Here is a 288,358-nt window from a genome sequence, read left to right as displayed (position 1 = left end):
AGAGGAGGGATTATCTGGGGACACATATTACCATTCCAGGAACCTCTGACTAAGGGTAGGGTGAGACCGGGAACATGTGTGTGTCAGGAATTAGGACATGGGCTGCCATGCAGGGGATGTCATGTGAGCAATGCTAGTCATGCCTGAGGCCCTTGTGCTATGACTTTGCTGCTTAAATGGAAATATAGTCACGCATAGTCCTTGAAAAGATAGGTGATGTAACAGTTACTGCTGTCAAGGGTCTGGTCATACATTCCTGTTACTAATGCAATAGCACTTCCACTGCCTCATGTATGATGCATTTTTTCCCCTTATTGACTGATGGTGTCTTAGTTGTGTGCCATATGCTGCAATGAACCATGTTGCCAACATGTATGTGTGAAATAGGTGTGGTCCTCTGCTATTGCCCTTCAAATGTGACATGTACAGGATATATGTAATTTACAGTGTGAGTGAATGTGGCTGTACATTCATACGCATCTAACTAGTTTAGCAATGTTCTGTGTCCTAATCGGTATTTCAGCAATGCTCCATGAGGCTACACTCTGATTCTGATAGTTAGAGATAATGTTATGCAAAAATGATTATCCAGACCATGATATGGTGATTAGTATAGGTGTTTATTTACATATGGTAAGGCAGTGGTGATGGGTGAGTAGGGTTAAAAGACATTTTGGGCAATTTGTTGTCTCCGACGCAATCCTGCCGCTGTGTTTGGATGGTCCCCCTCATGTTGATGGCCAGCATCCTCCTCTTCCTCCTCTTCAGGCATTTGTGGGTCGGGTTCATATAGGGGAATGTTCCTTCTTACACATATGTTGTGCAGGATGGCACAGGTCAAAATTATTTTGCACACCATTTCTGGTGAGTATAGGAGGCTGCCTCCGGTGATGTTGAGGCACCTGAATCTTGACTTCAGGATGCCAAAGGTCTTCTTGACAATGGTGCATGTCCTCCTATGTGCCTCATTATAGGCACGCTCTGCTGCAGTGCTTGGGTTGGCAAATGGGGTCATAATCCATAGCTGGATCCCATACCCCTGATCAGCTGAAAGAGCAAATGAGTGAGAACATGTTGATGTAGCTTGCCCCATAAATATCACTTTGCATGGCAGTAGTTCTCTTGTGTTGCCTGTGACTCATTGGTGTTTGTGTCATTGTGTGGATTCCTAAGCTTCTAGGATGTACCATCAGCATTGGGTTGTTTCCTTATCTGAACGGGTGTTTGGCTGTTGACCGAATGTCAGCAGTATTTTTGGAGAGTTGCAGTACAGTGTGAACTCGCTTGCATTGTGACTTGTGAAACAGGTGCCCTTGTGTCTTAACTGGGGGTGAGATGATAGTTCCATACACAGAATCAATTTGACAGTGGTGGTAACATGGTTGCATCTATGTACCCTGGACATCCCATACAATTTGACATATGCAATAGATTAATTTAAGCATCAGTGAGACCCTTAGATTTTGCAAGGTGACAATGTGCAAAACATCTCTGTACGTTGTGAGCACTGACGTGTTAACAATTGACTATGCACTAATTTCACATGTGTGACAAGTTCACTGCAGATCTATTTCTCTGCCCTTGCCAAGTCGACTCAGATGTGTTCTCACACAGTCCACTTGCTTCTTGGTAGTGGGCAATGTGAGAGCAGGAGTGATGAGAGATATTGGTACGACCTCAATGATTGCACGTGACCTTCATTGTAGTCATCATCATGCTTTATGGGTCATCATGTTTGCCCTTCAGCAAAAAACATTACACACCCCTTAAACAGTACGTATTGGTTTGAAGGGTGTTGGATTGAGTGTTATTGATGTGATATTGAAAGTTTAATCTTCCCAGAAGTACTTCCAGTTGGGGCCATGTGTTTGTCATTGTGTTGTTTTACATTTTTCGCTTTTGTCTGTGGAGTGGCATCAGTTGTTACTTGGAACGGTCACTTGTCCCTAGTTGTGTCTCCCATTGGGTGAAGATATCAAACATGCCTAGCGGTGTCACAAACTCAGTGTGTTCCTGTCCACGTGTTGCTGTTGTGGTGTATGTGTTGTGTGTCCTACAGGGTTGCTGTGCAGTGTATATATATGTAGGTTTCTGTACTTACCAACAAGTAGTCCATTTCCATATCGTCCATCCTAGAAGTGTTGATTGATGGTGCAGTGACGGAAGATGAATTAATCATGTACACTCCCAGGATACTTTGCCACGATGTTGGTGATCAATCCCCGGTGATCGACAATGGCCTGCACATTGATGGAGTGTGTGTGCTTCCTGTTGCGGTATAGATGTTCGGTTGCAGCAGGTGGCACAATGCGTACATGTGTGCAGTCAATGGCACCAAGGACGTGTGGGAAGTCATTAATTTGGTAAAACCCCTGTTTTGTCTCCTGCTGCTTCTGCTGTGTGTTGAAGAAGCTGATGTGGCGGGTGTGAGTGAGATGATGGCATCTAGTACCTTGGGTAGGAAGGCAGAGAATGATGGCTGTGAGATCCCAGCAACCAGGGCGCCAGTGGTTTGAAAGGAGCCACTTGCCAACATGTGTAGTACAGCTAGCAGCTTGGTTTCTGGTGGGATGGTGCGGGGTGTCTGCAAGCTGGGTGCCAACTGTGGCTCAATGTTGCACAGCAGCTGCTGAATGGCTTGTCAGTTAAGCCTGTACCTCTGAATGATGTCTTGTTGGCGGAGTCCCATAAGGGTTATCCTGGTGCGGAATGTCCTCTCCTGCCTTCTGCGTTGCCTTTGGGGTCCCTGCTGGTGTTGTGGAAACTGCTGTTGTTGGTTCTGTGCTCTGCGTCTGCGTGCATGCTGGATGAAAAGCACCTCCATGTCTTCCTTTTGGAGCTCTGCTGTTGCTTCTGTGTGTTTTCATTAAATACAGGTGTGTTTGCCCCATTTTAACGCCTGACCCAGGCGTTATTTTTTACGCAAATCGGGTTGTGCGTCATTTTCCCACTCTGCCTCCCGGCCGTGCGTCATTTTTGCACAGTAGCATAAATAAGGCGCACAGATGTTGAAATCATTTTTTGGATGGGAACGCCTACCTTGCATGTCATTAACGCAAGGCGGTTTCCCGTATCCAGAAAATGACACACACAGCGGGATTTTGGCATTCGCGGGCTCGGGCATCAAAGTTTAAATATGGTGCACAGTTTGTGCCGATTGTGCGTCAAAATTTTTGACGCACATTCGCCACAAACAGAGTATAAATATGCCCCTTAGTATTTTATAAGTCGCCTCCATGACCTTTTGCCACACTGTCTTGCAATAACACCCAGTAGGAACAAATACACACAATGGTGGTCATTACAACCCTGGCGGTCGGTGTTAAAGCGGCAGTAAGACCGCCAACAGGCCGGCGAAAAAAAAAATAGAATCACAACCGTGGCGGAAATCGCCAACATAGACAGCCACTTTAACACTCCGACCGCCACGGCGGTACAAACAAACAGCATGGCGGTCACCGCCAACAGACAGGCGGAGGACAATGTACTGCCCACATTATCACAACCTACCAACCCGCCACCTTTTCCGGGGTGGATTCACCGCAAACAAAAACAAGGAGGAAACAGGACTTCGAAGGGAAAACGCTCACCTCTACACACCTGACGAGGAATCCGGACACCATGGAACCCGAGCTCCAGATCCTGCCAGCCCTTATCTTCTTGCTCCTCTACCAGGAGCACGAACGCCGGCTGCGAAGACCACAGTGGTTACTGCACCTACGACACAGGGGAGGGGGGAGGGAAAAAACAGGGACACACACACGCAACACCCCCACCCTCACCCACTACAACACACACACTAATACAGCATGATATATTACAGTTACACCCCCCAAACCCCTAGAAGAATGCAAAGACAAAAGGAAATGAGTGTAACCATTGTAATATAATAAAATCCAGTACGCAAAACTGTATATACACTATAAACAAATATATACACCAAGAATAGTAGTCCAGGTAATGCTCCATTGAAGTCCTTGGAACACTGGGCCCACACGGCATGGGCGAGGCCCACACTCAATCCCCGAATATGACAGAGAGAACACTGCAGGGGCATCAGATAGCAATAAAACAGGCACCTCATGGGGAAGGGAAAGGGGGGGGCACCTCAGCTAGTTGAGTGCACAACGCCAAATCCACTATGGGGCCACATGCCCACTGTTCAATCCTGGGGAGTGCAAAGCCACAGTCTCTCAAGTCTCTACAGTGGGTGGGTTGCCCACTGTTCAATCCTGGGGAGTGCAAAGCCACAGTCTCTCAAGTCTCTACAGTGGGTGGGTTGCCCACTGTTCCATCCTGGGGAGTGCAAAGCCACAGTCTCTCAAGTGGATAACAGTCTCCACTGGTCCTGGAGGGGGCCTTGTGCCCAGAGTGCTTCATCCTGCCAAGGACTGAGGTAGTGGATGTGAATCTCCACTGGTTCTGGAGGGGGCCTTGAGCCCAGAGTGCTTCATCCTGCTAAGGATTGAGGTAGTGGATGCCTTACTCCACTGGTTCTGGAGGGGGCCTTGTGCCCAGAGTGCTTCATCCTGCTTGTGACGGACTCAGTAGCTTCAGTGCCCTTAGCGCTCATGGGCCAGCGGTGCTTGTTGCGGCGGTGTCCTTGGCAGCGGTGCTTGTGGCGGCAGTGTCCTGTTCAGCGGTGCTTGTGGTGGCGGTGTCCTTGGCAGCGATGCTTGTGGCGGCAGTGTCCTGTTCAGCGGTGCTTGTGGCGGCAGTGTCCTGTTCAGCGGTGCTTGTGGTGGCGGGGTCCTTGGCAGTGACTCAGCTGCTGGCGGTCCCTTATGGCCCAGCGGGGCTGGTACTGGCGGTCCCTTATGGCCCAGCGGGGCTGGTGCTGGCGGTCCTGTCCTGGGCAGCTGGGCTGGTGCTGGCGGTCCTGTCCTGGGCAGCTGGGCTGGTGCTGGCGGTCCTCTCCTGGGCAGCTGGGCTGGTGCTGGCGGTCCTCTCCTGGGCAGCAGGGCTGGTGCTGGCGGCGGCCTCCTGTGCAGCAGGGCTGGTGCTGGCGGTGGCCTCCTGGGCATCGGGGACGATGGAGGTGGCCTCCTGGGCAGCAGGGCTGGTGCTGGCTGTGGCCTCCTGGGCAGCAGGGATGATGGCGGTGGCCTCCTGTGCAGCAGGGCTGGTGCTGGCGGTGGCCTCCTGGGCAGCGGGGATGATGACGGTGGCCTCCTGGGCAGCGGGGATGATGACAGTGGCCTCCTGGGCAGCGGGGAATGATGGCGGTGGCCTCCTCGGCAGCAGGGCTGGTGCTGGCGGTGGCCTCCTGGGCAGCGGGGATGATGGTGGTGGCCTCCTGGGCAGCGGGTATGATGGCGGTCTTCTCCGCCGTGCTGCTCTTCCCAGACTTGCTGAGTTTCTTGTGCCCCTTCCCCACCTTGGAAGGTGTCGCAGCTGACTCCACACTCCCACCTGTACCCCTGGGAGCAGCTTTGGTGGCTGGAGTCTTCCCCCTCTCCCGCCGGGCACTGGCCAACTTTTGATGCTTGACAGGTGGGGGACTGTCCGTGCTGTGGCTCCGTGCCACACTGGGTGCCCTGCTGCCCGGTGCACTCCAGATTCCGGTGACTACAGGCACCACTGGTCCCGGAGATGTTGTGGCTGAGGTGCTAGGTTGTGACCTGGAGAGCCTGGCCCTAGGAGGCTGACGGGGTGGGGGAGGTGAGGGAAAGAGGTCAAGGGTGAACAGAAAAAGTTTCTTGGGAACACTGGGATGGGTAGCTAGAGGGGGTTTGGGAGTGGAGGAAGAGGTTGTGGTTGTAGGAGGTGTTCATTTGGTGACTTTGGGTGAAGGTGCAGGCGCTGTAGGCTGTTGTGAGGTGGATGGCTGTTGGGTGGGTGTGTGGCTGCGTTTGTGTATCTTTGGAGGGGGCGTCACAGACACACTGGGAGAGGACACAGGGGACGTGTGAATGGTAGTGGGGGTGGTGACTGCACGTGAGCGGGGTGGTGTGTGTGCTGGTGATGGAAGTAGTGGCCGTAGATGTTGGTGTGTCTGCATGTGTGTGATGCTTGCGTGAGTGCCTGTGGGATGTGTGATGTTTATGTTTGCCTGAGCTTCCCTTGTGTGTTGACGTGTGTGCATGCTGGTCTGAAGGTGTGCTTGGGATAGGCTGAGGTAGAGGGGATTGGGTCTGGGTGGCGGAAGTTGGAGGGGGGAGGCTAGAGACAGGGACAATAGCTGCCATCAGTGCTGAGGCCAGAGTCTGAAAAGCTCGCTGAAGGGCCGCCTGACCAGAATGAATGACCTCCAGGAATGCATTTGTTTGTTGCAACTGCCTTTCTACACCCTGGATGGCATTCAAAATGGTACACTGCCCAACAGTGAGAGACCTGAGGAGGTCAATGGCCTCCTCACTGAGGGCAGCAGGGGTGACTGGGGTAGGGCCTGAGGTGCCTGGGGCGAAGGTGATGCCCGCCCTCCTGGGTGAGCGGGAACGGGGCAAAGGCTGAGGGGCTGCTGGGAGGGCGGTGCTGGTAGGGGGGGTGGCGGCTGTACCTGTAGATGCGGGGGACACAGATGTGGCCACCACCACAAGGGAGCTCCCATCAGAGGACAAGTCCGTATCACTGGTGTCAGCTCCTGTCCCCGCCGTGGAGCTCCCCTCGCCCTCCGTCCCACTGGTGAATTCCGAGTCCATAGTGTCGCCCTCCAGGGCCATGTGGGATGCAGCTCCCTCCTGCTCCGGTGCCACTGCTCCTCCGCCTGATGATGCTAATGCACACAAGAACAGGGAGACCACAAAAAGGGGGGGAACGACAGAAGAAAGACATGTTGAGTGCATGCATTACCGCTACCGTTGGCAGACACGACCAACACAGAAGCCCCCTGCACTACGCCGCGCACTTGGGGTCCACTGTTCAATCCCTGGGACATGGACTACAAGGCTATGGCCGACATCTGCACACATGGGTGTCACTGGAGCCTGACTAGGTGTACTTGGCACTGTACACAGATGGGGTGGGGTGCCACAGGGTCTGCCAGAACAAGGGGACCTAAGTAGCACACTCGCCCTGGCCTAGGGAAACCCACAGCCCACCTCCCCCACCTAGACACCTCCACAGCATGCAAAATCAGCAGAATGAGAGTGTACTCACCCCCTTGTGGCTGCTGTGATACCCTCTAGTGCCCATCCAACTCCGGGTACGCCACCGCCAGGATCCTGAACATCAGGGGGGTCATGGTGCGACTGGCACCCCTCCCATGTTGTGAGGCCATCCCCAGCTGGGCCTCCACCGTCTTCTTGCTCCAGCAGCGAATGTCCTCCCATCTCTTACGGCAGTGGGTGCTCCGTCTGTGGTAGACCCCCAGGGTGCGGACGTCCTTGGCGATGGCACGCCAAATATCCTTCTTCTGGTGGGCGCTGACCTACATGAATTGTACAGGGGAAAAAGAAAAGTTATTACCAACTGCACCGTCACAGTCATTGGTCCCCATCCCTACCCTTGCCATGTGGCACATGCACTCACCGTCGTTTCATGCACGCCTCAATCTCCCCCCCATCTTTCATCCACCCCACTCCACACAGGCATAGCCCATACAGCATGCTCCCAGTGTACTTACCTGTTTGTCTGGAGGACCGTAGAGTAGCGTGTACTGGGGGAGGACCCCATCCACGAGTTTCTCCATCTCCTCCGATGTGAAGGCAAGGGCCCTTTCCCCAGACGCACGAGCCATTGTCTCTTCCAGACTGAGGTCACAGCAGCACTTGCAGTGTAGGTCCTCTCCTGTCGAAGATCAGGTATCAAGTGATTGAACAGATAGAAAATGGTGGTCACGTCCGCGGCGGTGCGTACCATCACCGCCGTCATTCATCGTCATTGGCTCCTGGGACCCATAGGGTCCAATGTTAACCAATGCAGAATTGCGCCGCGGACTTCGACCGCCTACCGCAACGGTGTACAACGCCAGCGCAGTTACCTCACATCCCACTGTCCCACTTTACAGGTCAGGCCGCCACAATTTCAGGGGCTCACATGGCTCAATTTTTAACTGCGTCACACATGCCTAGGCCTTGCCTCAACACTCATACAGGCCAGATTTCGGATTATGATTCGTGTTCTGTGTAAGCTGTGGTTACGTACCTCTGAGTTGGTTGACTCTGTGCTCGCTGCTGTCCTTCATAGGCACCGTCCGAGGGACATGTGAGGAGATGGCGGCTTCCTCCGGTGTACAGACCGCTGGTGGACCTGTCGACAATGGAGGAAAGGCATGTGATGTTCACCTACAGGCTTGATCGTGCCACAATCCTGGAACTGTGTGCCCAGCTGGAGCCAGACCTGATGTCAGCTATCCACCATCCCACAGGAATCCCCCCTCTAGTACAGGTGCTGTCAGTACTCAATTTCCTTGCAAGTGGGTCATTTCAAACAGCACCAGCCTATGTTTTCCAACGTGTTGTCCAGAGTGTTGTCTGCCCTGCTGAAACACATGCGGAGCTACATCGTTTTCCCTCAGATGGAGGATTTGCCTACAGTGAAAGGTGACTTCTATGCCCCGGGACATATCCCCAACATCATAGGTGCCATTGATGGGACACATGTGGCTTTGGTACCCCCCGCAGGAGTGAACAGGTGTACAGAAACTGGAAGAGTTATCATTCCATGAATGTACTGATGGTGTGTTTGGCAGACCAGTACATCTCCCATGTGAATGACAAATTCCCTGGCGCAGTGCATGACGCTTACATCCTACGGAATAGCAGCATCCCTTATGTGATGGGTCAACTCCAGAGGCACCGTGTGTGGCTATTAGGTGAGCACCTGGAAGCAAGTCAGTGGGAATGGTTGTCTGGGTCTGGGGATATCCCTACAGGTTAGTGTGTGTCTAACAGTTGTCCCTCGCCATTTGCAGGTGACTCTGGTTACCTCAACCTGTCATGGCTACTGACCCCAGTGATGAATCCCAGGACAAGGTCAGAGGAACGCTACAATGAGGCCCATGGGCGGACTCGGAGGATTATAAAGCAGACCTTCGGCCTCCTGAAGGCGAGGTTCAGGTGCCTCCATATGACAGGTGGATCGCTATTCTACTCACCAGAGAAGGTGTGCCAGATCATCGTGGCCTGCTGTATGCTTCACAACTTAGCTTTGCGACGACAGGTGCCTTTTCTGCAGGAGGATGGTCCAGAAGCAGAAGAAGAGGACATCGACAACAGGAACTCGGTTATCTTGCAATACTTCCAGTGAGACACAGGTAAGAATACAAACATGCCTACTACATTTACTTTAACACTACTACCTCTCTACTGTCTGTCGTTTTTCACCCAGTGTGTGGTCACTGAGTTGTCACTTTCCCTTATGATTTCACAGATGTGGGTCCCACTGTGTGACATCTGGTTTGTTTCCTCATGGACTAGAGATGTGTGACATAGGTAGGTTGACATTACTATTGAAGGAGCATTATGTCATTGTAATTGCTAATACACTATTTCGAAATCACAGACAGACTCCAGATTGTTTTGTGCCTTAAGGGTGTTTATTTCAGTGCTCAATATTGGAGGGGGGTTGTAAAATGGTGAGGGGTGATGGTGGAGGAATGTCCATGGCAGAGTTCAGTCTATTAGTTTCACAGGTGCATTGCCTAAATGGGCATAGGAAGTGGAGCTGGGGCAGTTTGAGGATGGACAGGGTGACAAGGTGGGACAAAAGGATGACAATCAGGGTGGTCTTATTTCTTGGCGGGGGACTTGGCATTGTTCTCTGTCTTTGTCCTGGATCTCAGGGACCGTTTGCGGGGTGGTTCTCCCTCTGCAGGGGGTGGGGTGTTGGTGTGGTGGTCCTGTGGCGGTGCCTCCTGTCCACTAGTGCCGGCGGAGGTGGTGGGCAGTTCATCGTCCAGGCTAGTGTCAGGGGCCCCTTGTTGTGCCACAGTGTCCCTCCTGGCGTTGAGGACTTCCTTCAGCACCCCTACGATGGCGATGGTGCCCAGGGTGGAATTGATGGATCTGGGTTCCTCCCTGAAGCCCAAATACTGTTCCTCCTGCAGCCGCTGGGTCTCCTGAAACTTGGCCAGTACCGTTGCCATTGTCTCCTGGGAATGGTGGTAGGCTCCCATGATGTTGGAGAGGGCCTCGTGGAGAGTGGGTTCCCTGGGCCTGTCCTCCCCCTGTCGCACAGCAGCCCTCCCAGTTCCCCTGTGTGCCAACTGCCACTGCCCCGAGGTCCCTGTTGTTGTTGGGGTGGTGGGTTAGCCTGGGTTCCCTGTAGTGGTGAACACACTGCTGCTTGACGTGTCCTGGGGACAGAGGTATGGGCCCGCTGGGTGGGTGCTGTGCTGGTGTTTCCAGAGGGGGGAAGCTCTGTGGTGGCCTGTGACTGTGTCAGGGGAACCGACTGTCCAGAGGTCCCAGATGGGCCAGGCTGGTCATCTAGATCCAGTTGGACAGAGCTGCTGTCATCACTGTGGGCCTCTTCTGTTGGTGGTGTGGACATGTGTGGACCCTCCTGTCCGGTGACGTTGGGTAGGGGCCCTGCAGGGGTATAAAAGGATGTTTATTACATCTGTGTGTGGCATGGTGTGCAATGGGTGGGTGACCCTGTACCCCAGTGCTTGCATTCCTGTGTGGGTCCTTGTGTGATGATGGTTTAGGGGGGGTGTATGTGTATGTGCAGTGGGCATGCTTTGGTGATGGGTGTCCATGCTTTGTTGTTGCATGCAGGGCTTGGTGTTAGGATGTGTGGTTTGTGATGTTGGGACATTTGTGAGGAGTTGGAGTGATGGGGGTGAGGGTGAGGGTGGGGGTATGTGATAGCATGAAGTAGGGTGGGGGATGTAATAGTTAAGATTTGACTTACCAGAGTCCATTCCTCCATCTACTCCTGCAAGGCCCTCAGGATGCAGAATCGCCAATACTTGCTCCTCACATGTTGTTAGTTGTGGGGGAGGAGGTGGGGGTCTGCCGCCAGCCCGCTGAACCGCAAGGTGGTGTCTTGAGACCACGGAACGCACCTTCCCCCGTAGGTCGTTCCACCTCTTCCTGATGTCATCCCTATTTCTTGGGTGCTGTCCCACTGCGTTGACCCGGTCCACTATTCTGCGCCATAGCTCCATCTTCCTAGCTATGGAGGTGTGCTGCACCTGTGATCCGAATAGCTGTGGCTCTACCCGGATGATTTCCTCCACCATGACCCTGAGCTCCTCCTCAGAGAACCTGGGGTGTCTTTGCTGTGCCATGGGGTGGTGTGGGTGATGTGTGGGGTAGTGTGTGTAGTGATAAGTGGGGTGATATTTAGTGGTGTGTTGTGAGAGGTGCGTGGAAGTTATGTGGGTGATGGTATTGTGTGCCTGTGGATGCTTGGTAGTTGTTTGTAGTGTCTCTCTCTGGCCTTCTCTCTGTAATTTTGTCGTAGGGGTTTGTGGGTTATGTGGGTGTGTGTTTTATATTGTAATGGGTGTGTGGGAGTGGTGTGTGTATGTGTCTCAGGTGTGTGTATTTTGAATTGTCCAATGTGGTAGTGTTTTGTAAATGTGTGTGTATTTTGAGCGCGGCGTTGTGTAGTGCCGATGGAATACCGCGGTTGAATGACCGTCACGTGGATTCGTGTGTTGTGATAGTGTGGGCGTATTTCTGTTGGCGTGATGGTGGAGGTTTTGTTTTCGCCAGTTTATCACTGACCTTTGGTGTGGCAGACTTGTGAGGGTGTCTGAATTTTGGTGGATTCTGAGCAGTGGGTCATAATGACCGTGGCGGAATTCAGCTGCCACGGCAGTGTGTTGGCGGTTTTCTGCACGGCGGTAAACGGATTTTGCCGCCAATGTTGTAATGAGGGCCAAAGTATTGTGTTGTGCTCTCTTTCCCACGTATGCCTACAACTAGAGATAAGATGTGTCACTTTCGAAATTTAAATGCCTGGTAATTCCCATATAATTTACCTGACAGATAAATACAATTTGGACCACAAAAAGCTGTTGGGACAGCATAGTTTTCCGGTCCACTTTCACGCCTTTTAACCTTGATCCTACCTCAATGAAACAATGGCTATCTCATTATCTTACATAGTGGGATGTGTGTTTGTGGCTGGGACTTAGATTACAGGATACGCTGCAGGAGGGCTCCTAGAGCTCCCAAAATAATGTTGTCCCCATACTCTGATGGCTGGCACCTTTTTCAGAATAAAACACCATCAGTTTGCTATTCTAGAAAGGCCTTGAATGGAAGTTGAATACGATTTTTTGTAACATCCTAAGTATTCTTTCTTTTCATGCCAGTTAACCCTTTGATTGTTTTAATGATCATTTTGAAATAATTGATAACAATCCAAAATACTTTTAGATTATTTCCCCTTGTAGTATTTGTTTTTACTTCATATTTCAATGGGAGAAAACTCCTGCATTTTCTGATTTTCACAATTTTCTGATGACCTTGACACAAAAATTATGGTCATACTAAAATACTGGTAAAACACACAGGACAAAAAACCTTTATGCCCGAATGCGAACCAGAGTATGGCATACAAAATCAGAACAGAGGTTCTGCAGGTCTCATTTCAAAATAAGTCTGTTCCATACGTGTGAATCAGTAATTAACACACTTTTAACGCGAATGTTCAATGTGAGTACTGTTTCTTATTTCCAATTATTATATGAAGGACAATCCCTGAGTTGGTGGAGATATTTCGACACAAACAGATCAACTGGGTCGCCACAGGACAGAACCACGGACTGGCAGAACACCTCAATCTTGTAAACCGTAAACTCACATAATGAGGTTGCCAGAACGCAGGGCCAAATCAATGGCTAGTTATCAAGAAAAACGAATCCTTCTAATATTTCAGAAAAACAATATCTGGGTCATTCTGTACCAGAACGCCATAGCTGCCACAGTTACAACAGCACTGCTTCCAGACAATGAAACTGCGTGACCTGGACATTGTTTTTCCGAAATATTAGAAGGATTAGTTCATCTTGATGACTAGCCATAGTTGCCAGTAAGCGTTCCATTGATGGAGTCAACAAGAGCACTGTGGATATAAAGAGGACAGTCCAGGGTGGGTGGACCAAGACTTTGGCAGTTAGGAGTATGCTATTGACCAAACGCTAAATCAGGCCCTAAGTTTTTCATATGAATACATGCAATAAGAACATATACATAATGATTTGGCCCACCTCTGAGCTCCATACCACTTTGCCACTTGTTTTTGCTGAGTGCTGGGAAAGGAGAAATTCCGACTTAAGGGTTACAACAAATACTAACGTCAAAATCCCAAGTCTCTACACTCCTGCCTCACACATACATCATCAGACTAGTGAGAGGAACCAGTACACATGGAAAATAAAAACATTTGTAAACCTAATGTCAACCTTTACCATAAAACATTTATCAAGCGGAAATAACACACTCCATAGTTCAAACAAAGAAAGTGTAGTACGTCACAAAATATCATAGTTTACCAAAACGTCTAACAAATCACCTACCATTGCCTGGTGACATATTCTCCGGCATCCATTATTCAACAGTTTTCGGGTACAAATACATACAAGAGAATACATCTGTGTCACTGTTAAGCCTGATGCAGTTCTGAATGAGCATCCTTGCTTTGATAAAACTCTTGCGTCCATCAGTAAACAACAGTTCAATATCTTGGGAGAAAACCTACAAAAACACAATGATGGTAGTAACAAATTTAGCTGCCACTTAGAAAAACAACCATTTTTTGGTTCATGCATTTGTTTAAACAGCCACATAACAACAGGGTCCCATCTCAGCTTCTTTGGCCCTCAAAATCACACCTCTATCTGAGGTTAAGAACTTTGGAGTCCTAATGGATTAGGCCATGATTCCGATCCCCACTTATGCACTTTCCCAACAATATATATGGGAGCAATTTGACCTCAAAATATTTTAGACTGAGCCTGAAGTTATCATAGGTTCTCTACTGAGCTCTAGATTATAATTGACAAGATAGTATTAAAAGTAATTTTAAGTTCAATTGTAAATGTTTATATCTTTTAACTTGCATGAAAAGTCTGACCACTCCAAATGATAAAGAAACATTAAAATCCATACTCTATAATAAGTATGTACAGATTCTAGATTTGAGCAGAGGGCTGCTAGAGGTACAATGTGTATAAATGAGATGCAATCTGAGGCTGCTATGCCGTAGTTGAATGCAGACTTTTCAAAGGGAATCCTCCACAGACCTACCTATGTGTTCTTGGAAGTGAAAGAAAGCTGCCTCGCTTTACCGGACCCGGGGTATTTTTAGTGTTGGCCACATTCACCATCTGCCTGTGAGGAGGAAGGAACCTGTGTTCCGATCTTATGTGACCTTCCATTGGTCTGATGTCTATAACACTTAGAGGTGCTCCCAAAAGAAAGTAAAAGAAGCAGCTTTACTTCGGAAGACGCCTTCTAGCAACTTGCAAGACGTCGCTGTGATCTACCCCCTCTTACTTAAGAAAATTAGGGAGTGTTTGTCAGTGAGTACTGCATTAAACTCTAAAGTAAGAGTGCCCCTAGTTGGCAGAGAGTTATAAGGTGAAAACTCCCAGTGAGCAATAGCAGATATTTAAGGCCACACAAACAGTTTCCATGTTAACATCTTAACTTGTTATTCAGCTGTATTGTGAGAAGCCCGAAGGAAACGTGCATGTCACCATATGGAGGTTCCGTAGCATCCTGCTACTCAAGGAATTTTGAGAAATGGCTGTTTCTTTCCTTCAAAGTGTGCCTTGGATTATTTGTTGCTATCCCATGGGGCACTGCCTGGCCACAGGAGGTGCGTGCTTTAATTGACAGACTCCTGTGACAACATGCAAGAGATGTCAGCATTAATGACATTTCTTCAGTCATTTGGAGTCATTAGGAGAGCTGGTCTTCGACTTTAAGAAGGGTGAGGAAGGATTTGTTGCTCATTTAGAAGCTATAGGTGGTGACCTCTTTACAGGGAAAAGGAATCTGGCAATGCTGAAACATTGTTTGAGAGCAGAAGGTTGCCTCTTGATAAAGTATTTATCATGTGGGCTACTTGATAAGGAGGATGATGGGACGCATGACTGGCATTGACATGCGCAAATTAGTTGCCAAATATGGAAAAAAATGTAGTTGACAGACAAAGTTTTTGGGAAGAACTCAAGTGCCATGGGAACTGGTGGATAGTTATGTGGCAGCGTGGAGGCCACTTGAATTAATATGCAGCTATTGTGCATTTCACAATGAAATGTTAAGATACCAGTTGTTTGGGGAGACCAACAGTAAATTGTTGTTGACATGGGATTTAATACTAGATAGAGCAAAAGAAATGCCATGGCAGGTGGAAAGCTTTCAGAGCATTTGGGAATTATCTGTAGAAGAACAGAGTACAGCGAGAGAGATGAAATTATGGGAGAAATGGTACAGTAGATAGAGTCGTGGAAGGCTGAAGGAGGAAGTGTACATAGGAAATATTGGTGCATGGAAGATGCAGTGGGATAGTGCTGCAGATCCAAATGACATTTAATGACAGAAAAGGTATGGCCTGCCTTCTCATAAATGTGCACTTATTGCAAAGGTGAATAACATTTTCCTGGGATATGCAGCGGTCAAAAGAAAGTAGAGGAATTTCCTGCAAAATGTATTCTGTACATCTGTTCATTAGCTTTTAGCAAGTCATATTGTTTGAGCAGTATAGCCTCAAATGCTGTGGACACAATGTTCTCATACAAAAATAATATGACCTATATATTGACAACCAAAACATTGTGAAGGTTAGTATAGGTTCACTATTCTTAACTCCATATATATGTACCTAAACAAATATATCTTCAAGTGTCATAAGGACTCCCATATAATAACGAGACTAATGGATTTCGGGCTGGAGCACCTCTGCTTGTAGACGACTGAGTCACTCCTATACCAGTTGCCAACTGTCAGCCCAATCCTCCAGGCTCCCTAGCAGCACCTCACCCAAACCCAAATGATAAAGGTGATTTGTGGCAGCTTAGCATATGGAACTCTGAAGACCCGTCAGGGAAATCGCAGTGAACAAGCCTTACCCTTTTCTGTGCACATATAAGTCTCTTACTCACACATAGGCAAGGAAAAAGATGCAGAATAGTTTTCAATACATTTATTGAAAAGACTGCAATCTACGGTAAAATGCATGAGCTCCAATGATTAAGATAATAAGGAATAACAAAATCAGGATTGTGAAAATCAGAGATGAAACAACCCCAACAAATTGTACTGACATGAATATACAATTCCTACTCAGAAACTAATCTCTAGTCCCTAGCAATAGCATGACGGTGGAAGCCAGTGTCCATGAGAAGCACAACCCACCCCCGCTACCTTGGTATAAGGCCAGGCCTCCAGTCTCCAGATCAAGCCTAAAGGCTGAAAGGCTGAGGTTGGCCACAAACCAGCATGAAGTACGGATGAAAAAGCCTGCCTGGAACCCCCTCTAATGCCCTTTGTCCCACAACATGTTTCTATGGGGGACATGTTTTGTTCTTGCACAGAAGCCTGATGCAAGTATGTAACTAAGCGTTGGAATGTGAGTTGAGGTGACACAGTGATGAAGCCAGAGAAATACTAAGGGAGAAAGCACCTGAGAACAGAGTACACCAGGTAGGTTCAGGCTGTAACTGATACAACCTTACCAGCAGATGAAGGAGCGACCAAGCTAAATAAGGTAGACAATGCAAGACAGAGGAAACAAGGAAGGGAAGGGGAGAACAACAAAGATGCAGACAAGGAGCAAATGGTGGGCAATAAGTATGAGTCAGAGAGCCATGCAATGAAGAAGTTGCAAGGCAACTAGTCACTGTTTCTCACAGATCTTAATTTATCAGGAAGCTCCTACTGTCTTTCAGGGCTTCCCTCTGATTAGTCTCTTGGTGGCCTTGACCTGGAAGGCTTGCCTGTTATCTTAGTGCCCAAGCCACCACTGACCAGCCCTCCAATTCCTCCAATGTTGCTTCTTATTCTCTCCATGCATGCCTGTATTCTGTGGCTGTTGGCCTAATGCCTCCTGATACCGCCGCCCCTAACAACATGGTACTAACAGCATTTGTGAGACAGCGCTGTTACCAGGACCTTGTTTTAGGCTACTTAAAGATTCTCAGGTAGTAATAAAACCTGAAAGTGACAATTTTCTTTGAAAAACTACTTATTTCTAGAGAAACAGAAACTGTAAGAGAGGTCTGCCATTTGGAAACTGATCTTGACTATTGTGCCAGAAATCATAGTGGAGCCATAAGGCTTCTTCTACTTCAAAGAGCTGTGTTTAATTGCTTGAGACTTATGATAAGTTAAATCCAGAAGAGACAGTTGCATTGGTGAAACCAGTGGTGCTCCTTAGGCAGTGGCCTGATAAATGTTGCCAGTGGGGAGGTATAGTTAGGATTGTGTTTCCATAGGAATGTTTTGTTTGCTTTTCTAATAACATTGGTGCCGTTTGACAAATCTTCACAGAACAATTTAAAAAATGTCCTTTCACCTCAGCTCCTTCCTAGAAAGTTTTGAGGTGATCCATCAAGTGGGGGCCAAGAAAAAGGGGCAGGGTCCCAAAACGTGTTTTCCTATTCCTTTTCCCATAGAAATTTAAACACAGATACATCGCAAACTGCTGAACAGATTTACACCAAATTTGACAGAAATCTAGATCTTGGTCCACAAAGTGTGCTTTATCTGCTTTGGCGTAAAGCCATTCAGTAGTTTTTGAGCAATTAAGGCTCAAATAAATTACATATTTCACACTGGGGAGGATCAAAGGAGCAGACAGATTTCGAGATGAAATATGATTGGCTACCACCACATCAACAACAATTTGGCAGTAGCCATCTTAAGATTCAGGACTGAGACCCAAGTCCTAGGAAGAATGACAAAAAAATATATAGGGGTCAGCGTAGAGATATCCTGCCCCGTATAGCTGGTGGGCAGGGTTGGTCCCAGAGAGAGACATTCTTGGGGACAAAACTAATTTTTTTTAAACAATTTTGCTGCAAATATATGGTGGATCTGCAGATTTTTTTTTTTAAGTGTGGGCTCCCACACTTTTGAAAATGAACCTGAGGTGAGCCCAGGGGTGTTGAGCAATGCTTTTTAAAGGGGAGGGGGCATGCCGCCACCCTCCTTGTGCCGTCTTTAGGCCCAGGACTCTCCTTGAGCCTCATTGAGGCCCCAGGGACCCCATTCTGCAGGGCTTATTCACTTTTGAAGGAGAGGGGTTGTGTAGCTACGCTCCCCAAGCCTCTATCGATCCTGGGAATCCTATCTTTGAGGATTAATTTTAATGGGAGTGGTGCAGCCCTCCTCCGCAAGCCTGGGGACCCCAGCCACATGGCCGTATCCTCTGCCCCAAGGATCTCATCCCCAGGACACAGTTTCCCTGTCCACAAGAATGCAGGCAGGGAAATTTGTATGCTTCCACCCAGCAGGAGCTCCAAATATGCTCTTGCTAGGTGAGGAAACATAGAATGCTCCCGCCCAGTGAGTGCAGAGAAAAAAACTTGCTCCCACCAGATGGAAGCAACGTTGGCTCCTGCTGCACCTAGGATGAGTGCATGCAAGGAAGCCGGTGGGGCTGCGGGGGGAATGGGGCTCTCCCTGCAGCCCCCAACATTGTGTGTTGTGGATGCCATGGATGGACACTGAGGCACACACATTAGGCCCAGGGTGGTGGTGTTCTTGGGAGCTGTAAAGCTTAGTGATGGGGTTCTGTGCTCTCTTTCCATTAAAAATGAAATATGGCCCTGGAGGATGGGATCCCTGTGGTATGTAAAGGCATAGGGTGGAGGCCACATTCCCCACTCCCCAAGGAAGAAACAAAAAGAATTGCAGGCTACCGCCAGCACTCCACAGCCCCCAACAAAAAAATAAGTATCTGGGTGTCCCAGGTGGGCACTAGGACACCAAAATAAAAATACAATACAAAAATGTATAATAAATGAGAGACAGAAGCTGCTCCTTGAAGGGCTGCTCCATTAAATTGCTTTTTGGAGCTCAGTGATGTCCTTATAAGGGGCATGAGCACCACCAAGCAATTTTTGTAATGTTGACTGGGGTTGCAGAGAGTGCAGCAGCCCTCCCCTCCAGCAACATAAAAAAATATTGTAAGCCTCCTGGGACATTAAAACCATGATCCCAGGGAAGCTTACCATATTTTGTGAAAGAGCTGGAGCCTTATGCTCTTCAGCTGGAGTGCAAACCCCCTTCTGATTGGCTCTATGGCTACAGTTTATGGTCTGAAAAAGACATGTTTGATGTTTTTATTTACAAAATGCATTATTGAAGATGTGCTTTGATAATCACTATCAACATTGCATTGTGTAAATTCCTAAAATGTACTTTTGATTATAGTTATTGGTTACTTTTTGACAAAACTAATAGGTCTGCTATATTAATGTTGATGTGCTAACCCCTTGATAAGGCCAATAGGACCCCTGCTTTTTATATTTTGGTGTTTTGACCTTTAAAATGACACTGTCTATACACGGCCAAAGGCTGTGTGCGGGAGTGGGTTGGGCACCAGAAAGGAGTTGAATAGATGTTATAGTTAGGTGAAAATGTCAGTTAAAACACACCATTTTAAAAGAGCAAAACTACTGAAATTAACCAGTTACAGTTATCTCGAGTAAATATAACTTGTGCCTAAAGTAAATATATCTTGTGCTCACTATGAACTGCTAATTACCTAAGGTGTTCTATGACATATTTTACAACATCACTGCAACATCTGATAGAAGATTATTGATGACAGCACTGTACATGGTGGGTACACAAGTTATAGTTGCTTTAGAACACAAGTTATAGTTACTTGAGATAACTGTAAACGGTGAACTTCAGTGGTTTTGTTAATCTGGAAAGGGCTAGGGCAAGTCCTGCTGTGGGGATACAGACTCAAGGTGCCACCATTAATGTCAACATCATGAGTAGAGACCAGATTGGTGCAGTTCTGTGGATGGAGGATCAGCTTGGCCAGAATGTTGAACTTCAAAGGCCCAGAATAAACTCAGGAAGGCCCAGAATGAGATCCTTAAGGCCCAAAATGATCCCTTGGAGTGTCAGCTGATGGCCCACACTTTACAATCTGAATTGGAGCAGGATGTCTTCAAGACACTGTCTGTAGCAATGGTAGCAATGTATCATTTTGCTGCTTTCTGTGGTCAAGCACCATCTACTGCCAGCAACCCCAAAACACTGGTGTTTCTATAGCAGGCTGATCTGTGGAAAGTGGGACAATGGGGCACATGGAGCCAACTGTTACACTCCCCCCAACCGTTGACACTCAGGGAATTTTAGTGGCCCTCATTAGGGAGTGTTGATCTGGCATGGCTGAGGACTGCACCAATAGACACAAAACCAATGTCCTAATGTGAGTGCCTGGACTATTCATCTTAAGCCTACACATTTCCCAACTGCTCATGGACTGTTATCTGGAATAACATTATAAGTAACTGTTGGTTCATAATTAATTTCTCATACAACATAAAAACTAACTTATTTTCAGAGAATCTGAAATTCAGGATTTCATTAAATATCAAAAAGGTAACCAGTAGAACTAAAGGGTGTAACACATGATTTAAAAGAAGCATTGTGTTATACAAACATACACACTTTTTTTAAAATATAATTAAGCATATTTGCCAATCATTTAGTAAACAGACACACTACACATTGAATCATAACACAAAATTGTAATTAATGTCATATCAGTATGTACAAGTGTACCTATAGTGAAAGCCCTGAAGAGAAAAGGACACAGGAAGAACATGTAAACATATTTCTCTATTTACAAGCTATGCAGAGAACATACAACATTGGAAAGTATAGGCTCAAATAAAAAATGCAGTATGAGAAATATAACAAGAAAAATATGACTTGTACTATGGAAGATACATAATGGTTTCACCAAGTGTGAAGATATAAAGTCAGAGTTGCATTTAGTTTAAATCTGGTCCTCCAAATACATTAGCAAACCAAATGGTAATCTTCAGCCAACTATTGGGCAGTCCACATGTTTTCTGACAATATGCTCAGATGCAATCATAAACGATGTCAAATTTCAACAGAAACACTGCAGCTAACACCATCAAGTCCAAGTTCTAGACTTTGACACACACACTGCATGGATTAAGTACATTAGATAAAACTGTTAATTAGCATCACTCTGTGGCTGAGAGGAAGTGTGCTGCTATATTCAGAAATATTCCACCATTAGTAAGCAAACTTGTACTGCAGATCTCTCTATAACTTGTCCCAGTGAAACTACCCAAAGTATCTACCTATGACTTGCTAGTGCCCCAGCAGATGACAGGATGACACGACTTAGGAAGAATTAAGCAGACATATTAACACATGTTTGATTGAATTTACTTTGTCATTTGGATATCTTACTTAAACAACCATCGCCAACCGTCAACAATTGTCATATAGCATACTCATCATTATATGAAATATATTGCCAATGTACACTTGTACATTCAAAACACAAATTAAAAAAACAGCCTGAATGTGAAGAAAACAAACCTGCAATATAATTAGATGATTGGTAGCATACATTTTTAAGGAAGATATTTCCACAAGGAGTAAAAACGAACAACATTTTAGTTACAGTCACTCACCATCAGGCAAAGATGTTTTCAATGGGGTTGAAGTTCTCACCACCAAGAGGGTGAGAGAAAATATGAACTGTCACAAAGCCTCCCTGTCCAAGTCATATATCACATGATATGCGAAAGATAGTCAAACACTGATATCAGTGCCAAGGGCTTCAAAAGATAATGGATAAGGACACCTCACACATATTTTGTGACATGCTTCCTCATAAATGTCCTTCTGTCACTGGGACAGATTCTAATAATTGGCGGAGTTCAGTATAAGAATGAACTGAATAACTGAAGGGATCCAGATAAACTGGAAATACCTCTGTGTAAAACAAAAGATATTTCTTTTGTTAGTGGGCATTTTGAGTATGGTTAAAAGAAAGCATGGGATATCTTTGAAATCAATTGTTCACACATGCACTATCAATGAGTAACATGTTTTGACTATTCCCAGTGCCCAAATAGGTCAGGGGCTTCGCCAGGGCTGAGCTGGTCCCTACCTAAAGGGCATACTTTGTCATGTACCTATATTTTTTACAAAGATGTAAAGCTCTCTTTCCTTCTTTATTAATAATGAATATTGATAAAGATATGATTTTATATAAAAATGGGGCTGACAAATACTGGAATTTAAAATTTACTACATCAATATTATGCTTACTAGCAAACATACATTGCGATTTCCAGGGTGTTAAGTAGATTCACTATGAAATAAAATAAGGCAACCAAGAGGGTAATACATATACACTTTCTCAATTGCACAACTTACTCTAACTTGGATTAGAATTCATTTCATGGTCATGAAGAGGGACAATTCTCTCTAGTCAAATTATTTTCTGTAAAGTTCAAAATTCAGACAAACATGAAATATAATAACACATGCAGTGCCGCTTTTTCATGGTACAACCTGTTTACCTGGCGTACAAACGATCAGAATATTTTGGACATTAAAAGACTTGTACATCTTGAAAGATATTGCTTTTTTTTATGCCTCAGCAAGGAGACTGGTTCCAGACATTTATTGTTCATGAAGTTGCACTTACTGGTCATATCCATGAATACATTTACTCAGAAACCCAACTCCACTTCAAAACATTCTTGTTCCATAAAACTCATTTCAAGTATCACAGAGTGTGGTGGCTACCCAAGTATTACCATTTGTGTACTGCAATGTGTAAAAAGCAAAAGTTCTGAGTGAAATTGTTAGGTCAAAGCCTGAAAGGTTGTACAGTTCAACCTGTACTTCTTAATGATGTGCCCTTCGACAATGGTTTCTATGTCCGGGCATGGTTTGTACACACTCTCATAAGATTGATGTATCCTTCTCCATCTCAATGCATTTGCAACACATGCGTGCAAAGTGTCAATGTAATATGTTCACACATATTACACAAATATTAAAATTGAGCATGTCATAATAAAGCACACACATGTTTATAAAGACTGTGAATATTTGTTATGGCTTTTATCTATGATCTATATTTATTAAAAAAAATATATGAACATTTTTTAAATAACATTTCCGAAATCTCACCCCAACGTAAACAATGTATCACTCTTGATTTATTGGGGTAAAATAACTCATATTTTAAAATAACAATCAACAGATTATCTCAAACATTTTCATAAATGTAAACAATAATGAATGGAATGGTCAGATAATGTTTTTCATTTGTATTATGTTTTCACTATCATTTTTGATAAATACATCAAGGTTTCCACAGATATACATCTACTGTGTGTATTGGGACATTCCAGTTGTTATTGACAGATGTTATGTCACGGATGACTGTCTTCTATATTGTCAGCGAGAGAAAGTGGATTATTAGTTGGGGTGATGGTAGTCCTCCATAAGTAATAAAGGCCAGATGCACAACCGTATGTTTTGCAACTCGCTACAACAATGTCACAACACTGTTTGAAATTTCCCATTGGTGTCACAACTGATCTGCCTCATCAATATTCATGAGATAGGTCGTAATTTGAGAGCCCATTGGAAATGGCCACACTCACAGGGATGGTGGCCTGCTGGAAACAGCAGACCAACATGTCTGTGACTACGTTTTTAAAAAGCTGTTTTTTTTTAAATGCAGCCCGTTTTCCTTAAAGAAAAATGGATGCATTTCAAACAAAAAAATTAAAAGTGTTTCTTTCCATGCTATGAAAAAATATTTTTGCTTCCATTCACAAAGGGGAAGAGGTCCCATGGGAAACCCTTCACATTTGCGAATGGGTTACCACCAGTTCGAAATTGGTGGTAACTGCGATTGTCTTGCAACCACTATTGCGGTCACAAAACAATTATACATGCCACTGCGACTTGCAATTAGGAAGGGACGCCCTTGGAACGCCCATACCTCATTGAAATGCCGGCTCACAAAATAGCGATGGTACAGAAAAGGCCATTTTGCTGTTGCAAAGGGCGAAATTAATCATTTGCGACTGCAAAATTGCATAGGGCATTCGGCGCAATGTCACTATTTTTGGCAGATAAAGTTAAAGTTTCAGTAATTTAAACCTAAACTCAAGCCCCTGGTAGCTATGGTTCAGACCAGACAGGCTTAACTTAAGAAAATGTGTAAAATTTAGAAGTACCAAAATAGTTACAAAGTAAAAAAACAAGACAATTATAATCCCACTCCAATGAATATAAAATAGTATAGAGAAGCTTTCAATGAACAAAATGACATAAATCCATTAAGGGGAACCAGAGATATGATTTTGTAAGTTTTAAATTAATATAGTGTAAAAAAGCACAAACCGCCAATTGTGACCTGGGTGAAGGTAAATTTTAAGGCTGACCACGATGGAGCACAGGTCGGATACGGGGCCCAGGTAGGTCCCAGTCAAATAATTATTTTCTGACTTAGAAGTGGTTCTGAGATGGTAAATCCTCAGTGGGGCACACCAGCAGGCTGGATCTGAAGATAAAGCCATTCATGAATGTGGGAAAATCTCTGAATGGAGAAAGGCTGAACTTTGTGCCCAGGAAGCCATCAATGTCAATTTGATGCTGCTCGGCATCAGACCTGGTGAAGATCTCTACCTTCAGTCGTTCTCTCTTTCTTGGACGCTAGATTCCTTCAGAGGGGCAGAGCAGCAAGCTGTAAATGATGAGGGGTTGATGTCATCGGACGTCACTCAGCGTTGGACCCACTGAATCAGATTTGCTGTTGCAGAGAAGAACGTAGCTGGAAATGTGGCAAAATCAAGCCCACCAGTGATGCACCCTCAGCAGAGCAGACTGGTTCATGTCTTCTGTTTCCAAAAAGCTTGAAAAAGTTATAAAGTTCCAGGTTTTTGGGTTAGGCAGGAAAAGTATACTTCAACACTTATTTAAGAGTCCCAGAATCTTAGGGACAACAATGAGGGGGCAGGACTCACTTCACCTGTAGAGAGCAGGGTAGGTCCAGTTGGTAGTGGATAGTGATGCTCTTCTTACAGTTTTTGTGTACCAGCAGCTTAACAGGAGGTCAGCCAACTGACCCTTGGAGTCTACTTCTGAGTCCTGGATACAAGTAAGAGTGGTTTCAGCCGTTAGGGTCCTAACAGCAAGTGCAGTACTACTTCTGCCTTCCACAGATCCACAATGTTCAGAATAATGTACTATGGTTACCACGCTTATGCCCAGTGCCAGTATGTTGATGGGGGAAACACCTGGCCATGTTCTAACCAATGGAGCAAAGGTTCAGAGGGGTGACTTTAGCCACTTCTGCATCACTTCCTATGTGTTTTACTATAAACTAACTCACAGTGCAACTCTTTACCTAAAACCTTTCTTCTCCTGTGCAGAGCTCTCTGTGCTCACCATAGGGTGTATCTATGGCACTGCACAAACACTCACTTATAGTTATTCAAAACCCATTCTGGGGCCATTTCCTCTCCCACTGGGATTGGTGTCTGGCTGGCTAGTAGGACAATAGATGGGCAGGCCCAGGTGTAAGCTACTTTTGCCAGTGACGGAGGAGGCATCCTATGAAGTTAGGTAAGTGCCTGGGCACAGCCCAGATGACCATCCTGTCAGGGAAAGGTTAACTCCTCTCTCTTTGTCTCAGCTCTGTGAACCCCAATACACCTAAACAATGAGCCATTCAGCTCCCGGGTGACAGTGAGCACTGGCTGAAGGCAACATTTGGCTCAGGCAGGAAAATGACTACTTTCTAAAAGTGTCATTCCCAAATAGTAATATAAAATCTGACTTGACCATTAAGTTGGATTTTAAATTACTATTAAAGTGAATCATTGAATCATTTTTCTAGCTACTGCCAAACTGAAGTAAGGCATTATAAGTTGTCATGCAACCCTGTGCTTCCCTATGGGAGAACCAGACTTGCCACATTGAAAAATTACTGTCAAGGATTTTCAGGGCCAGGGCATGTGAAACATAAAATATATAAGTCCTATCTCTTAGATACAATACACCCTATCCTACATTTAGGGCCTACCTTAGGGGTGACTTACTAGTATTACGAATGAAGGTTTAGACCTGGCAAAAGGTTTATTATGAAAGGTCGAACTGACAAATTAAATTTGCACACTAAGGGCCTGATTACGACTTGGGAGGAGGGGATTACTCTGTCCCAAATATGACAGATATCCCGCCCGCCGAATTACGGGTTCCAAAGGATATAATGGACTTGTAATTCGGAAGGTGGGATATCCGTCACATTTGGGGCAGAGTAATCCCCTCCGCCGAAGTCGTAATCAGGCCCTAAGTCTGCAGGCATAGAAACATGCTTTGCATGTCATGTCACTCTAGTGGTGGCTCAATATGCTCCACAGTCCACTAATGACATTTAACTTATAGGCGCTATGTACACTTTTGTACCATATAATAGGGACTTACAGGTAAGTTAAATATGACAATTAGGTGTACAGCCAATTCAACATGTTTGATGGATCAGAGCACATGCACTGTGGCCTGGATGGCAGTTAAAAAAAACCTTCAGTATCAGTTTAAAAAAAATTGGTGTAACCCTACAAAAGAGGTATTGTTTTACATGCCTCCCCCCCCCCAGCTTAAAGGTGAGGAACAACTCTTTCATGCCCTTGACAGTTCTCATCATCTATACGGAAGAACCTGGAAAGGCCATCTGCATTGGCATGGTCAGTCCTAGGGTGGCGCTTTACTGTAAACTCCATACCTCAATAGCTTGAGGTTGTCCCCTCTCATCTGTATGAGCCATCTGAAAGACCTGTGGTCACTTTGATCTCTGAGTGAGTCCCAAGTAGGTAGGGTCTCATCTTCTACAGAGGCAAAGCCACAACAAAGGTTTCCCTCTCAATGGCACCATTGCTACTCTCTGAGGGGCAGTCACATTCTAATAAAGGCAATTGGCTGATCTTGGCCCTCATCATTTAGCTATGATAACACTGCCACAACTCCTTGTCCATTAGCATCAGTTTGGATCACAAACACCTTGCAGAAATTGAGTGCCTTGAGTACAGGTACCGGACACAGTGCCTCTTTGAGGGTGTCAAATGCCTTTTAACACTCCTTGATCCAAATGACTTTCTTTGGCTGTTTCTTTGAAGTCACCTCTGTCAGAGGGGCTAGAATGGTGCCATACACCTTTGCAAACCTTCTCTAGTAACCTATCAGACCTAGGAAAGCTGTAACCACAGTCTGGGTTTGGGAGGTTCCAAGGACATGATATTATGGATCATGGGCTGGAGAAGCTGCACATGGCCCCACCAACTTTGCAGCCCAGGTACACTATAGACCTCTGCTGCATCTGCCACTTGCTGGCCTTTATAGTTAGGCCTACCTGCTGCTGGGCCTGAAGCACATCTCTGAGCCCCAATCACAAGTAGTGGAACTAAGGGAACCTTGTGTGGCCTTCCTGTCTTGCCACTGGCTTGACAGATGGTACAGGAGCGAAAGAACTCCTTCTCCCTTTCCAACATCTTGGGCAAGTAAAAGTAGTTGACCAACCTGTCCTAGATTTTGGTCTGTTTCAAATTCCCAATCCAGGGTCTGAGCTGAAGCGGAAGGCCCTGTACTGTTGGGAGACCACAAATCTCTTGGATGCCCCAGGTTTTGGGTCCTTAGTATCACTGTACAGGACACCATGCTCCTAGTATATCCTGTGGGTTTTGCTGGCAGTCACTTGACTTCACCCTCGTGCCAAAGGTGTTGAAGGACTGGGCATGTTCTCAGTGCTTGGCAACTTCCCTGGAGGGTGCTCCTGCTTCATGCAATACAGAGATCTCTTTTCTCCTTTCAACTCCAGACCCTCCCACTGGGGTTGAGATACCTTCTGGGCCATGGGAAGTTTTGAGGCTGGTTTCCCATACCCTTTGCCCTTTCTCTTGATTGTAGGAACCTGGGCCATTGTTTTAGACTCCAGGCTTCCTTGACTTCCCTGACTGGCTGTCTGGACCCTTGTGGCCACACACTTACTCAGACTGACCAAACATTTATGCACGAGTCTTCCTTTCCACGTCACCCCAAGCAGAGGTTTCTAGGTTGTTCCTAAACAAACACTCCAGTGGAATTGCAGGGTTCCCAGCTACTTTCTTCAGGCAGTAACCCCTCCCCAATCAAAGAGGACCATTGTCATGGGAGGATACTACACCTCATTGCCAGCATTGACTACCCTATGGAGGGTATCTGGGATGATCTGCTCTGGGAAAATCAACTGGTCCATCACTGTGGTCATGTTGGCTCCTTTATCCTGCACAGTTTACCTTAGTCCCGTTGATGACTAGTCATTGCCGATACTTCACCATGCTAGAGGGTAAGGAGGACAGGGCTTAAACACCAACCCCACCGAGACTAGCATGGCTTCTGAATAACCCCTGGGGGTTCCCCTGGGCAGTCACCCACCCCAATTCCTGCATTAGCAATCCCTTGGAACTGCCCATCAATGGGGGGACTTTTTGGCACAGACTGTCTCTCTTCCTATGTACTGGCTTATGTTAGTCCCAGCCCTGCCACATTATCCAGGTCCATATTTAATGTGCTGTTCCAGTCTAGTGTTTTCTTTGAGTTCTGGGACCTATGGTCTTGTTTATTACATCACAAAAGTCTACAAGACCCAGAATTCAAAAGGGAAAACCTGGACTAGAGCAGTACGTCATTCATGAACCTGGGAAACTTGGCAGCTATGAAGTCCAGGTATACCTCAGCATTCATGGGTTCAAAAGGTTTCTTCCCCTTTGTATCTTCCCCACTTGGGTTTGGAAAAGGCACAGGACTCCCTAATTGAGTAAACATATGGGGCCCTTGAGAGAATGGCTTCTTTTTATCCTTGTTGTTTCCCTCTTTTTTTCCTGAGGAGGAGCTGAATCTCTTTTCTTTTGACCACCATCTAGGACTTCATAGACACCCAAGCCCCCTTGCCAAACTGTCAGGGATCAGACAGATTGGACTCTACTAGATGCCTGTGCAATTCTGATTGACAACTAGTCAAGATGTGTTTATCCACCAGATTATATAGCCCATCATAAGCAGTGTCTGAATTGGCTTTCACTCAGCCCTCTAGTGCCTTTAGTGAGACATCTACAAAGTCAATCCAGGATTATTGTGTGTTTTTGTATATGTCCCAGAACGTCTTCCAGTGTGATACGTTATTTTTTGCACAAGGGCATCCTTAATGTGAGTGTAGAAGTTAGCTAGTGTATCCCTCCCCTGTGTTGGTACTCACTCCCACAGTAAGTCTCTCCAATGCTGTTGACACACCCTGCGCATTCTCAATGCTTTCATAGGAAGCACACCATTTGTCAATGTTGTCCCACACCTCAAAGCTAGACACAATACCCTTGGGCAAACAAGGGTTGTTTGCCTCCCTGTATACACATTAGCTTTGCTGCCACCATCTTCAATGGGTGTCAAACCCAACCTGGCCATCTTTTCCTCCTAGGCCAATTTCTTTTCTACTAGTGCGAGTTGTTTTCCTCGAGGTTTATGGCTGTTAGATTGTCCTGGAGCTCCATTTTTGGTTGCCTGTCACTAAGCTTCAGCTGGTGGATGGCCAGTTCAGAACGACTTGTGCTGGCAGAGCCCACTTCACTTCCAGCCCTGGATGGTGCACCAAAGAATCAATGTTGGGACAGATTGCTCCCTTTTCGTCCACTTGGCAAGCTTCCTCCCAGGCTCTGAGGCAAGTCCCCAGGTCTGCCTTCTTAGAATTGTGACCCAGCTTCAGTTCTCTTGCTTTGCATAGCCCCCCATGAGATGTGTCAAGATAGGCAGCTCCTACTCCATATCCCCTTAGACTTTTAGAAGGTGCAAACATTGGAATCAAAAATAATTTAGAAAAATAAAAAAATGACTCAATCAAAGTTCTGATGACAGGGTCCACATGTAACATACACAACCAGGCTACAGGCCATGCTCCATGTACTGTGCATGTTTGAAGGCCATCTGTAGTGTGATTGACAGTCTGTGGCAGATTAGCAAATTATTAGAAAATGAGCACTCTTTTGCCCCCTCTGAACGTGCCCCCTTTTGATGGACTTGCATGAAACTCCATATAACAAGGGCAGCAGTACCTGCAAAAGATCTGACAAATTTCACACCAGTCCATGATATTTTGGATCCCACTTCAACTTTGCGCCCTTTGTCAGATCTGCCTGTAACTTGATATACTTGTATTGGGCTCACCTTGTTGAGAGCCTGTCACTTAGTATACCAATTAATTAACCTGTGTCAAAGTTATTTGCAAATTAACAATATTTTGACCCCTCCCTTCAATTTACCTGTGCTCCTTCTTGATTATTTTTTTCAGCATCCCAAGTAATCTATACATGATACGGACCTGCCAAATTTTGTACAGATCTTTGAGGCACCAAAGCTATTAGCACATCAAAGATTTTGTGACCAGCCTATTACATTTGCTTCCCTTTGACAGATCCGCATAAAATATTGGATACCAAGACAAAAATAAACATGGTAAATGTTTGCAAAATGTATTTAGTAAACAAACGCTTTTTGAGCCCCAACCCCCTTGTAAAAGTGACCATAATTAATTAATCAGCACCCATTGTAATATACTAACAATGAGCTGAACATGCTACATGTCTGACATATTTTATTCTGAATGTTTTAATCAATACCACATTTATTAGAAGATTAGTACATATTATACCAGTGGTAATAGTTCCAGTGTAGTTATGGTAGAGTCAGAGTTTCCATATCTTTCAATATAGAAGTCATTTTTGCGTTCTTATTAACTTTTGTGCCATTCTACAAATCAGCATGAAACTATCCAAAACAAATGTTCAGTCCACTTTATTTCCTTCAAATCAAGTTTCATGCAGATTTGTCAAGCAGTGGCCAAGAAAAAGAAAGGGAACCTCAAAAGTGTGATTTCCTGTTTTTATTACCATTAGGTGGTTTGTTCTTTGATACTGAAACATCGGCTCAACAGATTTACACCAAATTTGTTGCAAAGATAGAAATTTACTCAAGAATTGTGTTTTTTGGTGGTGTAAAGTCATTCAGTAGTTTATGAAAAGACATTTTAGGCATATCATATATAATTCGTAGATATCCAAGAATCAAGGGGCCCGATGTATCAAGCAATTTTGCATTCGCAAACGGTGCGAATCGCAAAATTTGGTCGTTTGAGAATGCAAAAATGCCTTTCAAGATGTATGAAAGGCATTCGCTGTGCAATTTTAAGGAATTGCAAAAATAGCAATTCCTTAAAATTGCGCCCCATTTAGAGAATCGCAAATTACGATTCTCTAAGCAGGAAATCGCAAATAAGGAATTCCTATTTGCGATTTCCAAAGCACATGTATCAAGCATTTCCTAAATGCGAATTGGGTATTTAGGAAATACAATTACCACCAAATCCAATTTGGTAGTAAGCATGTGCAATTTTTAAAATGCATTTTTTAAAATGACATGTAGCGCACACATGCTCCTAGGGCATGTGTGCGCTTCACATGTCTGGAAATATTTTTTTGGGGTGCATCAAATTAGGTAACACAAAACCATTTCACTTATGGGCCGGGAGGCCCATAGAGATGAAGGGAGTTCCATTCCCTAATTGTGATTCGGTAATACCGATTGCAAATTTTAAGGAATCGCTATTACTGACTCGCAATTTTGATATATTTCATTTTGCTTTTCTTAAATAGTGATTTCTTAAAATTCGCTATTTAAGAAATGCAAACTGGGAGCTTGATACATCTGGCCCCAGATCCGCTGATCCAAAATTATCTGATTGGTCATCTACAACATTAATGCAAAATGTTGCGGCCAGCATTAGAGGACTCTGGGATTTAGTCCCGAGTCCTGAAAAAAGGTAGCACAGGACGCATTAGGGGGCAGGGAGCACACCACTGACACCCAAGTCTTAGAGGTATTTGATCAAACTTTAAAAAATATTTGAATTAGTCACAGGAAAATACATTTAAAAAAGTAAGACCTGGCTGTCTGTGGCAGGAGGATACAGGGCCAACACCCAAGCCCTGGTGCATAAGGCCTTTGGCCATTTGGAGCCTAGGTAAGCCACTGGTGGATGTTTCACTGTAGAATGGGACATAGGCTAGGTCCTGTGGCCAACCCTCACAGCACACAGCTAAAGGATATGTGCAGCGGTGGTTGCCCCCCAATGGTGGGTTGGACACAAGACTTGGTATCCAACAAGGCCCCGCAACACCCGTTTCACACAGCTCAAGGCCTTGAGCAGCAGGACTTGTCTGCCGGTAGAGAGTTGGCACAGGACCTGCCCTCCAGCAAGGCTCTGATGCAAACCCTAGCCACCTGTATATGGTTGGATGCACAGGATTTTTTGATAAGTTCTATGACCAAAAACCCCCAAACTTCACTGAAAAAAACAAAGGTTAAAGAGGAGGTATCTTGTCTTTGTTATTTTTAAAAACACCCTCAGAAATTAAGCTAAAAAGCCACAATAGATTGCAGTTATGGTTTCAAATTAAAACTGAAAAACCACTGAATTTCATAAGTTATGGTTAGGACCATAACACATAACTTACCAAACAACCATGGAAACCGTAACTCATACATCAAATGCAATGCTTATGACCTCCCAATATTCATGCCAATAAATAACAACACCTAAAAGGTAAATGAAGTTAAGTAACAACACATACTGAAACCAAAAGGTAATACTATATTCATTGTCATCCCTTTTTAAGTGGTAACTGTATTGTGATATGTAATATAGTATGCACACTTATTTATAAGGTTTGCAAGTGCATCTCTCACATTAAGGGTGAGTTGCAATTTAACCAACTTGATGTATGGAAAGCAAGACGATTGGTCCAACTTGCCACCAAAAGAAAGGTACTGTTGCATATGTAACTGGGATTAGGATAATACCTCCTGTATTTTGACACTGTTCCCTGAATATTTTTTTCAATAAAAATATGGTTGTTTCCAATGTGGCAAGAGGTATAATGCACACACTTAACACTGTGCACGCACAAAATAGAAAAATTTGGATGTGAGGAGAAAATCCTAGAATTTGCACCCATGAGGCAGTTTGGAGCGTCAATGAAATAAATTATGCATGAGAATGTTGGTAGCAACGTCATCATACATTTGTGCAATCAGTGCCTCTGTTACCATCCTAAGCGCTAATTGTCTATGGGCTGATTTAGAGTTTGGTGGAGGGTGTTAATCCATCACAAATGTGATGGATATCCCACCCACCCTATTACGATCCATAACAGCCTCTGGAGATTGAAATGCGGAGAACGGGATATCCTTCACATTTGTGGCAGAGTAACCCATCCTCCAAACTCATGCCCTATGTTTTAATACTTAGAGGCCTGATTACGACCTTGGCGGAGGGGACAAGGTTTTTTGTCACATTTGTGACGGAGTAATCCACTCTGCCAAAGTCGTAATCAGGCCCTAGGATTTATTCATTTTTAACTACTTGAGATCCTCCATCATCTAAGCGCAATAAATACAATAAAAGCATACTTTCTGATGCAGCAGTAGACTCCTTAGGTTGCACTTGAGCACAGGTTGTCAGAGGTTCATCAAGATTGCAGAGAACATCTTCCACATCAATGGAGGTTGCAGACTATCCTGCACATGATTTTGATCTCTGGCTGTTCTTCCTTATAGTTTCAACAGTTTTAAATCACCTCAACTGAAGAAGGTGGTACAGGCACCCTAGTATGTATTCATTCATCGGCCTGAGGTGTTGATGCTGTTGTGGTCTGGTAGTGCCCGCTAATTGTTCTGTGCCTCCATTATGCATTCTCATACATAATGCATGGCCTAAACACCAGTTCGATATTAATGCATTAGCAAGCCACAATGATGGCCGAAGCTGCAATATAAACCATTTTTAAGTGTGTCTGTACAGGCAGGTACAACGCCAATCGATTTTACCTGTTTTTGTCATTCAGTAATTGTTTGAGGGTGGGCAGTGGCTGTGGCACTGAGATGTATCCTGGCACTTCGAATGGAAATATTTCACAAAACCAAGGAAATCTATTATCGACGCGTTTCCAGAGGTTCAGAGGGATTTCCACATTGATGATAAAATCCTCAGATTTATTGGCCAGGCTGCTAGGGATGTGGGTAGGAAACTTTACATGCTGAGAGCTGCTCATAGAGAGCAACTTTAAGACGCTAGAGGACCTATGACGTGCTTCCCTCTGCTTGCAACCGTTCGTTTTGTTTGGCCACCTCGGTTGGTCTTGTTTGATTTAACATTTGCATGGCGTCTTTATGGTCTCTTAATGGCGGGGAACAAATAGTCTCCGGGGAGCTTATCAGCTCAGGAAGCGGATGAATTCAGTGCTTGTTGAAGACCACTCCTTAAAATTCCTCGTTATTTGTTGAAATAAAAATTGCTATGCTTTCAGTTTCAAATGTTGACACTAGCACCAACTTTCTATTGAGTATGGAGTTTAAATAAGCAAATCTGTACTTGAGGCCATATCCTGGAGTTTGACAAATATTTCTCACGTTCCCAGTCCTGCCTCCCTTCTCCTCTCCCCATCTAGCTCCGCCGCCATATTATTTCTGTGCTTTCCAATAGCTTTAGACGCAGCACCATGAGGACGCACCGGAGCGAACAAGCAAACTCACACAGTAATCAAGAGAAGTATGGGGTCCGAAGACCTGACAGAAAGGTTCCAAAGAGTGAGTGTAAACTGCACACCAACTGCTTGCGACCGGTCAGTAATTTTGCAATAGGGCATATTGCAAAGTGCCCTCTTGCAGGGCACCTAAAAAATGACTTGCCTAATGAATATTAAATGGGCAGGTCGCTAGAATAGCTATAATAGCGACCTGCCTAGTTAATATTCATTAGGCTTTGCAATCACCTGTGTTTGCCTAGGAACACAGGAATCGTGGCTTACAAGAATAGTAGATCGCTATTCCTGCGTCCGTATGGGGAATCATATTTTTGAAGGCACCGGTCCACCTGAAACTGCCTGACACAGTTCTCAAAGGAATATCTGTTCTACCGTTAGAGCCATTGGAACCCCACCTCCTCCCTTTAAGGATGGGATCCCTTTCAAAGACTACTAATGTGACGACGAATATGGCCATACTTTAGGATGATATACTAAATCCGCCAGTATAAATGGGATTATCAATGGGATTTCCATGCAGTAAATGTAGTAGGGTGCATATCAAGCAGATTGTGTGGAGCAGCTCTTTCATAATAGAGTTCAAAATTGTTATACACAACTGCTTAATTCTTTGAAGCCACAAACATCCCTGGATTTCACATAAGATAAAGCCACAATAGCCTTAGGATGTCCCTCTTGACTCAAGCAGCCTCAGTGACAAGCTTCTCCATGTGGACAAGTGTCCGACGTTTGCTCATGTGTTCCAGATCAGGAGTCGGAAGCCTTTCTCACTACGCGGCTGCTGCACGGTCACTCGTCACTGTCCAGCTTCTGATACCGATCCAGCGCTTTACCAATCCCTCCTTGCCGAAAGCATAAGGAACTTAGGTCCTGATTTAAACTGTGGCAGGAAAGGAACTCAGTTCCCTCCCTCCCTGCCAACGTTATGGTATGCCCTCTCGATATTAATTCGGTTGGACCATAGTTTGATGCTGATGGAGACTACTCTGTCAAACTGGTCAGGCCATCAGAGGTTAGGCTGGTCAACCCACCCACCTGATTTAGACAGGTTGACACAGATGTTTTTCAATGCCCGTCACCACCAGGAATAACCTGTTGGTAAGGGACACTGAAAAGTGCACAACGTCACCCCACCATAGAGAAAACTCCCATAGTGAGGGGGGGGGGCGTTTTTTTTTTATTGTCAGAAGGAAAGTCCCACTTTGGCAGAGCTGTCAAAAAAATTTGCAATGTCTTCGTGGAATTTCTTGTCAATGCTTTTTAAATGTCTGCTGGGTCAAATTTTGGCAGTAAGCACCTCTGCAAGGGCACCAGAGTCATTTACTTAGTCACCTTGGAGGAGGAGGGGCCGACCATCAAAAAATAAATCAAGCCCTCAGAGACCTGTTAGATCGCACAGAGACTCACCACAATGAATATTTAAAGACCAAAAGATGCATAAAGTCAATATAGATGGCTTGCTAAAATCGGCAGAAAAAGAGGAAAATATACGTTTTCCACCAAATTCTCAGTGCACATTCAGATGAACATGGCAATTGTGACATTCATCTGCTAATCGTCTTCATGTGGACAGACCTATCAATACCTATCCAAGTGTAATGAGCTGGAAAGACAGCAGGGGTATATCCTCACTGCTACCCTGCCATGGTCTAGGCTCTGTAAAACATGAAAAGCAGTTAGGAGCACCAACAGCTTTGTAAGTTAGGGTACTGACTAGTTTACTGGAAACTAGCAAATAGTAAAATGAGTGAGTCATGTCCTTAAACCTAGTAATATGTCATGGTCCATCAGCCCAGTTTTTGAGTGAGAAAGGGTACCTACCAACCTCAGCTCCTTTACCATTAGCCAACCATTTTCTAAAAAAACATGTATTACGATTTGGATTGTGCAACCAACTTGGTAACCCTAGAAAGCACAAACTATTAATTGCATAAGACTGCCTCCTAAGAAAATATGGACAGCAGGTCCTAGCTAATAACCAAGAGCATTACCTGGTCAATATGAACAGGATGCATGAGTGTCGATTCACCGAAATGCTAGGGGTAGCGGAAGTGACATCACAGACACTTGGACCTTAATGACATCATAGAAATTGACACCATATGACCCTTTGCCATGAATTCTTCCAGTAAGGCATTGCACATCACACTCTCTTACATCCACTTACACTCATTCGTATTCATGCTCACTCACTCACCTGCATTCCCTCCTAATCTCACTCATACTTATTGACATTCAGATGCAAGTTTACAAATGCTTGCACCTTGTTTGTGTTAATTTTGTAATGCAAATCCAGTGCCAAGTGTTAGTATGGGATTTATGATCCAACACAAATCCTGATTTGCTTTGGATAGTACCCCAAAATAATGCAAAATTGTACTATGTACTGTTTTGCTTTATTTTGCGTCGAGTTGGCATTCCATGGGTCCTGCACATGCATTCCTATGCATTCACCGAGAAATGTGTGCCAAAGTCTAAAGATTCCTCGAGGCAGGCATAACTATGAAAAATGTTTTTATTTCTCCTTGTTCTTTCAACTTTGCATGTGTGGTGCATTGCACAGCACACATACAAACTGGAAGACCCTTTATAGCATAGTTTTGTACTGGAAGGAACACATGCCAGTACCGAAGCTATACTTCAGAGATCACACACACCCTTGCACTATGGCATAACGCTGTGTGCGTAGCTCCCAAAAGTGCACCAGCGCACAGGGAGAGAAACAATGCACCATATCTTGGTAGATATGGTACTGTTATTCTCTCTCCCTTTGACCCAAGGCAGTGCAGCAACTTCGGTGCAGCATTGTCTTCCGTCAAAAAACAGTAAATCTGGGTCTCAATCTCATAAAATCACACCAACTTCCTGTCACTGACTCTCACTCACTTTCACTCAAACACATGCTTACACATACAGACACAGGCTTGCACACACTCTCTCTCACATAAACACACTCTCATCCGCAAGCGTGCACACAACATCCATTTAAAAAAAAATGTACTCACCAAATCTGCCTCCAAGGTCCCCAATCCAGCTAAAAGTCCCCATTTATTATTATTGCATTAATAGTGAATAATAGTATAAAGAGAAAATGGCTGAAAATAAGGAATGGGAGCCACCCCTCTGTTCCTTGCAATCATTTTGCCACCTCTGAGTCCAGGGGTCCCAAAGGCAATGCCAGGGATTGCAAGGGGTAAGCCAGAGGTTGGAGCCGCGACACCTTTCTGACCACTAAATTATGTCCATCAAGGGATGCCCTACATTTGGTTTTGTTGCTTCTAACCATTTCCGTCATTTCAGTGCCTTTTTTTATCCAAAATATGGTCGTGAGGTCTATGACGCCTGCTAAATTAGTAATGAATGATACTCTTACTGGGTGACATTGAGTGTAGGCAGCCAACGGCGATCAGCATATAGATGCTAAACATAGGCCATGGAAGTCCCAATTGAAAATACATCATTCACATGCTTGTATATTGCGTTGCAAATGGGATGCATTTACCAAAGGCTTCCTCGTATGTTCCTTTGTGCGGCATGACATAGGCTCAAGACTCTACACATTCAGGAGACACCACATTCTTTCCTTGACTGTTAAAATACATATCTCCCAAAAACCGTGCCCTGCACCTTGCAAACAGATGATGTATGTTTTTTTTTTTAATTCTAGACACATGCTTGGCCCCACATAGAACGTTGCATTTCAAAAATGCAAAGTCCAGCCTATTAAGCAGTCTTATAGGATCTTATGACCTCTCATGATTCCTCAGGCCCAACTCTTCCATTCTGTCAGACCAGAACCCCTCACACAGTGGAGGTATGCAAGCGCTGAAAGTGGTGGAGTTCGATGGAAGCCAGAAATAGCACCACTAGGAGTATGCAAGTGAGTTGGACTTCATCCAGGAATGTTTGTGGCTAATCTCTTCATAAACATTTGAAAGAAATGGGGTGTAACAGCATAATGTACACACACAACTTTCAAATGTGTTGTCTAAAAAGACATAGATTCTAAAGGGGCACTTGTGAAATATTCCAGTACTTATAAGGATTTCCTTGCAATGCTCCCCTTCCACAGGATGCTGGGGGTTCCAGCCCCCAAAAATCTTTGAGAATTTGTAGTCAATCCATGAATTTTTATACATGTTTTTTTCTAAAACCTGGCAAACAATGTGTTGCATGTAATAGTAATTAGAAATTGTGGTAATGCAATTTCACAAAACCTCATTTTCAAAATGTATCTAGCAAATGTCTTTAATTCTATATTCAACTTTAAGTGTTTCATTCAGTCCCCTACAAGTAACTTCTCAGCCTATGCTATATTTGCGAATCTACGTTGAGGTTACACGGTGGGAAACATATCTCAAAATCTCAGGCTCCAGACGACAAAGATCTTAAAGGATCAGAAAGCACAGCCACAGATCAATCAAATAATAGGTTTACATTTATTTCAGAAATGAAATAATTTTGTAACAAACATCATCTTATCAGTTTCGGAAAAAACATATATTGTGGTACTATAGAAAAATGATAAATTTGCTGTGGTCCTCGCTATTTTTTAGGTCGAGCGTACAAGCTCTTCTGATCTGTTGTCATCTATTCTGTGAGCTTTAACCACACCCATCTCATGACCATCACTTTCATTCGTTCATGGGCTTACCTCTCAAAATTCCCTTGATTTTATTTGCCAAAGGCATGTATATGTCATGCGTTTCTAGTGTTTCGCCCTCCTCGAGAGCACCGCCCAACTTCTGTTAACATACACAGAATCCATGTTTTACGCATGGTTTCTGGACTATTTTTATTATTTTTAGGTTGGGCTTCTCTCCTGCTTCACGTTTGCCTCAGTGCCCTTGTTTCATCCCCTCTACAATGCCCCCACTCTCCTTCTAGTGGAACATCCTGTCTCGCAATGACCTGCTCGCTCTCACGGGACACGAGGCCTTAGCTTGAATGCTGCCCCTTCAGTCCCTTGCAGAACGAAGAGCTCCGCTGTTATGTCACAGCCTGGATTCTGTCGCCTGCTTTGCAGCAGGGATTGTTGGTTTCATGGCGGCTGTTGCCGGGTGCTGAGAGCTAACTTGCTGGGTGGAGGAGCGAGGGGATACGGGGAGGGCTATACAGTGCAGTCAGGGGTTTTGATGGAACAGGGGGTGGCTGATGAGGGTTATAGACACACAACTCTAGTAGCTCGTGCCTCACTACAGTGGCATTTTGGCATTCCGCTGATCCGTGGTCTGTAATCAGGAGGAACACTAGGGTCTCTACCACCCGTGTCCCTAGCCCTCTGTCAGGGTGGCAGCATGCTCTTCCAGGTACAGACTGCCACTGTCTTTGTTTCTGGTGTGGAGCCCAGTCCAGTATGGGTGACAGCCTGATAGCTGAGATCGAGGGGCAGCGCAGTCTTGACCATTGCTGGTCATCTTCAGAGCCATGACCAGTGCGCAATATCTGGTTGGGTTTCAGTGAATCCGACCAAGTGCATCGCAAGGGCCCCAGACCAGAGAGGGCCGGTGCCTGAGACAGGTCAGTGCCCTGCAGTGTATTTGCTCCACTTGCCGCAGTCAGACCCATACCACTCAAGTATGCAGAGGAAAGTGGGCAGCTTCTGCCAGTCAGGTGAAGTGGCGATGGGTAGAAAACAATTATGAGAAGACCTGGACGGACAGAACCTTAGAATGTGAATAATGGTGAATCTGCATGTTTAGTTTAGACTGAACAAGGACATTCAGAGCCCACCTGGCCCTTCTACTCCTGTATTTTGCTTTCATCACAATCTCCGTGCTGTAAAGAAACAGATATCACGGGACAGAAAGTTGAACCACAAATTGAAAAAAACACAGTGTTACCCACTGCCTTAACAACAACAATAAATGTTATTGACACGAGTAACACATTTTTAGGTCAAGCATAGCAGCGCGCATGCTCTGCTTTTGTGACCTGTTGGTATGTATCTGGGCTTTTAACAACGCCCACCTTATGCCTATAACTATCACTCGTTCCTGGGCCTGCCCTTTAAGAATCCTTTGAATACATTGGTAAAGGGTTTACGTTTGTCCTTTCTTGGGGTGGTTTAGTTACTGCCTTGGCTATCGACCCTTTTACATGATTCATTGCACTTTTGCCGATAAGTTTGACTGAGAGCGAACTTCTTTTTCCTTTTGTGTCTTTCGTTGTTGCTAATGCTCATGGCGGCCCTGGCCTGTGAATCGGCTCGCTTATGTGAAACTGTTTTACTTTTGATTTTCAAGTTATGTGGCAAGAAAAGTCCGGTTAGGAGTTTATAACGTTAGTAGCTTTAACTCGAGGAAAAACCAGACCGATTTCAGTGGAAATGCTTGTTCCTTTTCCCGCTATGTTTAAGAAAATGTTAAACCATGAACAGCGAAACACCCCCTTTTCGAATGTATTCAACAAACAGTTCCTTGGTCTTGTTGAGGGATACTACTAACACCGCCAATTGATCATGTGGGTGTGCCGCAGGCGTCCAAACTAAGATGCGTGTAACGGCGAAGCGTTTCACTGCGGGGTACTGGAAACTGTGGCAGTTTATCGTTTAGCTTGCACACATACCCGTTGGCAAGAGTGCCAGAACTGCCTTTGATATGTAGAACATACAATGTGCTCAATCGAGGGTACCGAAATAATTTCCAGTCATTTCTAATTATTAACGCTCTAAGCCGCCACTTCCAAAACTTGATAGTGTCGCGCAGGTGTACAGACCGCAATCTATCTTCAAAGTGTCACCAGTGTTATGAACTTTCCAGGCACCGAAAATATCATAATTGATGCGTTGAAACAATGCTTCAAACCATGGCCTGCTGGTCAGTCAGGCGGCAATACCAGTCGCAGACTGACTATTGCAGTATAACAAGGTTTCTCACCAGTTTGTTGGCATTATTCGCCCTGCACAGGTAGCATAGAGTTGATAATGATTTTTAATAAGCGTTCGGGTAGCTTAGGGACCGTTACCGCTCTTACTTATTCATCTTTTTTCAATTTCATATTTCAGTCTGCCGGAGCAGCCTTTCGTTTGTCGTTTTGTCGAAAAATCTGACTCACAATTTTTATTCCCCGTGTGACTCTGGATTGGGCTTTACGTTTTCTTTGACGTCAATGACTTAAATGTGATATTTTGGGCCTTATTTATACTTTTTGGTGCAAAACTGCACTAAGGCAGTTTTGCCCCAAAAAGTTTTGCACCGGCTTGCACCATTTTTTAGCACCAGCTGGGCACCATATTTATGGAATGGTGCAAGCCGGTGCAAAGGGTAAGCTAGCTTAAAAAAAAATGACATTAGGCAGTTTTGAGTCAAAATAAATGATTCTGACCAGATTAGCATCATTTTTTGACGGTAAGGGGCATATTTATACTCTGTTTGCACTGAATTAGCGTCATTTTTTTTTACTCTAATTCAGTGCAAAACTAACTCCATATTTATACTTTGGTGCTAGGCCAGTCTAGCACCAAATTTATGGAGTTAAAGTCATTTTTTGGAAGTGGAAACCTACCTTGCCTTAATGAGATGCATGGTAGGCGTTCCCGTGCAAAAAAATGACTCTATGGCCTTAACACCATATTTATACTCCCATGTAAAAATGGTGCCAGGGAGGGAGGAGGGGTCAAAAAACGGGGCAAAGCTTGCTTTGCCCCATTTTTTAAGACCTGGGTCAGGGCAGGTGTTAGGGGACCTGTGGCCCTATTTCCATGGTGGAACACCATGGAATAAGCCCAGAGGTGCCCTCCCTAGGCCCTAGGGGCACCCCCACCCACACTAGAGGGACTGCGAGGATGGGGAACCCCATCCCAGGTAAGAACAGGTAAGTGCATTTTATTTTTGAAAGTGCCATAGGGGGCCCTGAAATGGGCCCCCACACATGGCACAGGGTGCAATGGCCATGCCCAGGGGACCCCTGTCCTCTGTGCTGGCCACTGGGGTGGTGGGCATGACTCCTGCCTTTTCTAAGGCAGGAGTCATGTGGCATGGTAGGTTTAGCACCATAAAATGACGCTAATCTGGTTAGAGTCATTTTGTTTTACTCTAACCTGCCTAAAGCCATTTTTTGGTGCTAAACCCCCTCTTTCTATACTGCCAGCCCCACCCGACTAAAGTCATTTTTTAAAACTCTAGCCTACCCTTTGCACCGGCTTGCACCATTCCATAAATATGGTGCCCGGCTGGTGCACAGAAATGGTGCAAGCCGGTGCTAACCTTTTTGGTGCAAAACTGAGTTAGTGCAGTTTTGCAGCAAAAAGTATAAATAAGGGCCAATATTTTGTACGTTTGCGCCACTTTTGCGTCATAAAATGACGTTAATGCGGTGCAAAAAAAGTTTAAATCAGGGCCTTGGTGCTAGATGGGTCTAGGACCAAAGTATAAATATGGAGTTAGTTTTGCACCGAATTAGAGTAAAAAAAAATGACACTAATTCGGTGCAAACAGAGTATAAATATGCCGCAGAGTATAAATATGCCCCTAATTATGGCGCTAAGGCCATAGAGTCATTTTTTGCATGGGAACGCCTACCTTGCATCTCATTAAGGCAAAGTAGGTCTCCACTTTCAAAAAAAGACTTTAACTCCATAAATTTGGTGCTAGAGGGGTCTAGCACCAAAGTATAAATATGGAGTTAGTTTTGCACTGAATTAGAGTAAAAAAAAATGACACTAATTCGGTGCAAACAGAGTATAAATATGCCCCTTTGAATCCCCGATAATTAGTAATGAATGGCAAAAGTGATGAAGATGGTGCGAGTAACAGCAGTGGAGGGCCAGGTAAGAATAGTGTTTTTTTTTTTGCTGATCTTTAAAGCCAGGTCTAGTAATGGATGGCCTGTTTTTTGTGACACTTCCAATTAGATAATATCCAAAGTCCACAAAAGTCTCCCTGCATATGCACTTACCCATCATAACTTGTCATTCATATGAGAACGGATTATGACCGAATATCGCACAGAACACTTGTTTCCTAGACCAAGTACTGCTGCTTGAACCCTCATAAATGGCTCAGTTTTCCCTTAGAGTTGATGGGAGAACTGGCTTGGGTGTGCTCCCCATGCTGCCAACACAGATAGCACATCCAAATGCCACATCCTACAAAATATAGCTGGCATCTTATTTATTTTTATTCTCCTTCGCTCCAAGGGCACCATCATTTAACTCTCTACAAATAGTAATTTTTGGATTTGGGTAAATTAATTTATTCCTAGTGCGTATTTTAATATATTCATTGTCACACGGAAAATATTTTTGTTATATTATGCATTGTCGGCAGTGAAGCACCGCAGGCTGGTAGCTGACCACATACACTGTGAACATTAGTGCACATCTAAGTGTCTAGATATGAAGTTTCTTTTGCGAGAGAATTGTGTTGTAAAACCTTTATGAAAAGTACTCAGTCAATTTTCTGACACATTTCTGCTGTTTTCATCTCGTGTTTCAATGTATTTTAAATTTTATGGTGAAACTCATATAGACTAAACCAAACAGTACTTTGAGCCACTATTTTATTCATGTCTCATTGGTTTATTAGACTTGTGTGATTTGCCTTATGAAGATGTGGCCACTCATGTTTTTTAAGCACAGTAAAGGAAATCCTCATCAGTTACCTCTGTTCATGTCCATTTCACTAATCTCCCATTCGATGGTGGTATTTTCATTTTTGGTTGCAGATAGAGGAAGAAGGTAAATGGAAGTGCTTTAGTTATATGCAGGGCTAATGGAATTATGTGGCAGGAAAACACAAAATTAGGAGACAGGGTTGACCAATTTATGTGGCAAGAAAAGTCCAGTTATGAATTTATGCCAATAGCTCTAACTCAAGCAAATGCGAGATGTATTACATTGCCAAAGTCTGTTGCTTTTGGAGTCTTGACATCTGATAGTTGAAACATGGGATGTCTGGTTTCTACTAATTAGCACCACACTGCAAGTACATGTCCCTAAAATTAAAAAATATATATATATATATTTGTACTAAACTGACATATGTGACACATTGACAAGTCAGCCATAATGTGCTCACAACTTTAACACAAGTGATCCTGGATTAAAAGGCATATTTATGAGAGGCTAGCGCCATTGGAGCATCACTTTTTCTGATGCTCCGGCAACGCAAACCTCGCAGCCATGTCTATGAGGCCATGCAAAGCCACTTTGCATGGCTTTGCATGGCATCATAGATATGGAGTAAGACAAAGCAGCGCAAGTTGCCTTACTCAGCGCCAGAGAGGCATTCCATGGTTGTTGCAGTGGGTTTTCCCACTCAACACCCATGGATTTTGACGCTGTCCCAGATTTACTTAATCACGTAAACCTGGGGAAGCACCAAAACGTACGCCTCCCCAGGGCAGGTGTAACGAGGAGAAATATATTTTAATTTCTCCTAATTTTATCCTCTTTCCATTTGTGTTGCATTTTGTAGCACACACAGAAAGAGGCACCTCTCCGGATTAATTGTATGGAGGAAGCTACCCCTTCCTGCAAAAACACAAACCTGCATACAACGCAGACACCCTTGCACCATGGTGCAAGTGTGCCTGCATTGACGCTAGCCACAGCGCAGGGGGAAAGGACAGGCATGAACAGTACTGCATAAATACAGTGCATCTCTGCCTTTTCACATTGGCATAGGACAGCGCAGCAAGAAAACTTGCAGCCTTGCCTTACACCGATTCCCCATAAACAAGCCCCATTATTTCTAAAGTAAGCTAAGCGAGATGGTTTTCCCACTTACATCTAGAGAACAATGTAATCTACTTAAGCAACACATATGCATCAATTAGGTTTTACGTTTCTGTTTAAAAGAAAAGGAACCAACTTATGCAAGTACATTACAAAATGTAAGATGTTCCTGAATCAGCGTTATAGGTGCCCCAAAATATTGAAAAGCTGCATAGTGTGCAAATCTAAACATATGTTCCTTTCCCATTTTCAGGTAAAAGATAACATGCTTGAAACCCCATGCTTTGTTAGGTACCTACAGTAGTAGTTCGGCTTACCTCCATTGTAGAAAATGCTACAATCTCCATTTTTGTACAGTACGAATGTTAGCAAATATGCCAAAATCATTGAAAACATTGAATTATCATTATTTACATCCTATATATGAGTTTAAAAAGTTGGAATATTACATACCTTAAACGTATCTCATCTTAACAAAGGGCCCAATCCCTTTTCCTTGCAGAACAGATTGTGGCTTTCACTTAATTGTCCTTCTGTTAACTCATTCTGTCAGGAGTGCTCCACTTGCCGCAGTCAGACCCATACCACTCAAGTATGCAGAGGAAAGTGGGCAGCTTCTGCCAGTCAGGTGAAGTGGTGATGGGTAGAAAACAATTATGAGAAGACCTGGACGGACAGAACCTTAGAATGTGAATAATGGTGAATCTGCATGTTTAGTTTAGACTGAACAAGGACATTCAGAGCCCACCTGACCCTTCTACTCCTGTATTTTGCTTTCATCACAATCTCCGTGCTGTAAAGAAACAGATATCACGGGACCAACTGTGAAGATTTCAAAGTTTCTTGTACACTAGACTCAAGGAAAGGGACTGCCTAATTCTCAGGCCTCAGCGTGATGTGGGAATCAACTAGATAACATGCATCCTTTGAGTAGAAACAGCCTGCCAGCTACAGCTGGCTTTTCTCAGCATGCGGTGTGAAGCTTATATATCCTGGAGGGTTGGGGATTTTCTTTGCTCCTGAAAACCAGGAGAGACTGGTCTTAAGTGGAGTTTAGAGAGCTGGAGAGGAATTTATGAACAGCATAGAGCTGTTATCTTTGTTTACTGCACCACCAAGGATTATTAGATAGCTTTTATGGTAAACCATCTTTCTGTAATAGGATCAGAGTCATGATGTCTTAAATATAGGAGGGGTAAATGAGACCTTTAGGGGCAGATTTACAAGCCCCTTGAGCTGCCCTAATGCCGTCTTAGCTTCATTTTTATGAAGCTGAGGCAGCGTTAAGGTGGCCATTCCCCTGTGCTAAATATATAAAGTGGCTGCAGGAAAATGCACCTTTTTGGCATGGTTACCTCCAACTTTTTGCCTGATATTGATGCTTGCTTGACTGAGGGTGTGCTTGGATCCTTCTAACCAGGCCCCAGCACCAGTGTTCTTTCCCTAAAACTGTACCATTGTTCCCACAATTGGCACACCTCTGGCACACAGCTAAGTTCCTTGTAAAAGGTACCAGGGGTACCAAGGGCTCTGTGATCAGGAAGGGTGCCTAAGGGTTGCAGTATATATTTTGCCACTCTAAGGGACCCCTCACCAAACACATGCACACTGCCATTGCAGTTTGTGTGTGCTGGTGGGGAGAAAAATGTAAAGTCGACATGGCACCCCTCTCTGGGTGCCATGCATACCAACCACTGCCTGTAGTGTAGGTAAGTCACCCCTCTAGCAGGCCTTGCAGCACTAAGGCAGGGTGCGCTATACCACAGGTGAGGGCATAGCTGCATGAGCAATATGCCCCTACAGTGGGTAAGTCCTTTCTTACACATTGTAAGTGCAGTGTGGACAAATTAACTACATGGGATGGGAGTTTGTCATTACAAACTCCACAGCTCCATCATGGCTTCACTGAAGACTGGGAAGTTTGGTTTCAACCTTCCCAGCCCAGTAAACCCACACTAATGCCAGTGTTTGATTTATTGTACAATGCACCCAGGGAGCATCTTACAGATGTCCCCTGTATTTTAAATAAACCTTTAGTGCAAGGCTGACTAGTCTGCGCCAGCGTGCCACTAAGAGATGAGTTTCTGACCCCATTGGGTGAGGGCCTTTGTGCCCTCTGGAATAAGAAACAAAGCCTGCCCTGGGTGGATGTGCTTCACATCTCCCCCTGCAACAATTTAACACTTGGCGGTGAGCTTCAAAGGCTCAGGCCTCCTGTTACAGTGCCCCCAGGCACTCCAGTTAGTGGAAATGCTCGCCCCGGACAAAGCCCCACTTTTGGAAGCAAGTCCAGCTGAAAAAGTAGGTAAAACACGCAGAAGTGACCACTCCAGCTAGGAACACCCCTAAGGTGTCAAGAGCTGAAGTACCCCCCCCCCCTGGAGAATCCTCCATCTTAGTTTGGAGGACAGGGACCAATAGGGTTAGGAATGTGCCTCCCTCCCTAAAGGGAGTGGACAGAGGAAGGGTCTAGTTACCCTGAGGGGCAGTATCCATTGACTACTTCCCTCTGACCTGTAACACCCCTAAATCTAGGATTTAAGGGCTCCCCTGAACCTATCTCACCAGATTCCTGGCAACCTCAAAAAGAAGAAGAAAGAAGCAAGAAGAAGGCCTGCTAAAGCTGACCCCAGCAGAGGCTCCAGGCACTAAATGACTGGGTCCCAGCCCTACCAGCCTGTCTCCAGCTTCAGAAGTCCTGCTACATAAAAGCGATTCATCCAGCAGGACCAGCAACCCCTCCAGACCCCTAGAGAACTACCTGCTCACCAGAGGACTAAGAACTCCTGAGGACAGCAGCCATGTCCAGAAGAAACCCTCCAAAAGGATGCCAAAACTGCTGCAGGTCCACGAGTCATGCCCACTCTGCACCCAACGCCCACGGCCTATGTCCAGGTGGTCCACCAGTTACTCAATATGTATTAGCACACGTGAACAAAATTGTTTGGAAAGAAATATAATCTCTTATTAACCACCAGTACAATAACACTATGCAAGATTCCGAACTTAATATTCTCCTAATGGTAAAGTTTCAAAATTTAAATGATCCAATCCTCAACGAAAATACAAGTCCATCATAAATTAGAATTAGAATGATCCAAAATTCACTCCATCCATCCAGTATAGTCCTTTCATGAAGTTGCCACTTCCCGTTCATCCAACGTCGTCAACACGTGTTTCATCCGGGGAGTGCCCCTGGATTTCATCAGGACCTCCTTCAAAGGTCCACCAGTACAGAGCAGGATCCAGGTGATTCTGGAAAAACTCTACTGAGGAGGAAGACCTCTCCTTAGATGGGGAAGAAGTTAGGGATCAGGAGGATGAACTCCCCCTCCTAACCTAACTAGGGGAGACAGGGCCTCAAGGTCCCTGTCTCCAAGGATAGTGCTCACTGGATCTGGGTCTCCCACAGGAAAGTCCAGCTCCTCTGGGAAAATTAAGAGCAGCCTCAATTAAGAGGACCTCCTTTTAGCAAATATGGCCAAAAGACTAGCCTTGGAGAAACAGCTCCTGGCTATAGAACGGGAGAGAGCACAAATGGGCTTAGCACCCTTTAATGGTGGCAGCAATACAACAGTTAGGGACAGAGAGCATTCTGATACCCCTAAAACCCACAAAGGGATTGTCCCTAAGTATGAGGAAGGTGATTACATCACCAAGTGGTTCACAGCCTTTGAGAGGGCTTGTGGAACCAGAAGATTGAAAACATCTCATTGTGGAGCTCTCCTTTGGGAACTGTCCACTGGTAAGTGCATGAATAGGCTCCTCACACTCACTGGTGCATATGCTGAATCCTATGACCACATGAAGGCTACCCTGATTGAGGGCTTTGTATTCACCACTGGGGAGTATAGAATTAGGTTCAGGGGGCTCACAAAACCTAGAGCCAGTCCTGGGTTGATTTTGTAGACTACTCAGTGAAAACACCAGATGGTTGGATAATTGGAAGTGGAGTGCATGACTATAATGGCTTTATAATTTGTTTATAAAAGAGCATATTTTAAGTAACTTCTTCAATGACAAGCTGCATCAAAATCTGGTATACCTAGGTCCAATATCCCCCCAAGAACTGGGAAAGATGGCAGACCACTGGGTCAAGACTAGCGTGCCCAAGAATTTCACTAGGGATGACCAAAAGAAAAGGGCTACAAAGCCTCCCCAAGGGAAGGGTGGTGCGACACCTAAGAATAAAAGTAAAGAGTCTTCTCAAGGGCCCCAAAAACCTGCTCAGGAGGGTGGGCCCTGAGCCTCTTCACAATCTTCAACTGGGTACAAATGTGTAAACTTTGATCTAAAAAAGGCCTGGTGTCACAATTGTAAACAGACTGGACACCAAACCAGTGACTTGGCCTGCCCCAAAAAGAATCCCCCTAGCACTGCTCCAGTTAGTAGTGGTATGGCCGGTCTCCGGGTGGGATCAACAGTATGTCCAGAGCAAATCAGGGTTTACATTGAAGCTTCCTTAGCCTCCGAGGGTGGGGTAGATGCTGCCACTCTTACTGTTTGCCCACCTAATATGAACAAATACAGACAGCATCCCTGGATTAATGGGACAAAAGTAGAAGCACTGAGGGATACAGGTGCCAGTGTCACAATGGTGACAGAAAAACTGGTTTCCACAAGACAGTATCTGGCTTGACAAACTTATCCAGTCACCAATGCTGACAATGTAACTAAGGTCCATCCCATGGCTATAGTGACCTTAGAATGGGGAGGTGTTACTGTTCTGAAACAGGTAGTTGTATATTCTGCAATCCCAGTGGAATTGTGCTAGAAAATGATCTGGAGTGCTCAGCTGGGGCTGAAGTAGAACTCGGAACACATACTGCAATGCTGGGAATCTCTGAACTGATGTGTGAGTTTAACCCAGAGCACTTGTCGAACACAGGGTGAAAAAAAAGTGTTGGAGCCTTGAATAATGGCACAACCTTCTAGGAGAAAGGGCAAGTAGACTGGGGGACCAGCTCCTACATAGCAACAAAACCAAGACTTCTTTTCTCAGGAAGAAGTCTTATACTCTGAGGGAACTGAGTCCAGGGAGCTGGAACCTTATCAGGTAGAGCTCCTAAGCCCAGGGGGACCCCCAAGGGACCAACTGTGCCAAGGACAGAAAACCTGTCCCACTCTTGAAGGTCTGAGGCAGCAAGCAGTTGCACAGAAAAAGGGAGATGTCAGTGGCTCCTACAGGGTTTAATGGGAGGAAGGACTCCTATACACTGAGGCCAGCGATCCCAAACTTGGTGCACCCATGAGAGTGGTAGTGTCTCAGCAGTTTAGTGAATTTCTCCCCACTTTAGCCCATGACATCCCCCTAGCTGGGCATCAGAGACAGATTAAACATTAAATAAGCTTGTCAGCCATTTCTACTGGCCCAATATGTCCCAAAAGGTGAAGGAGTTTTGTAACTCCTGTGTCACCTGCCAAGCCAGTGGTAAGGCAGGTGGCTACCCAAAGGCCCTCTTCATTCCACTACTTGTGGTGGGGGTTCCCTTTAAAAGGGTCGGTGTGGACATTGCAGGCCCGCTTGAACCACCCACAGCCTCAGGAAATCTGTACATACTGGTAGCAGTGGATCATGCTACCAGATATCCTGAAGCAATCTACCTTAGGTCTACTACAGCTCCTGTAGTAGCCAAAGCCCTAATTGTTATCTTTACCAGGGTAGGGTTTCCTAAGGAGGTGGTTTCTGACAGAGGTACAAACTTCATATCAGCTAACATGTGAAATGAGTGTGGGGTGACTTACAAGTTTACCATATTATACCATCCACAAACCAGTGGACTTGCAGAAAGGTTCAACGAAAGACGAAAGGGCATGATCATGGGGCTCCCTGAAAAAATCAAAAGGAGATGGGATGTTCTCCTGCCATGCTTGCTTTTTGCCTACAGAGAGGTGCCTCAGAAGGGAGCATGTTTTTCCCCTTTGAACTTCTGTTTGGTCACCCTGCTAGGGTACCACGTGCACTTGTAAAGGAGGGTTAGGAGAGACCTCTCAATGAGCCTAGGCAAGATGTAATGGACTATGTGCTTGGCCTCCGCTCAAGGATGGCTGGGTACATGGAAAAGGCATCCAAAAACCTTGAGGCCAGCCAACAGCTCCATAAGCAGTGGTATGATCAAAAGGCTGCACAGGTGGGGTTTAAACTATGGCAGAAGGTATGGGTTCTGGTGTCTGTGGCTCCCAGGGCACTCCAGGACAGATGGAGTGGCCCTTACCCTATCTTATAGAAAATGAGTGAGGTTACCTACTTGGTAGACAAGGGCACTAGCAGGGCACCTAAGAGAGTCATACATGTGAACCACCTCAGCCTCTACTGTGACAGGGCTGATATAACCATGTTTATGGTTATTGATGAGGATCAGGAAGCGGGGAGCGAACCTCTACCTGGTCTCCTCCCTCATGACCCTAAGGGTCAGTTGATGGAGTTGTCTACTCAGACACCCTCACTGACCAACAGCAGGCTGACTGCAGGCAAGTCCTACAGCAGTTTGCAGGGCTCTTCTCCTTGGCCCCTGGACAGACCCACCTGTGTACCCATGATGTGGACACAGGAGACAGATTACCTGTCAAGACCAAAATCTATTGACAGTCTGAGCAGGTCAAGGAGAACATCAAAGTAGAAGACCACAAGATGATGGGTTTTGGGGTTATTGAACTCTCTGACAATCCCTGGGCTAGCCCATTGGTCTTAGTCCCCAAACCTCACTCCAAGGATGGAAAGAAAGAGATAAGGTTTTGTGTGGACTACAGGGGTCTCAACTCTGTCACTAAGACAGATGTATACCCTATAACAAGAGCAGCTTAAATGATAGACAAATTAGGTTTAGCCAAGTTCCTTAGTATCTTTAACTTAAAAGCAGGGAGCTGGCAAATCAGAATGGCACCTGGAGCAAAAGAAAAGACTGCATTCTCCAAACCTGATGGGCATTATAAGTTCACTCTTATGCTCTTTGGTTTAAAGAAGGCCCCTGCCACCTTCCAAAGGTTGGTGAATCAAGTACTTGATGGCTTGGAGTCCTTCAGTGCAGCCTGTCTGGATGATATTGCTGTCATTAGCTCCTCCTGGCAGGATCACCTGGTCCACCTGGAGACGGTTTTGCAGGCTCTGCAATCAGCAGGCTCCACTATCAAGGCATCTAAGTGCCAGATAGGGCAGTGCACTGTTGTTTACTTGGGCCATCTTGTAGGTGAAGGCCAAGTGCAAACTTTACAGCCCAAGATCCAGCCAGTTCTGGACTGGGAAGCTCCAAAAGCCCAGGCTCAAGTCAGAGCATTCATTGGCTTGACTGGTTACTATGGGAGGTTTGTGAAGGAGGATGGATCCACTGTGACACCCTCATAGAACTGACTTCAAAGCAAATGCCTAAAAAGGTAAACTGCACTCTTGACTGTCAAAAGGCCCTTGACACCCTGAAGGGGGCAATATTCTCAGCAGCAGTTCTCAAAGTTCCAGACTACTCAGAGCAGTTCATTGTGCAGACAGATACCTTTGAACATAGGATAGGAACAGTCCTGTCTCAGACTAATGATGATGGCCATGACCAGCCTATTGCTTTCAATAGCAGGAGCCTATTCCCCTAGACGCAGCATTGGAGGGCCATTGAGAGGGAGGCATTTGTTGTGGTTTGGTCCCTGAAAACGTTGAGCCCATACTTGTTTGGTACTCTCTTTATTGTTCAAACTGACCAGAGACCTCTCAGATGGCTAATGCAAATGAAAGGTGAGAACCTTAAACGTTTTAGGTGGTCCATCTCCTTACAGGAAATAGACTTTCCAGTGGAACACAGACATGGGACTGCTCATGGCAATGCAGATGGCCCTTCCAGGTTTTTCCACTTAGACAATGAAGACTCTCTTGGGAAAGGTTTGTCTCATCTTCTTTCATTTGGGAGGGGGTTGTGTAGGAAAGTGCCCCTTTTGGCATTGTTAACCCACCACATGTTGCCTGATATTGATTCTGACTTAACTGAGAGTGTGCTGGGATCCTGCTAACTAGGCCCCAGTACCAGTGTTCTTTCCCTACACTGTAACATTGTTTCCACAATTGGCACACCCCTGGCACACAGCTAAGTTTCTTGTAAAAGGTACCAGTGATTCCAAGGGCTCTGTGACCAGGGAGGGTCCCTAAGGGCTGTGGCATATATTATGCCATCAGAAGGGACTCCTCACCAAGCACATACACCGTGGCATTGCAGCTTGTGGGTGCTGGTGGGTAGAAAAAGGTAAAGTTGACATGGCATCTCTCTCTGGGTGCCATGCCCACCAACCAGTTATAGTGCACCCTGCCTTACATCCCTAAGGCAGGGTGCACTATACCACAGATGAGGGCATATCTCCATGAGCAATATGCCCCTACAGTGTCTATGGGGGTCATTACAACATTGGCGGTAAAAGCCGCTTACCGTCGTGCAGAAGACCGCCAACACACCGCTGCGGCCGAGGAATTCTGCCACAGCCATTATGGCCCACAGCTCGGAATCTGCCAAAATCTAGACACCCACACAAGTCTGCCATACCAAAGGTCAGTGATACACTGCCGATAACAAAACCTCCACCGTCACGCCAACAGGAATACGCCCACACTATCACGACCCACGAATCCACACGGCAGTCTTTCAACCGCGGTATTCCATTGGCGGAACACACCGCCGCGCTCAAAATACACACACATATACAAAACACTACCACATTAGACAAATCGAAATACACACACGTGATACACATACACACACCACTCCCACACACCCAGTACACTATAAAACACATACCCACATCACCCACAAACCCCTACGACAACAATTGCGACAGAAGGCCAGAGAAATACAGCACTAGAAAGAACAATAGCATCCATAAGCACTCAACACCATCACTCACACAACATCCACGCACCTCACACAACACACCTCTAAATATCACCCCACACATCACAACACACACCATCCCACACATCACCCACACCACCTCATGGCACCGCAAAGACACCCCAGGTTTTCTGAGGAGGAGCTCAGGGTCATGGTGGAGGAAATCATCCGGGTAAAGCCACAGCTATTCGGATCACAGGTGCAGCACACCAACATAGCTAGGAAGATGGAGCTATGGTGCAGAATCGTGGACAGGTTCAACGCAGTGGGACAGCAACCAAGAACACGGGATGACATCAGGAAGAGGTGGAACGACCTACGGGGGAAGGCGCGTTCCATGGTCTCAAGACACCAGATTGCAGTTCAGAGGACTGCAGGCGGACCCCCCACCTCCTCCCCCAGAACTCACAACATGGGAGGAGCAGGTCTTGGCTATACTGCATCCTGAGGGCCTAGCAGGAGTAGCTGGAGGAATGGACTCTGGTAAGTCAAACCTTTAACTTCTTCATCCCCCACCCTACCTGCATGCTATCACATACCCCCACCCTCGCCCTCACCCCCATCACTCCAACTACTCACACATGTCCCACTATCACAAACCACACATCCCAAACCCAAGCCCTGCATGTAACACCAAAGCATGGACACCCATCACCAAAGCATGGCCACTGCACATACCCATACACCCCCCTAAACCATTATCACAGACGGTCCCACACAAGAATGGAAGCACTGGGGTACACGGTCATCCACCCATTGCACACCATGGCACACACAGATGCAATAATCACGCCTTTACACCCCTGCAGGACCCCTACCCAATGTCACCGGACAGGAGGGTCCAGACATGTCCACTCCACCCACAGAAGAGGCCCACAGTGATGACAGCAGCTCTGTCCAACTAGATCTAGATGACCAGCCCTGCCCATCTGGGACCTCGGGACAGTCGGTTCCCCTCACACTGGCACAGGCCACTACAGAGCTTCCCCCCTCTGGAAACACCCGCACAGCACCCCCCCCAGTGGGCCCATACCTCTGTCCCCAGGACACATCAAGCAGCAGTGTGTCCACCACTACAGGGAACCCAGGCTAACCCACCACCCCAATAACACCAGGGACCTGGGGGCACGTGGAAGTGGGCACACAGTTCAGGGGACAGAGGCACAGGGAAACAGGGGAACTGGGAGGGCTGCTGTGCGACAGGGGGAGAACAGGCCCAGGGAACCCACTCTCCACGAGGCCCTCTCAATCATCATGGGAGCCTACCACCACTCCCAGGAGACAATGGCAACGATACTGGCCAAGTTTCAGGAGACCCAGCGGCTGCAGGAGGAACAGTATTTGGGGTTCAGGGAGGAACTCAAATCCATTAATTCCACCCTGGGCACCATTGTATGGGTGCTGAAGGAACTCGTGAACACCCCGGAGGGACACTGTGGCACAACAAGGGGCCCCTGGCACTAGCCTGGATGATGAACTGCCCACCACCTCTGCCGGCGCTCGTGGACAGGAGGCACTGCCACAGGACCACGACACCAGCACCCCACCCCCTGCAGCCCCCTGCAGATGGAGAACCACCCCGCAAGCGGTCCCTGAGATCCAGGACAAAGACAGAGAACAATGCCAAGACCCCTGCCAAGAAATGAGACCACCCTGATTGTCATCCTTCCGTCCCACTTTGTCACCCTGTCCATCCATCAACTCCCTAGCTCCACTTCCTATGCCCCTTTGACAATGCACATGTGAGACTAATAGACTGGACTCTGCCATGGACATTCCTCCACCATCACCCCTGACCATTTTACAACCACCTCCACTATTTAGCACTTAAATAAACACCCTTAAATCACAAAACAATCTGGAGTCAGTGTGTGCTTTCGAAAATGTGTATTTGCAATAACTGTGGCAAAATGCTATATCCAATGTAATATCAACATACCTATGTCACACAGCTCTAGTCCATGCGGAAACAAAGCAGAGGTCACATCTGTGAATTCGAAAGGGAAAGTGACAACTGAGTGTCCATACACTGGGTGAAAACGACAGGTAGTAGTGTTAAAGTACATGTAGTAGGCATGTTTGTATTCTTACCTGTGTCTCACTGGAAGTATTGCAGGATAACCGAGTTCCTGTTGTCGATCGATGTCCTCTTCTTCTGCTTCCTCGTCTTCACTGTTCACAGGCTCCACAGCTGCCACAACACTTCCATCTGGACCATCCTCCTGCAGAAAAGGCACCTGTCATCGCATAGCCAAGTTGTGAAGCATACAGCAGGCCATGATGATCTGGCACACCTTCTTTGGTGAGTAGAATAGGGAACCACCTGTCATATGAAGGCACCGGAACCTGGCCTTCAGGAGGCCGAAGGTCCTCTGTATAATCCTCCTAGTCCACCCATGGGCCTCATTGTAGCGTTCCTCTGCCCTTATCCTGGGATTCCTCACTGGGGTCAGTAGCCATGACAGGTTGGGGTAACCAGAGTCACCTGCAAATGGCGAGGGACAACTGTTAGACACACACTAACTTTTAGGGACATCCCCATACCCAGACACCTAGTCACACTGTATTGGGTCCATGTCCTCACCTAATAGCCACACACGGTGTCTCTGGAGTTGCCCCATCACATAAGGGATGCTGCTATTCCGCAGAACGTAAGCATCATGCACTGAGCCAGGAAATTTGGCATTTACATGGGAGATGTACTGGTCGGCCAAACACACCATCTGCACATTCATAGAATGGTAACTCTTCCGGTTTCTGTACACCTGTTCACTCCTGCGTGGGGGTACCAAGGCCACATGTGTCCCATCAATGGCACCTATGATGTTGGGGATATGTCCCAGGGCATAGAAGTCACTGTTCACTGTAGGCAAATCTTCCACCTCAGGGAAAACGATGTAGCTGCGCATGTGTTTCAGCAATGCAGACAACACTCTGGACAACACGTTGGAGAACATAGGCTGGGACATCCCTGATGCTATGGCCACTGTTGTTTGAAAAGACCCACTTGCTAGGAAATGGAGTACTGACAGCACCTGCACTAGAGGGAGGATTCCTGTGGGATGGCGGATAGCTGACATCAGGTCTGGCTCCAACTGGGCACACAGTTCCAGGATTGCAGTACGATCAAGTCAGTAGGTGATAATTACATGTCGCTCCTCCATTGTCAACAGGTCCACCAGCGGTCTGTACACCGGAGCATGCTGCCATCTCCTCACCTGCCCCACGGATGTGCTCTATGGAAGAGAACAGCGAGCAGAGAGTCAACCAACACTGAGGTAGGTAAACACAACTTTATCGGAAAATGTTTGAAAATCGACATATGGCTATATTAGTGTTTAAGCAAGGCCTAGATATGTGTGATGCAGTCAAAATTCATGCCATGTGGCCCCCTGAAATGGCAGCTGCCTGACCTGTAATGTGGGACAAGGGGATATGAGGTAACTGTGCTGGCGTTGCACACCGTCGCGGTAGGCGGTCGAAGACCATGGCGCAATCCTACATTGGTTAACATTGGACCCTATGGGTCCCAGGAGCCAATGACGATGCACGCCGGCGGTGACGGTACGCACCGCTGTGGACATCACCTCCATTTTCTCTCTGTCCAATCACTTGATACCTGATCTTCGACAGGAGAGGACCTACACTGCAAGTGCTGATGTGACCTCAGTCTGGAAGAGACAATGGCTCGTGTGTCTGGGGAAGGGGCCTCTGCCTTCAGCACGGAGGAGTTGGAGAAACTAGTTGATGGGGTCCTCCCCCAGTACACGCTACTCTACGGTCCTCCAGACAAACAGGTGAGTACACTGTGCGCATGCTGTATGGGCAATGCCTGTTTGGAGTGCTGTTGATGAAAGATGGGGGGGGAATGAGGCGTGCATGAAACAACGGTGAGTGCATGTGCGTCATGGCAATGGTAGGGATGCGGGCCAATGACTGTGATGGGGCGGACGGTTATTTCTTCTCCTTTTCCCCTGTACTATTCCTGTAGGTCAGCGCCCACCAGAAGAAGGATATTTGGCGTGCCATCGCCAAGGAAGTCCGGACCCTGGGAGTCCACCACAGACGGAGCACCCACTGCCGGAAAAGATGGGAGGACATTCGCTGCTGGAGCAAGAAGACGGCGGAGGCCCAGCTGGGGATGGTCTCCCAATGTGGGAGGGGTGCCCGTCGCACCATGACCCCCCTGATGTTCCAGATCCTAGCAGTTGCGTATCCGGAGTTGGATGGGCGCTTGAGGGCATCACATGAACCACAAGGGGGTGAGTACACTCTCATTCTGCTGATTCAGCACGCATTGTAGGTGTCTGGGTGGGGGAGGTGGTCTTTGGGTTCCCCAAGGCCAGGGCGAGTTTGGTAGGCAAGGTCCCTTCTTAAGGCAGGCCCTGTGGCACCCCACCCCACCTGTGATCAGAGCCAACTACACCTAGTCAGGCTCATATGACTTCCATGTGTGCAGCAATCGGGCATAGGCCTTGTAACCCATGTCCCTGTGATTAATTAGGGAACTCTAAGTGCACGGCGTAGTGCAGGGGGCTTGTGTGTCTGTAGTGTCCACCAACGGTAGCGGTATTGGATGCACTCAACATGTCTTTCTTCTATCTTTTCCCCCCTTTTCGTGGTCTCCCTGTTCTTGTGTGCATTAGCATCATCAGGCGGAGGAGCAGTGCCACTGGAGCAGGAGGGAGCTGCATCCCACATGGCCCTGGAGGGCGACACAATGGAGTCAGAAGCCACCAGTGGGACAGAGGGCGAGGGGAGCTCCACGGCGGGGACAGGAGCAGAGACAGCGACAGCTACACTGACTCCTCCTCTGATGGGAGCTACCTTGCGGTGGCGGGCCCCTTTGTGCCCCCTGCATCTACAGGTACAGCCACCACACCCCCTATCAGCACCGCCCTTACAGCAGACCCTCAGCATGTGCCCTGTGGCGACTCACCCAGGAGGGTGAGCATCTCCTTTGCCCCAGGCACCTCAGCCCCTCCCCCAGTCACCCCTGCTGCCCTTAGTGAGGAGGCCATTGACCTCCTCAGGTCCTCACTGTTGGGCAGTCTACCATTTTGAATGCCATCCAGGGTGTAGAGAGGCAGTTGCAACAGACCAATGCATTCCTGGAGGGCATTCATTCGGGTCTGGCAGCCCAACAGCGAGCTTTTCAGATTCTGGCCTCAGCACTGATGGCAGCCATTATCCCTGTCTCTAGCCTCCCCCTCCAAATTCCTCTACCCAGTCCCATTTCCCCCAACCCCAGCCTACCCCAAGCACACCTTCAGACCAGCATGCACCCAAATCAACACATAGAAGTGGCTCAGGCAAACACAAGCACCACACTTCATCCCACAGGCACTCACTCAAGCACCATCCAAATGCAGACACAGCAACATCCACTGCCTCCACTGTGTCCCCCTCCACCTTGTCGTCCACCTCCCTCCCAGTAGCGTCTCCACTCACTCCTGCATGCACTACATCCTCATCCACTACCTCCATCACGCCTATCACTACACACCCCTCATTGGCATTCACCACCCCCATATCCATGCACACGTCCCCTGTGTCCTCTCCCACTGTGTCTGTGCCACCTCCTCCCAAAGTACACAAACGCAAGCACTCAGACACCCAACAGCCATCCACCTCACGACAGCATCCAGCCCATGCACCTGCACCCAAACACACCAAGCAGACACCTCCTACCAGAACTCCCTCTTCCTCCACTCCCAAACCTTCACCCTCTTCTAGCCCCAGTGTCCCTAAAACACTTTTCCTCTCTAACCTTGACCTATTCCCTGCCCCTCCCCACCATCCTTCACTTCGGGCCAGGGTGGTCAGGACCCAGGCTAGCACCTCAGCCACCCAGTCCACGGCCACTGTTGTTTCTGCAGCCACTGCAGTTGTGAGAGGCACCGTGAAGACATCCGTCCACACAGACAGTGTGCCTGCACCAGCTGCCAAAGGCAAAAAGGGAGCACCAGCTGGCAAACGCAAGGAGGCACCACCAGCTGGCAAACGCAAGGAGGCACCACCAGCTGGCAGAAGCAAGGAGGCACCACCAGCTGGCAATCACAAGGAGGCACCACCAGCTGGCAGAAGCAGGGAGGCACCACCAGCTAAAAACGCAAGGAGGCACAACCAGCTGGCAAACACAAGAAGGCACCACCAGCTGGCAAACACAAGAAGGCACCACTAGCTGCCAAGGCAGGAAGGGAACACCAGCTGCCAAGGGCAATGAAAAAGGCACAGATGCTGCAGGCAGGATGGATATGGAGCCTGGTGCTGGAGCAGCATCTGGCCAAACAACACCAGCCATGGCACTTCAGCCGTCCGAGGCTGCGGAGGAAGGGCTGGAGCTTCCCGCCACCACTGGCAGCACCCCCCACAACCCAGCCACCAGCACCACCACCAGCAGCAGCAGCCCCAGTGGGAAGCCGTTTGAGGATGCAGGGTAGGACTGGAGCCTCCCCCCACCACCGGCAGCATTGCCGCCAGCACCGCCACCTGCACCGCCACCAGCACCACTGCCAGCAGCAGCATCCCCGGTGGGCAGCCGTCCGAGGCTGTGGGGGAAGGGCTGGAGCGTCCCCCCACTACTGGCAGCACCGCCGCCAACCCTGCCACTGCCACCACTGAGCAGCTGTTACCGCCAGCGGGCAGTGTGTAGCCATGGCTCCATGGTGCTGTAGTGCGTCCTGGCCCCTGCAAAAACTGTAGGTGTGACACCTAGGTGAGAGATTGTTACCTTGCACCCTCCAAGATCTGCATCACTGGGCAGAAAGCCCCCTCCAGAACCTGTGGAATAAGGCATCCACTCACTCCCTCCTTGCCAGGATGGAGCACACTGGGCATAAGGCCCCCTCCAGAACCAGTGGAAGAAGGTACTCACTCATTCCCTCCTTGCCAGGATGAAGCACACTGGATACAAGGCCCACTTCAGAACCAGTGGAAGAAGGCATCCACTTACCCCCTCCTTGCCAGGATGAAGCACACTGGGCACAAGGCCCCCTCCAGAACCAGTGGAGAAGCCATCCACTAGAGAGACTGTGGCCTTGCACTCCCCAGGACCAAGCAGTGGGCACACCACCCACTTGAGAGACTGTGGCTTTGCACTCCCCAGGACCAAGCTGTGGGCAAACCACCCACTTCAGAGACTGTGGCTTTGCACTCCCCAGGACATTGCAGAGGGCATGTAGGCCCTTCCAGGAGCAGTGGCGTTGTACCATATCTCAGCTGATGTGCCCCCCTTTCCCTTCCCCCAAGGTGCCTTTGTGTTTTCAACCTGATGCCCCAGCAGTGTTCTCTCCATATTGAGGCAGGAGCCAGGTGGGGCCTTGGCCTGTGTGATATGGCCCTGTGGGCCACAGACATTTTGGACTGGGCAGTGTCCCTCCATTGGTATATATTGCAGATACTGTTTTGTGCTTTAAGGACATATTTCTCAAAATGTATATTATTACACTGACTTTACTCACTTGCTTTTGTCCTTGCATTATTCCTGAGGGGTACGGGCAGATATGTAATGTTGTTGCAACTGTTTGTGTATATGGTGTTGGTGGTGGGGGTGGGGGTGTTGTGTGTTGCGTGTGTGTGTGTCACTCTCTTTTTCCTCCCATCCTCCATTGTGTGCTAGGTGCGGTACTCACTGTGGTCGTCTTCGCTGCCGTTCGTGTTCCTGGTGTAGGAGGAGGTATACCAGCATGGGTAACACCTGTAGTTCGAGCTCCATGGTGTTGTGGTTCTTCCTTGAGTGACCAGAGGTGAGTCGTTTCCCTTTTGTGTACTGTTACTGCCGTGCTTTTGATGGCATTGTACCACCCTGGAAAAGGTGGCGAATTGGCTTGTAATAGGGCGGTCAGTACATTGTCTTCCACCTGGCTGTTGGCGGTTACCGCTGCGTTGCTTGTTGCTGCCGCTGTAGCAGTCAGGGGGTCATTCTGACCTCGGCGGTAAAAGGCCCTTACCGCCGGTCAGAAGACCGCCATAACACCGCCGCGGCCGCGGTTAACCGCCACGGTCATTCTGACCCACAACGGCCAAACCTCCAAAAATCCGTCCTCCACTGCAGCCCGCCACATCAGCGGGCAGCGAGAAACTGGAGATGACCAAACCTCCACCGTCACGCCAACAGAAATACGCCCATGCCATTACGACCCTCGAATCCACACGGCGGTCATTCAAACGCGGTATTCCATTGGCGCTACACACCGCCGCGGTCAGAATACACACACAGCACCAAAACACAGCCACATTGGACAATTTGAAATACACACACCTGATACACATACACACACCACTCCCACACAATCAACCAACTATAAAACACACACCCACATCACCCACAAACCCCTGCGACCATAATTACTGAGAGAAGGAGAGAGAGACACAGCAGACAATCCATAGCAAGACACACTGAGGCACACTACACCATCACACACACCACATAGTAGCACAAAGCACCACTCACCAACATACTTATCATCACATACACCACCCCACACCTCACCCACACCACCCCATGGCACCCCAAAGGCACCCACGCTTTTCGGACCAAGAACTCCGGGTCATGGTGGAGGAAATCCTAAGAGTGGAACCCCAGCTCTTCGGCTCGCAGGTGCAGCACACCAGTATAGCTAGGAAGGCGGAGCTATGGCAGCGGATCGTGGACAGGGTCAACGCGGTGGGACAGCATCCCAGGAATAGGGAGGACATCTGCAAAAGATGGAACGACCTACGGGAGAAGGTCCGATCGATGGTCTCCAGGCACAACATCGCGGTCCAGAAGACTGGCGGCGGACCCCCACCCACCCCTCCCGAATTCACATCGTGGGAGCAAGACGTCTTGAACATCCTGCATCCTCAGGGCCTCGCAGGAGTAGCCAGAGGAATGGACTCTGGTAAGTCCAATCTCAACTACTATATCCCCCCCACCCCACCAGCATGCCAACCCACACCCCCACCCTCACCCCCAACCCCCCAGCACACATCCTCCCTGACAATGTCTCACCAGCACAACCCACCCATCCCAACACCAACTCCTGCATGCCAACACAAATCATTGGCACCCATCACCTAAGCATGACCACTGCACTAACCCCCCCCCACTAACTACCCTCACAACACCTCCCTCAAAGGAATGCCTGCACTGGGGGACAAGGGCACCCATAACACGCACGCTATTGCACACACAGAAACAATAACCAAACTCTCTTACCCCATGCAGGACCCGAACGACAACACACCAGCCAGGAGGGTCCAGAAGTGTCCATCCCACCACCGGAACAGGCCCACACTGAGGATAGCAGCTCTGTTGACAGTGAACCTGATGACCAGCCCGGACCTCTGGGCAGTCGGTTCCCCTCAGGCAGCCACAGGCCACACCAGACCCGACCCCCTCTGCCAACACCAGCACAGCTCCCACCCAGCGGGCCCATGCCTCTGTCTCTAGGACAGCTCAATCAGCGGTGTGTCTGCCACTACAGGGCACCCAGGCTAACCCAACACCCCAACAACAACAGGGACCTGGGGGCAGTGGTAGCGGGCACACCGTCCAGGGGACAGAGGCCGGGGGAAACCGGGCAGCTCGGAGGGCTGCTGTGCGACAGGGGGGGGAGGAGAGGCCCAGGGAACCCACTCTCCAAGAGGCCCTCACCACCCTCATGGGGGCATACCACCACTCCCAAGAAACGATGGCGACGGTACTGGCCAGGTTCACTGAGATCCAGGCACAGCAGGAGGAACGCTACATGGGGTTCAGGGAGGAGCTGAGAATCATCGGGACCGCAATGGGGACCATCGTCCTGGCCCTCCACAGGATAGAGGACGCGTTGCGGGACCATGGTGCACCACACAGGGCCCCTGTCACTAGCCCGGACCAGGAACAGCCTACCACCTCCGCCGGCGCTAGTGGACAGGAGGTCCCAACACCTCGACAGCCCCCGAGAACCCCACCTCCTGCTGAAGAACAACCACCCCGTAAGAGGAGCCTGAGACCAAAAAAAAAGACAGAGTAGGATGTCAAGACCCCCGCCAGCAGGACATACCCCCTCAAGTCTTCCCACTGTCCCACATTGCCACCCTGTCCAACCATGAACTGCCTATGCTCCATCCTTCCACAGGCAAAAGGACAATGCACCTGTGAGACTGAGAACTGGACTCTGCCATGGATATTCCTCCACCCCCACCCATCACCCTTAGAATCACATGTACCGATATCTAGCACTGTAAATAAATCACATTTTGCACACAAATCTGTTTTGAGTCATGCTGTATTATTAACAAATGTATTACATATTACTGTTCAATTTCTGTTCTGTCAATTAGTCATGACAACATACCAATGTCAATACGCTGTATTTAATGGGCGAACCAAGCAGAAGTCAGGTACTGAGTCAGACAGCACTGAGAAGGGAAGGGAAAGGCAAAAATTAATGAAAAACATCTGTGGGGAACTACAGAAAGTACAGATGCAGGAGGCTATAAGCAATTGTGAAATGGCGTGGGTGATTCTTACCTGTGTGTTACTGGAAATACTGTTGTATCACTCTGTCCCTATTGTCTGTGTCGTCCTCAGAGTCTTCCTCCTCTTCACTCTCCACAGGCTCCACGGCTTCTACAACACCACCATCTGGACCATCCTCCTGCAGGAAAGGCACCTGGCGTCGCAAAGCCAGGTTGTGGAGCATACAGCACGCCACAATGATATGGCACACCTTCTTTGGTGAGTACATTAGGGATCCACCTGTCATATGCAGGCACCTAAACCTGGCCTTCAGGAGCCCAAAGGTTCGCTCAATCACCCTCCTAGTACGCCCATCGGCCTCATTGTACCGTTCCTCTGCCCTGGTCCTGGGATTCCTCACTGGGGTCAATAGCCACGGCAGGTTGGGGTAACCAGAGTCACCTATTAGCCACACACGCTGTCTCTGTAGCTGTTCCATCACATAGGGAATGCTGCTATTTCGCATAACATACGCGTCATGCACTGACCCTGGGAACTTGGCATTTACATGGGAGATGTACTGGTCAGCCAAACAGACCACCTGGATATTCATTGAATGGTAATTCTTCCTGTTCCTTTACACCTGTTCATCGTCATTTGGGGGGACTAAAGCCACATGGGTCCCATCAATTGCACCAATGATGTTGGGGATGTGTCCAAGGGCATAGAAATCAGCTTTCACTGTAGGCAAATCACCCTCCTCTGGGAAAATGATGTAGCTCCGCATGAGTTTCATCAGGGCAGACAACACTCTGGATAAGATCTTGGAAAACATAGGCTGAGACATCCCAGATGACATGGCCACTGTTGTCTGGAATGAGCCAGTTGCAAAGAAATGGAGGACAGACAGAACCTGCACTAGAGGGGGAATTCCTGTGGGTTGGCGGATGGGGGACATCAGGGCTGGCTCCAGCTGGGCACACAGTTCATGGATGGAGGCTCGGTCAAGTCGGTATCGTAGTATTATGTTGCGTTCTTCCATTGTGGACAGGTCCACCAGCGGCCGGTACACGCGAGGATTCCTCCTTCTCATCGCTAGTCCCAGCGGACGGTGCCTAGGAAGGAGAATATGGAGTACAGAGTCAATCCACTCACAGGTACGTACAACACAGCTTGCACAGTACAGGTAAATGTATGGTTTGATATGTTTGTATGTGTGCCATTGCAAGGCCTAGGCCTGTGTGACGCATTAGAAATTAAGCCATGTGGGCCCTTGAAATGGCCGATGCCTGACCTGTGAAGTGGGACAATGGGATGTGAGGTCACTGCGCTGGCGGGGCACACCGTGGCGGTAGGCGGTCGAAGACCGCTGTGCGAAGACGCATTGGTTAACATTGAAGCCTATGGGTTTCAGGAGCCAATGACGATGTGCGCCGGCGGTCGCGGGACGCACCGCCGCGGTACGCACCGCCGCGGGCGTGACCGCCATTTTCTATCTGCTCAATCATTCGAGACCTGATCATCCACAGGAGAGGACCTATACTGCAAGTGCTGCTGTGAACTCGGTCTGGAAGTGACAATGGCTGCTGCTACTGGTGAAAGGGCCCCCGCCTTCAGTTCAGAAGAGTTGGAGAAGCTCGTGGACGGGGTCCTCCCCCAGTATGCGCTACTCTACGGTCCTCCAGACCAACAGGTGAGTACACTCAGTGCACATTGAATGGGTTATGCCTGTGTGGAGGGGGGGGGATGTAAGTTGGTGGGGTGTGGAGGGAATGAGGAGTGCAACGCACGACAGATGAGAGAATGGGAACCATGACAAGGTTGGGGAGGGGGGGGCATGTACTCCAAACATGCAGATATGTGACGGTTTCTCTTTCCCACCCTGTACATGTCAAACAGGTGAGCGCCCACCAGAAAATCGATATTTGGCGTGCCATCGCCAAGGAAGTCCGGAACTTGGGGGTCTACAACAAACGGGGCACCCACTGCCGCAAGAGGTGGGAGGACATCCGCCGCGGAACGAGGAAGGCCGCAGAAACACTGCTGGGGATGGCCTCCCGACCTTGGAGGGGTGCCAGTCGCACCATGACCCCCCTGATGTCCCGGATCCTGGCGGTGGCCTACCCTAATTTGGATGGGCGCTTGAGGACAGCACAGCAGACACAAGGGGGTGAGTATCCGCACATTCTCCTATCTGTATGCGCATTGGAGGCGTCTGGGTGGGGGAGGAGGGCTGGGGTGACATTAGGCCAGGGCGCTCTCTGTAGTGTAGTCCGCTCCCTTAGGCATGGCCCTGTGCCCCCGCCCCCCACCTCTGTAGGGTGCCAAGTGCAGCTACCCATGCTACAGCATCACACATGTGCGCGTGTGTTGTCCCTAGACCTGTTTGCCTAGTCAGAAGTACTGAGTAGTGTACCCCAAGTTTGCGACTTAGTGCACGAGGCACCTGTGTCTGTCCTCTCCGCAAAGGGTATTGCTAAGGCATGCACTCAACTTTGTTTCATTTCTCCCCCCACCCTAAATCTTTGTCTTCTTGTGTTTTAGCATCATCAGGCGGAGGAGATTTGGCGTCGGAGCAGGAGGGAGCTGCAGGTCACCAGGCCCCGGTGGGCACTGACACAGACACTGAGGGCACCAGTGATCCGGAGGGCGAGGGGAGCACCACAACGGGGGCCGGTGGAGACACCAGCGACACGGACACGTCCTCGTTTGGGAGCTCCCTAGTGGTGGCGGCACCATCTGTGCCCCCCGCAACAACAGGTACAGCCGCCACCCAGCGCACCAGCACCGCCCTGCCAGCAGCCCCTCAGTCTTCGCTCCGTGGCCGCTCGGCCAGGAAGGCGCGCGTCTCCTTCGCCCCAGGCACCTCAGGCCCTGCTTCTGTTACCCCTGCTGCCCTCAGTGTGGAGCTCATTGACCTGGTGAGGACGGTCATTGTTGGGCAGACTACCCTTCTGAATGCCATCCAGGGGGTGGAAAGGGAGGTGCATCGGAGCAATGCCTACCTGGAGGGCATTCATTCGGGTCAGGCTGCCCATCAACGAGCGTTCACTGCTCTGGCCTCAGCACTGACGGCAGCCATTGTCCCTGTCTCCAGTCTCCCTCTTCTATCTGCCTCCACCCTTTCTCTGTCTCCTGTACCTCAACCTATCCCATCCACACCATCAGACCAGCCTGCACACACCTCAACACCCAAGGCCAGCTCATCCAAACATAAGCACCACAGAAAACACAAGCATTCACCCAAGCAACACACAGATGCAGACATATCAACAGTCACTACCACCTCTGTGTCCCCGTCCTCCTCGTCTCCCTCCTCCCTCCCTGTGACGTCTACACTCACACCTGCATGCACCCCAACATCAGCCAGTTCTTCCACCACCAGCAAACCCTCCACTACAGTCCGCACACCTGCAGTCACCACCCCCACTGGCATTTACACGTCCCCTGTGTCCTCTCCCACTGTGTCTGTCACCCCCTCTTCCAAGACACATAAACGCAGGCAGACACCCAAACAACAGCCAACCACCTCACCACAGCCTACGTCCCAGTCACCTGCACCCAAGGACAGCACACCTGGCTCTCATACAACCACATCCTCTTCCTCCACTTCTCTCACCACTACTCCTACCCCTTACCTTGGTCCCAAGAAAAATTACCTCTCCAGTTTTGACCTCTTTCCCTCCCCCGACCCACCCCCTCCAACTGGGAAAAGTCCCAAGGGCACCTCAGCCACCACCAGCCCAACTTCTACAGTGCAAGTGGTGCATGGCATGTGGAGTCCACCCTTTGGCGGCAGTAACACTTCGGTGAGCAGCAAGGGGACAGCCAGCCCCCCCCCAGGCAAGAGGACCCGGAAATTGAAGGGCCGCCGTGAGCGGACAGAGACGGCTGCCCCCAAGGAGGTGACTCCGGCCACTTCACCGGCCACAGCAGCCAGGGGAGGCAAGGGCCCGAGAGCCCTATCTAAGGAGCGGAAGGACAGCAGGGCGGAGAGGACAACCACCAGGAGCGCGGAGCAGGAGGGCCCCACAAGCCCCATCCCGGCTGCAAGGGACGACACCAAAGGGCCCAGGACTCACTCCCCGAAGGGGCCTGACACAGCATGGTCGGAGGGCGAGTGAGCAGGGTGTCCAGGCCAGGTATGACTCCCTTGACATACTGCAAGAGCACCGCTGAACAGGGCCCCGCCGTGAAGACAGGTACCGCTGAACAGGGCCCCGCCGTGAAGACAGGTACCGCTGAACAGGGCCCCGCCGTGAAGACAGGTACCGCTGAACAGGGCCCCGCCGTGCAGAAGAGCACCGCTGAACAGGGCCCCGCCGTGAAGACAGGTACCGCTGAACAGGGCCCCGCCGTGAAGACAGGTACAGCTGAACAGGGCCCCGCCGTAAAGACAGGTACCGCTGAACAGGGCCCCGCCGTGAAGACAGGTACCGCTGAACAGGGCCCCGCCGTGAAGACAGGTACCGCTGAACAGGGCCCCGCCGTAAAGACAGGTACCGCTGAACAGGGCCCCGCTGTGAAGACAGGTACCGCTGAACAGGGCCCCGCCGTGAAGACAGGTACCGCTGAACAGGGCCCCGCCGTGCAGAAGAGCACCGCTGAACAGGGCCCCGCCGTGAAGACAGGTACCGCTGAACAGGGCCCCGCCGTGAAGACAGGTACCACTGAACAGGGCCCCGCCGTGAAGACAGGTACCGCTGAACAGGGCCCCGCCGTGAAGACAGGTACCGCTGAACAGGGCCCCGCCGTGCAGAAGAGCACAGCTGAACAGGGCCCCGCCGTGAAGACAGGTACCGCTGAACAGGGCCCCGCCGTCTCAAGCACCGCTCCGCTGGGCCCTTCCTGTCAAGCACCGCTCCGCTGGGCCCTTCCTGTCAAGCACCGCTCCGCTGGGCCCTTCCTCTCAAGCACCGCTCCGCTGGACATCGCCATGTCATGCACCGCTGCGCTGGGTCCCGCCGTCTCAGGCACTGTTTATGGTTCACTGTGCCCACCATGCCTCCTCCTTGACCAGTGGACTCTGTAATCCACCTGAGAGACTGTGGCTTTGCACTCCCCAGGATGGCACAGTGGGCAATCCACCCACTGTAGAGACATTGAGAGACTGTGGCTTTGCACTCCCCAGGATGGTACAGTGGGCAACCCACCCACTGTAGAGACATTGAGAGACTGTGGCTTTGCACTCCCCAGGATGGTACAGTGGGCAACCCACCCACTGTAGAGACATTGAGAGACTGTGGCTTTGCACTCCCCAGGATGGTACAGTGGGCAACCCACCCACTGTAGAGACATTGAGAGACTGTGGCTTTGCACTCCCCAGGATGGTCCAGTGGGCAACCCACCCACTGCAGAGACTTGAGAGACTGTGGCTTTGCACTCCCCAGGATGGTACAGTGGGCAACCCACCCACTGTAGAGACATTGAGAGACTGTGGCTTTGCACTCCCCAGGATGGTCCAGTGGGCAACCCACCCACTGCAGAGACTTGAGAGACTGTGTCTTTGCACTCCCCAGGATGGTACAGTGGGCATGGTGGCTCCTCGTGGATCTGGCGTCGTGGACTCATGTGGCTGTGGTGGCCCCCCCTTCCCTTCCCCCTGAGGTGCCTGTAGTTTTGACATCAGATGCTCCTGCAGTGTTCTCTCCAAAGGACTCAGGTCTCGTGTGTGGGCTTTGCCCTTGTTTCGCAGAACCTTGGCCCACGGACATGTTAGATTCGTAGGATGTGCAGGACTTGTTACTTCAGTGATACACTGATGTGTATATCTTTTTGGTTTTTGTAAATATTTTTCACGGTTGCTCAATTATTTCCAGGTGCTTTTTTTGTACATGAAAATTTATTCCAAATTTGGTTGTGTCATTGTATTTTTAAACGGTCTTTGTGTGGTGTCACTGTGACTTCCTGCTCTGCATTGGTGTGTACATATTGGGGGGGTGGGGGGGTCGCATATGTGTATGCCCGTAACCTTTCTTCCTCCCCCCTCCCGTGTGTCGTAGGTGCAGTACTCACCGTTGACGTCTGCGCCGGAGTTCGTACTCGTGGTAGATGAGCAGGTAGACGAGAGCAGGTATGATGTTCAATTCGGGTTCCATGCTGTCCGGATTCCGCGTGGAGTGTCTCGAGGTGAGCGTTTTCCATTGGAAATGTCTGTTTCCGCTGTGTTTTTATCGGCGGGGCTCCCGCCCCGGAAAAGGTGGCGGATTGGTGGGTCGTGATAGGGTGGGCGGTACATTGTCTGCCGCCTGGCTGTTGGCGGTGACCGCCGCGCTGTTTGTTTGTTCCGCCGTGGCGGTCGGAGTGTTAATGCGGCGGGCTGTGTTGGCGGTTCCCGCCAGGGTCAGAATTGCATTTTTTTGTCCGCCGGCCTGTTGGCGGGTTGGCCGCCGCTTTATCACCGACCGCCAGGGTCAGAATGACCCCCTCAGTGTGTTAAAGTTGCTGTCTGTGTTGGCGGTTTCCGCCGTGGTCATAATTCCATTTTTTTTACCGCCGGCCTGTTGGTGGTATTACTGCCACTTTATCATGAACCGCCAGGGTTGTAATGAGGGCCATCATTTCTGTGAAGATCACCTTGATGCTTGTGCCAAAGTACCAAGAGTGAATCAGGATATCCTAACAGAAATCTAGTTCACATAATAGGAATTAGATCATTTAAGAACTGTGGGAGCTGCACCATAGCACACATCCGCACCCTTGCCTCCCTTTCTCTCTCCTTTGTAGCTTAGCAATCCAGTCCCTAGATCCACTTAAGGCAGGTATTTCATTGTAGATAAATTAAAGAGAGTCGCCAAAGAAAAACATATTATTTTCACAATAAAATTATGCTTTCCTCCTAATGCCGGCGTTTTCAATTGTAATAAACACTCCTTTTGTCTATAAACTTTAGCTTATTAATTTTAACATGTATTGGTCTAGACTATTGCCACTTGTAGAAAGATTCTGCCTTAGATAATTACATTCCTGTGCATTGCCATCACATTGCAGGGATGCCTATCTTTTTTCCACATGTGACCACTGTCTTGTCTTGGCTGTCCACAATTGGGTCAAAGATATCCAGTGTACACCAAGGGTGGCCACCACTTTGCCAAGATCACCATTATGCCATGGATGTAATTTATAATGCCAAGAACACCTAGAATATGCCAAGGAATGCTACTATTGTGCCAAAATTGTGTGCCTTCATGACAGTAAAGTCAAAAATTTACCAAAATGATCACAGTTATGCCAAAACGATAATTATGCCAAGTATGTGATCTATACTGCTGATTATAACCACAATATACTGTACAACAAAAAGGCCACCGTAATGCAGACATGGGCTCCATAATGCTGGAATGCCTACAGCAGGGTAAGGAGGCCATCATTGAGCCATAGGTACTTGTCAATTTCCTCCAATTTTGCTCTGCTTGACTGAGACGTCACCACATTTCTGCTGCTGTAACTGATCTTGGAGGCAACAAAGATAAATTTTTAAAATGCAGTGCCCTGTAATCATTCTCATACTGTAGCAGATGCCTTGGAGGCCTGCAACATGCCAATCAGCTCTGTATTTTCTAGTCTATACCTCATGGTGTTCTCTTTGTCAGCCAAAAGCCGTGTTTGGTTTGAATGAAATAGATTAATGACAAAGGGTCAAGGCACTGCTCTTGTATGACGAAAAATACGCTCCAAGGAAGCGGTAATATGACATTATTGTCAATTCTTCAAATTCCCTATTCAATTATATAAATGAAATGATGCCCTTCCCCCTTCAGAATGTGACAAGGCCCGCCACATAGAAGCCCAACAGATCACACACACAGAGTTAGTCCCTGTAACTAATGGTCGCAATCCACTAAAGAAAACACACATTCAATGTCGAACTTCTTCACACATGTTTGATGTCTGAATTGTTCTTGATAGACATAGCGACTGCTTTCTGGCTGAGATACAACAGGTTTTTGCTCCTCTGAGAAGTCGCTGTTTATGTGTGTACTCTTCGCGTGCAGCCTCTTTCGACTTCTTTTATTCTTTATAGCTACTTGTTCTGTTTTTCTGTTCAAGAATACGATTTTACGCTCATCGGCATATCCTATGAGATGAAATAGATGTGCGCATTCCTGTGGTTTACACATTGGTCACCTGTGTTTTCCGGTGCTGTGCTTCTGTAGGTGAATAACGGTCCTGCACATGAACCTGTGTAGTCTGAGAATGAAGTAGGATTTAATGAGTACACTGACAATGTCACCCGCTTGTTGAACTCGCCGTGTTTTTAAGCTGTCTCCAAGGCAGTAGCGAAGGTTGAATAACTTATTGATTGTTATCATGCGTTTCCCATGCTTAATAGGGAAGGAAAATAATTGCACATTGACACCGCATATGCAATCGCTCTCAGGCCTTGCAGCACCAGCACTGACCCATTTAGCAAGGGCGATTGCTTTTTGACGTTTTACCAGTATCTCAACAGGTTTGTCCCAGGCTTAGGCAAATGCGGGTTAGAGCTGCCATTTGCTGCAGACCCTTTCATCGTATTTGCAAAAGGAGAATAAATATTGCTTAGAAAAACAGAGTTCTAAAAGGCTCCATTCAGGGAGACTGAATACCGCAGGCTTTCTGACACATGAGTGTCAAAAAATACCCAACGTGACAAAGTTTCTTTGAAACTCCCGACAGACAAAATAATCTAAAGTCAGATGTAGAGATGAGACATTGTAAACAGAAAAACACTTTTTCCTCAATGCTTGTACAAAATATTTGTGTGCATATGTGTTAGTGGTATATATATAAGTACACATGGGAGTCTATTTACAAAAAGGATTTTGTCATGTCAGGAACTCACAAAAGGATTCCTGGCAGACTTAAGCCCTTTTAAGGGTCCAGTGATCTCTACCACGAGTGTAGAGAGCTCATCATCCAAAAATCCCAGTGAATGGGACGGGGTTTTAGACACTCCTAACCATTCCATTGCGTTTTTAGCCATGAAAGTATGTGAAAGCCCACAAACAAGCATGTATGTGGACATCCACAAATTACTATCATTCCCCTTTTCAGCCTAGGATGGGTTATATGTTTGCTTCATCCAGGGATGTTGTAACCAGCCTTTCTAGGGTGGGAGGGGAAATGGATTAATCCCAAATCTGGACAGTGGTAGCGGAAGTGATTTCTCAATGGGATAAATATTTTTCTACAGAAAAAATCAAACAAAAACAGGCACTGGCATAGCCAACTTGTCTTGGCTTAGCCGAGCTATTGGCTTTGCCAATGCTTTTTTGCCTATTGTATGAGGACAAATGGCTAGCAATCTCTGAAACTCATTCCAAGACAACCCCTCATGCAGATCATGATACATTTGTGTTAACGCATGTGTTTGCATGCATCATGACACAGGTAGCCCTTTTCAAGAGCACATGAAAAAGAAGTGGGCAGCACGCAGCACGTTGCCATAAGCACGAAACTTGTTCCTACATAATATTGCTTAAAACTAGCTGTTGGCTGGGGGACAAAAGACCACTTTTCAAGTGCCACTTCCCAAGTCCAGCTCTCTTTCCTCATAAGCTGCTGACCTTACTTGTCAACTGTGCCGTCCTTCCCCTTTATTTGCTAAAGGAGAATGTAAGCTCAAATACGATATGCAAAACACATAAACATGTTTCGTGGTTAATTTTTTCCTACTATTTAATAATTGAGAAGGATTATACCCGTTCTAAGAAGAGCAGGGCCCAGCATGTTGCAACATGCACAGCGAGTGGCTTATGAGGACAGGGAACTGAAGCTGGGGAGCTGGTAGGAGAGAGGTGCCACTTGTCCTTCTTGCAGAGGCTAATTTAAAAAGTACATTTCAGAGGATTGGGGTGAGGCATCAGGCATGCCAGGGAGATTAGAGCACAGAAAGCTCCGCTTGTGAACATGTAGCGTAGCTATATAGTCCACATTTTGGCCCTCATTAGGAACACAGCGGGAATTTTTGCCGTGTTCGGGCTGGTGGTCTTTCCATCGACCGCCAGCCTCCTCAAAAACCTGCCGGCCGTATAATGATCTCCCCGCCAGGCCGGCGGGCAGAGACAGTGTCTCCGCCCGCCGGCCTGGCGGGGAACACGGCCGCAACATTGAGGGCGGCTCCATGAGGAGCCGCCGCCAATGTTGTTGTGCGGCGGGTGCAGCAGCACTCGTCGCGCATGTCACTGCCCGTAAATCGGGCAGTGACATGTGCGACGGGTGCCTGCACGGGGGCCCCTACACTGCCCATGCAAAGTGCGGGGGCACCCCCTCCGCCAGCCTTTTCCTGGTGGGATATCCTGCCAGGAAAAGGCTGGCGGCATTCAAAACATTATCCGCAGGGTAGTGCAGCTACCCTGGCGGATGTTGTTTCATCCTGCTGCCAGGCTGCCAGGCTGCCTGGCGGCAGGAGCATGGCGGTGGGTGACGGCTGCCGCTGGCGGCCGTCACCCTGTTCTTTATATGGCGGTTCAGCCCGCCTTGCAGGCTGGCGGCTTTAGCCACCACTGCCGGCATGGCGGGCCAAACTGCCAAATTCAAAATGACCGCCTTTGTCTGACCAGAGCTGAGCAGTTCTCTCACAGTCCTAAATGGCAATAATTGCAATGCTCACTGCTTTGTGCACAGCCACAGCAAAAACCGTCAAACATGGTTGGTAGAGGCTCTGAGAAGATGCAGGATCCCACCTCCTATAGTCCTTTTGATTCTGCTTTTCTGCATTTGACGAGCAGAGGTAGACAGAGGAGTTCTTCAGAATTCCCAATTTCTCCTTCCACAGCTTCAGTGACACTATATAGTACAAAGGGGAGAGATGGGCTGTTTTCCTTTTCCTGCAGCTTCCACATTTCTCATTCCCTTCAGTGAGCCACATCAGGACCCAGAGAGACTGAGGCTGTAGATAAGAACATTAAAATGTTGAGAGCAAATGCCTATATAAGTGTATATAGCCTCCTGCATCATTCTTCCTTGCACCATTAACACTAAGGAACAGAGGGTCGATTTATAACTGGGTAATTTGATGTTGGTTGTTATTCTCAACGTTGCAAACTACAATATCGTTGGATTACAGCCAGTTATTATAGCCAAGATTTATTTCACAATGTAATTCCATGTCAAAGGCCCTTCATACTGTGCAGAAATGTACACCGGTGCATCCTGATGTTAGCTCATCTGTCCAACTGTACAGCACTAAAGGTGTAATTTAGAGTTTTGCAGACGGGATACCCTGCTGCATTACAAGTGCTATAGGCTACGATGCTTTGCAATACAGCTGATGGAATATCTGCCACGTTTATGACTGACTCATTCACAACAGTCTAAATAGGGACCTAAATGTCTATGGCATTTAACACATTTGAAACATAAGCATGATATCAGTCTTTCACATACCGTACATAAAGTTTTGTGTAGAAGTATGACATTAATTTGCAATAGTACAGACTCAATATGAACTATGTACATAAAATATTTCATTTATAAGACATCAGAAAAATATTTTAAGCTCTGTGCCAAGACAGCAATATTTTTTAGTGTGTCGATATACTATTCTTTTGTGTACTTTTCTAACTACAGAGGCTCACTAAGACTTTTGGCTCTAAAATGTCAAAATCAAGCTTTTTAAATTGTTAAGCAATCTACAATCATTACATTCAGTTCAACCAGTGCGTGCTATTTTTCAGGTACATTTTAAAAGAAGATTTCAGGTGCATAAATAAAACAGCACTCTCTAATGGAAAGGCAGAAGGGACGAGGAAAAGATTAAAACAACGACCTAGTTTCTAGTAGGTAGAGCTAAAACTAAGGGGAATAATTACACTCTTGAGCCAGGTCAATGTGCTTCAGCCTCTATAGTAAACCTAAGATAGGTTTGAAATATTCCTCTCATGCCTTTGCACTGAGGAGCGCGATATGTTCTCACGTTTTAGAAAGTTTGCGCTTCCACTCAAAGTTCTCCCTCATAACAAGGGTGAGCCCACTCTTGTCATGATAATCTAACACCAGTGAGGAGTGGGCCATATGGTGTAGCACACCATTCTTTGTGGGTGAAGATTCAGCATCCTTTATATGGGGCAGACGGCACTGTTTGCCTCCTACTTTTACCCTTCAGTCGTGAGGAGATGCGGCCACTCTCTGACATACATGCACATTTACAATTTCTTTCAGTAGGTTCCAATCTTTTCCTCAAGTACTTTTGGCTTTAGTTTCTTTTTTTTTCTACAGTTTTTATTTTTAGTTTTAGTTTCTTTTTTTAAAGTAGTCTCTGTAATGACAAGATATTATTGTTTGACCTTCATGATAGATGATGACTGCAGTGGTACGTCTTTCTGCCTAGAGAAACCTGACCACATTTCGAAATTGTAACCTCCGCATTGCTTTTCATGCCATCTTGTTCCACCTCCGTAGCATTAAGATGACTTAGTGTCCACTTAGTTGTACAACTGAAGTTTAACGTATATCTGCTGTACAGTTTGGACAAGCATGGTTTTGCACAGTAATATTTGTTAATTTATGAAACACAGAAGATTTGCAAACTTGTCTATTGAAAAATAGTAATCACTTTGAAGAAATCCCTGCACTGGAAGGATGACCACAACTGACACATTAAAGTAAAGGCATAAACTGAAAGAGATCTGTTTTTCAAAATGTCCAGTAGTATCTATAAGCTCTTGACTGTTCTCCTGGTAACTAAAGTTAAATAGGACACTTCCAGAGAAAAAACCACAGCATTTCTAATTAAAGTTGGTCATTGTGGTACATTTTAATTTATTGGACTTTTCTTTACAAAGTAGTCAGAGCTCTTCATAAGGACTTGTCAGTGTTCAGCGGAATCTGTTGCATTACACAAGTTAACTTAAATAGAATATGAACCGTCACATTTCTGTTACAACTCTGATTGTAGTGTTAAATGTTTTGGAAGAATTGATAAAAACAATTTCCACTTACAACATGAAATTTACATGACCAGTTCGTCTGGGCATTTTCAAGCCAAACAGTGTTTTTTGGTAGCAGAATTATATAGAGAGAGTAGCTAAAATTAATCTTGTCTAAAAAAATAGGTGTTAAGCAATTCAACAGGTTTTGCATAAATAAGTTCTCATGTGTTCGATGCTTAAAAAAAGATTTACTGTTGTCCAAGAAAGAAGTTGTGAATCCACCAAAAACAGATCAAGTTCCCAACTTTTTTCTTGTTTCTCAGTTAACTTTCTTTTCCAGTACTGCCCGCAAGACTGTTTTCTTTCAAAACCTTTCTCTGAACTAAAGTTCCTGTAGAATGCTTTCTCTGTACTGTTCAATTACTTGGAAGCAATGTTTGCCTTGAAAAGGCTCAAGGTTATCTGCTCATGTAAGTGATAAAAACATGTGTTGGCTACCTCTATGGAACAAAAGTGCATCACTAGTGCCATATAAGCTGAATAGAAAGACGTGTCCTGCCAAATATATAAGTTCAGCTATTGCACCATACCATTCAGATTATTTTTATAATACATTATTCACCTATGAATGTCTGTGAAAATGCTGACATTGAAGAGTTTTCATGTAGTGCTATCATTTTTTTTATATGAACTGAACATTTATAAGGTACAGATATTCATTTCCAGAATTTCAATAAAATCCAGTGACATTATACATTGTTAAAGAATATATAATCAATAGATGACTCACAAATGGTTCAAGTCCCAGAAAGATTGTGAGCATTGTTGTAATGGTGTAATCTGCTTGTTCATTAGTTGCTAAAGCATAGATGTGAAGCTGTTGACTTAAAATTCTCTATCAGGTACATCTCATTAAGGTGAATAAAGACCAAACACTCTTTTGAGCATAAATTAAGGTTTAATGAATATCTGAATGCATTAATGCCTACAGAGACATTATGAGCCTGATTTAGATTGTGGTGGGCTTCTGTATGTCAGCTGCAAAAACTGGTCCGTTTCCACTGCTGACTTACACTTCCAACAGTCAGACAGAGCTAGTTGGCTGATGGCTCTATTTAGAGTGGGTGAACAATTGGCACATTTTTACTTTCGCCATCCAAAGCGTGGCAGTAAGTGAAACGGGAAACCCATGCCATGGGAGGAAACTCGCAAGAAAATAGTGAGGGACCCCATTGCTTTTTAAATTGTCAAAAGGACAATCCCACCTTCGGACTTGCTTTTTGGAAAAAAAGAGAAACTGAAATTGTGCTATACAGCTCTGTCATGTTGTACAGCATACCTTTAATTAATTGATAGGAACCCCAGTGACGGCTCATCGATCATACTTACTTTGAAATACACATTGAAATCCTACTGTAGTTTTAACACTATGAAATGTATGACTAAGCCTTTATTTTTAGTGAATGTTATTTTTGACTTTTTCTTTATCTTCTTCAGTGTGGGTGTCCACCATCTTAGTTAAGGATAAAGAGACAGGTTTAGTAATTTTTTTCTACATAAAGGAGGTGCAAATCAGCCTGCGTGGCTTTGTAAATATTTTTGAAACTTTGGCATTGCCTTGTGTCAATTTGTGTGATGCAAGAACAAAGCAAAAGAACACCTTTGCTTTGCCTTGAGGTGCTTTGTGCAATGCAAGGACAAAGCAAAGTTTTTGGAAATCTGCCCAGATTTCTAGTATTATAGGAATGTTTCCTTGACGGTTTCAATGTGAAATTAATAAGTGATGTGTTCCGTAATTGCTAATTTTTTTTAGGTATTTTAGGAATTTAAATTAAATTTATTAAAACGAATGCATTGTAAAGATGTGCGCAGTAAATGTATTTATGGTAAAGGTATGTGTGATAAAGGTAGTCTCAATGTTATCTTATGTAAGTGGGTGGTAAGGCCATGCGTTGTAAAAAATGCATTGTAAAGGTATGCGTAGTAAAGGGATGCATTGTAAAGTCATGCATTCATATTCATACCAGTAGTGTATTGCTGTATGTCCAGGAACATATAAAAGTGTTTGTCTCATGGTTTGTTCAAAGTGCATTATCATTTTTAGGATTGTACTGGTTTTGCTTTTTGTTATTGTTAGGAGTTCTAAGTATTTGGGCAGTACCCCACATGTAAATGGTACATCGGTATTTTGGTGCTCCTTGTTTTTTGTGTATATCTGTGTGAATGATGAGGGGCGACATTTAAAGATCCCATCAACCAGGTAGTGCATTTAGTGTGAACTAAGGGGTTCCCTTTGTTTGTGATCTAGTATAAGTTGCTAAATCTGATATTTTTTTTTTATGAATAGGAAAGAATTTGAAATATTTCATAATTTTTCGTTCAGTTGGTTGTTTCAATTTACTGTTTAATTTCTGTTTTAGATATAGAAATAAAAATATATTATTTTATATATTTGGTTATGTCTACCTTTTTTACATTAGTAAGGTGTCTCCGTTACTCCAGGAATGTGGACAGTATCAGCAGTCTTAAACATCTTTATCTAAAAATCATTAATTTTAATGATGTTACTTTTATTTATTCAATGTACTGACAATCGCACGACAATAACTAGAATGTGGTAGGGTATTATAAAATAGTTCCATGTTTGTAGTGCTCTGGAGGGGTTTAGTTAGTTTATAGTGATTGTTCTTTATTTTTAATATTGTTTTATTTTCTTATGGTTAAAGTTTCAGATTTTAAATGTAATACATTAGTTGTGAGTCTTTTGAGTTGTTTCTTTATGGCAACTTTCATAGGTTAGTTTTTTATTTACATTAAATTTCCTCTTTTCAAGCTTTTTGGCATTTATTTTAGAAAAATATAATAGAAATGGATAGTTACTTTAGTTGTTTAGTTAAATATCCCTGTGATTAATGTTGTTTAGTCTTTAAAACAGTACTGTGCTTACATTTTTGAAGTTTAAAGTGTTCTTCTGTTTTTATTTGTTGACGTAATTCCTGGTCGCCTCTCTCTCTGGCAGAGTGACAGCCTCCGAGCATGATTTCTTCAGGTACTTTATTTATACTCTTTTTTAATTGGTGCCTGGTTTCTATTTGATAACTCTTTTGCTTTTAAATTTGACTAGTTAATGTTCTTGCTAGGAGTTCCAGGTTTTTAACCACATATGGAAGATGATATTTATTTTTTTGATTCTGCTTTTAATTATATTACAATATTGCTTGTATAAATTTTATTTTATGTAATAGAAGCTTACTACAGGTTTTTGAATTTTGGTGAATTATCAATATTTTGCTCAGTATTTAGGTTGTGTTGCATTTGTGTTAATGTGATCTTCTTATTTTTTATGTTTTCGTGTTTGTTATGCAATATTTTTATCAGCTATATTTTTGTTTCAATATTTTTGTTGTTTGTATATCGGTTTAAAAAAGTCAATAATATGTTATCAATATTTTTGCAATTTAATTTTTATCTCAATATATGTACTCGAAATGCCATCCTAGAACTCTCAACGGATTCAGTTTCCTTGTCACCAAATGGATACACCTTTCAAGAGGTAAGTTAATGTGCTGCAAGTGGCAGGGATTCATTGACGGCTTCCATATCTAACTCTTTCTTGTGCCTAGCCTATTTACACCTAACACCTGTGTGCACATGTAGGAAGCTGGCTCCTATTATTGAGGTACACTGTCTGGTTTGATCATGATTGCACGAAAGCTCATACGAGACAAAAAAAAGCCCTAAGTGCCCCTACAAGACGCCCGATTGAAATTCGTATTTGCAGACAGGCATACAAGACAGCCATAAACAAGAGGAAACTTGCTTTGAGAGGAAAGTTATGGGACAACCTACACAGAGCTAGTCTCATGAAAGACAACGTCCTCTTCTGGGAAACAATAAATACTCCTGTTCTAGGTAACAATGATACCCCTAGAATGGAAATTACCCTAGAGGAGGTAGTGGAAGCCATAAATATAAGTAAAGCTGGGAAAGCGCCGAGGCCCGATCGCGTTCCAATCAATTTATACAAAGCTAACATCCACTTATGGGGCCCTCTATTGACGCAGGTATTGAGGGCTTTCTGTACACAAGGCCTTCCACCGACATGGCGCGAATCTATCATTATACCTATATAATCAAAAAAGGCGATCGCCTTAATCCAGCTTGCTATAGGCCAATATCTCGCCTCGATACATCAGCCAAATTAGCGGGGAGAATAATTTTAAATAGACTCCAAACATGGGCGGAAGGAAACAATATCTTATCCCCAGTGCAGTATGGCTTCCGCACAGGACTAGGTACAGTGGAACAGGCTCCGAATTTAACTATTTCAGTGGGGAAGTACACAAAGATCAGAGAGGGTAACTTTCGCCTGGCCTTCATAGATTTATCCTCAGCATTTGACTGCGTTTTGCACGAGAAGCTATGGGACATTTTAACAAGAATGGGGGCGAACCAACAATGGTTCATTTTATAAGGGATTTGTACACAGGTTGTAGAGCAAGAGTAAGGTATGGGATGAGAAGGGAATGTACCAGGTCCTTCGGAATACACAGAGGGGTGCGTCAAGGTTGCGTTCTTGCTCCACTTCTATTCTCATTATACATAAATAATTTAGAAAGCAAACTGATAAGTAAATGCAAAGACCTTCCACAAATAGGTAACCACCCCATCCCCGCACTCCTTTACATAGATGATGCAGTACTCATGGCCAGGACACCGCTAGCCCTCCAGAAACTCCTAACCACCTGTATAAATTACATGACAGACTTGGGACTCACAGTCAACCGCTCAAAAACTTTCACAATGAACTGTGGCAGGAAATTGAGTAAGACCTATAATATTACTATTCACGAGGACAAGGTGAAGATAGCTCCTACCTTCTCATATCTGTGCATAATGTTTGACAAACAGGACACTTGGGCACATTGCGTGAAAACTAAAAAAGATCAGATTATTAAAATAACGGCGGCCTTGAAGATCTTTTCTAAAAAGCTAGAGGGTATTACCCGGTCAAACATGGTAAAGATCTACAAAGCTAAGTGCATTCCGGCGGCTACTTATGGAGCATGCATTTGGGGGTATACTTACTGCAATGCGATTCAGAGAGCGGAAAATGATTTCCTCAGACACCTGCTAATGGTACCAAACAACACATCATCATATATTAGCCACGCAGAACTTGGGGTCCACTTTGTAATTGATCTGATAAAGATACAGCCACTAATATTATGGCACAAAGTGTGGACCTCTGAGTACACTGGACTAAATAAGGCCATCCTAGCCGACTGCATAAGGCTAACACACTCGCTTAGAGTTCCCTGGCTGAGATACATCATGACCTTTTTTTAAAATATGGGTTGCAAAGACTATTACCTAAATCCACAATCATTGGAAAAAATAACCAGGAGAGAATTGAGGGCCTTGACATTGAAGCACTTGGAAGAACAGAGATGGGAAGCGGAATAAAAAAAAAACACTGTAATGTCTAAGCAACTAATTCTGTCTACGGATGCCGTCCAGCCTTACCTAGTAAGCCTGGTAAATCCTAGACATCGATTTGTTCTCACAAGATTCCGCTTAGATATCTTCCATCGGCTAGTAACCTTTCTGACCATGAATGACTGGAGTACAATTTTAAGAGTATGTCCTTGTGATGCAAAGGAACCCCAATCCACAATGCACGTGGTCCTTGTTTGTAAATTTTATGATATACATAGAAAACGCCTTTTATTGCCTTTCTTAAGATCGATTAATTTGCGTCAGTGTCGTGACCCGTATTTTAGCTTACAGATTTTATCCTCAATTGAAATGTGTGGAATTTTAGCAAATTTCCTATGCACTGTACTGACTGTAAGGAAGTCTATGAGTGCACTGGATTAATTTTTTTGGAACGCTTGGAATCTTCGGTAAACTCCTTACTTTTTGGAAAAAACTGCAAGGAAATTAGATTTTGCACTGGTGTAAATTCACTAAGTTTTATATACCTGTACTTGAATGAATTAAGGATGTGCTCTATTACTTTCCCTTTTTTTATTATTTATTTTCTTACTTTTACTTATTTATTACTAAATGTGCTATTACTTGATACTTTTATGGCTTGTTGAAAGCCGAATAAAGTCTGTTTGATGATGATGAGGTACACTATGAAAAGAGTCCGGACAAACCCCAGTGGAACTACAGAGGCACAAATGGCATCCCATTTGCTCTCTTTTGTGGTAGTGGGGGCGAGCAGTTAGGCATATCAGAGGGTAGTGCTGAGCATGTGATGCACACCTAGGCAGTAAGTGAAACACTCACTCAATAAAGAAATCCAAAACCAATTTAAAAAAACAATACATAAACCTTTATGTACATTTTGATACCAAGGTCATCCGAATCAGGTGAGTACTTTTCGAGTTATTAATTTCTACAGTTTTCAAAAGTTGAGAGTTCATTTTTTGGGTCTGCTGATGATTACCTATGGGGATAAACATGTACTGCATTCAGATACTTCACAGCAACTTATGAGAATGCTCTCCAGGACCTAAGGTGAGTATGTGGCAGGGTCCAAAGCCACACCAACAGGTCACCTTTGGAGGCTCTGTGGCATCCAGATGCAGAGTTGTGTTACGGCATCATGTGTCAAAATCACTTCAATGGGAAACGGTCCAGTCGGGAAGTTGCTGCAAGCTGGGACTGGAAGGTCAGTCCTGAGGAACCCACAAGGGAGGATTGATCCTTGAGGACCTCTGGGATATGGGGACACCATTGGTCCATTTCTCTTTGGGCTGCGGGCTCGGTTTCGGTGTCTTTTGGCATTGGATCCGGTGCTGGAGTAACTCACGGTTGGAGGGGGCCTGCAGGAAGTGGCTGCAGGCAGCGACTGGAAGTACAGTCTGGCCAAACCCAGAGATGGGCTCATTTACAGAGGGTCACAGGACCCAGTGGGACTGTCGACTCCCTTGGACCTGGGCTGTTTGGGCTCGGGTGCAGAGGTGTTTTGAGGCGTCGGGTAGCAGTGGTCATGGACTTGCTCTGGGTCTTGGTGACCTGGTGAAGAGTGGAAACAGGGCAGTGGGGCCATTCTCCTGAATGGCCTTGTGCATCCTGATGTACCATGATGGTATGTCTGCTTTGGTGCTGTTGGAATCCGGATTGGACCACCAACAAGTCTTGGTTGCTGTAAGGGATCCAATACCCCAGGTATAGGTGAAGGGAGCCTTCAGGTGGGGTCAGCACATTGGGAATTCGATGAAGTGGTGGCTGACCTCTTCAGCTGCAGACAGTCTTCTCTTGGCTCGTTAATCCCCTAAAGGGCCCAATGGCAAACAGGCAGAGTACCAGACTTTACAGGCGGTGACTGCAGGTGCAGGGAAGGAGCTCCTCTGCTCCAAGGGAGACTCTTCTGGCAATTGGTGAAGCACTGGCAGCTCTCTGGGTTTCTTGGAGTCTGCACAGTGGCAGGACAAGTCTGTTTCTCCCCGAAGGTTGGTTGGAGCTGGCAGGCTGGCAGGGTTGGTGGCAAGTCAGTTGTGCTTCTCGGTTCTCGGGTCAGCAGTCATCTTTGTCCACTTCCTCTTATGTGTCCAGTAGAGATCAGAGTTCCTGGTATCTGGGGGTCCCCTAAAAACTCAATTTAGATGTGTTAAGGGGAGTGATAGGGTAGTATCCAATGGGCTACTTACCCTTGGGGTCACTATGCCCCATAGATGACCACTTCCTTTGGGGAGTGGATATCATCCTGTGCCAGAATGACTAATTCAACCATACATAAGATGGCAGGACTCCTAATATTGTGTTCACATCAGGCTCGTCACCCTAGAGGTATGTCAAGCCTGGCAGTGTAACACACCTCCTGCATTGCTAGCTTTTCTGCCTGTCCAGCTGCCAAATGGGTCCTGTGGCATGGGGTGGCACATCTCCCTTCTGAGGGAAGCCAGATCTGCGTACCATGTACAGTGGGCTTCTTTGAGGCTCCCTACCTTGGACTGCAGATTTGCAGGTTATCCTGTTAGGAGTGGTGTGTTAATACCCCTGCGAGAGCAGGCTTTGTTCCTGGCCTCCGAGAAAACTTGCTCTCACCTCAGGAGGTCAGAAATCTTTCTAGGGTGGCTGTGCTGGTTTAGACCAGTCAGTAAACACACTATCAGTTGAGTAGGTGTTCAAGGGGTACCTCTAATGTGCCCTCTGGCTGCATGTATTAGTAAATCTATCACTGTATTGAGTGAGGGTTTACTAATACAAGATGTCTGATACCAAGCATCCCTAGGTTCATTGAAGCCATGGGGTAAGTGGGGATCTCATATTGACAAGTGTCCAGTACATGCATTTAAATGGCTTCCTTGTTCACTTACTATGTCTAAGAATCGACAAAGACATAGTAGGGGCATCTTTGCCCATGCACATATGTCCTCACCTGTAATATAACGCACCCTGCATTAGGGCTGTAAGGCCTACTGTAGGAGTGACTTACAAATATGACAGGGAGTGTTATGGGGTATGGCACCAAAGTCTGTGCCATGCTGTGTTTTCATTTTCTGGATCACCTTGTCACGCAGCCTGAAGTGGCAGTTGTATGAGTTTGGTGCTGGGTCCCTTAGAGTGGCACTCTCTTTAGTACCTATGCCCTAGATACCAGAGGTACCAATTACTAGGGACTTACAAAAGACGCAAATGGCCTAGTCACTTGGGGATCAAGTCGCCAGTGGTCTTGTTCTTAGGGAAGGAACACTGGCACTGGGGACCTGGTTAGCAGTTAGCACTTCAGTCAAAGTTGCACCAATAACCAGGCAAAAAGTGGAGGAAGGTGCCCCTTCCTCCACATAAACAATCTACAATGGTGATTTGGCACTTCATTGTGCTGCAAAATGCAAACATCATTTTGGAATGATTGTTTATGTGCAGGAAGCGACACCTTCCTGCACATAATCAATCATTAATGGCCTTTTGTTCCTTCTATGTGTGCTGCAGAATGCAGCACACATAGATGAGCAAAAAACGAGGCGGTATAAAAGTATTCCTCCTCGTTGCACCATGCTAACGCCATCCCTGGGGTGGCAATATTTTTTGGAGCTGCCTCAGATTTACACCTTCTTGCAAAATGTGAAGCAGCGTCAAAAGCAATGGGTGTTGCGGTGGAACGTCCACAGGAACACCCATTGCACGTCCCTCTGACGCAGAAAACTGTGTCGGGGGCCATATTTACAAAGAGAGGTTTAACCACAAAAAGTAGATAAATGCCTTGTAAATATGGTGCAGTGAAAAGCACCACCGGAGCGTCACTGAAAGTGACCCTCTGGTGGCGCTAGGGACTTGTAAATATGACCCCAAATATCTCTAAAATGTAAGCTCTTCATACTTGGTCTGGAACACATTTTACATGCACATTTTTCAGTTCAGATATCTCTAACTTTTTAACTCTTTCAGGTCCAACCAACACACTTTTGTAAAGCTAATTTCTCAAAAAATTCCTGAATCAATTTACTTCAAGCCATGCAAAGGCACTCTCATAAGTAAAGTTCTAATTTCCTCCCAAAATTGGTGTAAATCTGTTCAGCAATTTTTCCTTCTATCAAGGAGCAACAAACCCTATGGGAGTTTCCCAGATCCTTGATTTCCCCTTTTAATTCCCATAGGAAACTTTGCTCTTCAATACAGATAACATGCTAAGCAGAATTACACCAAATTTGGAACAAAGTTCCAATTTTACTAAAAAATCATGCTTTTTTATTTGTTATACATCTTTTCAGTAGTTTTTGAAAAAATTGTGTTTATGAAGGTGTTTGGGTGGGCGTAAAGAGGTTAAAAGTTAAGATATCTAGTACTGTGGTACCTCTGCAGTCCTCAAATCAGAAATGTTGGTTACTTATTGGCTGGTATCGCAAATCCGAAGAAGGATCTGCAGTACCAGAGGCGTTTGGCTAGCTAGCCAAAAAACCGGGACAAAATATTTCATCTGCCATTACAGGACTCAGGGGACTTGACCCCCGAATCCTGAAAAAAAGAAAAGGGCACATAAGGGGGCAGGGTGAGCACACCCTAACACCCAGGTCCATGAAGTTGGGGGAGTGCAAAAGGAATCTCTCATGGTTTTATAATTAGAAAAAAAAAAAAAATTGATGTGGGATCCGCAGATCCAGCACCTGGATCACTGCATCCCAGCAAAGCCCAGAGATGACTCTCCCCAGATTTGAATCCAATTTTTTTTTTTTTAAATAAAATAAAGAAGAGTCCAGTCATAGGTCAGACCTTGCAGCCAGCGGCTATTGAACAGAACATGAGCAGTGGAGTTGGTTGCCTGGGGAAAGTTGGGTGCAGGACCCAGCCAGGTCCTGTGGCTCCATGCTACGGGGTTGGCCAAGTGCAGATGCTTGGGAGCAGTGCCTGACTAGAGGATCCCACTCCATACTGTTAAGCCTCATCTAAAAGACTTTACAAAGCCAATAGGGCTGTATTTGCATATACAAAAGGTGAACTATATTGGAATTGTGCATGCGTTTTAGCTCTTTACTTTCTCAGTTTTTTTCTTGCTTTTTCACAGGATTATATCTGGTGCGTAATATGTGGAAATGACCAACAGCTGCAGGATTTTCGATGGGCAGCATTGCAAATGTTGAGAGGTAGTTGACTGACAAATCCAGCTGGGGCCTTAGATCTACCCATTGCCTAGTAAAACGTTAGGACTGACAATACATTTATATAATTCAGTGTGTTTATAGTGAGTTGATTATTAGAGATGAAGTATAAAGACACATTCCACCCAAGATCTGACCAATAATTGAATAACCTTATTGAATATGCAACTGCTGAAAGAGCTCTTAGTATGATGGACAGAAAAAGAAATTGATGAGCACTATTTTATACAGTTATGGATATTTTCCTATATACGTTTAACTACATACAGTTTCGGATGACACATAACAGTGAAGACTGGTTCAGTGGGCTAGATAGATTCAGTAATGGGGGAGGCTCACTTGTTTGCTGTAATGTTTAAAACTCAATAAAGAGAATTTAAAAAACACAGCTCAAGTATGCCATACAGTCAGCAACTATGATACCGCAACATAAGTGGCTACTAAGAAATACCTCTGCACCGACATACTACATTTAAAATGTCTGTGGCACTCATACTGTCATTAGCTATCATTATGCCAAACAGAGCACATCACTTACTAATTCTCTACCTAACTTGAAGCTAGAGAACTTATTGGAAAGCAAATTTCACACTCATGCAACACAACATCATTATCCATCTTAATTAGCTACCACACCATTATTGATTGCACTAGTCACCATGTGATACATGCCAAACACAACTCTATTTTGACAGAACACTGTCGCCTTGCACTGTTTAAAACATAGATAACAGCGCTCTGTATAGCTCTTTATTGGGCTCGACTCGGCTGACTGGAGTATATTCTTTGTATGTTCTTTACTGTAAACCTCCTGTGTATTTGCTTTCTTTAGGATGACATCTGCATGGCTGTTCTGTCGTAGTGATGACTTTTATTTCTCCCTTTCTCTTTCAGTGGTTAGATGTTCTTCCCGTCCGGAGCCCTCGGAAACGAAAAGGACAGGTAAGTCTTGTCATTTTTTTTTAGGATAACCACTGACCTATGCTGTCTTGCCTATTACTTTCTTCTGTGTCTCCTTCTGTTTCCTTCACCTTCTCTTTTGTTTTGGGAATTTCTTGGGGTGGGAGGTCAACCCCAGATTGCAACTGAGGTCCTCCAAAGACACAAGTACGATGGAGGCATAGCTATTCCTTACATCAGGAAGCATTCTGAGGTGGGACAGGTTGGTGTGGTTAATGAATGGGCTTCTTCAGACTGGGACGACCCGGCATCCCTCTGGACTGGAAGGGAATGGGGGACAGGAGCTGTCTTCATGTGCTGTAAGGGGAGAAGTTAGAGCCACAGTCAGGACCAGTGACAAAGATTGTGATGGATACCTGGTGCAGACTGCACAGGGAGATGAAGTGGGATAAGAGGCTGACCCCCAAAACTCCACTGTGACAGTTGAGGTGCGCACTCTGGGAGTGCATACCTTGTGAGGAAGAAACTCAGGAGGACTCCCTGCTAAAGGGGAGACTACTGGGTGGTTGAATTCACTGACATACAGCACATGGATGAGAAACAAGCAGGATCCCCCCCACACTACTGCAGAGAATATGGTAACGGGACGTGGGGGAGTTGGACAAAGAAGATCGCCAGACAGGGCTCAGATTCCCTGCGGAAGTTCAAAAAAGACAAGTTACCACCTGATCCAACTCAAAATAGCACACGGGGCAGAGAATGTGCTATGCTTATGGGGAGGTGGGATGGAGGTCACACTGCTGCACATACTATGGTGCTGCCCAAGCCTGCGCTCGTTCTGAGGGGGGAGTGAATGAATCTCTAGAAAGATTCTACAGGGGCACCCCTGCATTTACAGCCCAAACTCACACTACTGGTAATATGGGGTCCCTCGGGTGGGCTCACATGATCCTGGTTAACATGGATTGCATGGTGTTGGTGGCCAAGCGAGTTATAGCCCAAAAGTGGGGTGATGGGTCCCCCCGATATCAGGACTGGGGGACTGACATGGAACTGTGCAAGCTGATGGAAAGAAAGATTTACAAGTGAAGGGGATGTGAGCTAAAGTTTAAGAAAATCTGGGCACCTGGAGTGCGACCAGCATGAAATAAACGGGACAAATGCAAGGGTGAAAGACATTCCACTTCAGGGAGCTCACGAGACAGCTATCACCACAAAGCCGAGGGGTCTGTGAAACACAAGCATTAGTAAGGGGAGGAAAGGTGAAGCACAGCGGCCTACAGCGCCGCAGAGATATGGTAACAGAAACAGCCAGGCTGCAAGGAAGGGAATGGGGATGGATGGTGCAGGATGGACTGCAGCATTGTGTAGAAATGTCACTGTTTAGACACTCACACTAAATGACCACTTTTAGAATACAGGGGAAAAAAGCTAATGCTCAATACCAGACAATAATGTAGAGGCTAATAAGACTGATGAATACTCTGGTCAACGAATGCACACATTCATGATTGTTACATGTTGTATGTTCTGATTGCAGCCACATTTGAGAATGTAGATAGCCCTGAATGATGATATGCTTAAACTACACATAAATACTCAGTAAGCGATGAAAAGCTAAAAAAATAAAAGTGTTATCTTTAAAAAAAATGTCCCTTCGGAATATGCTCTGCCCGATTCCAACTCTTCTGTAACTCCAGTCACATCGCTCAGGAGCTTGTCTTCCTCCGGAGTATCCAACAGGACTCCTCCTCTCTCCGTGCTGTGCAGGGCTTGCAACTTCTTTCGGTCTGCTGGTGCTGGTTCCTTGATGCATTTCACTGCTCAAGTGCATGTCTCTCTTGTGGACGTTTGGTATTTTTTCTCATGTCTCCCCGTACTTCAGGACACGCTTCGTTTTTCCAGCCTCTTGCACCGCCCAACACCTCCTTTCCTTCACCTCATGGCCCATCCTCTCGGACTTTCTCTCTTTCTGTTTTGGGAGTGACGAGAACAAGTGGAGGTTCTCCGGTAAGTCATCCATTTCACTTTCTACGTTTGTAGGGCCCCTTTCATGACAAACATATTTATTACACCCATTCGGTTTCATTTCAACACATAATGTGGATGTGGGAACTTCTGCATCCACTGCAGAGACATACGACTCTCAATCACAAAGAGCTCTCTAGATGTCTCTACACAGACTCGTCACAAATTTACAGAATCCATAATACAGAACACCACATGCACTTAACATGACTCAGACATGCTACAGTACACATCGAGCGAGTAAGAACATGTACAGAACATCCCCATCTGCAGAGTAATGGGGATTCTTCTGTACTATGAGATGCATAAGCAATTGGTAACCTCCTGGTTACACTCTGACACGATAGCCCCTTAGGTATAGCTCAGTGAATATAATATTGCCAGGAAACTCAGAGATGTACCAGAACACAGTGCCTGAAATATACCTTCACAGGCCAGAACGGTCTAAAGTCAGCTGTGAAAACATGCAGAACGTTACTTAGACTGCCAAAGGAGCAAAACAAAAAGTAGTAACATAACAAGCAGAGAGCAACAGAAGAGGGACAGAAGGAAGGTAAGGTACGGGACATATGAAGCCCTAGTTGCTCATGGAGATGGTACTGCCGTTTTAATTCGTTTTTCTAGAGATGAAGAGGCCATTGAAGGGAGAGCGTCCAGAAAGTCTGATTGTCCATGTTTACTCCTAAAGCTAGCTGAGAACGTTCAGGGGGTGGTGAATGATTGAGAGTTTTTATCCTTAAAAGGGTCAAGGAGAAGTAAGGTAATTGATTAAATGCGTGAACTACTCCACCTGGAGGTTTTTAATCCACATAATCGGAAGTCTATTCAACAAATTATCACTCCGATGCTCTAAACAAAAGTGGCAGAAGACCATAAGTAACCCCACCTGACCTCTGTTCCCAAATGTATGGCTTAATGTATATTTATTTTCTGTGCACTCATCACCAATATTTGTTGCCAAGGTGTAACCCTTACAAAAGGAACAAAGAACATAACTTTAAATGGAACAGTGCACCACGTTAGGAGTAACACATCAAACGTCCCATTCTTATGTGTAGATTTGTATAAATCTTCTCTTTATTTTATTTTCTTAAACAGAGCGCACATTTGCAGCAGAAACAGCCAATGCATTTTGTCCCTTAGAAAGGACTTCTTTGGGGCTGCAAAATAATAAATATAAATATCCTATGATATACACAAGTTTAAAAACGTACATAGACATAAACATCAAGCACAAACATTTGTACATTCAAAGATTAAACCACATAACAAAACATTATTTTTTTTACAAAACACTACAATACTATACATTTAAATCAATAACAAATTACTATTCTAATTGAGACAGAAGCAAAGGACCTCAACATCTTAAAATAAGAAAATAAAGTACAATGACATATACACAAAAAAAATTTTTCTTAAAAACATATAACTGATAAACATCAATGATTCCTGCAACTCCCTTAGCAATTGGATATAGGCTATGCCCAATTGTTTCAATTTCAGTTGCATAGAGCGCCCCAAAAATTGTACATGACGGTGCAATATACACATCATCATGAATTACTCCAAGTACATAGTAATCGGACTTTTTCCCAAACAACTAAGTTAGCCCTAATGGTATTTAGTACAATACATCATCATATCTCAATTTATGATCTACATCACTAATCATAGGTGCTTCACAATCCTCCCATTGTCTATATTTACTCAACAAATCATAAGTGAACCAATCCTCATCTACTATTGGCCTTATGCCGGATTACCTAGATTGTCAAAAATAGGAGGTCGAATATATCAAAGACATGATAATTACTCAGAAAGTTGAGAAGTGGCCTTCATCTTCAAAAGTCTTTGCATTTCCCATAATCTTTTACCAGGACATTATCTTTAACATTTCCTAGTAAGCATAGACACAATAAACACCATATAAATACACACCTCAGTGCAATGAACCGATGCACCCAATCAATTAAGATGGGTAGACTAGATCGCTGATTTCAACCGATTTCTTTATGTCCATATCCATCACAATTCCCATACTTAGGCAATAGTACAAAAAATTTGAATTCTAGCCTGTAACAACAAATAACAAAAATCAAAAAAACAAAAACTCAAGTGCCCTGTACCTCACACATCCAATGCTTAATTCAAATGATCCCGTATGTAATGGCATGTGTTGCATCCCCACATTGTTCAACTACATTTCAATCTTCCCATCTTCTGGAATATCAACCATACTCCACATCAATCAATAAACGTGTGGTCAATACAGGCCAAGACGCCCAATGATGGCACCTAATTGGTTGTGAAGCAAAGAACATAGTTTAAGATTACGCGTTCCCTATGTTACACACCTACTTACACCAGAAAAAGAATACCTAAAAGTATACCATCAATCATTTTGTTTATGCCAAGGTACGGAATCCATAACCTGACATCAGCAAGATGGGTGGGTAGGAGCTACAATATATCCAGAGAAAAACGCCCCATAAATGTGACAATATCAGGGCTAATACAATATAAAAAAAATCACAAAGATACCCATAACCTCCCGTATTGGATACAAGTGTAATAAAACACTCAAGAAAACATCAATTGACCCAAAGCATAGTAGAACTAATATTTACAAAAAGGTGAATGGTTAACCTCCAACAAGTAAAGAGAAACATATCGAAGGCTTCTCACACCATCAAAAAGACACCCAACCACACACAAAGAAAAGGGGACATAAATACACCAGCTGCAAGAATACACACATAGGGGAAGTACAAATACAAAATGTGTCAAAAACCCTCACTATCGAGAATCACCACCATTCCATATCCACATCAATGACTACCACAACAAAAATGTGAACATTACGAATACACAAACAAGTTGTATATACAATCCTTAACCCACGGAGAACACTCTTGTATATTTGCCATTCTTCTGAATATGGTACCCTAGTAACATAACATAATGAATCCAATGTTCATCCCACAGCAGCGATTCTGGTACGGCCATTTTCTAACTTAAATTTATGCCAGGAGTCACATGAATCCTTCTCCTTCTTCACCTGCAAGGCAAAGCAATATGAAACAAGCATTTGCACTGCGATGGGTCTCGTGTTTGCTCAAGTTAGAGCTATTAGCATTGCAAGTTCCTAGCTGGATTTTTCTTGCCACATCACTTGAAAATGAAAAGTAAAACAGTTGACATAAGCAAGCCGATTCAAAGCGCCATGAGCGTGAGCATGGAGGAGAGACACAAAAAGCAAAAGAAGTTCCTTCTCAATCAAACGTATCGGCAAACATGCAGTTATCCATGTAACAGGGTCGATGGCCAAGGCAGTAACAAAGCTGTCCCTTGGAGGGACAAAGGTAAAGCATTTACCAGGGATAACAAAGGCTTTTTGAAAGATAAGCCCATGAACGAGTTTTAGTGATGGGCGTGCAGTGGACGTGCTTAAAAGCCCATGTATAGATTACAACAGGCCAGAGTGCTTGCATGCTTAGCCTAAAAAAATTAGTGTCAACACTGCTTCATATTTGAAGCCCACGTCGGACCAGTCACCAAATAAGAAACACCTGTGATATGCCCATAGTCCAAAACAAAGCAAATAGTAAACACATACCTCTATAGAAACTAATGGCAGCCATCTTAAAATGAACTATTTCACTAAATGTATATATACATCCCACATGGGATAAAAAAAACATTCCTATATTAAAAGAATGTTTTACATAAATGAAAAATAAATGTCCCACCACCGTCAGCCATCAATCACATCACATCCATAACCACTAAATCTCCGGATGTTGATGATGTTGAGGTCCTTTTGTTTTCTGTCTCAATTAGGATAGTTATTTGTTATTGATTAAATCCGTTTTGCAGTGTGCATTGATGTTTTTGTATTAACAAAGGGTGATACAGACTTATTTGCGATATTCATGGGCTTATTGCAAAAGGTGAAAGATACTTCCATAACTAGGTAAATTATTGCTAAATAGTATAGCATATTTTAATGTGTTTTAGAATCCAGGTAAGAGTCTAGAAACATAATTTTTTTAACATTTTATGTTAGATTTTCTTCATGACCTGAAAGGCTAGGCTTCATGGCTGTACTCATAGTAGGTAGAACAAATAAAAAAAGAAGTATATTTCCATTCGGAAACCATTAAACATTGATGAAACACAGGCAGTATTTGTCCTCTTTCAGTACATCACATATATCTTGTTTACCATTGCTGACTTTTCCTACTCCTCGCTATAATTTCTCGCCTAAGGTCCACTTTTTCAGCTTCTGGCTTTCCATGCATCCTTTTAGTTTTCAAGTTTAGAGCCCAAAGTGGAGAAGCTGTGATTTGTCTAAAATCTCATTATGGATGGCGTGGAACCCTTCAATGTACCATCAACACAACTCTGAAACATAGTCCTTCACTGGTGCGCGTACACTTCGCTTGACAGTGCAATGTATCTCTGAAGGTGAGGCGGAATCATTCCACCCCCCCAACAGAACAAAATGTCTCTTCCTAGTGCCTTTATAAATATGGCGTGGCAAATATGTCCCCTTAACGTCACATTAGCGTAAAAAAAAATATGCTAATGTGGTGCAAGGAAGCACTAGGGGCTTGTAAATATGCCCCATGTATTTTAACATCACATGCCAGCGTGATTGTTAGAAACTCTAAAGCTCGCCCCTCCCCCACGCTTAGTCATCAAGCTACACCAATGCTGAAAGTAGATCTCATTAACTACTTCCCACAATCTCAAAGAAAAATATATACCCTTCAACAACAGTTGAGGCCTTCTTTCTGCCCTAATTTCACTACTCCGTGGAGGAACATACGAATGTGAAAACCTGAAAAATGTAGGCGTGGCTAGGATTTTGTTGAGTGAATGAAAGAGAAATTTATGATCAATGCTCCGAGTGGGATAAAATCAAAAGTGGGGGATACAGAATTGCAAAACAATACCTATATGGAAACGTCCTAAGAACTGCCGAGTGTCGCCTAAGAAACTCAAGGAACTCAGGAATCATTATGTATCTAATGCAGCATCCAAACAGATATGTTCTAATTAAATACAAGACTATGCATTAAGCATACAACAGCTTAACCAGATCCTTTAGCAATAAATAAGTGAGAACGTACAGACAAAATACATATTTCTTCACAAGTAAACATTTTTATGCAGAGCTGACAACCGCTATACAGCAATATAGCTTTGCTCTAGTGACCACGCACACATCATCTATATATTAACAAACTCCAACTCCTCCTCATGTGCTTTGGTGAGGACTATCTCCTCTAGCATTAAAGAGCTTGTTTACTTACGCTTTCCATGGACTATATTCCATTTAAGTCATAAATTGATGGGTAGTAGCAGAAAAATTAAATATTTCGAATTAAAATGAGCGTAAAATGCTGGTCAAACCCAACGTTTTGCAAGAAGCATCGGCAAAGTCAATAAGCCTGAAAAGCGGTGATTGGAGTGTCAGTCCTTCTCAGCCGCAATCTGGGCTTTGTGGTAGAAGAACAGCTGCAGGACAGAGAGAGGAGGAGGCAGGTTCTGGAATCCCCTCTGGTGGTGACCTCGCTATATGCCCCTAATCAAGGGTAGGTTTACTTCCTATTGAACGCCTTACGCACACCAACAGCCTGAGCCACTGGTCCCTTGATTGTGGGGGTGACCTAAACCTTTACTATGTAGTTATAGTTATGAGTATGGATCACCAGAATCTTTTTGGAGGCACAACAGTGATCTTGAGGGAGGAGAAAATATCGCTGGAGGACATGAGACTAACAACTGAAAGGCAAGACAACCACTTGTGGTTGACTTCTCTCATCAATCAACAGTACATAAGAGCTATGCCAGGATTGATTACGTCATGTTGGACAAACAGTTGTTGTCCATGACAGATGATGTAGAGCCAGGGCCCATAAACCTCTCTTTGACCATGGACCAGTATCCTGCACGAAAAAAAATGCCATGAGCCCTGACAGATGGGAAACCAGGCTCTTTCAGGCTTCATGCCTTTACTCTCAAAGTCCTAGTCTTAGTGCAGAAATATATGACAGTGCATTCAAGTCTACCTGATTATAAATGATACTGGGGAAACTGAAACATCCTTGGTGTGGGATGCGCTGAAAGTAGTTTTGCAGGGGCAATTTATAAAGGAAGAGCCTGTTTAAAGGTGGCACTATGAGCCATCCTAAGAGGACAAGATGCTATGGGTGATAATGTAGACCACTGGTTCAAAGCTAGTGATCTGCCTAGAAATAATCCTGTTAGGGTGCCCATTGGAGGCAGAAAACCCAATGTGTGGCCAAATAGGGAAAATCAATTATCCTACCAACATTAACACGGGGCTACCCACTAACCTTGGGCTTCGGAGCAGCGTGCTGCCCAGTGTCCAGTGCGCTTCATCGCAGCGCACTTCATCACCTTATGAGGGTAGGCGCTATATAAATGCAATTCGAATAAGAATATATTTCTGCCTACAAAGTGGGAAATTCTCACCAATTGGGAGGCAAAGACTCTGCCACTGGAGTGAGGAGGAATGGTAGCCACCGTGGTGGACATTTTCCATAGAAAAATCTTGCTAAAACTGCACAGGAAAGTGAAAGTGAATTTTGAAAGCAATGGCACATTCTTCAGGTTGCTTACAGATTTTACCAGTAACTCAAAAGCCATTTCTACTGGCCAAGAGCTGACATGATAGCTCAGTGCATTCATGTGTCCTTAGCAGAGATCTCTCATTATTCAATTGATATTAACTGTCAATACTGGTAATACAATTCAAGTGGTTAGTGTTGGTTGCACTATAGGTTGCAGTGCCTAAGTTGCAGATTGGAATCCAAAAACAGACATCGCTAGGTAAATGCATTTGTTGAAGACATCAGATTGAAGTCCAGAATTTCCAAATCTGGTTAGATAGTTCAGTGTGTTATGCACATGTTGTAAAGGCTTACACGTGCAACTCATTACGATTGGAGGCCATCACAGGTTTGATGGCCTGCTGAGATGAGCAGACCATCATGTCTGTGAATGCTTTGAAATAAGGTAAGCTCTTATTAAAAATGCAATCCATTTCCTTAAAGGAAACAGGGCTGCATTAAAAAAAAATGTTTTCCTTTTTTCAAAATGTGTTTAAGAGATGCCAGAGGTCCCTTGGACCATTGCCTACTGTTATAGAAACGTTTGGTTTACCTTCACAAAGCAGAAGGGGTCCCAAAGGAACCCCATCATCTTTGCCAATACATTACCACCTCCTTCGAGGTGTAAATAAATTTCAATGTTTTGCAACCAGATCGTGGTCACAATACACTGATACACATGATACCGATTCAGGGCCAGATTGATCATAGTGATGTGTTGCCCTTACATCACGCAAGGTAATGCATACGCAATGCAACACCTAAGTCAGATTTATCAAGCAACATAAGACTACCTTGCTTGGCCCTGTGATGCTTGGTAAATCTTGAGTAACAGAAGGCTGCACAAGTCATATATGTTACTCTGCTCCAGAGAGGCATTCCATGGGTGGAGCCACCTATCTACCCATGGATTTTGGTGCATTCCCAGAATTGCCTTTTAGAGGTAGACCTGGGACTGCGTCAATGTGCAACGCTTTCTGAAGGGAGGCGTAATAAGAAGAAATATGCTTATTTCACCTAGTTTTTCCTCTTGCTACATGTGCTGCATTCTGCACCACACATAGAAAGAGACAAAAAGCCCCAGAGGATTGTTTTTGCGCAGGAAGGTATCACTTTGTGCACAAAATCAATCCTGCCTACAACGCAGGTGCCCCTGTGTAGGAAAGTACCATCTTGCCTGGCATGTTACCCCCATTTTTATTTATGTGTCAGTTTGTTTTTGCCAGTCTCACTGGGATCCTGCTAACCAGGACCCCAGTGCTCATCGTAGTGGTCTGAATGTGTTCCCTGTGTGGTGCCTAACTGTGTCAGTGAGGCTCTGCTAACCAGAACCTCAGTCCTTATGCTCTCTCTGCCTTTAAAATTGTCACTGCAGGCTAGTGACAATTTTCACCAATTCTGATTGGCAAACTGGTAGACCCTTATAATTCCCTAGTATATGGTACCTAGGTACCCAGGGTATTTGGGTTCCAGGAGATCCCTATGGGCTGCAGCATTTTTTTTGCCACCCATAGGGAGCTCAGACAATTCTTACACAGGACTGCCACTGCAGCCTGAGTAGAATAACGTCCACGTTATTTCACAGCAATTTTACACTGCACTTAAGTAACTTATAAGTCACCTATATGTCTAACCCTCACTTGGTGAAGGTTAGGTGCAAAGTTACTAAGTGTGAGGGCATCCTGGCACTAGCCAAGGTGCCCCCACATAGTTCAGGGCAATTTCCATGGACTTTGTGAGTGCGGGGACACCATTACACGTGTGCAATACCTATATTTACCTTCACAATGGTAACTCCGAATATAGCCATGTAACATGTCTAAGATCATGGAATTGACCCCCCATGCCAAATCTGGTATTGGGGTGCCAATCCCATGCATTACCGGGGCTCCAGCATGGACCCCGGGTACAGCCAAACCAGCTCTCTGGGGTTTTCACTGCAGCTACCGCTTCTGCCAACCCACAGACAGACTTCTGCCCTCCTGGGGTCTGGGCAGCCCAGTCCCAGGAAGCCAGAACAAAGGATTTCCTCTTAGAGAGGGTGTTACACCCTTTCCCTTTGGAAATAGGTGTTAAGGGCCTGAGAGGAGTAGCCTTTCCTGGCCTCTGGAAATGCTTTGAAGGGCACAGATGGTGCCCTCCTTGTATAAACCAGTCTACACCGGTTCAGGGATCCCCCAGCCCCTGCTCTGGCGCAAAACTGGACAAAGGAAAGGGGAGTGGCCACTCCCTTGTCCATCACCACCCCAGGGGTGGTGCCCAGAGCTCCTCCAGTGTGTCCCAGACCTCTGCCATCTTGAATCCAGAGGTATGAGGGCACAATGGAGGCCTCTGAGTGGTCAGTGCCAGCAGGTGACATCAGAGACCCCTCCTGATAGGTGCTTACCTGACTAGGTGGCCAATCCTCCTCTGAGGGCTATTTAGGTCTCTCCTGTGGGCTTCTCTTCAGATAGCGATTGCAAGAGCTCACCAGAGTTCCTCTGCATCTCTCTCTTCGACTTCTGCCAAGGATCGACCGCTGACTGTTCCAGGATGTCTGCAAAACTACAACAAAGTAGCAAGAAGACTACCAGTGACATTGTAGCGCCTAATCCTGCCGTCTTTCTCAACTGTTTCCTGGTGGTGCATGCTCTGGGGGCTGTCTGCCTTCACCCTGCACTGAAAGCCAAGAAGAAATCTCCTGTGGGTCGACGGAATCTTCCCCCTGCTAACGCAGGCACCAAACTTCTGCTTCACCGGTCCTCTGGGTCCCCTCTCATTGTGACGAGCATGGTCCCTGGAACGCAGGAGCTGGATCCAAGTGACCTTGATAGTTCAATGGTCCATCTGTCCAAATTTGTTGGAGGTAAGTCCTTGCCTCCCCACGCCAGACAGTAATCCTGTGTACTTCCTGAACTGCAGCTGCTAGAGCTGTGCACTTTTGCAAGGAATCCTTTGTGCACAGCACAGTCCAGGTCCCCAGCACTCTGTCCTGCATTGCTCAACTTGCTGAGTTGAACACCGGCTTTGTGGGACCCTCTGTTGTAGTGTTGAGACAACCGCTGTGGTCAGTTTTCTTGAACCCGTGTTCAAGTACTTTTGTGGGTGCTGCCTGCTTTTGCCTGGGCTCCCTGTATTGCTGAGGGCCCCCTCTGTCTCCTCCTCTAAGGGGCGACCTCCTAGTCCTTCCTGGGTCTAGGCAGCACCCATTTTCTTCAACCACAACCTTTGCAGCTAGCAAGGCTTGTTTGCGGTTTTTCTGTGTGAAAACAACTCTGCATCCTCCAGCAAACCGTGGGACATCTTCTATGCAAAGGAGAAGTTCCTGGCATCTTCTGTTGTTGCAGAATCTTCCGCTTCTTCCACCCGGAGGCAGCCATTTTGCACCTTCATCCGGGGTTTAGTGGGCTCCTGCCCCCGCCCCGGACACTTTTGTGACCCTTGGACTTGGTCCCCTTCCTTTACAGGTCCTCAGGTTCAGGAATCCATCTTGAGTGCTTTGCAGTCAGTTGTGGTCTTTGCAGAATCTCCTATCACGACTTTAGTGTGTTTCTGGGGAAGTAGGGTAACTTTTCAGGGTCTTGGGGTGGGGTATCTTGGACACCCATAGTGTTTTCTTACACTCCCAGCGACCTTCTACACACTGCACTAGGCCTGGGGTCCCTAAGTGGTTCGCATTCCACTTTCTTAGTATATGGTTTGTGTTGCCCCTAGGCCTATTGCATCCTATTGTATTCTACAGTGTTTGCACTACTTTCCTAACTGTTTACTTACCTGATTTTGTTTTGTGTGTATATTTTGTGTATTTTACTTACCCCTTACTGGAGTATATCCTCTGAGATATTTTTGGCACATTGTCACTACAATAAAGTACCTTTATTTTTTGTAACTCTGAGTATTGTGTTTCTTGTAATATAGTACCTATATGATATAAGTGGTATAGTAGGAGCTTTGCATGTCTCATAGTTCAGCCTAAGCTGCTCTGCTATAGCTACCTCTATCAGCCTAAGCTGCTAGAACACTACTAATCTACTAAAAAGGGATAACTGGACCTGGCACAAGGTGTAAGTACCATCAGGTACCCACTATAAGCCAGACCAGCTTTCTACACCCTGCACCACGGTGAAAGGGGGACTTTGTTGGCACAAGGCAGCACATTGTGCGCCAGTGCAAGAAGAGGATGGGAATGTGCATATAATGTAAAATGTAGTGCATTCCTGCCCTCTCCCATTCATGCAGCACAGCAAGATGTCTTGCTGCACTGCATTGTGTGACGGTACGATAAATCTGCCCCCAGTATTTGTAAGCAATGCATACAACACGTCCCTTCCAGATACCGAATCTGTATCAATTCAAAACCCCATTTTAGAAATTCTGAAAAACTTTTCCAACTCCTAAAATGAATTTAGTACATAGAAAAAAAGTATTTTAATGGCTGCCCACTCTGAATTAGAGACTTTGTGGCTGTTAAAATGCTCAGTGCATCTGTCCCCTAGTTCTTTTATTGGGGGATACATGTAGAGTATGTATTTTGCTTCCATGGGGACAAACATTGGGGGTGGAAGTCTAAGCTGTCTCTTGACAGAAACCAACATTTCACATACTTTCATGGAGTTGTTCAGGAAGTAAAAACTCAGCAGGACCATCTGAGGTTATAGATAAACGGAATAGATCCTAGCCTCTAGGCAGCTGGGTCCTTCTTCTCAAAGTTCTCAATGGAGCCAGTCCTTAAACTAATTGGCTTCCCTGGTGTCATTGTTTCAGGCATTGGGGGATGAGAACAGGATTGTGAGTTTGACAATAGCAGGGCCCCTGGGTCGACATTAGGGGGTTTTACCCAGGTAAGAAAACAACACAAGAATGGATTGCCATAACTCCAGTGCTGGATCCTGTTTACCCTCCTAGTTGGTCTGCTGTCTGAAAAATGTACTAAGTAGCCGCATGGAGCACATACCAACCACAAGGGTTTGTGGTAACCATATATGGCAGCTCACTAATTATTGTACATTTGGATCCCCTTTTGCTGTGTCGTCATCTTGATCCAGAGCACTGTCCATTGAGGTGACTGGGGACTATACTGTCACAGGTCAAACCCCACAAAAGGTTTAGTGCCTGCCTCTCCAGCTTTTGCATACATTTGCGCCTTTTTCAGATCCTGGTGAGACCCTTCCAAATCAGGGCAAAAAGGAAAATACTGTGAAGGATGCTAAAGCATTAGCCTGCCTGTGCTTCTCCTTCCTCGTAGTCCTTCTTCCAGCTGACACACTAATACCAGGCCATTTCAGCCGTGACAGATTTAAAGAATACCTATTCTTCCCCATGGCCGGTGGTGCTCCTCCTTTGCACACTGGTAGACATGTCTGCCACACCATCCAACAAGTCTCTTATTGCTAGAGTGAACCTTAAGTTATCCCACCAGATATACCAGGGCCATGTGTAAAACTGCCATATAGGAGTCAGCACAAGTATGCCTGTGGATCATTCTTTGTCCTACTAATACCAATTATCTTTGTCACCTTATTACAGTATTCACCTGGTCATTCATTCTATACAGTGGAGCCCTCATAGCGAAAGATGTCAAAAATTATTTTGCAGTCACAAACTTTGCATGTCCCTCGTGGGACAGCTTCTCCTTTGGGAATCATATCAGGCAGCCTCCGAGAGTAGGGGTGGGGAAACACTGGCTGGTCTCCTAGATGTCTTTCCAAACACAAAACATTTTTTAAAGCAGCAGGCTACCTTCCATAAAAACGTTTCCCATTTGGAAATGTGAACACAGAGATAAAGGTCTGCGGTCCCTTACAGGCCACCATTTCTGCACTGGTAGCCTGTCTCTGGGGACCGCAAACAGTGACCAGCCTAGTTAATCTTCATTAAGCTGATATTTTCTGCAACACCATGTAAATGAGCATATTGAAATGCAACATAAATACATAAATCAAATCATGAAATGATGGTCAGGTCACAAACGTGGGCGAGCAGTTAGCACCCACTATTTGATTCCTGTCTGTTCATAAATATGGCCTATAGTTCTGCTGGGTACCAAACATGCAGTGGTACTTTTTAAACCACATTAACAGCACGTTGTGTTAGTCAACAATTTACGACATTGCATTGTTTGACCTACCCAGAAACAGAGGTAGTGCATTTGTGGTGCAGGCGGAGGCAGGCACGCCTCAGCATCCCCTCGCATGGTAGCAAATACTGATTTATTAGACACCAAATGTATTTATTTATATATTAGACACCAACTTAGAAAACAAATTTTAATGATTATAGTGCTAAATCACAGGTTAGACAGAGTCACTACCAACATGCCCCATTTGTCCTCTATTGTGTTGACTTGCATGGACATAATAGCCTGCAGTAAGCCCTTCTTCTCCATTGTGACTTCCAGAATCCTTCCCACCTCAAAGATCATAGAGCAAACAAGGGTGTGGTCACATTTATACAATCCAGTTCATTCCTTCATCAAAGTGCATGCCCCCAGAATGGAAAGTCATGACCGATCTTACTTCTTCTTTACTTACTTTTATTAGCATTAAAAAATGTAGGGCCTGATTTAAGAAAAGTGGTGCGGCACCCAGTGCAGTGCCACTTTCCTTGCAACCCTTAGCGCCCCCCTAATGCCAACATGTGTGCGCCGTAACTAGAATATGGCACACCATGGCGCTAGTTAGGGAAACTACTGTCAAACTTTTGATGCTAGTTCGGAGCTTTGCAAGAATAGCGTCAAACATTTTGACACTAATCCTGCAAAGCCCATTGAGGCCCATTGAAAACAATGCTGTGCCTCCTTTAAACGCCTGCTCTGAGCGGGCGTAAAAAGTGCAGAAAAAATGACACAACAACATCTCTTAGACTTGTTTGCACCACATTTTCAGCCCCCCTAATGGGTGAATACACCCTTCGCATACATTATGCACGAACCAGGCATAATGTAGCGCAAAGTGTTACAAAGTGACGCAATGCACGCATTGCACCACTTGTAAATTTGGCATGGTGATTTTGGGCTGGTTGGGCCACATTAGCTTAAATAAAATGACGCTAATGTGGCCTTTAACATCAATTGGCACCAGTTTTCATGCAGTTTCACTGTTTACAAAAAAATCTAGTGCCAGATTGTCCCTGCATGGAAAAAACACTTTTGGTGCCTGGGAGCACTGAGTCGATCTATTTTAGTGCTAGTTAAAGGGATCAACTGCAAAGTGTTTGTATGGTTTTTTTTCAGACTCACTATGGCCAAAGGTAGGACTACTTGCAAGTGTGTGCGGCTAGACAGGAATGGAAAGTTTGGCCCAAGAAACAGTGTCTAGGATTTAGGGTCTGATTTAGAGTTTGGTGACAGATCCCGTTCGCTCTATTACGATCCCATCATATCCTATAGGAATTGCAACATGGAGGGCAGGATAATCGTCACATTTGTGACAGAGTAACCCGTCTACCCGACTCTAAATCAGGCCCTCAGTTCTTTTTACAGAACAATAACTATGTCAGCAGGGCAAGTCCCTAGGGCTCCTTGACAGAGGACATGCTGGTGGGATTATCGCAGTGAAGGTGACATAAAAGTGTATTTATACTTAAAATGTTTTAACTATAAATGTTTACCCATGAAGATATCTCTCATCTATGCTCAATGAACATTCCCAATATTGAAAACTCTTTTATTCCTGCCCTTAACAGGAGTACAATTTCGGGCATTTTTAGAGTGTATACCAGCAACATTTAAGTTTGTGCGTCTTCACCAACTATTACAGGTGGACCCACATCGGAATGCCCACAGACCAGCACCTGCAACCAGATTTGCATGCACATTATACTATACTTCAACAATTTCTGTCTGAGCACATCCCATTGGCGAAAGTAAAATCCCACAATGCCCTCTGCTTTGAAACATGAAAGGAATTTTTCCCTCGTGAATGATGGCTTTTATTCATCTCCATTGTGCTTGTTTCGCAGGCAATGCAGTAAATAAATGGTGACAGAGAAGAAGTCTTCTAATTCTGAAAGGCATCCCACAAGCAAATTGAAGTTTATTTTCTTTAGCCGTTCGTCTTTCCTTGTCTGCTAAAGTTAGTGAACGAGGAAGTAGGCAGTCTGGAAGATTATTTAGCATAATTCGCACTAAAGAACTGATTATGAGCAGGCAAAATGTAGGTGCAGGGGTACTGGGTGGCCTTAATTAAGGTTTGCGGCTGGTACTGCTCCACCCTACATGTTAGGAATGATTGCTCCTGGAATGGGGACTCACATGCCAACCTGAATTTATCAGATCGACAACTGCATGCTGTACCCCATTCTGAGACACGTAATGGGGGCTTTATGCTCCAATTTGCAACTTGTTTGGAGTGCATGGGGCATGGGGAGACTGTTTGCAGGTAGGGGGAGCTCTCTCTGCCCCCCCTGTGCAGTAGGGGGGGAGAGTTGGAGGATGAACTGTGCTTCTGGATGCAGCCTCTGCCCATGCCCGCATGTGGTTTTAACAGGTGCGGTTCCACACCCCTAAAATTGGGTGCAGTGTACCCACACCACGTAATCCCAGAGGCAGTAACATCAGGCCTGTCGTAATTGGTCAGAGCTGCATCCTCTGAGGGACGCCGCTCTTCCCAACTTGTGAGCTAGTCCCAAGGGTGTTAGCTGTCCATGTGTACATGGAGACGAACGGTAGATAGTCGGAGAATAGTACACCTACTTGAAGATTCATTTATTGCTCTGTTGTTTATTACCCTTCTGCTTGCTTTTTTCCAAATCTTTATTATTTCATACCTACATCTGCCTGACAAATATGTGTGAGTAACGTCTCACTTGCTTTAAGACACGTACCACGTCTCCATACCTCATTTAATATCAGGTAAGGTTGCAAGGCCGGTTTGTAAAGCACATCTTTGCACAATCACATAGCACGCGCCAAACATGTCGGAAGTATGAGGAGTAGATGTTCCAAACTACTAGCAGAGAAACAATTGGGCATGGGATGATTGCTGCAGTAAATGTGCATGCAGTGTAAACATCAGCAACATGCTGCCTCAAAGACAAAGAGCTGGAAGTGGTTAACCGAGTGATTACCGAGGGGGCGTCAGTCTACAAATTAGCTTGAAACACTGATGCCAAGCATGTATCCTATAAACACACCCTGGAAGCGCAGCAGATAGACCTTCGCTGCCAGTCTTCGGGGAGGGTCTTCCTGTGGTGAGTACAGAGGCAGAGAAGAAGCGTCTACAGATGGGAGGAGTGTGGGAGAAGGCACTTTTGGGGCCTGGAGGGCAGACATGGCGTCAGGAGGAAGGAGAGGTGCCAGGAACCAGGACTCCCTACACTGTAGCTTGTACAGGACAGGCTAGTGAATATGTCAATTAGCAGAAAAACAGACGAGACTAAACACTTGTATTATTGAGAACATCTGGTAAAAAAAAAAATTAAAAAAAAATATTGTGCGATATAGATGTTGATTTGGAAGTTATTATCATTGTTGAGCACCTATGCTAGAACCTTATATTTTGGGGGGAACTAAATTCATGGAAAACGTGTGAATATGAATTGTTAAATACTCAGAGAAGGTGAATGAATGGGTTTCTCACCATGAACTTCCTGGTTTGAAAAGCCCCGTTTCCCCATCTAGCAGCGCTCCTCCTCCTGCTCTGCCTAAAGTTCAGGATATCAAAAGCAGAAGCGAGCCCTATGTTTTACAACCACCTATACAAATAAATCATCCTATTAGTATTTATGGTGAAAGCTATACCACTCCTCCAAGCACAAATCTTTTGTTGCTATAGTGAGATTACCAACTCCCGGACCCTCACACTAGTGACTGCGGCCAGCTCCTAAAACCAGCCACTCCAGGCCTTCCTTGTCTCTTCCGCCTCGTCCCTTCACTGTCTTTGCCTTTTCCCCTCTCATTCGTTTCATCCTGCAGCCACATAACAGTGGCGCCGTGAACACTCCTTGCTTTGGCAAGTATAGTGTGGTTTGACACTGGAACTTGTTAGGTTTATACTGGCGTTTTCTTTCTGTAGGCAAAAAGCTCATTAAAATTCTCTAAGGGAATAAAAGGGCAGGTCAGAGGGGTGGAGGCAAGGGAACGCTAAGTAAATCAAGTAGATGAGGCAAATGATAGAAAATCAATGAAAAAAGGACAGGCAGCAGCAAAAACACCGAAGGAGAGAGAGAGAGAAATGTAAAAAAATAAAATACAAATTAAATAAGATGGGAAAAAAAGAATCATTGGTAGGTAGCAGCTGAAAAGAAAGACGGGGAGGAGGTAAAGCATGAATGAAAGGAAAGAATAACGAAAGGAATGAAGGAAGGATAAGTTGAAAGAGAGGGTAAAAAGAACAAATAAAAAAGAGTGCAAGGTTGGATGGATATAAGTGTGAATTGATGGATGGATGGAAGGGTGAAATGTTTAATTGCTGAAGGGATAAATGGAAGAGTAGAGGCTCAAAATGATGGATACAAGGGCGAAAGGAAAGCTCAAGGGATGGCTGAGTGTGTGAATGGATGGATCAGTATGTGAACAAAATCCTTATTTCAATGGATAGAATGCTGAAAAAATGGAAGGATGGAAGGTGGATGGATGAATGTGGGTCCAGATAGAAGTATTGACTCGTCAGTGGATGAATGGAATTGTACGCGAGCGTATAGTGGGATGCAAGGATGGATGCTGTGATGAAATGATAGGAGGATGGAAAGCTGAAAGTGGACAGGAGGATAAATTATTAGATGGAAATATGTAACAATGAAGAAAATCATTCTAGAAAGAGCCAGGTATTCTTATTTCTTTCACTCATTGTCATTAGGTGTTTGATCAAAAGTTGGGGGCATTTCAAATTTCTGGCTACTCCTTTGGGGCATAATATGAAGTTCTGGACTCTGATCTTTTCTTCACTAAGGATTTGTACAGATGATTGGTGCATTAGTACTCCAGATGGACTCCCCTTCGTTGCTCATGTCTACCCCACCACAGGCAATTCCTTTCTAGAGTATTCTAACACCTTGTATATCTTGATATGAGCATTGCACTTATCATACGCGGTACTTTGTGCTTACATTGATTTTGTAAAATGTAAAAAACAACTTTTGAACTGAAACACCCTGTCCTTTTCAGAATACATTGGAGTCTATTCACAAACTGCATTTGGTAATACGTCACTAACCTGCAGGCTGCTAGATTTGTAGGGAATTTGTTAATTAATAATTGAAAAACAATCGTTTATAATTTGATGATAGATTTTTCTATTGCATGGCAATTAGGTTAATTGATTAATTTTTTTTATTTTTTTTATAGATATATACATTTATCTATGTGTGTATATATATATATATATATATATATATATATATATATATATATAAAATAGAATAATATAATATTAATTATTATTTTTTCATAAAGGGTGTAATATTTGTTCTACATCACAGGGTTACTCATATATGTAATGTTTTTGAAGTGAAGTATTTCCCCTACTCTTGCTTAGACTGCATTAGGAATAATAAACGTAATCTCTTTCTAGTTGAACACGTTCCCTACTGTTGCGTTGCTTGGAGTGGGAACAGTAAATTCCACTCCTCCTAAATCCAACGCTGCTCCTACTGTTGCACAGATTAGAGTGGGAATAGTAAGTTTTACCCCTCCAAAGTACTACAGTTTCACTACTGTTGTGCTGTTTGGAGTGGGAATAGTACATTTCAGCCCTCCAAAGTCCAATGATTTCCCTACTGTTGCTGAGACTAGAGTGTGAATAGTACATTTCACCCTTCCAAAGTCCAATGCTTTCCCTACAGGTGCACTGAAAGGAGTACGAATAATAAAACTAACTCCTCCGAAGTCCAACACTTTCCCTACTGTTGCATAAACTAGAGTGGTAATACCATATTTAATATTCCTAGACTCCAATAGTTTTCATAATGCTGATTAAATAGATTTTATAGCATGGATTGCTTTATTTTTTAATATTTAATATTATCTGTTTAAAAAAAAATTGCTTTAATGTTTACAGTGCTTTTAGTAAATGTGTTTTTGGATTTTTCAATTTTCAATATTTTATTTAATGTCCACATTAATTAATATATTTTTTCCCCTTCAATTGTTTATACTTTTTATGTTTTTTTGTGTGTTGTATCTATCTATATATCTATCTATCGGTCTATTTATCTATCTAACTATCTATCGATCTGTCTATATTATCTGTGGCATCCGAGGGCGCCGCCCGGGTCGCGTCGACTTACACCGTCAAAGGGTGACGCTCACCACCTAGTCTGAATCCCTCCCCGGCCGTCAATAGAGATCGGATGGGGAGCAGCAGGAGATAAAGGGCCCCTGTCAGTCTAGGGGTGGGAATGAAGTAGTGCGTCAGCACGCCGCGTGGGCCTGCCCCGGGAGATGATGGGAATTGTAGTCCCATGCCTCCCGCGGTTCGTGGAAGAAACTGCTCTAAGTCAAGCGGAAGTGTAAAGAGCCCAGAAGACGGTGTGGTGGGGGGGGGGGGGTTAAAAGGTGAAGGGAGAAAAAGAGAAGGGGGAAAAGACAAAAGACTTAGGGCTGGAGGGTGGGGGTGATTAGGGGTTAGAGGGAGGGCACTGTTAGGAAAAGATGAGATGAGATGAGATGAAAGCTATAGGAAAAGGTATAGATGTAGATAGGACATTGAAAGAGAATGAAAATGAGGAAAGGGAGAAGGTTTAGATGAGACTAGGATATAGAGAGAAAAAAGGCTTATAAAAGGAGAAACGAGGAGACGGGGAAGAGAAAAGTGGAAAGAAAAGGAGGATTATGTTGGGAGAAGTAGACAAAAGAACGAACAGGAGGATAAAATGGACAGGAGAAAGAGGGAGGGGGAAAAAGGAAAGAAGAAAATGAAGGGGAGGGATATGCTGGTGATGGATGATATAAAGGAATCCTCGATATTTGTTTAATATAGTCCATGGTATTTCGTCATTGAGTCCTGACCCATCTTTGTTCATAATAAATCATTTTTTATATATGTTTTTCGTCATTAGGTGTAGTCTGTCTAGTACTACCCAAACCATATCATCCGGGGAATGGTTACTTCTGATGAAGTGGCTAGTCAATTTTGTGGCATCACGTTTACAACAGATGGTACTCCTGTGTTCACATATACGGGTTCCGACTCTCCTGGTCGTCATCCCAATATATTTCAGTAGGCAGGGACATTGAATCCTGTAAATGACATTTTTACTATTGCAATTCGTAAGGGATTTCAATTCCCAAGGAGTTTTCAAACCTAAATCCAGGGTCGTCGTTTTGCGTGTAAATTTACAGGCACTGCATTTCCCACATGGGTGGTGACCTGATGGAGGGGCCATTTGCCACAAGGAGGCTTGTTTACTAGGAAGTATCTGCCTCTGAGGTCGTGTGTGCACTACCATATCTCGTATGCTAGTTGCTCTCTTGAAGGCGTGTAGAGGTTGAGCGAAGGGTAGTTCCCTGAGGTCAAGATCTTCCAATCTTCCCTTATCTTCTGGATTTTTTTCGATAGGGGATTGAAAGTGGTCACGCAGATGACCTGCTCTGTTTTTTTCCATTTCTCACGAGGATCCCAAAAGTTGGTCTCTGTTGTTGTTGCGTGCCCTATTGTCAGTTTACCTGATAAGACGGGCCGGGTAGTTTTTTTCTAGGAGTTTCTTAGACAATCTTTCTGCATGTTTGGTGTTATCCATAGAATCCGAGCAGTTGCGTTGCAGGCGCAGGAACTGCCCCACTGGTAGATTCTCCCTCAGAGATGTAGGGTGGAAGCTTTAAAATTGAAGCAGGTTATTGTGGTCTGTTGGTTTGTAATAGACCTCCGTGGCCAATGTGCCATTTTTTTTTATAGATGAGCAAATTGAGAAAGGGCAGCTTGTTGACACCTATCATCATGGTAAATTTAAGATAGGCGTTCAGTGCATTGAGCCAATTGGCGAAAGTAAGGGCCTCATTGGCTGTGCCCGTCCAAATCAATAGGACATTGTCAATATAGCGTTTCCAAAGTTTGATCTGTTTGAGAAAGGGATTATCATCTTGGAACACCATTTGTCATTCAAAACGATCTACATAAAGACAGGCTAGACTGAGAGCAAGGGTACTGCCCATTAATATCCCCTGTATTTGTAGAAATAAGCTTTTTTCAAATTCAAAATAGTTCCTGGTCAAAGCCACATAGGCTAGGTCCAGTATAAATTACAGGGGAGTCTTTGACTCATTTCCAGTCTCCTCTAGCAATCTGCATATAATTTCAAGGGTTGCCTCCTGGGGTATGTTGGTGTAGAGTGATTCCACATCCAGTGTAATTAGAAGTTCAGTATTTGTATTAAAAGGCATTGCATTCAATACACTCAAGACATCTGTTGTGTCTTTTAGGTATGTTGGAGTCTTCTTGACCAGTGGTTGTAGAAAGATATCGCAAAATTGTGAGAGAGGTTCCAGAACCGATCCTATCACTGAGACAATGGGTCTGCCCGAGGGGGATTCGTCTTCTTATGTAATTTTGGAAGGATAAAAAAATACGGGGTTTTCGGATTAGTTTGGATCAGAAAGGCTGCTTCATGCTTTGACAGCATACAGGGTTTTCAAATTAGTTTGGATCAGAAAGGCTGCTTCATGCTTTGACAGCCAGTCGTTATCGGATCCCCTAGATACAAGGAAGGCGATCTCCTCATTGATCTCTGCTGTAGGATCCTTAGACAGCCGTTTGTAGTGCTGTGTGTTCCCCAATTAGCGCAAACATTCATCCCTATACATCTGATCTGGTATTATTGCAGTAGCTCCACCCTTATCTGCTGGTTTTATCACAATAATGGGGTCAGATGTAAGGTGTTTTAGAGCTGCTAGCTCTTGATTGCTTGTGTTATGAAAAATACTGTTGGATGGCTTCTATAAACTACCAATCCTCCGGGTCACAGATTTTTCAAAAGCCAGAACCTCTGGGGGCATCAGACTTGTAAAGGGATAGAAGGTGGATTTCGGTCGTAAGCCTGTGTTCCTATCTGTTTCTGAGTCTGGAGTGGGATTTTCAAAGAAGAAGGTCTTGAGGCGAACCTTTCGGAAAAACTTCGCATTTTCAATTCTTATTTTGAAAAGATTGATTTTTGGAGTGGGGACAAATCCTAGTCCCTTGATGAGAATTCTTGACTCGACCTTGTCAAGAATTCTATTGCTCAGGTTAATAATGGTACTGGTTTGAGAAGTTAAGTCCCCTGTCGTTACATCTTGCTGGTACTTGGGACATTGTCTCTCAGCGACTCGGTCTCTGGGATTCGTCTCTTGGTCTCCAACTGCCCCCCTTCCTTTTCCCCTTTCCCCTTTCCAGACCTCTGTCTAAATAAGGGGGGTTAGGAAAGGGCCATAGGGCTGGATGCGACAAAAACATGGGAGCCTGAAATTGGGGGGAGGATCCATAATTAACAGGCCACCCCCAGTGCTGATTATTCATTGGATGAAATGGAGACATCATGGGTGGCTGATTCCATCTGCCCTGACGCAGCCCTCGTTGCTGGCGGGTTGTCAGAGAGGAGTCACTTTCTGAGTCTGAACTAGAGTGCCCGCCTGATGACGCATCAGAAGCGATGTTAGATTTAGGGACATATTCAATTTGTGTAGAGGGGTAAATTCTCTCATGTGAGAATTCATTCAGATCTTTCTGAAATTTCGAGATTTTTTGCTGGGTCAAATACTCCTTCTACTCATTAATGTTTTTGTTTGTTTCTTCTAATTTATTTTTAAATGAGAGGGTGGTAAGACCTGTCTTCAGGTTATTCTCGCTCGTCTTGATCTGCACTAGTAAGGCTTCTGATAATCTGGTAGCTGTTTTTATTATTAGGATCAGCCAGTCTCTGGTGCATTTCCATGCAAACAGAGACCAGTCTTTGCTAAATTCAACGTCCTCAACAAAAGTGTGTGGTTCATTATCAACAATGAGACTGCTTGGTGCTACATTGCTACGCAAATATTCTGTCAGAACTCCCCCATGGAGGATAGTTTTGACATGTGGCCGTTTTCATTCAACCAGAGTATCCCAGTCACCTAGTTGGGATAAAGTTTTTTGCAGTGCTGTGTCTCCTAGCAATGAGGGTGCTGATAGAATAGCAGCTAACTATTCATCATCAAATGTAAGGCCTTTTGCCATAGTTGTAATTGTACATCCTAGTTGCTGATGCTGTCTTCTGAATAAGGAATCGAAAAATACTCTCACAGCAAGCTGCTGTTCAAATCATCTTAATCACATTGAGAGAGGACGGGAGAGAAAACCCCATACTTTCTCCCCTAAGAACATAAATACACAAGGAGTATGGGTATCGTATGGGTACAAAATAAATTTAATTTGCCCTGGACTGTCTACAGATCCAGAACTTCGGGACTTGTTCGTGTACTGGGGATGGCATGGAGGGGAAAGTTTTCTTGAGGACTAGGTGTTCTCACACACTAAATAGTGGCATGCTTCATCATAGGACCTCCTAGCCTCATCCAGGTAGGATAATACCACCTGGACGGACTCAACCTCATTGTTAAAAGAACTTGGAGGGAGTGCAGAGATTAAATTTATCTGGATAATGATGGGATCTAGTTGTGCTACAGAAAACTAAAAACACCTAATCAATCACCTATATGCATTTTACCTTTCTTAATGGTGATTGCTGGTGAGATTAAAAACAAATGGGACGCTTCCAGAGGATAATGACTCGAAGAATCATCTACTACTTACTGGCCAACATGTTTCTGCCCACCAATTCAAGCCAAAGAAGGTCATGGGGCATTCGTCAGGGACTAAGGATCCCTAAGTTCCTGCTAAGCAGAAAATGAGCCTACCTCAGTAGGAGGTGGCTAGGGTGGTATAATGTAAATGGGCCTACCTGTGACTTGTTTGACACAACTGGACTGTATATGAAGGAAAACAAATAAGTAAATGTGACATGTATGCTCCATATATGTGCTACTAAACACAGCAAACCACAGCACACAAAATGGTGACATTGCAAACTGAGAAACATGCTTCAGACCTACCACAATAGGTAGTATAATACGTGATGATATTGTTAACACGTCCCTTTATGTCAATTTTATACACATTAGGACTCATTTTAGGCCGATTAATCTTTTGACCCAGTGGTGAGACACCGTAGAACGTGATAACTGATCAATATGTCAAGCAAAACATCAATGACATTATCAACATACATCACCACAATATACTTTACTTTGGATGAAGACATTGATTAAATTACCGGCGCAACCATGACCTTTCAGCCATGAATAACCACACCTTTATTGGAGTTTTGTGAATTTTATTCCCTATTGATTATAATCTAATAATAGAAATGTTAAACTCAAAACCAAAAAGCAATTGAGCAAAATCACAACACGACGGCTATGATAAGATTTCAATAATGCAAAGATCATAAACCTAAAAGAATCAGATATGCATAGATCAGAGTGCATAGGATATCATATACGTCTAAGTTCAGCATAGCACAATGTCAGTCACGTCTATTTGCGTCAGTCAAAGTGATCACCTAGCCTAACAACTGATTAGCATCAGCATGTTGGACTTCATGCAAAATAATTTTGAACACAAATTTGGAAAACATCTGACTAAGGTCTCTATCCAAAAATACAGCAGTTGGTACCTAGAAAGAAAAGGCAAACAGACAAATTACAATAGCATTGTCATAATTACCCTCCTCGGAATAAGTCAGCATACAGAATCAGTCTTCGTCTTCAGGACATCAGTTAGAATGCCAACAGTCTATTTCATCTACGGTCAGGGGACACTTCCCTCATAAGGAGAAGAAGTGTAAAAGGGGCAGTCTATGGATGAAGATGGTTTTGTCTAAGTCTCACATCACCAAACAGAGTGACAGAGTTTCTGGATGCAATCGATATCATTCCCTACCTAATAATCCCGTTTGTTCTGTGTCATGAGTTTTTATCCCTTTTTCCAAATACATTCCCCCAAAATTCTATTGGATAACCGCTATACCCCACTATCTTTAACCTATCAAATTATACATTAGGTAATCCTAATTGTCACCCCATGATAATTTATAACGTTTTGATTGGTCTTCATAATTGACGTCTTCGTAGGTGGCACATCCGGAGGGTGTCATCCTTTGGCACGTTCTTCAGGTCAAAAGTTCTCTTTTCCATGGCTAAACGTACTTGAGTGTTTCTATGATTGTTGCAAATCGTATAAAACTTATACTAAAGCAGCTAGCATGCGGATGAGAAAAACTAGCATTGTTACATAAAATGAAGAAGAAGAACAAATGCTGGGTCATGGCTCTTTGCAAGTCAGCACACTGGAAAAACAGAAAAATATGCTTTAATATGAGAGCTACACGGCTAAAACTTCAACTCACGCTAATTTAAGGCCTATGGGTTCTAATACAAATGCAATCCTCGTAGGTGTTAGCATATTCAATTAATCACAATATAAGCAATTATTTCTTACAATTGCTATTAGTTTATGTGCACAATAGTAACTTCACACTTATAATCATGTTAAAAATACACTTAAAAATAATATTTCATGATCGGTTTTTGTATGCAGCTTTGTTAGGTATTTATATATAAGCATTTCACATTTAATATATGTAATATTTAAACCACGCCCTCTCAATATGACCCTCTAATAGGGGGGAATATGGTCTCTTACCCTATAATAGAGGGGCAGTTGGCCCCTGGTCTAGGACAGGGGAAGTGTCCCCTTGTAGTCACACTATACAGAAAGAAGAAGAACAGCGACAAACACTAAGGTAAACATGGCACAGGGAAGCACGAGAGGTAGATTGCGCAAAAATATGGTCTCAGAGGAAAGCTGCCAATGCCCTCTCAAATGTAATGTTAACATAATAACCTAAACAGTGGAAGGGAAGAAGACCCCTTGTTTACGTCACCAAATGCAGTAGAGCAAGGATATAACATAATAACAATAACTGGCCCTAGAAACACTGAGTTGTAATGAAGCCATGTCGGCAAATATGAAACAAGAAACAAAAGGAGAGTCTGGCAAAGATAAAAGTGGATGAATCTTATCTGTGGCATCTGAGGGCGTGGCCTGGGTCGCCTCAACTTACTCTGCCAAAGGGTGACGCTCACTGGCGCACCTAGTCTGAATCCCTCCCCGACCGTCAACAGAGATCGGCCGGGGGCATGGTTGCCGGGGATAACCAAACCATGCTTTTTTGCTATGGGGGCACCAGAGCTAAGGCCCCTTTTGTTTTGTTTTTAATCTTTTTTTCTGGGAGTCGGCTGAAGCCGACTCCCAACACGTCTGCCAACACTTCCTTATTGAAGTGTTGGCAGCCAATCACATCTCAGCATGAGATCAGGAGGGTTCGCGGAGCCTTCATGTTCCTATATATGTAAATCAATCTAAGAAGCTACTGAACAGATTACACCAAACAACAAAAAGGGCTCTTTCTGGACCAAGAGCTACCTTTTAGCCAAATTTGGTGTAATTCCGTGTAATTCCGAGTAGTGGTTTGGGCACTATCGCTGTTCAAAATCCCTATGGGAATTAATATGAGAAAAACACCTCTCCCCCAAACCGCTTTTTCTTGGCCCTCGCTTGACAGCTCACCCCGAAACTTTCTGGACAGCAGCTGACGTGACCGTTGCATTTTTTTGAAACATTTTGTGAAAATTAATCAAGCGGCGCTAAAGATAGAGCGGCGCTAAAGTAAGAAAAAGCTTTTTGTTTATAGAAACTAGGTCCTAACTTATAACTACCTAGGGGCGACCACCACTAGGTTTCATATAATATATATATATATATATATATATATATATATATATATATATATATATATATATATATATACATATATATATATATATATATATACATATATCTTGCCTCTATGTGTATATATATATATAAATCACAAAACGTTGCTAGACATCCGAGGCTGCTAAGTCGGTAGCGGTCCGGGCGTGGACCTAGCCATCCACTACTTACTTCAAAATTACTTCTGATGCCATACAGAAAGTTCCCGGACACCAAATGGAAGTCCAAAATGTTTATTCACCAATACTTCCTCCAAAAACAGCGCGTTTCAGCCGTAGCCTTGCTCACATACTATTTAAAAGTGCATTACACACAAACTATATACCTCAACCAAGCTAGACATAAAGGAAAGACTATTAAAATGCATGATTATCCCATACTATGCAAATATAAGCACCATCTTGGAGTGTCTAAGAGTGATCATACAAAGATACTCAGATGGTCTCCTAATCACAACTCCATCCACAATATTTGTTCATTATACGTCAATTAAATATCCTCATTTCAATAATTTACATTTAAATATTTTAAATATTTTAAATATTTTAAACACTTCAAATATTTTTAAATATTAAATAGGAGATATTAAATATTATTAGTCATCAAAAAATCAGCAGTATAAGAGCATAATATAAATTAAATATAATTCTATTGATGAGCATAAAATAGTCATAGATGTACATTTATTCCTTACTGTCCCTGTGTTGTTGGTATATATTACTCAGTGTCTGTGTGTTATTTCATACCAAACTGTACATATACCCCAACTGTGTCACATCTATCACACAATATACCATTGAACACCACATAACGCAAATAAAATACATACTAGAATATATAATATAAATATAATAACAAATCAAAATCCAGCAAAGTCTGTTAGCCCAAATGTACATTCAACTCCTGGATGAGGAATAAATAGTAATATATCGTCGGCACATAGCAACACCAGGAGAGGCCCGGTAGTAAGTTTGCAGCCCTCTGTGTATATGCCCTCGCCTCAAATGTCGCACCAGGGGATCCATCGCCAGAATGAAAAGCAGTGGGGACAAAGTGTACCCTTGACATGTACCACGTGTGATAGGGAAAAAGGGGGAAAGGACACCATTGAGCCATTTGGCCGCTGTGAGTTGCAAGTATAACAAGAAAATCAACTTGGTAAAACCACCGGGGAACCCAAGCTTGCCAAGTACAGTGTGTAAAAAGGGCCATTCAAGGAAATCGAAAGCTTTTTCAGTATCCAGCAGAGCAATCACCATTGGCACCTCAGGCACTATTCTATATTCTATTTAGCACCGAGAATACGGTGCAAAGATTGATGCAGGTGGAGTGGTGTGGCACAAAAATAGTCTGAGCAGGGAAGATGATCTCATCCAGTAAGAGGGAGAGGCGGGTTGCGACTATCTTGGCCAGAATTTTATTGTCTAAGTTTAATAGAGAAAGAGGTCAGTATGATCCACAATGTAAGGGGTCCTTACTGGGCTTGGGTAAAATTTAATTACCACCTCTTGCATGGTTTCAGGGATAACCCCGGACTCCACCGCCTCAGCATAGACTGATATGAAGCGAGGAATAAGTATATCTTTGTACTTCTTATAAAACACCCCAGTAAACCCATCCAGCCCCAGAGCGCACATCCCCACAAGCGAGTCAATAACCTGTACCACCTCCTCAACAGAAAAAGGCTCACTGAGGAATCCCCGCTGAGCAGTACTCAACCAGACCAAAGCGATTTCATCAAGATACTCCTGCAATGCCAGACCAGACGGTGTGGAATGCTCTGTACATAGCTTGGAATAGTAAGTGCAGAGTTCCACCTGAACCTCAGCAGTAACGACTGCCATGCTGCCATCCGACCTTTTTATTTCTAATATGTGGGACGCTGGGTAGGTCGGCCTGATCAGCCTGGCCAACAACCTCCAGGATCTGTCTCCCTCATCATATCTACGGGCTTTAGTGTACCTGTCCATCTATTGAGTCTCCCTTTCTGCCAGTGCATCAAACTCATCGAGCAGAAGCTTAAAACGGTGCAGTTGAGGAGAAAACTCAGTGGGCTCCATCTCACAGTCAATATCAGAGATGTGGAGATGCAAACACCTCTGGCATATGCCTTAAAGGTGTCTTATAGCACCGCCCAAATGCCCATAGAGTCCTCATTTAACTCGGAAACATCAACTGTTGCTTTCCTCAAAGCCTCACAAAACGGAGCTTCCAACAGTGCCACATTTGGGAACCTCTAGAATTTCCTAGCACCGCTGGCTTCAGGGACAGCAAATATAATAAGTACCGGTGAATGACTGGACAATGTACAGGGCAAATGAGTAACAGCTGTGACCCAGTGTGCAATAGATCGAATGATCAGCCAATAACCATTATGAGACCCGGTTTCGCTAGGTTCTGAATGGAAGGTATTAGCCAGGCTGCCTCTGCCAAGCGATCAACATGGATCGTGAATAGCCAGAACTCTGCAGAGGTCCCCAAGCACCCGAAGTGGTCGGGGTTTAGAGGTCGGGCGTGGGAAGGGGTGTCAAGTGTGGGGTCCATTGCTATGTTAAAATCCCCCCCCATCAGGACATGTTCTACAGCAAAACAATCTATGCGGGTGTGGAGATCTTGAAAGGACTCTGGAATGTATGTGTTACGTGCATAAACATTTACAACCAAAATCTTACGGTTACCTAATAGCCCCATTACCGTCACATATCTACCCTCACTATCCGACCACGTCGAAAGTGGCTTAAATGTACAGTTCTATGAACCATGATACACACCCCCGAGAGTAAGTGCAGTAGCTAGCAAAATAGCGGTTGGGCCCCACATGGATGCAAAGGAGGGCACAGCGCCGCTGGGGAGATGGGTCTCCTACAAGAAAGCAATCTGCACCACATGTCTCCAAAGGTATTGCAGCACCTATTTACCCTGTTCCAGGACATGAGTCGGAGGTCTAATGAGTGTCTTGCCGCTGAGGTATCAGCCCTCGCGTGTTGGCTATGCATCTTCATCTACAAAGTAGTTATTAGAAACATTACACTGCACTGCATAACAAAACAACATATCAACACCCATCCCATAGAGGTAGAGCGGCACTCCCCTCTCCCACACCCGGCGCCAAATGCCAAATGGAACCCACATAGCCCCAACCAAAAAACATTAAAACAAAGAACAAATATTGTGGTATAGAACCATGGGAGCATGACAACTCAGCCATGGAGAGCTCCCAATTCAGTAACAGGAATGTCAAAGTGGAATAGGAGTTGGCAGTCTATTTATGAAATCTCTGGAGAGGCTACAGAGCGGAAACGTGGCATTGGTGAGAAGTAACCTCATTAGATTTAGTATTAAGGAAACAAGATAGGGACCCTGGATTAACCAGCACAATCTAGTCAGGGGGAAATAGTCCCCCCCCCCCGGGACAACCCGTCTGGGTTGTCACGGTCACAGGGAGATCCACGTGTGATCTACCGAGCCCAGGGTGTTGCTTGCAGAAAGCCATGGCATCCTTAGGATTGTTGAAATAGCGCTGTTTACCATTCACTTCAATTCTCAACCTAGCTGGGTATAGCATGCAATATTGTACACCAATAGAGCAGAGTGCCTCCTTGACCTCAGAAAACTTCTGCCTAGCTTCCTGCACTGTGGGTGTGAAGTCAGCAAAGAGGGAGACCACAACACCCTGGTATTGTAAATGGCCGTGGTCTCTATAATTCAGGAGATGAGTGATAATCAGACGGGCAGTCACCCCAGGGGGCCGAGGGCCTAAGGTGCGGTATGCCGTTTCCACCACAAAGGGGGATGTGAAGCTTTGTCGTCCCAACTGCTCTGCCAGTAGGTTCTCAATAAACAAGTCCAGTTGGCCAGTGTTGGTGGATTCTGCAATTCCAGCTATGCACAAGTTGTTGCGGCGCACCCATGCCACCAAATCCTTGTTTTTAATAGCCCAGTTTTCAACCTCCCCTCCACATTCTTGAGGCGCTTTTCAACGTCACTGTGTTGTCCTCAGGAGCAGAGATGAGACCCTCTGCATCCTCCAGGCACGATTGCTGTTTGTCCAATCTGGAGGTGAGTAGATCAAACCTGGTTTCAATGGAGCAAAATCCAGCCAACAGCTCCAGCAGAATATTCTCTGCTCCGATCGAACAGTCTTGCACCAGATCATCCCGGGCTGCCCCATCATCCCCGGCCAGGGCGGTAGCCATGTCCACCTGCTGTCTCTTTTTGAAGGGGAGCTTAAGGTGTTTAGGGTCACCACAGCCCATGGCCTCACAGGGCCACACCACAACCTCACCAGACAGCCCACAGTGGCTCCAAGCGCCAGCAGGTTATTCACTCTAATGCACAAGGGCCAGGGAAACTGGGGTAGACAACTATCAGTCAGGCTGCTCAAGCTGTGGACCACGGCCGGCCAGGTGCCATTGCCCTCCTACTCAAATGGGGTCCATCTCCTTAGCGAGATGTATCTGATGCGCGTAGTGAAGATAGATCAGGCCTGAATCATGAACATCCAAACTAGTACTGTAGCACCAGAACTGGTTCCAAGGCAGGCCAAGCCCACAGCATGCCCCCAGCCACCTCCGGCAAGTCAGCAGAATGGCAGGGGGCAACAGCAACTATCCCCCACCACCTTATGCCCCGTGGCAGCACCAGGACAAAGCTCCACCGATGCAGAGCGCACTACAGGTCGCCCCCAATGGGTGCCACCACACCAGAGGCGACCTCAGCAGAAGGCTGTGCTGTCCAGCAGCCACCAATGTACAAGCCCTGGGTGTCTAACAATGCTCCCCCAGTCACAGTCTGTCCTGGGGGGAGAGCGGACCAGCGAGGATCACCTCAGGTGGCCCCGTGCCACCTGTAGGCCTGTGCCTCAGGCTCACCCAAGGCCCCATCGCCTAGGGGCCTCCGAGGTGCGTAGGTTGTCGGGCACGGGCCGCAGCGACAGCAGCTCCAACACCTAATAATGCTACCGCCTCGGCACCCCCCCCCAAACCCTGATCCCCTTCTCCTCACCGCTCCGTTGCTACCGTGGGCTCCTGTACACAGCGACTACCGATCTGCACATTATTGTGGGAGATGCCGCAGAAGCTTCACTGCTGCACGGCCATCTTGGTCGGCGGCGTGGCCACGCCCCCACGAGATCTTATGTCCATGCTGCCTTCATACATATGTGACACTAAGGACTTCCTCCAAAGGATAGAGGGGATTGAGTGGGAAGAGGGGGTTCATCCTTTTTTGAAAAAATACAACCTTTTTATTTGAACATTTCTTGTCATACAGCAGATACAGAGGATGAGGAAAGTTAATCATAAAGGACGCACAGCAATATAGGGAACAAAAAACATTAGCTGAAGATAGAGTACCTCACAGAATGGAGCTTTTATGGCCTGCATCATTTCAGTATGCACAGCATCAACAACAACACAGTAATAGTGCGCTTCCTTCCCCTCTCTGTCACCGCCCCATCCCTCATGCCCAAAAAGGTATGCCAGGCAACCCACACCCTCTCCCACTTCCTGGGGTACCCCCTACTCTGGTAAACCTTTTACTTTGCTCTTTGGCACCTAAGGCCAATTCCTAATCTGCAACCGATGGGGAAGCTGGTTTACCCCAGGACCTTGCAACATTTAGCTTAGTTGACCCAGCTGGCAGTGCTGCCAACAGTTTCTGGCATTTCTGTCATGGTTCCTCTTCCAATATCATCAAAAGGAGCGATTTGGTGTCCATGGGAGCTGCTTGCACCAGGACCTCAGATAACTTTTTGGTTACTGCATGCCGATACGTTTGTATCACTGGGCGTTCTCACAGAATAAGGAAGAAGGTACCCTCCTGGCAATGCTTGATTTGAGACAATGATTTCCAGTTGGGGCACTAGCACTTATTTTTGAGGGCTGGCACTTATTTTTCTGCATCAGGCATTTACTACAAGCAAAAAACACATATGGGAAAGATGGAGGAAGACAAAAATGAAAAAGTGTCACGAAGGGAGAAAGCAGAAAGCTGCAAGAGTGAGCTGAAGGGCCAGGGAGTGGCTGTAAATATATTAAAGAGGCCCGAGATGGCTTTAGGATTAGGCTGCCTCAGTGTTCTGTGCTTGCACATTTAGTTGGAGCAGCCACATTTTTCAAAGGAGAGCTTTTGGCACCGGCACGCTTTTACTTGCAAATTAAGCACTGCCTCCCGGTCACATCCCCAAAGGCACAGTGATGTATCAGCCTTTTTTATCTCATGGAGGAGGGTCCTAGAGTAGTACGCTTGGAGGAGGATCCTCAATTATACCAACCAGAATCTAGCATGGATTGCTACTTCCCACAGACTCTTCAAGTCCTCTGTCCAGTCATTCCCATCTATGTCCCCTAGGTCTTGCGACCAGGCCTCTCTCTATGTCACCATCGGGTAAGGGGAATTATTAATCAACTTTCTACAAATTGTAGAGATAGCCTTATAAGTACTGGGTTGTGGGAGTAGTCGGTCTTCTAGTGAAGTGGCTTCTTGTAGTTGTTCCCCCCTCAATGCTATGGCACCTAAGACCGTGCCCAAGCTGGAGATATCTGTACCTTTCTGATTCAACTATTTCAATCCTTTGATGTAGAGTTTCGAACTGAATTAGTGTCTTTACCCTCCAGACGTCTCCCATGTGTTCAATGCAAGTTAACTCCCATTCCGTGAAATCAGCTAATCTGCCACCTCCCGCAACAGGTCGCTGTCCCAGAGAGAGGTCAGATCAGTAAGTTTATTCCTCCAGCCCACGGAACCCGTGGCCTTCCTTCACACCCTTGTCACCATCTGAGTGTGGATCGGCAGAGCCAGCTCTAGTTTCCTGCAGTATAGGGCTTTCGCATAGCCCCTAGGGCTCATCACTTCCCTGTCTACTCAGTAAGTCGGCTCCTCCCGATCAGTAAATGCCCATTCATTTACTACCACTAGTTGTGAGGCCCAATAATATTTGAGGGTATCTGGGCCTGCTAAGCCACCATCATATGCCACCCTTTGAAGTTTGCATAGTGCAATGCGTGAGTTTTTGCTATCCCACAGTAAAAGGCAGACCTTGTGGTCAATATTCCGTAATAACTCTGGTAGCACCCTGAAGAGAGAATTCTGAAACACATAAAGAAGGTGTGGGAGGGGGGATCATCTTATAGAGTCCTGCTCTGCCCATCAAAGAAAGTGGCAAAGTTTTCCAGAGCACTACATCATCATGGAGTCTCTCAATCTGTAGAAGTAAGTTCTTACTCAGAAATTCTTGCATTTCTCAGGTTATATGCATCCCAAGATACTGAAAAAACCCCAACACCAGTGGTGCTGTGCAGTACAGGGGAAGCTGTGGGGGCAACTTGACAGTGGAAAAATTAGGGATTTAGACCAATTAATACAGTACTTTGAGTGGTCACCAAAAATACTGAATATTTGTAAGACCCTGTCAATGGAGAGGACTGACTGGGGAAGATAGAGCAACATGTCATCAGCATACAAGGAGATACGTGCCTCCCAATCTCCACCATCCCTCACCCCCTAGATCAGTGGATCTGGATGAGCCAAGGCCTCGAGTGTCTCCAGCACTATCGTGACCATCATAGGAGACAGAGGGCGCCCCCTGACTAGTTTCCTTTTGCAGGGCAAATATGCAAGGTCCTGATATAGCAGTTTGAGCCAGCTACAAAATTCAGACCCGAAGACCAACCCAGCTAGGGAGGCGAAGACACAGTTCCATTCAATGCTATTTTGGCGCCCAAGGCCATCAATACCGCATCGCCTGAATGGGATGATATGGTCATATATGAAGCACGCCATAAACTCAGCGCAGATTGTAATGGGTGCTTCTGTGCAGCATAAAGCCCAACTGATCAAGATGTATTACTGAGGTAATTCATTTATGCAGCCTGAGCACTAGGGCCTTTGCCAGGACTTTCGTTTCTACATTTAGCAAAGATATAGGTCTATAGGAATTACTGCTGATGGTTTATCTTTCTTGTATATATATACTACAGTGGCAGAAGAGAGACCTCCTCACGTGGTGCTTGGAACATGGCCAACATATGCTCAGCGACCTTATTTGCCATGCCCTTGTATAATTCTGTGGGTAGGCCGTTAGGCCCCATTGCCTTTCACGATTGGAGGTCTTGTATAGCCAGTGCAATCTCAGCTGCCACCAGGTCCGTCTGAAAATCCTCTTTCCTCCCCAGTCAATGTTTGAAGTCTGATATCTTTAAACAAATCAGCGAAGTCACCATACGTTATAGTTGTCATGGATCCATATAGGCTCTCATAGTTGGTGACAAAAGCGTTGGTTATGCTATGACTAGTCTTTCAGAGTGTGCCATTGCCATCAGCAACTTCCAGCACCCAGGAACGTTCTTTATCCCTCTTCTCAAGCCTGGCCACCAATTTATTAGCCTTGTCTCCTACGTTGTGTAACTGACGTTTCATCGCCAGGGCATAGCTGCATGACTTCTCCTCTGCCAAGGCACACAAGTCATATTATTGGGGATGTAGTAAATGACAGAGTTTCTCTGTACCTTCCATCAAGGTTCTGGTCTCTATTTCCTTACTATCACTTTCTATATCTGCCCATCTAAGTGTGTTTTCTTTCTCTTTCCCCCAATGAGGGACTGGGCCTTTTCTTTTAAGACAGGTTTAAATGCCTCCCACAGGACTCTGGCCAAAGAGACAGTTCCTTTGTTCTCTTCAAAATAGTTGTCTGCCCCATCCCTCAGTTTGTCCCTAATATGTTTATCTCTTAGATAGCATGGGTCTAGTTTAGGCGCCAGGACAAAGTTTCGGGCCAGGACTTGTAGTTGGTCTCCTACTGGGAAATGATCAGAAATTCCTTGCAGCTGGAGAGTAGCCGCTCAGAATTTGCCTGCCTGGATATATTGAGTAAACACATAATCAATACAGGAACAACTATTGTTCCCTGCCAAAAAGTATGTGTATTGCCTTCACTGTGGGCTATGTGTATGCCACAAATCAGTCAGGCCCATGGTATCCACATATGGCAATGGCGATGGACCCCCTTCACCTCCCAGAGCGACTCTGTGTGCTCTATCCTGTCCAGGGTCAATCAATGCATTCATGTCACCCACCAGTATAAACACTGCAGCTGACAGGAGCGCACTAATGTCAGGAAGGGTTTGCGCACGGAGTCTAGGCGGCACGTAAAGGGAACAAATATTAAGGGGGTGCCCTCCCAAATGTCCGTATATGCCCACGGGGTCATGCCATATGTGGTGAGGGACAAGTGGTATTGATTTCTTAATTAGTATGCCAGTCCCCCTTCAATCTGTTGTATGGCTTGTGTGGGCAAGCAGAGTATAGCCAAACCTATTCAGGGCCTTGTATTTACTACCACAGAAGTGTCTTTCTTGAATTAATATTAGACCTGAGGCATGTCTACGCAGGTATTGGAGAACCAATGTACTTTTCACTTTACTGCCTAACCCATTCACGTTCCATGCCCATAGTGTCAAGTTGCGCTGCACCTGTGCTGCCATTCATCCAGTTTTGATAAGCATATGGGGCTCAATACCCTTAAGGGGGTCCATAACAGCCTGTCACCTCTCTAGTGTCTATCTCATATACCCATTTCTCCTACTGCCTTCATAGACGAGCAGCTAAAACAACAACAAAAAACCAAATACACAACAAAAACAATTGCCCCTAACATTAAAACTCTTCCCCCCACTACCCTGCATTGTGAGTGTAAGACCACCCACCACGGGGGTGTGGCCACACAAGATGGTCAATAGGGCACGCTTTTGAGAGGCTCCAGCGTCCTCAACGAAATCTTGCAGTTATCCTTCCCAACCGGGCATGTCATGAAAACTCGCAGATAGCTGGGGGTCCCCTCAAGTGCCCTGGAGACTTGTGGGGCTCCTCGCTGACAGCGGAGGGCCATGGGTGCATTTCCGGTGCTCGCGGCCTGGTGGAGGGCTGCAGCTGGGGTCTCCAGTGTTGGCCTGCGGTGTCGGGCCTGGCCTGCTGGTCGCGGCCAGAGCCGGTGGACTGAGGGGACGCGGTGAGGAGGAGAAGGGTTGGAGGCGAATGCGGCAGAGGTGGGAGAAGGTCATCTCCTTCTGCCCGTGAGGTGCACTAACCGGTGCATTCGGCCTGGTGCGCGGACATGCCCTGCAGGCAGACTGGGATGCGTGGAGCCGACGGGGTGGAGAGGGGCAGCTGGGTGCTTGGTCCGAGAGTGGAGCTGCCAGGTTCTGCTGTGGAGATTACAGTGTGGAGACGCTGGGGCCCAAGGTGAGTGCAGTGAGGTGGGCTCTGGCGGTGGGCCTGAGGACCGCTGAGGGCCTTGTCTGGGGCTGGACTGGCCTGTGGGGCTTGGAGCTTGGACCACCTCCAGGAGTGGCGGCTGACCGTGAGTTTACTTATTCTGGAGGGTCCCCGTGTGGCACGGCGTAGCTGGCAGCAGTGAGGGGACACTGGGCCCTGGAGATATGATTGGGTCCTAGGTCCCTGAGGGACCCCATTGGAGGTGGGAGCACCCCTGTTTTTGAACTAGAGCCGAGGGTGTGAACCTAAGTGACTGAAGACAGTTGGTGGTTGCCAGAAATTGTAGACTCGCAGGGGTAACCTCTCATTCCCTTGCGACTAATCCGGCTGATAAATATTGGCTGTCGCGGCTTGAGGGGACTCTTGGTTCTTTTCATCGGAACCCTGCGTATGGGTAAAAACAAGCCACCAGCCCCACTGCAGGGCAACACTATGGAGTTATACACCACCCCTGCCCCGTCTGTGCAGCAGGAGACGCATCTGACTGGGCATGGGACTGATGTGGGGTTGGATGCTCCTGTCGTGGAGCCTAAGAGAGCTGGACTGTTGGCTGTGATTCAGGGATCCAGGGAGGCACTCGAGGGGATGATCGAATCAGTGGCAATCAAGGTCATTCTCCTCCAGGTTGACCTCCGGAAGGTATCCAACAAGGTGCAAATCACAGAGGGTGCTATCTCCGAGCTCAGGGCAGAGGTTGATGTACTGTGGAAACAGATGGCAAAGGTTACATCCAGAGCTGGGACCCTCGAGGACAGGGTGGAGGACACAGAGGGCAGGTCCCGCCGCAATAATATCCGGCTTATTGGGTTCCTGGAGTGGGCTAAAGCATCAGCTACAGAGGCCTTTGTGGAGCGTTGGAGTTGAGAGGTACTGAAACCCGTTGGACTGTCCCCAATACTCGTGATTGAAAGGGCGCCCCATGCGTTGGTGTCTCCCCCTCGGCCCGGGGCACCCCCGAGGGCCATCATAACCCACATACTCAACTATAAGGACACAGATTGCATCCTTCGGGGCAGTCCAGAAAAGGAGTCTGTTCACTTTGATAATGATAAGATTTTAATATATCCAGATTACACCAACAAAGTACAGGGATCTCGGAAGAGATTTTTGAAGGTCAGGGCTAAGCTACGCTCGCTGAACATACGCTATATGCTGCTATATTCTGCCCAGCTAAAGGTCTTCCATGATGGCAAGTCCCATGGAAGATGTGTAGAAATGTCTGTAGGTATGGGACAAGGTACCTCGTGGGGGGGCGAGACCCCGGAAGAAGGAAGATGGAACTGCACTGGGAGCCTGTGACTCTCACTGGAGGTCTCGGGAGTCAGCTGGACAGTTGAAAATGTCGCCGAGTGGAGGGGTGAGTAAGACCAGGGTTGAAATTCAGGAAGATGGCAGAATGGCGCTGACGCATCAAGATATGACAATTGATTCAATGGAGACCTTGTAACTAATCGTGAGGATGTCCTGGAGGTATTAATGGAGCTTCTTCGAGGAGTGTACAGTGCTGGGGTAGTAGGTCCGTCTGAGCGGACTGAGGGTTATCTGAATGGAGTGGGGTTGCTCCGACTGGCCCTTGGGCTTCTGCAGGAGTTGGAGAGTGAGATTGACGTAGAGCAGCTGGGAGTAGCTATTCAGGCCCTCAGCAGATCCACAGCCCCGGGCGGGGATTGCTTTCCTGCAGAGTTTTATCAAGCTTATTCTGCTACTCTGAAAGGGAAGTTGTTAGAGGTCTTCCCTGAGGCTCAGGACAGTGGGAAACTGACGCATACGATGAGGGAGGGTATCATCTGTCTGTTGTCCAAACCTAGGAGAGATACTGCCAACCCGTCTTCCTACAGGGCTCTCGTGATGCTTAATACGGATGTTAAAATATTATGCAAAGTATTGGCAATACGGCTATCGACAGTGGTCCCCACACTAGTACGTGGAGAATGGTGCAGTTTTATGCTGACACACAGTACCACTCTTAACATTCGCAGACTCACTCATGTATTGCATGAAACAATGGACTGTGCTTTTGAATTCGCTTTAGTATCACTCGAATTAGAAAAGGCGTTTGTTACAGTACAGTGGTCGTACCATATGGCTGTGCTGCGGGTAATGGGATTTGGTCCTGCCTTTTGAGAGACTTGTCGGGGAGTGAGAGGTGGGAAGGGGCACCAGGCAGGGCCTAGTATTTGCCCTTGCCATTGAACCCTTGGCGATTCTGCTGCGTGCGGAGATGGAGCACTGGGGGGTTAAGATTGGGGACTCCACCCATGTTCTCTCTTTATACGCGGATGATGGGCTGATATATGTCCATACACCAGCCTCGGCAGTACCAGTTTTGATGGGGCTTCTTAAGACCTTTGGCATGATCTCGAGCCTCCGGGTCAATGTTGGGGAGTCGCTCCTGTTTCCAATGTGCAGCTTAGTGGAGGTTCATGCTGATCGATTGCCTGAGCTCAGCCTCCATTGGAATTTAGAAGGCTTTAGATATCTGGGTATATGGGTGGCCCATACGGAGGACACATATAGACGCTTCAATGAGGATAGAGTTATGACTAACCTTGAAGGGTCGACTGCCCCTGTCAGTGATAGGTAGGTCGGCGGTGGCAAAGATGGTTTTTCTCCCACGTTGCATTTATCTGATTCAGAATGTTATGTTTCCGATCTGTTCCTCCTTTTTTGGAAGTTAGACAGTCTGCTTATCACCCTTGTCTGGGCCAGACGTCATAGTAGGGTTGCTTGGTCAGTTCTTAAACAGGATATGGAAGATGGTGGTCTCACCCTGCCTGATGTGCAAAACTACTATTATGCAGCCAATTTACAACATGCTGAGTGATGGCTAACAGTATCAGACAACTGGGAGAAGAGGTTGTTCGTAGGTATGTTGGGTGGTGATACATTGGTGCAATTATTGATGAGGGGAGGGTGATCAATGGAGGAAATTCCCTATTAGGTTAGGCTGACCCCGGTAATTTGGGAGGCATTCATAGGTAAAGTGTTGGGTAGGGCACCATTCGACAGGGAGCTGCACATTTGGGATCTCGCCCCTTTTAGGGCTATCGATACAGACATGTCTATGGATCGTTGAAGGGCCGTGGGCTGCCAGACAGGTGGGGATCTTTACCCGGGGGAGGTGTTCATTAAGTTCCCGGGGCCCAGGAAACTTTTGAGGTGTGGCCAGGCCAGTTTCTGCAGTATGCCAAGCTGGAAAGTGTGGCACAGGAGGTTTGAGTTGGGTTCCCAGTTGTCCCGCAGCCGTCCCTAGTTTTGGGCGGTCTGCTCCGTTGGGGAGAGGGGGGACACCTCATCTCATTATTCTATAAAGCTGTTAGAGGTGATCTGGTGTTACCCCAGTGTGTTGCACGTGCTGAGTGGGCAAAGGAGTTGGAGGAGCCCGTAACAGATGCTGATTGGGTGCAAGTGTGTATGCTAGTGAGGAAAGTGTCCTGCAATCACAGATTTAAATTGCTCCATTTGAACTCTCTGCACCATACATATGTGACCCCATGGCATCTTAATAGAATAACTCCAGATAAGGAGGCGAGGTGCACGAGGTGTGGGGGGGCTAGGCATAGTTTTTTTTGCATCTGGCCTGGGCATGCAGGGGGGGTTCGGGGATACTGGAAAACGGTAGTGCCCAAGATAATGGAGGGGACCGGCATAGCGATATCCTTGACCCGGATGGCCTGCCTTCTGGGAGTGGTGCCTAGACCCAAAGGACGACAAATACATCAAACAATGGCCCAACTGGCGTTGATGCTGGCCAAGAAACGAGTGGCCATATGCTGGATGAGTGCCCGGGTTTCCCAGGTGGCCTCATGGCAGAGGGATCTCCTTGAATGGGGTGTAATCGGAAGAGATACATATGCGTAATACCCGCAGGGACAGGGGGGCTTCGGAGGCCATCGGACTGTAGGGGTCCCTCCTGCACATCTTTACAGAGGAGGATGAGCATGATTGTATGGACAGCTCTACTGAGGGGGAGTGATGTGTTGACACTGTTGCAGCTTTTGAAGCCGTGATATTTGATGACTAATGGTGTTACCAGAATGTCCCCAAGCGTGTGGTTGATGGGTCACCTGGGCATTGATGTGTTGTGAAACGCAGGAGGCCCAGTCCTGTTGACAATGTGATCTTAGTTGTATGTATTTACCACACTCATGCTCAAGCCCCTTGAGATCGCTCCTTCATTGAATTGCCGAAATGCACTGCTTGTTATGTTTCATTTTATTGTATTGTTAAATCATCTGACAACAGATGTGATAAAAATACCAATAAAAATTGATTTTTTTAAAAAAAGACCACCCACCATCCCAATTTGCAGAGTACCACCATGCTGGTACAAATCAGGATATTTTATTAATGTGTAGTGCCCCCAATACAAAAGGATAGACCAAGGATGTGCATCCCTTACGAACAACAGTTCTCTACACCCCAAAAATCCACCCCCCCACTCCACCCCCAAAAACAACCCTTTTTACTAGTCTTGGGCTCTTCCTTGCACCCCAAGAGGGGTCTTACTGCATTGGGGTCTTACTGCATTCAGCAGAGGCATCACGGAGGGACCCGCTGTCACCACGCCAAATTAACTTTGAGTGCGGTCTCTTTGTTGCTCTTCCCAGCATTAACAAGCAGCCAAAGTAGCTCACAACCCAATGAAGCAGTTACTCAAGCATCCGTCAGGAAGTCATTCTGCCGCTGTGTTTCTGGAGAAGCAGGGTGTTGCTGTGGATGTTTCCCCTCGGTGTCCGAGAGTCTCTTCGGCCTGGAACTAGCCATCTGTCAAGCCAGTCCCACGCCTCTTCAGGTGAGGCAAAATACCACATTTTACCCTTTGTCACCACTCTCAGCCTTGCCGGGTATAGCATCATATATTTGAGCTCTTTAGCCCTGAGGGTTTTTTTGACATCCTCAAAATGTTGTCTTTGTCTTTAAACTTGTAAGGTAAAGTCAGAAAATAATTTAATGGTTGCATTTTCAAGGTGGAGGTCACCATGGGAGTGAGTCACCTGTAGAATTGCATCTCAGTCCCTATGCTTCAATATCTTGGCTGTTTTTGTTTATGTAGGGGCACTCGGGTGCAGTCGGGGTCCCAGTGCCCTATGTGCCCTCTCATCGGAGAAGAAATTGGAGAGTTGTTTTAGGCACAGAGTATTCAAAATAATATCTTCTAAGAAGAGATCATCGCTGGGCACCTCTGTCACCTCAGTGACCCCCACCACATGAATATTGTTGCATCAAGCTCTTCCCTCTTGATCCTTCAATTTGGCTGCAGTTACTGCATTTTTTTCTTTGTCAGGGTCCGGACCTGTTCCTCCAGTTTGTTCATCAGAGATTGCAGTCCACTGATTTGTGACTGTGACACAATGACTTTCTCTGAACTTTTCTGGAAATCTGCCTTAGAAGAGTAACATCCACTGTGACTGCATCCATTTTGTGTTGAATTGTACCCCTTAAGTCTGGGATTGCCACCATGAATTTACGGAGAGAGGGCTCGGTTGTTGGTTGGGCTTCTAGATGGTTGTCATCTCCCTCCGTCCCGCCTGCTGCCCCTCCAGGGGTGGTCATCATCACAAAGTATTTGTCTTAATTATGTGTTTGCATGGGCCTGGAGCCTCAGTTTCTGACCATGACTGCTGTTTCACTAATCTCGCTGAATTGTGTCTCTTTAGCAGTTAGTCCACATCCAATATAGATATCCCAGGTGTCGGCAAAGATAGTCACTAGATAGCTACTTCACGCCAGATGGGCAGCACATTTTAGTACTTCTGTGATGGATCACCACATATCTCACAGGTCCCTTTCGTCGTCACAAATCCCAGGAGACTTGAGGGGAGGGCCCTCTTCCCCAGTCTGGCACCCCATCTAATGAGTCGCTCTTCTGGGCCCCAAGTACTAGTTTTTCCAGCAGGCCCCAGATTGTGGGGAAGGGGAGTTCGGCCAGGTCAAGGGGTCCCACAATCATCAATTATATTACAGCATATCTTCCTCCGGGGTCTCCACGCTCCTGGGTCACAAGAGGAGGATGGATTAGCCCCATCCACTTTCATCACAGCCCCCAAATGATAGCTGGAAGAATTAGTGGGTATCGGGGGGTCACCACCACCTCCTTTACACCCCCCACCTCACACAGTTCTCTCCGGCCAGGGTGCAAAAACGACCCTCCTCACCTGTTGCCACTGATCTCAGCAAAGGGGATGTTGTTGGTGGCCTGGAGCAATTGCCCCCGAATGTTGATCCGCTGTTGCCATGGCACACCCGAGGTCCTGGACTGACACCCTGGGGTATTGTTTCTCGGCTCACTCAAGGGCCTGTCATGGCTCATGTCAGCCCAGCAGGAACATTATAATATGCTCGGGAGGAATGTCACCGCGATGGTGGTGGTGTCCTCCCTGTGAGTTTGGTGGTCCCATGGTTGGACTGACAAACTCGTAATGGGACAGTAAAAGTACAATCAAGCCAACCGTCAGAAAGACTGCCTGAAAATACACTTGTAAAGGTAACAGGTATATGTGAATAGAAGTTAGAATTGATTTGTGACCAGACCTTTAACCAAAACTAGTAAGTAGCAGGGCATTCATATAACATAGGTTTTTCTTTATGAAACTATAGCATTACATCACCAACAATATGAAGAGACATTGGGATCAAATTTCAGTAACCTAGCTAGAGTATTCAGGAATCTGTTGTAAATAAAAAATAGAGTTTGGGTTGTGTTAGCGGCACTAGATGATTTGCATGTCTTGAGACATATTTTGATCCAAAGAGAGGGAGGACACAAGGACTGCAAATCACACTCCACTGCAACTTAAATTATGTTTTTCCTTAATAGGCCGAGAGGAAGTGAGGATATTGTCAATATGAGAGGCTTTGGTGACAGTAGCTAGGACAGATTGTAGAGGGTTATCAGTACCGTATGCAGTGGGGGTAGGAATGGGATTTGAGCATAAAGAAGTGTAGGAATTAGAGATAGTTTGTATCAAAGAATTACATTTGTTTTCATAAGAGTACGGGACCTTAAAGAGGTATTGAGCTTGAAAGAAGTAAACACAAGATTGGTTTTGAAATAACTGATGAGTCTATAGTAAACCTTTATTTCTCCATTACTTTCAATAGATAGTTCTTTTATCAATTTTAATGAATTTATCATATAGTTTGCAAGCATTTTTAAGAACAGGGGGAGACATGGAAGTTATTTGTTGAGTGAATGACAAAATGTCTGGAAAAGAGAAGGGGTGAATGAAAGATAATTTTTAAGTCCATCCATAAAGGGGTGTCACTTGAATGAAAGTTGATTGTTTCAGAAAGAACGCATTATGGTACACTTCAAAATTAGGAAAATTTACACCCCATTGAAGGTTAGGGCATTTTAACCTACATGGGTTTCAATTATTCCATACAAGGAAGTTAAAAGTGTATGTTTTTTTAAGAATGGAAACTGGGACATTGAACAGGATTGCGTAAATGAAGAAAAGAACAATTGGAACTTGCAGCATTTTGATGGAGTCCAACTTACCCCACCAAGAGAGAAACAACGAGTTCCACTGGGAAATGGAAGAATTTAAGGAAGTAAGAAGGGAGGCAGAGTTAAGGGTTATTGTGGTTATTATATAATCGGTAAATCAAATACCCAAGTATTTAGTTTTTACCGGATTCGTGGGAAAATGTGATGATAGAAATTCACATTTAAAGCAAATTTATTTAGGGGGAGGATCTCACATTTATCAGAGTTTAATTTATAACCCAAAATTAAATTGAACGCAGATACCGTAACCAGAAATGATTGTGAGGAAGATTCAGGAGAAGACATATACAAAAGAATGTCGTCAGAATAAACCACAAATGTAATATGTTTATCTCCGTATTTTTATCCTTCTATACTATTATGTTGTTAAATTGTGGATAAAAACAAGGCCAAGGATAAGAGAAGGGGGAGAGAAGGCAAATGGCAAGTTCCTCTATGAAGTTGAATAGGAGTAGAAATAAGACCGTTAACAAATATTGATGCTTTAGGTTAGGAGTACAAAAGTGACGCTAGATTGATACACTTTTGCCCAAAACCGAACCATGTAAGAGTAAAAAAGCATATAATTCCTTTGCATCCTATCAAAGGCTTTCTCAGTGTCTGGAGAGATAGCTGATAGTGAACATTTATATGTTTTGGATTTGCTTAGGATGTCAAAAAAAGAGTCTAGTGTTATCAAAAAGATGTCTGCCCTTAACAATACCAGATTGTTCCTTGCCACTTAAAAGAGGCAGTAGGAGATTTATACGTAAAGCCAGAATTTTAGCAAATATTTTATAGCCTGAATTAACAAGAGAAATGGGTCTATAGTTTTTATTCTATCTGTAGTCTTTATTGTCTTTAGGAATAAGGCAAATTAAAACATCTTGAAAGGTTCTAGAAAGCTGTTTTTGAAGAAACAAAGAATGTAAACAAGGGGAGTAATTTGGGAAGTATCTGTTAGAAAAATGAAGATAACATTCAATGGGGATGCTATCAGGCCCGGAGTTTTGTCCTTTTTGATTTGTTTGATTGCATTTTGTACATGTTGAATGGTAATGTCCTTGTCTATGAGGGAAAAGTCAGTATTTAAATCAAATTCTTTATGCATTGAAGATAGATAAGGAGTAACAGCTTCAGAGGGAGTATGTTCTGGTGTATAAGGAGCTTGATAGTATTTGGTAAAATCAGCTAAGATATCATTGTCTTCAAAAATAGAAGTAGATTAATCTTGTAAAATGGTGTCAATTTTTATTCGATCTTTTTCACTTTAAGATAATTAGTTGAAAGTTTCCCTGCTTTGTGTTAGCCACAAAAATATTTGGCACTAGACTTAAGGAGAAAGGAGTAGAAAGTTTATTGAATTCAAATTTAGCTTTGATCAGTTCACCTAAGCAGGACTTAAATTTAGATGTACAACTGGAAAGTTCTAGAGTTTTGATATGTTTCATGATATCTAATGCTTTTTTGGAATTAGCCTTCTTTTTGTTAGGAACATAAGAGATAATACAATCTCTAGAAGCAGCTTTGAAGGAGTCTCACAGATATGGAAAAGACCCTTCACTGAACTCATTCAATGCAAAGAACTCAGATATGAATCTATCAAAATGTTGTGTAAAGGTAATATCCAAAAAAGGGAACTGTTAAATCTCCAGCGTCTTATCTTTGGGAGAAGTGGAAAAAGATCAAGGTCTAACAAAACAGGAGCATGGTCTGAGATTAATATGGTATCAATATCTGCATGAATAATATGCTGGGATAAAGCTTTGGATACAAATATGAGGTCAGTTTTAGATTGGGAGAAATGAACAGGGGAGAAGAAGGTATATTCCCGAGAACAAGTAATGCAGATTCTTCAAGAATCTATACGAGATTATGGAGAAATATTTGAGGTAAATTGTTTGCGTATGGAAGAGGAAATAAATGTAGACTTAGAGAAACGATCCAAAAAAAGCCCATTACTAAATTGCAATCACCCGCAAAGATTAGGTAGTCATCAGTAAAAGACATCAATGTATGAGTAATATTAGGCCAGAAAGATTTATCCAGGTATTTTAGAGCATATATGCTAAAGAGAGAGAGTGGTATTTTGTTAATGGTTAGTTTTAAAATAAGCCAACAACATTCCCCTCTGCCAACATCTAATTCAGGCCCTATGTTTCTGACCTGCAGTTGACAGTATTTGGTGTATGTTTTGGAATTTCCCTGTAAAAAATATTATGTGTGGAGTACCATCCACCAAGCCAAGAAGAGGATTCTGGAGCACATGTGGACCTTTAATAATAACGATCCCCAGTAACCAATGGGTTGCCACTTTAGTGAGATGCCTTACAGTGACAGGAGTATTTTGATCTTTTTTATCAATAACCAACTCTAATTTTCCCATAGAAGGGGGAACAGAGTTTTGAATCTGAGAAAACTGTAATCTAAGGGGCGGATTTAAGGTAGAGTGCAGCGCCACTTTCCTTGTGCCCTCTTTCACCCCCCTACCGCCACCATGTGTCCGCCATATCTAAATACGGCACACCATGGCGCAGGGTTGGAGGAAAAAGCGTCAACATTTTTGAATCTATTGATATACTGCTCAGGGTTAGCGACAAAATGATGGCGTTAACCTTCAACAGTACATAGGGGCCCATTGTAAACAATGGTGTGCCCCCCTCTTTTAACACCTGCTCTGAGCAGGCATTAAAAGTGCTTAAAAAAATTACACAAATAAATCTCTTAGATTTCTTTGCGCCATTTTTTCTTCCCCCTTAATGGGGGAACGCCCTTTTTGCATACATTATGCATGGCACATACATAATGTAGAGCAAAGGGTTACAAAGTGGTGCAATGCATGTATTGCACAACTTTGTGAATATGGCACAGGGAAAAGGCCACCCCAGCGCCGCCTTAGTGTCAAAAGCATGACACTAAGGCGGCGCTAAGCCCTCCTAAATCTGGGTTAAAGTATATAACTGATTTAAAGATCAAGGTACCTTGGAGCTGGAACACAGAAGAAACTAAGGGGCAGATGTATGAAACTTTTTTGCACTCGCAAATGGTGCGAATCGCAAAAATCGTCTGTTTGCGAGTGCAAAAACGTGGTCTGCGATGCATGAAAGTCATTCGCAGACCAAAAATAAGAAATTGCAAAAAAAAATTATTTTTAGCATTGCGACCTGGTTTTGCGAGTCGCATTTTGCGATTCGGTATTTCCAGTAGGAAATTGCGAGGCGCAAATTGTGAGTCGCAAAATCCAAGTCACAAATAGATGCATCAAAAAATCGCAAATTGCGATTTTTCGCAGAATGGCATTTTGCACATGCAAAATACCACTAAGTGAAACCAGGTGGTAACCAGGTGCAACCTATATAAAGAGGCCCAGAATGCCTCAGACTCTTTTCCACAATGGCTGCACTCTACGTCATGGCGAGGAGGATGAGGATCTTGGCAGGTTTGAGGAGAGGGAGGAGGAGACAGGAGCGCATTTTCAGAGTGCGCATTACACTTTGTAACCTGACAGAGGAGGAAATATATGAGAGGTAGAGGTTGAACTCAGCCATGATACTTGATCTGATAGCTGAGCTACAACCCATACTGCAGCGCAGTACACTAAGGACTCACAGCATACCCACCCATGTGCAGGTATTATGCTCCCTCCACCTACTTGCCTCAGGGAGCTATCAAGGGGTCATAGCAGCAGCTGGAGGGGTCTCACAGAGTACCCTCTCTAGATTTTTCAATGCATTTATCAATGCCATGCTGAGCAAACTACACCAGTACATCAGATTCCTCCACACCCCACAGGAAATACAACAGACAAAAATTGAATTTTACCAGATAGCACAGTTCCCCCACGTCCTAGGTGCCCTAGATGGGACACATGTTGCAATCTGTCCACCATCAGCCACAGAGTATGTGTACCGCAACCGGAAATACCAACATTCAATGAATATACAGGTGATATGCAATGCTTCCTACATCATAACTGATCTTGTGGCCAGGTACCCAGGGAGCACACATGATTCGTACATCTTTCGCCATAGCGGCATACACACAAGACTGCTAGCTGGGGAGTTTGGAGAAGGATTTCTACTAGGTATTGTCCCTCTATACAATGGTGCATTGATGACGTGCTGATGTCAGATGGCTCAGTTACTCATCATACCCTCTGTCCCTTCCAGGAGACAGTGCCTACGCAGTGCGCACCTACATGATGACGCCCTACCTCAATCCTGCAACACCTGCTGAACGGAGATACAATGCAGCACACAGGGCGACCCGCAACGTGGTGGAGCGCACATTTGGACTGCTGAAGAGTCGCTTCCGGTGCCTCCACAAAAGTGGAGGGGCACTACAGTCCAGTCCAGAGACCACATGTAGAATAGTGTCTACTTGTGCAATCTTGCACAATATAGCTACCACCAGGGGCATACCTGTAGAAATATGTGATACTGAATCTTTTGAGGATGATGATCCCATACCACCCCTACAGCCAGCAGACAGGAGCAGTGCAGCAGAGGTAAGGCAAAGGCGTGCTGACATCACACACAACCATTTCAGATGTAAGTATGAATGACACAAATCCACTGACAACTGTACCTGTAGTGAAATAAATGTATTACCTTAATGTCAGGTAATGTTTGTTCTACGATTTGCAAAAAAATGAAGTCAAAAACTAGAGACAATAGAGGTCCTGAGTAATGCACTATTACGTCTTAGTGAAAACATTACCCCTCTGGCAGCTACAGTTATTTTTTGCAGCCACGCACACCACTCGGGTGCCCAGTTACCTCACTGCACCTCTATTGTCCGCCTTAGTGGCAGTGCTGTGCCTGGCACTGCGCCATCTGGTGTCCAATGCTGGTACAGCTACACTGCTGAGGCTGGAAATGTCCTCTGTGTCCCCCAGTGCAAGCTCACTAGGTGTGGCTGACCTCTGTCCCATTATGTTATCAATCACATTAGTGATTTGTACCAGTCCGTTCGCAACATCCCTGCTGCTGTGTGCTGCCTCCACTTGTGCAGCCACTGCATGACGTGCAATCAGTGACGTTGCATTTGCCACCCTGTTCACAGAGCGACAGAAGCCCCCAAACATGTTCATAAATCTGCGCTCCTGTCTTCGGTGGCTCACCCTCTCATGGCGCAGCTCCTGGCATAGTTCACGCACAGCACAAGTGAGCTCTCTGGTGTCCTGTGATGCCTGCACCTGTCCCTCATGCAGCAGTTCTATATTAGCATTGAGACACTCAAGCTGGCGATGCAGGCCCCCCATGTTGCTGTTATGTTGCTGCATATTTTTTTGTAATCCAAGGATCCTCTTGTTTTGTAGGTGCTGCTGCTGCTGCAACATAGCAGCTTCCAGCCCACCAAAGAAGGAGGGACCCTCACCTGCCTCATTCTGCTGTGCACTGGAATTTGCCGCCATCTTGCGGGGTGCTGTAGACTGCTGACAACTGGCCTCCTGCATCTTGGTACGCCTGCCAGTTGGGGATGGTGTGATTGGCCCTTCCTGCTGCTCATCTGAGTCTTGGCTGAGCTCTGGCAGTGGCAGTGCCCTGGGCCTGCGTCGGACTGGCGCAATGGTGAGAGACCCACTTGTGTTGGAATCAGAGGCTGGATGGGTGTCAGTCCCGCCTACGCTTGCTGATGCTGTGGCTGCTGGGCCTGACCCACCTGCAACGACAATATGCAGCATGTCAGTTATGTTTGTTGCAAGTAACGTCACACAATGGTAATAAAGGTACAGGTACTTCTCTTCACTGTGTTGTGGGTGTTGTGTTCATCTGGGTGTCGCTCTACTTAATTTCATTGTATGGGCTACTTTCAGCTCTGAGTTGTGGACTGCCACTCCCATAATGCATTGTTGTGCTGCTCCTAAGATGTGGACTGGACTACTTCTCACAATGTTTAACATTACTTGCTCATTCCTAAGGGGATTTTGTGCATACACATATGGGGTTACAATTCAATATTGCACTTACCTTGGCTGGTACTTGGTGTGCCGGAGGTGTCTATCTCTGTGACCCCAGCCACAGCTTCAGGGAGAAGTGTCGACTCCACTAGGTCCTCTAATGGGGTGGATGGTGCCTCTGTGGGTGGACCGCCTCCTGTGCCCCTGGCCTCCTGCAGTCTTCTTGCCACCCTCTCCTTCCGCACGGGACCGCAGGTCATACCACCTCTTCTTTAACTCGACGACTGAGCGCTGTGCCACTTCAATTGCGCACATTTTGGATTGAATATCTGTCCAGAGTCTTCTTTTCTCACTCTCCGGCACCTGGAGTGAGCTTTTGCCAAAAAGGCGGTCATGGCTCCTGACCACATCCTCTGTCAGCACCTCAAGCTCTTGCTCGCTGAATTTGAGCTTCCTCTTTCTCTCTCCCTTCTCCTTTCCTTGGGCTGAGGTGTCCATCCTTGCTCAGGTGTGCTGCCTCCTTCAGAGTGTTGCTCGGTGTGGCTGGGCTGCTCTCTATCTGGATGCTGGTTTTGGGTGTGGCACCTGAAACTGCCTGGGATGACTCACTTCCTGCTTGTGATGTCATCAGGCTCCTCCAGGTGTGCTTTCTCGAAATTTCTTGCAATTTGCGATTTTTTACCGAATCGGTAAAAAATCGTAAATTGCGAAAATGCAACTTGCGATTCGGTAAATGGGCCTCACAAACCACAAATAGCGATTTTTAAGAAATCGCTAATTCCGAATCGCAATTTTGTTACATGGCCTATTGCGACTCGGAAATAGCAATTTCTGAAAAATTGCTATTTGCGGTTCGCAAGGCCATTTTTTCACACATAGTGCCGAAGAGTACATTTAGGAGAATGACAGTGGGGCATTTAGGAGGGATTGGGATCTGATTTAAAACTTCCTTGATTTGATTGTTTTCTCCATTTTCCCCTCACCCACTTCCTCCTCCTTCCACTTTCCTCCGCCCCTCCACCCCCGCTGTTCTGCTTCTTACCTTTTTACCTGTTACATTTGGCATTCTGGTATTATTAGGTTCCCTAACTTTACAATTTTGTTATCAAATCACAATGAGGCACCTGGGTAATTCAATTATATAGCCATAATTTAGGACATCATTCAGTTCATCAAGACAGCAAGTTCTTTATTCAGTCCACACATACATGGGAGCCATAATGAAGAGTTTTCAAAACACTTTTATTCTTCAATACAAACTTCCAACCCAGCCAATTGGTTTTGTCCCTCCAAAGGACTTCATCAGGGCTGCAAAACAGATATACATACACAAAGCCAACTTTAAAAACACGTAAAACATACGTGAAAAAGTACAATTTCCTCAGCTCCCCAACCCACCTCACACTTCCTTTTCGGACAAACACTTAAAAACAAACTTGACTTCAAAACTCACAACATACACAATATTTACAGACTGAATCCAACTTACATTATCACATTGTCAAAACATGCCCCAAATGTCTCAGTTACCATATCCTATCCCAAGAACATCAATACATAATTCAAAGATAGATCATTCAGTGTTACCTGTAATGATATTCTAACAATGCTCAGTGTAATATATACCAACTAGAATCACAAAAGTAAACAATACATACAAGAGAGAACAGAATGGGCCTGATTTAGAACTCAACGTACAGGTTACTCCATCACAACGGTGATGAATATCCCATCCGCCAAAATCTAAATCCCATTCTATCCTATGGGATTTAGATTTAGCGGATGGGATATATGTCACTGTTGTGACAGAGTAACCCTTTTGCCATGTTCTAACTCGGTTCCTCTATTGCTAATTCTGATATTCCTTGTAAACCACCTTCTATGCAAATTTGGATGAACCTGTCACCACCACTATGCAATTAATGGTTGCCAGCGAGCCATCCTAGCAGGATAAGGGAATACATGATTTGCACCATTCCCATTGTCGGAATCCTCATTTATCCAAGTCCAACTTAAGTTATCAAATGTAGAAAATCTCATGTATCTTACTTCTTATCATACTTCTTATCCCCCCCACATTGTATATATTCCAAACCATTTCACCATCCCTCTGGTAAAACCTATTGCATTCCCTCATTATTTGCTCATTACCTACCAATCATGTCTCTCTACCACATATACCACTCAAAACCACAAAAAACAAACAACCAAATCCAAGAAAACACACCTCAGTATCCTCATATACAATGAGCCCTCCACATTCCTCACTGTCAAAAACACCCCATTTTCACATGTAATCTCCTTCCTCCATAGCCGAAATAAAACATCCTGATCAGTACACTTTAATTCATACTAAACACCATCCAATCACACACGCAGGAATTTCAATTGCACCAATCACCAAAAGTTACTTAACGTACAGTTTTACTGGTTCCCTCTCGACCAGTCACCCATCTATCACCACACACCATACTACTCCCATTTCTCATTATTCTCCATGAATAATACACTCCATGAATGGTTAGAGCGAGCAGCCCCTCATATCCCTGCATATTTGATCTCCTCCAATCATATCCAATCAATCTATTTTACCGCAGCTACCCCTGAATCTCCCATTCATCAAGGAAGTCATTTGAATGGAGGCAAAATGGTCAGAACACCCTGCAGGCAAAACAGACATGATAATTTCAGATATGAAAAGCTGTGGGATGATTTGCAGTACGGTTGTGCTCAGAATGCAAATCTGTGAATGTGTTCACCAGAAATCCTACTAGTAGTGCAGAAAGCCTTAGTGTTGATGCTGAGTAGAGTTTGACCCATTGAGCACTCAAGTCTCATTTGTTGGAGTCTCCAATAGCTTCCTGTGATCTTTGGCTTCAAGTTGACTATTAAGGTCTCCACATTCTGGTTTACAGAGCCACAAGATGTGGCTACAGCCGTTCATCTTCTAAGGGTGTACACCAGACAAAGGATATTGTAATTGACATATGAAGTTGTGCATTGCCAGGGTCATCAATCTGAAAGGCACATAAAGTAGGAGTCAAAATTCTGCCTAAACAGATTCAGCTCTAATAGTCCTTGGATCTGTGTTTTGGCTACAAAATTCCTCCAGGTATTACCTAGAGGAGGCTACACAGCTAAAGCAGTGAAATATTTAGAAAAGTGTGCCATAAAACCAGTCACAAAGACTGCATTGTCTTCTCCTTTACTAGGAAGACCACAGCCATGGTGTAGTTTGAGCTGGTAGCTGCAAATGAGGCCCACCAGCAGTCCTTTTTGGGGACTGACACTTATTGTTCCTCATCCGAGGAAAAGAAGGAGGACGAAAGAGATGGAAATACCATGACAAAGAGAAAAAGTAGGAACCTGCAAGGGTGAGATAAATAGACGGAGTGCCTTCTGAAGGGTTAGAGAGCCATGAGGTGGAATCAAGAACAGTCAGCCTTGGTATTCGGCTTGCCGACATTCAGCAGTGCCGGCCGGAGGCTTCTGTGTAAAACTTTGGAACCCGGGTATGATGGTTTTTTTTTTTTTACACATTTAGCACTGGGTATAAGAGAACATAAGTCATGCAGAAAAACTGCACAGACATCATTTTGTTACAAAGCACAGCTGTTATTAGTACCTTTCTGCCCTCTATAATGAGCTTGAGGGACTCCTCAACACTTTCAAACTTGAGACAAGACCTGCTATACTGTTCGAATTCCCCTATTTTTTGTGTTTTTGTCCCTGCCTTCTTTTTGACAAAATCTTTTTCATTTGCAGACGGCACAGGACTAGGTGCATGGGCTGCATTTTAACAAGCATTACGAACGTCCGTAGGCCTCGTATTTTACTCGGATGTTTCATCTTACTTTAGGAGAGAACCTGTAAAAACATAGAGCATGAAGCCTCGCATTAGTTCCGCCTGTCCTGCAGCGTCGCCTGACCTGCTGCCTGGCCAGTGCTGGAGCAGGCTGGAACGCTGCCCACTCCAGTCTGAAGGAAATGTTGCTTTAAAAAGCAAGACACTTCAAACAAAATGCCCCCAAAAGCCGAAGAACACTGAAGCATTCTTATTGGATTAGTTCAAGAAAACGATGGTCATGTTCCAAATTCCACTTGAGCAGATCAGGATTCAGATTTCTAGCTAATTTAATACAGCAGCCATTTCTACAGTTACCTACGTAGGCTCACATACTGCAGGGGGAAAATGTTCGAGACCAGATAATTATGACAGAGGAGCCTGCCTGGTACACAGACGTGCCCGAGTAGCAGGCTGTGTGCCATTGTAAGAAAATCAATATTGCAAGCAAAGCTGATCTTTCTATCTATCATCACATGAATGGAAACAGAGCGGCATCAGATAGCTACACTACAGGCTACTGTTCTTGTGCTGTTCTTCAGTTCCTGGCACTGATCTGGGAGTGCGCATTTGTGGCATGTGACAGGCCTCTAAGTCTCAGCAGACCCATCCAGGGTGCTGATGTTCAAAATACGCTTCTGATGGCGGTATAGAGTGCCAGCATCAGCTCCGGTAGTGCAACTGTGACAACCAAGGCCCAGGCGATCTTGCTCAGAAAATAAATATGTGCATGCCACAAACTAATCAATGCTTTATGTCCGCACTCATATGTGCAAGATGTACAAAAACCGTTGACGCTCCGTTCGCAAAACCTATGATTTTCACAACCACGGGGTTTGCGACTCCATAAAAGGCTGTTGGAATGTACAGAATCCCTTTCCAAGTCGGAAACGTCTTTTACTTTTAAAAGGCGTCTAGAACTAATTCCGAATTGCAATTAGGAGGGGCGTGAAAGGGGCATCCTTTCTGTTTTGCGATCTGCAATGACATTTATCAATAGTTTGTGGCTGCAGCTGCTGTTGCAAACCATTGAACCGATACCACTATCCAAGATGGGGTGTCATTTATGACCGTCAATTCACCAAAATGCCAGGGGTAGCGGAAGTGACATCATACGCCCTTTGAACTTTAGTTTCACTCACACTGACATGCTTACATATACACACACACATACCTACGCATACACACACACACTCTCATGTAAACACACACTGACTAAATTCACTAATATCATATTGCACATGACATGGTGGTGCAAGCTGAAGAGTATTACGTTAAAGGACATGCTTGGACGGCAAAACATTAATCCTTTAATAGTTGCCCTTACAGTTATGAAATAGAGAAAAAAGGCGTCAATGTTGCTGTCTGTTAATAGTCGTCACCACGCTTATTAAACGTAGGTAAAGAGACTGCAGTACCGCTGACAGTCAATAGAAGTCCTCGTAGTCATTACACGCAAGAACAAGACTGCTAAAAATTCATAACTATACCTATAGTTATTAAATGAATCCTTAGGCATAAGATTATATTTTTTCAAAATATGATTGGACATCCTAGACAAATGTGCAACTCTTATAAGTATACAATGACACTAAGGAAGGGTAACACGAAGCCACTTTTACAGAATATGACAGCAAATCTCAAGCATATGACAAGAATATTTAAGGCATGTAAAGATAAATTGAAAAATCCCTGTGCGTATTTTGTTGATATCATCACGTCAGACATGTGATGGTCTTCCACGGCCATTTAAAAACAATAATTGCATACTTTGACTGTTGTTATAATTATAACCTTGAGCCTTTTGATAAAAACTGTCAAAATGTTTGAAATTGCAGTAAACTTGTAGCCTTATAAGTGCAGGTAAGAACTCCAGTGAAAATTATGTTATTGGCTACATCATTCGTAATGTCACCGATGATGCATTTGTGGTTCATGTATGGGTATGAGCAGCGCTTAGGAGGTAGGGGTGTTAGGGTTTGTACTTAACCATTACTTGGCAAAGGCAGTACTCTGTAGGTTAGAAGATTACCCTGAATATCCTGTTAGCTTAATCTTTTAAGGGAATATGGATGTATTTTTCTAACATGGACGTGTTGGTGATCATAGTAACCAAACTCAGCATCCATTTAACTAAGTGTTTTAGTAAATTGTGTTGGTTTTCTAATCGTATACATTTGCTCTTAGTTGTGGCACTGCTAGGAGCAGGACATGGTATGTGACCATTGCCTTGCCATTGCCATGTTCCGCTATTTACAGTACTCTCACAGCATGACCTGCACCCATACAATCGCCAAACACCAGTCAACGTGCATGGCATTGAGTCATGCCTTACTTCCAGTGTTCGTGGACTCACTGCCTACTGAGAAAAGGCTTCAGGCTGTGCCCAGTAATCTTTTGCCACAGGACATGTCCTTTTTCTACACTCCGCGCCCAGCACCCCTAACCACAATGCATCATGAGCATGTGGGGATGCTTAATAGGCCATAGGCTGTGGCCTGTACCTCAGTACCCTTGTATTATTCCCCGCCCCCTCCTCGATGGAAGCAATTTCTCAGCCACTTGCCCTAAGTGTCCTAGGGAATGGGCAGTTCTAGGCTAGCCACCAAGCTCCCGGTTAAGCCATCACCACGGATGTATCTGTAGGAGGCTGGCCTGGTTTGTAGTGGTACCAAGGGGTACTTACACTCTGCACCAGGTCCAGTTATCCCTTATTAGTGTAGAAGAGGTGTCTAGCAGCTTTGGATGATAGAAAAGGTAGCTTAGCAGAGCAGCTTAGGCTGAACTAGGAGACGTGTAAAGCTCCTACTATACCACTAGTGTCATATGCACAATATCATAAGAAAACACAATACACAGATATACTAAAAATAAAGGTACTTTATTTTTATGACAATATGCCAAAAGTATCTAATTGAGTACCCTCAGTATGAGGATAGCAAATATACACAAGATATATGTACACAATTCCAAAAATATGCAGTAATAGCAAATAGAAAGCAATGCAAGCAATGTACAGTCACAATAGATTGCAATGAGAGCACATAGGTACAGGGGCAACACAAACCATATACTCTAGAAGTGGAATGCGAACCACGTATGGACCCCAAACCTATGTGACCTTGTAGAGGGTCGCTGGGACTGTAAGAAAACAGTGAGAGTTAGAAAAATAGCCCACCCCAAGACCCTGAAAAGTGGGTGCAAAGTGCACCTAAGTTCCCCAGAGAGTACAGAAGTAGTGATAGGAGAATTCTGCATGGAAGACCAACACCAGCAATGCAACAACGATGGATTTCCGGACGAGAGAACCTGTGGAACAAGGGGACCAAGTCCAAAAGTCACGATCAAGTCGGGAGTGGGCAGATGCCCAGGAAATGCCAGCTGTGGGTGCAAAGAAGCTGCCACTGGATGGTAGAAGCTGTGGATTCTGCAAGAACGAAGAGGACTAGGAACTTCCCCTTTTGAGGATGGATGTCCCACGTCGTGAAGAAGCTTGCAGAGGTGTTTCCGTGCAGAAATACCGCAAACAAGCCTTGCTAGCTGCAAGGGTTGCGGCTAGGGTTTTTGGATGCTGCTGTAGCCCAGGAGGGACCAGGATGTCGCCAATTGCGTGAGGAGACAGAGGGGGCGTCCAGCAAGACAAAGAGCCCACTCAGAAGCAAGCAGCACCCGCAGAAGAGCCAGAACAGGCACTACAAAGAAGAGTGAACCGGAGCTCACCCGAAGTCACAAAAGAAGGTCCCACGACGCCGGAGGACAACTAAGGAGGTCGTGCACTGCAGGTTAGAGTGTCGGGGACCCAGGCTTGGCTGTGCACAAAGGAAATCCTGGAAGAGTGCACAGGAGCCGGAGCAGCTGCAAATCACGCAGTACCTAGCAATGCAGTCTAGTGTGGGGAGGCAAGGACTTACCTCCACCAAACTTTGACTGAATAGTCACTGGACTGTGGGAGTCACTTGGACAGAGTTGCTGAGTTCCAGGGACCATGCTCGTTGTGCTGAGAGGGGACCCAGAGGACCGGTGATGCAGTCTTTTGGTGCCTGCGGTTGCAGGGGGAAGATTCCGTCGACCCACAGGAGATTTCTTCGGAGCTTCTAGTGCAGAGAGGAGGCAGACTACCACCACAGCCTGCACCACCAGGAAAACAGTCGAGAAGGCGGCCGGATCAGCGTTACAAGGTCGCAGTAGTCGTCTTTGCTACTTTGTTGCAGTTTTGCAGGCTTCCAGAGCAGTCAGCGGTTGATTCCTTGGCAGAAGGTGAAGAGAGAGATGCAGAGGAACTCTGATGAGCTCTTGCATTCGTTATCTAAAGAATTCCCCAAAGCAGAGACCCTAAATAGCCAGAAAAGGAGGTTTGGCTACTTAGGAGAGAGGATATTTATTTATTTATTTATTGGATTTATATAGCGCACAGCTACCCGGAGGTTTCCCGGCGCCTAGGACAATGCAAGGCAGGATTAGGAGATCAACTTGGACGGTTACTGGTTAAAGAGCCATGTCTTAAGCTCCTTACGAAATCTAATGAACACCCTTTCATGACGTAAGTAAGAAGGAAGAGAATTCCAGAGAGAGGGAGCTAGGAAGGCAAAAGAACGTCCCCCCATTTTGGCACATCTGATTCTGGGCACCTGGAATTTTAGTTGATTGGAAGATCGAAGCAAACGAGAGGGCCGGTAGTGTTGGACCAAAATTCTAAGGTAGTTGGGAGCTAGGCCCGTATTAATTCTATGCATGTAGCATAGGGCTTTGAATTTGGTGCGGTTCTCAATTCTCAGCCAATGTAGTTCACGAAGTGCACCAGAGGTAGGAGCACTTCTGGGAAGTTGGCAAAGAAGCCTGGCCGCAGAGTTCTGAACAACTTGAAGTTTGTGTAGTACTTCTTTTTTCGCACCCAGATAGAGCACGTTTCCGTAGTCCAGTCTAGAAATAACCAGCGCTTGGACCACTGTTCTTTGGGTAGCCGCAGGAAGCATCCAGAGAATTTTACGAAGCCACTTCAGGATAGCAAAGCAGGTAGAAGCTACTTTGGTCACCTGTTGTTTCATAGTCAACTGGTCATCGATGATGATGCCCAGGTTACGTACAGAGAGAGAAGAAATTGGGGGGATACCCATCTCAGAGGGCCAATGTTGGGGGCCCCAGAGTGATTTTTTGTTTCCAAATATGAGGAGTTCTGTCTTTCCTCCATTAAGTTTGAGTTTATTAAAGTGCATCCAGTTGGCTATCTTAGATAATCCTGTTTGCAAAGTTGGAGGTTTCTTTGGAAGAGAGTGAAAAAATAAGTTGAGTGTCATCAGCGTAAGAATAGATAGTTAGACCAGCTTGTTCTGCTAGGATAGGCTAGCAACACCTGTAGGAGCCTATCAGAAGGAGTCTCTGACGTCACCTGCTGGCACTGGCCACTCAGAGTAGTCCAGTGTGCCAGCAGCACCTCTGTTTCCAAGATGGCAGAGGTCTGGAGCACACTGGAGGAGCTCTGGGCACCTGCCAGGGGAGGTGCAGGTCAGGGGAGTGGTCACTCCCCTTTCCCTTTGTCCAGTTTCGCACCAGAGCAGGGCTGGGGGATCCCTGAACCGGTGTAGACTGGCTTATGCAGAAATGGGCACCATCTGTGCCCATGAAAGCATTTCCAGAGGCTGGGGGAGGCTACTCCTCCCCAGCCCTAACACCTTTTTCCAAAGGGAGAGGGTGTAACACCCTCTCTCTGAGGAAGTCCTTTGTTCTGCCTTCCTGGGCCAAGCCTGGCTGGACCCCAGGAGGGCAGAAACCTGTCTGAGGGGTTGGCAGGAGCAGCAGCTGCAGGGAAACCCCGGGAAAGGTAGTTTGGCAGTACCCCAGTCTGTGCTAGAGACTCGGGGGATCATGGAATTGTCTCCCCAATGCTAGAATGGCATTGGGGTGACAATTCCATGATCTTAGACATGTTACATGGCCATGTTCGGAGTTACCATTGTGACGCTATACATATGTAGTGACATATGTATAGTGCACGCATGTAATGGTGTCCCCGCACTCACAAAGTCCGGGGAATTTGCCCTGAACAATGTGGGAGCACCTTGGCTAGTGCCAGGGTGCCCAAACACTAAGTAACTTAGCACCCAACCTTTACCAGGTAAAGGTTAGACATATAGGTGACTTATAAGTTACTTAAGTGCAGTGGTAAATGGCTGTGAAATAACGTGGATGTTATTTCACTCAGGTTGCAATGGCAGGCCTGTGTAAGAATTGTCAGAGCTCCCTATGGGTGGCACAAGAAATGCTGCAGCCCATAGGGATCTCCTGGAACCCCAATACCGTGGGTACCTCAGTACCATATACTAGGGAATTATAAGGGTGTTCCAGTATGCCAATGTAAATTGGTGAAATTGGTCACTAGCCTGTTAGTGACAATTTGGAAAGAAATGAGAGAGCATAACCACTGAGGTTCTGGTTGGCAGAGCCTCAGTGAGACAGTTAGTCATAACACAGGTAACACATACATATAGGTCACAAACCTATGAGCACTGGGGTCCTGGCTAGCAGGGTCCCAGTGACACATAACAAACATACTGAAAACATAGGGTTTTCACTATGAGCACTGGGCCCTGGCTAGCAGGATCCCAGTGAGACAGTGAAAACACCCTGACATACACTCACAAACAGGCCAAAAGTAGGGGTAACAAGGCTAGAAAGAGGATACTTTCTCACAGTATCCAGCACTAATTTCTCACCCAGTGCATATTTAGCCACCTCTCCTGCTAGCTGGGATTCTTCACAGCTTAATTGAAACATGGGGCAGTTGAGCATGTGACAATGCAATACAGCACTCTGGCAGAAATTGTGACAGTGCACTACTGCATCCATGTGCTCCAATCTGCCTGCACTATAAATCTGAACGCAATGCAGAGTCCTACTCAAACAGTACTGATTCACTCACATCTCCTCACTGAAAAGGAGTGGGCAAAGTTGGAAAGTCCAGCAACTCATAACTATTTTTTAAACTTTGCAAGCTTTGTAAAATTCATTTTTTTTTTTTTTTTTTTTTTACAGAAACAGCTTTAAGCCTTGTTGTGCACCTTCACCACAGGAAATATCCTGAAAGTCACCTTGGCGTGAGCCTGTCTCTTTTAGGACCCCCGGTACCTAAACTGTCACATGCTGCTGAATCCCTCCCACACCCGCTCTAGGGCCCTAAACTGGGTGCATCCCTCCATGTCCTGGCTGCAACTTTTACCTATGTAGGGGTGAATTGCTGAGGTGGTGTTTTTTTAGAGTCAGATGTCATGGTCTCAGGTCGCCCTGTGCCAAAAAATCAGGACTGCAGCAGACTTATCAGTTTTCTTTTGCATGTGTGTGATGAGAGCAGGTGCAAGAACCTGCACTTACCTGATAACCAACAGAAGGTCCCAACAAGAATGCTCCAGGTGTACACGGGTACCTAGAAAGAGAGGAAAGACCACAGTTAGAGAAAGGAGAGGGGACACAACGTAAACAAAACAGACCATCAAAACCAACACAAGAATGGGTATGGGTGCACTTTGCTGCACTCAATGTGGGTCCTACATATAACATGCTCCACTCTCAGGGACAAGCATCCAATAGAATGCCCTAGTAGTTCAATGTATTATAACCAAAGGGAGAAGCACTCAAACATAGGGCCAGATTTACAACCATTTTTTGCGACTCACAGTTTGTAATTTTTGGCGAATTGGGTCAACCACACCATTTGTGATTCGCAAATGGATTACAAGGGACCTGCCTCATACCACCATGTTTGTGACTGTTTTTTAAATGAAGTATTTTTTTATTGCAGCCCATTTTCATTAAAGAAAAATGGGATGCATCTCAAACATAGAAATTAAATGTTTCTGCTTCAGTTTTTCAGAGTAGGAAGTGGTCATGAGGATCACTGCCTGCTCTGAAAAAATATTCGTGCCCTCATTCACAAAGGATAAGGTGGTCCAGTTTGCAGATGGGCTACCACCCATTTGAAATTGGTGGTAATTGTGATTGTTTTGCAACTGCATTCACGGTCACAAAACAATCATGCATGGGCCTGCGAGTTGCAAATAGGAAGGGATGCCCTTTACACCCCTTCCTAATTGTGTTGCAATCGCCATTTTGCAAGTCGGTAACTGGTTACCGACTAGCAAAATAGGGATGGTAAAAGCTTCAAGCCCATTTTGCGGTTGCAAAAGGCATGTTTTGCCGTTTGCGACCACAAAATAGCTTTGTACATCAGGTCCTTAGAAGAAGTTAGACATCATTGAAAGGGGACTCCATATTCCACAGGTGTGATGCCGCGCCTTGATGCGGCGTCTCTTTCTGCCCTCACGGCAGGAACACGCTGCTGACACTCGGAGCGCCGTTCCCCGCGTTTTTTGGTAACACGAAGCATGCATTACACTTCCGGTCGCGTTACAATTACCAGCAGTCATTTTTTCTTCCTTTCTGTTGGTGGTGGTTTTTTTTTCTGGTCTTTTTCCTTCTTGCCATGCTTGTGTTCTTATTGTCTTCTTCCTGTTCGTCTGCCAGCATGCTCTTTTTTTTTTATATACTGCTTTCTTTTTCCTATTCTTGTCTATGGGCTTTTCCCAATTCAAGATGGTGTCCTTTCCCTTTCCTGTGATGTCACTTCCCTTTTTTTCAGTATATAAGTCAGTCAGTCTTGCTCTACCTTGCGTTGCAAACACTTCCTTTTGGTTGTGCTCTTCGCTCCTGTTCTTAATTCCTGCTTTTTTGCCTTGGAATATTTTTTCTTCTTCTCTTCAGGAGTTCCTGTTTGAGGATTTTCCCCAGTGTTTTTTTTTTTTTCCTTCTGGTTCTCCTTCTGGAGGGTACGGTCTGCTTTGGCATTTCCTGTCAAGCAGCACCGTGGCTACTAGAAAGGGTCGCCCTTATCTGGGATTATCCAGAACCTGCAGAAGACCGGGTGTATTCACCAACCCTGTATCCAGAGGTGAGAAGTCAAGCGCAGTTCATAACAGATTGCAACGCCAAAAGACTCTGCGTTGCGATACCGCCATGGAAGATCCACAGGGAGAGGTGCCAGAAAACGTTCAAGCCATGCTGCAGAATGTCCAACAACAAGCCCAAGAGTTACAGCAGTTACGGGCGGAGAACGCTGTACTACGACAGGTCTTGTCTTCCCGATTAATGGACATACTACCCGTATCTGCCGCTACTCCTCGATATTCTGGAGATCCTATAAAGATAAAGGAATTTTTGGATGCCCTGACGGTTTTCTCTGCCTTTCGACCACTCCAGTTTTCCTCGGATAAGGCTAAGGTGGGCTATCTGATCAGCGCCTTGTTTGGTCCTGCGCTTGCTTGTGCGACTGCTCTGGTTTCTGCAGAAGATCCAGTTCTGGCAAATTATCCCGCTTTCCTTACTCTTTTCAAACAGATGTTTGAGAGTCCTGGGGCAGAAGCAGCAGCTGAAGAAGCCTATGTGACATTGAGCAGGGCAATCAGGATGTTCTGCAGTATATAACTCGTTTTAAACAGCTGGCAGCTGAAACCTCTTGGGTGGAACGCACCTTTATAACTCTATTTCGCCGAGGCCTGCATGAAGAAATTAAAGATGAGCTTGTACATTCTTCTCTAGCCTGTTCCTTGAAGGAATTAATGGATCAAGTTATGAACATCGAATCTGGACTTCGAAAGCACAAGATGGAGAGACATAGAACGCGAGCTCCATACCAGTCTGGTACCTTTCATACTAGCAGTCGGTGAACGGAAGATGTTCCATCCGAAGCCTCTCCATCTCCCCCTGAAGAACCTATGCAGATCTATCTTGTTCGTGGTCCATTGACGGAATCAGAAAGGGCGGATTGAAGACAAAAAGGACTTCGTCTGTATTGTGGTAAGGCCGGCCATCTGATTCTTAGTTGTCCGGTACGTCCTTCAAGACCTGTGGGAAATGCCAGCTCCCGTCCCCTGTAAGGAGGAAGGAGACAGGAGGAGCTGAAGTACCATCAATATGTTCCTCCAGAGAAAGTATGTCCACCCTGTTTATCCTCTTGGTCAAGTTACAAGGTTCACAGAATCAAGAACATCTCCTGGCGCTCATAGATTGTGGAGCCAGTGGAATCTATTTGGATGAGACCTGGGCTATGAATAAAGGAATTCCCCGTATTCCTAAAGAAACTCCTGAGCAGGTACACATGGTGGATGGCTCTCCGTTAACCTCAGGTCCTGTGGTGGCCTCAAATCCTACACTTTGTTTGACATTTGGGGGGCATCAAGAACATGTTGCTTTTGATCTCATAGCCTCACCAAATCAAATCATGATTTTAGGAATGCCCTGGTTAACTCGACACAGCCCTATATCAATTGGGAAACAAGAACTATGGCCCTCATTACGACCTTGGCGGGCGGCAATCGCTGCCCGTCAAGGCGGAACCGCCAGGAACCGCCGCCAATGCAGCCGCACTCCCGTGGGGTCTATTATAAGATCCCCGCTGGGCCGGCGGGCGGAAACCTGCAGGGCCGCAACACGGGAGCCGGCTCCAAATGGAGCCGGCGGTGTTGCGGCTGTGCGACGGGTGCAGTTGCACCCATCGTGCTTTTCACTGTCTGCATTGCAGACAGTGAAAATCTCCATGGGGCCGTGGCCCCACGACTCCCCTTTCCACCAGCCTTTTCATGGTGGTTCTTACTGCCATGAAAAGGCTGCGGGAGGGGGACTCGTAATCCCCTGGGCAGCGCTGCCCTGGGGGATTTAAATGCCCCTGGAAGCACCACCAGCCTGTTGGCGGTGCTTCCTCCAAAACAGCCCTGGCGGTCAAAGACCGCCAGGGTTGTAATGACCCCCTATATCGCTAACGTCTTTTTTTTGTCAACAAAACTGTTATTCTACTAGCTCTTATTGGACTCCTAAAAGGCCCTGTCAGTCAACCAAGGATAATATTAACCTATAAATATGATCCAGGGAGTTCCAGATTGTTATCAGGAATATAAAGGGATTTTTCAGAAACCTAGTAATCCGATTTTACCGCCTCATCGAAGCTATGACTGTGCTATTCCCTTAGTTCCTGAAGAGGTCGTACCCTTTGGTCGAATGTATTCTCTGACAGACCAAGAAAAGAAGGTGTTAAAGGAGTACTTAGATGATAATTTACAGAACGGACTAATCGCTCCTTCTACGTCTCACGCTGGGGCTCCTCTCTTCTTCGTCCCCAAGAAGACTAAGGATCTGCGTCCATGTGTTGACTTTCGCAAACTCAACAGAATAACGATTAAGGATCGCTATCCGTTGCCTTTAATTAGGGAACATATTGGATGCCATTCAAGGAGCCAAGATATTTACCAAACTAGATTTAAGGGGTGGCTATCATCTTTTTCGTATCAAGGAAGGTGATGAATGGAAGACGGCTTTCCGTACTCCTTACGGGCACTATGAGTACTGTGTCATGCCTTTTGTACTGACCAATGCACCTTCTGTTTTCCAACGATTTATGGATTCAGTGTTCTCTGATGTATTAAACCAAAATGTAGTCATTTATTTGGATGATATCTTGATATTTACCCGTGATCCTGAGCAACATACAGATCATGTCCTGCAGGTCCAGGAAAGACTTAAGAAGAACCAGTTATTTTGTAAACCAGAGAAGTGTGAATTCCATAAGACCAAAGTAAAGTATCTGGGGTCTATATCAATCAACATGGAATATCCATGGATCCTGACAAGGTCAGGGCCATTTTAGAATGGCCTTCTCCAGAGCCTATTAAGGAAACGCAATGTTTCCTTGGTTCATCAAACGTCTATCGTCAGTTTATTCAGAACTTTGCCCACCTACAAAGTTTCATAACACAAACAATCAAGAAAGAGAACCTGAAGAAGGGCTTCCTCTGGACCGAAGAGGCTGAACTCGCCTTTCAAAAGTTGAAGAAAGCCTTTACCCAAGCTCCCATTTTGTGTCATCCTGACATTACCAAGAAATTTATCGTCGTGACTGATGCCGCAGACAGAGCTATTGGGGCAGTTCTGCTGCAGAAACAAGACAACGATGGATTGGAACATCCTATCTTTTATCTTTCTCATATCTTATCAGAAACAGAACGCAATTATTCTATACTGGAACGAGAACTACTTGCTCTCAAAGTAGCAGGAAAGGAATGGAGGCATTTCTTGATGGGTTCCAGAGAGCCTTTTGAAGCCAGGTCTGACCATCACAATCTCCAATGTCTTCGGAGTTTCCAGTGTCGCAACAGTCGTCAAGCAAGATGGGCTTTCTTCCTTAGCCAGTACGATTTCGTGATCACTTACATACCTGGCTCCCAGAATTCAGTGGCAGATGCCTTATCCCGTAGATATCCTGACGTAGCCAAGAACTCCTTTCCACATCATATTGAGTCTAGTAGAATTATCAGAGCTACTCAATCTTTTCAAGAACGTGTTAAATCAGAGTACCAGTTTCTGTCTACTTCAGAATGGGATAGAGTGACTCCTTTTTTGCAGAAGAAGGATGACTACTTCTATCATCAACATGCTCTTTTCTTACCTACCAAGAAAGTGCAGACAGAAGCACTACAAATGTGTCATGATTCCCCTATAGCCTGTCATCGAGGAATCAGGAAGACCCAGGAGCAGCTTTAACAATCATTCTGGTGGCCTTCGCTTAAGACAGATACTGAACCTATGTGTCAGCATGTCCAGTATGTGCTCAGACTAAGACACCCCGAACTAAGGCGGCAGGTTTATTAAGGCCTTTACCGGTTCCCTCAGCCCCTTGGTGTACTCTATCTACAGATTTCATATGTTCTTTACCTACCTCCTCTGGTAACCATGTCATCATGGTGACAGTAGATTCATTCACCAAGATGGCACAATTCTCAGCCTTAAAGAAACTACCGACAGCCCCAGAAATGAGTCGCATCTTTATTTTTCGCCTCCATGGTCTCCCACAAGAGGTCATATCGGACAGAGGTCCTCAATATGTGTCACGTTTCTGGAGAGCCTTTTGTGCCTCATTTAACATTGAGTTCTCCTTATCCTCAGGTTTCCATCTGCAAACAAATGGTCAAACTGAAAGAGTGAATCAAGAACTTCAACAGTATCTGAGATGTTACTGTAATGCCACACAAAGTAATTGGTCGGAGTTTCTTGATCTTGCCGAGTTCTCCTATAATAACACCGTACATAGTGCGACCAAGACCACACCTTTTTATTGCACCTATGGATTTCATCCGAGGACTTTCACTACTGTTTCCCAAACATCCTCTTTTGTTCCTGCTGTCACTTCTTTTTCACGTCAGATCCGCCAAATCCAGGGCCTACTTCATACAACTCTCTTAGGATCGAAACAAGCAATGAAACAAAAGGCAGATCATTATCGACAAACAGCACCTTTGTATCAAGTGGGCCACAACGTGTGGCTTTCTTCCAGATTTCTTCCTTCCCGATTTTCTATCAATAAATTCAAACCACGTTTTTATGGACCCTTTCGGATTTTGCAAAACTTGAATCCTGTTGTTGTACGTCTCTGCTTACCTCATACCTGGAGGGTTCATCCTGTTTTCATGTGTTCCAATCAAAACCCCTTGTTACAGATCCTTACCACCACCATTTCCAGTGTCCTCCTCCTCTTTCCATCAACGGACAACCTGAATATGAAGTACAGGAAATTTGTGATTCCAGAATTTTTTGGCGCAGACTGCAATTTTTGGTTCACTGGAAGGGCTACCCTCTCAGTGACTGTTCTTGGAAGGATGCTTCCTCCGTCCATGCTCCCTGTTTGGTTCGCCTGTTTTTTGTCCGTCATCCTGACAAACCTGGGGCCTCGGGGTGGGGACCTACTGTGACGCCACGCCTTGATGGGGCGTCTCTTTCTGCCCTCGTGGCAGTAACGAGCTGCCGACACTCGGAGCACCGTTCCCCGCGTTTTTTGGTAACGCGTCCTGGGAAGCGTGTATTACGCTCCCGGTCGCGTTACACTTACCGGTAGTCATTTTTTCTTCCTTTCTGTTGGTGGTGGGTTTTTTCTGGTCTTTTTCCTTCTTGCCTTGCCATGCTTGTGTCCATCGTGTCTTCTTCATGTTCGTGTCCCATCATGCTCTCTTTTTTTTATATACTGCTTTCTTTTTCCTATTCTTGTCTATGGGCTTTTCCCAATTCAAGATGGTGTCCTTTCCCTTCCTTGTGATGTCACTTCCCTTTTTTTCAGTATATAAGTCAGTCAGTCTTGCTTTACATTGCATTGAAAACACTTCCTTTTGGTTGTACTCTTCGCTCCTGTTCTTCGTTCCTGCTTTTGTGCCTTGGAATATTTTTACCTATTTTTTGTTCCTGTTGTCAAGTCCAGTTTTTTCTTCTTCTCTTCAGGATTTCCTGTTTGAGTTTTTTTCCCAGTGTTTGAGTTTTTTTCCCTCTGAGACTCCTTCTGGAGGGTACGGTCTGCTTTGGCGTTTCCTGTCAAGCGGCACCGTGGCTACTAGAAATGGTCGCCCTTATCTGGGATTATCCAGAACCTGTTGAAGACCGGGTGTATTCGCCAACCCTGTATCCAGAGGTGAGAAGTCAAGCGCAGTTCGTAACAACAGGATGTCCAAAACATCAGAGTTACACAAGTTCACAATGCATGATCAGAAGATATCAAAGAGCAGGCATACTCAAGATGATCATTCTTTATTCTATCTTGACATATTAAGGTAGGTACAAGAACACAGCCAACACATTTCGCCCCCAAAATATTGGTCTTCTTCATGGCTGTTAAAAAACATACATGATAGGATATAAGCCACAAACAAAACACTATGTGCAAATTGTAAGCATTTAATGTACTCATTAACATTAATTCCTTTAATATGTTATTCGGTATCTCTGAGTAAAATGGCCATTCACATTTGGCCATTATATTATATAAGAAAAACCCTTAGGAAGACTCTTTTTTCTAAAAATCAAATGCACCTATTACGTGTTTATAGCTGTACACACACCCTAGGTTACTCAAACATGTTCCACTTTGTGGGGCATATGACATTCAAGAGATAAAATATAGATATTGAACAGCTGTCCCACTGTCCATCATAGCGCGACAAGCAGTTGTGCTGTCACAAGAATATTCATGTAAATCTACATTAGACATATATGATACAGTGAGTTCTGCCTATTAAGGCCATAAGTTCAAAATTTTTGCTAAAAAGGAGTAGTTATTAATGTAATGATAAATAGTTTCCTTAAGATCAGCAATACATCTGTAATATTTTTAGGTATATAAAAAAAAACCCTGTCCCCACAAAAAAGATCTATGCCTAACTGCCCATCATAAATGTATTACATCAGGCTTATCAGACAGCACATAATTGAGACACAAAGTTTCACCCTTGATGTATTCCAATACGGTAATTCTTGAATCCCAAAAATAAGTTACACATATACACCTTGTCACTTCAAACATTACCACAGTAATGTAAAACTTACATCCTTTTTAAAACGATTCCAAAGGTAGCAAAACAACATGTCTATAAGAATCCCACCCACATTTAAAGGAAAAAACAGGCACTCGGATGAGGAATCTCCAAAATTCCATTAAAGCAAAAGACACCCAACCCCAACAGACAGGATAACGCCAATGTAACATGGTAAGTGACCCGCACTCAAGTTATACCAGAGTGCATTACCACGTGTGCAAATGCCGCCAAGTCCTGCATCCATGTGCCCACCCACCTATAGTGATTCTCCCTTTGGTTATGATAGATCACCAAAACTGACAAAGAACTACCGCACACAGGAGATAAGGGGAGCAGCTACAAGAAGAGTCAGAAGCCCAGAGGGAGGGGATAGAGGGAGTGACGAGGAGGACGCAGCTGCCCTGCAGCCACACCCTTATAACCTCCCAACCCTGCGGTGCACAGCAGGGGTTGGCCACAGGGCTTGTATCTGTCAGTGGATCTGTGAATGGGTGCATGAGTGTCTGAGTGGGTCTGAAAGTGGGTGTGTGAGTCTATGTGTGGGTCTGAGTAGGTGCAGGTGTTTGAGTGGGTGAGTGGGCACATGAGTCTCTGTTTGCATGTATGAGTGAATGAATTAGTGTATGAATGAGTCTGTGAATGTGTTTTTAATGTATTTATTTTTCTTGAATATCCTTGAATATTCTGGAATATTCAAGGACATTCTTGAATATTAGCAAATACTGTGCATGATTAATAAAAATCATTTAAAACTCATAATTCGACTCTCAAACACCACTATACCCCACCCCTGGGGTCAGGGACCTCCACTCCGACCCCTTATACCACTGAACATGTCTTTTTTCAGCCCTGAAGACCCTCTCCCATAACATAAAATGGAGGCCACAACTCTCTAGTCTGGTTGCGGCCAGCCAATCACAGCATTCCTGTTGTCACACGCATTCACAAATTCGCCACGGTGCCCGGAGAAGCAGCACAGCAAATTTGTGACCTGAGTTATCCAAATTTAGTTTCCTTTTAATATCTTCTAAATTACTGAATGGATTTACACCAAATAAACAAAAGTGTAATCTGCCCAACAATAGCTAGCTTTTCGTCAAATTTGGTGTAATACGTTACAGTAGTCGCGCTCTAAAGTCCTATGTGAATTAAGATGGGAAATGCAGATTTTTTAACCCCCCTTTTTTCTCAGCCCCCCCTTGATGGATCACCCCCAAACTTTCCGTGCGCAGCAAGAATCACCTGGGCACTTTTTAATTTTTTTTTTTTATAAAGATTAGTCAAGCAGTGCCAAAGATATAGGCAAGTCAAAAAATGCTTTTTCTATGGAAACACAGTTGTATCTATAAATACCTTGTAGCGACCGTCACTAGGTAACATTCACAAAAAAAAAAAAAAAAAGGTCCCAGGGAAGTTATAGCTAGGTTAACATTTTAAACCACAACATAATAGAAATTCAGAAGTTATTGTTAGACTTAACTCAAGTAACTAAGGCAACTAAAACTAGGCCTGGAAAAAAGAAACTCTGTAGAATTCTGTGAAGCTGGAATTCCGTGTCCCGCAGAATCGTCCTGAATGCACCCATCTCGGGAAGCACTAAGCAGGGTAGGGCCTGGTCAGGGAGGCCTGACCATGCTTAGCACTTCTGAGATGGGTGCATTCAGGAGAGCCTTAAGCAGTGAAAGCTGCCATTTCAGCCTTCTTGCGTACCGACCTGTACCCATGTGCAGTGCACACAGGGCAGGCCGGTGCACGAGAGGCCTGAAATGGCAGCTTTCTTTCTCTGCCTAAGGCCCTGGCCTGAATTCAGGCCACGGCCATAGGCAGCAAAAGAAGCCAGAAAAGCTGCCAGGCCTGTTGTGCACTGGCCTGCCCCATGTGCGCTGCACACAGGGGAGGCCGGTGTACAAGAGGCCTCAAACGGCGGCTTTCTCTGCCTTCGGCCCTGGCCTGAATTCAGGACAGGGCCATAGGCAGCAAAAGCTGCCAACTCAGTCCTTATTTTTGCACGAGTTTGCACAAACAAATACAAAACAAAGAAAGAGAGGTGGGCTTACCTGGGTCCTCCGGGGGTCCTTCTCTCCCCATCGTCTGACGACGACGTCGAGTCCTCTCAGGGGCTGCCTCCCTCCTCTGCTCTGGTGCACGCTGCAGCCACTCCGCTGGTGGGGCTAGTGGAGTTTTTTTGGACAACTCCGCCCTCCAAGCACAACGTGGAGTTCCAAAAACTCTGTTAGCTCCGCCAGCTGAGCGCACACCCCTAACTATAACCTGCACACTTTTTTTCACTACAGAGAACAGAGTATTTTATTCCCCATCCTCCTTTTTCTATATTATCACATATGAAAGCAGCTTCAAATACCAATGTTTAGAATATCAGCTGTACAAAAATCATTGTGCTTGATTTCTTATACTATAATGCTGCTTGATAATGATCTGGGCCACAAACAGGGTTCACATGACAAGTATGTGCTTCTTAGTTAACTAATAACACTGTCACCAGGGTGGGGAGGGGGTCAGGAATGGTTCTAAGTTAATGTTTAAAACTATCACTTTTAATAAGTACTTCTCAGTGCAGTACTATAATGAGACATATTGATGTCATAATATCCACATGTTAAAGAAATGCACTTTTTTGAATTTTGAAGAGATTTTATCATATTTTCAGTGATGTTTGTTGGATGATTCACATGCCGAACATTTTCAGGGCTCGGCTCGTGCATGGGGTCAAAGACCCAAGCCAGACCCCATGCCTCGCTCAGCTCACCTCATTAATTTGTTGGTTTCCCCACTCTGCACTGTGTTAGTGCTACAGCAATGGCGCCAGATTTTGCAGAACTTTCCCTCTGCAGTGTAATATGTCTCCATGGTTTAAACACCTCCCATTTACAGCATCTTTAGCTTGCATATTTGAATTCTGGCAAGGCCAAGTCACTCTTCATCCTTTTGAGGTCAACCATGAGAGTACTTTGAAAGTGGCTCATCCTATTTTTATACCCGTGTTTTTAACATTACCAAGCTTTCACCTGCAGGAAAAGACATCAGGGGAAGAAAGTTCAACAAACTCCATCCATGTGCTTCGACACCCTATTCTAAACACCCAAGCTAATGTTCAACAAACCCCATCCATGTGCTTTGACACACTATTCTAAACACCCAAGGTATCCCATTTCTCTCAGACTACGACCATTACCTTGCTTAATTAAATTTCAAACACTTCTTAAACTCCCTCTTTCACTGCTTGCGTCTAGGCGCTGTCAGTTTCATTCTTTTCCATTTTAGTTCCAGGATGTGCCTTTCTGGGGTAACAAACTTTTCATTAATTAATTCATTCATTCAGTCATTCATTAATTCATTCCTTCACCCGTCCATGCCTCCGAAAAGTGCCTATATTTCTGTACTTCCACTTAAACATGGAGGGGAGTCGTGGCTCAGAGTGGAACCAGTGCTGTCGCTGTAGGGAAAATGGACAGGCTGCCAATAGTGCACTCATCATGTACTTTACAAAAACAGGTCTCAAACTGCGTCAGAAGACAGGGGGATACTGGAGTACGTAACACACATTTACGTTGTGACTTGTATTGCTGTTTTTGTATCTCAAAGAAAGAACATTTCTGTAGACTGCAGTAACAGTAGGATTGCTTACACGTTTTCAAGCCCATGCACAGACAGACCGCCGTTATCAGCATGCACAAATTAATATTTTAGCATCTTAATCTGTAGAGACAAACTATCAAAGGAGAGAAAGAGGCCACATGCCGAAACATCAATCATTGCTATGTCCGTATATTTCTCTCATAAAGAAGCCCTGGTAGTACAAGAAATTCGCTGGTGGTTGATCGAGAACGTTTCGTCAGTTTCTGCTGTGCCAGTACTTGTTATAGCCGTCTTGTGCTGTGCTCTGATGGGATAATATGGGGAAACGTCAGTCACAGGTCACAGCACTGCACTGGAACACAGCAGCGCTATAATTAGTGCCTTTCATCCCTCTGCTTTGCTGGCTATCAGGGTGGTTTAAGGACTCTGTGGCTGTCACCACGTGAGCGCCAGGTGCAATTCAGTACAAAGTGAGCCGGTGCCTAATTTGATTAAAAAAGTGCCGGGGCCTAACGTTTTCCTTACGAGTCTGCAAACGGCTCTGCAGAATGCTAGAGTTACCAAAGACCTAGGCTGCGAAGTCTTGGTTGCACATCACGCCTCTTTCTTCTAGCGCCATACACTTCCCCTCTTTTGATCTCATCCTGGAAGGTACTTTTTCATCTGTGCTTTCTCTTGTTATCGCTGTTGTCATCAGTGGCGCAAAATGATGGGGCGGCCCTGTAGAATGGCAAGAGCTGGACCAGAGTCTACCATACCTCAGTCTGTAGGGTTGGGAGGCCCGGGCAAGGGGGTTCCTCTTGCATTGAAAGGACTGAGCACTATGAGTACCGTGTCATGCCTTTTGGACTGACCAATGCACCTTCTGTTTTCCAACGATTTATGGATTCAGTGTTCTCTGATGTATTAAACCAAAATGTAGTCATTTATTTGGATGATATCTTGATATTTACCCGTGATCCTGAGCAACATACAGATCATGTCCTGCAGGTCCAGGAAAGACTTAAGAAGAACCAGTTATTTTGTAAACCAGAGAAGTGTGAATTCCATAAGACCAAAGTAAAGTATTTGGGGTCTATATTGAGAGAGCGTATTTTGATATTACATACTATAGACGTGAAATGCTTATGTCTAACAATGCTGTATTAATAAACATATTAAAAGTGTATTCATAAAATGGAGAATCGTTCACATGTATAAACTAATGTCAACTGTAAGAAATAATCGTTTATAGTTTGCCTAACTGAGCACATTAAAACGTATAAAACTGCATTCATTAGAACTCGTATATCTTAAGTTAGCGTGAGTCAAGCAGAAGCTGTGTAGTTCTCATATTAAAAGCGTATTTTTCCTGTTTCTTCAGTGTGCTGACTTGCAAACGACCATGACCCAGCTATTGTTCTTTCTGTATTAGTTTGTAACATCGGGATATTTTCCCATTCGCATTCTAGCATCTTTTAGTATAAAATGATTGTGCTTCGAAACATTTGTAGATACTTCCAAGGACAATGAGACGAGGGAACGAGAACTTTTAACCTGAGACGTGTGCCAAGCTGATGAAGTAACCCCGGATATGCCACCTACGGAAGACTGATTATGAAGACCAATCAGAAGCCAATATTATATCAAGAGATGACAAATGCATTACTTAATGTATAATTTGATAGGTTAACAATGATGGGGTGTATTGACTGACCAATAGAATTTTGGGGGAATGAATTACTAGAAAGGGATAAAAACCCATGACACAGGAAATAAAGGAACATTAGGCATTAGGTAGGGAATGATATCAATTGCATCCCGAAACTCTGTCACACTATTCTGTGACTGGAGACTTAGACAAACTATCCTTGCCCATTCTACTGCCCCTTACACTTTTCTCCTGATGAGGAGAGTGTCTCTTGCCTCTAACTTAGATAGACTGACGGCGATCTGACCGATGTCCTGAAGACGAAGACTGATCCTGAATGCTGACCTAATCAGAGGAGGGTAATTATATAATTGCTAATGGAAATTCATTTTTGCCTTTCTTTCTAGGTACCAACTGCTGTGTATGTTTTGATAGAGACCTTAGTTAGATGTTTTCCAAATTGGTGTTCAAAATTATTTTGCATGACGCCCAACATGCTAATGCTAATTAGAGGTTAGACGAGGTATTCACTCTGACTGACAAACTGACGTGACTGACGTGGTGCTATGCTGAACTAGTATCTTAGAGAGTTGATGTGTTATAAACCACTTATATCTATCTGATTATTCATGTTACTGATTTTTGCATTATCGAGAGCTTATTGTGGTTGCCATCTTATCATCGTGCTTATGTGTTTATTGACTTTGAGATTAATGCCTTTGCTACTAGATTGTAAACAATAGGGAATAAAACTTATTAACTTCATTAAGGTGTGGTTATTCATGACTGAAAGGTCATGGTTGCGCCAAACGACTAATTTGATGTTAAGCGTTGACAATGTTATTGACCTATTGATTGATGTTTTGATTAGTTATCTCGTCCTACGGTGTCTCACCACTGGGCCCAAAGATTCATTGGCCTAAAACGAGTCCTTAAAAGAGAAGTGTGAATTCCATAAGACCAAAGTAAAGTATTTGGGGTCTATATCAATCAACATGGAATATCCATGGATCCTGACAAGGTCAGGGCCATTTTAGAATGGCCTTCTCCAGAGCCTATTAAGGAAACGCAATGTTTCCTTGGTTCATCAAACGTCTATCGTCAGTTTATTCAGAACTTTGCCCACCTACAAAGTTTCGTAACACAAACAATCAAGAAAGAGAACCTGAAGAAGGGCTTCCTCTGGACCGAAGAGGCTGAACTCGCCTTTCAAGAGTTGAAGAAAGCCTTTACCCAAGCACCCATTTTGTGTCATCCTGATATTACCAAGAAATTTATCGTCGTGACTGATGCCTCAGACAGAGCTATTGGGGCAGTTCTGCTGCAGAAACAAGACAACGATGGATTCGAACATCCTATCTTTTATCTTTCTCATATCTTATCAGAAGCAGAACGCAATTATTCTATACTGGAACGAGAACTACTTGCTCTCAAAGTAGCATGTAAGGAATGGAGGCATTTCTTGATGGGTTCCAGAGAGCCTTTTGAAGCCAGGTCTGACCATCACAATCTCCAATGTCTTCGGAGTTTCCAGTGTCGCAACAGTCGTCAAGCAAGATGGGCTTTCTTCCTCAGCCAGTACGATTTCGTGATCACTTACATACCTGGCTCCCAGAATTCAGTGGCAGATGCCTTATCCCATAGATATCCTGACGTAGCCAAGAACTCCTTTCCACATCTTATTGAGTCTAGTAGAATTATCGGAGTTACTCAATCTTTTCAAGAACGTGTTAAATCAGAGTACCAGTTTCTGTCTACTTCAGAATGGGATAGAGTGACTCCTTTTTTGCAGAAGAAGGATGACTACTTCTATCATCAACATGCTCTTTTCTTACCTACCAAGAAAGTGCAGACAGAAGCTCTACAAATGTGTCATGATTCCCCTATAGCCTGTCATCGAGGAATCAGGAAGACCCAGGAGCTGCTTTAACGATCATTCTGGTGGCCTTCGCTTAAGACAGATACTGAACCTATGTGTCAGCATGTCCAGTATGTGCTCAGACTAAGACACCCCGAACTAAGGCGGCAGGTTTATTAAGGCCTTTACCGGTTCCCTCAGCCCCTTGGTGTACTCTATCCACAGATTTCATATGTTCTTTACCTACCTCCTCTGGTAACCATGTCATCATGGTGACAGTAGATTCATTCACCAAGATGGCACACTTCTCAACCTTAAAGAAACTACTGACAGCCCCAGAAATGAGTCGCATCTTTATGTGGGATATTTTTCGCCTCCATGGTCTCCCACAAGAGGTCATATCGGACAGAGGTCCTCAATATGTGTCACGTTTCTGGAGAGCCTTTTGTGCCTCATTTAACATTGAGTTCTCCTTATCCTCTGGTTTCCATCTGCAAACAAATGGTCAAACTGAAAGAGTGAATCAAGAACTTCAACAGTATCTGAGATATTACTGTAATGCCACACAAAGTAATTGGTCGGAGTTTCTTGCTCTTGCCGAGTTCTCCTATAATAACACCGTACATAGTGCGACCAAGACCACACCTTTTTATTGCACCTATGGATTTCATCCGAGGACTTTCACTACTGTTTCCCAAACATCCTCTTTTGTTCCTGCTGTCACTTCTTTTTCACGTCAGATCCGCCAAATCCAGGGCCTACTTCATACAACTCTCTTAGAATCGAAACAAGCAATGAAACAAAAGGCAGATCATTATCGACAAACAGCACCTTTGTATCAAGTGGGCCACAAGGTGTGGCTTTCTTCCAGATTTCTTCCTTCCTGATTTTCTATCAATAAATTCAAACCACGTTTTTATGGACCCTTTCGGATTTTGCAAATCTTGAATCCTGTTGTTGTGCGTCTCCGCTTACCTCATACCTGGAGGGTTCATCCTGTTTTCATGTGTTCCAAAACAAACCCCTTGTTCCGGATCCTTACCACTGCCATTTCCAGTGTCCTCCTCCTCTTTCCATCAACGGACAGCCTGAATATGAAGTACAGGAAATTTGTGATTCCAGAATTTTTCAGCGCAGACTGCAATTTCTGGTTCACTGGAAGGGCTACCCTCTCAGTGACTGTTCTTGGAAGGATGCTTCCTCCGTCCATGCTCCCTGTTTGGTTCGCCTGTTTTTTGTCCGTCATCCTGACAAACCTGGGGCCTCGGGGTGGGGACCTACTGTGACGCCATGCCTTGATGGGGCGTCTCTTTCTGCCCTCGTGGCAGTAACGGGCTGCCGACACTCGGAGCACCGTTCCCCGCGTTTTTTGGTAACGCGTCCTGGGAAGCGTGTATTACGCTCCCGGTCGCGTTACACTTACCGGTAGTCATTTTTTCTTCCTTTCTGTTGGTGGTGGGTTTTTTCTGGTCTTTTTCCTTCTTGCCTTGCCATGCTTGTGTCCATCGTGTCTTCTTCCTGTTCGTGTCCCAGCATGCTCTCTTTTTTTTATATACTGCTTTCTTTTTCCTATTCTTGTCTATGGGCTTTTCCCAATTCAAGATGGTGTCCTTTCCCTTCCTTGTGATGTCACTTCCCTTTTTTTCAGTATATAAGTCAGTCAGTCTTGCTTTACCTTGCATTGAAAACACTTCCTTTTGGTTGTACTCTCCGCTCCTGTTCTTCGTTCCTGCTTTTGTGCCTTGGAATATTTTTACCTATTTTTTGTTCCTGTTGGCAAGTCCTGTTTTTTCTTCTTCTCTTCAGGATTTCCTGTTTGAGGTTTTTTCCCAGTGTTTGAGTTTTTTTCCCTCTGAGACTCCTTCTGGAGGGTACGGTCTGCTTTGGCGTTTCCTGTCAAGCGGCACCGTGGCTACTAGAAATGGTCGCCCTTATCTGGGATTATCCAGAACCTGTTGAAGACCGGGTGTATTCGCCAACCCTGTATCCAGAGGTGAGAAGTCAAGCGCAGTTCGTAACAACAGGATGTCCAAAACATCAGAGTTACACAAGTTCACAATGCATGAACAGAAGATATCAAAGAGCAGGCATACTCAAGATGATCATTCTTTATTCTATCTTGACATATTAAGGTAGGTACAAGAACACAGCCAACACATTTCGCCCCCAAAATATTGGTCTTCTTCATGGCTGTTAAAAAACATACATGATAGGATATAAGCCACAAACAAAACACTATGTGCAAATTGTAAGCATTTAATGTACTCATTAACATTAATTCCTTTAATATGTTATTCGGTATCTCTGAGTAAAATGGCCATTCACATTTGGCCATTATATTATATAAGAAAAACCCTTAGGAAGACTCTTTTTTCTAAAAATCAAATGCACCTATTACGTGTTTATAGCTGTACACACACCCTAGGTTACTCAAACATGTTCCACTTTGTGGGGCATATGACATTCAAGAGATAAAATATAGATATTGAACAGCTGTCCCACTGTCCATCATAGCGCGACAAGCAGTTGTGCTGTCACAAGAATATTCATGTAAATCTACATTAGACATATATGATACAGTGAGTTCTGCCTATTAAGGCCATAAGTCCAACATTTTTGCTAAAAAGGAGTAGTTATTAATGTAATGATAAATAGTTTCCTTAAGATCAGCAATACATCTGTAATATTTGTAGGTATATCCAAAAAAAACCTGTCACCACAAAAAAGATCTATGCCTAACTGCCCATCATAAATGTATTACATCAGGCTTATCAGACAGCACATAACTGAGACTCAAAGTTTCACCCTTGATGTATTCCAATACGGTAATTCTTGAATCCCAAAAATAAGTTACACATATACACCTTGTCACTTCAAACATTACCACAGTAATGTAAAACTTACATCCTTTTTAAAACGATTCCAAAGGTAGCAAAACAACATGTCTATAAGAATCCCACCCACATTTAAAGGAAAAAACAGGCACTCGGATGAGGAATCTCCAAAATTCCATTAAAGCAAAAGACACCCAACCCCAACAGACAGGATAACGCCAATGTAACATGGTAAGTGACCCGCACTCAAGTTATACCAGAGTGCATTACCACGTGTGCAAATGCCGCCAAGTCCTGCATCCATGTGCCCACCCACCCATAGTGATTCTCCCTTTGGTTATGATAGATCACCAAAACTGACAAAGAACTACCGCACACAGGAGATAAGGGGAGCAGCTACAAGAAGAGTCAGAAGCCCAGAGGGAGGGGATAGAGGGAGTGACGAGGAGGACGCAGCTGCCCTGCAGCCACACCCTTATAACCTCCTAACCCTGCGGTGCACAGCAGGGGTTGGCCACAGGGCTTGTATCTGTCAGTGGATCTGTGAATGGGTGCATGAGTGTCTGAGTGGGTCTGAAAGTGGGTGTGTGAGTCTTTGAGTAGGTCTGAGTGGGTGCATGAGTGTCTGAGTGGGTATGTGAGTGGACGCATAAGCCTCTGAGTGCATGTATGAGTGAGTGAATTAGTGTATGAATGAGTCTGTGGTTTTTTGTTCAAATTTTTCCATAATCGCAAATATTTTACAAACAAATTGCGGAAATTCACAAATTTGCATGAATATCACATGCTATAATGCAAAATTATAACAAACCTATAATTTTCCCCTACAACACACATATATCACACCCCTGGGGTCAGGGTACCTTCACCCTGACCCCTTATGCCACTTTTAATTTAAATTTTCACCCCCAGGGACTGTGTCAGCCAATTGCAGCGCTTCTTTTCGCATGCATATTCGCAACAATTTGTGAATTTCACGTTTAATCATGGCCAGAGATATAAAAACTTATTTGCCCTTAAACATCTCCTAAACTACTGAACAGATTTACACCAAATAACAAAAAGCACAATCTGAGTACTGGCAGCTAGTTTTCTGCCAGATTTGGTGTAATTCCTTCCAGTGGTTCGGACTGTAGACCTGTTAACAGGTCCTAGAAGAATTAACATGTGAAAACCAATGTTTTTTGAGCCCCCATTTTCTCAGACCCCCTTGACGGATCACCCTGAAACTTTTCATGCGCAACAGGAATCACCAAGCCACATTTGTGGGAACATTTTGGGACAATTCGACAAATGGTGGCAAAGATACAGGCAAGTCATAAAAAGCTTTTTCTAAGGGAACTTGGTCCCAACTATAACTACCTACTGGCAACTGCCAGTAGGTCATATATAGATATATATATATATATATAAAATCTGTATCTTTTTCAGTGAATTGCTAGGTTTTTTTTATGTTAAGATTCCCATCACAACACACAGGGGTGGGGTGAGATGCAGGGACTGGCATTGTGCAGCCCTCAACCAAGCTTGCTGCTCCTGCCCCCCCTCCTTGGAATCTATTGTCCAAGTCCATGACCATGTTTCTTCATTACAGCCCTGTGTGAATGTTGTTCTGCCACTGCCCTTCTCGCCTGCCCTGAACAGTTAGCTTGCTGCCTCATTCACCTCCTCCCTACCCTCTGTTGTCCAACTCCAAGCACCAGTCCCCTCCCTCCTGCCCTTCATGGTCTGATGTACTGCCACTGCCCTCCATTTAGCTTGATGTCCCTCCCCACTCCTCCTGGCCTCCATTGCCCAATTCTATGACCCATCATTGCCCTCCTGCTTAGCCTCTGGGCTTAGTTTTCTGAACCCCCTCCTCCCTGTCCTCCGATGCCTGTGTGCATGGCCCTGCTCCCTCCACTTTGCCCACCATGTTCCATGGACCTGCAACTGCCCCTCCTACCTACTCTAAGTGTTCTGTTGAGCTGCCACTGCCTCTCCCACCTGCCCAGCATGGCCAGATGGCAACCATCTCTCCCTGCCACCTCCACCCTGTCCTCCATGGTCCATTTTGCTGCCACTCCCTTCTGCCCTCCATGCTCTGTTCTGCTGCAACTGCTCCACCTGCCTGCACTGTGTGGTCTATTGTGAAGCCCCTTCCCCTGCCCTGCCCTCTCTTGTCTATGTCCAGCCCGTAGCCCTCTCTTCTGCCCTCCATGGTCCTTGGTGCATGCCCCTGCCCAGTCCCTCTTGCTCACCATGGCTGTTGTGCTGCCACTAACCCTCCCACTTGCCATGCATGGTCTTTTCTGCTGCCAAAGCCTCTCCCACCTGCCCTGTGTGGCCAGCTTGCTGCCCCTGACCCCCTCCCACCTTCCCTCGGTTGTCTGTGTGTATGCCATTATATTCTCACTGTTGCCCTCCATGCTGTGTTGTGCTTCCAGCGCCAATCCCACCTGCCCTCCATGGCCAGCTTGCTGTTTCTGCACCCTGCCCTCCATTTTCCATTTACAGGCCCCGAATCCTGCCTCCTCCCTCCTGCCCTTCATGGTCCATTATGCTGCAACCTTTCCTCCTGTCTGTCCAGTATGGTCAGCTTGCTGCCCTTGCCTCTTTCTCCTCTGCTCTCTGTTGTCCATGTGCAGGGCCCTTTCCCCTCCCTATTGCTTTCCATGGTTTGTTGTGCTGTACTGCCATCCCGCTTGCCCTGTGTGGTGTATTGTACTGCTGCAACCTCTGATGCCTGCCCTGTAAGGTCACTTTGGTGCCCCTGCCCATCTCCCTCCTGCTCTCTGTCATCCGAGTCCATGTCCCCACACATTCCTCCTGCCCTCTGTGATTCAATGTACCATACTTGCCAACATGTTGAATTTGGTAAGAGGGAGATTTTGAAAAAAACAACAGAGAATTGATTTTACCCTTTGACTTACATTGAAAAAGAGGAGATTTAAGGCAGGAGTCAGATACAACAAACTCCTTTTAGGGTTAAAAACACCAGGAGTCTCCTGCCTGAATTGGATCTATAAGCCTGCATGGTTATCTTGATGAAATCAAAACTGTAACACCTAAAGCATTTTATTCGAAATTACAAAAAAACGAGAGGGTCTTATTCCCATAGAAACTGTGATTAGTGCTCTGAAAAACTAAAACAAATACATATTTTCAGAGTTCTCAAATAGCGACAAAGCACTTCGAAATTATTTGCTATCTTTATGTTTTTTTATCCAGTTGATCACTTGATTAGTTGTTACACTTAGAGGAGAGGATGTGGTGTTACGACCTGAGCTGCAGACTTTACAACTGAGGGAACAAAGTTCGAGTTTCGGCATCAGCTCAACATCCTGTGATACTGGCCAAATCACCTAGGCCCTCATTAGGACCTTGGTGGCAAATGCCACCTACTGCCACGACAACTGACACCAACATACCGTCGCTGTGGCTACCGACCGTCCATGCCATTATGACCATAGACGGAATTCCGCAGGAAGGCTGGTGGAATTCCATCTACGGTCATGGTAGCGGACGGCAGACAGCGGTAAAGTGGCGCTGCTGCTAGCAGCAGCGCTGCATCCCACCTTCTGCCGGAGGACCCCCTGCAAGCAGGTAAGTTGGGTTCTCCAACAGGAGTGGGGTTGTTGTGTGCGCGAGTAGGGGTGTGTGTGACTGTGTGTGAATGCGTGCATGAGTGGGTAATGCGTGTGTGCATGAGTGGGTGTGAGTGTACGTGCATGTTGTGTCATGAGATTGTGTGTGTGCCTGGATGTATGTTCGTGAGTGTTGCTGCGAGTGTGTATGAATGCGTGGGTGAATGTGTGTATGCATGTGTGTATGGGTGTGTATGTATGTGTGTAAGTATGCGGGGAGTCAGGAGAGGGAGGGGAAGGGTGGAGGAGGACTCTGGGGAGGGAGGCAGAGGAGACCTCTATCAGTGCCAGTGAAGGAATTCCCTGGCACTGATAGTGCCTACCGCCATGGTTTCAGTGGCGGTACAGAAACCACTGAAACCATGGTGGTGGGCGGGATCATAATGCCATGGGCGGCCTAGTGACGGCCGCCGGGCTGGAGACTGAAGTCTCCAGCCCAGCGGTCGTTACCGCCGTGGCGGTCGGTGTGGTACACTGGCGGTTTGGCTTTGGCCAAACCACCAATGTCATAATAGTAGAGGTAGGTACCGCTAGCCTGTTGGCGGTGATACCTCCAGTATACCACGACCGCCGGGGTCGTAATGACCCCCTTAATCTCCCCATGCCTAAAACCAAAATTAATGTGTCCTTTTGTAATATAACTTTGCACACTTCTGTCATTGGGCTATATTTGGGCTACATTTTGGTGATATTTCTGCTACATATGGACTCTTTATTTCCTGGTGGCCATCTTGGGAGCCTTATTTGTTATGAAGCTCCCTAATCTCCTCATTCACTGCAGTATCCTCAGTAGAAAATGCTTTCAGTTTTCCACTTCGATGCCATCAAGATGGCGTTCAGATGTGCCACACTTTTGGCATAAATTCAGGATCTTAGCACTCTAGTTGCTCATTAGAACACTGTAGTAAAGCTGCTGATCACCAGGGAGTTAACTGGCAGTCTGCTGCTTGTGTAGAAGGTGCATGTTTCAGTCTGAATGTCAGAATGTTTTAATGAAGTAGAAGAGGAAGATATTTATAACCTGACCTAATTTTACATTATACATCACTAACCATAATTTCTATGACAAAATTAATCCCCTCGTTTTGTTCCTTTCTATATTAAATGCTTTAAGTTTTACCAGTTTGATTCAATCAAGATGGCTTCAGATGTGCGACATTTTGACATATGTAAGACTGTTAGTTCTGTAGTTGTTCTTCAGAACACTCTGGGAGGCTGCAGTTAAACACAAGGGAATCAACTGACAGGCTGCTCCTGCTGGAGGTACATGTTTTACTGAGAATGGCAGACTTGGGAGGGGCGTGGCTACCTGTCGACCAAGATGGGTGCAATCTAAGCTAGATCTGCAACTGCTGCTGCTTAAATCCCTCATTATCCGTTCCAGATACTAACGCACAATAAACCCTAATCAGCCGTGAGTCTGCGGACCTGCCGCCACTGGAAAACCTGTTTGTGGTGGTGATAACATCAGCACGGTGATACCTGCAGGGGAAGGCTGCCATAAAAGAGAGCGATCCAGCTGGTGGACGGGAAACCCAAATAGACCCCTCAATGCTCCCAGTGGTTGCATAGTACTTTCGAGTGGGGACAAAATTGTGGCGGCGGCTGGTGGCAGAACGGACAAGGGCGGCTTTGAGTGTCGTGGCCTGGGTGGAGCCACTGACACCAGGAAGCAAGGGAACTTCGTCTAGGCCCGAGGAGCCGCAGCTGGGACTGAATGGCGGCCGTGCCCCGCAGGCCTGCATCCCGATCGCTGACGGACACAGAGGCAGTGGATTTGGTGGTGAGTCACGTGCCGTCCGATCACTCGGTGGGAGATTCCAGCAGGTTAAATCAGGTGCCATGCGAGAAGCCTCCCCTCCTCCCCAGAGCATGACTGTACAGATATATTCACTGGCAAGGGACCTGAAGGACAATTTGCTTCTCCCTCGCCCATCTTTCCCCTGGGTTGCTGATCATATGCTGGCCCTTGGAAGTGATGTGAGTTGGTCAGTGGAGACAACAAAGCGTGCTGACTGGCACGCAAGTAGGGGACAGTGACAAGGGCCCCACAGAACAGGTGCAACACCAGGGATACCCAGAACTGGGAGAGCTGCTGAGGCAACCCCACCGTTGCCGCTCAGAGCTCATGGGCCACTTTGGGGAGTGTTATGGCGATGAAACTGCAGCCTGGGGCAACCTCTTGTTCCCCAGGGATTAATGTGATGATTATGACCTGTGACTGGTCTGGTAGAGATGGGATCTGGGGAACACCATAAGGCTGAAAGGCGTGGCCACGCTGCGTTTCTCTCCTGTCAGCCTGTGATTCAACAATGCCCTCTAAATGCAGCCTATAGATCCTGCGACCGGGGACAACACAAATATATTCGGGCCTCCTGTGCTTTTCAGTGTCTCTGATCAACTCTAGGGCTGCCTCCCGGACCGGACCCACCATGGAAGGACCATGATGCACATAGGGGGACAAGGACTGCTACAGCAAAGACATGGTCAGAAACCGAGGCCCTAAACCCTAGCAAATTAACAACCTAAACAAATATACAATGATAATGGCGGCCTCGGGCAGAACATTGGGTCCAGCAAAAGCACTAGAGGGATATACTGATCAACTGACAGATGATCCCTCACTACGTGGGGTAATGGCCGAGATCCAGGCTATGCGCAGCACAGATGAACCAAAGCTGGACACCGTTACGACAGAGGTGAAACTCTCAAGGGTGGACTTCCGCAACATGTTGGACAACATTAAAAGGGCAGAGTCAAAAATCACCAAACTGCAATCTACCACCAGCGGTCCAGGTGCTTATGAAGCAAAATGCAACTATAGCAGCTAAACTTGAGGAACAAGAAGGCCGATCTCGAAGAAACAACATTAGGGTGGTGGGGGTCCCAGAGGGGTCAGAGGGACCAAGTGTGGATCTCTTCCTAGAAGATCTAGTAAGAAACATGCTCCGCCCCAAGAGACTATAGAAATGTTTCTCGATCAAGAGGGCGCACAAAGCCCTAGGCCCTCTGCCAATGCCGGGCATGCCTTCCCGGACTATAATAGCCAGAATTATTAACTTCCGTAATAGGGAAGTAATGCTGTAGGCAGCTCGGTCACAGGGTGACCTTCGCATTGATAATGCCACAATTCGATTCTTCCCCGATTTTACTCTACAAGTACAAAGACAGGGAAGGAATTTCAAAGAAGTCAAGCGAGCGCCCGAGACAAGGAAATCAAATATATGATGACGTACCCAGCCAAACTCAGAGAAATAGCGGAGGATAAGACGCGGCACTTCATGACCCCGAAGGAGGCGTGGGACTGGTTGGAGGGCAATAAACCGAGAGGGAGCAAAGAATAAAAATCACTCCCAACTATAGAAAGATCAAGCCCCGCGGACCCCACCTCACACTGAGTGATGTCCCGCTACAGATCCCAGGCTGTGGTCCAACTATGCCACGACAAGGACTCAAGAACTACTGGCAATGTGAAATGGAATATCCTCAGGTTCGGGGTGGATGTCAGACTGATGGAAGCCCGAGGAGCCCCAGAGGGAATGATGTTCAATCATCCAAGGGTTAAAATGTATTTTGGTACATGTCATCACTCTCACCTATTGGGATTAGGTGGGAAGGTCACCTATCGATTAGTGATTAGAAGGGGCACAAGTGATCCACCCACGTGAGTTGATGTTACACATTGGGTGACAGGCATGCCACATGTTGGGTGGCGGGCAGTTCTAGGCTCACAACCAATGGTAGCAGGAAAGGGGGAGTCATGGTGAATAATTAAAATGTTTTAAAAACTTGTTGAGTTATTGCATTATACCAACTCACGACCAACCCGAATGTTAGAGGCTTTGTGGTACAGGGCGAGAGCCATTATAACCACTCTTGCCCGGGACTGATTTACACAGGTATAAGACATACCCACTCGATAACTAGACATTATGACCTGTACACAGGAAAGAGTCTTACACATTTGGTCATGGAATGTTAACGGACTGGGGCACAAGATTAAGAGATCATTAGTACTCCAATATTTGCAAAGGTAGGCCCAAGACCTAGTATTTATCCAGGAAACCCACCTGTGGGGAACTCACTACAAGGCTTCAGACCGCTTTGGGTATAAACTCATGGTTCATGCCGGCTATACAATTGTTTCCAGAGGGGTGGACATATTAATTAAGAAAACAGTACCATTCATGATCCAACATTTCTGGCACGATACCTACGGTAGATATGTGCAATCGCTGGACTATGGGAGGGTCAAGCACTCAACCTCTGTTCTCTTTAAGGGCTGCAGAGACTCCACGACACAACCCTCCCAGATGCTGGAGAACTCCTACTGGCCCTTCCAGCAGGGATATTAATAATGGGAGGAGACGTGAACAATGTGATGGATTCAGGAATTGACAGATTAAGTACAGCAACCCAACAAGGGACACAGAGCCACTTACAGGCCTTTGTGGGGGCAATGGGGATGGCTGACCTCTGGAGGGAACACAACCCAGGTAGACAACAATATACTTACTGCTCAGCTATGCATAGAAGCATCTCCCACTTAGATCATATATTCATACACCACTTGACAGCTGAAAGATTCAGGAGGCGAAACACTATCCTAGATGCATATCAGATCACTCCCCAGTAGGGGTACGACTGCAGGGTCCAATTAGAAACTATACCAGCATTCCCAGGATAGACACATGGTTCTTCAGGGACGAGGACCTGAAAGACAAGGTCAAGGAAGGGGCAGCACTATATTTTAAAGAGAATCGGGACATAGTGGGATCTGTCTGCATCCTTTGAGAAGCCCTTAAGGACCGTGCTGCAGGGGTCAAATACAAGCCCTGATAGAGGGAAAAAAGTAAGAGCATAAACTGGAAATTGAAGCAATCGAGAAAGAATTGACCCAGCTAGAAGAATGGGTGACTAGGGAGGGGACAGTCAGCCTAACCCACCAACTACAACTTAAACAAGAGGAACTCCACACACTAGTGGAACTTATGGCCAAGCAATATGCACTGGCAGGGCATGGTCTGCTATACGATGTGGGAGATAAAGTGGTTAAATTACTAGCCTGGTTAGATAAAAGAGACCATGACAGGTCCTGGGTATTAGACATAGAGGACAGATCAGGCACTAATGCAGTCATAGCAAAAACACTCACTTCCTACTATGAAGAAATGTATACCTCTGAAACCCTTAGAACAGACGCGGACTGCATTGGCCTTCATCACACTACCAACGTTGACAATGGGGGACAGAGAGGCCTTTAACGCCATATTAACAGAAGACAAATTAATCACCGTTATGCGGAGTATACAGTCAGGGAATGGATTACCTGTAGAATTATATAAAATATTAGGCTCATAGACCACAAAGCCAATTCTAGACCTATTTTCTGAGGGCACAGGAGGATGGCCACTTCCCTCCCGATCAGAGGCTGTCTAACATAACAGTGATTCATAAAAATGGGAAGCTACCGACAGACTGTAGCTCAAATAGACCCATCTCCCTGCTCAATATAGAAGCGAATGTGCTCGCTAAAGTATTAGCAACTAGGTTACGCAGGATCATTTCCACACTGATACATTCGGACCAATCTGGCTTTATGCCCCATAGGGGCACCCAGCTTTATCTACGGAGGCTATACGGCATACTACATGAGACCGGGAAATTCAATGAGGGACAGCCAGTGCTGATGTCCCTCGATGCCAAAATGTAATTTGCTAGTTTAGAATGGAATTATGTGTTCGCTACTTTGAATATGTTTGGCTTTGGCCCTCGGTCCTGTGACTGGGTGCACCTCCTATATCAGGCACCATTGGCAAGGGTTATTGGATGGCAGGGCGTCATTGTATAAGATGATGGCTCTCCCATGCAGAACATGCCACATATAATTCCACCTGTTATATTTAAAAGAATAGAACGGAAAGTCCGACTTCTCCTCTGGAATGGTGATGCTCCAAGGATAGCGCTGAACAAATTACAAAGAGGAGTTCTGGTTCCGGAAATGGGAGCTAATTGGAACTGAGCAGCTTGGGGACCTAGGGAGAGGGGGGCACTCATAACATTTTCAGATCTGCACCAGGAATATGCCTTGGCAGATACAGAACATTACGGGGAACTTACAACTTAAATACGCCTTAAGTAGACATGTTCCAACAGTAGAATAACTTCCAGAGGCATCTCCCCTAGAAGACAGTCTCTTTACTGGTCCCCTACCCGAAAAAGGAATTTCTTTGATTTATAGGAAAATAATAAACAACTCCCAAGATCCCTTGGGAACACTTAGGGAGTCATGGACTAACAACTTTGGAGACTTAGATGATGATGACTGGACGGAAGCTGTTCAAAGCCCCAGAGTAATAGCAATTAGAACCAGATACTGATTGGTCCAACTCAGGATACTACAAAGGTCCTACTACAGAAGAACAACACTTCATGAAATGGGCAAAGCAACATCATTGTTCTGTTTAAGGGGGGTGCAATCAAAAAGGCACCTTCTTCCATATTATTTGGGAATGCCGTAAAATTCAAGAATACTGGACACAGGTCACATGGTAATGTGTAAAGTACTCTTACAGACAGTCCCCACGGAGACAAAATGGCTCCTCCTGGCCATTACGGGAAATGCCATAAAACAGAAATATCAGAAGATCTGAATGATGTTAGCAGCAGGAGTGGCCAAAGTAATATAGCAGGAGCGTGGGGCAAACCAGTTCCCCAGAGATTAGAGGACTGGGAAATAGACCTTGATTGGTGCCAACGAGCAGAAGAGGTGATACATTGAAGTAGGGGGGCCCAAAGAAGTGGTAGAAACTATGGGGAGCCTGGAGGGACCGTAGAGGGGTTTGAAGGCGCAAACAAACCCAGGGAAAGAACCCAGGAAGGACTATCATTTAACTAACTTGCTGTGCAATATGTGTTTATGTTAATTTGGGAGGCCGTAAAAGCGCCGGAAAGCGGATAGATATACACACTATATTTGATGTAAGCCCCTTGAGGGATTTAAGTTTAATGTTAAGTACTGCTCATAATACATATTTTCTGTAAGATGCAAAATGTTAATAAAAAGACATAAAAAAAAGAGAATGGCAGACTTCATTCTCATATGGCTGAGAAAGATAGTGTGAATTTACAGAAAATATGCTCTCATGGTAACTCCTGGAGCACCTTCCATAACATCAAGGGGAAAATCATGAGAAAACAGTTTTCTCTCCAACATAATTAATGAAATTCCAGCAGAAGGCTTTTTCAAAGGGTAAAATCAGCTTAGAACACACCACAATTCCTAAAATTAGTACGGTGCCACCAACAAATGATTTATGTTGTAACTAAAATTTGTTATAACCCTTTATACGTTCCTCTTTTTGTGACGCTCAAAACTTGCCATTCACAACATTGCATTTCAACATGTACCAGAGGTCCTGTAACAACTGCCACCGTGTGTTTTTCATATATACATACATATATATATATATATATATATATATATATATATATATATATATATATATATATTATGCAAAAAAGAATAGAGAACTCTGGGTAGTTCCCAAGTTTAGGTAGAGAGCAGCTCTAGTAAGGAGCACCATGCAACACCAGCGACACTCTAGATTTGCTCACCTCAAATGTCTGTTCATCTAGCTAAGTTTTTGAACATAGGATTAGCACAGTGCTATCCATGCTGAGCTAGATAGTGTCAAAGGCCCATATTTATACTTTTTGACGCAAACCAGCCGCAGTGCTGGTTTGGGTCAAAAATTTTACCGATGCTAACGCCATTCCTACACGCCATGCGGGCACCTTATTTAAGGAATGACGTTAGCCGGCACTGCAGACTGGTCAGAGTAAAAAATAAAAAACTCAAACCAGGCAGCAGCGGCGTAGGGGAAAATGGGGGTTGTGCATCAAAAAATGGTGCAAGTCAGGTTTGAGGCAAAAATCATGCCTCAAACCGAACTTGCCCCATTTTTTGACCCACAACCCCCATTGAAATGACTCCTGTCTTAGCAAAGACAGGAGTCATGCTCCCTTGCCGAATGGCCATGCCCAGGGGACTTCTGTCCCCTGGACATGGTCATTTGGCACAGTGGCATGTCGGGGGGCCCAAATTAGGCCCCCCATGCCACTTTAAAAATAAATAAATACTTACCTCAACTTACCTGTACTTACCTGGGGTGGGTCCCCCCATCCATGGATGTCTTCCAGGGGAGGGTGAGGGTGGAAGGGGGTGTCCCTGGGGGCAGGGAAGGGCACCTCTGGACTCCTTCCATGGTCAGAGTCCATGGAAGTGAGCCCACAAATCTCTTTACGCCTGCCCTGACCCAGGCGTTAAAAAACTGCACCGTTTTTTAAGGCCCTCCCTCTCCTGTGCATCAAAATGACGTGGGAGTATAAATAAGGCGCACAGGCCTTAAAGTCATTTTTTGGGCGGGAACGCCTACCTTGCATGTCATTAACAGAATGCAGTATCCTGCATCCAATAAATGACTCAAATGGAGGAATTTTGACGCCGGCGGGCTCGGGCGTCAAAGTTTAACTATGGGGCAAGGTTTGCGCTGAATGTGGGTCAAAATTTCTGACACACATTCGGCGCAAACAGAGTATAAATATGCCTCCTAGAGTGTTGATGGTGTTGCAGGGTGCTCCTTACTAGAACTGCTCTCCACCTAAACTTGGGAACTACCCAGAGTTCTCTATTCTTTTTTGCATAATTTATGCATCACTCTAACCCTGAAAGGGACTTGTTTTGACTTATACTGCGTGCTCCCTTGTGTCTGGACAAAGCTAAACCTCTCTGATGAGCTCTAATGAGAGCAAAACACGTGTCAGGGGTTGCTTTTACTCATTCCAGGTTGGCTTGGACAGTATTTTACCAGTCCAAAGCTGTAATACTGTGCCTGGAGTGGTAAATGGCTTTTGTCATTTTACAGCTCGACAAGGTTGACACGGTGTCCAACCTATGCTTAAAGACTTTGCTGTACAAATGGCAAAAGACTTTGTCACTATCTAGCTCCACGTGGATAGCACTGTGCTAATCCTATGCTTAAAAACTTTGCTAGATGAAAAGACATTTGAGGTGAGCAAATCTAGAGTGTTGCGGTGTTGCAGGGTGCTCCTTACCAGAGCTGCTCTCCACCTAAACTTTGGAACTACCCAGAGTTCTCTATTCTTTTTTGCATAATTTATGTGTCATTCTAACCCTGAAAGGGATTTGTTTTGATATATATGTGTTTATATATATATATATATATATATATATATATATATATATGAATTGTTCCCTATATTTAAGCTTTAATTCTCGTTTTCAGCTCTATAGATTATTTAGAAGGTGCTATCATGTATATCGGTCCCAAGATGGCTGCCAGCACTTCCTGATTAAAGTGCTGCCAGCCAATCAGATCTCACCATGAGATCTGTGCTTAGGCTCCGCCTAGATATCTATATTTCTTTTTCCTTTAATATCTCAAAAACTACTGAACGGATGTACACCAAATCATAGAAGAGGGCTTTCTGGCCCAAAAGCTACCTTTCTGCCAAATGTGGTGTAATTTGGAATAGCAGTGTGGGATATGGTCATGTCTAAAAATCCCTATGGAAACTCAATGGGGAAGAAGTGTTTTTGGACCCTCCCTTTCTGTCAGCCCTGCTTGACTAATCATCCTGAAGCTTTCAGCATAGCAGCTGACCTGACTGCTGTACTAGTTTTGAAAAGTTTGTGAAGATTTGTCAAACTGCGCCAAAGTTATTGGCAAAACAAAAAACTGCTTTTCCGATGGAAACTAGGGCCTAGCTATAACTACCTACTGGTGACCTCCAGTGGGTATATATATATATATATATATATATATATATGTTTTTACTGAAAACAGCAATGGTTAAAGTTAAATACCATTATAATTAGGTGAATATGTCAGTGACAACATTAACGTTTGGACATAAACAACACAGAAATTCATCAGATATAGATAAAAGGACTAACTATATCTTGTGCCCCTTGTCATGCACGGCTTATGATCTCCCACATGACATCACTCATGACATGTTCTATGACATTATTTATGGCATTACTGATGACATCTCAAATGACATAATTGATGACATCGCTGATGACATTATCCAGGCTTTTTTATGCCGCATAATGCCGTATATATTGCTATGGCCTCACACATAGCATAGTTCACATTAACAATCAACCACAGAAATATGGGGAATCCTCATTGAGTATGGTGTTTAATCTGTAGTCAACTGTTTAGAGAAGGCCAAAATAGTGAATGCCAATTCCAAAACAAATGCCCTACTATGGACAGCTTTTAGTTGTATCAAACCCCTAACACACCGAACCTACATTACAAAATGAAGTTGATAGCAGTAGAGAACTGAGTACTGTGAACAGCGTTCTCTCTATAGAAAGAGTTCATTCTATATCACACTGTTTGCAAACAGTGAAACTCTCATGAAAAATACACTACAGAGTATTCAAAACAATCTACTAAAAACAGTGTATATCCCATGCAACAGCTGTCACAAAAGACACTATTTGCTAAAAATAACTAAAATATGAAGATCCTAAAGAGCATACTACCTGCATCTTTCTTACTGCGGTGGAAACTTTACACATAGTCCTTCGTCTGAAGAAAAACAAGCACACGTACATAGGTTAATACTTGGTGCATACACTGTTATGTTAAGTATAAATTATCATGCTGACACAATTCCCTCTAATAACTCAAGGCTGTTCACAAAAGTTAGTATCTGCTACTGTATCTACTAAGTAGATTCCTTCTCTTCTTGGAAACTTTTTTCTGCAGAACCAAAACTTTGTGTTGAACATAATGAATACAAGTCAACTGTGACTTGCACACAGAGTTGCTCTTGAATGCAAACATTTATAACGTGTTCAATACCTCTACACAGCTATGGTGCATTAGGAGCATACGCAGTTTGCAAACACTTACTCTCATTAGCTGCACCCAAGCTGCACAAAATTATGTAGAAAAGTAATATGGTAGTTACTCGCCACAATGTAAACTGTAAAAGAAAATTACACACTCATTGGATAGTTTCATCAGTGGAGTTATCCGTGATATCATCAATGATGTGATTTGAGATGTCATCAATGATGTCATAAATGATGTCACTGACCATGTCATGAATGATATAATATTTGAGGTCATAAACAGTGCATGGCGGAGGCACAAGTTATAGTTAGCGGTGCTAACTATAACTGGTGACTGGGGGCAGAGCTTGCCTGGCCAGAAGATAGCTGCTTTTTAGGCGAGCTACTTTGGCTGCATTTTCTGACCTTAAAAATCCTGTGCCCAAATTGCAAATCAAGGCTGCCACCATTGCTACCCTGTGTACTGTGTATCTAGTGTAACTAACCCTGCTGAAAGTTTGCACCGCAACAGCACCTGTGACCCTGCTCCTCACCATTGGGCGCCCAGCTGGGAGACAGCATGGGCCACATGGACCTCTGTGAGGTCTGTGGATTGCTGCAAAGCCCGGCCAGCGCATTTTAGCCGTCTTTGGTGCTCGGGAGGGGAACTTCACATCCCCATGCACTGTTACCCCCGGGTGAATGTGGGAATGACTGGCATGGCTGGTGGGACCTGCAGAAAAGGCCTGAAGTGAGGACTGGGACACTCAGTTCTGACTGGCTGCCATATGGGAGGCTGCAATGTGAGGCAAGAGCACCAAGCAACCCGGAGACCAGGCCTGGACCTGCACCCACCATCATCCTTAGGGGCTGGAGGTGAACGACTGGCTGGGAGCCTATCTGGGGACAGCTGCTCAGTGCACGGGGGCATTGGGAGCCCCTGAGCCCCTCCAGGACCTTCAGATGTGGGCCACCCTCCTGCAGTGACAGAGCAACCGGCGTCAGCAATTTTACTGGCCCACCCATGGGGATAATATACAGCAGAAATGAGTGATGGGATGCAGGTGTCTGGACCTGGCCCTCCTGTAGCTGCCCCTAGATTGTACACTTGCCTGTCACATTGCCAGATTGGACTCTGCTCCTGTGCTAGTGAGGGCGCTATGAAGTCCATCCTGGGGTGAGGTCCAGCAGCTGCTCCTGTTATCTGTTGACTAAAGTGCATGAGATTTGACCCCATTTGGTGTGCATAATGTGCTCTATGTGCCCTGAACTGGAGGCCGCATCCTCTGTAAGCTCCTCTATGTTGCTGTTCTGGGCCAAAACCAGTGCTCCTTACCACTCTTCTGGGACTAGTATTGAGTGTTGGGCTGGAGGCCCCACTGGGGACCCTTGTTCTGGTGGTGGTGGTGATACAGGGCCCCGGGCTCCTACAGGTGAGTTAACAGTGGGCCGCATCTTGCAGCATCAGGACTGATCGCATTTGTGTTGCTGCCGGGCCTCCTGATGGGGCATGCATGGCGCAGAGGTTAATTGCAGGGGGTGCAGGTCCCTAGTGTGGCATCCCCCCAAGTGGCCTCTCGACTGGATACTTGCCTCAACTTGGGACTGGCCCAGGTCCCGTTTCTACACTGGTGTGTGTGCAGAGGTGCTTATCCTTGGGGGGTACTCAACGCCACAACTGCTAACTACCAGTCTTTTGTTGCTTGGATCCGTTCTCGATGATACAACTTTTCATCCTACCACGCACCTTGTGAGTCTAGGCCTGTACGCGGTCCCCCCTACAGGTTCTTCACTGCTGGTGTACCAGCATGAAGTGCTATACTGAACTGTCCGTGGTACTCCTGAAAGGCCCTGTGGTGAGTTTGCCCTAACTGCACTTGTCTACAGCCGCAGGCCTGCTAACATTGGTCATGATGGGCAAGGTGGATAAATCTCAGCTAAAGCTGCAGTTCAAGCTACAGAAGACTCTGTGGCCCTGTGAGGAAGGTGCAGCGGCACCTGAGTTGGGCCCTAATGCCTCTGGTTCAGAGTTGGTTGGAGAATTACACCAAATTCTGAATGCCTTGCAGCTTAGTCTTACCAGGATTGATGGCAAGATAGACACTTTCCCCTATCGTATGGACAGGATGCCAGAGAGCATTGACAAGCATGCACAGCGTCTGGTCATGGTGGAGCAACGAGTATCAGAGCCAGAGGATGAGAAGGTCACAACTTTGGAGGCACAGAAACAACTGGAGGAGATGCTTACCACACTGCAGGCCAGGATGAGGACTTAGAGGCTTGCCCCTTTTGAAACAATCTGCATATAGTGGGCCTAGCAGAATCCACAAATGTCAGGAATATGGAAAACTTTGTGGAAAAAACTTATCATTGACTTGATGGGGCAAGAGACCTTCTCTGACATCTTCGTGTTGTAGTGCGCCCACTGCTCTTTTGTGCCTTGTCTGGTGCTGGGGGGCCAGGCCTCACCCAGTTGTTGCAAGACTGTTCAATTACTGTGACATGGCACTCCACTGGTTTTGGGAACTGCAGACACTTTGCTACGAGGGCACTAAACTATCCATTTTCCCTGGTTTCATGCCACAAGTCCAGGATGCATGGAATCCTTCCTCCCAGCCAAATGTAAACTGCAAGAACTGCAACTAGACCAGGTGATGATTTATCCAGCTCACTTACCTGTAACCATCAATGGGAAGACTAAGGGCTAGATTCATGAAAAATTACACACAACTGCACTAACGCAGTTGTGCATCAAAAATGTCAACGCCACATTGGGACTTTCCTTAGCACCATGTGTTCACTATATTTATAAAATGGCACCCATGGTGCTAAGAAAGGCTAGCATAAAAATATGATGCTAATATTTGCGACATGTCATTAATTAAAATGACATTAATGCAGCAAAAGTGGCACGAGCATGATTTGTGGCACGTTGACTGACACTAATTGTGCTAGTGCCATTTTTGAATCAAAAGCGTAAAAAAAGCCAGCAAAAACCCCAAACATAAGCCACAAGGACTCAAGATGGAGAATGCAGGACAGGAGACAGAGAGACCCTAATTAGCCAAGTAAAAGCCAGGATGTCCAGACAGACTCCCAGGAGAAGGGGAAAAGGAAGAGGAAGTGTAGGTTCAGTCAGGAGGAAAATAAAACCTTGGTCAGAGAGGTGACAGAGCACGAACATCAGCTCTTTGTCACCTCTAAATTGCCAATAGGTAGGAAGGAGGCCATATGGCCATACGGCAGGCAATCGTCGATAAAGTCAACAGTGTGGCAGAAGTGAAGAGGACTGTGACCGATTGCAAAAGGCGTTGGCATGATTGCAAGCACAGAACTAAAGAGAAACTAGACAGAAACCGAAAGGCAGCACTGCTGACAGGAGGTGGAAGTCCAGCACCCCAGGAGGAGCTGGAGGAGATGGTGGCAGCGGTCATCCTGGAGGAGTTGGTCATTGGTGTCCCAGGACAGGACAGTGCAGTGTTTTAAGAACTACCACAAATGCAGGATAAGTTGCGGTGGGGGGCAATCTAGTAAGTAACAAATGGTAGAAGGAGGAGGCACACAGGACACAATGTATGCATGCATAAGGGTTGCATGGGTGCACAATAATGGCTAAACACATTTAATGGGCACTTACCCCCCCATATGAACAGACTATTTCTCAACCGTCACATCATTCCCTTTACTGTGCCAACCGTACCATCTGCTCATATGTACAATGCATGTTGTGGAGGGTGGGCCAGCAAGAACTTGGATATGCCTCCCAGCACCATTGGGAATGGGCACAAAAGTGATAATACGCCATATATGGGGCATGTCTGTGATTAGCAACACCATCGCCATTTAAATTGATGCCAATCTGGCCTGAAGGTGCCCATTTCCCTTTTGCCATATGAACAAAGTAGCACAATGCATGTATGCACCACTTTCTAAATCCTTGCATCACAATATGCCTGTGCCAGAGATGATGTATGTAAGGGATCCGTTCCTACGCAGTGGAGTCAGAAAAAATAGGGCAGTTGATTCCCAAATACTTCATTGTTCCATCTCTTTACGTCAATTGTAAGGCCTGCCAAAGACAGAGGTCCTAGTGGGACGCCCTTTGTAACAAAACATCTCCCTGTGCATTGCTGCACTAGTGCCATAATGGTGCTATGGTGCTAATGCAGCAAAGCATCAAATAGTGCCATAACTCAAGAGGCTACTGTTGGAAAGTCCACCAAGGTGCAGCGTATTGTAAATATGGTGCTACCACAGTGTTGTTAGGTCAGGCAAGGGGGGCATAAGAAAAGTGTTGCATCAGGATCGATGCACCATTGTTGTGTACATTGTGCCGTACATGTGATGCATAATGCAACACACATTGAACAACGAAATTCACAGCCATACAAAGATCTCAGACACCCTCTTGTCATCCCTACACCACCCTTGAGTTGTTGGACAAAACAGAAACAAACCCAGAAGTGACAAATTTAGAAGGCATAAGAAGCTGGGTAGGTTAGGCATGTGTTGCATGAGAATACCCCAAGCAATACATATGGAATTCCAATTACATGCAGTGTCAGATGTTAGAGGGGGCATATAATTACAGCCTGGCAATTGGGGACTAGATGATTGTGCCACTGGAGCGTAAATAAAAATGATGCTCTGGTTGCACAGTGTGCCACTAGGGGCCCACAAAAGAGGGACTTAATGTGTGGCTCTGCACAATGTCACTTAGGCACTGGGATCTAGAACCTGTTGGCTTACATCAACAGATCACCTTGCAGAAGATGATGCCTTACCTCCCTTCGAGCTGCCTGTCCTGATGATTTGGATGACCAGCTGCAGACCATTAATGCTGATACTCTCCATAGGGTCCTGGGTGCCATCTGGACACCATCTTTAGTCACAGGGAGGACACACAGCATTGCGGGATCCCCACATGCCCCACCAAACACCCAGCACACACCACCAGACAGCTCACCCACAGCCTGGACTCCCAGGACCCAGACATTATCTTCCAAAAAACTGTGGTAGAACTCCAGCAGGAGATGGCACAGCAGGTGCCGGTGGGGGTGGAGGCCATGGTGGACAACCTAGAGGGAGGCCAGAGGTGCCTCAGTTCAAATCAGGATAACTCAGCTGCCATCAGAGGGACCCATTCTCTGCTGTGTGGACTCCAGCAGTCCCTGGCTGACATAGCTGATGTTCTGAGGAAGAGGTTATAACAAATCCACTCCCAAAGTAGCACCAGTGTGATTGACAACAGGCTGGGGGCTATCCAAATTGTGCTGGTGTCCATGCAGCAGATGCTGGGGCTCCTCATTGACAAAGTGTCTGCCTACCATTGTGATGTTGCTGCTGTGTTGCAAAATCAGCAGTTACTCCTTGCTGCAGTGATGCCTTTCATCTTTCCACAGATGACAATTGCTGAGACCTCTGATTACACATCTCTATCCCCTGATGTGTGTGTGCCCCCCTCAACTTCAACAACAACACCCATGTCACAGGAGGGACCCCACACATCAGAGATGATGATGTGCAAGGAACATTATTCACCAGAAAAACAACCCGGGAGCTACACTCTGTGACACAGGGACAGTATCTCCTTAGTTCTGTGCTTAAGGTCATGGCCGTGTAGTAACAACTGCCAATGTGCCCTCTACACTCTACCACATTGACTTATCATGCATGGACTGTCATTGTGCCAAATCCTACCTTTTGGACACCCCTCACTGATGCACTCCTCTCCTACACGTCTAATGACATATGCCTCCCCCTTGGACTCTGACTGAACATTCAATAGCTTGGAAACTCTCATGGGGTCAATATCCTTTACATTGTACATCATGCAAAACCAAACTTGCACATGTAAATAAATTGGTAAAGTTACATGTGTGTTGCTTTTGTTGCTGATGCATTAACTGTTTGAACTGTATGCATTGTGTGCTGACCATACACTGAGTACTTACTAAAAGGAAATGAATGGCTTTGTGTCAAACACCAAGCCACACACATTGACTGGAACATGATTAAGGTGACTGATAGCATTGTGGACTAGCAAAAAATGTATGAGTCTCCCAAGCATGTAATTAAAAAGGTCAGGCACGTTTTGCAATCAAGTGTCTGGGAAAAGCTAGGATGGTTGCACCAGCACAACATTGATGTGCCAACCAAATTAGACATATGTAAGACAGTGAGGGGCAGCCATGAGTGTGTCAGTATCAATTTCCCAATTTAGGGGGAGTGCAGTGTTCCACAGAATTAAACAATGAATGTCTCATTACATACCAACACCAATTACTAGTGTCAGATGTATCCATGCAAATCAGAGTGTTGGGAACAGTGGAGAATAATGTTTTCAGTAGCTGATGTCATACTGCTGCCAACAGGCCAGGTACCTTGTCATAGGGGACACACGGTCACACATGTAAATCACTACTGGATGCACTCTCAAAGGCATTTGTCTAACCAGAGCTGTGCAGACATGATACCACCCAGATGGTAAATCATTATGGAGACCATATTGTAGCACAAAAACAAGATTTAATGATACCAAAACCTCCCTACCTAAAAATTAGCTAACCTACAAACTAACCTGCACTAACCCAACCTATACTTATCTAATGATAACGTACCCCTACAGCTAACTTATCTTTACTTAACTTATCCTAAACATTCAATGCCACACTACAAACACTGACCCCCCAAACCCCTTAAGAGACATCAGTCGACAAGGACAACAGTAACTGCAGCTAAACATTGACTAACAAAGCATATCGCCTAAACAAATATATATATTTTTGTATTTTTTTAAATTGTAATTATTTGTTTTGTAAATTTACACTCAAGAACATAACCCACCACCCTAAAGCAATTCAAAAACAGTAAAACCCAAATACCCTCCCCACTAACTATACAAATTATGTCCTAAAACTAACATACACTATGCTAACTAACCTGTGCCAACCAATCTAAAACCCAATATAACAATGAACTTTCAAAACTAGGGAAATGGAAGGTCATGAAACCAAGCAAGGGTACAAAGTCAGTGCCTCTTACTTTTTGATGTACCGGAGCATTTTGTACATCTTATCAGTTCTTGCCTCCAATTTCGTCATACGCAACTTGAGGTCTGCCATATCCTTGTGCATTCCTTGCTCAAATGTAGAAGCCGTGCTTCTAGATCCTGGGCAAAGATGTGATGGTGCTGGAGTAGGGTATATAGATGTTGATGGTGGGGAAGCTGCTGAGCCACCCCTGTCCTTTTGCTTTGACTGTCTAGGTGAGTGGGTGCTTGTTTCTGCCTGTTTGGGTGGTCCTCCATTTGGAAATGCCCACCCGGACCCCGATGTTTTCTCACTGGTGTATCTTCTGGCCATCCTATGTTACCCTTTTTCTACAGCACGGATGTGCCTGTATCGTTCTGCTTGTTTCTGGCACCCACGCTTCTGTGCTGGATTCATGGTGGCAGCTAAAACAAGGAGGAAACATGTCATCAAAATCTGCATTGGGCAGAGGAGGAACAAGCATGCAAGGGGAACAGCATACTCTGATAACACACGTTGTGTGCCATAACTCACAAAAAGCATAATCAAGGATAAAGTTAATACAAATCTGCATCACAACCATCTTTAAGAAATTGTTCATGTCCCAGGTATGAAGGCTAACCAGTTTTGCACACTATCACTGCAAAGGCTTGTAACATCTCCTAGGTACCAGGTACACATTCACCATGCACATCCCATAGACCAGTAATGTGACCATGTTAGGCCACACTCATCATGCTGGATAACTTATTATGTACCTCAGCATACATCATTTAGCTTAGATATGTAGACATGTACGGCACTCATCAGAGCAAGGCCTTCAATTTCAATGTGGACTCAACTATGGTGCTTCTCTACAAGCCTCTTGCATTGCTGGTGCATCACTTTTTTACTAATAAGAAGTGAGGCACCACCAGCGCATGTGGTTCATTGGTAAGTCCCTTAGTGCCCTCTTCACATGCTTCAGAATCCTAACATGCCCAGAGTTTATGTGTGCTATGTGTGGCACACAGTGCAGTCACATGTGCGGAGACCAACATGTTGCCAACATACATGCATTTTTTTAAGCCAGCACTTCTGCCACATGTCTTGACTGCCATCACTGTGTTTGTCAGCATGTATATCTTTTCCAAAAATGACAAGGCCCTTGCAGCACACTTTGCTACCAGTGCATCAAATTGTTGTACTCCACATCATCAACATGACATCAGCCACATTGTCAATATCCAAGGATGGATAATGGGGTCCTAATAGCCACACATACTATTTTAACATGGCACTGCACACATCATACAACCTCACATACAACCTTTGCACTACACATTAGACATAAAAGGTAACACTTAATGGCAGCACTGGGTCCGCAAATCTTGCAACCTCACCAATCGTGTAGGGGGCAGGTCCACCTGCAAAATATGGCATGAAACATAGCTCTGTGAATGTTAAACAAAGAACTCCATGCCCAAATGTTACACATTCCACATGTTTAGATGATTAACCTAGATGAGTCAGGTTAGTGAACAACCAAATGAGCCCTTCAACATGTACTGTCCTATGCAATGTGTCTGAATATGTGTCTGGTGTTGCATGGCTACAGTGTTGTTTTGTACAGTGAGTATTTGACAATGTGTGATTATTCACACACATTGAATCCAGATTGTGTTGTGTATGCTTCTAGGTCAATGTTGCTGGCACGGTTTCTGCAGATTTCCCATGGAACTCATCTTTCTTATCCTCACTGTCCCTTCATTCATGCATGTCATAGTAAGTCATACTTGTCAACTTTGCTAACGTACATTGCTTCCTTTACAGGCTACACAATATTTGCCATGCCATTGCACTGTTTGCAAGATGAGATGACTGACCCCCCACGCACATCATTGTCAGTAAACAACACAAGATGAAACGAAGCTCCTACAAAATCACACAAAATACTGGAAAGTGGAGCTAACCTGCTCTAATGCCACTTCATAAATATGGCGTTGGGTTTGCGACTTTTTTGCATCATTAAAAACGGCGCAAATGTAGAGAAACTTCTCTTAAATATGGGCCTAAGATTTTCAGCAGTCATAAGTTCCTGCAGCAATTACTTAAGAAACATGAAGTAGCTGGTGCCCATCGGTGTTTGCCGAGGTCAAAAGTAGACAAGCTGGATGCCTCTCAGGACATACAGGGGCTTGAATAATGTTTTAGGTCAAGCACACAAGCACTTTGACCTGTTGTAAGTATTGTGGGCTTCAACCAAGCCCGTCTCACGCCCATCTCTTTCATTTGTTCTTGGGCTTGCCTTTCAAAAATCACTTGATGACATTGGTAAATGCTTTACATTTGTCCCGCCTTTAGACTGTTTAGTCACACCTTGCAGATTGTCCCTGTTACATGGATTATTGCACGATTGCCAAAATATTTCAGTGTGGGCGAACTATTTTTTACTTTTGTCTCCCCCCTTCGTGCTGCATGGCGACCATGACGCTCATATCGGAAACAGGCACAGCAGCGCAAACGCGATCAACGGTATAGGAGTGCTGGTTACATTCTTCACATTTACCTAATCAGAGTAATTTCTTGTGGCTCTTTCCTTAAAACACTTGAAATTGGTAAATGTTTTAGAGAAAACAGAAATCCTCAAAGCAAATGTGGTTCTCCCGGCACAGCTGATACTACAATATTCACTGCACTCTGGATAACTCCGCCTATGGTGGCCCTAGGACAATGGGACCACCACAAAAACATTCAGCACAAGACACTCTTTCCATCTAGGTCACCTCTGGGTTCCCATACCAGGTTAGTGGGGACCCCAAAGTAATAACCCCTCCCACCTGTCACTGTCTTTTTAAGCTCTCATGGCTGGAACTTTTGTTTTCCATCTGAGAGTAGTTAATGTTTTAATGGCCTTGTTTGTAATGTTGTTGCAGTAGACTTCCCAGCGCTGAAAATGTGTAATCCAGTATGTTTTCTAGGGGGCTAAATATATGGTTACAGTGCATTACTTTCTGCCATTTTCTTTTTGTGTGGTTATGCTCGCTAGGGGCTAACTATGTAGTTACATGGCCATGTTTCTCACAAATACTATTTTCAATGTTCTGTCCTCTAGGGGCTGTTTTACAGCTGGACGATGTTGCATTTTATGGGCCTTGTTTGTAACATCATTGTAATAGGCCTGCTAGCCTTAAAAATGTGTAATGCACTTTGTTCTCTAGGGGCTACATATATGGTTACATTGTGTTTATTTCTCCCAGTTCTTTTCATGGGGTTACATGGCCATGTTTTTTCCAAATGCTATTTTTTTCTGGTGTTCTCTAAGGGCTGTTCTGAGTATTGCAGTCAACATACTATAATATTTGCAAAATATTTTTGCTTATAACTCAGCCAGTGGTGGTCCTACAACAATGAGACCACCTTCAAAAGGCTCTTTCTGTCTACATTATCTCTGGATCTCCACACTAGGTTAGTGGGGACCCCAAAATAATAACCACTCCCACCTTTCATTGTCTTTTAAGCTTTCTAATGGCTAGAATGTTTGTTCTACAGCTGGGAGAAGTTTTGTTTCAGTGGCCTTGTTTGTAATATCATTGAAGTAGGCCTCCTAGCCCTCAAAATGCATTCTAGGAGCTCAGTATATGGTTACACTGCATTAATTGTTCCTGTTTTTTTCATGGGGTTATGCCCTTGAGGGGCTAACAATATGGTTACATGACCATGGCCCTCATTACAACCCTGGCGGTTGGCGATAAAGCAGCGGTAAAACCGCCAACAAGCCAGTGGTAACAAAAATGGAATTATGACCACGGCAGAAACCGCTTAGACAGACAGCAACTTTAACACACCAACCGCCACAGTGGTATCAATAAGCACCACGCAGCAACCGCCAACAGCCAGGCGGAAGACAATGTACCGCCCACACTATTACGATAGCATATCCGCCACCTTTTCCGGGGCGGTACCAACAACATCAAAAGCACGGTGGAAACAGAACACAGAAGTCAAAGGACTTACCTCTGGAGACTCAGGGAACAACCACGACGCCATGGAGCCTGAGCTGCATATATTTCCGATGCTTGTCTACCTTTTCCTGCATTATGAACACCAACGCCGGCGAAGACGACCACGGTGAGTACTGCCACCTAGCACACAAGGGAGGGGGGAGGAAAAAGAGAGTGACCCACACACACAACACGTGACACCCCCACCCCCAACACCATACACATAATCAGATGCACAAACATTACATTTCCACCCGTACCCCTCAGGAATAATGCAAGGACAAAATGATTGGAAGAAAGTGACTGTAATACGATAAAATAACATGAATAAGTGCATCAAAATACAAACGTATATACATATTTACAAATGTAGGGACACTGCCCAGTCCTCAATGTCCGTGGGCCACAGGGCCACATCACATAGGCCAAGGCCCCACCTCACTCCTGCAACAACATGGAGAGAACACTGCAGGGGCATCACATCAAAAATACACAGGCACCTCAGGGGGACGGGGAATGGCGGGGCACCTCAGCCGGAAGATGGTACAACACTACTGGTCCTGGATGAGGCTACATGCCCTGTGCGATGTCCTAGGAGTGCAAGGCCACAATCTCTCAAGTAGATGGTTTGCCCACTGCTTGGTCCTGGGGAGTGCAAGCACAGTCTCGCTAGTGGGTGGTTTGCCCACTGCTTGGTCCTGGGGAGTGCAAGGTGACAGTCTCTCAAGTGGGTGGTTTGCCCACTGCTTGGTCCTGGGGAGTGCAAGGCCACAGTCTCTCAAGTGGGTGGTTTGCCCATTGCATGGTCCTGGAGAGTGCAAGGCCACAGTCTCTATAGTGGGTGGTTTTCCCACTGCTTGGTCCTGAGGAGTGCAAGGCCACAGTTTTTTAAGTGGGTGGTTTGCCCATTGCTTGGTCCTGGGGAGTGCAAGGCCACAGTCTCTCTAGTGGATGGCTTCTCCACTGGTTCTGGAGGGGGCCTTGTGCCCAGTGTGCTTCATCCTGTGAAGGATGGGGTGAGTGGATGGCTTCTTCCACTGGTTCTGGAGGGGGCCTTGTGCCCAGTGTGCTTCATTCTGGGAAGGATGGGGTGAGTGGATGGCTTCTTCCACTGGTTCTGGAGGGGGGCTTGTGCCCATTGTGCTTCATCATGGGAAGAATAGGGTGAGTGGATGGCATCTCTACTGGTTCTGGAGGGGGCCTTGTGCCCAGTGTGCTTCATCCTGGGAAAGATAGGGTGAGTGGATGGCTTCTTGCACCGGTTCTGGAGGGGGCACTGTGCCCTGTGATGCAGATCTTGGGGAGTGCAAGGTCACAGTCTCTCACCTGAGTGTCAGACCCACATGCTTTGCAGGGGCCAGGACACACAACAGCCCATGGAGGCAGGACTACACACTGTTTGCCGGCGGTGACGGCTGCTCAGTGGTGGCAGTGGCGGTGCTGGTGTTGGTGCTGGCAGTGGTGGGGGAGGCCCCAGCCCATCCCCTGCAGCCTCGGATGGCTGCCCGCTGGGGCTGCTGCTGCTGGCAGTGGTGCTGGTGGTGGTGCTGGTGGTGGTGCTGGTGGCAGTGCTGGAAGTGGCGGGGGAGGCTCCAGCCCATCCCCTGCAGCTTTGGACGGCTGCCCACTGGGGCTGCTGCTGCTGGCAGTGGTGCTGGTAGCAGTGCTGACAGTGGTGGGGGGAGGCTCCAGCTCTTTCCCTGCAGCCTCAGACAGCTGAACCACCATGGTGGGGGCTCTGAATGAGTCCAAGCACCAGGCCTCCTGTCCTTCCTGCCTGCTGGCGCAGGCCCCTTGCCCTTCCTGTCAGCAGCCGGGGATTACTGCTTGCCCTTTCCTCCTGCAGCTGGAGGTGCCTCCTTGCCTTCCCTAGATGCTGCTGGTGGTGCCTCCTTGCCCTTTCCTCCTGCAGCTGGTGGTGCCTCCTTGCCCTTTCCTCCTGCAGCTGGTGGTGCCTCCTTGCCCTTCCTTGATGCACATGGGGCAGGCACCCTGTCGGTGTTACTGCATGGTGCCCGGGAACCTCTCCTATCTGCAGTAGCTGTGGCCGTGGACTGGGTGGCTGAGGTGCTCACCTGGGTTCTGAGCACCCTGGCCAGACGAGAAGGACGGTGGGGAGTGGGGTGTGGAAGAGAAGAGGTCAACGGTGGAGAGGAAATGCTTCTTAGAGACATTGGGGCAGGAAGAGGGTGAAGGTTTGGGAGTGGAGGAAGAGGAAGTGGCTGTAGGAGGTGTCTGTCTGCTGTGTTTGGGTTCAGGTGCTGTTGTGAGGTGGATGGCTGTTGGGTGTCTGAGTGCTTGCATTTGTGTACTTTGGGAGGAGGGGGCACAGACACAGTGGGAGAGGACACAGGGGACGTGTGCATGGATGTGGGGGTGGAGTCTGCCAGTGAGTGGCGTGTAGTGATAGGCGTGATGGTGGTAGTGGATGAAGATGTAGTGCATGCAGGTGTGAGTGTAGATGCTACTGGGAGGGAGGTGGACGACGAGGAGGAGGGAGGACAGTGGAGGCAGTGGATGTTTGTATGTCTGAATCTGGATGGTGTTTGCTTGAGTGCCTGTGGGATGATGAGTGGTGCTTGTGTTTGCCTGAACCACTCCTGTGTGTTGTCCTGGGTGCATGCTGATCTGCCTCTGTGCTTGGGATAGGTTGGGGTTGAGGGTAATGGGATTGGGCAGAGGAAGTGGGAGGGGGGAGGCTAGAAACAGGGACAATGGCTGCCATCAGGGAGGAGGCCAGAGCCTGGAGTGACCTCTGTTGGGCCACCATGCCAGAGTGAATGCCCTCCATGAATTCATTTGTTTATTGCAAATGGGCTGCCAGCCCCTGGATGGCATTCACAATGGTTGACTGCCCAACAGATATGGATCGCAGGAGATCCATAGCCTCCTCATTCAGGGCAGCAGGGCTAACTTGGGCAGGGCCTGAGGTGCCTGGGGCGAAGGAGATGCCCACCCTCCTGGGTGAGCGGGCACGGGAAACACCCTGAGGGGCTGCTGGGAGGGCGGTGCTGGTACGGGGCTGGCGGCTGTACCTGTAGTTGGGGTGGGCACAGAGGTGTCGCCACACCAGGGAGCTTCCATCGGAGGAGGTATCACTGTCAGAACTGTCCCCTCCAGTCTCCGCCATGATGTTCTCCTCGCTCTTCGTCTCACTGGTGCCCTCACCGTTGGTGGATTTGGCTTCCTGGGCCCTGTGGGATGCAGCTCTCCCCATCGCCGGTACCTCTGCTCCTCCGCCAGATGATGCTAATGCACATAAGGACAGGGTGACAAAACAAAAAGGGGGGAGAGACAAATGATACCCTTGGTCAATGGCGGCACCAGCACCACCGTTGGTGTACACGACACACACACACACACAGGGAACAGCCCTACGCACTAGGCAATGCACTAACAGTCACAATGCTAGTCACCAGACCATGGACAGGGATACCTAACGGCAATTGCAGCATACCTGAGACCCACAGACACCTGCCCAGTAGTGGATGCCTACTAGCCTGGTTGAAGGAGGTGTACATCATACCCTGCCCAACATGGGCCCTACCCTGAAATGTCCGGCCTGGCCTAGGGGCATCCACAGGCTCACATCCCCCAACCGGATGCCACCCCACCACGAGCAAGTAGTATATTGGGGCACTGTACTCACCCCCTTGTGGCTGCTGTGATGCCCCCAAGTGCCCATCCAGCTCCAGATAGGCCACCGCCAGTATGTGGGAGATCATTGGGGTCAGGGTTTGACAGGCACCCCTTCCTCGTTGGGTGCCAACCCCAGCTGGGCCTCCACCATCTTCCATGCCCAGCAAATCAGGTCCTCCCACTGTTTGCCACAGTTGGTGCTCCGCGTGCCGTAGAACCCCAGGGTCCGCACGTCCTTGGCGATGGCACGCCATATGCCCTTTTTTTGATGGGTGCTGACCTGCAGAGAAATACACATCAGTCAGACCGTCCTGCCTGTTATACTCATGGCCCACCATAGCCCTCACATCCCCTTACTCACAGACACTGCACACCATACATGCAGCACACATCACTGGGCCCTTCCACCTACTCCCCCCCTGCACGAGGCCCTCACACACAGCACTCCATGCAGTCATGCCCTATGCATCGTGCTCACAGTGTATTCACCTGTTGGTGTGGAGGCACAAACAGCATTTGGTACTGGGGTAGGACCCAATCCACCAGTCTCCCCAACTCCACAGCAGTGAAGGCAGGGGCACTTTCCCCAGTGACACGAGCCATGGTTGGTTCCAGACACAGGTCACAGCAGCACTTGCAGTGTAGGTCCTCTCCTGTTGAAGGTCAGGTATCAAGTAAGTGAACAGATAGAAAATGGCGGTCACGTCTGTGGCAGTGCGTACCGTCACCGCCGGCGTACATTACCATTGGCCACTGTAACCCATAGGGCCCAATGGGATCCAATGAGGAGTTGCATGGTGGTTCTCGACCACCTCCCTCAACGGCGCACAACGTCAGCGGAATTACCTGATTTCCACCTGTCCCTCCATACAGGACAGGCGGACACCCTTTCAGGGGGGTGCAGGCCATGGCACCTAACTGTGTCACAGTACAATAGGCACTATTTGGGCCTATTCAACAATATACTATTACATTCACAACATGCAATGCAGTGTAGTGTTTGGAAATATGGAATACTGACCAGCTGCTCACTGTTTGCCCCCTAGATTGCAACCACTGCGGATGAATAGGAGATGGAGACATCCAACCTTGTACAGGCCTCTGGTGGACTTGGCAACAATGGAGGACAGGCACATTATCCTCACCTTAGACTGGACAGTGCCACATTCACAGAGCTGTGTGCCCAATTGGAACCTGACCTGATATCTGCTATCCGTCAGCCCACTGGGATCCCCCCTCTGGTGCAAGTCCCGTCAGTCCTCCATTTTCTGGCTACTGGCTCCTTCCAAGTGACAGTGGGCTTGGCAGCAGGAATGTCTCAGCCAATGTTCTCAATAGTGCTGACCAGAGTGTTGTCTGCCCTGATTAAACACATGCGCAGCTACAACATTTCCCCCCAGGTGGAAGATTTGGCCACAGTGAAAGCAGATTTCTATTCAATGGGACATATCTCCAACATTATTGGGGCAATAGATGGTACACATATTGCATTTGTCCCCCCCCCCACGAAGAAATGAACAGGTGTTCAAAAAGAGCTTTTACTCCATGAATGTGCTGATAGTGTGCCTGGCGGACCAGTACATCTCCCATGTCAATGCAAAGTATCCAGGGTCTGTGCATGATGCCTTTATCCTGAGGAATAGCAGCATCCCATATGTGATGGCTCAACTCTAGAGGCACCGGGTGTGGCTAATAGATGAGCCCTGTTTCCCACCTAGTAGGTGTTGGTGTATGGGTATGGTGTGGGCCCTAAGGGTTAGTGTGTGTCTAACAGTTGTCCCTCGATATTTGCAGGTGACTCTGGTTACCCCAACCTCTCATGGTTACTGACCCCTGTGAGGAATCCCAGGGCCAGGGCAGAGGAACGTTACAATGAGGCACATGGGTGTACAAGAACAATAATAGAGAGGACATTCGGCCTCCTGAAGGCCAGGTTTCATTGCCTCCATCTAACAGGTGGATCCCTGTACTGCTCACCCAAGAAGGTGTGCCAGATCATCGTGGCATGCTGTATGTTGTACAACCTTGCCTTACGTCACCAGGTATCTTTTCTGCAGGAGGATGAGGCTGGAGATGGGTGTGTGGCAGCAGTGGACCCTGTTGACAGTGAAGATGAGGAGGCAGAGGATGAGGATGAGGACACCAGAAGTGAAATTATACGACAATACTTCCAATTACACACAGGTAAGACACTGTAATTTCACTTTACATTGACAGTGTTGTGTTTGCCATTGTCACTGGCTGATTTTCCCACTTCTTTGGCCACTTACTGAACCCTTTGGCATCTCTATTTTCAGATATTTGTGCCCCACTATCGCTCCTGGTGTGTTGACTACAGCCAAATACAGTTCATTCCTATGTATACATTACTGTGCAGTTGTATGGCAGTGTTTAAAGCCTGTTAAACGAATACATCGTTCAATCATTTGACAGACTCCATACTTGTATTTATGCAAATGTGTTTATTTAAGTGCTAATAAGTAGAGGTGAATGTGCAATGGGCTGGGGTGATGGTGGAGGAATGTCCAGGATAGAGTCCAGTCTATTTGTATCACAGGTGCATTGTCCAAGGAGGCATAGGAAGTGGAGCAACGGCAGTTCAAGGTGGACAGGGTGACAGAGTGGGACACAAGGGTGACAATCAGGAGAGTCTTATTTCCTGGCGGGGGTCTTGGCAATCGTCTCTGGCTTCTCCCTGGATTGCAGGGACCATTTGCAGGGTTGTTCTCCTTCTGCAGGGGGTGGGGTGCTGGTGGCCTATTGTTTCTGTGGCGGGGCCTCCTGTCCACTAGCAGCAGCGGAGGTGGAAGGCTGTTCATCTGTTTGGCTAGTGTCAGGGGCCCACTGGTGTGCCACTGCTCCCTCATGGTGTTGGCCATGTCTGCTAGCACCCCTGCACTGGTGACCAGGGTGGTGTTGATGTCCTTCAAGTATTCCCTGATCACCAGGTACTGTCCCTCCTGCAGCCACTGGGTCTCCTGCAACCTGTCCAGTTTCTGGCCCATCATCTCCTGGGAATGGTGGTATGCTCCCACGATGTTGATGAATGCCTCCTGGAGAGTCTGTTCCCTGGGCCTGTCCTCCCCCTGTCGCACAGCAGTCCTCCCAGCTTCCCTGTTGTCCTGTGCCTCTGTCCCCTGAACCGTGTGCCCACTGCCACTGACCCCAGGTCCCTGATCATCCTGTGTTTGTGGGGTGGTCTGGGGTCCCTGTAGTGGTGGACACACTGCTGATTGATGTGTCCTGGGGACAGAGGTATGGGCCCACTGGGTGGGTACTGTGCTGGTGTTTCCTGAGGGGGGAGGCTCTGTGGTGGTATGGGACTGTGCCTGGGTTACCGACTGTCCACAGATCCCTGACGGGACAGGTTGGTCATCCAGATCTAGGCATCCAGAGCTGCTGTCATCACTGTGGGCCTCTTCTGGGGGGGACTGGTTGTTGCTGGCACCTCCTCTCTGGTGACGTTGGGTGGGGGACCTGTAGGGATGTAAATGCAGTGTTATTGTTTCTGTGTGTGTCATCTTGGGCATGGGTGTATTGCCCTCTATGGTTGTTATTGCCTTGTCAGCTTTGCCTTGTGTGAGTAGTTATTTTGTGGGCTAGGTGATTCTCTCTAGTGTGCATGCTTTAGTGATGGGTGTCCATGCAGGTCTGTGATGGGGGTCCGTGCATTGGTGTTACATGCAGGGCTTGGTATTGGGAGAGGTCGGTTGTGATGGTGTGTTGTGTGTGAGGTGGTGGAGTGATGGGAGTGAGGGAAAGGGTGGGGAGTTTTGATGGCATGCAGGTAGGGGGGGTGATAGTAATAGAGACTTGACTTACCAGAGTCCAGTCCTCCTCCTACTCCTGCCAAGCACTCAGGATGCATGATTGCTAGGACTTGCTCCTCTCATGTTGCTAGTTATGGGGGAGGAGGTGGGGGTCCACCAGCTATTTAGTGTCTTCCTGCTGTGGAACGCATCTTCCCCTGTAGGCCGTTCCACCTCTTCCAGATGTCATCCCTTGTTCTGAAATGTTGTTCCACGGCGTTGACCCTGTCCACAATTCTCCATCATAGCTCCATCTTCCTAGCAATGGATGTCTGCTGCACCTGTGATCCGAATAGCTGTGGCTCTACCCGGAGGATTTCCCCCACCATGACCCTTAGCTCCTCCTCTGAGATCCTGGGGTGTCGTTGTGGTGCCATGGTTGTGGTGTGAGTGATGTGGGTGAGGGTGTGTGGGGTGATGTTTTGGGGTGTGTGATGTTACATGCATTGATGGTGTAAAGGTGATGGTTGTGTGTGGCTGTGGGCTTGTCTGAGATCTCGCTATCACTCTTGTGACAATTGTTTGTATTCGTAAAGGGTTGTGGGTAATGTGAGTGTGTGTTTTATAGTGGGGTGGGTGTGTGGGTGTGGTGTGTGTATGTGTGTCAGGTGTGTGTTATTCAAATTGTCCAATGTGGTGTTGCTTTGTTAGGTTGTGGGTATTTTGAGTGCGGTCATAATGCTGTGGGCGTAGTTCTGTTGGTGTAACGGGGTGGGTTTTGCTACTGCCAGTTTATCACTGACCTTTGGACTGGCGGACTTGTGTTTGTGGCTGTATAGTGATGGATTGCTATGTGTGGGTCATAATATTGGTGGCGGTAATCCGCTACGGCGGCGGTATGTTGGCGGCAGTCAGCATGGCGGTAAGCGGTACTTACTGCCAATGTCATAATGAAGGCCCATGTTTCTTAAAAAGTATATATTTGTTATGGTGCCGTCTAGGGGCTGTTTTGAGCATTACATTCTAACATTCTAATATTTCTGCTAAAGGTTTATATGATAATTGTGTATGATTTAATAATCTCTCCTTGTTACAATTATGACCATGATTCAGGCCAACTTAATATCCTTATTACACTATGACTGTTTGAACACTCTTGATATGTTTGAGTGACCCTTCTAGTTTATTTCTCCTCTGTGGCTGTCTTGTGTCTTTTTCTGGGGAATTGTTTTAGCCAGCAAGCAAGCAACTCTGGTGGTGGGGTGGTGAAAGTGGCATTCTATTGGAATTAGCATGGCAGATTTAAATTAGGATGCTAAATGGCAACATGAAGAAGGTAAATGGAAGAACTTTAGTTATATGCAGGGCCACTGGAATTATGTGGCAGGAAAATACCAAATTATGAGGCAGGGTTGACCAATTCATGTGGCAAGAAATGTCCAGTTATCAATCTCAGATTCTTAGGAATAAGAACAGACCTGGATCACCTGGTATGCTTGGCCACCCAACAACTCCAACGATTCCTTAGCAAACATGGTCTCGTCTCCATTCAGCATTCTCAAAAAGAAAGCTCCTCTGCACAATCGTTCCCAAAAACTGTCCAGGGCAAGACCACCTTAGACTATATCTTCGCTACTGGGTAAGCTATCAATCATCTTGCATCTTTTGAAATCATACAACTAAATGCCAGTGACCACCTTCCACTCAAAGTAAGCTTTGAGACGCACCTAAGGCACTTGGCAACACATAAATCAATAGGAACCTACCAGGGGGGAGAAGAATTACAAATAATCAGAGAAATAAAATGGGGATCTAAGGCGTCTCAAGCATATAACTCCTGGTTAAATTTCAGTGACCCGATTCTGCTGTCGCTGACGAGCCAAACACTTTGAACCAAATGGTCAGACATTACCAACAGTCTGCTACAACAAGCAGGATCCACTAACACCTCCCAACGGCGTCTCACAATAGTCCTTCCCCATCAGTCCATAAGGGAAAGTAAGCTGAATCTTGGCAAACTGAGAAGGCTACATGCCAAAACAACGGACCCTTCAATAAAAAAAGAGCTAGCATTAAAAATACGAATATACACTAAATGACATAAGCAGCTGATCTGGTCCTCAAAATGCCAACAAGTGGAAAAGGAGTCTGCTCATATCATTCAATCATTTAAGCTTTATTTGGGCAGCAAGTACCATAAAAGCAGTGCAAGTACACACATAGGATCACAATTCACAATACAACATATAAAATTTAGATAAAATACTTTAAAAGTTTTTATGTTGCCAAGGCCCAGGGCATGCTCATATCTTTTCTCTGTTAAGGAAACATAACCATGTTGACCTATGGAAATACATTAAAAACAAGATGGGCCACAGCGAACAATGAACCAATGTGATAAACAAAGCTACGTGTATAAAAAACGTAAACAAAATTACTCAATTGACACACTCTCCCCGGAACAACTAAAGGAAGAACTGGATATTCATGAACTCCAACCAGCCATGGTCCTTGCTCCCTCTTCAGATGAAATTTCCACCATCCTGCATAGAATGTGGTCATCTGAGGCCCCTCGTCTAAATGGAATCCCCACACACATCTTCAAAAGAGACCCAAAGTTGTGGTCACCAATTCTCTCAGAACTGTACTGCTCCTGTCTTGATTCTCAGGAAGTACCATCAAATTGAAGGGGTTCCATAGTACACCCAATTTATAAAAAGGGGGACAGGCAAGATTTAGCTAATTATCACCTCATCACACTTTTGGATATTGAAGAAAAAGGTTTCGCCTCAGTCCTTTTGGAAGAACTACAAAGCTGGGCAGAGACGAAGGAGATAGTGCCACTAAGTCAAACTAGCTTCAGGGTGAATTCCGCAACCACGGACAACATTGTAGCCCTTTCTTTTTTAGCTCATGAGGCTGCTGTTAAAAAGTAACCGCCACTTTTCACTTGCTTTGTGGATTATTCTGCAGCATTTGATGCGGTGGACAGGAATTTATTATGGAGTAAGCTAAGCAAAATTGGGATATCCCAAATAAGCTTCTAAGGGCAATAACTCTACTGTACAAATCAACCTGGGTCAGGGTCAATTTGTCAAACTCCTCTGTCAGCAAGGAGATTCCCACTACCAATGTTTTAAAACAAGGATGCGTACTAGCACCGCTATTATTCAATTTCTACACAGTAGATATGTTGCAGGTACTAAGACAAGCAAACCTGATTCCACAAAAAATCGGATATCTAAAAGTCACCCTGCTGCAATATGCGGATGACATGGTTCTGCTGAACCACTCCAAAGTTGGCCTACAAAAAGCACTAAAAGCCTTGAGCAGCTATAATATGGTAAACAAAGTGAAGGCAAATGCTACCAAAACTTACGTCATATTTTGCGGGTCATCGAAACATATGCATTCTCGCTGAAAGCTGCGGCCACTTACCATCAGCAACACAGATATATAGAACTATCTGGGTGTCCGTCTATCATCCAAGGGTATTCCCAAAGACCACCTTCATCATCTGAAGGCAAAGGCTGACTACATATGCCAGTTAAATACCCTAGTAGAAAGCCCTTAAGCAAGAATAATTCTCCTAATTCTTAAAGCCACTTTCCTTCCGGCATTGAACTACGGTGCGGATGCCTTTCCCGGCCAATCCACCGCATGATAGAAAAGCTCCAGGTCAAAATCTATAAAAGAGTATTCAAGCTACCACAATATCTAAGGAGCCATCTGATCAGGCTGGAATTTGGGCTGGAAAGACAGCACTGGGCCTCAATGGGGGTCATCCTGAAATACTATCACAGGATAGTTATGGCCCCTCCCAATACCTTGAAATCAGTTCTTTGTCACATCTTTGAATCAAAAATGAACCCCTGGTCTCAATACCTAAATGTAGCTTTAAACAAACTCCAAATCCACCAAACAGAACTGATTAGATTGGCACAGTCACGTATCTCAATCACATCCGTGCTGAGAAGACAGACAAAAACCCTTACCCGGGCATGTGACTTGGAAAAACTGAGCAATATTCTTGTGCAAGAAGCGCTGGCAGCCTGTCATACAAACACCTCACAGCATTTAGCATTACAGCCATACTTTACCTGCACCATTAGGAAAGCCTGCGTGACACAAATTGCTTCCGCAAGACTGCTTGGCCTGAGGACAAAGGAGCTAGACCCAAAATGGAACTCCCTCAATAACATAAAGGGTTGTAAGCTGTGCAAATACAAATTTGAAACTTTCACTCATCTATTGTGCTGCTGCCCAGCACTGATGAATGCATGACGCACTTCATTAAAACCTCTTTTTCTTCGCCACAGCATAAGAACATGCATGGAGGCCAGATCATTGATTTTCACCACGAAAGTACCAGCCGATCAAGCCAAATTTGGGAAGTTTATCACGCACCTCCAAGCAAAACTGACTGACCACTCAATGCACATTTAGACTTGCTTTTAGCTACAGATGACTTCTTAAAATTGATAATAATACTGTGATAATAAAACATTTTCTTAAGCTCGAACACATATAAATAGGTTTGAATCTTAAACTTTTATCAGCCTATCCTTCGTTAATGGCAACGGCAGGCATTCAGATATTTTACCTTTCGCAATAGGACACTTTTATGCACCTTTATCTGGATGATTTCCTTCTGGGTTGTACTTTATATATATTTATCTTTTGATTTCATTTTTGCATTTATTTTCATGTATTTTTGCAAAGATTTTAAGAAATCACGCAATAAAGGATGATGATGATTAATTTACAATGCCAATAGCTCTAACTCTAGCAAATGCGAAGCCTATTGCATTGTAAACGCTTATTTCTGACTTCTATATGGTCTCAGTTTGTTCCTGTTCTCACTCCTCTCTTTTGACTGCATTGTTCTCCTTGTGCACTGTAGACTGCGTGTATGCTGCTATTGAAGTTGTGTTAGATGTTCAATTGTCGCGTGTTAAGAGAGAAGTGCCTGGAAGGGTTGCAGCGGATGTTAAATGTGCAGGCCCTTCATGGTCTTGTCTGTTTGCTACTTATAAGGATTGTTTATTGGCACTTGGTGAAGTTTGCCATTAGCCTGGCAGGAAGCTCATGTTATGGACCGCATCAGTGGTTGTGAGGCGGTTTTGTGTGTTTGGGATAGAAGTCAGGAAATCTGGCACACACTGACCTTAGGATGTGGCCCCCTGTGACTCACTGTAGCAGGGGTGCTCAGCGGGCACTATCTGTCCCCATTTGTGTACCACTTTCTGCATCTAGGGGTTTCATTCGTTTTTTTTTGGGTGTGTTGGGGAGGGTGATTTACAGCTGTGTTATTTGTTGGGGGCACAGCATGGGTGGGGGTCATTGAGTTTTATACAACTACTTACTCAGTACTGGTGAGTGTTAATGGCTCTAAGAGGCTGGCAGGGTTCTTGGCTTTCCTATTGACAGATGCGTCCATAGTTGACTGAGCAGTGAAGGTTGAAGCAGATACTGGACACCCGTTACAACTGAGTTTTCCTACATGGAACGTGAGGGGGTTGAACGATTACAAGAAAATTTGTAAAGTGATATTGTACCTGCAGCAACATAAAATTCAAGTAGCCATTTTGCAGGAGACGCACCTGGTCCTGGGCAGTGGACTGCTCACACACAGACGCACGTGGGGTACTTGCTATGCAGTGGGTTCTACTGCACATGCCCATGGCCTATTGATATGGGTTAGGTGTGACTCTGGTATCAAACAGGATGTTTCCACTGACCCAGAGGGGAGTTTCATAATGGTGTGCTGTCACAAAGTTAATTTCACCATGTTAGTGGTGGGGGTATATGGCCCCAGTTATGATGATCTGAAGTTTTATTATGCCATGCATGCCAGGCTCGCACAATGTGGAGACTTGCTTCAGATTTGGGGCAGTGATTTCAATTGTTTCTTATCTCAAGATTTGGAATGCTCCTGGGGGCTGCCCCAACGGCCGTTGGATGCAGCATGTGCTATCACTGTCAGAGCCGACCAATGCGGTTTGTTAGAGATCTGGCACTATCATTCCCCCATGGGCAAAGGATGCACTCACTACTCCACTGTCCATGGCATACACATGTTCAATGATTATTGGCTTCTGGCTTGCAACCTGGTGACTCCTGTCAGGCGTTGCAAACATCTACCGCAAACGTACTCTATTATTCTGCATCCTGCTTGTTCTGAAACTGGATGCCATACGGCCATCAGCATTTTCATGGTGGTTGCTGCAGTATTCTTTAGTGGACTCTGTGATGTGCGAGAATCTTGCCCAGGCTGGGTCGCTTTGGGGTGCGAGATGTCTTCCTGAAGCTGGAACAGGTTTTGTACACTGAGCCGACCACGCATGTCTGCGTCAGTGGTATAGCATACAAACCCATAACCACCATCGGGCAAAACGGTGCACAAACCACAGCACTCTAAATGGGGGTAAAAGGCTGCTTTAATGGAACAGGTCTAGAAAGGAATATAACCTTGGCGTTTGCCTTACAAAACTATAAAGCCTCACTAATATAAAAGATTCCTAAAACCAACCCCACCCTCTACAAAAAAAAAACGTACCCCTCATCAATAACCTCTTTCCATGCCCACCCTGACCCAACCAATCCAGTACCCATCTGCCCAGCTGTCCACCTTCTGTAATTCCCCTTGCCTTTTCCTCCCTTTGTTCCTTGTCCAAATTCCCTGACGTCTCATCTTGTGCATCCATACCCTTCCCCCCCAAAAGCATGTCCGTAAAGACCCCGCCACACAGGAAGACCCACCAGGCGTTTTCCTGCCCCATCTAAACTAACTGCAGGAACCCCGATCCCACAAATTCTCCCCCAACAACTCCGATATCTTCATTCTTAACTCCAATAAATAATGCTCATTATCTAAAAATGATAGATGCACTCCATCCTTGCGAAAAAGAGCTACATCCCCATGAACAATCTCACCATGTTGCAGAACTGAAAAACCCTCAATATGACAGAAACTACGCATTTCCCTATTCACCTTCCTACGCTGCTTCTCTATTCCCTTAAAGGAATTCGCTCCCCTCCAAACTCTCCTAGGAACCAACTCAGTCCAAACAATATGTGTACCAGCCCATCTCTTCCTGATCCTCAACAAATCTAACTTCATTACCTTCAAAAGTCCAATCCGTGACAACGCCACTAAATATTTCTCGCCTAAATGAATCACCAATAAATCTGGACAAATCCCTTGAGCCAATCTTTTGGAAAGAAAATTTAACAATTCCCCCCACCTCATACACTTTTACCCAACCAGTAAACTTTAATCCTAGCACCATCCAAACCCAATTGCCTTCCAAAATGATGTGACCCCGCCTGCTTCTCAGCCCAAAGCACGAAGGAATGCCCAACAATACAAACGGAACAAAAATTCCTTTCCAGCCACACAACCAGTAAAAGGCAGAAAAACAGAAACATTACCTACAAAGAAATTGACATAAGGAAATTCAACAGACCTCAAATCTGATGAGTTCGAACATAACGTTTAAAACATTGGGACCGCCAATGCCCCAACTCCATAATCTCTCTATCGGAATGCCCAAATTGTCTAGCTTCAGTGGCCGCTCCAATCCGAAAAGAATGGGTACCATAATATGAAAGATCCAACCCCAGCTTTTTAATCGCCATTTTTAAGACTGCAAGAAGCTGAAAAGACTTCAACCTGGAACCATCCTGATGAATGAATACAAAAATGGAATCTTCTGGCAAAAATTTAGTAAAAGACAACCAACAATAGACAGGACCATCTCGAAACTCACCCTCCCGCAACACTACCTCCCGACCCCTACCTAACTGATCAGCTTTTGATGCCCGTAACCACAAGTATATCAGACCGTTACTAACCCTAACATCTGAACATAGAATACCATCCTTACCTCTCAACCCCAACAATTCTGAAACTCGAAAAGCCCCATGAAAAAGTCATGACATGCATAAAGATATGAGAATCACCTCCCAAGGAGAAAAACAAATGTGTTGCAAAACACCAATCAATTCCTTCGACAAATGTGATGTAATTGGGCGCCTCCGATCCCGCCTGACACCCCCTCTTCTAGTCCAACCAGCAATAATCCGCCTACAAATTTCACCTTCCATAGGATCATAACCCCAAAAATATTTACCATAAAAGGAAATGCCTGACAACTTACCAGATATACTTACCGCCGATAGACCCAATTCAATCGGTTGCATGATAAAGCGAACTGCATCCTCCCGCCTTTGAACACACCCCAAAACCCCTCTGCCCTTCTTACTGCCCCTGATTTAATGAAATCAGACCAAGCCTGCTCATAACTTTTCCTTGTCGACGGAGCTATAGACTGCTGAATCAGCTCCAACATCCTTAAATTCCCAAATCCCACAATGCCTGAGGCACTGGTGTCTTCCGTGCATCTGCTCCCGGTGCAAGCTCACGGAATCTCCGCCACTGCGAACGAGATAGCGCATCAGCAATGTCGTTATTAATTCCAGGAACATACTTAGCCTTGAAAATAATATTAAACTTCAAACAGTTCAACAGGAATAACCTCAACAGACGCACCACTTTCTCATCCTTTGCTTTTTGCAAATTAACAAGATTCACTACAGTCTGGTTATCAACATTAAAAACCACATTCTTGTTGGCTAACGTGTGACCCCAAATTGACAGTGCCACAACTAAAGAACTCCAAAAATGCAATAATATGCCTGGCCGCCCTCCAAACCTTTGGCCAACTCTCTGCAGCCCAATGACCGTCCCAAAAAACACCAAAACCAAGTGCACCTGAAACATCTAAAAAAAATTGCACTTGCCAAAACCAATCCTCATCCTCCACCTACATCGTCACACCATTGAAATCCTGAAGAAAAGTAATCCACATCCTTAAGTAAGCCAGAACACTGGACTTCAGTCGGATATGATGAAGAGCCAAAACCGCACCTCTGACTGAAAACCCCAACTTCCTACAAAAAGCCCTTCCAACTCTTACCACCTTACATGCAAAGTTTAAATGCCCAAGTAACCGTTGAACTTGCCTCAACTCCAACTTAGGTTTCTGCACAGCCTCTTCCAGCAACTCAATCAACAGCTGAACCTTGTCACTACATAAACAAACCTCCATTTTTTGTGAATCCAACTCAATTCCCAAGAGATTTAAACATGTTTTGGGCCCTTCGGTTTTTTCTGGAGCTAAGGGAACTCCCATGTCCTTCATAGCCTTCTGAAAGTCCAACAAAGCTGACATACAGTCACCCGACCCAGCAGCCCCCCCAAGAAAAAATCATCCAAGTAGTGTGTTACAAACTTATAACCTGTCTGTGACTGAAAAGACCATTGTAAAATGGAACTAAACAGTTCAAACAACAAACATGAAACCGAGCACCCCATTGGCAACATCCTGTCCACAAAAATAGCCCCATCAAACTGCATGCCCAGCAAAGAAAAATTGTCAGGGTGCACCAGAAGGAGCCAAAAAGCCGACTGAATGTCTGATTTTGCCATTACCGCCCCAACTCCACAACGCATCGCCAATGTGATAGCTTCATCAACCAAGACATAATGCACAATGGAATCCTCCGGAGCAATAAAATCATTAACAGATGCCCCCGCCGGCCAAGATAAATGATGTATCAACCGGAACACACCCAGTTGCTTCTTAGGCACCACTCCCAGGAGGGAAATCGTCAAGTTTTCCAAATGCCAATGATAAAATGGGCCAACAATTCTTCCCATTTCAAGCTCCTTATGCAACTTGGCCCTCACCACCTCCAGCTGATCTAATGCCAACTTCAAATTGTTTGCCTATCTCTGCACTCGTGGTCCCTGATAACAAAGCCTAAAACCTTCAGAAAATCCCCAAAACAAAACTTATGCTTCAGATGCCTCAGGATAGAATTGTAACCAATACTGCATAACCTCAAACTTAATAGGTGTAGGGCCCTTTTCCTGCCACCAGCTGCATATGGCCCCTACCCCTGTCACTGCCTCTCCCAAACGGGCCTTGTCCTCCCCAGTGCATGCCTCCAAAACATTGAAACACTGGATGTCTGCCCCTGCAGTTGGAACAATCATGTCTGAATTTGCACTGCTATCGTGTACACATACCGCAATTGAACGACCAGCATGCTCCGTTTTGCGGCAGTTGACCCCTTGCTGCAACCCCCACCCCATAATGGGTGGGATGACCCTGAAAGGGCTTATACTGCAAAGGCAAACCACTAGCAGCATGCATAACCGGCGCATTCCTCCCCGTGCGCAACCACTGCATCCATAACTCGTTATCTATTCCTCCCACTCTTTCTCAGGATACACTGCCATCTGAGCCCGAAACTCTTCATCATTCCTGAACCAACCGAAACCGCCGTAGTCCATCTGTGCCCTCCATACAATATCCATATACTTAAACAAAGCAACACAACGCTCTGGAAAACGCTCACAGTAAACACTTGCATGTATATATAAAAAAGGCTGAGGTCCAATTCTTAATTGTAGTGGGTACCTTGGGCCTATGCGCTAATTCCCACTCCTCTTCCTTTGATCCTTCCTTAGCCTGGACCTCCCTATGCAATAACTTAAAAACATCAATAAATTCTCCTCTACAAATTTTTTCCTTTAGAGATTGAGGGAGATGCGCCCCCAAAGGCATCAACACCCCCATATAAGGATGTTTCTTATTCTTAATACTTTCCCCCGCACCCTCACTATTCATTCTAGACTCTTGCATTACCTTTTTTCCCGCATGACTCGAATCCAGCTTACCTGAGACCGTGTCCATGACACTTACCTCCGACATTGAATCTGTATTCAACAAAACATCAACCCCAGACCCGGCCTGAATCAACATTTCTTTTACCACCTTACCAACCAAACCTACCCCCCCAGAGTGTGACACCCCCCCAAAACAATATACTGCCCCCTTTCCTCACCTTGAGGTAAGTTTCCCGCAGATAGGTCAATCCGACTCCGTCCACTGTGACGATCGCCCCAGACCGCCGCCCTTGATGATGCCTGCAAAACATCAAAACTCCTTCCCTTGTTAGATTCTTGCACACAAGCACCCCTTGGTACATTATGCTGTAAAGGCGCTGCCACCTCAAAACCGTTCCCTTCATCATAATCCAGAAAGTCTCCTTCCCTGGTGACACTGCAATCCAAACCACCAGCGCCCCAGCTGGTAGAAGGCTCTCCTTGGACGAAAGGCTGCATATTCTGTGTCACAGGCAAATTTGACTCCCTCGAAGACAGGTGATCCGCTCCGGGTCTCACCCTCTCTTCTTTTCGGTGTCCAGAGGGTGTACCAACCCTCACTGATGATTCCTGATTACCAACAGGCCGCCCATAACCTGCGGGTACCACCTGCTCCTTATGCCCGCCCAATGCATAAAAGCCACCACAGCCAGGTCCCTGAACTAATGCAGCCGGCTACCAAAAATCCACCCTCACCTGTGCCCTACCAGCCTTACCACTAGCATCAGCCTCTCCATATAACACACCTCTCATACTCATGCCACTGTTGTCTGACACTTCCACATGCAGCCCTGACTGATGAATAGTCTGATTTCTCACATCCCATTCCTGAACTTTATGCAGCATTGGGCTAAACAATCTAGGCACCAATTGCAGCCTTCCCCCCTCTTGCCCAAGAACAGGGGCATTAACAACATTCACACCTGAGATCACACTACCTTCTCCTAAAATATCTACCTCCTCACTACCTGACAACTCAATGACATCTTGTTGCTGCACTGTAATGGGAGCAGCCATCTTGAAGGCTGCTCCCAACTTCCTTTCCTCTAAAGCTCTCTCCCCTCGCTACTTTCGGAGGGGAGTGGAGCTTGTTTTTTCCTTCCAACGAAGCCTCGCGTCACAATGCGCCCATGCGCATCAACCGAAAAAGCCCCCAAGCGGCCAGCATTCGCCACCGCACCACTTGGAGAGAAACCTCGCCCTGTAGCAGAAACGCGATGCCGGATCGACGCGCCAGATTGGCTCGCAAACTCTGTACCGCCTTGCCCCCCAGCTGCTATCTGCGAAGGTAAGCTATTTTCTTGATCGTCACCTAGAGCTACCATAACCTCAGGTGACGCAGCAATTTTTCTCCCTGACACACTCTTTTGCCTACATTTTTTAGACTTGCGAGTTGGTGATTCGCAAGCCATAACCGCTGAAGCCACACCCTCAGAAGAGGCTCTCTTGGGTTTCTTCAGACCCACCCACGCCTGCTGAAGCACGCCCTCTTGGAGGAGGTCCTCCCTACCCTCCTCCTCAAGCATTTTCAAGGCCTGCAAAACTTTACCTGAAGTATCCATATTAAAAAAAAAAAAAGCCACTGCAAACCGACTAATTATCGCCCTCAAAACTTTCAAAAACCTATCTAAGGTGTACCGCACAAACCAAAACAACGACTATCCTGGGTGTGGCAAAAATGACCAAAGAGGCCACCCACACCCTGCCCCACCGATATAAGTCCTTCCCTTAAACCCACCCTTCGGCCTAAACTAGCCAATCATAGCCCGGCGTGGTGGGTTCTACCACCGACGCCCGATCTGCCCAGGGGGAGACCGGGCATGCCCTCACTCCCCCCAAGCCCCCATGAGAGGCACCCATCAGCGTTGTCCCTTGTCTCCTCTTCCGTATGTGTTACTGGTGGAACCCTTGGCTTGTGTACTACATAAATACCATGCACATCCGTGTATACGTTTTCCGCATTAACTTGATAATGTCAGCCTATGCGGATGACACGCTTTATATGTTCAAGATCTAGAGCACAATCCCTCTCCTGTCATCAGAGTAATTGTTCTCTTTGGTAGGCACTCTGGATTGCGAATTAACTGGTACTAGTTTTCCCCCTAACTGCGTCCACAACCCCAGTACCGATGGAGTATGCCTTGCAGTGAAAAACAGAGGCAGTGCGATACTTGGGCATACAGGTGAACACGGCCTTAGAGATGGTGATGCATTAGAATTTCAGGGAAACGGTCCAGCGCCTTACAGAGGTAATTGACAAATGTATCCATCTGCCTTTCTCTCTCTGCGGTCAGACTACCATCATGAAATGGTAGTGTTGCCTCGCTTTCTGTTTCTGTTCAAGAATATGCCCATGCTTCTGCTCCGTGTTTTTCCAGACTCTGAGGGTCTTGATGGTGTGCTTTCATGGGTGGGCTAACAACTGCGGGTGCAATGGGATACACTCACTCTCCCTTATGCAGCAGGGAGTTGAATGTGCCAGATCCTGAATCCTACTATCATGCCATTCAATGCATGTTTGCTCACTTCTGGCTTCAATGACTGATGGATCCTCCCCTACCTGTGGTTGGAATGGGATGTTGCTTTCCCACTATGTTTGCTCCAATTTTTGTGCAGTAAGGCTATCTGATGATACCACAAGGTGGACCTTACTGGCGCCATACAATGCTTCTGGAAGAAACTGTCTGATCTGCAGAATGGGTCCCGGCTTTACTCCCATGACTACTATTGGAGTGGTGTATGTGGTTCCCCCTAGGGCAGGAGAGGTCCACAGCAAGCGCTCTGCAAGGGCTTGGACTGTGGAACATGGGCGACTTCTTTGAAGAGGGTACCCTTCGTCACTGGGCTCAGGTCAGTGCCCACTGTGATGCACCCACTATCCTAGCGCAGTTTCAGTACTATCTACCATGGTACACACTGCATGCTCTGAGGGGTGGGACAATGGCAGAACCCACAAAGTTAAACACTCTGACCTATTTACTACAAATGACAATGCCATGGCTCATGATCGCTAGGCTATACACATACTCACAAGAGGCCCATCGGCCTAGTGCCACTAAGGCTTGTATGGACTGGCAGGAGGATTTGGAGGTAGTAATTGGTGACAAGCAATGGGTTTAGTGCTGGTCGGTGGTCAGGTCCATTTCCATGAACGTCCGGCATCAGCGGATCCACTTCAAATACCTCAGCCGGGTGTATCACACCTCGGCTTATCTATTTTGCTATGGCCTACTTGAGGACTCCTGCTGTCCACGCTGCAGCACAGGGAGCATTAGCTCCACACATATGGCATGGTACTGCCCAGCCATAGAACACTTTTTGCATGCTGTGTTCCAGGCACAGCGAATGATCACAGGAGAGCTGATGCCATCCTCCCTTCTTTTAGCACCATTAGGCTAAGATAAGGAAGTGCCGAGGGCCTATAGATGGCTTGCTGCACTGGGGCTGTTAACAGTACAAAGTAAAATAGGCACATGTTGGATAAAAGGCCCCCTTCTCACATTGCATGGTTGGTGTACAAGCATGATGTACTGCAGCACGCAATCTGATGCTTCTCATGAACTCATGCTGCTTTGTAACCGCTCGAAGGACATTGGGGGGCTGTATCAGATACATTTCTTAAGACTAGGAATTGATGATGCTGAAGGAGAAGAATCGATTGGCAGGGTGTCGTCAGAGGTGCTGCTGCGTGCCTTCCTGTCTACCTTTCAAGGGTATGTCACACTAGCTGTGGTTGTGAGAGAGATGGTCCTTGCTCAGGCAGCTTTCACTCATTGCGCCACTGGCTGGTATGTCTTGACTGGCTTTCGTTCTCTGGCCCCTCTGTGTTAACTTATATTGACACTTGCATTCATGTAATGGGACAAGCCCTTTTAAATACTGTGGTGGTCATTACAACCCTGTCGGTCAGTGTTAAAGCGGCGGTAAGACTGCCAACAGGCCGGCTGTAAAAAATTTGGAATCACGACTGTGGCGGAAACCGCCAACAAAGACAGCCTCTTTAACACTCTGACTGCCACGGCGGTACAAACAAACAGCGCGGTGGTCACCGCCAGCAGACAGGCGGAAGACAATGTACCGCCCACAGTATCATGACAGGCCAATCCGCCACCTTTTCCGGGGCGGATTCACCGCGGATAAAAACATGGCGGAAAAAGGAATTTCAAAGGGAAAACGCTCACCTCTGCACACTCCACGAGGACATAATGGACCCGGAACTCCAAATCCTACCTGCGATAGTCTTCCTGCTCCTGTACCAGGAGCACGAACGCCGGCGGCGAAGAGCACGGTGAGTCCTGCACCTACGACATAGGGGAGGGGAGGGAAAAAACAGGGACACACACACGCAACACCCCTACCCCCACCCTCACCCACTACAACATACACACTAATACATATCTATACATCATAGTTACACCCCCCAATCCCCCTGGAAGAATGCAAAGGCCAAAGGAAATGATTGTAACCATTGTAATCTATCAAAATACAGTATTATAAAATATATATACACTATAAACAAATATATACACCAATAATACAAGTCCAGGTATTGCACCATTTATAGTCCGTGGACGACTGAGCCTAAAATACATGGGCGAGGCCCACACTCGATACCAGATCAAAACAGAGAGAACACTGCAGGGGCATCAGATAGAAATAGAACAGGCACCTCAGGGGGGAGGGAAGGGGGGGCACCTCAGCCGGATGAGTGCACAATGCCAGATCCACGAGTGGGCTCAATGCCCACTGTTCAATCCTGGGGAGTGCAAAGCCACAGTCTCTCAAGTCTCTGCAGTGGGTGGTTTGCCCACTGCCATATCCTGGGGAGTGAAAAGCCACAGTCTCTCAAGTCTAACAAGTGGGTTGTTTGCCCACTGCCATATCCTGGGGAGTGCAAAGCCACAGTCTCTCAAGTCTCTCCAGTGGGTGGTTTGCCCACTGCCATATCCTGGGGAGTGCAAAGCCACAGTCTCTCAAGTCTCTACAGTGGGCAGTTTGCCCACTGTTCCATCCTGGGGAGTGTAAAGCCACAGTCTCTCAAGTTGATAGCAGTCTCCACTGGTTCTGGAGGGGGACTGGTGCCCAGAGTGCTTCATCCTGTGAAGGACAGACGGAGTGGATGCATGTCTCCACTGGTTCTGGAGGGGGACTGGTGCCCAGAGTGCTTCATCCTGTGAAGGACAGACGGAGTGGATGCATGTCTCCACTGGTTCTGGAGGGGGACTGGTGCCCAGAGTGCATCACTCACCCCGTGACGGTCCCAGTTGCGTCAGTGCCCCTGCCACTCATGGGCTAGCGGTGCTTGGATTTGGCGGTGCCCTGTTCAGCGGTGCATGAGTTGGTGGTGCCCTGTTCAGTGGTGCTTGAGTTGGCAGTGCTCTGTTCAGCGGTGCTTTCCCTGTTCAGCGGTGCTTGCCCTGTTCAGCGGTGCTTGAGTTGGCGGTGCCCTGTTCAGCGGTGCTTTCCCTGTTCAGCGGTGCTTGAGTTTGCAGTGCCCAGTTCAGCTGTGCTTGCCCTGTTCAGCGGTGCTTGAGTTGGCGGTGCCCTGTTCAGCAGTGCTTGCCCTGTTCAGCGGTGCTTGAGTTGGCGGTGCCCTGTTCAGCGGTGCTTGGCCTGTTCAGCGGTGCTTGAGTGGGCGGTGCCCTGTTCAGCGGTGCTTGAGTTGGCGGTGCCCTGTTCAGCGGTGCTTGAGTTGGTGGTGCCCTGTTCAGCGGTGCTTGGCCTGTTCAGTGGTGCTTGAGTTGGCGGGGCCCTGTTCAGCGGTGCTTGAGTTGGCGGTGCCCTGTTCAGCGGTGCTTTCCCTGTTCAGCGGGGCTTGTGCTTGCGGTCCTTCATGGCCCAACGGGGCTTGTGCTTGCGGTCCTTCATGGCCCAACGGGGCTTGTGCTGGCAGTCCTTCATGGCCTAACGGGGCTTGTGCTGGCGGTCCTTCATGGCCCAACAGGGCTGGGGCTGGCGGGGCCCTCCTGGCCAGCTGGGTTGGGGCTGGCAGTGGCCTCCTGGGCAGCTGGGCTGGGGCTGGTGGGGCCCTCGTGGGCAGCTGAGCTGGGGCTGGCGGTGGCCTCCTGGGCAGCTGGGCTGGGGCTGGCGGTGGCCTCCTGGGCAGCTGGGCTGGGGCTGGCGGTGGCCTCCTGGGCAGCTGGGCTGGGGCTGGCGGTGGCCTCCTACGCAGCTGGGATGGGGCTGGCGGTGGCCTCCTGGGCAGCTGGGATGGGGCTGGCGGGGCCCTTCTGGGCAGCGGGGATGATGGCGGTCTTCTCCGCCCTGCTGCTCTTCCCAGACTTGCCGGGTTTCTTGTGCCCCTTCCCCACCTTGGGAGGTGTCACATCTGAATCCACACTCCCACTGGGACCCCTGGGAGCGGCTTTGGCGGCTGGAGTCTTTCCCCTCTCCCGCCGGGCACTGGCCAACTTCTGATGCTTCACAGGGGGGGGACAGGCTGTGCTGTGGCTACGTGCCACACTGGCTGTCCTGGTGGCCGGTGCACTCCACATACCTGTGACTACAGGCACCACTGGTCCCGGAGATGTTGTGACTGAGGTGCTAGTTCGGGACCTATGAGATGGACGGGGTGGGGGAGGTGTGGGAAAAAGGTCAAGGCTGGACATGAAATGTTTTTGGGACACATTGGGACGGGTAGCTGGAGGGGGTTTGGGAGTGTAGGAAGAGGTGGTGGTAGTAGGAGGTGTACGTTTGGTGACTTTGGGTGCAGGTGCATGCGCTGGAGGCTGTCGTGAGGTGGATGGCTGTTGGGTGGGTGTGTGCCTGCATATGTGTATCTTGGGAGGGGGAGTCACAGACACACTGGGAGAGGACACAGGGGACGTGTGAATTGTAGTGGGGGTGGTGACTGCACGTGAGCGGGGTGTGCTGGTGGGTGTGCTGGTGAGGGACGTAGTGGCTGAAGAGGTAGTGCATGCAGGTGTGTGTGTAGACGAGACTGGGAGGGAGGAGGGAGACGACGACGAGGGGGACACAGTGGAGGCAGTGGATGTTGCTGTGTCTGCATGTGTGTGTGATGCTTGCGTGAGTGCCTGTGGGATGTGTGGTGCTTATGTTTGCCTGAGCTTCCCTTGTGTGGTGAGGTGTCTGCAGGCTGGTCTGATGGTGTGCTTGGGATAGGCAGAGGTACAGGGGATTGGGTCTGGGTGGAGGAAGTTGGAGGGGGGAGGCTAGACACGGGGACAATGGCTGCCATCAGTGCTGAGGCCAGAGTTTGAAAGGCTTGGTGAAGGGCCGCCTGACCAGAATGAATGCCCTCCAGGAATGCATTAGTTTGTTGCAACTGCCTTTCTACACCCTGGATGGCATTCAACATGGTAGACTGCCCAACAGTGAGTGACCTGAGGAGGTCAATGGCCTCCTCACTGAGGGCAGCAGGGGTGACTGGGGCAGGGTCTGAGGTGCCTGGGACGAAGGTGATGCCCACACTCCTGGGTGAGCGGACACGGGGCAAAGGCTGAGGGGCTGCTGGGAGGGCGGTGCTGCGGGGGGCACAGATGTTGCCGCCACCTCAAGGGAGCTCCCATCAGAGGACGAGTCTGTGTCGCTGGTCTCAGCTCCTGTCCCTGCCGTGGAGCTCCCCTTGCCCTCCGTCCCACTGGTCAATTCAGAGTCCGTAGTGTGGCCCTCCATGGCCATGTGGGATGCAGCTCCCTCGTGCTCCGGTGCCACTGCTCCTCCGCCTGATGATGCTAATGCACACAAGAACAGGGAAACCACAAAAAGGGGGGGGGGACAGAATAAAGACATGTTCAGTGCATGCATTACCGCTAACGTTGGCGGACAAGACAGACACAGAAGCCCCCTGTACTACGCCACGCACTTGGGTTCTACAGTGCAATTCCTGGGAAATGGCCTACAAGGCTATGGACGACATCTGCACACATAGATGACACAGGGGCATGAATTGCTGTACTTGGCACTCTACAGAGGTGGGGTGGGGGGGCCACAGGGCAATGCCTTACGGAGGGGCCTAGCATACGGAACTCACCCTGGCATAGGGAAACCCACAGCCCTCCTCCCCCACCCAAACAGCTCCACTGCGCGCAATGTCAGCTGAATGAGAGTGTACTCACCCCCTTGTGTCTGCTGTGATGCCCTCAAGCGCCCATCCAACTCCGGGTAGGCCACCGCCAGGATCCTGAACATCAGGGGGGTCATGGTTCGACGGGCACCCCCCCACGTTGGGAGGCCATCCCCAGCTGAGCCTCCGCCATCTTCTTGCTCCAGCAGTGAATGTCCTCCCATCTTTTCCGGCAGTGGGTGCTCCGTCTGTGGTAGACTCCCAGGGTCTGGACGTCCTTGGCGATGGCACGCCAAATATCTTTCTTCTGGGGGGCGCTGACCTACATGAAATGTACAGGGGAAGAAGAGAAGTCATTACCAACTGCACCGTCAAAGTGAGTGGCCCCCATCCCTACCCTTGCCATGTGGCACATGCACTCACCGTCTTACATGCATGCAGCACTCAGCCCCCTTCCTTCTAACATCCAGCCCTCTCCACACAGGCATAGCCCATACAACATTCTCCCTGTGTACTTACCTGTTGGTGTGGTGGACCGTAGAGTAGCGTGTACTGGGGGAGGACCCCATCAACGATCTTCTCCAACTCCTCCGATGTGAAGGCAGGGGCCCTTTCCCCAGACGCACAAGCCATTGTCTCTTCCAGACTGAGGTCACAGCAGCACTTGCAGTGTAGGTCCTCTCCTGTCGAAGATCAGGTATCGAGTGATTGAAGTGATAGAAAATGGCGGTCACGTCTGCGGCGGTCACGTCCGCGACAGTGCGTACCATCACCGCCAGCGTACATCGTCATTGGCTCCGGGGACCCATAGGGTCCAATGTTAACCAATGCAGCATTGCACCGCGGTCTCCGACCGCCTACCGCGACGGTGTACAACCCCAGTGCAGTTACCTCACATCCCATTGTCCCACTTTACAGGTCAGGCAGCCGCCATTTCAGGGGCCCACATGGCCTCATTTTCAACTGCGTCACACATACCTAGGCCTAGCCTCAACACACATACAGGCCACCTTTTGTGTATGATTGGTGTTCTGTGTAAACTCTAGGTACGTACCTCGGAGTTGTTTGACTCTGTGGTCGCTGTTGTCCTTTATAGGCACCGTCCGCTGGGACATGTGAGGAGATGGCGGCATCCTCCGGTGTACCGACCGTTGGTGGACCTGTCGACAATGGAGGAGCGACATTTGATAATCACCTACAGGTTTGACCGTGCCAAAATCCAGGAACTGTGTACACAGTTGGAGCCAGACCTGATGTCAGCAATCCGCCATCCCACAGGAATCCCCCCTCAAGTGCAGGTGCTGTCAGTGCTCCATTTCCTTGCAAGTGGGTCATTTCAAACAACAGTGGCCATGGCATCAGGGATGTCCCAGCCTATGTTTTCCAACGTGTTGTCCAGAGTGTTGTCTGCCCTTCTGAAACAAATGCGGAGCTACATCGTTTTCCCTGAGGTGGAGGATTTGCCTACAGTGAAAGGTGATTTCTATGCCCTGGGACATATCCCCAACATCATAGGTGCCATTGATGGGGCCCATGTGGCTTTGGTCCCCCCCCCACAGGAGTGAACAGGTGTACAGAAAACGGAAGAGTTATCATTCCATGAATGTACAGATGGTATGTTTGGCCGACCAGTACATCTCCCATGTGAATGCAATGTTCCCTGGCTCAGTGCATGACGCCTACATCCTGCGGAATAGCAGCATCCCTTATGTGATGGGTCAACTCCAGAGGCACCGTGTGTGGCTATTAGGTGAGCCCCTGGAAGCAAGACAGTGGGAATGGTTGTCTGGGGTTTTCCCTACAGGTTAGTGTGTGTCTAACAGTTGTCCCTCGCCATTTGAAGGTGACTCTGGGTACCCCAACCTGTCATGGCTACTGACCCCAATGAGGAATCCCAGGACCAGGGCAGAGGAACGCTACAATGAGGCCCATGGACAAAGTAGGAGGGTGATCGAGCGGACCTTCGGCCTCCTGAAGGCCAGGTTCAGGTGCCTCAACATGACAGGTGGATCCCGATTCTACTCACCAAAGAAGGTGTGCCAGATCATCGTGGCCTGCTGTATGCTTCACAACTTGGCTTTGCGACAACAGGTACCTTTTCTGCAGGAGGATGGTCCAGATGGCGGTGTTGTGGCAGCTGTGGAGCCTGTGGACAGTGATGAGGATGAAGCAGAGGAAGAAGACATGCAGAACAGAGACTCAGTGATCCAGCAATATTTCCAGTGACACACAGATGAGAATACAATCCTGGCTACTACATGTACTTTTACAGAACTACCTCTATCCTGTCTGTCGTTTTCACCCAGTGTATGGTCACTGAGTTGTCAGTTTCCCTTACGGTTTCACAGATGTGGGTCCCACTGTGTGTCATCTGCTTACATTCCTCATGGACTAGAGCTGTGTGACATAGGTATGTTGACGTTACTATTTGAAACAGTTTGTCACTGTAATTACTAATACACTATTTTGAAATCACAGACAGACTCCAGATCATTTTGTGCTTTAGGTGTGTTTATTTAAGTGCTGAATATTGGAGGGGGAAGTTAATTGGTGAGGGGTGATGGCAGAGGAGTGTCCATGGCAGAGTCCAGTCTATTAGTCTCACAGGTGCATTGCCCATATGGGCATAGGAAGTGGAGCTGGGGCAGTTTAATTATGGACAGGGTGACAAAGTCGGACAGTAGGATGACAATCAGGGTGGTCTCATTTCTTGGCGTGGGTCTTGGCATCGTTCTCTGTCTTGTTCCTGGATCTCAGGGACCGTTTGCGGGGTGGTACTCCATCTGCAGGGGGTGGGGTGCTGGTGTGGTGGTCCAGTGACGGGGCGTCCTGTCCACTAGCACCGGCGGAGGTGGTGGGCAGTTCATCGTCCATGCTAGTGTCAGGGGCCCCTTGTTGTGCCACAGTGTCCCTCCTGGTGTTGAGCACTTCCTTCAGCACCCCTACAATGGTGCCCAGGGTGGAGCTGATGATTCTGAGTTCCTCCCTGAAGCCCAAATGCTGTTCCTCCTGCATGCGCTGGGTCTCCTGGAACTTGGCCAGTACCGTTGCCATCGTCTCCTGGGAGTAGTGGTATGCTCCGATGATGGAGGAGAGGGCCTTGTGGAGAGTGGGTTCCCTTGGCCTGTCCGCCCCCTGTTGCACGCCAGCCCTCTAGTGCCCCGGTGTTCCTGGGCCTCCGTCCCCTGGACCGTGTGCCCACTGCCACTGCCCCCAGGTCCCTGTTGTTGTTGGGGTGGAGGGTTATCCTGAGTTCCCTGTAGTGGTGGACACACAGCTGATTGACGTGTCCTGGGGACGGAGGTATGGGCCCGCTGGGTGGGTGCTGTGCTGGTGTTTCCAGAGGGGGGAAGGTCTGTGGTGGCCTGTGCCTGTGTGAGGGGACCCGACTGTCCAGAGGTCCCCGATGGTCCGGGCTGGTCATCTAGATCCAGTTGGACAGAGGTGCTGTCATCACTGTGGGCCTCTTCTGGGGGTGGAGTGGACATGTCTGGACCCTCCTGTCTGGTGACGTTGGGTAGGGGTCCTGCAGGGGTGGAAAGGCATGATTATTGCATCTGTGTGTGTCATGGTGTGCAATGGGTGGGTGACCGTGTATCCCAGTGCTGGCATTCCTGTGTGGGAACTTGTGTGATGATGGTTTAGGGGGGTGTATGGCTATGTGAAGTGTGCATGCTTTAGTGATGGGTGTCCATGCTTTGTAGTTGCATGCAGGGCTTGGTGTTGGGATGGGTGGGTTGTGATATTGGTATATTTGTGAGGAGTTGGTGTGATGGGGGTGAGGGTGAGGGTGGGGGTATGTGATAGCATGCAGTTAGGGTGGGGGTTGCAATAGTTGAGATTTGACTTACCAGAGTCCATTCCTCCACTTACTCCTGCGAGGCCCTCAGGATGCAGAATCGCCAAGACCTGCTCCTCCCATGTTGTTAGTTGTGGGGGAGGAGGTGGGGGTCCGCCGCCAGTCCGCTGAACTGCCAGGTGGTGTCTTGAGACCACGGAACGCACTTTCCCCTGTAGGTCGTTCCACCTTTTCCTGATGTCCTCCCGATTTCTTGGGTGCTGTCCCACTGCATTGACCCTGTCGACTATTCTTCGCCATAGCTCCATCTTCCTTGCAATTGAGGTGTACTGCACCTGTGCTCCAAGTAGCTGTGGCTCTACCCGGACGATTTCCTCCACCATGACCCTGAGCTCCTCCTCCGAGAACCTGTCTTTGCGGTGCCATGGGGTGGTGTAGGTGGTGTGTGGGGTGGAGTGTGTGGTGATAAGTGTGGTGATATGTAGTGGTGTGTTGTGTGAGGTGCGTGGAAGTTGTGTGGGTGATGGTGTTATGTGCCTGTGGATGCTGTTGTACTTGCTGGTGGTGTCTCTCTCTGGCCTTCTTTCTGTATTTGTGGTCGTAGGGGTTTGTGGGTGATGTGGGTGTGTGTTTTATATTGTAATGGGTGTGTGGGAGTGGTGTGTGTATATGTCTCAGGTGTGTGTATTTTGAATTGACCAATGTGGCTGTGTTTTGTAAATGTGTGTGTATTTTGAGCGCGGCGGTGTGTGCCGCCAATGGAATACCACGGTTGAAAATCCGCCGCGTGGATTCGTGTGTCGTGATAGTGTGGGCGTATTTCTGTTGGCGTGACGGTGGAGGTTTTGTTTTCGCCACTTTATCACTGACCTTTGGTGTGGCGGACTTGTGTGGGTGTCTGAATTTTGGCGGGTTCCGAGATGTGGTTCATAATAGCTGTGGCGGAATTCCGCGGCGGTGTTTTGGCAGTCTTCTGCACGGCGGTAAGCGGCTTTTACCGCCAATGTTGTAATGACCACCTGTATGTCTTTCAAGCACTGTTTGGCCCACCTTGGTCACAGTCGGGATCACTATCGACATGTTATGACTGCCGTTAATCTTTTTTTGTACCTCACCAGTAACTGGGTATCACTGGATATGCTGTCTGTTGTTAAGCAAAATAGAAATAAAGTTTAAAAAAAATTATAACTGGTGATTTCCTGTGTTTTTTAGTTCAAAATGTTAATGTTGATACTGACAAATTCACTTTATTTTAATGTTACCTTAACCTTTTGTTTATTGTTAATTAAAGGGGAGGAAGGGCACGCAGCTCCCTCCCCCAGGCCAATTTCATAACCAGGTATCACATACCCCTGGTGCGGCACAATTTTAGGAGCGAGGGACACAAAGCACCCATCCTCAGATCGATTTGAGCCCTGTGGCCCCATCCCTCGGGGCCAGGGGCAGTTTTTATGGAGAGTGAGACATGTGGTCTGGGGTCTGGTGATATTTGTAGGAGGAGGGGGGCATGTGGTCCCCCTCTCCTCGATGAGCTGATTTTGGCCCCTGGGACCACATCTTCTAAGGCTCAGTGCAATTTTTGTGTGGAGAGGTATGTGGTCCCCCTCCCGCGGCCGATTTCAGCCCCAGAGACCCCATCTCCTAGGGCAGACTCTAGATTCAATGGGATGGGACCATGATTTCCCTCTCCCCAGGCCGATGTCAGCCAGGCAGCCCCATATCATGGAGCCCAGGACTATATTGAAGGGGGGGCACACAGCCCCCCTCACAGGGGCCAATATCAGCCAAGGAAGCCCCATCCCTAGGTGCCCGGGCAGTATGGTAAAGGGAGAATGGGCATTAAAATCCCCCTCCTCAGTCTGATTTTGGCCATGGGGACCCAATCCCCTGGGCCCTGGCCACATTTTAAATGGGGAGGGCGCATGTAGTCTCATGTTTGGGCCAATTTCGGCCCAAGGGATCCCATGGGATTGGGCTCAGCACAAAGTGGGTACCCTGGTGCCCACCACCGGCACTCACCAAATCCTTGCTGTGGCTGAGGGGGGAGCCCCAAGGCCCCAGTGAACCCAGCCAGCTCCCTGCTTCCAACTGGAGCCAGCATTGCTTCCGTCCACAGGGAGTAGCTAATAACACTGATCTCTGCATGCAGAAGCAATATTTAGATCTATTTCCCTGCCCGCATCACTACAGGCAGAGAAACAGATCTGAAGTCCTTTCCTAGCAAGTGGGAGCATTTTTTAAGCTCCTGCCACCTGGGAGCGGACTTGATGTTTGCCCCTGCTTGGTGGGAGATTTAAAAATGCTCCCGCCAAGCGAGAGCAGACACAGGTTTCCCTGCCAGTGCTGCTGAAGCCAGGGAAACCACCATGTCCCACGAGTGGGCTCCCAAGGACATAACCTCTGAGCAGGCCCTGGTGGATTTGGTCCCTAGATCCATTAATAGCTCAGGGAGGGGGATTTAAAGGAATCAAGCCCAGGGGTGGGCTCCATGGGGGCTCTTCAGACTCAGAGAGTGGGGCTCCCCTTTCCATACTGTGCTTTTTTGGCCCCTGGGGTCGGCCTCTCAAGGCTATGGGTGGTGAGCTGCATAGCCTCTCTGCCTCATAAGTAATTACATCGGCCCCAGGAGAGAGCTGCCCTGGGCCTCTAATGGCTCAGGGAGGGCATCCCCCTACCCATAAAAATAGTTTTGGGCACTGGAGATAGGCTCCCTAGGGGTTATAGTGAATAAATGCAGACCAGCATCCAATTAGTTTCGTTTTTTCAGATTCCGCGAGAGGCTTCCTGAAGAATTTGGTGTAATTGCATTCAGCAGTTTTTGCTTTAACCCTGTCTGTGGAAAATGGATGGGGATTTCACATTGTGGAACCCCCATTTTTCTTGACAGATCCCCTCAAAACTTTCCAGGAAGGAGCTGAGACACATAAACTTGTTTTTTTGGAAAGTTTTGTGAAGATTCCTCAAAGAGGACCAAAGTTATTAGCAAACCAAAAACAGTCTTTCTATGGAAAATCAACAATAACTACCTAGTGGCAAATGCCACTAGGTTATATAAATACGTATATAAATAACCGAGTGGCAGTTGCCACTAGGTAGTTATCGTTAAGATCTAGTTTCTAGGGAAAGATCGTTTTTTGTTTTGCTAATAACTTTGGCGCTGTTTGAGGAATCTTCACAAACCTTTTCAAGAACATACGACTCTCACTTCAGCAGCTGTCTAAAAAGTTTCAGATTGATCTGTCAAGAGGGGGCCGAGAAAAGGGCAGGGATCCCAAAATATGTTTTCCCCATTTATTTTTCAATAGGGACTTTGAACAGAGATAGCGCCAAAACCACTGGACGGAATTACACCAAATTTGGCAGAAAGGAAGCTTTTGGTCCAGAAAGAGCACTTTTTGTTATTTGGTGTGAATCTGTTCTGTAGTTTTTGAGAAATTAAAGGAAATCCAAATTTATATATCTAGGAACACAAAGGATTTGCGGCACTTCCCGATCTTGTGCTGACATCTGATTTGCTGACAACACTTCAACAAGGAAGTGTTGGCATCCATGTTGGGACTCAGCTTTAGCTGAGTCCCACAATAAAATAAGGATACGGACACCTGGACCCCTTGGCTCTGGTGCCGGAGCCCCAAAGGGACCCCCCCCCCGGGCCTAAAAAGCATTTTTTTAAAAACATTTTTACAGGGAGACGCAGCAGATCCAGCAAAATAAAATATTAACAAATGAAGCGCAGACTTCTGTGCTTTGTAATTCTGGAGACCCCGGGTGGGCCAAGTACCCAGGGCACTGCTTGTATAATGCGGGGGCCCTCCAGCCCCCGTAGGACCATCACCTCCCCGGGCTAAAATCAAAAGTACCGCGGGGGCACACGCCACCACCTGCAGCTCTGTGGAGCACCACCTCCCTGTGGCTTAAATTTTAATTCTGTGCAGGGAGGCCACATAGGGGACCATCACCTACCCGGTGCTTCAATTGAATTCTGTGCAGGCGGGCCGCATGCCTCCCGCAGCCCCAGGGACCACCAGCTCTCCAGGGCAAACACTACAAAATAGAAAGGGCATCTGTTTTGGACCCCATGCAGCCCCAGGGACCACCACCTACCCGGGGCTATTTTCGTGGGAGGGGGCCACGCTGCCCCCTTTGAGGAGCCAGTGATGGCCCTGTAGACCGCCACACCCCAGGGGTGGCTCCAGCTATGTGCCGGGGTCGCCACCCCCAGGACATAGATGTTTGCTGTGGCTTAGTGGCCCTTTATAGGCTATTTGGGACCATGGGGGAGCCCTCAACGGTCCCCCTGTGGTCCCTCAATTGATTTAAGTTATATTTTATAGGAAGCCCTTTACAGGCTACCTGGGAATGCAGGGGAAGCCTCAAGGCCTCTCTCGCAGTACTATTGCTTCAGCAACCACAGAGCTGCTTTAAGTAGCATCTCTGTGCTTGATGAAGCAAACCTTTTATCTCTGTCTCCTGCACGCATACCTGTCTGCAGGGGACAGAGATGAAAGCTTCGGTTTTTGACAGCGGGTCTTGGTTGACAGGTCCCGTTGTCCAAAAATGGAGGTGTTTATTGTGGCTTGGCTCCAGCTGCAAAGCTGCAAAGCTGTAGTCAAGCCACAGCAAACAGCTATGTCACAGAGGTGGGCACTCCGAGACATAGCAGGAGCCAGCCCTGAGGGGTGGCGGTCTCCAGGGCCATCATTGGTTTCTTGAGGGGGCATGTGGTCCCCCTCCTGGGAATCAGGATCTTGGCTGCACTTTCAAGATGCATTTTCATCAATAAATTATACATCTATATATATATATGCAGTTTGATTCTGGAGTTACTGCTATGACAGCAGCAACATATCTTCTAACTACAGCTAACAACAGAAGGAAGATTAAATGGCCTATGATTTAAGGTAGTAAAGATGCCATGGCTAGTATCTATGAGAATGTGGCAAATGCTCCTATTGAGTTAAGGAATTGTGAGGGTGACATACAGCACAATGTAACCATTTACTGTAATTTATTGGGAAACATCAATTATAAAGCAACAAAGGGCAATGTGAAATGTTCAAAAAAAATTAAAGGTACAACGAATCCTGTAAGGTTGCTAGATGTGAAATGAAGGGAGCCCTGAAATCTGGGTGCAGAAACGTGGTGCCTTATAAAAGGAAGCTTTATGCAAAAGCACAAAGAGTGGCCAGAAGGGACTAGGAGGAAACCCAATGGAGAGAATTACTTTAAGCGGCTAAAAATGAGGGCACATTTTCTGGCATCTTTTGGCAAAAGGTACTAGGAGCCTGGTCATTGAAGAGGATTACCATATACAACCTCACTTGTGAGAAAGCCACTTTAGCTCTTTATATGCTGATCAAAGTTCCAAGACTAAGGGGACAAGCTAGATGATTAGGCCAGGGTGCCCAGTGGACTTTGGGGGAACCAGAACCTATTGCTTTTAGCCTAGAGGAAACAAACTGAGCCCTCTTGACTCTTCAGAGTGGGAAGTTGCGGGGTCTGGACAAAATTCCAGGTGATCTGTATCACTGCGAAAGGGGAGTATGGAGTGTTATTCCTAATCAATGTTTTAACGCCATCCTAGAAGGCGCAAGGTTTCCGGACTCATGGTTAGGAACGGAGGTAGTCCCAGTATATGAAAAGGGAGATAAATCCAATCCCGCTCACTACAGGCCTATTAGCCTCATAGATGAAACTCGAAAATTGTTCTTTAGGCATGTGTTAGATAGATTATTCACTTAGATAGAGGAAAATAACATTTGTTCGCCCCTTCAGGCCAGATTTAGGGAAAATAGTGGTACTGTAGATCAGCCGTTCAGGTTCCTGCTAATATTATGGAAATATGTGATGATCAAAAAAGAACACGTATGTGTGGTCTTAGTTGATCTTTTACCTTTTTCCTAGGTGGAAATTATGGGAGATATTGGATCAGTTGGGCATCCCAAATCACCTTTTGCAAGTCATTATAAGGCTCCACCATATGAATCATGCACAAATAAGGTTGGGCCGAAATGGGGAGTTCACTGACCATTTAAAGGTGGATAGGGGGGTGAGTCAAGGGTGTGTACTGGCTCCAAGCCTATTCACCTTGTACATCAATGGGCTGGTAGAGTCCTTGGTTGGTTGCAATGGAGATCCACCCAAGATTGCTGGTTGCCCTGTAGCATCAGTTTTGTTTGTGGATGATACTTTATTGGTATCAAGAATGCTGATGGGACTCCAGAACTTATTGAATAGATTTTCTGAGGCATGCAAAAACCCAGGATTAGAGATAAATATAAATAAAACAAAGTTTGTGGCATTTAATCCCCTTAGATCCTTTAATGGAAAGGTAAAGCTGGATAGAATTTATTTAGAGCAAGTCAAAGAATTTGATTACGTAGGGGTAAGGTTTTCCAGCGGAGTAGCATGGACTTTGCAGCTTCCCAAAAGTCAGCTTACCCATCAGCAAGTCAGCTTTGCCCTATTGAGGAGAGTGAAAACATGTAGGTTTAGACCAGTTAGTCCCATCATTGAATTATACCAGGCTAAAGGGGTTATTGCTGCACTTTATGGTGCAGAGTTATGGGGAACACATAAATTGGGAGGTGGCAGGGGAAATCTGAGAATGTTTTCATGAGATCAGTTGTGGGTTTACCTCAGAACACACATTTAACCCCCTTGCGCTTGGATCTCCACATAACTAACATTACTCATGTCGCGGCATTTAGACCATTGATGTACTGGCTGCGTGTATGGCTTAATAGAACACCACTCCTGTTGCAAGAGTCATTTTCTGAAATTTGGGGGCTTAATTGAAGAGATCCTGGCAGAAGTATGTGAAATTTTGGGTAACTTCCCTGGACATGGGCGACTTGTGAGTTCCATGTCGCTCCTTAAGGAAAGCTATTGGGGCCATATCTGTAACTTATGGCTGAATAAGGGCAGCATTTGGGACTTGATGAATAGGTACTTGACTTTAAAGACAATTTGCAATATGGGGACTTCATGAGTATGACTGAGCCTCCTCAAGCCAAGACCTTGTATCTTAAATTCAAATATAGCATCTTGCTGCTAAATTGCTTTCGCAGCGGTTGGAATGGGTTGAACATTTCTCCACTGTGTCCACTTTGACAAGTCACTCAAGAAATTGAAGAACACTTCTTATTCTTTTCCCCTTATTATATAGAGATTAGGAGGTTTTAGCTATTACCAATTTGCCGAGCATTCACATCAAGACAGTTCTGATTTACCATACGAATCCTCAAAAATGATTATAGCCACTTGCTGGTTTTTGCTCTATCTAGGTACTTGATGAATGTTTGGAGAGTTATATGCATGTTATGTTGACTCACATAAGTTCAGCCCCTCCCGCAGCCACGGGGATCACAACCTCCCCGGGGCATTTGTTATCCTCTGTACGGTGGTGGGAGTGCAGCCTCGGGGATCACCACCCCCACAGGGAATTTGTTATCTTTTGTGCAGGGGTGCTGTGCGGCCCCCCTGCAGCCCTGGGGACTACCACCTTCCTAAGGGTATAGTAAAAATGACTACAGGGGGTCAGTTTCAGACCCCTTTTAGCCCCAGGAATCACCACCTCTCTGAGGGGTGCCCACCAGGATTTTTAAAGATCTTCAAGATGTTTACAGTGGACAACCTATGAGATTTTGTACACTCAACACTCAATTTTTGAATCTCAGACACTAATCCAAACACCAGTAATTTGGGCATTAATAAAGGGAATTAAGACACTAAATATTGGGACAACAATAGTGAAACATGAAGCCCTGTGAATATTAAACATGTGCAGCATGGAGTTGGATGCAGGGCCGGGATATCGGCAAGGCCCTTCATCTAAGATCCCGTAGATGGCCAAGCTGTGCAGCCAATCCCCCATGAGTGGCTAACTCATACTGACGCAGCCCAAGAGTTGGCTAAAGGAGCTGGCCTTCAGCCAGGTGCTGCATCCAACAGCCAGAGGGTGGCCAACTCCCCCGCTGTGCACAGGCTTTGGCCTTATGTTATGTGGCATTGGCTGCAGGGTTGGATGAGCCCAGGGCCCAACCCCCTGCAGGTAGCCAACCACCCATAGCCCCTCACCCCACATTTTTCGTATTTAATTATTTTTTCATGGTACTCCAGTACTCATGCGGTACCACATTTGAAATGCCACCTGAAGTACTGCAAGTCCTAGCAAGTTTCACTTATTGATGCTAGTGTAAGCTTGCAGTACAGCAGCTCTTACGACTGTGCCACGGTACACATTGGGAACGCCCTGGGTCCAATGAAAATATCACAGGGCCAGCAGCACAAGTCTTTTTTCATTTTGGCCAGAGGAGAGGGTCCCTGTGGGACCCCACCACAAAAGCTAGGGTGTCAGGGTGCCCCTAAAATGCCTCCTTGTCTGTTGTGTTTTTATAAACTCAGGATATGGGGACTATGGGGATTGAGTCCCTGAGTCCTGAAATGAAGGTTGCAACATTTCTGTTGATGTCACGGCAAACCAATCAAATTGCTTGCCACAGCAGGACCAGTTTTGTGACCGACAGGTAATAAAAAAGCCTTCTCTGCCAATTAGAATGTTTTATTTTTAAAATCTGTTATACAGTCTAAGCACCCTTGGACTACCATGAGACCAACCATCCAGCTAGTGCTATAATTTGACCTTTAATTTCTCAAAAAAAGTTACCCCAAATCACAAAAAGAATGCTTTCTGAGTAAAGATCTAGGGCCGGATGTACTAATATTATGATCAGTAATTCCTTAATTGCCATCATCTCTGAATCCCAAGTAGGAAGTCGCTTTTCCTAACATATGTAAAAAAATATGTTTAATTAAAGATTCCTAGTGGGTCACATATCAACCTACCTCATAAGTATTAATGAGATAGGTCACAGTTTGTGACCCATTAGGAATGATAGTCATCACAGGGATGTTGGCCTCCTGAGGTCAGCAGACCACCATGCCTGCAATTGCTTTTAAAATAAGCAATACTTTAAAGGAAAACGGGATGCATTTCAAAAATGAAAATAAAAAACGTATAAGTGTCACTTTTTAAGAGTAGGTAGTGGTCCACGGGACCACTGCCGGCTTTTAAAATAAATTTTTTTTTTGAACATTCTCAAAGATGGTAAAGTATTACTGTTCTGCAACTAGAATTCAGTCACAAAACATTAATACACAAGCCCTAAATATGCCCCTTCCAAATACCAAATTGGAATTGTGTCACAAACGCAAATTGCAATTCGGTAACAAGTCACCGAATCTCAAGTTGGTGTTTGTACATTTAGAAAATACATTTTGCTTTCATAAATTGCTCGATTCTGAGAATCAGGCCACTTGCGAGCTCAATAATTCTTTGTACGTCTGGCCCCTAGTTTTCTGCTTAATTTGAAATAATTCTGCACCATGGTGAAAGGGTGCCTGTGTTGCAGGGATGATTGTTTATGTGCAGAAAGGAACACTTTCCTGCACATAAACAATCATTAATGGTGTTGTCCTCCTTCTATGTGTGCTGCAGAAAGCAGCTACCATAGGAATAAGAAAAACAAGTCGAAATAAAGGTATTTCTCCTTGTTGCTCCACTTTCACGACATCCCGGGGTGGCGTAGGAATCTGACGCATTCCCAGCCTTGTAAATCTGGAAATGCATCAGATTCAATGGGTGCTGTGTGGGAACACCCACGGTAACACCCATTGAAAGCCTCTTTCATGCAGAGTAATGCATGAAAGGGGGTCATATTTATAAGGCCATAAAAAGCCATGCAAGGTGGCTTTGCGTGACCGTGAAGATATGGGCAGGCACACTACGCCAACCAAGTGTAAAAAAAAAGTGACGCTCTGGTGGCGCTAGGGGCTTGTGAATATGCTCCATAATTTACAAGTTACCTGTACATACTACACTCATTAGACCCTCAATAGAAAGCCTCATAATGTATTTCTAGTAAAAATATGTTGTCACCAAAATGTACAAATGAAACTTTTATTAGTCCAAAGAATAAAAGAGGGAAAATATGGTGTCTTCTTGTGGCTCCAAAGAATAAATTAAAGAGTAGACGTAATCTCACAAACGTGTAAAAATAGCTCTCAAATCCAATCCAGGCAAATAAAAGTAGATTTGTCAATACAAAATCACAATGATCACATTTTAACTATTTTGGGGAATAGGGGATAGGATGAATTCCACTTCGTACAAAAGTAGGATTGTTTTTTAATTTAATTAATCGTATCTGAATTTCCAATTATTTTAAAATATCAAGAGGCAAATATATCGTACCGCATACCTCACCTTGGACTGTTCTCATTTCCTGTATTTGAGATCTGCTATATACTGGTGGATTGAAATAATATTCCTAAAATATTTATCAGAACACGGGCATAATTAGAAACAAAGTAGGGAAATAGATGGGAGTCCTAGTTTATTTTCAGGGTACTGGCCATTTGTTCTGCCATCATCTTTCATTAAGACTCGTATCATTCTCAAAACCACGTATCTCTCGGTATATTATTATCGCAGATTGTGCAGAATGCCAGAAAGTGCAGCTAGCCCGATGCCTCCTCGGATTGTCAATCTGCAGGTAAAAAGGTTAACATATTTTCAGTGAATTTGTACAAACCAAAAGTGGCCACAGCCACTCAGTTTGAAAATCATGCATGTGACACAAAAATAGGATCCAAAACAACGTTTATGCAGACATCAAGGGCCTGATTTATACTTTTTTAGCCCCGCATTTGCATCATTTTTAGACGCAAAAGCGGCGCAAAGTTAGAAAATATAATCGAATTTTGTAAGTTTACGCCGGTTTTGCGTAATAAAATGAAACAAATTCAGCGCTAAACAAATATAAATCATGCCCCAAGTGTCCTTTAGCCACCCAGCACGAGAACAGTCAGTCAGAAAATGTACTGAATACATCCAAGTATTGAACTTAAAAATGCCACTTCCTCCTAGATCTATAATGTCTAGAAGTACTGCTTTTATATTAATCTTGCATGATGTATTGGTGTTTATTCCAGTGTTTGAATCCACTTTAGGCCAAAGTTCAGCATAGAAGTCAAGACGAGGAAACTCGAGGTGCATGATTCTGTATGTGAGGTGTGCCCTGAGTCTACGCCATATTGTTCATGGTAAAGGGAGGGTATTCAAAAAATCTTTTTACCTTATAGAACAAGGGAGCCTAAAATCTAAAATGTTTTTGCTCTTTAAAAGCAACGGAGAGTATTAAAAAATGTCTTTTGCGGATGAGAGACATCACATAACATCCTTGATAGTGGAGTAGCGCAATTTAGACTTCATCCTTTACATGTCACAAATGCGCAAGCATATATTCGTATTTAACATTATACTTACTGTGTGCCTTACTCATATTAATGCTTTTAAACATTTATTTTGAGAGTTACATGTACATGCGTAATCCTATATATGGATAGGGCTTAAATGTTAAAATAACTTAGCCTAACTGAACCCTGCATTCTGAAATGCCTTTAGCAATGCCAGAGTGTTCTTGTTTTCTTTTCAGTTTCATAATTCTTGTTAGCTAGAGAAAGGAGTATTCTAGGTATTAAAAAACTAGTAGTGAAGCTAAAGAGAAGAATTTGTCAAACAATTTGGAGGTTAATGGTGAGAAGAAGCCTCCTGTTCATCGTGTACCAGGAACAAGTGAAGTTCAAGGTTGCAGTAACTGTTTCAATTTTGATGAAATGGGAAACTTAAGTGATGCTGCAAATAAACATCATGGGCAATGCATTGATTGGTTCTTGGTGGTGTGAGAAAAGCTACAAATGTTGCTGAAGCTTCTGATGCTTTTAACTGGTGTTCAGATTTTCTTTCTTGAAGACTTTCACTGAAGTCTTTGCTACACTGACCCCTTCCTAAACCTTCCCAAGCTCCTTAATTAGAACCCTGATTAGATGATCTTTTAGGTATCATATGTTTAAGAGAACAGAAGTTTCTTTATGGAACACCTAGTCCTAATTCTCAGTTTCTGTTTTCCTTTGGCTGAGACTGTTCTGCATCTTATTTTCTACTGTTGAACTTATTGAGTTATTTCAACTTGTCAGCTGTATTGCTGTATCATTTTAATATATTTATAGCATGTCTATATACTGGACTGATTAGTAATCTGAAAAAGATCCATGTAAACTACAGTAATTGATTCCTGGTCTTGTAGAGTCACATTGGCTTCAGAAGTTTGAAATTTATTATTGATGTTGACTCCCTTTCAATACTTCAAGTCAACTAACAAAGGTCCATATGATCAATGGGAATTAACCTTTGATGACTTTACTAAGAGATTGCAGTACACCTCCCTACATGTTCTAAGATAGTAGCTTGTCCAATTGTTAGTTACTGAAGCAAAGGGAGTTACTATATCCCTGCAAGAGCGCTAGACGTGTTCAAACCCAGTCCGAGCCCTTAATTCCCTGTCTCGATTCAGAGGATCAGCGGCATTCCAGTGGTTTGGACAGAGTTGTAGCAGCAGAGGAGTGAGTATTATTAGAGTTGTGCATTTTAACTGCTTATGTCTAGCTTATGGCATTTTGCTGAGACTTTGTGGTGTGGTGTGGTGCAGTTATGTTTTAGTTGCTGTTTAGATGTAGATGCGCTTAATGCTAAAAGGCTGAAGTGGTTATTGGGCTGGACGTAGCCTAAGATCCCAGGATAAGTAATACGTTATAAATGTAGAATACACTGAGTTGTAATTGTCTGTTAAGTTTGATGGTGTTAGTTGCGAGGTACTATCAGCTTAAAAATTGAGATAGGGACACATATCTTTGGGTGAGAGTAAGGTGTGGTTGGTGTGGTGGTTCCTATTGCGCAGAGTTGAATCCGTGTGATTCCATGCTGGCTGACTCCACTCGAGTGTGAGTCTGAGTAGGCTGGAAAGTGCTGCTCTAAACCATTTCTTGTTTGATTAAATACTTTCAATTATTTAGTGGAGCAGGCAATGTTTTGTTCAATTTGCTTAACATTTGCTGTTGGGCTTATTTATATATTGGGACTTTCATAAAATTGTGAAGGAGGGTGTTCACTGCAAGGAGTGGGAAAACATCATAGTGTGCTGTGCTGATATTGGATGATTGGCGTTGCTGCCATGCTGTTATTTGTTGGTTACATCATAGGGTGTTGCAATGCTATTGGCTGTTAATACCTAATGAGACTTGTGAATAAAAAAAATATTTCCTATATTAAACAAAATGTATTTCTGTAATTTTTGGTATTATTGTTGAAAAGTAAAGTTTTTCAAGGCTTCATGAGATTTGATTAGGCTGGATGTAGGAGTCCCTCTTCAGAATGGAGAAGCAATGCCAGAAGGCATGATGTGGGATATGTTGAAATTGATGAGTGTACAATGCTTGTTGAAAACGTGTTAGAATGTAGAATGTAGAGATAGAATACAGAAGGCAGAACGTAGATGGAGGAAGGGGAAGTAAGTGACAGTTGGAAAGTCAGTTGTACCTAATCCTTAATGAGTGATATGCCTTAATAAACTCTCTTCTTCTATTTAGCAAACCTTGGAGTTCAACATGTTTACTACCTTGTTACACGAATGATGACCGAGGGACATTTGAAGGGAAACAAAGGCACCTCAATGTCAGGAAAATTCAAAGAGCTGCAATGTTCATTCTCACTTGACTCTGGGGCAGTTTAGTGAAAGAAGGTGTAAGACAGAGGAGTCTGGAGTGGGTTCATATTGTGGCAATGCAGCAATGACAGTGTGAGTGACAATTCAAGTGGTCTGTTACCCAAGCAGAGCAGTGTCCTACTATTGAAAGTGTACAGAGCTCTGTAGAGTCGAACAGCACAATGGTGAGGAGTAAACTGATGATGTGGTAATTGGTCAGGAGAGCAAGGGAGATTCCCCAAGAAACCACGTAGAGACCACGTAAAATGAGGAGCGTGCCACTATTTTGAAGAGTTGGGCAGCACTGATTGCAAAAACATGACGTCTCTATGGCAAAGCACGTAAGATGGTATACATGCTACTAGTTTCAGTTGGATGTTGCTGAGTAATTAAACATAATTGAAGTGCGCTTTGGAATAAACATGCATTTTGCCTGTTTCGGTGAGAGGCACACCAGTTTGGCGGTGAACAGTAAAGAAAAATAAAAGTGCTTTGACAACACTGGGTGACAGGCACACCCTAATGATAGTAAGAGTAACATAAATTAATGGTTAATTAACATGGTACTGAGAAATAGTTTAACATTTAAGCATTATAACATGTATTATGGTGACAGGCACACCAGAAAATTCAAGCCTGTTATAATACGCTATTTGTGTCATATATTATTTAAAGGACTACAGTGACAGGCACACTATAACATTTAAGCTTCTACCATATAAATTATTTTCAATTCTACAGTGACAGGCACACCAGAACATTTAAACGTGCATGTGTTAGGAGGGATGACAAAGGTTTAGAAGAATGGTTTAGCTGAACTTTACAGAAATTGTCTTATTTTGGCAGAGTACACTGTATAACAATTTTTTTGCCCTTAATGTATGAGGTACAGTGTTACGATACTTTGTCTGGTTCATATTATTGAGACGATACCAAAGGAATCATCATGTAGAATGTAATACCACCACCCTTCTTTTTAAGTAGTTCGGGGGAACTGACTGTAAGTTGGAGCAAATAAAAAAATGTTTAGCTGTTACACAAAGGAGTGTGAAACTAGTTGAACTACGTTGAGCGCAGAACGTAAATGTGGACTTTTGTTACATTATTTTGGTGGGGAAGGACAAGAAGTCTTGGAAAACTTACCAGAATTGGGGGATGATAAACAAAGGGGTTTGAATGAATATGAAAGATGTGTATTGAAACTTGATCGTCACTATTTGCTACATATTAGTACTATTCTAGAAAGATATTTTGGTTTAAGAAAACACGGCAAAGATTAATCCACAGAAGAATATGTAACTGCACTTAGAAAGTTAGCAGCAACATACAAATTTGAGGGTCAGCAGAAGAAAGAGTAAGGTACTAACTGGTGTGCCGATGTAGGAGTGATAAAATCAGGGAAGAACTGTGGCTCAAGCATGAACCACCTTTAAAGGAGGTTATTTTAGTGGCAAAAAGAGTTGAACATATGATGAAATGCATTTCAGAATTAAAGATAGAAAAGAATAGAATATCACATTTAGTACTTCCAGAAAAGGTGGAGGAGATAGTACATGAAGTAAAAAAAAAATGGGGGAAAGGAAGATCGTAAGAGAAAAGGGGATAATTTCATTGGATGGTCTGATCAACAGTTATTTAGGGTGACATTAAATCCTAATGCTGTTGTGCAAGTACAAATACAAGAAATAAAATCTAATGCAGTGAATTTGTAACAGAGTTTGTACATTTATTTAGAAAAGATGTAGGATCTTTGAAAGGGTACAAGCATCGATTAAGATTCAAGAGAGGTGCTCAAACGCCTAAAGTAAGATCTATTTCAGTAGCGCTCCAAAACAAAGTGGAGTAAGAGCTGAAGACGTTAATTGATCAGGATATAAAAAAAATAAGTAGAAGCAACTGAATGGTTAGCATTAGTAGTTGTAGCTAAGAAGAGCAATGGTGCTATTAGACCTAGTGTTGGCTTTAGAGCATTAAAAAAGGAGGCAATTGGTGATAAATTTCCCTTATCAACTTTTCACAAAATCATATCAATGCCTGATGGTGAAAAGTATTTTGCCACATTAGACCCACTAGACCTTGCCTCAGCGTATCATCAGGTGGAGTTAAATTAATCATCCCAGGAGCTTCATTGATTACACCAATAGGAGCATTTCAATTTAAATGCATGCCATTTGGACTGGTGTCTGCGCAATTTGTCTGCCAAAGAGTAATGATGACAGTCTTAAAGGGAATAAAAGGTGTAAAATGTGATCAGGATGATTTGTTGGTATATGGTAATGACATTACTGAGCACAGTTCTAAGGTTCAACAGGTTTTACCCAGACTACTTCAGTCTGGTCTGACTTTAAAAGAGGAGAAGTGTAAATTCTTAATGAAAGAGGTGAATTAGTTAGGACATTTGATTTCAGATGAAGTTGTAGCACCTAAAAAGGAGTCAGTGGACATAATAGTTGGTTCCATTTCAAAGGAGGAAGTTGTTTACTTTATGGGAAGGTAGGGTATTAAGGGTAAATTCATAAAAAATGTAACGTGAAATCTATACATCTGAGGGGTCAAATAATAACATATAAAGAATTTGTATTAAGTTCAAGTTGTCAAGAAGAGTTTGAACATTTAAAAGAAGAGTAGAGAAAAGCTCACAATTGGCAAGCTTATGTCTCAGGAGAGAAACATTTATAGTTACAGATGCAAGCTCTAAAGGACTTGGTGCTATTTTGAAACAAAGAATAGAGGGGAAAGAAAGACTGATTGCATATTCATCAAGATGTTTACGTGGGGCAGAACTGAATTATTCTGCAATAGAGAAGAGGTGTTGGTTATTTTTTGGTCATTAAATGCATTTCGGAATTTTGTGTGAGGAAAAAATTTCATATATGCACTGATCATAAGCGCTGAAGGAGATTTTCAAAAAGAAAAGGTTGGATTTCATTCAGTCATGCATCAGAAAATGGGTGATAGCACTCTAAGATTTTGAATTTGATGTGGAGCATATACCCAACATCAATGATTCACCATTGTTTATCCAGGTTGGTATCTACTATCAAACTTTAACCGGTTCTGTGCCGAGGACGTAATGGTTACGTCCTGCGGCACAGTGCTGCTGTGCCCAGGACGTAACCATTACGTCCTGGGCACCCAGCCCAGAGGGAGCGCTAGGGCTCCCTCTGTGGGGTACCCCCCACCCCCCCAAGTCAGGGATGGAAGGGGAAGCCCTTCCCCTTCCACCCCCAGCCCCCCCACCCCCCCTGTGACGTCAGCACGTGAGCGTGCGCTGACAATCACAATGCCTCCTACTTTGCGCTGGAAGCTCAGCTTCCAGCGCAATGAGCGATGATCGGAAGAGAAATGCTTTGCATTTCTCTTCCGATCACGGGGAGGAGGCAGAGAGGCTTCAAAGGGAAGGAGATGTATTTTCTTCCCTTTGAAGTCTCTCTCTGCGTTTTGGCAGCCGGATTGTAAAGCAATCCGGCTGTCAAAACGCCCACTATACACCAGGGATGTCTTTTTTGTAAATAAAACTGGCAGGAGGGAGCGACCCCTTGGGCAAGGGTCCCTCCCAGGGGGGGTATTTTTTTAAAGGCCTTTTCTGCCCCCCCTGGGGGCAGAAACCTCTAGGCACCAGGGATAAAAAAAAATGTTTTGTTTTTTTTGTTACATTTTTGTTTTTTGAGGTGGGGAGCGACCCCTTAGGCAAGGGTCGCTCCCCTAGGGGGCAAATTATATTTAGGCCATTTCTGCCCCCCTTGGGGGCATATTGGCCTATTTTTATGAGGCCAATCTGCCCCCAAGGGGGGCAGAAACCACTAGACACCAGGGAGTTTTTTTGTTTTTTGTTTTTCACGTAAGGGGAGCGACCCCTTAGGCAAGGGTCGTTCCCCTGGGGGCAAATTTATTTTAGGCCATTTCTCAGCCTATTTGAATTAGGCCGATCTGCCCCCACGGGAGGCAGAAACCACTAGGCGCAAGGGCAATTTTTTTTTTTTGGTTTGTTTTTTTAGAGATGGGGAGCGTCCCCTTAGGCAAGGGTCGCTCCCCTGGAGGGGCAAATTGTATTTAGGCCATTTCTGCCCACTTTGGGGGCAAATCGGCCGATTTTAGGTCAATCTTCCCCCAAGGGGGGCAGAAACCACTAGGAACTAGGGATCTTTTTTTTGCGCTGTCACGCAAGGGGGGCGACCTTGTAGGCAAGGGTCACTCCCCAGCGGGGTTGGGGGGCAAATTGATTTTAGGCCATTTCTCAGCCTATTTAAATTAGGCCGATCTGCCCCCAGGGGGGACAGAAACCTCTAGGTGCCAGGGCAAATTTTTTGTGTGTTTTTTGTTGTTTGTTTTTTTAGAGATGGGGAGCGACCCATTAAGCAAGGTGCGCTCCCCTGGGGGGCAAATTGTATGTAGGCCATTTCTGCCCGCTTTGGGAGCAGATCGGCTGATTTTAGGTCAATCTCACTAGGCACCAGGGATCTTTTTTTTTGCGCAGTCACGCAAGGGGAGCGACCTTGTAGGCAAGGGTCGCTCCCTGGGGGGGGGTAAATTTATTTTAGGCCATTTCTGCCCCCCTGGGGGCAGAGCGGCCTATTGTTTTAGGCCGATCTGCCCCCGGGGGGCAGAAACCTCTAGGCGCCAGGGCAATTTTTTTTTTAGTGTTTTTCTTTTTTTGTTGGTTTGTTTTTTTAGAGATGAGGAGCGACCCATTAGGCAAGGGTCACTCCCCTGGGGGGCAAATTGTATTTAGACCATTTCTGCCCCCCTTGGTGGCAGATTGGCCGATTTTAGGTCAATCTGCCCCCAAGGGGGCAGAAACCACTAGGCACCGGGGATTTTTTTTTTGGGCGCCAATGTCACGCAGGGGAGCGACCCCATAGGCAAGGGTCGCTCCCTGGGGGTGGGGTTGGGGGGGTAGGGGACAAATTTATTTTAGGCCATTTCTGCCCCCCCTGGGGCCGGCTGAGCTAGAGGCCAAAATCCACAGGTTGGCACTGTTTTCTATAAAAAAAACTGATGTGTCCACGTTGTGTTTTGGGCCATTTCCTGTTGCGGCGCTAGGCCTACCCACACAAGTGAGGTATCATTTTTATCGGGAGACTTGGGGGAACGCTGGGTGGAAGGAAATTTGTGGCTCCTCTCAGATTTCAGAACTTTCTGTCACCGAAATGTGAGGAAAACGTGTTTTGTTAGCCAAATTTTGAGGTTTGCAAAGGATTGTGGGTAACAGAACCTGGTCAGAGCCCCTCAAGTCACCCCATCTTGGATTCCCCTGGGTTTCTAGTTTTCAAAAATGCGCTGGTTTGGTAGGTTTCCATAGGTGCCGGCTGAGCTAGAGGCCAAAATCTACAGGTAGGCACTTTGCAAAAAACACCTCTGTTTTCTTTAAAAAAATGTGATGTGTCCACGTTGTGTTTTGGGGCATTTCCTGTCACAGGCGATAGGCCTACCCACACAAGTGAGGTATCATTTTTATCGGGAGACTTGGGGGAACGCTGGGTGGAAGGAAATTTGTGGCTCCTCTCAGATTCCAGAACTTTCTGCCACCGAAATGTGAGGAAAACGTGTTTTTTTAGCCTAATTTTGAGGTTTGCAAAGGATTCTGGGTAACAGAACCTGGTCAGAGCCCCACAAGTCACCCCATCTTGGATTCCCCTAGGTCTCTAGTTTTCAAAAATGCACAGGTTTGGTAGGTTTCCCTAGGTGCCGGCTGAGCTAGAGGCCAAAATCTACAGGTAGGCACTTTGCAAAAAACACCTCTGTTTTCTTTCAAAAAATGTGATGTGTCCACGTTGTGTTTTGGGGCATTTCCTGTCACGGGCGCTAGGCCTACCCACACAAGTGAGGTATCATTTTTATCAGGAGACTTGGGGGAACGCTGGGTGGAAGGAAATTTGTGGCTCCTCTCAGATTCCAGAACTTTCTGTCACCGAAATGTGAGGAAAACGTGTTTTTTTAGCGAAATTTTGAGGTTGAAAAGGATTCTGGGTAACAGAACCTGGTCAGAGCCCCACAAGTCACCCCATCTTAGATTCCCCTAGGTCTCTAGTTTTCAGAAATGCACAGGTTTGGTAGGTTTCCATAGGTGCCGGCTGAGCTAGAGGCCAAAATCTACAGGTAGGCACTTTGCAAAAAACACCTCTGTTTTCTTTAAAAAAATGTGATGTGTCCACGTTGCTTTTTGGGGCGTTTCCTGTCGCGGGCGCTAGGCCTACCCACACAAGTAAGGTAACATTTTTATCAGGAGACTTGGGGGAACGCTGGGTGGAAGGAAATTTGTGGCTCCTCTCTGATTCCTGAAATTTCTGTCACCAAAATTTGAGGAAAATTTGTTTTTTTAGCCAAAGTGTGAGGTTTGCAAAGGATTCTGGGTAACAGAACCTGGTCAGAGCCCCACAAGTCACCCCATCTTGGATTCCCCTAGGTCTCTAGTTTTCAGAAATGCACAGGTTTGGTAGGTTTCCCTAGGTGCCGGCTGAGCTAGAGGCCAAAATCTACAGGTAGGCACTTTGCAAAAAACACCTCTGTTTTCTTTAAAAAAATGTGATGTGTCCACATTGCGTTATGGGGCGTTTCCTGTCGCGGGCGCTATGCCTACCCACACAAGTGAAGTATCATTTTTATCGGGAGACTTGGGGGAACATAGATTAGCAAAACAAGTGTTATTGCCCCTTGTCTTTCTCTACATTTTTTCCTTCCAAATATAAGAGAGGGTGTAAAAAAGACATCTATTTGAGAAATGCCCTCTAATTCACATGCTAGTATGGGCACCCCGGAATTCAGAGATGTGCAAATAACCACTGCTCCTCAACACCTTATCTTGTGCCCTTTTTGTAAATACAAAGGTTTTCTTGATAGCTATTTTTCACTTTTTATATTTCAGCAAATGAATTGCTGTATACCCGGTATAGAATGAAAACGCACTGGAGGGTGCAGCTCATTTATTGGCTCTGGGTACCTAGGGTTCTTGATGAACCTACAAGCCCTATATATCCCCGCAACCAGAGGAATCCAGCAGACGTAACAGTATATTGCTTTCGAAAATCTGACATTGCAGGAAAAAGTTACAGAGTAAACCGTAGAGAAAGATTGATGTTTTTTTACCTCAATTTCAATATTTTTCTTTTTCAGTTGTTATTTTCTGCAGGAAACCCTTGTAGGATCTACACAAATTACCCCTTGCTGAATTCAGAATTTTGTCTACTTTTCAGAAATGTTGCGATTTCTGGGATCCAGCATTGGTTTCATGCCCATTTCTGTCACTGACTGGAAGGAGGCTGAAAGCACAAAAAAATCATAAAAATGGGGTGTGTCCCAGTAAAATGGCAAAATTGTGTTGAAAAATTGGGTTTTCTGATTCAAGTCTGCCTGTTCCTGAAAGCTGGGAAGCTGGTGATTTTAGCACCGCAAACCCTTTGTTGATGCCATTTTCAGGGAAAAACCCACAAGCCTTCTTCTGCAGCCCCTTTTTCCCATTTTATGAAAAAAACGAAATTTTCACTGTATTTTGGCTAATTTCTTGGCCTCCTTCTGGGGAACCCACAAAGTCGGGGTACCTCTAGAATCCCTAGGATGTTGGAAAAAAAGGACGCAAATTTGGCAGGGGGAGCTTATGTGAACAAAAAGTTATGAGGGCCTAAGCGCGAACTGCCCCAAATAGCCAAAAAAAGGCTCGGCACAGGAGGGGGAAAAGGCCTGGCAGCGAAGAGGTTAAGATGTGAAAGTAGATCGTTTTGAAGAAAATATAAATGTGTGTGAAATAACATTAGGTCTTTTGACAGAAGAGGTTTGGAAGCAAGAGTTTGAAAATAATTGTGAATTAACAGGAGCAATGTAGGCAATTTATGAGGATAAATAAAAAGAATTAACAAAACGTGGCTCTCTCTGTGAAAGATGATTTAACAGTAGATAGAGGCCTACTGTTTGAGAGGTGCAAGGTTATTTCCTCTTTCCAATCTAAGAAAGAAGATATTAATGGAAGCTCATAAAGGGCATGTAAGAATTCTAAAAATAAAAGAAATAATAAGAATGAACTTTCTGGTGGCCAGGAATGGATCTAAGTACTGAAAGTGAAATAAGAGACTGTGTGGATTGTAAAAACAGTGACACTGTATTGAGACCTTGACAAATGGCGATGGTGTGCCATAGATCACCAAATTTTCCATGACAAGAGGCTGCTATTGACATGCTGGGTCCTTTAGGAAGGGAACAAGGCATGCCTTATTTTATTGTATAGATGGATTTTATACTCACGGGGTGGAAGTTAATTGTGTGCAAGAGGTGGCAAAAATTGTTATAATTTGTTTTCTTAGTGAAATCTTTAAAAGAGAGAGTTTCCTTGCATCACTCCTCTCAGATAATGGTCCACAATTTGCATCAAAAACAATGAAGGAGTTTTGCAAAACTAGTGGTATTGTTCATCAGGAATGTTCCATTTAACATCCACAGATAAATGATGCTTTGGAGAGGTTCAACAAAGTAGTCAAGGAGAATACACAATTATCCAGAACGAATAGATTAGATTGGAAAGATGAGCTGCATAAGTCTATTACCACACATCAAATGACACCACACATGTCCAGAGGGAAGTCACTGTTTGAATTATTTAAAGGCAGAGCTCCTAATACGAAGGGCCTGATTACAACCTTGGCGGATGGGATCCTCCGTCACAAACATGACGGATATCCCGCCAGCCGTTTTACAAGTTGCATAGGATATAATGGAACTTGTAATACCACGGATGGGATATCAGTCACGTTTGTGAATGAGTAGCCCATCCGCCAAGGTCATAATCATGCCCATGTTATGTCCTGGTTGGATAGCTTGGGCTAAAGGTATAAAGAACAATGATGTGGGAAATTGGAGCGATTGTGAGTTATGAATGCAAAAGAAAAGGAAAGAAAATGACAAAGTGTGAAAAATAATACTGCAAAGGTAGGAGAATGGGTACCGATAAGAGGACCTGTGGGAAGTATATGTTTTATCAAATTTCACCAGACCACTTAGAGTACTCAAAAGTTGTATTAATGTCATTAAAACTGAGGATGATAGAGTATGGAATAAAAGTTGTGTGGTGGTGATAGAAAATAATGCTATTATTGATGAGGAACACAATAAAATTGATGATGTACATTCATCAAAAGAGAACTTTTGACTTAAAGGAAATACCATACTAATAGAAGAAGGAACAGCAAAAAGGAAGAGTTTTCGCAAATAGAAATTTCCACATTATCTAAAAAAATATTTTCAATAGTGATGCAAATATATTAGAAATATTGCTTAGAGATCATCCTTTAGATGGTTTACAAAGAAACCTTAGTTTTACAAGTTAAATATTGCATGTTAAGTCACCCTATTTAGTTTAGTTCGGAAATATGTTCTGCTACATATCAATATTGTTGTTAATTATAGGTGTATAGATTTTTTATAACTTTCTTTTCTTGTATTTTTTAGAGTAATTGCTTATAAAAGAGGGAAGAAGTGCAGTATAAGTTGGAATTGATGATTGTACAATTCTTGTTGAAAATATGATGAATGTAGAATGTAGAGACAGAATGGAGAAGGTATAATGTAGAAGGAGAAAAGAGAAGTAAAAGTAACAGTTGAAAAGACGGTTGTGCCTAATCTTTGATGGGTGAGGTGCTTTCATAAACTCTCTTATCATATTTACCAAACCTTGGAGTTCAACATGTTTATTACCTTGTTACACAGGGCATGTCATTATATTGCCACAAATGTGGGGCTACACACAGAAATTTGGCAAAATCAATGACATAAGATCAGTAAGAAAGAAGGTGCTTTGATGTTTCCACACTATTGTACATTTCATTTAAGAATCATTGAAAATCTGAGAAAGGTATTATATGAAATGAAGCTATCTTCTAGATCACACAGTATGAAGAACTTAATGCTTAAGATCATGTAGCTCAGTTCAAAGAGAAGGAAGAATATCAGGGAAGGGTTTGAAAGGCAGAAAGTAGCTGTGCCGAAGCTAGGTGGAATGAAGAACAAAAATGGAGAGTTGATATAATTGAGAGAACTAAATTATACCCTGAATTGACAAGAGAGGAACCTCAGAAAGAGAATGAGAAGAAAAACAAGGATAAAGTAGAGAGCCCAGCGGGTTCAGGCAAAGATAATTACAGCGATTTTTGGGATGATTTTCTGGATGTGTGATTGTCAACATGTCCACCTCCTTACAATATGATTCAACCCAAAGGAATTAATAGATTCTGAGGTTAAGGCACAGGTTAAGTATCCCATAAAGCCACAGATTGTGTTGTGAACCAGAATACAAGGTCCTACTGCACCCCAAACTCCAGTGATGCAAGCCACACAAGCTCCAAAGCCTCAGCAAAATGTATATGGTCCCAGATTTAATTCTAATCAAACCCCAAATTGACACATTTGATGGCTATAGTTCAGATCTTTTTTGGGCCGAGGCCGGGACAGAGGAAGAGGCAGACATGTACAAAGGGCAAAGGAAGAACCTCAGATGGTGAACAGGAGCCAGGGCAAAAAACAGCCAGTGAGAACCTAGTGGTTAACCTGTCTCCTATCTCACTCTCTACAGACGAAATGAATGCCTTGTATAAAGGGCTTGGTTTTGTGCCAACCCCTAAAGAAGATTATTTTTGGCTTAACTGTGAACTTTCCCAATTTTTTAGAAAGATCCTGTTACATTTCTTTTTTAAGGACAAACTTGGTGAATCATTAAAGGAGGATTCTGGACTCAAAAATCCATCCTCTTTTGTGCCTCCATCTTCTGTCATGCCCCGCAAGTTACTTGCATTTGAAAAAGCAGTCATGACTGATGTGAGTAAACTATGCCCAAAGCAAGCCTTTGTTAACACTCCCACTAAAGCGAAGACTCCTCTTAGAGCATTGGCATCAGACCAAACAATTGTAATGAAACCAGCAGATAAGGGTGGGGCGATTGTTGTGATGGACTCACAGGAATATAGACAGGAATGCATATGTCTCTTGAGGGATTACACATACTGTGCCAGATCTCAAGAGACCCTACGGAGATATTACAAACTCAGATAGGTACCATGATCCATGAACCACAAACCAATGCATGGATATCCCATGGAGAGGCTGAGTTTGTGGAAACTTTCCAACCTCGTACCCCTTACTTTTATTGTCTCCCTAAAATTCATAAGGGTAGACTACCACCTCCGGAATGTCCCATCATCTCAGGTAAAGGGTCTGCTTTGGAACCCCTTTCCATTTTTTGTGAACATTTTTTGCAACCCATTGTTAGAGAGTCTTCCTCATACCTGAAAAGACACTAAAGATGTTCTGAATTTGATTGAATCCATCAATGCCACTGAGAAGGTTCATGCACTTATAACACTTGATGTTGAAGTCCTATATACCAACATACAGAGGAGGCCACACTATGGATGGTTGAAAATGCTCTCTTGAACTGGACATGGATTTCATCCACTCCAGTCCATTTTGTCATGCAATGTGCTTCTGGCAATATCAAACTATGGCGTCGATACATCTACGATATTTTGATTGTATGGCAAGGCCAGACATTCAGGGGCATATTTATACTTGTTTTGTGCCGAATTTGCATCTTTTTTTTACGCAAATTTGGTGCAAAACTAACTCCATATTTATACTTTGGTGCTAGACCTGTCTAGTGCTAAATTTATGGAGTTTAAGTCATGTTTTGGAAGTGGGAACCTATTTTACGTTAATGAGATGCAAAGTAGGTGTTTCCGTTGCAAAAAATGACTCTATGGCCTTAGTGCCATATTTATCCCCCTGTGCTAAAATCACTCACGGGAGGGAGGAGAGGTAAAAAAAAATGTAACGCCTGGGTCAGGGCAGGCGTTAGGGGACCTGTGGGCCTATTTCAATGGTGGAACGACATGAAATAAGCCCACAGGTGCCCTCTTCAGGCCCCAGGGACACTCCCACCCACACCAGAGGGACACGGAGTATGGGGGACCCCATCCCGGGTAAGTAGGGGTAAGTACAGGTAAGTATTTTTTTTAAAGTGTCATTGGGGGCCCTGAAATGGGCCCCCCTACATGGCACTGGGTGGAATGGCAATGCCCAGGGGACCCTGATCCCCTGTGCTGGCCACTGGGGTGGTGGGCATGACTGCTGTCTTTTGTAAGACAGGAGTCATGTGCTATGGTTGGTTTTGCGTTAGAATATGACTCTGGGCAGGTTAGAGTAATTTTTCTGACTCTAACCTGCCTAACAACATTTTTTCTTTGGTGTAAAACCCCCTTCATCCATACCGCCAGCCCTACCCAACTAATGTCATTTTTTTTACACTAGCCTACCCTTTGCACTGGCTTGCACCATTCCATAAATATGGTTCCCAGCTGGTGCACAGAAATGGTGCAAGCCGGTGCTAAACAGTTTGGTGCAAAACTGCGTTAGTGTAGTTTTGCACCGAAAAGTATAAATTAGGGCCTCAATGTTGACTCTTTCACTACTTGGATCAATAATCTTGATCCTTATTTGAAGTTCACTTCAACTGTCTCTCTAACCAAAATTCCTTTTTTGGACCTGATGATTACTTTTAATAAGGGCAAATTGGAAACCTGTACTTATCAAAACACAACAGATCCCAACAGATTACTGCTGTATGAGAGTCACCACCCAAAAGCACTATGGGACAATTTACCATGTAGGCAGTTTTTGCGACTACGTTGCAATTGCAGTAATGCTCACAGTTTTGATACACAAGATAATGATCTCTCTGAAAAGTTGTATGAGAGACACTACCCATGTCAAGTAATCAATACAGCCCGCAAACGGGCACGTAACAACCATAGAGAGGCATTGCTGACAACTGCACCTAAGGAGACTGACATTCGTCTCACTTGTGTCTCCACATATACTCCATTGTCTAAAACTTTGAAAAAACGTATTAACAACAGATGGCTGATACTTATAAGTGGTGGGGTATCCATTCCTAAACCTTTGTCTGCCTTCAGGAGGACAACTGATATGAAAGATTTAGTTGTACACACTCGTCCAACTATGAGCCACACAGAACCCAAACAGAATACACTTTGGCATTTCCCCCCCCCCCCCCCCCCATCTCCGGTCATTATCCATGTGGTGACTGTAATGTGTGCTCACTTACTAAATGAGTGGATGTTCTGGATCTGGAGCCTATTGGGGCATGGCACCTTGTGAAACATACTAATTGCAACACCAGTAATTGTTAGTTATATGATTACTTGTCCCTGTGGCCTACGGTATATTGGAATAACTACAAGAGCAGTTAAGGTTAGGATCAATGAGCACCGCAGCAACATTAGATGTGGCCGTGCTACTACCAAACTGAGCATCTACTATCTTGAGATGAACCACATTCCAGATTACATGTGGTAGGTAGTTCTAGACTCCCCCAAGTACATATCTAATGGATCTAAATTCCTTTTTGCAAAAGAGCAACATTAGGTGTTTAAATTGGGTACTCATATCCATGGATTAAATGAAGATATTCCATGGATGAGCTTCCCTATTAATACTTTGTGAGCCTGATGTTTTGGGTAATTTTTGTTCTAGTCAGAGTATATTCATCTACATATCACACGTCAGAGTTACCCTCCTCTGTTTTCTCTTGTTCTTTACTTAGTTGGCAACTCATTCCTGTGTAATACTCCACAATTTGAACATATGATCCCCCCGTTATGAATCAAGGATGGGTGCCCTTTTGTTTTTCTTTTGTTTTTTACTGATAAGCTTTCAGGTTGTTTTTCTATTGAGCAACATACATGGTTTAGTAATACTTTTTGTTTGGTGTTTTTTTCCATTATTATCACAATTTTTTATTTTCCCCAACTTGGGGGGAGCGTTTTTGTGGCACGTAGGACAAGCTTGCCCCGTTTTGGTTTTATGTACCGTTTATTTTCTCTCTGTTTATCGCCCCGATTCCGACCGGAGTCCTTTTTTCATTGCAGGCACAAGAGGTGTGCCTCCCTGAGTTCCGGTGTATTCTCTCTTCACTTCTGGCATGAGTGGAGTGCCTTCCAATCCTAAGCACAGTCCTGCCTTTATCACAGGCACGTGTGTTGTGCCTCCCCGTGTTTCGGGGTAGTCCTAATTTACTTTTGGCACTAGTGGAGTGCCTACCTTTGGCCTACCAATCAGCAAACTCAGTCACTAATTGGTCACACAGCTTGAGTCCATTCTATTTGACCCAAAGGACATGTTCCCTCCATTCGTTTCGGGAACTCATCGTCGGGGTAGGTCTCCTAGTGGGGGAATGGCTGCATCTAATAAAGTGATACCGCTCTCATAGAGCATTGATTTTCTTTTGTTTCTTGTACCCACATGGGGGATGATGTATTTTTGGATTTCCACACACTGTGTGTTGGTCCTTTTTTGATGTCTGTTGTTTATAAATGTTTTTATCTCTTACCTGAATATATATCTTCCTATTCCACTCCCAAGCATTTTTGTGGACACTCAATAAGGAGGTAGGAGATTTATTGTATCTTATTACTATTTATCACACCTCAGAGAGTATATGGATGCATTTTCAATGTGTGCATTAACATCTTACAGTGGTTTGTTGTCCATTCACTGAGCTCAGGGTGTACCTTTTGAACATGCATTGAAGTTGAAAATTTTTCTCTTATACCTATGTAGATACTACGCCAGTCCTGTGGCACGCTTGTTCCTATGGAGCCTTGTCCTTAATTGAGGAGGTTAAGCAGCAATGCATTAGTATTTTCACCTCCACCGAGCATGGCAGCACTTTGAACACTGAGTGCCACATCACCTCTTATATATATATTATGTTTTATTGTATATATCTGGATGTCAAGTTCGATGTGTCTTTTTTTCCCACAGGTTTCCCTCTACATGTGACTATTTGACGTGTAGATTTTTTTGAGTAAGTGACTCGAGTTTCTGTGCTTACATTTTCAGACACACTGTGGTCTTCTATTGTAGTTTAGGAGAAGTGCTTTTCGTTGTTTGGTCCTGATAAAGCGCCACCTGATCCGTATGGACTTTTTAGGCACAAAACATGTTGACCTGTTGTAGTGGTTGAAGTTAATTCCTTCACCCATGTCTATGTTTTGCTTGTAGAGTGGCTGAGCATTATCTCTTTTCCACTCCCAAGTATTCTTTTAACCTTGACTAATACCCTTCCTCGATCAATAAGTTGAGGGTTTTCTGGAGGGTTTTGAGCCAATTTTAGCCCTTTTTTTCCCTCCTGTTCTTTTCTTGCCTGTAGGTTGAAATGTATCCCTACACTTTACACCACAGCACAGATTAACAGTAAAGATCTCCGGCAAAGAGCCCCCTTCTTAGGGTGCCTGTCAGACATTGCAGCGCCAGTCTGACGAGGAGCAAGCCCTATGATGAAGCATGACATCCAATAGGATGTGTGAGGGTATTTGCTTCTAGATAGAGAAGTGCCTAGTGGATTTCTTTCTTTTCTGGAACAGTGTATTCTTGTGTGTTCGCACCATTACTAGGGAGGCTGTACACTGGACCATTAATCTCCCTGTCCCTCTGAATATTGTATACAGATCAGATCTGTCATAATGATGGTGCTTGAAGGGGGAGGAAGATTACTTGGTGCAGTCTTAGAGGCATACCAGAGTGGTCCATTTGTGGAAGGTTAGGTGAACGGCCACCTCGTTTCATTCTTGATTGTTACTGGTGCTACTAGTTATACTGTTAGAACAGTGGAAGTTCCAAACCTAGCCCTCTCGGGAAAAAGAATCTAAGTTGTGGGAGTCGCAAATAAACAAATGACAAATCCCATAATAAAAGAAACGTGCCTGTTAAAATAGGGTCTTTTGAGGTGAATCATCAGTTTGTGGTGTGTGAATCCAGCCCTGTAAATTACTTACGGTAAGATCTGCTGTGCAAGCTAAATTGCACCATCTGTTGCACACAGAAAGGTATGGAGTTTCAGTCTCATGATGAAGATGTTGTTTTCAAATTCATGAGTCAAGGGCCAAACATTTGGATTACATCCTGTGACGACAACTGAGGATTTGCCACTGATCTCAAAGATACACTGAAGCCTGAAGTATGGAACTTCTCAGGCAAGGACACAGATCTCATTACCTTTCTGTTTGCATAAAGGTAAAACCAAATGATGAATATCCAAGAACAACTCAGTATAATCTGACTTCCAAAACAATTGCTGTGATTGAGTCAATGATACAGCACAGCATTTTGAAGAAGATAATAGGGAGTCTGTTGGAAAATGGGTTATTGGTAGGGCAGGTAGGTACCTACACCTAGCAACAAGCCACAAACCTCCACAAAAGTACAGTTAGGTCTCAGTAAATTAATCCCAGCTCTACCCTTGGTAGCTTGGCATCGAGCGTCAAGGCTTAACTTAGGAGACAAAGTGTAAAGCATTCAAATATCACAAAACAGTAATTAAATAAAACACAGGAAACAGTTTAAAAATCCAAAACCAATTTATAAAAATAGCTTATATTTTTATCTTTAAAATGACACAAAAACGATTAAAATCGGTTCAGGGGAACCGGAGATATGAATTTTTAAAGTATTATTATTTTCTAGCGCTTAGAAACAAAAAGCGCCAATCGGGTCATCTGGTTGCACCAGGACCGGGACAAAGTCAAACTTTCAGGCCGACCGCGATGGAGCCCTGCTCGGCTACAGGTCGCGGGAAGCCTCGGTTAAAAAGTTACCTTCTGACTTAGTCTTTATTTTGAAGTTTTTCTTCACCGGGACGAACCTGCCAGTTGGATCCGACCTCCTGGAGCCCTTGTCCGGATACGCGAAGTCGGTTTCCTCGGTGGTGATTTTTACCTTCGGACTTAGTCGTTTTTTCGAGATGAAAATCCTTCGACCGGGGTAAACCTGGATCTTGATCCGACGTCCGTGGAGCCCTTCTCGGATACGATGGCTGGAAGGTCCCGGTCAACTTTTTACGTTCGGACTTAGTCTCTTTTTTGGATGTTTTTCTTTACCGGGACGAACCACGAAGTCAGGCCGGGTCGCGGTTGAGGCAAGCCGGCTAGAATTTCCGCGTCGGGTCGGTCACTTTATGGAGCTTTTTTCCAAAAATTCTCCAATCTTTTCCAAACTTCTGGGGCTTCACCCAGATGTTCTTTTAAGGTTCTTTTGGGGTCCACAGCTCACCCCAAGGGTCCAGAAGTTCTGTGATGGTCCTTGGGAAGTGCGGACTTCAACTCCCAGAATGCACCTGGCGCAAACTCCTTTTTGGCCACTGGACAGTGGTCAGCTGGTCACTTTTTCAGGAGTTGGTGCAGGGGACTCTGGTTAGCAATTTTTCACCTGTAGCAAACAGGGAGTCCCTCCTTGAACCAGTGGAAGCCAGGCAAAGTCCTTCTTGTGGTGAAGCCCAAGTGTGCAGCTGGTGCAGTCTTTCTGAGTGCAGGGTCCAGGTGCAGGCCAGGGGTCCAGCAGGGCAGTCCTTCTTCTTCCTTAGTTCCTTTCTTGTTGAATTCTGGAGGGGATCTGAGGCGTGGGTGCAGGTCTGCCAGTTTTATCCTTGCTCCTGGGTGAAAAGCAGGGGGGCCCTGGTTCTCCAATCAGGGACAGGGTCGTCCCCCTGTGATGACCACTTCCTGGGAAGTGTGGCAAAAATCCATCCCAGAAGGCAACAGTCTCTAAAAATCCAAAATGGATGAATCTGATTTTTGGAGGAGAGATCTGGCTGAGCCCACCCACTGGTGTGGCTAAAAATCATAAACACACCCCTCTCCTGCCCTCTCCTAATCTAATCAAGGGGGCACCTAGCTGTCTGGGGTTGCAGGATGTGGGGGTGTTGCTGGGTGCTCCAGATGTCCTTCTCTGCCTTTGAAGACCAGTTTGGCAGCCCTCCCCCTTCCTGCCTCACCATCTGCTGAGGGGAGATTCTCTCCCCCAAGCACATTCCTTTGTGTGAAGTCAGGCCACTTCACACCTCATTAAAGTAGCCTGGCAGAAGCTGCTGCAGGCTGGCCAATCAGAGCACAGCAGCAAAAACAATGCAGAGCTGAAATTGGCAACTTTTTAGGTAAAGTCTAAACTTTTTACCTGCACTAGTTATATTAAATCCAACAACTGGAAGTTGGGGGATTTATTATAACAATCAACTTGATACCAAATTCTTGGTATGTAACATTTAAGGGGACTTTAAAATTTAAAATAAAGTCTGCCCATTCTAGCCTATGAAGGCCATTTACTTCAATGAGGGAAAAACGAATTTGGCTGTTTTTACCTCACCAGGGCTTATAAATCTATTTTTATAAAGTCCTTGCTTATAGTTACATGGCACCCAGCCCTAGGGGCACATAGGGCACACCTTAGGGGTGACTTATATGTAAAAATAAGGTAGTTGAAGACTTTGGAAGTACCTTTAATTCCAAAGTCGAATTTGCATATAACTTTAATTTAAAAGCAGCCAGCAAGGCAGGCTTGCTTTTAAAATGACACTGGGCACCTCAGCAATGCACCTAGGTGTGCACCACCTATGCTGTGGTCCCTAAACCTACATGCCCTACTATATACTAGGGACTTATAGGTAGGTTAACTTAGCCAATTATAATTAGCCTAATTTGCATATCCATTTTACACAGAGCACAGGCCCTGGGACTGGTTAGCAGTACCCAGGGCACCATCAGAGTCAGGAAAACACCAGCATAAAGTGGAAAATGGGGGCAAAAAGTTAGGGGGCCTCTGCAATCAGCCCCAGTTTCTCACAGAGTCCATCTACATCACCCATCATAGGGCACTAGTAGCCTTGCTGTAAGTACTTAATTGCGCAGGACCTGAGAAAGATTAATAACATAATTGTTCCCTGTTGTCCTAAGGTACCAAATCCACCTGGCATTTTTATCAGATTCCATGTGATGCTGAGCGGTTTACTGTAACTGATTTGTGCCAAGCCTTCTTCTCTATACCCTTGCATGAGGCCAGTCAATACCTTTTTGCCTTCTTGTTCCTGAACCCTGTTTTGGCATGGTGCCAAGTCTCACAGGGGTATATAGGACATCCCTCGATCTTCAATCAGATCCTTAAAAAGAAACTTGAGTCCCTAATAATGCCTTGCAAGTCTGACCTGGTCCAGTATATTGATGACCTGTTAGTGGCATTGGATATCCAAGAAGCTTGTAAACAAGACACCATTGCATTGTTGAACCACTTGGATGAGAATGGGCATAGTGTGTCCTTGAGTAAGCTGCAGTATTGTCCGAGAGAAGTTCAGTATCTCAGACACCAAAGTCAGAAAGGAGCAAGGAAGGTGTCACATAAAGAATCTAAGCGATTCTTAAGATGAATCCGCTAAACATCCAGGGAAAAGTCAGGATGTTCTTGGGAATGGTGGGCTACTGTGACACATAAGGATGTGTCTGATCCGATACCATGGGATAACAATTGCTTGATTGCCTTGCTAGAGCTGAGACAAAGACCCTCATTATGAACACGGCAGGAAAGACCGTTCCGCTGGTGATGGTGGTTAACTACCGCCAACAGTCAGACAGTCTGGGCCGCCAAATTATGAACCACCTGAAAAGCAGGCAGCCTGAAAATCACTCACTGCCAGCAGAGGAGTGCCAACAATGACGGCAGAGGCCCCCCACAGGCAGACGGAAAGGCCCTACCCGCCCATCAAATAATGAAGCACTAGAGCGCCGTCAGTTCCGGGGGGGGGGAGGAACCACCGCCACGCAAAGCCAGGTGAAAACGAACCAAATATAAGGAAACACTCACCGGAGGCTCACACAACACACCGAAGCAGAAATGGATAGAGAGTTGCAAATCATGCCAGTCCTGCTCCTTGCCATACACCTCCACGACCGAGACTGCCAACGAAGACGACAATGGTAAGTACCGCAACCTACTAAACAAGGGAAGAAAGGGTACAGTTTCATGACCCACCCACTCCACCCACCCCGCAAAGTACCCACGACCCCTCACAACAGCACAAGCCATACATCCCAGAGCAAGAGGTACTTACTCGATACAAGGCCAAGACAACCTGCCCAGTACACACATGTGCACTACACGCCCCATAAAGGATCGATGAACCACAGATCCAGAGTGTGCCAAAACCAACACTGGCCACACAAACATTTATTAAGCTCCCGCAGCAACAGAAGTCCAACAGAAGGCCAACAGCCAGTCCATAGTCCAAAGTGCGATGGGCCCAAAAGGCCCCAACTTGACTCCCACACGTGCAAATGGTACTCCCCATTAAAGGTGAAACAATGGGGCATCCAGACACCTCAGGGAAAAGGGTCAGGGGGTGGTGGGGGTGGGGACTTACGACTGGGAGGAGGGGCTTGGCTTTACATTTGCGAGGTGGAGGGGGCTTGGGTCTGTTCTTTGAAGCTGGCGGAGCGGGCTTGTACTGGGGTGCGGCAGATGTACCTGGGCCAGCACGGGGTCTCTTGCTCACATGGGAGGTAGCATGGGAATGGGAAGGGTGGACAGGGACGGGCTGTGACGTGGGAGGAGCGGACACGGCAAAGAGGTGGCCAAGTTTAGGGACGTGACGGGGAGAACCAGTGGGTTCAAACAGGTCAACACGGGATAGGAAAAGTTTTTTAGGGGCAATCGGGGTGTACCAGGAGGAAGACGTGGGAATGAAGGTAGCAGGAGTGGTCGTGACAGGTGTAGGTGTGTGTGACGTGGGTGCAGGTGACTGTAAAGTATGCTGAGGTGGTGGATGTGTGTTGGGTGGGTGTTTTGGAACATTTGAGTGTCTTGGGAGAAGGGGGAGTGGACACAGTGGGACAAGACAGGCTGCCAGTGTAAATGTATGTTGTCTGTGTGTCTCAAGTTTGGTGAGTGTGCTGCATGTGTCAACCAAAGTCGTTGTGATGAGTGCAGGTGTGGTGTTTGGGGTGCATGAACGGATGTCTGATTTTGTGGTGACTGCCAGACTGGGGTCAGCAACAGTGAATGAGGGTGCAATGCCTGTGAGTGTGCATGTAGAGGTGACAGACAGGGAGGCGGAAGAGGTGGACACACTGGGGGCAGTGGATGTTGGTGTGTGTGCCTTTGTATGTTGGCTGTGTGTATGCCTGTAGTGGGAAGTGTGGTGCTTGTGTTTTTCAGTGTGCTTCTTGTGTGTTGAGGTGTGTGCATGGCTGTCAGAATGTGTGCTTGAGACAGGTGAAGGGATTGGGGTGCTGGAACGGGTAGAGGTGGTTGGAGGGGGGACGGAATGACAAGGGACACTGGCTGCTGTCAAAGAGGAGGTCAGAGCCTGAAAAGTTCTCTGTAGGCCAGACACATCACCGTGAATGCCATCCAGGACTGCATTGGTCTGCTGCACCTCTGATACTAGCCCCTGGATGGCAGTGATGATGGTTGTCTGCCCTACAGAGATGGTCCTCAGCAGGTCAATAGCCTCCTCTGTGAGGGCAGCAGGGCTGACTGGGGCAGGGGATGAGGTGCCTGGGGCAAAGGAGACGCCCACCCTTCTGGGTAAGAGGCATGAGCAACTCGGTGGGGAGCAAATGGGAGGGCAGTGATGGTATGGGGGTGGCGGAAGATGACACAGGATGGGTGGGCCCACTAGGGTCCTCCACCACCAGGGATCTCCCATCAGAGGAGGTATCAGAGTCACTACCTCCAGTGGTAGTTGCCTCTCCTATGGTACTCCACTCGCCCTCCAACCTACTGGTCCCCTTGGCGTCACTCAACTCTGCCTTTGTGGAACCGTGGGCCTCTGCATCACCACTCGCGGATGCCACAGCTTCCTCGCCAGTTGATGCTGATGTACACAGACAACACAAGAGACCAGGAATGGGGAGACAAAACAGGAGAGACACTTGTATATGGCTGAATGGAGGTACATAATTGGTTCACACATACACCCACCCAGAAAATATTCCACCATGCAGCACCTACCGAATTACACACGGCTATGCCCCTGACTATTGGCCACAACCCTGATCTACAGTTATTTCCTACAGCACAGATGGACCTGAAGTACAACAGACCTGTCCCTTACAACCTTATTTTGGGGTCCATTATGTAAAATGACATCAGTCAGAGTCCCTGCCAATAGACAGCATACATACCACAGCACACTCACACATCCATCAAGGAGGCATACCATGGTTTTGTACTCACCCCCTTGTGTCTGCTGTGAAGCCTTCAAGCGCCCATCCAGTTCTGGATATGCCACCGCCAGAATGCGATGCATTAGTGGGGTCAGGGCCCGACGGGATCCCCTTACTCATTGGGAGGACTTCCCCAGCTGGGACTCGCAGGTCTTCCTCGCACAGCTCCGCAGGTCCTCCCACCGCTTCCTGCAGTGGGCTCTTCGCCAGGTCTAGACCCCCAGGGTCCACACCTCCCTGGCAATAGCATGCCAGAGTCTCCTCTTCTAATGGGCACTGACCTATATGGGACACACAGACAAAGTAACACAGAGGTCAAACAATGCCCATTGGATACAAGCAACACATGTCCAAGGCACTCATATACATTAAAGAATTTAAATCCACAGATCCATAGATGAAAAGTTTTCTTGTATTTATTGCAGCTTTTTATTCAACCACATCCAAAACCAGCCAACACGTATTTCGTCACGCGACCAATCCTTGCGTTGATTTCATCAGGGCTGCAATTAATAAAAATTAAACTCTATTTCATCCAAACAAATAGCCAATATAAATAGAATATATAATAGGGCTCCCCAGTGCTCACGCAATAATACTCGTGGAACAATATTCAATTATGTGTCACCAATATAACAAACAACCAAATGTGAAAAAGAAATGGTGGGTAATGAAAACATAACAATGGTAACAAATACTAATTACAATAAAACACTACATGTAATTTAAAAATAGTCAAGATTATCCACGTACTGTCCCAATGGGAAATGAAATAGCACCCACTTCACCAGTCTAATACACCCCCATGTGTGAAGCTAAAAAAGCAAGAGTATAAGAAAACCATGTAACTTGCCTCTTATGATTACGATAGGAAAAACATTAATTCCAATATTTCCCGATTGGCCCAGTCACAAATCTCTTTCAATGCAATATAGTGCGTAGCCAGTAGAAACCGATGTAACATCCAAAGTGCATATCTATTAAAAAATTATTAAAATAAATGAATATGAACTCTGTAAAAATCAAACATTGCAACGTAATTACAATATTTCTTCAATTAAGTAATGACAGCAATATTAAATTCATCAGAGAATTAATAATATACCTAATATCAATAAAAGAAAAAGACCACACATCAAATAAACAGAAAAGTAGTGTCGGTAAATAAACGGAGTACGTTATATAAAAAACACTAAAGCATAATTGAACCCTCGATGAAGCATCCAATACTAATGGAACCGGAACTCATATTCAAATCATATAAAGCCAGTATACGTGGATAACAATAGTTGACCGTAAGTCTGACTGAGTCCATAATGAACCAACTGATCGCTTGATTATTGTTAATCCTGGAAAGATGTAAGAGCGCAGCTTACCTCAGAAAGCGGTGCTATTAATCAATGTCATTCAGAGAAACAGCGTGTACGCTCCGATGTCTGTCTAACCTCACCCCCCACGCATCAACTTATACGTGTGCAAACAACAAGCTAGAAAGTGGACTAATCGGAAAACTGATGTCCACCATTATTGTAGTTTATAACTCGCTGTACACAATACGATGTACTCAAAAACAAAGTAACCAAGAATAATATAAAGAAAGCATAAATGTGCTTACTAACAAGAAATATCCATGCATATTAAGTTCATTTTCACAAAGAGCATAAAGTACATGATGAAATCGAACAAAGGTCCACAGAATTAACATATCTCTCCCAGAAACTCTTAAACCTGAGAGAAAAAATTATTTCCAAGCAACAACTATGAAAATTAACAGGGGAATAAACAAAAAAATATAGTTTGCAAACTCCAATAATTCATTTAAGAGATAGGTTACCATCCTACATGGAAACAAGTATGTGTAACATTCTAATATAAAGATATAATGTATTCAGCCAGTGTACAGAACTTTTAGTAAATTCCAAAGGCATACCAGGAATAATCAAAATTCATATAATACAGATATATTTTGCCCCCCAAAAATGTGTCATGATCATACATTCAAAGCCAATATCATATACATATTAGTCTCCCAAAAAAAACTCCAATTCATGGTTGGTATTTAAACCTTCCTCAACCGTTCTAAGTCTCAATATCCAAACACATTCCCTTTTTCTGAGCGTAATTCCCTATTGCCCCCACAAGGGTCCAATGGTATTTGTTCCAAGCCAAAGAAGTGAAAGTTTTTGGTATGACCTTGTGCTGGACATTGTTTCATGTGTAAGGCGATAGGATACCTAATATCATCTTGTCTAACAGCCCTATAGTGTCCACTAATTCTTAATTTCAAAGCTCTAATTGTACTCCCCACATACGTTCGATCACAATTACAATCGTATAGATCACATATTTACTTTTGCAAGTAATATTTGATTGAATCTGGAAATTCTCCCCAATACTATCTTTAAATGAACAAATTCCATTTTTTGCCCACCTACACATACCGCAGTGCCCACATTTAAAGAAACCTTTGTTCCTCTTTGTTAACCAGTCACTGGAGACACAATCTTGGGGTAACTTGGACAAAGTATATTTTTTAAACTCCTGCCCCCACGATAGGTAAAACACGGACATCAGAAATGTATTTGCTTAAACGTTTGTCCGCATGTGATATATGCCAATGTTTGTACATGCATTTAAATAAATCACTAGATGCCTGAGTATAATCTACTATGCACCTTATCATATCATTGCTAACTTTCGGAATATATTTAAGATTATCCTTCCTGTCCAATCGCATGACCTTCTTGCAGGCCTTGTTAATCATGTAATCATGGATATCTCTTAACCCCGCTGTACAAAGTGTCTACTCATATCCTCCATACATTGTTGGAAGTCCTCATCCTTGCTACAGTTACGTCTTGCATGTATTAATTCCCCATAAGGGATTTAATTAATTTGATGTTTGGGGTGTGCACTTGCCGCATGTAATAAAGAATTCCATGCTGTGCTTTTGCAATATAAACAACTATGAATTTTATGATCATCTATGTAAATTTCTACATCCAAAAATGTAATACGTGTATAACTATGCTCACACGTACATCTAATATTGGCCTGATTTGAATTTAAATAATCACAAAACTGATTAAGTTCCAAAACTGTCCCTGTCCAAATCATAAAGCAATCATCAATATATCTGCCCCAGTGTAGAATATGACTATTCCATTTTGCACCCCCAGGGCCCCAAATCAGATCTTGCTCCAAGTAACCCATCAACAAATTAGCATAGGAGGGAGAAAACCTCAAACCCATCGCTACACCCTGTTTTTGCTTATACCAATCAGTCTTGAAAAGAAAGTAATTATTATGAAATATTATTTCTATCATAGTTATTAACATCTCCGTATGTTCTAATAGACTAGCAGACCTCTTGTTCAGAAAATATTTATGAGCCATAATACCCAAATCGTGTTGAATACTAGTATACAATACAATGAAACTACATCCAGTGTGACCATGCTCATCCCTGGCTACCTTTTTACATCTGTCAGAATACTCAAGATGTGTTTTGTGTCCTTTATAAATGAAGACAAATTACGTACAAATGGTTGTAAAAAAATGTCCACAAATTGTGACAATTTCTCAGTTGGGCCCTCTATACCTGATACTATTGGTCTACCTGGTGGAAACTGTAGGTTTTTATGGACCTTTGGCAATGTATACAAGCATGGAAATACTGGTCAAAAGACCCATAGGTGCATTTATTCTTCTTCATTAAGTAAACCTCTTTAAAACCAACCTTTGAGAGACATATTGATGGTAACAGTAAGTTCATGAATAGGATTGTGAGTGATTTTCTCATAGCAAACTTGATCCGCTAATTGTGCATAAATTTCTCTATCATCATCCCACGTATTCATTATTACAATGTTCCCACCTTTATCTGCTTCCTTTATTACGACATCATGCCAATCTTGCATGATTTTGAGAGCCTCTCTTTCTTGATCACTGAGATTTTTATTTGAAAATCAATTCCTATTTCTTGCCTTTTTTTTCACGCTTATCAAGATCATTCCAAACAAGTTTATAAAAAGTGTCAATAGAATTCCCACTACTCAATTGAGGTGTCCATTTGGATTTAATTTTAAGGCCACTAGCAGTTGTACTAGTATCAATATCTAAATCTGAAAGTAATTGTGGAATAGTAATAGAATCATCATCAAAGTCTGTTATAGACATCAAAGTCATAGTATCAAATACATCCTGAATGGTGAGGGGGCTATGAGATGCAAATGTTGTTTGTGAATGTTTCCCCAGTCTAACCAGCTTGTTAATATCAAAATGTTTCTTATGTTTAAGACGTAAAATGAATTTAAATAAATAAATCTTGGATTTATAAAATTCCCCCCTATTTTCAGGGCAGAGACCCAAACCTTTATTGAGAAATGAAGTAGTACCGCTAGACAGTGTCTTATTAGAGAAATTGATTACATTAATGGTGTCATCCTCAGTACCTACTGTTTCCCCTTTACCCAAGATCTTGTTCTCATTCCTTTCTTTTCTTCTGTGGTTCCTTCTCCTTATACCCCTCCTTGTTCTACTATATTGTCTCTTCTCCAATTCAATTCCCAATGTCCTTGTTTGATTGTCTGCCCCTCCCTTAAAAAAGAAGGAGCAGCTTCACCCCGAGGTTTCGAATGCAGTGAAGTACCCACATTAATATCTGAATCGCTATAACTAGTAGATGGGGCACTCATCGATGTCCATTCTGAATCTGTCAATTCAGATCCTGTCTCCGGTTTCTTAAGGTCAGTTCTAACTAAATGGTCATATTTTTGGGAGAAAGTAAATATTCTGCCATTCTTGTAGTCTAACTCATCTCTCTTTAGTTTTGTGGCTTTCCTTTGTGTGATTTCACTCTAATGTTTATTAATTACATCTTCTAATATTACATAATTCTTAGTTGTTGCCTCCACTAGGTTAAGGGCCAGATGTAGAAAGCTTTTTGCATGACGCAAACTGCGAAAATTGCAGTTTGTGCCATGCAAGAAGCCTTTTGCGATGCTCATTCACAAATAGGAAGGGGTGTTCCCTTCCTATTTGCGACTCGCATCGCAATTCAGAGTTGCTTTGTGACCGCGAATGCGACGTGACTGTTTTTTAGTCTCTCCAAACGTATCAATTTGTCTCTTAAACCTTCCTTAGGTTTATATCTTGTCAACTGATTCCTGGTCATCATTTCAACACTTCCTTCAAGACTGTTAAAAAGTGCTTCTGCAATTTTAGAGCGATCCATAATTAATAATCAATACGGTGTAAGGATCTGCCCTCCTATTAATCAGATAGACAAACAAAACGGGTGTCTAGAAATAAGGAACGACGCTCACTAATATCCCACCCAAGTCACAACATCCAAATTTTATATTCCCGGTGCCACTGGAAGGGAAGTAAACACCCCACTCTCCCAAAATTCCAAAAGAAAAACTAAAGCAACAAATGCCCAAGGCACTCGTATACATTAAAGAATTAAATTCCACAGATCCATAGATGAAAAGTTTTCTTGTATTTATTGCAGCTTCTTCTTCAACCACATCTAAAACCAGCCAACACGTATTTCGTCACGCGACCAATCCTTGCATTGACTTCATCAGGGCTGCAATTAATAAAATGAAACTCTATTTCATCCAAACAAATAGCCAATATAAATAGAATATTTAATAGGACTCCCCAGTGCTCACGCAATAATACTCGTGAAACAATATTCAATTATATGTGTCACCAATATAACAAACAACCAAATGTGAAAAAGAAATGGTGGGTAATGAAAACAAAACAATGGTAACAAATTCTAATTACAATAAAACACTACATGTAATTCGAAAATAGTAAAGATTATCCACATGCTGTATCCATGAGAAATGGCACCCACTTCACCAGTTTAATACACCCCCATGTGTGAAGCTACAAAAAGCAAGAGTATAAGAATCTACCGATTACGATACGAGTCAAGAAAAACGTTAATTCCAATATTTCCCGATTGATCCATTCACAAATCTCTTTCAAAGTAATATAGTGCATAGCCAGTAGAAACCAATATAACATCCAAAGTCCATATCTCTTAAAAAATGATTAAAATAAATGAATGTGAACTCTGTAAAAATCAATAATTGTAACGTAATAAAAATATTTCTTCAATTAAGTAATAACACCAATATTAAATTAATCAGAGAATTAATAATATACCTAATATCAATTAAAAAAAAAGAGACCATGCATCAAATAAACAGAAAAGTGGTGTCCGTAAATAAACGGAGTACGCTACATAAAAAACACTAAAGCATAATTGAAACCTTGATAAAGCATCCAATACTAATGGAACCGAGACTCATATTCAAATCATATAAAGCCAGTAAACGTGGATAACAATAGTTGACCGTAAGTCTGACTGAGTCCATAATGAACCAACCGATCGCTTGATTATTGTTAATCGTGGCAAGATGTAAAAGCGCAGCTTACCTCAGAAAGCGGTGCTATTAATCCATGTCATTCAGAGAAACAGCGTGTACGCTCCGATGTCCGTCAAACCTCACCCCCCACGCATCAACTTATATGTGTGCAAACAAAAAGCTAGAAAGCTGACTAATCGGAACACTGATGTCCGCCATTATTGTAGTTTATAACTCGACGTACACAATATGATGTACTCAAAAACAAAGTAATCAAGAATAATATAAGGAAAGCATAAATGTAGCTCACTAACAAGAAATATCCATGCATATTAAGTTCATTTTCACAAAGAGCATAAAGTACATGATGAAATCGAACAAAGGTCCGCAGAATTAACATATCTCTCCCAGAAACTCTTAAACCTGAGAGAAAAAATTATTTCCAAGCCACAACTATAAAAATTAACAGGGGAATAAACGAAAAAATATAATAATATATTTTTATTATGAGAATATTGATTATTCCTGGTATACCTTTGGAATTTACTAAACATTCTGTACACTGGCTGAATACATTATATATTTTTTATGAGAATGTTACACGTGCTGTTTCCATGTAGGATGGTAACCTAACTCTTAAATGAATTATTGGAGTTTGCAAACTATGGGGGTCATTCTAACCCTGGCGGTCCAAGACCGCCAGGGCTAAAATGACGGGGGCACCACCAACAGGCTGGCGGTGCCCCGCTGGGCATTCTGACCTCGGCGGTTCGGCCGCGGTCAGAAGTGGAAAACCGGCGGTCTCCTGCCGGTTTTCCGCTGCCCAAATGAATCCTCCATGGCGGCGCAGCAAGCTGCGCCGCCATGGAGGATTCTGACACCCCATACCGCCATCCTGTTCCTGGCGGTTCTCCCGCCAGGAACAGGATGGCGGTATGGGGTGTCGTGGGGCCCCTGGGGGCCCCTGCAGTGCCCATGCCAATGGCATGGGCACTGCAGGGGCCCCCGTAAGAGGGCCCCAAAAAGAATTTCAGTGTCTGCTTTGCAGACACTGAAATTCGCGACGGGTGCAACTGCACCTGTCGCACCTTCCCACTCCGCCGGCTCAATTCTGAGCCGGCGTCCTCGTGGGAAGGTAGTTTTACACTGGGCTGGCGGGCGGCCTTCTGGCGGTCGCCCGCCAGCCCAGTGTAAAACACAGAATAGCCGCAGCGGTCTTCTGACCGCGGTGCAGTATTCTGGAGGGGGGAAGTCTGGAGGGCGGCCTCCGCCGCCCGCCAGACTTAGAATCACCCCCTATATTTTTTCATTTATTCCCCCGTTAATTTTCATAGTTGTGGCTTGGAAATAATTTTTTCTCTCAGGTTTAAGAGTTTCTGGGAGAGATATGTTAATTCTGTGGGGGGAACATCCTTTTTTATGACTTTTTTTTGCGAAAGTCGTGGTTAACGAAAGCGCAACAATGCTTTTTTTAACCACGACTCCGTTTTTTTTGTGCCTTAACTACGTATGTTCTGAACAACGAACATGGGTGGTTAAGGTACAAAGAAGTGAGTTGGTGAAGGTAAGTGGTGGGTTTAGGTTTTGGGGAGGGGGAGGGGGGGGGTCAGGGGGTTTTAGGTTTTGGGGTGGGGTTGGGGGGGTGGGGCGTTTTTGGTTTTGGGGAGTGGGTGGGGGGTCAGGGGGTTTTAGGTTTTAGGGTGGGGTTGGGGGGGTGGGGCGTTTTTGGTTTTGGGGAGTGGGTGGGGGTCAGGTGGTTTTAGGTTTTAGGGTGGGGTTGGGGGGTGGGGCGCCAATGGACGTACAAGGAGGGTGATAGAGCGCACAATAGGTCTTCTGAATGCCAGATTCCGTTGCCTCCATATCTCTGGGGGATCCCTGGCCTATGAGCCTGAAAAGGTGTGTAGAACAGTGGTGGCCTGCTGCATGCTGCACAACGTGGCTCTGAGGAAATATATTCACCTCTTGGAGGAGGAGGAGGCTGTATATGCAGACCAGCTTCCTCAAAGAGGGGATGAGAGTGAGGGTGATGATGTGGAGGGGGAAGAAGTACACTCCAGGAACCAACTGATCCAACTGTACTTCCAGTAACTAAGTGGTACTATTTGATGTTGTTGCTGTCTGTGTAGAATACTGTTGGTATGTCTTATCCACAGTGGAGGTGTTGGGTCTATAGACATTGTGACCAGATTTGCATGGGACATGTGACATTATGGACAACTTGTTTGACATTTCTGTTGGCACAACCCTATGTTATTCGTGGAGTGGCATTCCTGCAATTAGGAAATGAATAAATTATTTCAATGACAATGGCATGCACACTTCGATTTGATTCAATGTAATGACAGGGGGCATATATATTGGTGAACAGGTGTTTTATTTAGTGTCAGGGGTGCCATGGTGCTCTTCACAGTGACGGGAGTGGGCTACTGGTGGATGTCCATATTGGCTACATGGTCTCAGCGATTGTTGGCAGTAGTAATATGTCCATCTGTTATTTACAGTTTTTGAGATTGTTATTGCACAGTGTGGACGGTGGTTCAGTGGCACACTTGGAGGACAGTTCTTGTCAGAGTCACTTTTTAGAGGGGGCCTTGGTCTTGGCAGGTGTTCCAGTGCCATATCTGGGCCTGAGGGACCCTTTGGGTGCCTGGTGTTGGCCTGTACGGGTTGAGGTGCAGGTCTCCTGTGTGTCCTCAGATGGTGGCACAAGTCCAGTTGCTGCTGCTGTTGGCTGGGCTGTATTGTGGTCTGTAGTAGGGGCTTCCTGGTCTGTGGGGATCTCAGGTTGGGTTGGGACAAGGTGCAGCAGCGCACCTGCTATGGTGGCCATGGTGGTATTGTGAAGTTTCCACTGCTCCATGGTCTCTTGATGTTGGGCTCTCTGAAGCCTTTGACTCTGCTCCAGGGTGGCCACAATCTGGACCAATCTGTCCTGGGTATGGTGGTAAGCTCCCAGGACCTCAAAAATCACGTCCTGGGCTGCAGCATCCATCCTGTGGCCTCAACCCTGGGCCACTGATGCCCTCCCACTGGGCCAAGCCCCCTGTGCCTGTGTCCCCTGCACAGGTCTGGCGGTACCACTTGTACTGGGGCCATGGTCTTCCTGCCTGTTGGTAGGTGGTGACTGTGGCCTGTGTTGTTGTGTTCCACCAGTCTGTGGCCTGGATACACAGGTGTGGGTCCGGTTGCCTTGGCCTGATGTTGGTGGGTGTGTGGTAGAGGTGACAATGGTGTCCTGGGTGGGGTTGCTGAATGGTGACAGTCCAGGACTGTGTGAGAAGCCAGTGTATTCCTTACTGTCCAGGGTTCCCTCTCCAGTGTCCTGAGTGGTGCCTCTGTCTCCATGTGGGGCACTGCCACTCCTTGTCCTGTCCGTCAGGGTGGCATGGGTGGTGGTGCCGGTTGGGGGGAATGGACATGTCTGTTATAATTGCATAATCGGATGGGGTGCACATGGCTGGACTTTTTTGTGCAGGTTTTCCACTCTTGGGTCATGCATGGTGCCTTTGTGAGGTTGCCATTGAATTTTGCTTAGGATGTGGGGTGCGTTGTGGGTGGTATAGTGCCTTTGTGATAACTTGCAGGGGTAGGTGGCTGTGCACAGGGCGAGGTATGTGCACTTGTTGGTTGGGTTGTGGGCATGCAGGGTGACTGGATGTTGTGATTGTGGCCTGGGTGGGGTAGCGGTCCTGGTGGATGTTGGAGGGGTGGTGCATGCATTACAGATGTGATGGATATGGGTTAATTGCAGATGACTTACCTGAGTCCATTCCTCCAGTGAGTCCAGTGAGGCCCTCAGGGGGCAGGATGGCCAGTACCTTTTCCTCCCAGTCAGTGTAGTCGGGTGGTGTTGGCGGAGGTCCTCCCCCAGTCTTCTGGACTGCAATGTTGTGCTGGGTCCACGCTCAAGAGATCAAAGAGAGCTAGAGTGCCCTCTCAGAGGTACTCATCCCCTGAATGGACATACTTTGCAGCAAATGATAGTGAAATGGGATTTTGCGATTTGGAGGACAACAGTGAGAACACAGTTTAGCCTAGTAAACTTGAGGTTGTTTCTAATATTTTATATTAGAGTTTTTAGAGTGCATATCTACCCCAAAGGGGTTTTCCAGCGCTGAGCAGACACAGGGCAGGAAAAGAAGAAGATTAGAAATGCCAGGCTTTTCGGAGTTTACGAAAATCTACACAAGAGTTACACACTCTCAGAGAGACCGGTAAAGTATTCCATAGTTCCTGACTCAGACAGGAGAAGGACTGCCCACCCTGTCTTGCCCTCTGATTCTCAGAACTACAGAAAGATTATGATTGCCTGAAAGAAGGGGTCATTTGGGGCAGTGGGAAGACACCAAGGCCCTAAGGTTGACTGGACCTGTATTCGACATGGCACTGTGCATGAAGCACAGGGCTTTAAATTAAACTTGCTTTTCAAAGGGGAGCCAGTGAAAGTCATGCTGAAGAGCTGAGACAGGAGGTGCTTGGGGAGATCAAACAACAGCCGGGCTGCAGCATTCTTGAATATTTTGAGGCATCTGAGGGAGGCCTTAGAGGACCCTAGGTAAAGAATATTCACATAGTCCATCCTAGAGATGATTAAGGCCTGAATTGCCATCTTTTGGGAAGAAAAAAAGAGCATCCTAGGTATTTTCTTTGGCCACTTAAAGATACTAAGGCAAGTAGAGGCTACATTGGTAATGTGGTAATTTACCAGGAGTTTATCATCTAGCCAGAAGCCCAGATTTTTTACTACTGAAACTGGAGAGGGGGTATCTTCCAGGATATGAAATTGTGCGTTGGATCTGCTTTCCTCAATGGACAACTGATCTGAGTTGCTCCTGACATGATCTTTGACCTGAACTTTGATCTGTATTTGTATTAGAGACACTGAATCCACTCTGTCTAAAAAGAATTAAAAATATTTCATAGGTCAGAGGCTGCAAAAGGAGAGTAAGGGTGTAATTTAGAAGAAGACGGAATAGGGCTAAGGAAGACTCACAAAGACTTTGTTAATAATTTCATTGTACATCACAGGAGAAGCCTCTACTGCTACTTTCTAATCAAAGATCTGATCTTAGGGAAGTTATGGAAAGTAACAACACTAATAGACATACGTTTATATTAACAGGAGTATTATTTGCTGTTATTGTAGCACTGATTGGTTTGCTTTTAAGATGATCTTTACCTATATTATCCCCATAATGCAGAAAATATAAGATGATATATGTGAAGATAATCCTAACATTACGCCTAAAACCCTGAATTCTTTAGATGTTTGTTTGTATAAATTTGATTATAAGGCATTACATTTAGATTCATTGAGATGTCTCTTCAAACGCTTATTTCAAATTGCTTTGTGAATACACTGACACTATTGATGCTAAGGACTGCTATGTCTGTACAAAGTTGTCTACATCATCGGCAAAGGTGATTACCTATCACCATATTTCTCTTATGTATGGTGTTACATGTAGCCTCTTGTTGAGCCTTTAATATGGACAAGGTAATTTCCAATATTATTTCGCAAATTATGATTTAGTGCTTTCTGAAGTCCCTATGTTTAAGCATTCAAATTGCCACCCCAGTGCTGAAATGATGGAAACAGCGGACAGTGTATTTTATGACATTTTGACAGAACTTATGCTTATATAAACAATTTCAAGTGTTATTTATATGAGAATTTATTTTGAGGTCTGATAGATGACAGGAAGAGAGAAATAGATGCATGGAAGAAAACAGTGTGAGATCAAAGATATAAGGGAAAGCTTACTAAAGGAAACATAGGAAGAGGTGATTGTGATCACATTTTTGGAATTGGGGGAAACTAACCTTTCTTCTTTGGAGTACAAGATCTGTTTTTTTCCAGGAGTCTATTATGTTAGTAGGGAACATGAATATTTTACATTGAGCCTGGGATGGTATGGAACATGCTATTTAGCTGTAGTGTACTGAAAGATTTATCATGTAGAACATCTGAATGATCCTGTGTGGGAATCATGAGGAAGAACTAAACAAAGTAGTAACAGTGCTGAAATAGTAGGAGATATATTTGGTGCAATCATTCCATCTGTTGGTGTGATTTCGAGCAATCTCAAAATCAGAATGTTGTCCACAATAGTGGATAAGTTAGCAACTAGAACACCTAGTTCATTGTTAGTCATGGATACTGAAATTATAGCTATAAGAAACATGCTAATGCAGAACCGCCTTGCATTAGACATCTTTCTCATGAAGGAGTCTGTAAGATATTGAAGGTTCAGCAATGTTGTACCTATATACCTGATAAGAATGAGGAGATAAAGAAATTCATTAAGAATAATACTGATTTAAGGGAAGATTTAAAAGAATTGGAAGCTATAGGTGCTTGGGAAGCAATTGGAAATGGATGTGCTAAGGCTGGAAAATGGTTTTGAAACTTGGGAAGTGCAATAGTGGGTTCCATTTTGAGACCTCTTAGAGTCATTGCCATTTGTGTGAATTGCCTGTTTAACATCTTTAAGGGAAGAAGGGTATAACGGCAAGGAAGAAAGAGAAATATGCAAAATGGTAGAAAAAAACTAGAAGGTATGAGGAATTAGAGGAGAGTCAGCGTAGATTTTATGGCGAAATGAAACACTTGGAAAACACCAGACAAATGGGTTTGAAAACCTCAAGGCTTTGATTTGATCTCATCTGATAATATTCATATGTGTTATTGTGATATCTAACATCGCCATCAGAGGAGGGACTGGAGTAATGCAGTTTAGACCCAATCATTCACATATCACAATTGTGCAATCAAATGCTCATAGTTGACATTATACTTGCTGTGTGCCTTAATAATAATAATGTCTGTGAACATTTAAACGTATTAATGAAATGTAACCGTTGAAGAGACTAAGGACCAGATGTGTCAAAGGGTTTTACCCATTCTGTATCTATGGGAAAATGCTTTAGTACATATGGCCCTAAGAGATTTATACATGTATGCACTCATGTTTAGTTGTATATATTTATATCTATCCTTTATTCACGTTTTACACTCAAACCTCAAGTTCTGTTTGCTTATTAAATCATGTACATTGTATTCACGTTTTTGCCTTTATTTATAAATGCTAAATGTTAAATTACCTTACCCTACTTCTAGGCCGCATTCTTAAATGCTTTTAGCTATGCTAGAGTGTTCTTTCTTTCTTTGCAGGAGTTTTATCATGATTCTTGTTAGCTAGAGAAAGGAGTACTGTATGTATTAGATGGTTGACAGTGAGACTACAGAGAAGAACTTGATAAACATCATGGAGACTAACGGTGAGAAGAAGCCTCCTGTTCATCATGTTCTGGGAACAAGGGATGTTCAAGGTTGCAGTTACTGTATCAGTTTCAATGCGCTAAGAAACCTAAGTGAAGTTGCAAATGCACATCACAAGTAATCAACTGATTGGTTCCTGGTGGAGTGAGAAGAGATACAAATGCTGCTGCAGCTTCTGATGCTTTAGCTGGTGTTCCTACAGTTAGTAGTTAGGACAGATTTCCTTTGGATTTTGAAGGGTACAGACCTCCCTGCTTTCCTTTATTCTTGCACAGTGTGAAGCGTAATGTTAAACACTTAGGGCCTCATTCCAAGTTTGGCAGTCTTGACCGCCGGTTGGACCGCCGCACTCTTGGTGGTCCGACCATCAGATTATGATCCTGGCGGTTGGACCACCAAGGAGACTGCTGCTTCTGCTGGGATCAGGGATCACGATGGGTTGGCAGCGGTCGAAATTGTGGTCAGCCACGGCAGTGCAGAGTTCGGCACCGTTGTGATGATCAGGACTTCCCTTTCTGCCAGCCTTTTCATAACAGGGTTCCCGTCATGAAAAGGCTGGCAGAAGGGCAATGCCAGGGGCCACGTGGGCAGTGCATGGCCTCCTGTGTCAGCACCCTTGCAATGTGCACTGTCTGCTATGCAGACAGTGAGCATTTCGAGGGTGCTGTGTGCCGCCACACTGTTTCCACTAGGCTGACTCCCAGAAATGTCAAAATATGGCGGTTTCTGACAGTCAGCCCAGTGGAAACATCATAATATGGTGAAGGTGAGGCTGCCAGCTTGACAGCCGCCTCACCACTGCCGTATTGGAGTTGTTTTGTTTAACCACCCAACTCCTACTCAGGCCTTAGTCAGTTTTCTTGAAGATTTTTATTGAAGTCTTTGCTATGCTGATACCTTCCTAAACCTTCCCAAGCACCTTAATTAGAACCCCAAGTACATGGTCTTAGAAAGTATCCTGTGTTTAGGTGAGAGAACAGAAGTTTCTTTGTGGAACACCTATTTCTCTTTCTCAGTTTCTGTACTGCTGTGGCTGTGACTATTCTGTATCTTATTTTGCTACAGCTGAAATCTTTTTTCATGTGTTTGTTTGTTTTTACAAATATAGAGCATATCCACATATCTCTGCATTAACGGAGGGGAGCCAGGTACAATGTCATAGCATAATATACATGCCACCTCAAATAATACACCAAAACAACAACATAGTCACTTGTGTGCATATCTAGTTCTGCTCCATTTCCTGTCCTCCCTCTGTGTCCACCAGACCCCATTATTGCCCCTCTCCGTGAACAGTAGAGTCCTGCACCTGTCATTCCAGATGACCAATGTCCTGTCTACCTTCTTTAACCCCAAGTTTACCTCTATGCATGTCTGCACGCAGTAAGTGTCTCAGTGTGCTAAGCGGTGCCCCTATTGTGTCCAGCAATCTGTACTGGGACCCAGTCACTTCACCAGGACAGTCATTCAAATGTGCCTCCAATCTCTCTAAATAGGTATCTCAATTAATTAGCAGATCTTCCCCTCACCCTCTAGTGTGCAGCCTCCTGTGGACTGCCAGTTCAGCTGTGGCCCACTTGCTCACCATCTGTGCAGCAGCAGTGCTGTTGATGATTTCTGCACCATTGTTATGCAGCGCTTTGTTAAAATCAGTGGTTAGTTCTGAAACCACATTAGGCCTCTCGTTTTTCTGGTAATACCTCCATCACTGTTGGTGCAACTTGTTGCCATAAGGGAGACAGCACCACACTCACCCATTTAATAGCCACAAAGTCTGCCTCCTCCTTCCCACATCTGCGGCATCTGCTAGCTGCCCCGTATTCATTTGCTCAATCCTTCTCGGTGTTAGATATGCATGATCTAACAAATAGAACTGTATCAGGCAAAACTGTGTGTCTTGTGACACTTGCTTGACCAATTATATACAGGACACCCACACCTTGCCCGGAATATCTTTGTTCAGCACAGTCTTCCACCAGTCTCTCAATGTCATAGCCTCCCTTGCTGAATGTCCTTGCATTGCAGTGTAGAGATGAGTAGTGATGAGAAGTGTCTATGTCAGTGAGCCCACTGACAGCTTCTGGGAGCAGTGTTGACTCCACCAGGTCTTCCATGGGGGTTAAGGGTGTCTGGGTAGATGGTCCGCCTCCTGTGCTCCTTGCCTCCTGTAGCCTGCTGGCCACCCACCCCTTGGCACGGGAACGCAGGTCGTACCACCTCTTTCTTATCTCCTCCACTGAGCGCTGCGCAACCCCCACTGCGCAGATTTTGGTCTGGATGTCAGCCCTGAGTTTGAGCTTCTCACTCTCTGGGACCTGGAGTGAGCTCTTCCCAAATAGCCGGTCATGGCTCCTCACCACCTCCTCAGTGAGCACCTCCAATCCTTGCTCACTGAACTTCTGCTTTCTCTTCCTCTCTCCCTTCTCCTTCCCATTAGCAGCATTGGCCATGGTGATTTAAAGTCCTGGCTTGCTCACAGACTTGCTCCCTGGGGCTGGGCTGTGTCTCTCTCACTGCTCCTTTGGGTGTGGCTCCTGGAAACAGCCTGGGCTGACTCACTTTCTGCTTGTGATGTCATCAGGCTGTGCCAGGTGTCTGTTTGCGCAATTTGCAATTTTCAAATACCGAATCGCAAACATTTTTGATATTCGATATTTGGGCCTCGCAATTTGCATTAGTGATTTTTAAGAAATCGCTATTTCCGAATCACAATTTTGTTACATTGCACTTTGTGACTCTGAAATAGCGATTTCTTAAAAATCGCTATTTGCGATTCGCTAAGGGGTCTTTTCATACATCTGGCCCTTACTTCTCAAAAGCTGCATCCATTTCAGCCTGTGAGTTAATTATGCGCCCAACCTCAGGCAGAGAACCGCAATTGAGCAGCTCAAGGATTCCATTCGGGGGAGCCAAGTCAGTAGGCGGCCAGCTTTGTCTCCCTGTTTGTACCACCTCTGAAGATATGATTTATAGTCAAAGCAGGACAATCAGCCTAACAGTGCCTTGTAGTCTTCCTGCAAGCCCCTCATCTCCTGGTGGCTAAGCTGGTCTATCATGCCCTTCCTCTCAAGTGCCCTGATGCGATCCTCTATCACTAGTACTTCCGATGTGAGGCCCTTCCGCACCCCAGAGAATGTTGTCAAGCACAGTCCTCTCAGAACTACCTTGAACTCATCCCATTTGATCAGTACTACTGAGGCAGTCCCCTCGTTGACCTGAAAATAGAGCTCTGTACCATCCCCTATTTGGGCAGTGAACCCCGCGTCCTCCAGTGCAGGTGTAGGAAGCCACCAAGCTGGGATATTTTGTGTGGGTTTACCCCATGTACGTGATATCAATAGTAGAATATGACTTGAGTATTCCGCCTGTGCGCACTGTAAAATCAGGGTGGGAGAGCCTAACATCATATCCAGTCTGGAGTGTAAGACGTGTACCGACGAGTAATGGGAATAGTCCATGTCTGCTGGCTGTAGTAACCTCCAAATGTCCCCCAGATGCATTTTGTGGCCCTATGTGCGAACATGGTGTGAAATCGTGCCTGCCTGCACCCCAGGAAAAGGGAAGCAGTTCAATCAGTTATAGGGTTCATGACCCCACTGAAGTCTCTGCACCAATATTGGGATCCGCAGGGTCCGCTAGCAGTGTGGGTGTCGAGGATGCGAAAAAGTCTGCCTGTCCTGCTTTTGGGGCATATAATCCGACCAACGTCAAGGGGAGCCCATCTAATGTTCCCCCCACAAATACAAAATGGTCTGATGGATCTATTTTAGGGTGATCGACTGTAAAGGGAACTCCCAGGGCAACCCATAGTAACACCCCCTCGAGAAACCCAAAAAGAACGTACCATAATCACCGCCCCTCCATCGCCTTAGTAGTTTGGCAAGTCCGCTTGTGTGTGGTGCGTCTCTTGCAGACTGGTGAAATATACCTGCCATCTCTGTAGGTAGGCATGGAACCTGTGGCACTTAACAAATGAACCCATACCTCTCATGTTCCACATGAACAATCTGTAGCAAGGTGGGGTCATATAGTGGCTATGTGTCGATGTTCCCTGTGTATTCCAGGGTGTGGAGGGAGTCTTACCTTCATCAACTTCACACATATGTGAGGAAATAGAACCATTCCCCTAAACTCCCCTCCCCAGGCCATCACTTAACCCTGCTATAATCGGCCACAAACTGTGCAAAACATAGCAAACATTTGAAACAGTCCAGTGGATAATGTGAGGTAGTGCATGGCAACCATTAATAACATGTAGAGTGGTCTGTGAGTGACCCAGCACCATAACAAGTGTTCTTTCCCACTCCATCAACCCATTTGACCACCCCAACAGTGTTATACAAACCATCAGGGCCAATAGTGCCCAATATTCCTGAGTCTTGGTGTAAGGATTGCAGCAAGGTTCAGATGTTCATAGAAGATTGGCTGTCATTAGAGTGATTTTCAAGTAGGGCCTCCCGCATCTCATCAAGAAGGGAGCCACACAGCGAAGGTGTTCCACCTCTGCCTTGACCACCAGATCTGGCACCTGGGGAGCCAGTCTTCTCTGATCCCGCCACCACCTTCGCCCATTCCTGAGCCACCAGTTCCCTGATTGGGGGGGGGCGGCTATGACCTACAAGCCATTTTACATCTGTTCCTTACTGTCTTTCATTCCCCATCAGTCTCCATCTGTTCTGCCGTGGGTGTTCCCCTCTAGACTCCAGCCATTCTCATGCCTTCTGAGTGGACTGGAAGATGAAAGCCCTGTCTCCTTCAAGGACTTTAAGATTGGCCGGGAACATAAGGCACTTAAGTTCTATTTCCCGAAGCCTTTGTTTTACGGAGTAGAATGAGGGTCTCCATTTCTGGACATCGTATCATCCAGGTAGACTGTGACTTTCTGGTTTTACACCTGCCAAGGCCCTTTGTGATGGCAAGCTGCAGGACATTGTCCCACTCCCGAAAATTAAAAAGTCTTGCTACTACAGGGAGTGGAGGAGCTCTGAGTGGAGGTGAGGGAGGGGTCTGGTCGGCACTCAATGAGCCCTCTCCACAGAGAAGAAGGTGGATGTTTTCCCACTACACTGTTTGTGCTAGCCATTGTTTCGTGTAAAGGTACATACTTGGCCCCTACCCCTTTCTCTGGCTGTCAAACTCCACAGATTTTTTGGGGTGTGGCCAGCCCCCTGTATCATCCGCTCATCACCGCAGTAATTTGTAACTCCAGTTGGAGTGCCAGAGCTTGTGTGTGTGTCTCTGAAACTGCAGGACACAGTTCTGATCTGGTTGTTTCTTGAGCGACCACCTCCTCCTAAAGTTTATTGTGCTCATCTGGCATGTGTCCCACGTCAACGTTTAGCGTGTCTAACCTGGGTTCCAACGTCGTCTTCAGGCATTGCACTGCAGTAAAGAGATCTGCAAATCTGGCGTTAGTGTTGTGCACCACGTGCTTCACGCTGAGAGGCACCCCTATCTGCGAAGAGCATATCTCATTGTAATGGAGGGTCTGAAGGGCCTCACCAGTTTTTGAGCTCTTCGGTCGGATCATCATAGTGTGCCTAATGGCCTCTGGGTGACAGGGGCCACTCTACTTTATCCCTGCTTCTCCCTTCCACCAACACGGTCAGGTCGGCAACCGTCACACAGTGTCCAGCTCCCTGGCACTACCACTGAGCCTCTTTGTAGCAGGTGTATCTAGGGTAACACCCTCCAACAAGTAATGCCCCCAAAGTTCAATGACTTTGGGTATATTGATCAGGACTCATATACCTTCATATACCACTTGACCCAGCTTTGGGTATATTGATCAGGGCTCATATACATTCACATACCGGTTGGCCCAGCTGACAAAGTCACTTGTGGTCATCTCAATGGGGGCCTAGCCAGTGCTGCAGTTGGGCGTGCCCAGAGCCCCTCCCAGGCAGGAGGCGGCAGGTACTCACTCACAAGACTGAAATGAGCCAGAGGGCGCAGTCACAGGTCCGAGAGCCTACCATGTCCCATTCACTTTCATGAGCCCAGAGCCAAGCATCCCAAGTTTGCAATTGACTGTCCGTGTGGTCTGGCCTGGCACCAGCCCCCTCAGATAACTGTGATGGGTCCTCACCAGTAGGTCTTGGGAGTAGAGCAAAAGGTCAAAAGGGGCACTCAGGCCCTGTAGCCAAAGGTGCGGAGAAGTCAAGCGGAGTCTTCTGTTGTCTCATAGGTAATTGCAGGGGGTTCAGTGCCTCCCAGGTAAGTCAGCCATCTCAGCCGGTCCACTGCAGCAAGGCCTTTCAGAGGCCCACAATCCTCATCCAGGGCCTGTTGCCAGGGAGAGTCTGCACTCACCTCACCAAAGGTTATAGGAGCACCTCTGCTTCTCACATGAGCTCAGGTCTCAAATCCCCCAGGGTTGGTCGCACCTCTTCCTAACAGGCCCATCCTCACAGCTCTATACAGCATTCAGGGACAGGCTAGGAGCATTCCTGCTCTAGCTTGATGTGCCAACAAGAAGTCTCCATGGGACTGGCAATGTGCGCCGCGGCCCTGGTAATCCCGCTGGACCACACGAGTACCGCCTCCATTTCTGTCTAGTGGGAGAGGAGCCGGTCAGCACACCCCATTACAGCCGGTGTTGGGGAGACAGCTCTGGGCTATTGAAGCTGAAGGTTGAATGCTGCTCCTTTGGGGCACAGTGTGTTGCTGCCTCCATCCAGTCTACTGATCTGACCCTGGTTCCCAGCTGTGTTCGGTGTGGTCGTCTGTGTGCCGGGAGCAGTGCAGTTGTGTTGCCCAGCATGCGCACCGCTCAAATCTCCGTGGCTTTTAGGGATGATCTGGGGTGGCACTCCTCATTAATTATGTCGGATTGAGGGAAAGAACTGCCCCTTTGGGCCAGGATCAAGTTGGTGCTGGGACGGAGCTCGCTTTTACGCAACCGCTCCTGCTGCCATCTTGGCCATGCCCCCTTTGCTACAGCTGAACTTATTGAGATATTTCAGCTTGTCAGGTGTATTAATGTATCTTTTAAATACATTTCTGGCATGTCAATATACTGGACTGATTTATAATCGTAAATAAATAAAGGCCTGTTAACTACAGTAATTAATTCCTGGTCCTTATTGTGGAGTCACAATGGCTTCACAAGTTTGTAATGTATTATTGATGTTGACTCCCTTTCTATGCTTCATGTCAGCTAACGAAGGTCCATACGACTAATGTGAAAAAATCGTCGACGACTTTGCTAAGAGATTGTGGTCACCTTCCTGCACGCTCTCAATAGTTTGGTCACGTCAGTGGGCTGAATGGGAAAATAGGGCTCAGTGTTCCTGCATCTCTCATCCTGATCCCCCTGTTGCTAACTTTGGGCTAAACAGGGTAAAGTATAATTAAACAGCAGGTAAGCCCAGTGGAAATAACTTGAGGACACAAATTGAGTTAGTCATTCAAAATCTGAATCATTCTTAAATGGAGATGAATGTTAACCTCCAACTTATCAGTACACCATCTCCAGTATGTTAAATTACAATTCTATTACACTTGAAATTAGGCACAATGCAGTCAGGAGTCCTTCATCATTCAGGGGTGACAAAACAATTGCCAATAGATTTAAAAAATCGGATAGCATTTCATTATTATAAGTTAAAGAACATCGATTACCAAATGGCTAACAAAGTCGATCCCGGCATTACATTTAGGCCCTTTGATAATGCATCCAAGTCAAAAATCTACTTTACTGTATGCACTAAGAGACATTCAGCAATACTTCCACCTTTCTTGTTGTTTTTAGTTGAAGTAAATCTTTACTTAAGTTCCTTTCCCTCGCCTAGTTCTAACTGTATTGAATTGTATTTTAGTGGCATTTATATAGTGCTTACTACTCCTGACATGATGCTGAGGTGCTAAACGCCAAACAGCATGGCCCAAGGTTAGTGGACAGTCAAGTGTTATTGTTGGTCATTGGAATTAGTCCTGTGTGCTCAAGGAGTCATTCGATGCATTTACTCCGGCATCTTACATTAATAGGAGTTAGGTGTGATCATCGGTGGGGGAAAAGGGTCGTGTGAGTTCATGCAGATGTTTGGTCAGGTTAATATATGAGCTAGATGAAATTAGGCATTGTTAGATTGCAGGGTATGCAGGGAGATTTTATGATCTTTGCAATGAACTGGGGCAATTTGCAGAAAGACAGCCATAGAGATTAAAGCTTGTGGCTTAGTGCAGTTGAGTTTACAGAAATAAGGCATCCAGAGGATAGTAGGGATGAAAAAGGCCATTTGAAAAAAAATCAGATGTTTTAATTAAAGGTCAATCTTTCATGCCGGTTAGTCTGCAGTTTGAGAACGCAAGACTATAAAAAGAAACCTTATTTGCATGTGGATTAACAGTTTGATAGGCGCTAGCATCAGGTGAGAGGAGAGCCAATCATTTCAGGGGTTGGAAGCATAAAGTAATAGCTGGATGTAAACAATGAAAAGAGCTTCTGCAAATGCTGAAGATGTCTTCTGATGTTCATCATCGGGTTTTTGTTATAGTATTAATTACAAAGCAAAGTGGGATCAATGGCTCAAGATGGAGGACAAATAGACAGCTTCCACCCGCACCAAAAGTGTGTTGTCTGCATTCCTGTGACGGGAGTTCCAGCCACAGAGATGAGGTGGAGAGTGCTAGGAATTCCCTCAGAAATTCAGTAAACAAATTGTTAACAATTTACTATGCATTCTAAAATAATGGGAGTGTGTTTTGAACAGTCATTTCCTATTTTCCTTTTAATAATGGAAGTAAAATGAACTACAGTACAATCACCTCCATTTTGCTTACCACCATTAGATAATGGCTTGCAGGGACCACTGTCTGTACCACCCCTTTGATATTATTGAAAACGTCAATTTACAACACAGACTCGTAAGACTAAAGCTTTAGATTGTATGTCATGTCGTGGCCATTTCAAGTATCCTGCAATGATTCACTCCCCTGGTAGATTCAGGCTTCGGGTAATATTGTAGATTAAGTCATTGTCCATCACCGGCTTCGGCAGTTAATCAGCATGATAAATGAAGCGGACGACACTGAGGAACTATTGAAACATTGACATTTGGGATTCTGACTTCAGAATGTATAAAAACACAGCAGGGACGCGTTACGTATTAAAGCCGCCATGACTTATGTTTTGTTAATTAGGAACTAGCAGGAATGTGAAACATAGCGCAAGTCAAGATATCTACAATAACAGTGAGTACCTGAACCATGTGAAGTTGAGCGATATAGTGGTGTAAGCATTTGGTAGCCTGCCTTTACAATAGAAGAATTTGAGTGATTATTGAAATACAAAGACTAAGGCATTATTTCCCAGCAAGCCTCTACTAGTGCAGCATATTAAAATCATATATCGCAAAGGTCAAAGCTATATCACCGGGTAAGATAACATTTCACCTATGCAAATAGGATACATGGCCTCAGCAAGTCATTTTTCTTTGACTTGTAAACAGGCAGATTCCTCTCTAGAAGACAGGTTACCAATATCAATAATATTGGCCGTAATTCAGGCAGTGGAAAGCATGACGGGGCTGTCCATGGGAGCATCTGCACTGCCCATGCCAAGTGCATGGGAGGTGCAGGGGCCCCCAGGGGAACGCCAGCACCCCCTTTACGCCAGCCTTTGCATGGCAGGGCTGCCGCCATACAAAGGCTGGCGGAAAGGCGACTCGTAATCCCCAAGGTGGATTACAACCGCCGAGACCATCAGGGTTTGCTGAAACCTTTCTAAACCAGGAGCCATCCGGCTTAGGGGACCCCACTTCGATGATGTTCTGGAATGATGTCCACCCTCATCCAGGTGAGTCCTCTATTTATGGAAGCAACCGGTCCAATATGACTGATGTGTGCATGATGCGCTAGGATTGTTGGGACATGCAGTCCACCTGATCCACCTGAATAGACAGGGGTAAACATGAGAGTGCCATACATTACATGCTGGGGCAGCTGAGTCCACATATCCGCACACCGCCAGGCACCTGGTATAAGGAACAGGGCACCAAAACCCTAAACGGTCAGCAACACCTGACAGTACTCTCCTCTCCCAGGAGCCTTCTAGGGCCTGGCTCAAGCGGGGGAGCCCAGTGGAGGGAGCAATAATGGGGGGGAGCCCAGTGGAAGGAGCACACCAAGCATGGCGCATGGACGTTGGAGTCCGGCTCCCAGGAGATGCTTTCTGACCTTTTTCATTTTCCAAGATGCAAGGTACCAGAGGCAGCTGCCCCTTCTTCTGGAGTTCAGTAAACAGTGAACCTCATATTTCCACTGTACCCCTTTCAGAATGGGCTGAAGTCATTGGTATGTAACACCCGGTGCTGGTTTCAACAAAGCTGTGTGAAACACATGATGGATTCGGAAGACACACAGGAGTATGACTTTGTATGTCATTTGAATACCTGTCTGTGAATTTCACAGGAACCAATGAACTTTGGGTTGAACACACTTTCAGTTTGCAGTGAATGTTTCTTGTAGACAACCACATCTTGTCACCTGGGAGGTATTGAGGGCCAAGTTTGCAATGACTATACGCAAACTCCTTTTACATTTTCTTGGCTACCTCCAGGTTCCGGATAATCTGTTTTCGTACATTAAGGAGTTTCTTGACATGATCAAGTATTTCAGGAAACCTGTCAGTGTCAGATAGCAAAGATAAGCGTAGCGTTCATAGGTGAAATCCATAAGTGACAAAAAACAGAGATGCTCTTGTGGACCTATGATATTGTTGTATGCCAGTTCTCAAACCATAGTAGGTTTCCCCAAGAATCTGCTGAATTGATGGCACAGCAAACAAAGTATTGCTTCAAGGTTTGGTTCAAGCATTCTGTTTAGCCATCAGATTGTGGATGTTAACTGTTGGATCTGACATCCTTGACGTGGTTTACCTCCAAAGTTTTGCCTTCCATCCGCCTGCTTTTGCTGACTTTGATTCTGCTGGCCTTAGGACTTTGTGTATTTTACCACTGCTAATCAGTGTGAAAGTGCTTGGACTCTCTGCCTTAAACATGGTAAAATTGGCTTATAGCCAGTTGACATATTTAATTCACTTTTAGTCCCTAGTAAAGTGGTACTACCTGTACCTAGGTCCTGTAAACTAAATGACACTAGTGGGCCTGCAGCACTTATTGTTCCATCTGCTTTACGTGGCCCTTTAAACATGTCTCATATCTGCTGTTTCAGCCTGTGCGTGTAGTTTTACACTCTCGTTTTGACTTGGCTAAGTAAATTTCTTGGCAGACCCAAACTTCCCTTTTTAATGTATATAAGTCACCCCTTGGGCAGGCCCTACACAACTTAGAGGAAAGGGTGAAGTGTATTCAATAAGTTGGACATGTGCTTTGAAGTTTTACATGGCCAGGTATAGAAAAACTTCACAATTCATTCTTCACCATGTTGAGGCCTACCTCTCCCATAGGATAACATTGGGTTTCCTTATTACATTTAATAAGTGGTAACTTTCAATTGGGAGTATATAGGAATGTCAAGTTTGCTGTCTATGGGACTGTAATTTAAAACCCTCTTCAAAGGTAAAGTCAGATTTGCACTCACCATTCTGAAAATACCACAAATTGAACTCACAGACCAAACTCTTTAGTACACCTCTGGACCTGTGGAAGTCTAAGAAGGACTGCTGTTCTGCTCTTCAAGAAGGCCTGCTACTCTGCTACTCTGCTTTCTGCCACCTGAGTGAGAAGGACTGGACCTGCATCTTAGACTCAAGACCACCAGATGGACTCCAAGGGCTGGTTGGCTGGCTTCCTGATCAGAGCTTCAGGGTCAGAAAAGGCTCCAACCATCCTGAACCCAGTACCTGGACACTACCTGCTGTGATTGTTGCCCCCCCTTCAAGTGGTACCACCCCAGTTCCGGATTCTTGGAAGAGGGCCTGAAGGTGCTCTGCCAGCCCAGCACAGGTCCCTGCAGACCCAATGCAGTGCAACGCATCCCCTTGCACCTCCTACGAACCACTCATATGTGATGCATCTCATTGCAGGACATCGCATTGCCGCCCTGCAGCTCCATTAACCCACTGCTGCGTTAGGCATCTCAACACATGAATTCACACCGCAGACCCGCAAATCCTAGGAACCACAACTGCCTAACGCATCTCGACGCATCTCATCACAAGACCTCACATTGACGCTGCACAGCCCTTCGTAACCACCGCTGCATGACGCTTCCCGATGCAGGACCTCACATTGTAGCCTTGCAGCATATTGGAACCACCGCTGGGCAACACTACCTGAACACAGGATCTTGCATGGCTCCGCAAACCAGGATTCAAGGTGCTTTGTTCAGAGGTCCTAAATCGGTCCCTGTATCTAACAGCGGTCCATTGTGGTCAGCCTGAACTTGTGACTTTGTCCCTGTCCAGTACTATCAGAAAAACACAGTTGGAGCTTTGTGTTTCTAAGCACTATTTTCATATTTTCACTATTTACATTTTTAAGAATTGCATATCTTCAGTTCTTCTAATTGGATTTAAATTGTTTTGGTCTCAAATAATTTATTATATTTCACTATATTTTTCTAAGTTGGTGTGGGATTTTCCTTGTGTTGTGTTTTCCCTTTACTACTGTTTGAAGTGCTGCATAAATACTTTACACCGTTTTTAAGGTAAGCCTGACTGTTGTGTGCCAAGGGGTTAAGCCCAGGTTAATATGCTTTTGTTTCACCCTAATAACAAGTGCTGCTGTTGCTTGTGTAGGGGTTCACCTCTTCAACCAGTAACCCAATTTCCAACATTGCTGTTTAGCAGTGCGATTAAGACTAGTGTTGGTGCAGTGCCATACAAGGATTTTGTGTTACACTAAAATCCCAGAGATATAATTTGATAGCAATTAACATTTTTTAAATTCTCCTTGATTGGCTGTTGTTGTTCGTTCTAAATTCTCCTTCATTCTACCTGACTGTCTATGTCCACACTTTCAAGGATTCAGTTTGAGGTTGCCAACATGGATGTCTGCACTGTGGCTGAACTCAAGGAGTTATGTAGGAAGAGGGGGCTTCCAGTTAAGAGGAATTCCAAGAAACTAGAACGTCTGAAAGCTCTGAGGTTCCGGGCAGAGGTTCACCAAGTACTGGCAAAAGGGATGACCGGAATGATGAGGCTATTAATATGGAAGGCAAGGACAGGACCTGAGTGCAGGTCCTGAAATGCAGGGCACAGGAGAGGGGAATGTCTTGCCTCCAGAATTGGAGAACCCTTCCAGAGTGGAAAGCAGTGTGCCCTCCAGAAGCCTGTCCCCAGAGGAGCTGGCAGACAGGAATGCTGAAAGGGAGTTTAAGTTGTAAATGACCAAGCTCATGTTGGAAGCATAAGAGAGGAAGGCTGAGACTGAAAATGCCTTGGTGGAAAAAAGACTAGCCATAGAGGGAAGAAGAATGCCCTATGAGGTGGACATCAGAGCTAAGCA

This window comes from Pleurodeles waltl, chromosome 1_2 (genome assembly GCF_031143425.1).
Source record: "Pleurodeles waltl isolate 20211129_DDA chromosome 1_2, aPleWal1.hap1.20221129, whole genome shotgun sequence".
Taxonomy (NCBI): domain Eukaryota; kingdom Metazoa; phylum Chordata; class Amphibia; order Caudata; family Salamandridae; genus Pleurodeles; species Pleurodeles waltl.
Note: the sequence above shows the minus strand (reverse complement) of the source record.